The sequence below is a fragment of the Jaculus jaculus genome, chromosome 16 (assembly GCF_020740685.1).
Source record: "Jaculus jaculus isolate mJacJac1 chromosome 16, mJacJac1.mat.Y.cur, whole genome shotgun sequence".
Classification (NCBI taxonomy): domain Eukaryota; kingdom Metazoa; phylum Chordata; class Mammalia; order Rodentia; family Dipodidae; genus Jaculus; species Jaculus jaculus.
In genome coordinates, this window is record NC_059117.1 from 61284813 (window position 1) to 61520967 (window position 236155).

General features: G+C 45.8%; 4 protein-coding genes and 3 pseudogenes across 9 annotated transcripts; 5 read left to right on the forward strand and 2 right to left on the reverse strand.

Annotated features, from left to right (window-relative positions):
* Positions 1-54631: 54631 nt before the first annotated feature.
* LOC101617232 lies at positions 54632-56304 on the reverse strand (annotated as a pseudogene).
* Positions 56305-69553: 13249 nt separating this feature from the next.
* Ube2e1 (ubiquitin conjugating enzyme E2 E1) lies at positions 69554-137481 on the forward strand. Its single transcript, XM_004661300.3, has 5 exons — positions 69554-69750; positions 73041-73091; positions 133540-133672; positions 135629-135776; positions 136712-137481. Exons 1-5 carry the CDS (start codon positions 69587-69589, stop codon positions 136807-136809), a joined length of 594 nt encoding a protein of 197 aa, XP_004661357.1. The 5' UTR covers positions 69554-69586; the 3' UTR covers positions 136810-137481.
* LOC105944209 lies at positions 107288-111461 on the forward strand (annotated as a pseudogene).
* Positions 131060-131160, forward strand: LOC123455422 (annotated as a pseudogene).
* Positions 137482-138701: 1220 nt separating the features above from the next.
* Nkiras1 (NFKB inhibitor interacting Ras like 1) lies at positions 138702-160171 on the reverse strand. Of its 6 annotated transcripts, none has more exons than XM_045135810.1 (5): positions 159923-160171; positions 152830-152937; positions 144755-144836; positions 144595-144670; positions 138702-139390 (listed from the first exon to the last, which is right to left on the reverse strand). In XM_045135810.1, exons 2-5 carry the CDS (start codon positions 152921-152923, stop codon positions 139148-139150), a joined length of 495 nt encoding a protein of 164 aa, XP_044991745.1. In that variant the 5' UTR covers positions 152924-152937; positions 159923-160171; the 3' UTR covers positions 138702-139147. The 6 variants fall into 6 exon arrangements, with proteins under 6 accessions (XP_044991745.1, XP_044991743.1, XP_044991741.1 ...); XM_045135808.1 differs by adding an exon at positions 155228-155510 and having other exon boundaries at positions 144595-144836; positions 159923-160162; XM_045135806.1 differs by adding an exon at positions 155151-155510 and having other exon boundaries at positions 144595-144836; positions 159923-160162.
* Positions 160172-160249: 78 nt separating this feature from the next.
* Positions 160250-162441, forward strand: Rpl15 (ribosomal protein L15). Its single transcript, XM_004661298.3, has 4 exons — positions 160250-160273; positions 160863-161046; positions 161631-161767; positions 162086-162441. Exons 2-4 carry the CDS (start codon positions 160875-160877, stop codon positions 162389-162391), a joined length of 615 nt encoding a protein of 204 aa, XP_004661355.1. The 5' UTR covers positions 160250-160273; positions 160863-160874; the 3' UTR covers positions 162392-162441.
* Positions 162442-183940: 21499 nt separating this feature from the next.
* On the forward strand, positions 183941-213397 carry Nr1d2 (nuclear receptor subfamily 1 group D member 2). The gene is made up of 8 exons (XM_045135822.1): positions 183941-184012; positions 194806-195069; positions 195995-196083; positions 199498-199642; positions 204080-204699; positions 206835-207020; positions 207612-207822; positions 210141-213397. The coding sequence occupies exons 1-8, from the start codon at positions 183997-183999 to the stop codon at positions 210335-210337; spliced, it is 1728 nt and encodes a 575-aa protein (XP_044991757.1). The 5' UTR covers positions 183941-183996; the 3' UTR covers positions 210338-213397.
* The last annotated feature ends 22758 nt before the right edge of the window (positions 213398-236155 follow it).

Consider the following 236155-nt stretch of genomic DNA (forward strand, 5'->3'; position numbering starts at 1 on the left):
AAAACTAAAATAAATAAATAAATAGAGGCAAAATGAACCTTATGCCTCTGCCCCTCTTTCACCTCTTCTGATTAAGGGATAAAAGTCTGGACTGGAGAGATGGGTCAGCAGTTAAAGGCACTTACTTGCAAAACCTGATGGTCTGGGTTTGATTCCCAAGTACCCATGTAAAGCCAGATGCACCATGTGGTGAATACATTTGGAGTTCATTTGTATTGGTAAGGTGCCTGGCACACATACTCGTTCTCTTTCTGCCTGTAAATAAACAAATGAATAAATTATTTAAAAAAATAAAATTGGAGCTGGAGAGATGGCTTCGCGGTTAAGGCGCTTGCCTGCAAAGCCTAATGACACAGGTTCAATTTCCTAGTACCCACATAAGCCAGATGCACAAGGTGGCACATATGTCTAGAGTTCATTTGCAGTGGTTAGAGGCCCAGGCACATCTATTCTCTATCAGCCCATCTCTCTCAAATAAATAAATAAAAATAAAATACTTTAAAAATATATAACGGTGGGCTGGGGAGATGGCTTAGCAGTTAAGGTGCTTGCCTACAAAACCAAAGGATCCAAGTTCAATTCCCCAGGGCCCATATAAGCCAAGGGAGTACACACATCTGGAGTTTATTTGCAGTGGTTGGAGGCCCTGGTGCTCCCATTCTCTCTCCCTCTCCCTCTCCTTCTCTCTCTCTCTCTCTGTATTTCTGTCTCTCAATAAAAAAAAAAAAATTTTAAATATAAGGGCTAGAGAGATGGCTTAGTGGTTAAGGTGCTTGCCTGCAGAGCCTAAGAACCCAGGTTCAATTCCCCAGGATCCACGTAAGCCAGATGTACAAGGTGGCGCATACACCTGGAGTTTGTTTGCAGCAGCTGGAGGCCCTGACACACCCATTCTCTATCTGCCTCACTGTCTCCTTCCCTCTCTCTCAAATAAATAATAAAATAATTTTAAAAAACAGTGGGCTCAGGAAGGCGGTTATAAGGAGAAAAGAGGAAGCTTCGGGCAGCAGGAGGCTGATGGATGCACAGCTGTGTTAAGCGAGACCACCTGGAGCTGGTCGGGACCAACATGTCTGTTGGAGTTGACCCCAGCTGTCCTTTGCTTTATTATAATGATTTCTTCATCCTGTTCCTCTCTCGAATGTCACACCCAGAAATGGCATGTAAGGACAGAGAAGGGGAGTCACTCTATGGTGGGGAAACCCCAACCGACTTTGGGGCTTAGCTCACTTTTCCCCACCTTAATTCATGAACAATCCTCCTGCCTGATACATTTTGCCCCTAGAAGGAGCTACTCAAAACCCTTGCAACGACCCAGCACTTGGGAGGCAGCGGTAGGAGGATCACTGTGAGCGCAGAGGTGTCTACTCACATATGACTTCACACAGTCATGTATGTTTTTCTCTGTTTTGGTACCACTGAGGGCTTGTTGCTTATACAACAATGAGGAATATTAACTAAAGTTATTTATTGGGTCTCAAGCATGCATCGACTGTGTGTGCGGTGGTAGGGGGGGATTGGTACTCTAACAGAGAGTGGACAGGACCCTTGTGGAGATCTGAGACCCATCTAAATACCCTGAGATATTGGCCCAGGGTGGGTGAGAACCCAGGGAGCAGAGACTTGGCAGGATCTCCCCCGTGAGTGAGTGTGCCAAAGCTCGCTCCCTGTGGGGCTGGCTGAAGGAACACCCTTCTTTCTTCCTCATCTCCCAGAGGGGTCAAGACCGTCACACTACCAGAGATAGCTGTTCTGGGAACAGTATACTGTAGGCTCTTCATTTTAAGGGAAATAAACTCATTTTGAAAGCAATGAGGTAATCTTTATGTGAATTCTATTTTGGGTGGGCAGCCCTAGCCTGATACAGGAATATCAGGGCCACCCACCCTGCTTCCAAATCAGTAAGTCTTTGGGTCTGCCTTTTTTTCTTGCAAGTACCAAATGAACCTCTGACAAAGATGTGAACTTGGGGACATCATTAAATCTCCACAGGCGTGCTGGGCGCCATGGGTTAGTGTGCTAAAAATAAACTGGAGAGGTTAAAAAAAAAAAAAAACACGTGGAGGCAGATTTAGGGTTCTTGTGGAAAATGAAACAGAAGCCGGCCCGGGGTGGTTCTATTTAAAGTCGAGCATCATTGTACTGCTCCTGTGGATTTGCATATGGGATGTCATTCCCAGCCAGCTGAGGGAAGGCAGGCTGATCTCTATGGGATTCGCCTCCTCCCAGGACCCTCTGCAGAGCCCTCAGCCCTCCAAGAGAACGGAGCTGGGCTTGACATGGGCCACAATTGTTCCTTTGAGTAAAGAGAGCAAAAGTAAAGTATTCAAGGGCAATTTCCAATTTCATCTTCTATGAAAAGCAAAATCAATGAGACTATTAAAAAATTACAAGAAGTTAAACACATCATCAGAGAGAAAAAGAGAGAGAGCGTGCACGCTTTACTCAAAGCAAGGGCCAACACATGCCTTTTAAAAACACATCTGGTTTCCATCTTTATACACCAGTGGACAAAAGCAATTAGCTCTGCTTTCCTCGTTGTAATAATGAAAGTCATATATTTTCCATGGCTGTCTCACTGGGGTCCACAGCTGTGCAGAAAGCGCTGAAATACAATTTACCACGCAGGTCCTTTCTCAACAGCACTGCCAGTGACCTGAGGGAGAACACTCCAGGACCTTCCAGAACTGGAGGGGAAGGATGGCTAGCACATGAGCCTGCACCGAGTCCACTTGCCTGCAGTGCTGGCCTCCCACTGCCCATTGCTCCCAAGGAGCCCCTGAGGAGGGCTACATTAGTAGACCTGGGCCATCTCCTGGCAATCTTCTAGTAGCTTCCAAGGAGGTGAATCTTTGCCCATCTGGCAACTGGGCTGGCCAGGACACTTATTTTGTTATTTTTGAAACAGGGTCCCCAGCCCAGGTCAGCCTTAAACGCCCCATATAGCTGAGGTACTAACACACCTGGTTATGGGTTGCTGAAAATGGAACCCAAGGCTTTGTGTATGGTAGCTGTGCATTTAACCAACTGACTACACTCCCAGCCTCTGGTCAGCACTTCTTTTTTCAAAGCAGGGTCTCACTCTAGCCCAGACTGACCTGGAATTCACCATGTAGTCAGCTGGCCTCAAACTCACGGTGATCCTCCTACCTCTCCCTCCCAAGTGCTGGGATTAAAGGTGTACACCACCACATGCAGCCAAATAAATTATTTTTTGAAAGCTGGGCAAGCAACTAAGGTGTAGAGCACTTGCCTAACATATCCAAGATGACAATGTCCACCTCATACAATTGTTTTTTGCTTCATTATTTTTGTTTGAGACAGGTTCTCATATAGTCCAGGCTGGTCTCAAACTCATTTTGTAGCCCAAGCTAGCCTTGAGTCCCCTGTCTCCACCTTCCAAATGCTGGTATTCCAGACATGCATCACCACACTCGGCTTGTTTTCTGCTGTTTTCTTTCTTTTTTAAATTCATTTATTTAAGAAAGAGAGAGAATGGGTGGGCCAGGGCTTCCAGCCACTGCAAATGAACTCCAGATGCACGCACCACCTTGTACATCTGGCTTACGTGGGTCTTGGGGAATCCAACCGAGGTCCTTTGGCTTCACAGGCAAGTGCCTTGACTGCTAAGCCATCTCTCTAGCCTCCTCTTTTTTTTTAATTTTGGAGAGAGAGAGGGAATTGGCATGCCAGGGCCTCAGCTACTACAATCAAACTCTAGGTGCTTGTGCCACCTAGTGGGCATGTGCAACCCTGCACTTGCTTCACCTCTGTGTGTCTGGCTAACACAGGATCTGGAGAGTAGAACATGGGTCCTTAGGCTTCACAGCCAAGCGCCTTAACCACTAAGCCATCATCTCTCCAGCCTTGCTTTTAAAATATTCACACACACACACACACACACACACACACACGTGTGTGTGTGTGTGTGTGTGAATGATTTATTTGCAAGCAGAGGGAGACAGAGAGAGGAGAGAGAGAGACTGAAAGAGAATGTGTGCTCCAGGGCCTCTAGCCACTACAGATGAACTCTAGTTGCATGCATGCAAAATCTTGTGCATCTGGCTTTATGTGGGTATTGGAGAACCAAACGTGGATCCTTAGGCTTTGCAGAGAAATGCCTTCAGTGCTGAGCCATCTATCCAGCCTGATTTTTTTTTTCTTTTTGTGAGACAGGGTTTCATAAAGTAGCCCAGGCTGACTTTAAGTTCATCCTCCTTTCTCAGCCCCCTGAGTGCTGGGATGAAGGGCATGCTGCCTGTAACAACCAGAAACAACATCATTTAGCAGGCAAAGGTTTGGCACACAGCAGTCAAGCAGGCTTCTGTGAGTGGCTGCTGCTGCCCACGAATGCGCTTCTATAACCAGGCAGTTCTAGCCTGGGCTCACCCTTGCATGCACACAGGAACCTGCTAATGACACCCCCAAAGGACAAGAGAAGGGCTCGGCACACCATCAACGGTCTCCCCTGACCAGGGCTGAGTGGTGGCCATGGAATATTCTGGAAATACTCTCCAAATGCATGACCCTTGTGCTTTCCACTCTGGAATCTCCTAACAGCCCCACCTGCCATCCCAGGACTTAGCCCCCGGCGCCCTCCTCTGTCATCTTGGGCACACTCTGCCCCCCGCCCTCCTCTGCCATCTTGGGCACACTCAGTGAGCTCAGGTTCCTTGTGCCCCACGTGGGCGCACACACTTCTTGTTTACTCTTTTTCACTTTGTACTAATTTCAAACTTCCGAGAAGACTTGTGAGAACACACCCATAAGAAGGAAAACAATGAGCCGCTTAGGAAAACAATGTGTCAATTCCTTTAAAAGTTAAGTATATGCCGTGGGGCTGCCAACTTCAACCTGCGGTGGGGGCCTCGATTGTCTCATCATCTTAATGATGGTGCATGCTTTGCAGCTTCTTGGGCGTGTCTTTATTTCTGATGTAACATTAAAATGAATATAATCAAATAAATATAAACATGGGCTGGAGAGATGGCTTAGTGGTTAAGCACTTGCCTGTGAAGCCTAAGGACCCTGGTTCAAGGCTTGATGCCCCAGGACCTACGTTAGCCAGATGCACAAGGGGGCACATGCATCTGGAGTTCATTTGCAGTGGCTGGAGGCCCTGGCGTGCTCACTCTTTCTCTCTCTCCCTCTTTCTCTCTCTCAAATAAATAAATAAATAAATTTTAAAAATATATACAATCAGGGCTGGAGGGATGGCTTAGCAGTTAAGATGTTTGCCTGCAAAGCCAAAGGACCCAGGTTCGTTTCCCCAGGACCCATATTAGCCAGATGCACAAGGGAATGCACATACCTGGAGTTCGTTTGCAGTGGCTGGAGGCCCTGGCATGCCCATTCTCTTCCTCCCTCTCTCTCTCTCTCTCTCTCTTCCTCTTTATCTGTCAAATAAATAAAATAAATAAAAATAAATTATTTTAGGGGCTGGAGAGATTGCTTAGTGGTTAAGGCATTTTCCTGCAAAGCCAAAGGATCCTGGTTTGACTCTCCAGGACCCAAGTAAGTCAGATGCACAAGGGGGCACATGCATCTGGAGTTTGTTTGCAGTGGCTGGAGACCCTGGCATGCCCATTCTCTCTTCTCTCTCTCTCAAATAAATAAATGAAATATATTTTTAAAAAAACAAAATATTTTAGAAAATAAAATAAATATAATCACCAAAAATGTTAAATATAAATTTACCATATGACACAATAATTTCATCTGTAGGTATAAACCCAATAAATTGAAACTGGGAACACAAATTATTATAGATAAATGTTTGTAGCAGTACCATTTGCAACAGCCAAAAGGTGAAAACAACCCATACAAGTCCATCAGTGAAAGGAAAGCAACCTAGGTCTGGTCTGTCCTCCATGCAGCCGAACATTATTCAGTTCCAAAAAAAGGAATAAAGTGCTCAGGCGTGGTGGCGCACACCTTTAACCCCAGCACTTGGGTATCTGAGGTAGGAGTATCACTGTGAGACTGTGAGTTTGAGACTAGCCTGCCTGAGACTACATCATGAATTCCAGGTCAGCCTGGGCTTGAGCAAGACCCTAAAAAAATAAAAAAAGGAATGAAGCATTGACACATATTACAATATGGATAAGTCTAAAAACTAGTCTATTACTTTAAAAAAAGTTAATGAGCAGGACATGGTGGCACACACCTTTAATCCCAGCACTTGGGAGGCAAAGGTAGGAGGAGCGCCACAAGTTCAAGGCCACCCTGAGACTACATAGTGAATTTCAGGTCAGCCTGGGCTAGAGTGAGACCCTACCTCAAAACAAACAAACAAACAAAAAAAGTTAATGGAAACTGAGGAAATGGCTCAGTCATTAAAGGTGCTTGCTTGCAGAGCCTACAGGCCCAGGTTAAAGTCCCTAGTACCCACACAAAAGCAGATGTGCATACATCTAGAATGTGTTTGCAGTGGCAAGAGGCCCTGGTACATCATTCTCTCTCTCTTTCTCTCTCTTTTATTCTCTCTCTCTCTCTCTCTCTCTCTCTCTCTCCCTTTCTCTCCTTGCAAACAAATATCTTTTTTAAAAAGCTAAACCTGGTATAGTGACACCCACCTGTAATTCCAACATTCAGAGGACAGAGGCTGGAGGATTGCTGCAAGTGCTCCAGGTCAGTCAGACAGTCAAGACTCCATAAACTCTGTCTTTAAAAGAAAAGGCAAAAGGAGGAAGAGAAACAGCTGCCACCAATAGTCACTGCACTGAGAACACTGCTCAGGGACAGAGTGCTTGCCTGGCATGTGCAAGGCCCTGGTTTCAGCCACAGCATTCACACACGTGCGTGTGCACGCACACACACACACACACACTCACACTAGACAGTAGGTAAACAGAGATAGAAAATAGATCCGTGGTTGCTAGGGACTGGTTGGGAAAGGAAATGTGAAGTCACTCTAAAATGAGTCTGAGATCTTCCCCCCACCTTCAGGGTGATGAGAACACTGGAATAAATGGAAGTGGCTAGATGACATTATGAGCTACCGGATGTCATATAACGGTACACTTCAAATGACTGATTTTATATCATGTGAATGTCAACCTCAATTTTTTTTAAGCTACACTAAAGAGCTGGGGATCCTGAGACATGTTGGTGTGTGTCTATTTCTGACCTATTTGTACCAACCAAATATTGCAAATGTGTATTTCCCTGAAAACAAGTTAACGTTTTCTGTGACTCTGGTTAAATTCAAGAAATGCAGCATTGTGGGCTAGAGAGATGGCTTGGCGATTAAGGCACTTTCCAGAGAAGCCAAAAGATCCAGGTTCAATTCTCCAGGGCCCATGTAAAGTCAGTTGCACAAGGTGGCACAGGCATCTGGAGTTCATCTACAGTGGCTAGAGGCCCTGACATGCCCATTCTTTCAATCTCTCTCTCTCTCCTATCTGCCTCTTTCTCAAATAAAGAAATTGAACAAACCTTAAAAGAGAGAGAGAGAGAGAAATGTAGCACTATGACAATGCTGTTATCTAGGTTACAGTTCACAGATTTTGTCATTTTCCCAAGGATGCCATTTATAGCAATCTTCCTGCCAATTTTGCAGTCAAGACCACACACCGTATTTCCTTATCAACCTCTCCCTTTAATCCAAAGCCATCCGTCGGCATGTTTTTTTTTTTGTTTGTTTGTTTTTGTTTTTGTTTTTGCTTTTCTGTTACTCTCACTGCCTTTGCAGCTTTGAAGAGTGCGGGCCTGTGGCTGTTCAGTCTGGGTGGGTCCTCTGCCCTTTCCTGGTTCCTCAGGAAGAGGCAGGCTGTATACCGTGGGCAGGAAGCCCCTAGTGGTGATGCTACCCACCTTGGCCTCACATCAACTCATCCCATTACCCCTTGTTTTCACTGGAACCTCGCGGATTATGTGCCGAGCTCTGTCTGTCCTTTATTAACAATAGAATATTGCTGAAGACTCCACATACTTGGGCTGCAAGGCCACTGAGAAATCCTGCTGGAACTGAGCTGATAACCTCCTCCATGTAGACCAGCTGACAGAAAGCTGGAAGAAGCCATTCTGCATGTAGTTCAATGGCAGAAAGAAATACCACCAGTGAAGATACTCACCAGTGGACACTGCAAGCCTTATAATTGGCCAGCCAGGCCAAATGAGCAAATAGGTGCAATAGTGGCACGTCTATCATGGTGGAAACCAACTGCCCTCCAATTGGACTGGAGGCCTGCTCCATGGGGGGTGGGGGGGGAATACCTCCCTGATACTGAAAACTTAAAATAGGGGTAGTCATGAGCCCTAAGGGTATAACATCTGCTGATGTCTGGATAAATGTATATACTATGCTTATCAAACTGCCCAGTAAGCACTTCTCTTAATATTTATACCCTTATATTAATGTTACTCTCACTTTGGGTAGAGAATCTTCTCTTTTCAGATGGCAGTGACCTTGGGACGACTCAGAAGGTATCATAGTGCTGGAAAGAAGTGACTAGAGTACCGAGTAACATCTCGATCACACCTTGCAAGGCTCAGGGTCTAATGCGGAAGAGGTGGCGGAAAGAATGTAAGAGCCAAAGGAAGGGTAGGACTCCTTACAACGTGCTCCCTCCAGACATAAAATGGCCTGGTTATCCATGACCTCACAGTGCCTGACACTACCTACACAAGACCATCATAAGAGGAGGAAAGGATCATGACATCAAAGTAAAAGAGAGACTGATTGAGATGGGGAGGGGATGTGATGGAGAATGGAATTTCAAAGGGGAAAGTGGGGGGGGGGAGGGAGGGTATTACCATGGGTTATTTTTTATAATCATGGAAAATGTTAATAAAAAGTGAGAAAAAATAAATAAATAAAATAAGTCAGCTGTTAAAAAAAAAAAAAAAAAACAATAGACGGTGCCGGCCAGACATGGTGGTTCAGAGGTAGCAGGATCGCCAGGAGTTCAAGGCCACTCTAGACTGAAATGTAACACAACCTCCAAAAAGAAAAAACAGAGGCAATTCATAAATCTTCTTGTCCCAGGTGTCATTTTTTAACGTTTTGATTGACAACCTACCTACATCTACATAACACCCCTTGTTCATAACCCTCTCCTGCCTCCCTCTTTTGTACCCCTTCTTCTATACTTCCTCCACTGCACCCCTGCTTCTTTGAACTGGTTCCTCTTATTTTGATGTCCATCTTTTTTTTTTTTTTACCTAATTATACAGGTCTTGAGTAGGTGCCATCAGCCACTGTGAGGTCATGAATATTAAGGGCACTTTGTATTTAGAAGACCGTATTGTAAAGCACTTCCCCTTCCTTTAGCTTTTACAGACTGTCGGCCACCTCTTCCACAATGATTCCTCAGCCTTGGAGGGCAAAATAGAGATGTCCCCTTAGTGCTGAACATGCCACTGTCACTTCTTTTCAGCCCTTTTGTGAGTTTTAGGCGCCCCCCCCCCCACACCCAGTGGTCACCACCATCTGAAATCAGAAACTTCTCTAACCAAAAGTGAGTTGTAGCCGGGCATGGTGGTACACACCTTTAATCCCAGCAATCGGGAGGCAGGAATAGGAGCATTGCCATGAGTTTGAGGCCACCTTGAGACTACATAGTGAATTTCAGGTCAGCCTGAGCTAGAGTGAGGCCCTACCTGGAAAAAAAAAGCGAGTCACATTAATATTTGAGTGTATGAGATGGCTCGGTGGTTTAAAATGTTTGCTTGTGAACCCTGAGGACCTGGGTTTTATCCTCCAGGACCCACATAAAGCCAGATGCACTAAGTGGCGCATGCATCTAGAATTCCTTTGCAGAGGCAGGATGCTCTGGGATGACCACCATTCATTCTCTCTCTCTCTCCTCACAGATAAATAGATATTTTTAAAAATAATATATAGGCATAAACATAGGTATTTAGAGGATAGTTTGATGGGCTTAATATATGTATTTAGCCAGACAACTGTAGTTTTCCCCCTGGGGCTTATGGCCTCCCCAGCCATAGGCTTTTTAATTACTTAGTTATTTTGAGGTAGTATCTCGCACTAGCCCTGGTTGACCTGGAATTCACTATGTAGTCCCAAGCTGTCCTTGAACTCACAGCAATCCTCCTACCTCAACCTCCCATGTGCTGGGATTAAAGGCTTGCACCAACCATGCCCAGATTAATAATTTTTAAATATATTTTTAAATATTTTATTTATTTATTTATTTATTTATTTATTTATTTGAGAGAGTGAGTGAGTGAAAGAGGCAGAGAGAAAGAGAGAGAGAGAAAATTAATGAATGAGCATGTCAGGGCCTCTAGCTGCTGCAAATGAACTCCAGACACATGCACCACCCCATGCATCTGGCTTATGTGGGTCCTTTGGGTTTGCAGGCAAGTGCCTTAATTTATTTATTTGCAAGAAGACAAGGACAGAGAAAGAGAAAGAGAATGGGCACACCAGTCACTGGTGCAAATGAACTCCAAATGCATGCACCACATTGTACACCTGGCTTTATGTGGGTTCTGGGGAATTCAATCTGATTCTATAGGCTTTGCAAGCAAGTGCCTTACTACTAAGCCATCTCTCCAACCCACCATAGGGTTTTGATTCGGTTTTCACTACCAGACAGGAATCCCCTTCCATGGAACAGGCCTGAAGTCCAAATAAAGAGCAGTTGTTTTTCTCCATAACAAACATTCCATCATTGCAGCAGTTGTCATATTTGATCTAGTATGTTGGTTCATTTTTGCATAGTATATCCCTTTAGCCAGATGACAGTAGCCCAGTTGCCATTTTTTCTCATCCTCATCTGGAGCGATTTTATATATATATACATTGGGAGATGGGAACATAGCTTATTGGGTAGAGTAGTTGCCCTTACACGCATGAAGCCCTGGTGGGATCCAATCCAGTACCACGTAAACCGGGCATGAGATGGTGGTGCTCACCAGTAATCTCCATGTCAGAAGTTCAAGTTCATTCTTGGCTGTATAGTGAGCACAATTCTATGAGTAGAATTCTATCTCATCTCAAAATAAAAAGTAAAAAGTCCACCACCCATCATGACTGACTGCTGCTCACTCGAAGTGGCCCATGCATCTGGAATTTGCTTGAAGTGGCTAGAGGCCCTAACATACCCATTCTCTCTCCCTCTCTTTCTCTCTCTCCTCTTTCCTCGTAAATATACATACATACATACATACATACATACATACATACATACATACATACATATATATATATATATATATATATATATATATATACATATACGGTGCCATAGGAAAAGAAGAGTTGGAACATTCAAAGAAAAAGGACTCATAAACTGAGTGCAGTGGCACATGACTTTAATCTCAGCATTCAGGAAGCTGATGCAGGAAGATGGCCACAAAATCGAGGCTGGCCTGAGCTACATAATGAGGTCCAGGCCAGCCTGACTACAATGTGAGACCCTGCCTCAAGAAAACAAATATGCAGGACTGGGGAAATGGCTTAGTGGTTACGGCATTTGCCTGTGAAGCCAAAGGACCTCGGTTCGATTCTCCAGGAACCACATAAGCCAGATGCACAAGGGGGTACATGTGTCTGGAGTTTGTATGCAGTGGTTAGTGGTCCTGGCATGCCCACTCTCTCTGTCTCTTTCTCTCTCATAAATAAATAAATAAAATATTTTTTAAAGAAAGAAATTATACAAAAATGTCATGCAGAACTTATTAGATATAAATAATATTAGGGCTGGAGAGACGGCTTAGCAGTTAAGCGCTTGCCTGTGAAGCCTAAGGACCCCGGTTCGAGGCTCGGTTCCCCAGGTCCCACGTTAGCCAGATGCACAAGGGGGCGCACGCGTCTGGAGTTCGTTTGCAGAGGCTGGAGGCCCTGGCGCGCCCATTCTCTCTCTCTCCCTCTACCTGTCTTTCTCTCTGTGTCTGTCGCTCTCAAATAAATAATAAAATTTAAAAAATATATTTTAAAAATAAATAAATAATACTATGTGTGAAACTTTTAAGGCATGGTGAGGACCTCCTCATGGTGTCACACATACATAGGATAACACACACGTGTGCACACACAACACCACTTAAGACAAGGCTTTATAGATGCATGAAAGAAACTCGCAGTATCCAAAGCAGTTACAAGGCTCCCCCAGCCCTCCCTTGCCTAACTCCCTCTGAGCATGCTCACCGAGGCCCCGTCCCAGTGCGCTCTACTTCCGAGAATCAAGGATGGCCTTCCACCCAGGCCATCTCAGGGTCCATCTCAGCGTCCGCATTCACTGGCCCTCAGCTGCCCTGTCCCAGCTCAGCGGCAGGGGGCTACTGGACCAAAGCTGAATTTGACTTACCCCATCTCCAGTCACCAAGGTGACCATAAGGTCTCCAACATTCTCTGACAAACAAGATGAGAGCCCTTTAATTTAGGTCCTTGTATTTGTGTGAAGACACAAGGGCTCAGGGACCCACTAGGAAATTTTTTAAAAAGAAATGGTGAACAAAATCCAAGGGTCAAACTTCTAACCAAGGGTTCCAGAAACAAAGAACAATATGTAAGGCCTGGAGAGATAGTTCGGCGGTTAAGGTGCTTGCCTGCAAAGCCTAATGACCTGGGTTCAATTCCCCAGTACCCATGGATAGCCAGATGCATGGAGGCCCTGGCATGCCCATTCCTGTCTGTCTCTCTTTCTCCTCCCTCTCTCTCTCTCTCTCTCTCTCTCTCTCTCTCTCTCTCTCTCTTTCCTTACAAATAAATAATGAAATAATTTTTTAAAAAAAGAACAATATTTAAGCAGAGTTGTCATTGACTGCAACATGCTATAGATCTTACTGTCTTTAATACTTCCTAGAAGATAAAAGCTATGTTAACTTTCACTTTTCAAATGAGCCTGTCACAGTGGTGCATGCATACCCACCCCTGAAAGGCTGATCAGGAGAAGCACACATTCAGGGCTAGCCTGGGTGACATAGTTAAGACCCTGCCACAAACAGTCCAAGGGCACATGGGACCTCGAGATTAGCTATGGCTGTCATTACCTTGCCTGGTCCCCTGACCTTCTAGGCATGCCTCAGTCTGGCTGCCAATGGTCAGCCCCTGAACCTTCATGAGGCCAATGCCAACATGCCAAGCTGGGTGTGCTTTTGAGAATGTGCTTGTGATAGTTAAGTGGTTGTCAACTTGATCTGCTTAGTAATCCACAGACATTCCTTTGGGGTGGGTCTCTGAGGTTGCTTCCAGGAAGGATTAACTGAAAGAGGAAGTCCTTTCCCTAGAGTGGGTGACCCCACTCAGAAGGGGACTTCATATAAGGAAGCTCTGGGTGAAGAGAGCCCTTCCTTCCTTCCCCTTGGCTGCTGGAGCTGCTTTCTGCCTTCCAGCACGGACTGAAGATGGAAGAGGATTGGAGATGAGCGTGAAGACCAGCGTGGACTGGAGACCAGCGTGGACTGAAGACCAGCGTGGACTGAAGACCAGTGTGGACTGAAGACAAGTGTGGACTGAAGACAAGTGTGGACTGGAGACCAGCGTGGACTGAAGACCAGTGTGGACTGAAGACCAGTGTGGACTGAAGACAAGTGTGGACTGGAGACCAGCGTGGACTGGAGACCAGCATGGACTGGAGACCAGCGTGGACTGAAGACCAGTGTGGACTGAAGACCAGTGTGGACTGAAGACAAGTGTGGACTGGAGACCAGCGTGGACTGGAGACCAGCATGGACTGGAGACCAGCGTGGACTGAAGACCAGTGTGGACTGAAGACCAGTGTGGACTGGAGACCAGTGTGGACTGAAGACCAGTGTGGACTGGAGACCAGTGTGGACTGGAGACCAGTGTGGACTGAAGACCAGCGTGGACTGGAGACCAGTGTGGACTGGAGACCAGTGTGGACTGGAGACCAGCGTGGACTGAAGACCAGCGTGGACTGAAGACCAGCGTGGACTGAAGACCAGCGTGGACTGGAGACCAGTGTGGACTGGAGACCAGCGTGGACTGAAGACCAGCGTGGACTGGAGACCAGCGTGGACTGGAGACCAGTGTGGACTGGAGACCAGTGTGGACTGGAGACCAGCGTGGACTGGAGACCAGCGTGGACTGGAGACCAGCGTGGACTGGAGACCAGTGTGGACTGGAGACCAGCGTGGACTGGAGACCAGCGTGGACTGGAGACCAGTGTGGACTGAAGACCAGCGTGGACTGGAGGCCTGCAGTGCCGGATGGGGACTGCTGAGGCATCTGGCCACATGGACTGCGCAGCTACCAGGTTCCTTGATTCTCAGGCCTACAACTGCCATAAACTAATCCAATAAATCTCCTTCTACTATAGTTCATTCTATCAGTTCTGTTCCTCTGTAGAACTATAATACAATGCTAATGGCTAATATGTGTCCCTCCCCCCCCCCCCGCAAGCATGAAGGTACAAACCAGCTCCTGCCGCTTCTGGCTTGCCCGGGCTCCTGCTGGCGTGGGTGTCCTGGGCTTGTGCAGGCCCAAGCTTCGGCGCAACTAGCTCCACTCCTCCCTGGGGGTCTTCCCGCCTTTCCCTAACCTGTCCCTTCACCTCCCTAGAGCTGCTCACGGTATCCTCCTCTTAGGGAGGGGAATATGTGAGCCACTGCAGGAGTAGAAAGGTCAGGCAGCTTGTAGCTGGTGGGCACATTTTTCTTTCTTTCTTTTCTTTTCTTTTCTTTTTTTTTTTTTTTTTTTTTTTTTGAGGTAGGGTCTCACTCTAGCCCATGCTGACCTGGAATTCACTATGGAGTCTCAAGGTGGCCTCAAACTCAGCGATCCTCCTACCTCTGCCTCTGGTGTGCTGGGATTAAAGGCGTGTGCCATCATGCCCAGCTTTGTTGGCACATTTGAGTGTGGAACCAGGCCAGGGTTGGCACTGCAAAGTCCCCCACCAGAGCCAGTCTCCTAGACATGGGGGCTTTCGTGGGTATCCTAAACCTTGGTACTCAAAGAAGCAATGACCTCATTGCTGGGACAAAGCACCCAAACAAACAAAAGCAGCTGGTGGGAGGAATGGGTTTTTTCTGGGTTACAGTCTCGAGGGGAAGCTCCATGACAGCAGGGGAAAGCATGGCACGAGCAGAGGCTGGACGTCACCTCTGCCCCAGCAGGTGGAAAACAGCAGCAGCAGAGTGAGCCGCACTAACACTGGTAAGCTAAAACCTAATAAACCTGAAGGGCCTCCCCAGCGACACTCCTCCTCCAGCAAGACCTCCCAAGTTGCCATCAGCTGGGGACCAAGCATTCAAAACACATGAGACTATAGGGGACATCTGATTCAAGCCACCACAGTTACCGTTCCAAAGGCCTTCCTGCTCAGCGCAGCAAAGCCACCACCCCCTTCCCACCATCCCCTGCCAGCCAGGTCACCCACTCAGCAGAACACACTCTGCCCTTTTGTCTGGCAAGCCAAGCTGGCTGTCCTGGCCTTTCTTAACGCGTGCCTTGGTGAGGGGCAGGAGGATGAGCATCATTTTAGCCAAGACTATCTTCCTGTCACCGAGGCCTGGCAGAAGCCAGGGCTTTGCCCGTCCTGCGGCAGATGGGCAGAAGTTTATGCAGTCTGCATGCCTGGCTCTAAGCCCCGGAAAGACACACAAATGTTTTAGGGTGCTGAAGCGTGTCACGAGAGCCTTGTGGTGTCCTTTACAAAGAGCCAGGCAGCTTCCCTTCAAAGGAAAACCATGCTGGAGAAGGCTAGAGAGTGGCTTGCAGACAACACAAACTCATCACCCTCTATCCCTGTGGGGCTGATCGTGAGGCTGCAGTGGGCTTCTTCTGGAAGGAATGACACACGGCTGAGAAGTCTACTCTGTCCCCTAGTGCGGGGAACTAGAATCCACATCTTGAATGTATAAACACAGCCCTGGCCTCTATTATCACGTAACAAAAAGAATCCACCTCTGGAAGAACTCATGAAATGGAAGGCTAATGGTATTGAAAGTTTCCAGATCCTGCTAGTTAAAATATTTTCATTTGCGTTACCTAATGTCAACTTGAAGTTTCAAAGTCATTTATTCATGTTGCAGAGGCAATTTGTTCCTACATGGGTTTTTTCTTTCTTTTTTGTTTGTTTACTTGCTTCATTTTTTTAAAAAATTTTTTTTTCTTTTTTTTTTTAAAGTATTTTTTGTTCATTATTTATTTATTTATTTGAGAGTGACAGACAGAGAGAAAGACAGATAGAGGGAGAGAGAGAGAATGGGCGCACCAGGGCTTCCAGCCTCTGCAAACAAACTCCAGACGCGTGCGCCCCCTTGTGCATCTGGCTAACGTGGGAACTGGGGAACCGAGCCTCAAACCGGGGTCCTTAGGCTTCACAGGCAAGTGCTTAACCGCTAAGCCATCTCTCCAGCCCTAAAAATATTTTTATTGATTGATTTGCAAGCAGAGTAAGAGAGAGAGTTATCAGTGCACCAGGGCCTCCTGACACTGCAAACCAGTTCTAGATGCCTACGCCATTTTTGCACCAGGCTATGCTTAAGTACTGGGAAATCAGACCTCTGCCAGCAGGCTTTGCAAGCAAGTTCCTTTAACTGCTGAGCATCTCTCCAGCCCTGTTTGTTTATTTTTTAGTATTTTATTTTATTTTATTTACTTTTGGTTTTGGTTCTTCAAGGTAGGGTTTCACTCTAGCCCAGGCTGACCTGGAATTCATTACGGAGTCTCAGGGTGGCCTCAAACTCACAGTGATCCTCCTACCTCTGCCTCCTGAGTGCTGGGATTAAAGGCATGCGCCACCACACCCGGCTTAATATTTTATTTATTATTTATTTGTTTGTTATTTAAGAGAGACAGAGAGAAAGAGGCAGACAGTGGCGGGGTGGGAAGGAGCAGAGAGTATGGGAACATCAGGGTCCCCTGCCACTGCAAATGAGCTCCACATGCATCTGGCTCTACGTGGGAATTGGGGAATCAAATCCAGGCCAATAGGCTTTGCAAGCAAGTTCTTTTAACCATCGGGCCACCTTTCCAGCCGCCCGCCCCCCCTCCAGTCCTGTTTTTGTTTTTGAGACAGGGTCTCACTATATAACCCAGGCTGATCTTGAACTCAAGGTTCCTCCACCTCAGCCTCCTGAGTGTTGGGCTTAGAGGTGAGACCATCACACCCACTGTCCCACAGACCACACTTGTGTTTACTAGTTACTGTCACGGATTGTGCAAAGAATCTTGGAAAAGTAATTGAAGGCACTTCCTGCTCCGGGAAAGCAGGCTCCTTGTTACATGACACATTTCACGTGACGCCTTGTGGGTTCCTGATAAGGAGGAACAACAGGTGACATCGTTATTTTTATCTTTTTCTCACAGGAAGGAGCCAGGTCAGTGTGGGCAGCAGGCTGCTCTCCACCCAGAGGCCAGCATACCACCCAGGAGGTTCTGAGGCCAAGTACTGGCAAGGTAACATTTAGCTGAGGGGCACCTGGCCTCCTTGGGAGGAGAGGCCAGTTCTCTTCGACCTTGCCTCAGGGCCCAGCGACAAGGACCTGCATCTTCCCTGCCTAGCACTGTCTTCCAGCTCTCAAGGGCTTCCTTCTCCCCAGACTTCACCCTCCCTGCTTCGCTCCTTTTGCTATCCTTCTAGAATGCCCGAAGAGTCTTTTTTCGTAGAAAGTTTCTCTTTCAGAGGCAGGAGAAAGAAACTCAATAGGGCTGGAAAGATGGCTTAGCGGTTCAGTCGTTTGCCTGCAAAGCCAAAGGACCCAGGTTTGATTCCCCAGTACCCACATAAGCCAGATGTACAAGGTGGCAAGCCAGATGCACAAGGTGGTGGTGTCTGGAGTTTGTTTACAGTGGCTAAAGGCCCTGGTGAAACCATCTCCTCCCTCCCTCCCTCCCTCTCTCTCTCTCTCTCTCTCTCTCTCTCTCTCTCTCTCTCTCTTTGTCTCTCTCTCACATCTCTTTCTCTCAAATAATAAAATTAAAAGAAAGAAACTGGGCTAGAGAGATTGCTTAGCGGTTAAGCACTTGCCTGTGAAGCCTAAGAACCGTGGTTTGAGGCTCGATTCCCCAGGACCCACATTAGCCAGATGCACAAGGAGGCGCACGCGTCTGGAGTTCATTTGCAGTGGCTGGAAGCCCGGGCGCACCCATTCTCTCTTTCTCTCTCTCTCTCTCTCTCCCCCCCCTACTTTCTCCCGGGTTTTATTTATTTATTTTATTTATTATTAAATAAAAGTATTAAAATTATTATTATTATTAAATAAAATCCCGGGTTCAATTCCCCAGTACCCACATAAGCCAGATGCACAAAGTGGTGGCTACGGTTGCATCTGGAGTTTGTTTGCAGCGGCTAGAGCCACTAGTATGCCGTAATCACTCTCTCTCCCTCTCTTTCTCTCTGTATCTTTCTGCTTACAAATAAATAAAGTATTTTTAAAAAGAGTTTACTCTAGCCCAGTGTGGTGGCACACGCCTTTAACCCCAGCACTCAGGAGGCAGAGGTAACAGGATCACCATGAGTTCAAGGCCATCCTGAGAGTTCCAGATTAGCCTGGACTAGAGTGAAACCCTATCTTGAAAAACCAAAAAAAAAAAAAGGAGTTTACTCTGGATGCAACTAGAATGGCCCTGGTCTCGGAGTACAGATTCAGGTTACCCCCAAAGATTTGTTCTTCTATGGAAATTGTTATATGAGATTTTATTAGTTATAGAATAAAGAAGTCATAATTGAAAGTATTTCCCAACTGGGTGTGGTGGTGCACGCCTTTAATCCCAGCACTCAGGATGCAGAGGTAGGAGGACTACCATGAGTTCGAGGCCACCCTGAGACTTCATAATGCATTCCAGGTCAGCCTGGGCTAGAGCAAGACCCTACCTCAAAAATACATAAATAAAAATAAAGGGCTGGACATGGTGGTACACACCTTTAATCCCAGCACTTAGGAGGCAGAGGTAGGAAGATCACAGTGAATTCAAGGCCACCATGAGACTACTGAGTGAATTCCAGGTCAGCCTGGGCTAAAGCGATACCCTACTTGGAAAAACCAATAAATAAATAAATAAAAATAAAATAAAGTTATTTTCCAAATACATTTGTGGGGACCACTGGTAGGAAGGTCACAGCAAATTCAGGAAACTCAGTTATAGGTTTCATAGGACCTCTGATGAAATTCTCAGCTTTTGGATTGGTAGAAGCTAATGGTCTTCTAAAACTACATATTAACTGTTTTTATTAAATATTTTTATTCATTTGTACATGTTGGAGTGGGGCACACCAGGGTCTCTTGCTGCTACAAAGGAACATGATGAGATGCTTGCACCACTTTTTGCAACTGGATTTACATGAGAGCTGGGGTATCAAACTCAGGCCAGCAGGCTTTGCAGGTAAGCCCCTTTAGCCACTGAGCCATCTCCTCAGTGGCAAAGGTTTTGATAGTCACAGGAAGTTAGGTCAGATACGGGTCACATGGTTAATTTGAAAATGTCAATATTGGGGGCTTTTGGTTCAAGCCACCGAGTCACCATAGGCATTTGTGTCACCTTTCTCCCTCAAATCCCCCTGAGCTGGCAGAAGGAACCTGTGGCAGTCCTGGGAAGTGAGACTGGTGAGGAGATCTGAGGTAAGTTGCACAAAGTCTCATGAAACTGGAGGACCCGGCACGATATAACCCATAGAGTGTGTCAGGCATGGTAATCTCACCTGTGTCCCAGGAGGCTAAAGTGGGAGCATTATAAATTCAAGGACAGCCAGAGCCCTGTCTCAAAAGAAAGGAAGATGGAAGGAAGGAAGGAATGGATGGAGGGAAAGAGAAAGAAAGAATGAGAGTAAGGGAGGGGAGAGGAGAGGAAAGAGAAAGAAAGAAGTTGGACATGGTGGCTCACACCTATAATCCCAGCATTGAAGGCTGAAGTAGGATCACTGTGAGTTCAAGGCCAGCCCAGGTTAGAGTGAGACTGTCTCAAAAATGATAAGAAAGAAAAAAGCAAGCAAGTAAAAATGAAAGAAAAGAATTGCCCCAAAAGGGAACTTTCACAGGAGAATCATGGAAACCCCCCCCAAAAAAAAGAGACAGGAGGAGGCGAGGAAGGCGTGAACAGTCTTTGACGGGCAGTGGGATAAGGCCCAGTTCCGCATAGGCTGCAGCTGGAACCTGCTCCTTGGGAAACAGTGAGCCGACCTGGCAATAAGTCAGGAACTCCCTCAGCAAACTCTGAGAGTCCCGGCCCTGCTGCTGCGGGGTAAACTTTGCCCTGAGGACCAGGCGACTCCCATGGCTGCGCGTGCCTCTCCCCGACACCCTCACCACCCTCACCGCCACTGCCAAGCAGCACGGGCATCAGCAGCGAAACGAGGGGTGCCCGGCCCGTCTGACCACCAGCCACGCATCAGACAGATGCGCTGCGCACGTGGGAAATCAGTAGCATGGGGGAAATTCACCGAAATGAAGACAAGGCGCCGAAAAAGACTTAAATTACCTACCATGGATCTCCTCAGAAACAGAAGCCCAATATTACAGACCAGAAAAAGTGCCTGCAGATTGTATAGTTATTATTCCTGAATATAAAGAAAACCTAAAATTATTTTTTTTTAATCCTGATGGAAGGAAGGAAGGAAGGAAGGGGAAGAGAAGGAGGAAACAAGACGCAGCCTATTAATGAAAATGCTTAGTTTTACTGAAAATCAAGGAAATAAAAATTAAATGAGATATTTTTGCTCATCAGATTAGAAAATTAGGGCTGGGGCAATGGGTCAGTGGGTAGAGCCCTTTGGCACAACTCTGGGTGCCTGAGTATGCGTCCCAGGTGCTGCATAAAATCTGGAAGCTGGGGGGCTGGAGAGATGGCTTAGCGGTTAAGCGCTTGCCTGTGAAGCCTAAGGACCCCGGTTCAAGGCTCGGTTCCCCAGCTCCCACGTTAGCCAGATGCACAAGGGGGCGCACGCATCTGGAGTTTGTTTGCAGAGGCTGGAAGCCCTGGCGTGCCCATTCTTTCTCTCTCCCTCTATCTGTCTTTCTCTCTGTGTCTGTCACTGGCAAATAAATAAATAAATAATGGATTAAACAAACAAACAAAATCTGGAAGCTGGGGCTGGAGGGGTGGCTTAGCAGTTAAGGTGCTTGCCTGTAAAGCCTAAAGTCCCAGGTTCAGCTCCCCAGAACCCATGTAAGCCAGATGCACACATGCATCTGGAGTTCATTTGCCGTGGCTAGAGGCCCTGGCACATCCAATCTCTCTCTCTTCTCTCTCTCTCATAAATAATAAGTAATTTAAAAAAAGAGCCAGGCGTGGTGGTGCATGCCTTTAACCCCAGCACTCGGGAGGCAGAGGTAGGAGGATCGCCATGAATTCAAGGCCACCCTGAGACTACAGAGTGAATTCCAGGTCAGCCTGGGCTAGAGTGAGATCCTACCTCTAAAAACCAAAAATAAATAAATAAATAAAAATAAGGAGAAGAAATGAGCCAGGTGTGGAGAGTGGTGCATACCTGAAGTCACAGGACTTGGGAGGTGGAGGTAGAAGGATCTGGAGTTTAAGGTCATCCTTGGAGGAACAAGTTACTGACAGGCTGAAGCACTGAAGGATCGCTGATACGGTGTGACAGGACCAGGAATGAGGCCAGGAGCCAGAAGGAGAGCGAGGGCTGCAAAGGCAGCAGCAGGACTATGGCATGGAGCAATGCCAGGAGGGCCGGGCAGCACTGAGGTCTTTGAGGAAACGGGCCATGGTTTGTGAGTAGATCTGAGGGACAAAGTGGACGTCTTTTCCCTTCCGGTCCCTACCGGACATTTAAATTTCTTTTTATTTATTGACAATTTTACATCACATATATCATGGGTTTTGATCACGTTCCCCTCCCATTACCTTCTCTGCCCACATCCCCCTCCCACCAAGGCTCTTCTTGCCAACTACTCTCTCTTCTGCTCTGACGCTGGGTGTGTGTGTGCATGTGCGTGCGAGTTTAGTTAGGGTTGTTTGCATGGCCATGCTTAGGGGTGAGTTACTGCAGGCAGGAGGAGCAAGAGTTCAAGGTCATCAGCTTCGTATCAAGTGTGAGACCAGCCGGAGCTAAAGAAAGAGACCCTATCTTTTAAAAAATATGTATTTATTTGTGAATGTACCTATGCCACTGCAAATGAACTACAGATGCATGTGTCACTTTGCATCTGGCTTTTCATAGGTACTGGGGAAGTGAAGCCAGGCTGGCAGGCTTTGCAAGGAAGCACCTTGAACCCCTGAGCCATCTCCCAACCTGTCTAAAAACAAGCTGGGCGTGTCAGAGGCAGCAGGATTGCCATGAGTTTGAAGCCCCCTGAGACTGCTTAATGAATTCCAGGTCAGCTAGAGTGAGACCCTACCTAAAAAAAAAAAAAAAAATGAAGAGAGAGAGAGGAGGGTTTCAGAGATAGCTCAGCAGGTAAAGTGCTTGCCACACAGACATGAAGACCTGAGTTCAGATCTCAAGTTCACATGCAAAATGCTAGGTGTGGTATATACCTATAATCCAAGCAATAGGGTAGCAGACATTGGGAATCTCTGGGCATGCTGGGGAGCTTGTCTAGCTGAACCAGTGAGCTCTAGGCTCACTAAGAGATCCTATCTCAAAGGTAGAGAAAAACAGAGGAGGACACTTGACATCAACCGCTGGCCTACATACACACACAATGAAAAGTGCCTGCTTCCTCCCAACCTTCTATCTGTCCTCCTACCCTAGAACGATTCCGCTTTTGGACCCCAGGAGAACTTTCCAGAAGAAAGAGCTGTCTTAGTGACAGAAGTCTCCAAGGATCCATCTTCTGGCAGAGCTCCTCATCTAGAGTGGGTCAAGACAGTGTGTCATGAGGCAGGATGCTGGCGTCCTGTGCAGCTCTCCAGCTCTGGGCTGCCCTCTTGAGGCCCTGAGAATCCAGGTGGGCTCCGGCGCAGTAAGGCTGTGGGAGGCCGTGGCTGAGGCCAGGGGCACTTAGTCCAGAGATGGTCCTCAGCCTGTGTGCAGCTGTTGAACTTTCCCTCTTTCTTGGCGGGTAGCTTGATAAGTGTCATTCACTAAATTCAGTGAGGTCCTCCATGCATGTGGTGGTTTGATTCAGGTGTCCCCCATAAACTTAGGTGTTCTGAATGCTAGGTTCCCAGCTGATGGAGATTTGGGAATTAATGCCTCCTGGAGGGAGTGTATTGTTGGCGGCGGGCTTATGGGCTTTATAGCCATGCCAGTGTTTGGCACACCCTCCTGTTGCTGTGGTCCATCTTCTGTTGGCCAGGGGGTGATATCCACCCTCTGCTCATGCCATCGTTTTCCCCTGCCATCGTGGAGCTTCCCCTCGAGCCTGTAAGCCAAATAAACCTCTTTTTCCCAGAAGCTGCTCTTGGTTGGGTGATTTCTACCAGCAACGCGAACCGGACTGCAATAATGCACATACAGACAAACCAGGTGTAGTGGCCTGAGCCTGTGACCCCAGCATCTGGGTGGCTGAGGCAACAGGATAGCAAACTCAGGGGTTCCCTAGGCTGTATTGCAAGCTCCTCTCTCAAAAACAAAGAAACTTGAAGGCCAGAGTTGTGTCAATGAAGTCAACGAATTTCCTTAAAATGTGAGCTAGGAGCTGGGGAGTGGTCTCAGTGGGTAAACTGCTTGTCTTGTAAGCATGAGGATCTGAGTTTCACCCCCAGAACCCACCTTAAAAAGCCAAGTATGTGGCTGGGGAGATGGCTCAGGGTTAAAGGCTCTTGCCTGTAAAGCCTGATGGCCCAGGTTTGATTCCTCAGCATCCACATAAAGCCAGATGCACAAAGTGGCTCATATGTCTGGAGTTCATTGGCAGGAATAGGAGACCTTGCCTCTCTCTTTCTTTCTCATATAAAGAAATAAAAAGAGGCAGAGGTTGGAAGATCACTGTGAGTTTGAGGCCAACCTGAGACTACATAGTGAATTCCAGGTCAGCCTGAGCTAGAGTGAAACCCTACCTCAAAAAACCAAAATAAGTAAATAAGTAAATAAAAAGAAGAAAAGAAAGAAAGAAAAATAGGGTTGGAACAAATGAGCTAAATTGCAAAGGTTTAGGCATGTGTGTATACATGTGCATTTAAAGACTGTTTACTGCAGTTACTTGGGAACTGCTTTTGAATCACATTCGCTGCTTTTCAAAAATTCAAACTTTTGCCAGGTGTGGTGGCGCACGCCTTTAATCCCAGCACTTGGGAGGCAGAGGTAGGAGGATCACTGTGAGTTCGAGGCTGTCCTGAGACTTCATAGTGAATTCTAGGTCAGCCTGAGCTAAAAAAATAAAATAAAATAAAACTTTTTAAAGGAAGGGTGAAATCAAATAATAACATAGGGTTGGAGAGATGGTTTAGTACTTAGGGCGCTTGCCTGTGTAGCCTAAGAACCCACATGAGCCACATGCACAAAGTGGTCCATGCATCTGGAGTTTGTTTGCACTGGCTAGAGGCCCTGGCATGCCAATTCTCTCTTTGCATCTGTCTCTTTCTCTCTTTCTCTCCCCCCCAAAATATAAATGTAAAAAAAGAAATAAAAATATATTTTAAGGGCTGGAGAGATGGCTTAGCGGTTAAGCGCTTGCCTGTGAAGCCTAAGGACCCCGGTTCGAGGCTCGGTTCCCCAGGTCCCACGTTAGCCAGATGCACAAGGGGGTGCACGCGTCTGGAGTTCGTTTCCAGAGGCTGGAAGCCCTGGCGCGCCCATTCTCTCTCTCCCTCTATCTGTCTTTCTCTCTGTGTCTGTCACTCTCAAATAAATAAAAAAAAAAAAATTAAAAAAAAAATATATATATATATTTTAAAAAGCCAAGTATGACAGTGGGTACTTGTAATCCCATTGCTAGGGAGGCAGAGACAGGGGGACCCCTGAAACAAATTGGGGGCCTAATTAGGTGAGTTGCAAGCCAATGAACGGCCCTGGACCCCCCCCCCAAAAAAATAGGTGGTATTCCTTAGGAACAAAGTTGAAGTTTGTTCCTTGGCCCCATATGTGTGAGTATGCATGTACACCCCTGCACACACATATACACACATGCATACACACATACATGCATACCCACAAAAGTGAACTAAGCTGACACACAGTGCCTGTTATATCAAGTTTTACATGAAATGAAATGTAAATTTAAGAGTTTGGTACAGGTGAAGGGGAGAAGTCATCTCCCAAATCCCCACGAGCCCTGGGCTCTGGTGCACTTGGAAGTCCTTGTACCCTGCTCCTGAGTCCATGGCTGCACCCAAAATGAGCAGCTGTTCCCCCGTGCACATACACTTAGGACATTTTGCCCTCCTTAAGATGAACCAGGAAACCCAGGCACCTGAATTAGAGTCAGGTCCCAGCGATTATGTAGCCTTGTTTAGGGAGCAAATGAAAAAATCATTACACATTTTATTACACTTCAGAATCTATTTACAACTCACTAGTCATTCCTACTGGGGATTTTCCTTTGAAATGAAAAGTCCTGTAATAAAAAATATTAATAATGGGGAAGAATACAGTATTGGAAAAATGGTAATGGCACTGTAAAAGAAAATCAAAATAAATGACACCATTGTTGTTCTTTTAAAATCATTCAATAATCACTTAAAAAAAAAAAAGCAGGGCTGGGGAGATGCCTTAGTGGTTAAGGTGCTTGTCTGCCAAGCCAAAGGACCCAGGTTCAATTCCCTAGGACCCACACAAGCCAGATGCACAAGGTGGCGCAGGCATCGGGAGTTCATTTGCAACAGCTGGAGGCCCTGACATGCCCATTCTCTTTCTATCTACCTACCTATCTATCTATCTATCTGCCTCTTTCTCTCTCTCTCTCTCTGTCTCAAGTAAATAAGTAAAAATAAAATTATAGGTTTTTAAAAGCAGAGTTCAGGCAACATCTTAGGTGTTCTTGACAACAGCAGTGAAGCAAACTTCCCAAGCACCTTGTTCTCATGGAGCTGGTATTCTGACTTGCGGAGGACACAGATGTATAGACATGGGTAGATATAGGTTGTCCTGTGGTGAGAGTCGCTGTGAAGGAAAACAGGGCAGGACTGGGGGATGGAGGGTCCTGAGAGGAAGGTGCTGGTATCCTGGATGAGTCCTCAGGAGAGGCTCAGGGGACCGGGAAGAAGTGGAGGGTGCGGGGAGAAGACAGGAGAGAGCAGGCTGAGAGGATGGGTTCAGGCAGAGGGGCCCGTGGGAATAGGGTCTGAGGCAGAAATGGCCACCACAGTTGAAGCCCAGTGAGGAGGCATCTGGTGCGTCTCGAGGGCGATGGGTACAGAGAGAAGGACCAGGAGGTAAGACTGCAAAGGCCGTGGCTCGCTGATCATATGAGGCCACACATGTGGGCAGCCCGTGATGAGACAACTCAGGGGATACACACTGGCGTGGAGTTGAGGGGGAAGAAGTGCTGCACCCCGCCCTCCAGGGTCCCCTTGGCTGCCTAAGAGCTGGCCTGCAGTCAGCCCCAGCCTGCGCCACCTCTCCATCCAGGTGTGCCAGCTCCTTGTCCTTCCCCCGAGACACAGTCTCCAAACACCGGGTCAGAGTTTCCTTCCCTGCTGGAGGCCACAGTATATCTGTGAGCATATCTTGGCCTTTTCTGTTCTCCCTTCCTGTAGCTTTGAAGGGTAACACCTCCTTTCTTCCTGGGAAAGTAGCTTTGCTGGGTACAGGACTGTATCTTCAAAATCACAGAGAACTTGACTCAGGAGGGCTAGAGAGATGGCTTGCTATTAAGGCACTTGCCTGCAAAGCTTAAGGATACAGGTTTGATGGCCCAGGACCCATGTAAGCCACATGCACAAGGTGGCGCAAGCATCTGGAGTTCGTTTGCAATAGCTGGAGGTCTTGGTGTGCCCATTCTCTCTATCTGCCCCCCTCTCTCCCCAATAAATAAATAAATTAAATATATTTAAAAGGAAAAAGTCATTTGCCTTGGGGGCCATCTTACTTCAAATGGCCCACATGCTCTAAGGTTTCAGCTGCATGCCAGCAAAAGCTGCTTAACTGAAATGGGCACAAACACTCTTCAGCATGGGCACTTGCTTTTAAAAACAGGACTCTTGGCCGAGCGTGGTGGCACACACCTTTAATCCCAGCACTCGGGAGGCAGAGGTAGGAGGATTGCTGAGAGTTCAAGGCCACCCTGAGAGTACAGAGTGAATTTCAGGTCAGTTTGAGCTAGAGTGAGACCCTACCTCGAAAAAGAAAAAAAAAAAAAACAAAAAAAAAAACAGGCCTCTTTAGCCATTGTGGTGATGTATGCTGGTCATCCCAGTACTTGAGAGACAGGTAGGAGAACTAAGAATTCAAAGTCATCCTCTGGTACATGAGACCTTGTCTCAAAAATCAGATAGAGGGCTGGAGAGATGTCTCAGAGGCTAAGACAACAATTGCCTGCAAAGCCTAAGGGCCCAGGTAAAGCCAGATGCATAAGGTGGTGCATGAGTCTGGAGTGTCTTTGCAGTGGCTTGCCCAATGCCTGTCTTTCTCTCATCTCAAATAAATAAAATATCTTAAGAAGTCAGATAGAGGTTGCTGGTGAGATGGCTTAGCGGTTTAGGTGCATGCCTGAGAAGCCTAAGGACCCAGGTTCAATTCTCCAGGTCCCACATAAGCCAGATGCACAAGGGGGGCGCATGCGTCTAGAGTTTGTTTGCAGTGGCTAGAGGTCCTGGCTCACCCATTCTCACTTTAGCACTCTCTCTCTCTCCCTCTCTCTGTCTCTAATAAATAAATAAATAAATAAATAAATAAAATCTTTTTAAAATATCAGATAGAGGTCTAGAGAGATGGCTCAGCCATTAAGGTGCTTGCCTGCAAAGCCTAAGGACCTAGGTTCAATTTCTCAGTACCCATGTAAAGCCAGATGCAGAAGGGGGTGCATGAGTCTGGAGTTTGTTTGCGGTGGCTTTCCCATTCTCTCACTCTCTCTCTCTCTCTCTCTCTCTCTCTCTCTCTCTCTCTCTCTCTCTCTCTCACACACACACACACACACACACACACACACACATCTCAAATAAATAAAATATCTTAAGAAGTCAGATAGAAGGGCTGGAGAGATTGCTCAGAGGTTAGGGCACTTGTCTGATAAGCCTAAAGACCCAGGTTTGATTCCCCAGGACCCACGTAAACCTGATGCACAAAGTAGCACATGCATCTGGAGTTCATTTACAGTGGTTTGCCCACTCTCTCTCTCGCTCTTTCTCTTTCTCTCTATCTGATTCTTCCTCTCTCTCAAATATATACATAGTATATTTTTACAAAGTTAGATAGTAGATGATATAGATGACAGACAAGCTCCTTTGGAGTGTAGCAGTGTCAGCACGCTTACAATCCCAGCATTTGGAAAGCTGAAGAAGAGGACTGTGAGAGGCCATCTGGACTCTATAGTGAGTTCAAGGTCAGCCTATCTATAAAACAGAGGCTGCATTTAAATAAAGCAAAAAACTTGCGGCTGGAGAGATGGTTTAACCATTTAGGCACTTGTCTGCAAAGCCTACAGACCCAGGTTCGATTGCCCAGTTCCTACATAAGACAGATGCACATGGTGGCACATGCATCTGGAGTTTGTTTTCAGTGGCTGGAGTCCCTGTCATGTCCTCTCTCTCTCTCTCTCTCTCTCTCTCTCTCTCTCTCTCTCTCTTCCCATCTATCTGTCTCTCTCTCAAATAAATAAACCAAAAAAAAAAAAAAAAAAAAAAAACGGACTGGAGAGATGGCTTAGCGGTTAAGACACTTGCCTGCAAAGCCAAAGGACCTTGGTTTGATTCCCCAGGACCCATGTAAGCCAGATACACAAGGTAGCAGCACATGCGTCTGGAGTTTGTTTGTAGTTGTTGAAGGCCCTGGCATGCCCATTCTCTCTCTCTCTCTAATAAATTAAAAAAAAAAAAAAAACAGCTCAAGGGCTGGAGAGATGGCTTAGTGGTTAAGTCACTTGCCTGCAAAGCCAAAGGATCCTGGTTCGACTCTCCAGGACCCGTGTAAGCCAGATGCACAAGAGGGCACATGCATCTGGAGTTTGTTTGTAATGGCTAGGGGCCCTGGTGTGCCCATTCTCTCTCTCTCTCTCTCTCTCTAATAAATAAAATCTATTTTAAAAAAAAAACTCAAAATGCTGGGTTAGAAATATAGTTCAGTGGTAGATCTCTTGCCTGGCATGTCTGAGGCCCTAGTTTCAAGTCCCAGCAACCTCTCCACTTCCCCTCCAGCCACATAAAATGCTTTAACTTTAATTTAATTTAAATTAAAGCTGAGGAAAAATACAAGTTTAAGGACAGGACAGCCTGTGCTGCAGCATGAGATGCCATCTTGAGGAAAAGGGAGAAAAATAAACCCCTTGAAGACTGGTTCAAAGAAACAGTCTCCTGTGAACGTAAGGCAGGGAGAAATGCTTTTGGGGGCCAAAGTGAGATTGAGAGATGCCTGACTTCCATCAGGTGGCTGTTGTCCCCTTCTCTATTTCATTCATTCATTTATCCTTCACGTATTGATGCACTCTTCCCTTCACCCACCATATTAACCAGAAGCTTAACTTGTGGTAGCCAGTGCTGAGCCATGGAGATGTAAAACAAAACCGAAAAAGCTAGGCCATTCCTACTGTATGGTTCGAGTGGAAAAACATCTCCCTAAGGGCTCAGCTGTGCTGTGGGCTTTTGAGGGGTAACTGCACCGTGAAGACTCCAACTTAGCAAACAGACTCTGAGGAGGCGGGACCTGGGTGGAGGAAGTGGGAGACTGCCCGTCCCTGACCCTCTGTCTGCTTCTGAGCAGCCTCCTGCCGTGTTCTCTCCTCACAGTGTGCTATTGGATCATAGGCCTGGAGGCCACAGGCCCAGCTACAGGACTGAAGCCTCTGAACCCAGGCCCAGCAGTGAGGAGCTGCCTACATACCTGCTTAGAAGACATGTGCACCACTGGAATGCCACCTTGCTCTCCACATCCCCAAGGTCAACGCTGCTCTAAGAGAAAGGTTGCATAAGCAACAAACATGGGTCCTCTACAGGGCTGAGAATCTTGGAGACCAAGGGCTGCTGGGCCTACATTCATGCCAAGTCCCCACGTTCTCTGGACAGGTGGGCTCTGCCAATGCAATACTCAAGCATGCTTTCTCCTCTATCATTCCTTCCTTCCCTCCTTCCTTCTTCCTTTCTTCATTCTTTTCTCCCTCCCCCTCTCTCTCTCTCTCTCTCTCTCACATGTGTGTTCGTGTGCATAAGAGCATGTGCATGTCACAGACAGCATGTGGACATCAGAGGACAACTTTACATGTGGGTCCTCGCCTCCCACCTCACTTGAAGTGGTCTTCTCTTATTCACCACTTTGCTCACCACACTAGCTTAGATCCAAGAGCTTCTGGGAAATCCTGTCTCTGCCTCACATCTTGTCATAGGCATGCTCGGATTGCAAAGTCCTGCCACACTTTCTGGCTTTTAGAGGGGTCTGAGGATCCAAACTCACGTACGTACACTTTCACAGCAAGTATTGTATCCACTGAGCACTCCTCTCTTTTTTTTTTTGAGACAGGGTCTCAAGTAGTTCAGACTGGCCTTGAACTTAAGTAGCCATGCATGGCTTTGCACTCCTGATTCTCCTGCCTGAGTGTTAGGATTATAGGCGTGCACCATTACACCTGCATCCCATCTTAATTCAAGCTTGGCATGAAGAGGAATTAAAATGCACACGGGTGCCTGGGGAGATTACTCAGTGGTTAAAGGTAGTTTCTTGCAAAGCCTGCCAGCCTGGGTTCAGTTCCCCAGTAACCACATAAAGCCAGAGGCACAAAGGGGAACATGCACCTGGAGTTCATTTACAATGGCAGGAGGCCCTGGCATGCTGTCAATCTCTCCTTTCTTTCTTTTTCTTAATTTTTAAATTTTTTTGTTTATTTTTATTTATCCATTTGAAAGTGACGGACAGAGAGAGAGAGAAAGAGGCAGATAGAGAGAGAGAGAATGGGTGTGCCAGGGCCCCCAGCCACTGCAAACAAACTCCAGATGCTTGCGCCCCCTTGTGCATCTGGCTAACCTGGAGAATCGAGCCTCGAACCGGGGTCTTTAGGCTTAATCGCTAAGCCATCTCTCCAGCCGTCTCTCCTCTCTTTCTCTCTCTTTACAAAGTAGATGAAGGAACGTTCTGGTCCAGGGTCTGAGCCCTAGAAAGCAGCTGATATATCCACTGACTAAAACTATCTCGAAATGCTTATCTTGTAAACGTGAAGAAAGAAAAGAAATCGGGATACAAATGTATCTATACAGAATGATCCCAATTTGATAAAAAGATTATTTGTGTCTGCATATACAAGCACATATGTGGAGAGAGAATACTGGAAAGAAACACAACTAAATGTTTCTGAGATTGAGCATGGAGATTTTGTGTTTGCCTTAGCTTTTAACTTTGTAAATTCTGTGCTTAATTACTGCTGTCACTTGTATAGGAATGTTTTCTCAAACTTGACGAAGGTCACAGGACACACAGTCATACAGGGCCGGGTCAGGTGGCTCAGTGTCTTAAGACACGTGTTTTTGAAGCCCACTGGGCCACGTTCAATTTCCAAGCCCTCCACATAAGTGGGAGTTCTGGCATTCTTTGCAGCACATCAAGATGGTGCACACACACACACACACACACACACACACATGATTTTTTTTGTCTTTTAAAAAGAGTTAGGCTGGAGAGATGGCTTAGCAGTTAATCGCTTGCCTGTGAAGCCTAAGGACCCCGGTTCGAGGCTCGATTCCCCAGGACCCACGTTAGCCAGATGCACAAGGAGGCGCACGCGTCTGGAGTTCGTTTGCAGTGGCTGGAGGCCCTAGTGTACCCATTCTCTCTTACTTTCTCTCTCTCTCTCTCTGCCTCTTTCTCTGTCACTTACAAACAAATAAATAAACATAAAACAAAAAAATTTAAAAGAGAGCTGCAAAATCCCAGTCACCTTTCAGCTCACGGAATTCTCAGCAATTGTTTTTTGTCTTCTGAGACAGGGTCTCCCCATATAGCCTAGGCTGGCTGTAATTGTCCTGCCACCTGAGTCCTGGGGTGACAGGGTTTTGCCAATCATGGATCTTCATTTTGTTAGGTGCAACCGAGACTAGGAGGTGAAAACAGATCTCAAGAGGTAAGAGGGGTTATGATCATGAGATATTGTTTGTATTTGTGGAAGTCGTCAGTGAAAATGTTTTTTAAGGAGTATAAGGGCTGGAGAGATTGCTTAGTGGTTAAGGTGCTTGCCTGCAAAGCCTAAAGACTGAGGTTCAATTCCTCAGTAGCCATGTAATCCAGATGCACAAGGTGACTCATGAGTCTGGAATTCATTTGCAGTAGCTGGAGGGCCTGGTGTGTTCCTTCTCTCTCTACCTACCCCCCCTTCCTCTCTCTCTCTTTCTCTCTTCCTCTCTCTCTCTTCCTCTCTCTCTCTCCCTGGATCTTTCTCTCAAATGAATAAAATATTTTTTAAAAAGGAGTGTGGGAAGCTGGATGTGGTGGCACACACCTTTAATCCCAGCACTCGGGAGGCAGGGGGAGGAGGATTTCCATGAGTTCGAGGCCACCCTGAGACTCCACAGTGAAATCCAGGTCAGCCTGGGCTACAGTGAGACCCTACCTGGGAGGTGAGGGGGGTGGGAACAAGGACAGGGCCTCCAGCAGTAAGTAGTGTACAAAGAGGATGCACTGGGGCTGGAGAAATGACCTAGTGGTTAAGGCACATGCTTGTGAAGCCTAAGAACCCATGTTCAACTCTCCAGTTCCCACATAAGCCAGATGCACAAAGCGTCACAAGTGTGCAAGGGTGCCTATGTGCACAAGGTGCCACACCCATCTGGAGTTTGACTGCAGTGACTGGAGCACCAATTCTCTCTCACGCACGTGTGCTCTCTGGTCTCTTGCTCACGCTCTCACTCTCTCCCTCTCACATAAAACAAAAACGACCAGTCTGTTGGGCTTGTTAAAATGCCAGCCCTGGGCTGGAGAGTTGACTTAGTGGTTAAGCACTTGCCTGTAAAGCCTAAGGACCCTGGTTCGAGGCTCAATTCCCCAGGACTCATGTTAGCCAGATGCACAAGGGGACACATGCGTCTGGAGTTCGTTTGCAGTGGCTGGAGGCCCTGGCGCGCCCATTCTCTCTCTATATATCTCTGCCTCTTTCTGTCTCTCTGTCTGTCACTCTCAAATAAATAAATAAAAATAAACAAAAAATTATTTTTAAAAATGCAGGCTCTGACTCCAAAGGCCTAGGGTAGGGCCTGGGACTCTGCATTTCTGACAAGATGGGCATGTTCAGGGTGGTATGGCTATAGACTGGGGGACCTCTACATTTCTAATTCATCCCTAGGACCACACAAGAGAAGTGTATTGCAGGCGTGTGACAGAGTCCTGCCTCCAAGAGGATGCGCTGTGAGACTCACTCTCTGCCTTGTCTGTGCCCTGGTCTCCTCGTCGGTAAGTCAGGAAGGTCAGTTTCCCTCTCTCTGGTCATCAGGAACATGAAGCAAGAGGACGCGTGCGCAGCATGCATCCCCGGCCTGGTCCAGAGGCGCTTCCTGGAGCAAGTGCTGGCCTTCGCGCAGCGGGTGCTGGCTCCCGAGTTACGCCACCCCTCGGCTCCACTCCCCAGCAGCCTTACTGGAAGCCATCAATGCCTCTCTTATTCCAGCCGCCCCAGCTCACCCACGCGGACATGTAAATATTGTCCAAGAGGCCTGTGTTTGCAAGAAGGCACAGGAAAATACTAGGTCTTTCTTTGCTGGAGAACTTGACTGTGTACTTAAAAAAAAGAAAAGGTAAGGGATTCTTGGGCGAAAGGTTAGCTTGGATGGAGTGGGCGGCGGAGGGTGGGGGAGTGGAGCAAAGAAATAAAATTTATGTTCCTAAACCCACCAAAACAATTTTCTGGGAAAATTTAAGTTTCAAAAATTAGTGCAAAGGAAGTTGGCAGAAGAAGTGAGGGCAGTTCCGTTAATTTATTTCACAGATGTTCAAAGGGCAAGGGAGGTGACAGAGAGACAGGGAGGACACAGAGAAGATAAAGAGGATTCAGGAGAGAGGTTGAGCCTAGTCCTGCTTGCTGGCTCCTGTGTCATTCCTCTGTGATCGGCTCTCATTTTCCTGCCCAGCATTTTCCTTATCTTTATTATTTATTTATTTATTTTTAATATTTTTATTTTCATTTATTTATTTGAGAGAGAAAAAGAGGCAGATAGAAAGAGAGAGAATAGGTGTGATACATGCACCAACTTGTGCATCTGGCTGATGTGGGTCCTAGGGAACTGAACCTGGGTCCTCTGGCTTTGCAGGCAAGTGCCTTAGCCCCTAAGCCATCTCTCCAGCCCTGACTGCATATTTAAATTACATACTCTGGTTGGCGTGTCCATAGCTGAGATGGCAAGAAAGAGGTGCTGGTCGGGGTTGCAGTTCAGTTGGTGCAGTGCTTGCCCAGCAGGCGCCACGCCCGGGGTTTGATCCCCACATCACAGGCTCACGCCTGTGACCCCAGCACTTGGGAGACTGAGGCAAGAGGATGAGGAGTTCAAGGTCATCCTCTGCTACATGGCAAATTGGAGACCAGCTTGGGCTACATGAGACCTATGGGAGGAAAGGAAGGGAGGGATGGAAGGAGGGATGAAGGAAAGGAGGGAAGGAACAGAGGGAGGGAAAGAGAGAGGAAGGAGGACTGGAGAGAAGAGCACACCTTTAGTCCCAGCACCCCGCAGAGGTTGAGGTAGGAGGATCACTGTGAGTTGGAAACTGTATACTGGGGCTCCAGAGTGAGTTCCAGGGAAACCTGGGCTACAATGAGACTGTTGTGAAAGGGAGGGAGGGTGGACAAAAAAAGAAAAGAGGGAGGGAGGGAAAGCAGGAAGGAAGTTAGGGAAGGAAGGAGAGAAGGAAGGACAGAAGGGAAAGAAATGGAAAAAGAGAGGGGAGGGGAGGGAAAGGAAGGGCTTGGGAGATGACTCATGGTTAAAGACACTTGCATGCAAAGAAAGGAAAGGAGGGGGGCTGGAGAGATGGCTTAGCGGTTAAGCGCTTGCCTGTGAAGCCTAAGGACCCCGGTTCGAGGCTCGGTTCCCCAGGTCCCACCTTAGCCAGATGCACAAGGGGGCGCACGCATCTGGATTTCGTTTGTAGTGGCTGGAAGCCCTGGCGCGCCCATTCTCCCTCTCTCTCTCTCTCTCTCTCTCTCTCTCTCTCTCTTTCTACCTCTTTCTCTGTCTGTCGCTTTCAAATAAATAAATAAAAATAAACAAAAAAAAAAAAGAAAGAAAGGAAAGGAAAGGAAGAGCAGGGCAAAGGCACAGGCTGCAGAGAGCAGTGTCTAGGGAGCAAGGACCACCCCCACGGGCCCAAGGATGGCCTGCCAAGCAGCACCCACTCCTCAGCATTATTCCGTAACAAGAAATCAGGGACGGAGGAGGTGATGAGATGGACCCCATCATGAAGTGATGGGCAGCGGGAAGGAAACCCATGAGGAAATGGGAAGTAAATAATAGATGTCCAGTATGGAGTTAGTAGAGTTTATATGGTGTCGGGCGGAGGCTGTTTTAGGCAGGTGGCTTCACCATTTGAGCACTTCTGCGTCCCTTTCCCCACAGGCTAATTTGCTTGTTTCTTTACACATTCCACAAGTACTGATTAAGGCTGAGTGGAATGGAAGGAATGGAAAGAGCTTGGAGGAGCAGGCCTGGGCCAGGCTGGCGGGAGGGTCCTGTGAGCAGCGGCCCTGAGCTGCTCAGAATGGTGGGAGGGAAGGAGACCCCGTAGAAGCAGCTAGAACACCCAGCTGCGGCTAACGTGAGAACTGTGAGGCTGAGCTCTCTAAACTGCGTCTGTCACCTGCGCTCCTGGGTTGCTCTAGGCTCTGCAAGCAGCATTCTACCATGACACAGAGGGCCCTGCTGGAGACCTGCTGGCTTTGAGAGCTAAGGCATAGTATCTGCCCTTCCTTTCGGCCCTGTGTCCTCTTTGGGCCACAGCTCAGGAAAACCCTGCTGTTTTGCCTTTGGCTCTGGAGGGAACCTAGAGGACAGTGAGGAGAAACTCATGAATGTCAAAGGAAAAGTAATTCTGTTGGTTTTCTCTTTGTTGTGGAGGTGAAGTTGGTGACAGCCACAGTCAGGTCTGGTGGTTTCCAAGCCGGCTTAACAATGAGAAGTCATCGTCAAAGAGAAGAAGGACAGGGGGCTGGAGAGATGGCTTAGCGGTTAAGTGCTTGCCTGCGAAGCCTAAGGACCCTGGTTCTAGGCTCGATTCCCCAGGACCCACGTAAGCCAGATGCACAAAGGGGCGCACTTGTCTGGAGCATGTTTGCAGTGGCTGGAGGCCCTGGTGCGCCCATTTTCTCTCTCTCTCTGTCTGTCACTCTCAAATAAATAAAAAATTTTTTTTAAAAAAAAGAGAGAGGAAGGACAGGACGTAGAGGAAGCTCTAAAGGAAGGCCATGTAACCAAGCGCCCAGTATGAGACTGGTTAACGCCAAGTTAGAAAGAAGCCTGGCTCCAAAGAGTGCAGTCAAGGCTGGCAGGAGGTGGGTGCTGTGCGGCTCCCTGGGGATCACTGAGCACAATGCTGATGAGAGACAACCTTAGCACGCATTAGACCTTCAGGACTGGACTTTACATAAGCAATTGAGATCTGAGGCTGGCTGGGGTGGGGGGGAGAGGGGCACAAACACACCTTGGATCCCAGCGCTCTCACTCGGGAGGCAGAGGATTGCCCTGAATTCGAGGCCACCCTGAGACTACATTGTAAATTCGAGGTCAACCTGGGTTACAGTGAGACTCTACCTCGAAAACAACAAAAGGAAAGAAATCTTGTGGGATGAACTCATTCATTATGCAAACATACTAATGTTTGTTAAAACTGTCTTTTTTTATTTTTATTTATTTATTTTAGTTTTTGGAGGCAGGGTCTCACTCTAACCAGGCTGACCTGTAATTCACTATGTAGTCTCAAGGTAGCCTTGAACTCATGGCAATCCTCCTAACTCTACCTCCCGAGTGCTAGGATTAAAGGTCTGCTCCACGATGCCCACCAAACTTTTATTTATTTTATTTTATTTTATTTATTTTATTTTATTTAGAGAGAGAGAAAAAAAAGAGCCAGAGAGAGAGAGAGAATGGGAGTGCCAAGGCCTCCATCCACTGCAAACAAACTCCAGACATGTGCATCCCCTTGTGCATCTGGCTAACATGGGTCCTTGGGAATTCAATCTGGGTCCTTTGGCTTTGCAGGCAAATGCCTTAACCGCTAAACCATCCCTCCAGCCCTGTTAAAACTTTTGACATACTACCTGGTTTTTTCAAAAGAAGCAGTAACTGACCATCACGCTCCAAGATTTTTTGTCTCACTCCTTGGGGCTGGATTACAGGTGTGCCTGGCCATGCCCGCTTTGTTTATTTGCTTTTTGGGTTCTTTTGTTTTTGTTTTTGTTTTTGTTTTTGTTTTTGTTTTTGAAGGTAGGGTCCCACTCTAGCTGACCTGGAATTCACTGTGTAGTCTCAGAAATGCCTCAAATTCACAGCAATCCTCCTATATCTGCCTTCTAAATGCTGGGATTAAAGGTGTGTTCCACCACACCTGACTAAAGTTTCTTTTCTTTCTTCTTTTTTTAATCTGGAAGAGAGAGGCATAGAGATCCATTGGTGGATACATGCAGAGAGAATGGGTGCATCAGGGGCTCTAGCCACTGCAAATGAACTCCAGACACACATGCCACCTTGTGCATCTGGCATACATGGGTACTGGGGAATCGAACCTGGCCCTTAGGCTTCATAGGCAAATGCCTACACGACTGAGCCATCTCTCTGGCCTCATGCCCAGCTCTTTACATGGGTGCTGGGGATGGAACTCAGGTCCTCATGCTTGCCTAACAAGTGCTTTCACCCAGTGAACCATCTCGCCAGCCACCTCCTGCCCCACCCCCACACCACACACACACACACACACACACACACACTTTTTTTTCAAGAGTCTTGCTATGGTGCCCAGACTGGCCTTGAAAGCAAAATCATCCTGCCTTCCCTTCCAGAATATGGGGATCACAGGCATGCACCCCATACCTACACCTGTTGGCAAAGGTCTTTTAAGGAACACAATCTGTACAGTGTGGAGATATCAGGCAAGTGCCTTTAACTGCTGAGACATCTCCCCAGCTCAGTGGAAGGGTATCAAGTGTGATGGCTCTGGATAAGGGCTGGGGGCTCAGACATTGTTATTTGCCAAGTATGACTTTACGTCTTGGAGCAGGTAGATGCTCACCAATAAGTATGAAAACAGAGGACTGCTCACTGCCCTGCCTTTTTATATGCCATAACCACAATCTTTAAAAAAAAAAAAAAAAAGCAGTCTTGCCAGGCATGGTGGTGCACACCTTTAATCCTAGCACTCAAGAGGTTAAGGTAGAGGGATCACTGTAAATTTGAGGCCAGCCTGAGACTAATTCCAGGTCAGCCTGGACTACAGCAAGACCCTACCTCAAAAAATAAATAAATAAATAAGATACTGATTTCTGCTCTGTGTGGTGTTGCACACCTTTACTCCCAGCACTCCAGAGGCTATGGTAAAAGGATCACAAAAAAAAAGCAATCCTTGCAGAGATGACTCAGCAGTTAAATGTGCTGGCTTGCAAAGTCTGAGGCCTGAGTTTAATTTCCCAGTAACCACATAAAGCCAGATGCACAGAGTGGTGCATGTGCCTGAAGTTCATTTGTAGTGGCAAGAGGACCTGACACCCATTCTCTCCCTCTGTCTCTCCAAATAAATAAAGCAATTCCACAGTACCATGTTTGGGGGCAACTGACCAATTATCTTGATCCAAAAACCTGAAAAAAAGAAGGAAGGCATTTAAAAATAGAAATAGCAGAACAGGGCTGGAGAGATGGCTTAGCAGTTAAGACACTTGCCCATAAAGCCTAAGGACCCAGGTTCAACTCCCCAGAACCCACAAAAGCCAGATGCACAAGGTGGCGTATGCATCTGCAGTGGCCGTGGCATGCTGATTCTCTCCCTCTCTTTCTCTCCCTACCTCTCTCTCCCATTAGTAAATAAAAATAAAATATGTTTTAAGAAATAACAGGATAAGGGCTGGAGAGATGGCTTAGTGGTTAAGCGCTTGCCTGTGAAGCCTAAGGACCTCAGTTCGAGGCTCGGTTCCCCAGGTCCCACGTTAGCCAGATGCACAAGGGGGCGCACGTGTCTGGAGTTCGTTTGCAGAGGCTGGAAGCCCTGGCGCGCCCAATCTCTCTCTCTCCCTCTATCTGTCTTTCTCTCTGTGTCTGTCGCTCTCAAATAAATAAATTAATTAAAAAAAGAAAGAAATGCCGGGCGTGGTGGCACACGCCTTTAATCCCAGCACTCGGGAGGCAGAGGTAGGAGGATCGCCAAGTGTTTGAGGCCACCCTGAGACTACAGAGTTAATTCCAGGTCAGCCTGGACCAGAGTGAGACCCTACCTCAAAAAATTAAAAAAAAAAAAAAAAAGAAATAACAGGATAAAATGGGCATAGTGGCACACGCCTTTAATCCCAGCACTCAGGAGACAGAGGTAGGAGGATCGATGTGAGTCTGAGGACAGCCTGAGACTTCATAGTGAATTCCAGGTCAGCCTGGGCTAGAGTGAAACCCTATTCTGAAAAACCAAAGGAAAAAAAAAGTAGCAGGACAGATCCTTCCAAGAACCACATGGCTTGTTATATATTGTTTTAGGACCAAATGAAACTATTTAGAAACCACTATTTAAACATTTTCATAATGCGAGACATATGTCAAGTGAAACAGGATGGAAGGAATGGCACCATGAAGAAGGAAGCATGGGCATCTGTTTACGGCGTGTGCCTCGCTCTCGGCAGCTCATGTTCTTTAGGGTTGTGGGTGACCGTGATTGGCATCACCACTACGACAGGTACTTAACACACCATTCTCATTGTCGTGTTCTGTTCACGTTCTACAGCAAACCTGGACACTCCTGCTCATGGAACTAATAGAATAGCGCCGGGGAAAGTCAAAACACAGACAAAAAGAAAGGCAGTCTTATGACCCCTCACCCAACTGTGTTTTGGTGCCCATACTTAACTTTTAAAAATTAAGATATTTATTTTGAGAGGGAGTGAGTGACAAAGAAGCAGAGAGAGAGAGAATGGGCATGCCAGAGCCTCTAGCCACTGCAAAGAAACGCCAAATGCACATGCCCCCTTGTGCATCTGGCTTATGTGTGTACTGAGGAGTAGAACCTGGGTCCTTAGGCTTCACAGGCATGTGAATGCCTTAACCACTAAGCCATCTCTCCAGCTCCCCACTTCTTTTCTTACTTTCTTTTTTTTCAAGGTAGGGTTTTTACTGTAGCCTAGGCTGACCAGAAATTTTCAATAGAGTCTCAGGGTAGCCATGAACTCACAAAGATCCTCCTACATCTGCCTCCCAAGTGCTGGGATTAAATGTGTGTGCCACCATGCCTGGCCCCCTCACATTTTTTTTATTTTTGTTTTTAAAATTAATTTACTGGGCTGGAGAGATGGCTTAGCGGTTAAGCGCTTGCCTGTGAAGCCTAAGGACCCCGGTTCGAGGCTCGGTTCCCCAGGTCCCACGTTAGCCAGATGCACAAGGGGGCGCACGCGTCTGGAGTTCATTTGCAGAGGCTGGAAGCCCTGGCGCGCCCATTCTCTCTCTCTCCCTCTATCTGTCTTTCTCTCTGTGTCTGTCGCTCTCAAATAAATAAATAAATAAAAAATTTATAAAAAAAAAAATAAAATAAAATAAAATTAATTTACTTTTTATTGACAACGTCCATGATTGTAAACAATATCCCATGGTAATTGCCTCCCTCCCCCAACTTTCCCCTTTAAAATTCTACTTTCCACCATATCCCCTCCCCCCTCAATCAGTCTCTTTTATTTTGATGTCATCATCTTTTCCTCCTATTATGATGGTTTTGTGTACATAGTGTCAGGCACTGTGAGGTCATGGATATCCAGGCCATTTTGTGTCTGGATGAGCACATTGTAAAGAGTCCTACCCTTCCTTTGGCTTACATTCTTTCCGCCAGCTCTTCTGCAATGGACCCTGAGCCTTGGAAGGTGTGATAGAGATATTTCAGTGCTGAGCACTCCTCTGTCACTTCTTCCCAGCACCATGGTGCCTTCTGAGTCATCCCAAGGTCACTGCCATCTGAAAAGAGAAGCTTCTCTAAGCAAAAGTGAGAGTAGCATTAATATAAGGGTATGAACATTAAGAGAAGTGCTTACTGGGCAGTTTGATGAGCATAGTATATACATTTAGCCAGACAGCAGCAGATATTATACCCCTAGGGCTTGTGACTACCCTGTTGTAGGTTTTCAGTATCAGGGATGTATTCCCTCCCATGGAGTGGGCCTCCAGTCCAATTAGAGGGCAGTTGGTTTCCCCCATAACAGATGTGCCACTATTGTACCAGTTGGCTCATTTTGCCTGGCTGGCCAAATCTAAGGCTTGCAGTGTCCACTGTTGAATATCTTCACTGGTGATTTCTCTCACCCATTGAACTGCATGCAGAATGGCTTCTTTGAGATTTCTGTTGGCTGGTCTACATGGAGGAGGTTTTCAGCTCAATTCCAGCAGGATTTCTCAGTGACCTTGTAGCCCAAGTATGTGGAGTCTTCAGCAATAGGATCTTATCATCTATTCCTGGTGGTAAACCAAGGGTCTTGGCAATGGCCTATAATGCTTTGGGGGCATTAGCGATCTCCCTGGCCAACAATTCACTGGAAAGTATCCCATCCCTGGCACTGAAATTTTTCTAGTAGCAATCTATGGCTCCTGAGTGTTCCCTTGTCCAAAAAAGTAGGTTCCATATGATTTATTTATATACTCTTGGATTTTGATTAGCCCTCCCTCCACCTTTCCTTTACTCAGTCTCTTTCCCTGACCTCACTTAGGCCTTTTCACCCCTATTAATCTGTTCTTCCATTTACATATAGGCAATACCATTTTTTAAATATACTTTTAAAACATTTTATTTATTTACTTAGTAGGGATAGAGTGAGAATGGGCACACCAGGGCCTCCAGCCACTACAAACAAACTTCAGACACATGTGCCACAATGTGCATCTGGCTTACGAGGGACCTGGAGAATAGAACGTGGCTCCTTAGCTATCATAGGCATATGCCTTAACCATTAAGCCATCTCTTCAGCCCAATAGAGAAAAAAGAGACAGAGAGAATGAATGTGCCAGGGCCTCTAACCTCTGCAAACAAACTCCAGAGACATGCACCACTTTGTGCATCTGGCTTGATATGGGCACTGGGAAATTGAACCCAGGTCATTGGCTTTGCATGCAAGCACCCTTAACCACTAAGCAATCTCTGCCCCCTCACTTCTAAAAATACAATGATTGTTATGGGGAGGTAATATGATGGAGAATGGAATTTCAAAGGAGAAAGTGGGGGGGGGGAGGGAGGGAATTAACATGGGATTTTTTTTATAATCATGGAAAATGCTAATAAAAATTAAAAAAAATAAAAATATTTTTATTTGCTTATTAATTTGCAAGCAGAGAAAGAGAAGAGATACAAACAGAGAGAATGGGCACACCAGGGCCTCCAGCTGTTGCAAACAAACTCTAGAGGCATGCAGTACTTTGTGCATCTGGCTTTATGTGGGTGCTGGGGAATTGAATCTGGGTTATTAAGCTTTGTAAGCAAGCACCTTAACCGCTACATCATCTCTCCAGGCCCCATACTTCACTTTTGCCTCGCATTTCCAATGACTTCCTATGTGGGCTCTGTAGCCCACCTACTCAGCCGTGCATGCTACCTTCCCCTCTTACAAGCTGTCTGATCTTTGCCAAATTGCATCACCTCTCTGTGCCTGTTTGCTTGCACGTATAGTGACATGGCTGTGGCGAGGATGACCAGAGTGGGGAATGAATAGGAATCTCTTGCACAGGGCTAGGCAGAGTAGACCACCCAGTGAGTGATAGTTACCAATAGCGATGCCAGTGTCTTCTCCCGCATTCCTAGGACCACAGCTTGGGCACAGGTGAGGTGCAATGACTCTGGCACTCGAGAGAGAACTCAGGCCCTGGGAAGGTTATAGTTATGGTTCTGGCGTCAGGTCCAGAGGTTGCTTGGTTGGTTTTACAGTGTTGGGTTCAAACCCAGGGTCTTGACATGCATGCATGCTAGACAAGTATGCTACTACTGAACTATACCTCTACCCCAGAAATCATCTTTTTTAAAAAATATTTTGTTTTTTGAGTCGGGCATAGTGGCGCATGCCTTTCATCCCAGCACTTGGGAGGCAGAGGTGGAAGGATCACTATGAGTTTGAGTCCATCCTGAGACTACATAGTGAATTCCAGGTCAGCCTGGACTAGAGTGAAACCCTACCTTGAAAAAAAATTTATTTTTACTTATTTATTTATTTGACAGAGAAAGAGGGGGAGAGAGAAAGAATGGACGCGCCAGGGCCTCCAGCCATTGCAAATGAACTTCAGACACATGTGCCCCCTTGTGCATCTGGCTAACATAGGTCCTGGGGAATCCAACCTGGGTCCTTTGGCTTTGCAGGGAAACACCTTAATCGCTAAGCCATCCCTCCAGCCCCCAGAAAACATCTTTAAGACAAAAGTGAAATTATAGCTATTTCTGCTTTTAGTGCTTTTTTGTATTTTATTTTTATCTATTTATTTGCTAGAGAGAAAGAGCCAGATAGAGAGAGAATGAACATACCAGGGCCTCCAACCACTGAAAATAGACTCTAGACACATGTGCCACCTTGGGCATCTGGCTTACATGGGTGCTGGAGAACCAAACCTGTGTCCTCTGGCTTTGTAGGCAAGCGCCTTAACCACTAAGCCATCTCTCCAGCCCTGCTTTTCATGCTTTTGAAGGGACAGTTATCATCCTGGATGTGATAGCCTGGGAGGTATGTCTTGTCACCTAGGGCTCAACCGTCTTGCCAAAAATATGTAGCTGCATTTGAATCCTGACTTTTTAGGAAACCTCAAATGTATGGGACACAGCGGGGCAGAGGGGACCCTAGACAGCACAGGGGAGCGATTCCCAAATGCAGGACATTCGCAACACGCCCTTTCAACAGGTCAGTGCATCGCTAAAAGAAAGGCTGGGGGAGGCGGCGAGAGGTGGAACGGCTGGGAGATTGTTCTGGGTTGAAAGAAACAGCAGATAAAAGCAGTGTGCCTGGCCTATGGCGGGATACTGATTTGAACTTAACAGGAAATCAGAAACTTGAACATGAACAGAATATCGAGAAAATACAAGGAGCTATTAGCAATTTTTTGTCAGATGTGATAATAGTATGTGGTTCTTTTTTTTTTTTTTAAGAATCAACGTTGAAGAATTTAAAGTTTAGTTGTCTTTATGACTATAATTTTAAATGATTTAGCCAAAAAAAAAAAAGCAAATATAACAAAATATCATCAAACTCCTGAATGTAGGTGGTGGGATGGATCTGTGGAGATCTATCCTTTGTCATCCCACAATGAACATTTGGAAGTTTTTCGTAAGGAAGAATAAACGAGCAAACAGACGTTTTCAGAGCACAGATGCAGGGTGTTAGTGTTGGGAGTGTGACCTGGCACAGCCACAGTCCACGTGTCTGCTCAGTGACTGTGACTGAGGCTCAACTCAGCCTTTTGCAGTTTACACACCCGAAAGGAGCTCCCCTCCCACTTCAAGAGAGAGAGACACAAAAGTCCTATTCAAGAGGGAAAAACACCCTTAAGATCCTATAGACAATCTGTTTTGTCATTTAAAAAATATTTTTATTTATCTATTTCCAAGAGTTGGGGGAGAGAAAGAATGGGCAAAGCAGGGTCTCTTGCTGCTGCAAACTAACTCCAGATGCATGTGTCCACTTTGTGCTTTGTGTGGTACCGGGGAATCGAACCCAGGCCAGCAGGCTTTGCAAGCAAGTGCCCTTAACAATTAAGCCATCTCCCCAGATCTTCTTGAATCATTTTATGAAGGGCAAAACCAAAATTGTCTGTTTGGGGGGTGATAATAACCCTATAACAAATAAATACTGGGGTGCAATGCATTTTTGTTGTGAGATAAGGTCGCTTGTGGCCCAGGCTCGCCTCACAGTCACTGTATAGCTGAAGCTGATCTTGAATTCGGATCGTCCAGACTCCACCTCTTGTGTGCTGAAATTACAGCCACGGGGCACCGTAATTACTATTGTTTTTCTTTCTTTAAAACAGGCTCTATGTGATAGTTAATCTTGGTTGTCAGCTCGATAGGGTTTAGAATCACCATGGAAATACATCCCTGGGTGTATCTATGAGGGTGCTTCCAGAAGTTTTTTTGTTTTTGTTTTTGTTTTTAATGAGGTAGGTCTCACTGTAACATAGGGTGACCTGGAACTCACTCTGTAAGTCCTAGGCTGGCCTTGAACTCATTGCTCCACCTACCTCGGTCTCCTGAGTTCTGGGATAAAAGGCGTGCACAAACACTCCTGGCTCCAATTTTTAACTTTGGAGGCAAGATCAGCCATGAATTCAGATCACCATTCCATAGACTGGAGTACAAAACAACAAAAAAGAGAAAGCAGCCGGGCGCAGCAGCGCATGCCTTTAGTCCCAGCACTCGGGAGGCAGAGGTAGGAGGATCGCCATGAGTTCGAGGCCACCCTGAGACTACATAGTGAATTCCAGGTCAACCTGGGCTGGAGAGAGACCCTACCTTGAAAAAAGAAAAACAGAAAATGAAAAATAAAAAGCAAAGGAGAAAGCAAGCTCAGCACCAGCATTCACCTCTCTCTGCTTCCCGACTACAGATGCAACATGACCAGCTGCCTCACATTCCTGCTGCCTTGACTTCTCCGCAATGGCAGGTGATACCTGCAAAGTAAGATCAAAATGAACCCTTCCTTCCTTCCTTGTGTCAGGCATTATGTCACAGTAAACTATTTAATGCTGTCTTACTACTCTAGCCTAGGCCGGCGTTAAACTTGGGATCTTCTTAACTCCCCAAAGTTGGCGTTATAGACATGGGCTGCCATATTGGTCTTTGTAATTAATAATAACACACACTTTCAATAGAAGCACATGAGAACCATAGGTACCATCTTATGTGATAATGTTGATGAATTTTCAATGGGACTTGCTATGTAGCCCATGCTGACCTTGAACTTGTGATCCTCCTTCTCCCAAGACACACAACAATGTGTCCCCATGACTACAGCACTTTATTTTTTCCACTGTGTAACCCTGGCTGGCATAGAACTACCTTGGTAGAACAGGCTGCCCTTGAACTTATAATTCCCCTGCTTTTGCTTCTGAGATTATAGTCAGGACCCATCACACCTGGCACTTTTTTTGCACGTGTATGTGTATATGCGTATTTGATTGTGTGGGAGCATAGAGTCCAGAGGTTGACTTAGGGAGTCTTCCTCAGTCACTCTGCTCCTTACTTTTTTAATATATATATATATTTACTTACTTACTTATTTGCAAACACAGAGAGAATGGGTGGTCAGGGACTCTTGCTGCTGCAAAGAACTCCAGATGCATGCACTGCTTTGTGCATCTGCTTTACATGGGTACCGGGGAAGAGAACCCAGGTTGTTAGGCATTGCAAGCAAGTGCCTTTTGGTTTTTCAAGGTAGGGTCTCCCTCTAGCCCAAGCTGACCTAGAATTCACTATGTAGTCTCAGGGTGGCCTTGAACTCACTGCGATCCTCCTACCTCTGACTCCTGATTGCTGGGACTAAAGGCGTGCGCCACCATGCCCACCCCATCTCACTTTGTAAGACAGGAACTCTCACTGAACAGCGAGCTCACCAGTTGGGCTGCATGAGCTTGCGAGCGAGCTCTAGAGAGCCTCCTGCCTCTTCTTCCCTGCTGGATTACAAGCACACGCTGCCAGAGGAGCTGGACGCATCCACACTCGGGCCCTCATGCTTGTAGACTTGCACTTTATCCTCTGAGCCATCTCCTCAGCCTCCCTTTTACAGGCAGAGTCTCACTCTGGTCCAGGCTGACCTGGAATTCACTGGAGTCTCAGACTGGCCTTGAACTCACGGCGATCCTCCTACCTCTGCCTTCTGAGTGCCGGGATTAAAGGTGTGCGCCATCATGCCTAGTTTATTTATTTATTGGAGAGTGAGAAAGAGGCAGATAGATAGAGAGGGGAGAAGAGAATGGATATACCAGGGCTTCTAGCCACTATGAACTCCAGACTCATGCACTACCTTGTGCATCTGGCTTTTTGTGGATACTGGGGAATTGAACCTGGGTCCTTTGGCTTTGCTAGCAAGCACCTTAGCAGCTGAACCATCTCTCCAGCCCCATCTTTAAATTTTTTTAATATATTTTATTTATTTGAAAGGTAGATAGATAATGATAGATAGATAAAGAGAGAGAGGGAGGGATAGGGAGGGAGGAGCCTGGCGTGGTCATGCACACCTTTAATCCCAGCATTTGGAAGGCAGAAGTAGGAGGATCACTATGAGTTTGAGGCCACCCTGAAACTAAATAGTGGATTCCAGGTCAGACTGGGCTAGAGTGAGACCCTACCTTGCAGAAACAAACAAACAAAAACAAAACAGAGAGAGAGTATGGGTGTGTCAGGGTGTCTAGCCACTGCAAATGAACTCTAGACACATGTGCTACCTTGTGCATCTGGCTTTACGTGGGTCATGGGGAATTGAACCTGGGTCCTTTGGCTTCACAGGCAAGCACCTTAACCACTAAGCCATCTCTTCAGCTTCCCCTCTTTACTTTTGATTAATCCTCTTCCCGCCCTTCCCTTTACTCAATCCCTTCCCTTGACCTCATTTAGGCCATTCACCCCCAGTCATCTATTCCCCTACATATGTAGAATGCCCTCTTCTGAAGCCTCCCCCCTGCCATGGCCCCTTTCGAGCTGCCTAGCCTCTACTGCTGACTCTTACACCAACTCACATACAAATCTAAATATTTGTAGCTAGGACCTACATATGAGAGAGAACATGCAGTGTTTGGCTTTCTGGGCCTGGGTTACCTCACTTAGTAGTCTTTTCCAGATCCATCCATTTGCTGAAAAAAATTCTTTCTTTCTTTCCTTTTTTCTTTCTTTCTTTTTTCTTTTTTTGAGTTAGGGTCTTGTTCTAGCTCAGCTTCACCTGGAATTCACCATGTAATCTCAGGGTGGCCTCAAACCCTCAGCAATCCTCTTACCTCTGCCTCCCAAGTGCTGGAATTAAAGACATGAGCCACCATGCCTGGCAACATTTCATTTTTCTTGACCACTAAGTAGAACTCCATTGTATAAATGTACTACATCTTCATTATCCATTCATCAGTTGAAAGACATCTAGGCTGCTTTCATTTCACTCTTCCTACCCTCTTCCACAACAGCCCCTGAGCCTTGGCAGGTGTGTTATCTTTAACCTCTGCATTTTTGTTATGATGTGTTTCCGTTCGCTACAGTGTTCATTGCTATTTTCCGTGGGATGTGGATGTGCATGTCCGACTAGCATTGGGAGCAAAGCTCATGTCACTGCTTCCTCGGCAATTTCTCCTGGGCCGCGGTAGACGTGGTAGAGTTGGCACATCTTGTTGAGGGTATTGGGCTGTCTTCTCATATTGATGGATCTTGGATCTCCCTAGTACTGTCTGCCATCTGGTCCATATAGCACCACATCCAATCCCCTTGTTTTTAATTTTTTATTTTTTTCATTTTTGGTTTTTCAAGGTAAAGTCTTACTCTGGCCCACGCTTAGCTGGAATTCACTATGTAGTCTCAGTCTAACTTCAAACTCACAGCGATCCTCCTACCTCTGCCTCCCGAGTGCCAGGAATAAAGGTGTGCACCACCAAACTCAGCTCTGAAAGTATTTTTTATAATATTCTATTTACTAGTTTGCAAGGATAGACAGAGAGAGAGAAGAAAGAAAGAGAATGAATGGTGTACCAGGGCCTCTTACCACTGTAAAATGAACTCCAGATGCACATACCACCTTATGCATCTGGCTTTACATGGTTAGTGGGAAATAGAATCTAAGCCATCAGTCTTTGCAAGCAAGCACCTTTAACTGCTGAGCCATCTCTCCACCCCATTTTTAAAGTATTTTTATTTACGGGGGGGAGGTAGAGGGAGAGAAATGGGCACACAAAAGCCTCTTGCAGCTGCAAATGAATGCCAGACCCATGTGCCATTTTGTGCATCTGGTTTTACAAGAGTACTGGAGAATCAAACCCTGGCCTCTAGGCTTTTCAAGTGAGGGACTTTTTTTTTTTTTTTTTTTTTTTTGGTTTTTCGAGGTAGGGTCTCACTCTAGCCCAGGCTGACCTGGAATTCACTATGGAGTCTCAGGGTGGCCTTGAACTCACAGCGATCCTCCTACCTCTGCCTCCCAAGTGCTGGGATTAAAGGCGTGCGCCACCACGCCCGGCTGAGGGACTTTAAAAGCTTTCACTGCTGAGCCATCTCCCCAGCCTTCCCCCCCTTTAAAACATTAAACCTAGTTGATGATTTTTGTCACTAATGATTCACAAGCAGGGATGCAATGAAGAAAAATGGATAGAACTCTAAGCCCTGCAGTTTTGCAAATGAGAACATTTGAGGAATGTAAATGCATTCGCCTCCAACTCCATAAAATCCACGGTTTTACTTTCAAGCCAGGTTCACAGAGAATCACAAGTTCTCATTTTATTCTCTAGCAATCTCCAAAAATAACATCTTAAATATATACCTCTTGGGCCAACCCATCACCCTAAGGATTTATTTTAAGCTAAGACACAACTGGAACCAAATAAACTCTCAGCATTGGAATATAAATCTCAGTGCGAAAAGGATCCTTCTAATCTGTCCACCTGTAGCAGCCAAGGACACAGCCATGCCAATGAGCTGCCAAAAGCTGTGGAAAACTCTGTGTGTCTGTGTGTTTCCACTATGTGATGGATTTCTGAATATAAATCTTCACTTCTTAGAACTGTAGAGTAGAAAAATCTGTTTTCAAAGCAAAGTGATGGCTCTCAGCCCCTCAATATAGTAAAATTTTAGAACCTTAAAGAGACAAATACTTTCTCCAATTATCCAGTTCTAAATAGCTTTCCTAGGTTAGAATAATAATTTGAATGGAAGGCAAAGAAGGATGAATTACTTGCCTACTATGCACCGAGCTCTAAGTTTGGTTTCCAGCATGGACACACACACACAAAATTCTATGGTTGGGGTGTGGTGGTGCACGCCTTTAATCCTAGCACTGGGGAGGCAGAGGTAGGAGACTTGCCATGAGTTCAAGGCCACCCTGAGAATACATAGAGAATTCCAGGTCAGCTTGGGCTATAGTGAATCCCTTCCTCAAAACAACAACAACAAAATTCTATACATTAAAATCTAATGTATACAAAGTATCTTTGAGATGGGTGTGTGACACATGTCAGTATTGTGAAGGTTGAGGCAGGAGGATTACCATAAATTTGAGGCCAGTCTGGGCTATATATTGAGCTTCAGGCCAGCTGAACTAAAGAGTAAGACTCTTGTCAGGCGTGGTGGTGCGTGCCTTTTGTCCCAGCACTTGGGAGGCAGAGGTAGGCAGATCACCATGAGTTCAAGGCCACCCTGAGACCACATAGTGAATTCCAGGTCAGCCTGGGCTACAGTGAGACCCTACTTCAAAAAACCAAAACAAAACAAAACAAAAAGAGTAAGACTCTGCCTTAAAGCAAAACAAAACAAACCAAGATGTTGAATGGCTCATAGATATTGCAGAAAATAGTATTTCTAGCCAGTTGTGGAGGCTGAGGTGGGAGGATCACTGTGAATTTAAGGCGAACCTATACTACATGGTGAGTTTCAGATCAGTCTGGACTACAGTGAGACCCTGCCTCAAAAAAAAAAAAAAAAAAAAAAAAAAGGCTGGAGAGATGGCTTAGCAGTTAAGGTTTAGGTGTTTGCCTGCAAAACCAAAGGATCCCAGTTCAATTCTCCAAGACCCACATAAGCCAGATGCATAAGGGGGCACATGCATCTGGAGTTCGTTTGCAATGGCTGGAGGCCCTGGTGCACCCTCCCTCCCCACCCCCCGCTTTCTCTCTGCCTCTTTCTCCCAAATAATAAATAAATAATATTTTTAAAAACAAAAATATCATTTTCAAGCAAAATGCTGCTTATAACGACTCCACTGTTTCCAAGAATCCAATATGCAAATCGCGTGGTAAGGGGCGCATCAGCCTGTTAAGGAAGCTGAACATTCTCACTAGCATTCCCACACTTATCCATACTGTGATAACAAGTTTCATAGAGGATTTCCTTATGTTTAAATTTTCTTTGACAATCCCACAGCAATTTTACTACCAGATTTTATTTTTGGTCGTTGTGATAGTTAAGTTTTGTTGTCAAGTTGAATTCCTCTTGTGTGGGTGTCTGTAGTTGCTTCTAGGAAGGATTAACTGAAGGAGGAAGTCCTTCCCCCAGAAGTGGGTGATCCCTCTCTGAGGGGAGCTTTATCCAAGTAAGCTCCGGGAGAAAAGAAAAGTGCCTTCCAGTGCGGACTGAAGAGCAGCGCGGACTGAAGACCATCATGGACTGAAGTCCAATGTGGATTGAAGACCAGCGTGGACTGAAGAGCAGCGTCTCTCTAGGACGCCCCCAGGCCCTCAGGGTCGCATTGGGACTGCTGAGACATCCAGCCTCCTGGCCTGAGCAGCTACCAGATTCCTTGACTCTTGGATCTGCAAACTGCTATTGTTGGACTGCTGTAAACTAATCCAACAAATTTCCTTTTAATACAATTCATTCTATTGGTTCGGTTACTCTAAAGAACCCTGATCTTGTGGGGGAGGGTTATTTGTTTGGTTTTTGGTTTTTTTTCTTTCGAGAATCGGTAGCGTTCCATCTCAAGATGAAGAGAAATAATCCCAGGTAAAGGATGCAAGTCCTTTACAAAGATCCTTTCCCCACAGTTTCCCAAACAATGTGCAGAAGTGGCGAGCTGGTGGGCCCTTGTGGACAAAACCCAATGTTTTCAGCCCTAAGTCCCTTTTCCTGCTTGTAGGGAGCCTCCTTGGGCTATTATCAGCCAGTGGTGCCTCAAATTCTGGGATGAACTTGGCACTAGCCTGAGCAGGAACTGAAGAGGGTCACTCCCCACTTTTCCTGACCAGTTCTCAACTAATATGAAACAACACAAAATTGTATCCAAATGAGGTTTGACAGCATGGGCATTTTTAATTTATTAACTCTGGACCAGCCAAAGAAAGGCCAAGGTCACAGAATCACCCCTCTAAGATATGTTAGTTTGGGTTTCATGGATGACACTTGGGCTATACCATGCATTCGGGTGAGCATTTCACAGACGTTTCTCATTTAACCTTCAAAAATCTTTATAAGGAAGCCGGGTGTGGTGGTGCACGTCTTTAATCCCAGCACTTGGGAGGAAGAGATAGGAGGATCACCATGAATTTGAGGCCAGCCTGTCTCGAGACTACATAGTGAATTCCAGGTCAGCCTGAAAAAGAGTGAGATCCTGCCTTGAAAAACTGGAAAAAAAAAAAAAATCTTTATAAGGGGCTGGAGAGACGACTTAGCAGTTTAGGCACTTGCCTGTGAAGTCTAAGGACCCAGGTTCAATTCCCCTGAACCCACATAAGCCAGATGAACATGGTGACACACGCACCTGGCGTTCATTTGCAGTGGCTGGAGGCCCGGGTGTTTCCATCTCTCTCTAATAAATAAATAAAAATAAAATATTTTTAAAAACCTTATGGAGCAAGCTTTATCACCTCTGTTTATGAGGCAGTGAATGAAGATTCAGAAATTGTCCTGAGCAAGTGCAGAACAGCCAGATGGAGCTCTGGAAACTCCAGCATTCCAGCCAGTCACCTGACCAGGCTGCCCCAGCCAAGGTGGCTGAGGGGAACAGGTACAGTGAGGAGAAGGGCAAGAAGGGTACTCCCCACCTGTCAGCCCCTAACCACCTCAGGGAGCCTGGTTCCAATGTGAGGGACTCAAGCCACAAAGTGTGACTGCCCACTGTTTTCCTGTGTCCATTCCAGCTCCAAGATCTAGAAGACTTCTCCAGACAGACCGAAGTCAGAGATGAGAACAAGGATGTTGGAGTCTTTATGTCCTCTCTGCTGCATTCGGCAAATGATAGCTGTGTGTTCTTTGCTGTGAGGTAGAGGAGAGCTTCCAGTTCCTAGGTAGCTGGAACAAAGGCAGGCTTCCTTGTGTGGAGATCACGTCCTGCTTCTGCAGTCTGGCCACCTCCACATGTGAGGTGCAGAGACTCCCGAGGGGAAGGTCTGGGTTCGGCCTGTGTGACCTGGCTCAGAACTTGTCTTCTCCCCGCGCTCCAGCATCCTGCTCTCTCAGTGGAATGGGGTGTCCTGCCACCTCTGGGGCTCTTCTAACTTGAAACTCTGTAACTTTGACATCAAGGCTGGGACTCCTTCCCATGTAGGGGTCCTTGGCTCACCCTGGAGTTACTCATGCTGCCCAGGGAACCCCAACAGACACACCTTGAGCTCCTTGTCAACTTCATGGTGTAATCCTTTCTTTGTGAATGATGGGTGAGAGGAGCTGGGAAGAAGGGAGATAGCACTGAAGACCAGGATGTATTTTCTTCTCCACCTTCCATCATTTGTTATTTTTATTTTTTTAAATTATTTATTTCTTTATTTGAAAGTGACAGACAGAGAGAGAAAGAGGCAGAGAGAGAGAGGAGAGTGGGTGCACCAGGGCCTCCAGCCACTGCAAACGAACTCCAGATGTGTGCACCCCCTTGTGCCTCTGGCTAACGTGGGTCTTGGGGAATCGAGCCTCGAACCAGGGTCCTTAGGCTTCACAGGCAAGCGCTTAACCACTAAGCCATCTCTCCAGCCCATATTTTTTATTTTTTTTTTTAAGTTGCACTATGTAGTCTCAGGATGGCCTTGGAATCCTCCTATCTCTGCCTCCTATCTCTGCCTCCTGAGTGCTGGGATTAAAGGTGTGCATGCACCACCACCCCTGGCCTTGTTTATTTATTTACATAAAGGCATTATTTAAGACTTTTATTAACAGGTGCTTGCAGTTTGTTACTTTTTTTAAAAAAGATACATTTACTTATTTGAAAGAAGCAGAGAGACAGGTAGAATGGGCACACCAGGGCTTCCACCACTGCAAATGAACTCCAGACACATGCGCCACCTTGTGCATCTGGCTTAAGTGGGTCCTGGGGAATCGAACTGAGGTCCTTTGGCTTTGCAGACAGGCCCTTAACCAGTAAGCCATCTCTCCAGCCCCTTGTTGACTTTCTTAAAAATCAAGTCGTAAACTTCATTGCAAAATAAAAATGAAGTTCTTAAAAATCTCAAGTTGGCCAAATATGAAACAATTTAAAAACTTTCAAAGGTGGATTGAGAAAAACCATTTTTTAAAAAAAAAAAAAGTTTGTTATTACCAAAAAGAGATATCATTAGGTAAAAATAATAAAAACTCCATGCTGCATAGGCAGTGCAGATAGTTAAAGTTTATCTGGTCAAGGGACAAAAAGCAAACACCTAAGGTCTTCAGCTCCAATCTTTTGTTCATTTCTTATTGCTGGTATTTCCTATTCATTTCTTCTTGTTGGATAGTAAAGATAGTAGGCCAGTCAGGCGTGGTGGTGCAAGCCTTTAATCCCAACACTCGGGGGCAGAGGTAGGAGGATCGCCACGAGTTCGAGGCCACCCTGAGACTACAGAGCGACTTCCAGGTCAGCCTGGGCTACAGTAAGACCCTACCTCGAAAAACCAAAAAAACAAACAAGATAATAGACCGGCATTCATTCAGCTCCGCTCTGCTCCTGGTGGGGGGGAAGGGGGATCAGACGAATTTTCGGCGAGTGGATGGGCTGCTTTTCTCTTTGGCATCTTGTGGTTTAGGGTTCTCTGGGCGTCTGCGTAGGTGGCTGAGGTTGCGGCGGTACGACGCTGAGGTGGCTGCTGACCTTGGGTGTCACCTCCTGGATTTTCCCGTCCTCTTCACTGCCATCCCCTCTGGGCTGTCTCTGGCAAGGAGGAGCCCTGCGGAGTCGTGGTCAGTCGTCCCCATACATACACTGTCTCCCGGGTCTACCGTGCTCTCCCGCACCCTGGTTGTCAGCGCCGTCCATCACTGCGCCCCGGACAGCAGCTGGGATACTGCGGCCCGCGCCCTGGGGCTCCTCGGTGGCGCAGCAAGGCGCGAACCTCCCTGCGCTGTTGAAGGGCCTGGCCTGCAGGAGCGCTCTCCCATCCTGCCTTCTTTTCTCCGCGCTCACTTTCCTGGTAATTCTGCAGGTAATGACGTGGAGGGGGGATTCCACGGCGTGCACAGCTTCTATCGGGGTTCGGGTCTCCTGCGTATTTTTCGACTGCCCTGACCCGGAGCTCCACCCGGCCCTGGAACGTTGGCTCCTCCTGCAGCCACATCCACCGCGCAGTCCGAGCAGCGTCTCCCGCACCGCGAAGGTACTGGCTGGCGCGATTCCTCTTTGTGGCAGTGTGGTGTACAAACACGTCTTCCTTGGTGCCATTCCTGGTGATGAAACCATTCCTTACATTATCCATCCTACTGTTCCCAAAACCGTCGTTGCGAGGACCTGCTTGGCCGCCGCTCCCTGCGCCGCCGCAGGTGGTGCCAGGCTTGGTGTGGGCGGCGGCGGGGCGGCCGAGGAGGGCAGCCCCCAGGTCGGCTGTAACCCGGGCCCGCTGCGGCAGCTGCGGCTCCTCCCGGGGTGTGATGGTAACTAGGATGGCGGCTGCGGTGGGCCTGCTCAGAGCTCTCTGGGGTCCTCTCTCCCTTATTTATTTTTTAGTAAATATTTTTATCGGTTGATTGATTTGCAAGCAGAAAGGGAGCAAAGAGACAGAGAATGGGCAGGTGCTAGGGCCTTCCGCGAATGCAAATGGACTCCAGATGCATGGGCCATCTTGTGTATTTGGTTGTACATGGTTACTGGGGAATTGATATTGGGAGTTAGGCTTTGCAGGCAAGCGCCTTAACTGCTGAGCCATCTCTCATTATTTATTTATTTTTTTAATATTTTTTAATTTAGGCTGGAGAGATGGCTCAGCAGTTAAGGCGCTTGCCTGCAAAGCCTAATGACTGGGTTCAATTCCCCAGTACCCACATAACACCAGATGCACAAAGTGGCACATGCATCTGAAGTTCATTTGTTGGAGGCCCTGGCGCACCCATTCTCTCTCTCTGTCTCCCTGAAAATAAATTTTTAAAAACAGTCAAAATATTTTTTAATTTATTTGCAAGCATGGGGAGGTGATGGAACAGGTGTGCCACATCTGGCTTATGTGGGTACTTGGAAACCCCAGCTGTCAAGCTTTGCAAGTAAGCACCTTCATCCACTGATCTCTCCAACCCTAGTTGTTTATTTATTAAGATACGATCTTGCTGTGTAGCCCAGGCTAGCCTTGAAATCACTATATAGCCCAGGCTGGTCTTGAGTTCATGACAATTCTCCTGCCTCACACTCCTTAGTGCTGGGATCATGGGTGTTCATCACCACATCTGGCCTTATGAACTTTTAATTGCATGCCCACTGAGCTCCAAACCAGACCTAAGCAGACAAATGTTCTGCTATGGGGGAATCAGGATTCCCAGAACTTCAGCATTAAACAGTGATCCCTTAAAATAAGACCAAGTTTCCAGAACTCTAGGAGCTGCTTCTGTAAGCCCGCACTCCCTCAGTAGCTCCTCCTCCTTCTTGGTGGAGGGAGGGGTATTGTCAGGGTTTCACAGAGCCCACACTGACCTAGAGGGAGATCTCTCTATGTGCCACAGGATGACCTTGAACTCCTACTTCTTCTGTCTGTCTCCCCCAGTGGTGTGATTGGATTACAGGTCTGTGCCCATTCTCTGCCCATCTCACTTCTATCTCTGCTTGCAAATAAATAAAAAAAGTTTTGTAATTTTTTTTTATGAGAGAGAGAATTGGCATGCCAGGGCCTGCAACCATTGCAATTGAACTCCAGACATGTGTACATGTGCAACCTTGTACACATGTGTCACCTTGTGCGTCTGAAGAGTCAAACATGGGTCCTTGGGCATCTCACTAGCCCAGTAAAAACATTAAAAAAAAAATTTTAGGATCTAAATGGGGCATGGTGGTGCACGCCTTTAATCCCAGCACTCCAAAAGCAGAAGTAGGAGGGTCACCATGAGTTCAAGGCCACCCTGGGACTACATAGTGAATTCCAGGTCAGCCTGAGCTAGAGTGAGACCCTACCTCAAAAAACAAAAACAAACAAACAAACAAAAACATTAGGGCTGGAGAGATGGCTTAGTGGTTAAGGCACTTGCCTGAAAAGCCAAAGGACCAGGTTTAATTCCCCAGGACACATGTAAACCAGATGCACAAGGGGCATACACATCTGGAGGCACATCCATATTCATTCTCTCTCTCTCTCTCTCTCTCTGCCTATTTTTCTCTTTCTCAAATAAGTAAATAAAAATATTTTAAATTTATTGTTGTTTTTGCTTTTTGATTTTCAAGATAGGGTCTCACTCTAGCCCAGGCTGACCTGGAAGTTACTATGTAGTCAGGGTGCCTCAAATTCACAGCGATCCTCCTACTTCTGCCTCCCAGCGCTGGGATTAAAGGCATGGCCACCACACCCGGCCTTAAAAAAAAAAATTAAAGAGTTCCTGATAGAACTTTAGAAGAGTACTAAAGAAATGACTGCATTTTTTATCCATTTATCTATTTCTTTTATTTTTCTCACATATGCTCTATGTAGCCCTGGCCAGCATAATACTGTGTAGTCTAGGCTAGACTCAGACTCAGCCTTCCAAATGCTGGGAATGTAGGTATGAACCACCATGCCTGGCACTATTTTGGAGTTAAACAATATAAAAATATAAACTTTTTCATTTTGTTCCCTCTGAGCTTTTTGGGGATCTCATTATATCCCAGGCTGGTCTTGCTCTGTGGGTGTGGTGGGCCTTCAATTCCTATTCCTTGTGCCTCTATCTCCCAAGTGCTGGGATTACAGGTGTGTGCCACCATACCCAGCAAGTTTTTCTAATTTCAAACATATAAGAAAGTCACAAGCAGCTCAGGAGGCTGAGTAGGAAGATCAGAAGTTCACAATCAGCCTTAACGACATAGCAGGTTTGAGGCCAGTTTGAGCTACATGAGCTCTTGTCTCAGAAGGAAAAGGTGATTGTCTCAGGGAGGCCTTGAACTCATGGCAATCTTCCTACCTCTGCCTCCCAAGTGCTGGGATTAAAGGCATGTGCCACCACACCTGGCCTAAAATTTTTTTTTTTTTTAAAGGGCTAGAGAGATGGCTTAGTGGTTAAGGCGTTTGCCTACAAAGCCAACCGACCCCGGTTTGACTCTCCAGGGCTCACATAAGCCAGATAGATACACAAGGGGCCGCATGCATCTGGAGTTTGTTTGCAGTGGCTGGAGGTCCTGGCCTGCCCATTCTCTCTCTCCCTCTCTCTACCTCTTTCTCTCTCTCAAATACACTAATAAAGATAAAGTTTTAAAAAAGAAGAGAAAAAGGTGGGGCTGGAGAGATGTCTCAGTGGTTAAGGAGCTGGCCTACAAAGCCTAACAACCCCAGTTTGACTCCCTAATACCCACATAAAGTCAGATACACAAAGTGGCACATGCATCTGGAGTTGGTTTGCAGTAGTAGATAGAGGCCCTGACATACCCATTCTCTCTGCTTGCAAATAAATAAATACACTATTAAAAAAAGAAAAAGAAACAAAGAAAGTCACAAGAATTTTACAACATTCACACTCCCTATACTCATATAATCAATTGTAACATTTGAGTACATTTTAAATTAAAACTTTTTTCATGTGTGTGTGTGTGTGCCATGAGCATGTGCACAACAGAGTCTCTTGCCATCTCAAACAAATGTCATTTGCAATTCCCACTTTTTGCATCTTTATGTGAGTGCTGGGAATTGAATACTGGCCAGCTGGCTTTACAAGTAGGTGCCTTTAACAGCTGAGCCATTTCCCTAGCCCTGGGTGTGTTTTTCATTATTTATTGTGTTATTTCTCTGTCATTATACACACACACACACACACACACAGTTATTGTTTTTAATGATTTGGGATGGTTAGTGAACATCATGCCCCTTTGTCCTTTAATATTTCAGTGTGTATTTCCTAAAAACATATCTGCAGTAAGTTATCTACTCCAGGAAATTAAATATTGATATACTACTTTTATCTAATCTACCTTCTATCCTCTAATGTTTTCAATCGACCTCATTCTGTCCCTTCGACTTTTCTGGCTCCAAATCACATGTCACTGTTAGTTCCTATGTCTCTTCAGTCCCCTTTAATTGGGAATCCTAGTTTTTCTTTGTTGTTCGTACCAGTGACATTGCTTGTTTCAATGTGGTTAGTCCAAGCTGGCCTTGAACTCTTTATGTAGCAGAAAGAAGATAAGGAAGACCTTTAACAATTAATCCTCCTGCCTCCACCTCCCAAAGGCTGGGATTATATAATAGCCTGTACCATCATGCCCAGCTCTTTTTTTTTTTTTTTTTAACTCATTTGTTTGACAGAAGGGAGTGAGAATTCCAGATGCAGACACCATATTATGCATCTGGCTTTAAATGGGTGCTGAGAAATCGAACCCACACTGGCCAGCTTTGCAAGCAAGCACCTTTAACTACTGAACCATCTCCCTAGTGCCTATTTGTTTTTAATATGTCTCTCCCTCTCTCTCTCTCTCTCCCTCTCTCTCTCTCTCTCTTTGAGGCGGAATATCAAGCTAGCCCAGACTAACCTGAAAATCACTCTATAGCCCAGGCTGGCCCTCAACTCACAGTAATACTCTTACCTCAGCCTCCCAAGTTCAAGATCACCCTTAGCTACATAATAAGTTGGAGGCTGTTATAGTCACATCCACATTGCTGGAAGAGATCACCTGAACAAGAGCAGCTTTTGGGGAGAAAAGGGTTTATGTTGGCTTACAGACTTGAGGGGAAGCTCCATAATGGCAAGGGAATATGATGGCATGAGCTGGACATCACCCCCTGGCCAACATCAGGCAGACAACACAAAAGGAGAGTGTGCCAAACACTGGCAAGGGGAACCTGGCTATAACACCCATAAGCCCGCCCCCAACAATACACTGCCTCCAGGAGGCGTTAATTCCCAAATCTCCATCAGCTGGGAACCTAGCATTCAGAACACCTAGGTTTATGGTGGAAACCTGAATCAAACCACCACATTCTGCACTTGGCCCCCCAAAACTGATAATAATCCATGATGTAAAATGCAATGCATTCAGTCCATCTTTAAAAGTCCTATAGTTTTGTCAACCCTAATGATGTTCAAACATCCCCATAATCCAAGGTGTTTTAACTGAACCATAATACCAAAAAGTCCCCCCTAAACCAGTAACAGCACAGAATAAATATTCACACTGCAAAAGATGGCACTGGGCATAGCAAAGAAATATTCAACCAATACAAAATTTAAACAGGGCAAACATCAAACTCTGTAGCTCCAAGCTCAACAATGCTAGTCAGTGAAAAGTCTCCAAGTCCAATAATTCTAACCAGCAACAAGTCTCTGGAGTTCCAATTCCACCCCTCCAGCTGGGCTACTCAGAGTCCTGGAAAACTTCGTCCAGGACTGGCAGCTCTCCTTAGCAGCCATCTCGTGGTCCCAGAATCTCCACTGGGTCTCCACTGCAACCCACGGTTCATCCTCATGGCTCCATGGAGTCTCCATGCAGGCATCCAGCAAACCTGCTTCACACTGCCCATGGCTGTTTTCAAAACACAAGACCATGTTGCAACTCAATGACCCTCTCTTTCCTGTATTGCCTATACTCCACAATACCAGGTAGTATGACAATTTGTTAATCTAGCGAGGAATACAGCAGACTTCGAAGAACTAGACACTCCTTGAGTACTCAGGCCCTTTTAAAAGAGTCTGCATTCTTCCTGTTGCCCCAGTGCAGGTCAGCTGAGCCAAGCTCAAAGATTGTAATCTCTCATATAATTGCGGCTGAACAGCAGAAGTTTCAGCCCAAAGATTTCATTTCTGTGCCATATCCCTCTGCTTACACCAGTCCATTTCTACATAAAGTAACCCTGCACAAGTTCTCATGACATGGCCATAATAACAAGCCTCTCACACAAACTGCTTCTAGCCCAGTCCAGGCAAAGTTCTTTCTCACCCTCATAAGTCAAACCTCACAGCCCTTACTTAGTTCTTACTTCATTGAGGTCTTTCACCTGTGACCAGAATAGTCCATCAAGCTGTACTTACAGCACAGGAAGGTGTCTCTTAGGCCAAGGTTTCAAATCCTTCCACATTCCTCTTGAAAATTAGTTCCAAAAGGCTAAAGCCACAGAATCAGGTGTCTAGTTAGCATTCCCACTCCTCTGGTACCAACTTTACTGTTGCAGTCAGGTTCTCATTGCTGGCAGAGATCACCTAGCCAAGAGCAGCTTTTGGGAACAAAGGGTTTATTTTGGCTTACAAACTCGAGAGGAAGCTCCATGATGGCAGTGGGGAATGATAGCATGAGCAGAGGGTGGCTATCACCCCCCGTCCAATGTAAGGTGGGCAATAGCAACAGGAGAATGTGCCAAACACTGGCAAGGGGAAACTGGCTATAATACTCATAAGCCCACCCCCAACAATACACTGCCTCCAAGAGGCGTTAATTCCCAAATCTCTATTAGCTGGGAACCTAGCTTCAGAATACCTAAGTTTATGGGGGACACCTGAATCAAACCAGCACAGATGCTAACCTGGGCTACATGAGACTGTGTCTCAAAAAAGAGAAACAAGGTGGTGCACACCTTTAATCTCAACACTCAGGAGGCAAAGGTAGGAGGATTGTCATGACAGAGGAGCTGGAGAGATGGCTTAGCGGTTAAGGCATTTTCCTGCAAAGCCAAAGGACCTTAGTTTGATTCCCCAGGACCCTCATAAGCAAGATGTACAAGGGGGCCCATGTGTCTAGAGTTCATTTGTAGAGGCTGGAAACCCTGGCGATCCCATTCTCTCTCTCCTTCTCTCTGCCTCTTTCTCTCTCTCTCTCAAATAAATAAATAAATAAATAAATAAATAAATAAATAAAGTGGTTTTTTTCTTTTAAAAGAGAGAAACAAAACCAAATAAACAACCAAACAATAACAATAATATTGTTGTCTTAGCAGCTTGGGGTGCTTGCAGTTCTTGAAAGTTTGGATTCAGACTGGATCCCCAGCTACCAATTGGCCACACCAAAGAAGTGCAGGGCAGTTGGTTTTGTTTGTGTGGAGTCTCATTTTGTACCTAGGTTGGCCTAGAACTTTAGGCAATCCTGCCTAAACCTCACAAGTGCTAGATTACCAACTTCAGCCAACCTACTGGGAAGAAATTGATTATTTTTTTAAAAGTTCTTCCATAAAAATGGGAAATAAAATTAATCACTCTTTTGTTGGGGGAAGGGCAGAGAGGTGGTTTCTGAGGTAGGGTCTCATTTTAGCTCAGGCTGAACTGGAACTCACTCTGTAGCCCAGACTGGCCTCAAACTCCAGTGATCCTCCTACCTCAGCCTCCCTAGTGCTGGGATTAAAGGCGTGTGCCACCACACCTGGCTTTTTTTTTTTTTTTTTCTTGAGGTAGGGTTTCACTGTAGCCCAGGCTGATCTGGAATTCACTATGCAGTCTCAAGGTGGCCTTGAACTCATGACAATCCTCCTACCTCTGCCTCCCAAGTGTTGGGAGTAAAGGCGTGAGCCACCACACCTGGATCATTGGATCACAGGATATTTTTGTTTGCTTGACAGAAAAAGGAAATCCTTTCTATTTACCTTTCTATTTAAGTAAGTTTTAAGTCTCATATCAAGTAGGGTTTTTAAAAAAATTTAATTTTCAATATTTACTTATTGACAAAGGGAGAAAGGAACACAGAGAGAAAATGAACACACCAGAGCCCCTTGCCACTACACACAAACTCCAGATGCATGTGCCACTTTGTACATCTGGCACTTAATGTGGGTAGTGAGGAATCAAAGCAAACACTTTAACCCTTGAGCCATCCCCCTAAGTCTGGTATTTGTTGTTGTTGTTGTTGTTGTTGTTTTAGGTGGGGTCTTGCTCTAGCCCAGGCTGACCTGGAATTCACTATGTAGTCTAAGGGTGGTCTAGACCTCACAGTGATCCTCTTACCTCTGCCTCCTGAGTGCTGGGATTAAAGGCGTGCACTACCACGCCCTGCTCTGTTTTTGTTTTTCTGTTTTTTAGTATTTTTATTCATGTATTTATTTGGAAGAGAATATGCATGGGCTCACTGGGCCTCTTGCCACTGTAAATAACCCCAGTCATTGCATTGGGCTTTGCAAGAAAATACCTTTAACTGCTGAGTTATCTCCCTGCCTTAAACCCCATATTAAGAGAACCCAGAGTGGTACACACCTATAATCCCAGTATTCTGGCGGCTAAGGCAGGAGGACCACAAGTTACAGGCCAGTCTAGGCTGTATAGGAAGACTCTATCTCAAAAAAATAAACAAAAAACATCCACTTAAGAAAATAAAACCACATGGGCTGGTTCCATTCCCTAGGACCCATGTAAGCCAGATGTACGTGGTGGCACGTGCGTTTGGAGTTTGTTTGGCAGCTGGAGGCCCTGGCACACCCATTCTCTATCTACCTCTCTCTCTGCTTCTCTCCTGCAAATGAGTAAATAAAAATAGCCAGTTGTGGTCTGGAGAGATGGCTTAGCGGTTAAGCGCTTGCCTGTGAAGCCTAAGGACCCTGGTTCGAGGCTCGGTTCCCCAGGTCCCACATTAGCCAGATGCACAAGGGGGCGCATGCGTCTGGAGTTCGTTTGCAGAGGCTGGAAGCCCTGGCATGCCCATTCTTTCTCTCTCCCTCTGTCTTTCTCTCTGTGTCTGTCACTCTCAAATAAATAAATAAATAAAAATTAAAAAAAAAATAGCCAGTTGTGGTGGCACATGCTGGTAGGATATTGCTGAAGAAGCCTCCAGAGGCAGTAGGATCAGGAATAAATAAAAATAAAATATTTTTTAAAAGAAGAAAACCACAATGTAAGAGTGAAAGGAAGGGGAAAACTGCTTAAAATGCTGCCTTCCAGACAGGAAGTGGCTTTGAAATTCATGACCTCACAGTGGCTGACACTATCTACACAAAACCTGCATAATAGGAGGAAAATGATGACATGAAAATAGAAGAGAAAAAAAAATAGAAAAGAAACTAGCTGGAAAGAAGAAGGGATTCAGTGGAGGGGGATTTGGGAGAGAGATCAAGGGGAGACAGAAAATGATGGAAGGGAACTAGGATCATGGTATATTGTCTATATTTATGAAAGTGTCAATAAAAAGTTTAAAAAAAGAGAGCCGGGTGTGGTAGTGCACGCCTCTAATCCTAGCACTCGGGAGGCAGAGGTAGGAGGGTCCCTGTGAGTTTGAACCCAGAGTGGTACACACCTGTAATCCCAGTATTCTGGCAGTTTAGGCAGGAGGACCACAAGTTACAGGCCAGTGTAGGCTGTATAGGAAGACTCTATCTCAAAAAATAAACAAAAACCATCCACTTAAGAAAATAAAACCACATGGGCTGGTTCCATTCCCTAGGATCCATGAGACTACAGAATGAACTCCAGGTCAGCCTAGGCTACAGTGAGACTCTACCTTAAAAAACCAACAACAACAAAAAAAAAGGTTTAAAAAAGTGGGCTGGACAGATGGCTTAGCGGTTAAGGCATTTGCCTGCAAAGCCTAAGGACCCAGGTTTGATTCTCCAGATCCTACGTAAGCCAGATATGTATGGGGCTGCATGCGTCCGGAGTTTGTTTGTAGTGGCTGAAGGTCATGGCATGCCCATTCTCTCTCTCTCTCTCTTCTCTCTTTGTCTCAAATAAAGAAGTTTTTTGGGCTGGAGAGATGGCTTAGCGGTTAAGCGCTTGCCTGTGAAGCCTAAGGACCCCGGTTCGAGGCTCGGTTCCCCAGGTCCCACGTTAGCCAGACGCACAAGGGGGCGCACGAGTCTGGAGTTCGTTTGCAGAGGCTGGAAGCCCTGGCGCGCCCATTCTCTCTCTCTCCCTCTATCTGTCTTTCTCTCTGTGTCTGTTGCTCTCAAATAAATAAAATAAAAAAAATTAAAAAAAAAAAAGAAGTTTTTTAAAAAAGCCATCATATATATATATATATATATATATATGCATATACATACACACACATATATATAAACCTAAATGGTAACACAAACCTGTAATCCCAGCAGTCGGGGCTGAAGCAGATGGGTTGGTATTTTAAAAAATATTTATTTTTATTTTTTGGTCTTTCTGTATGCAGGTATGTACATATTTGAGAGAGATAGAGAAACACAGAACGGGTACACCAGGGCCTCCAGCCACTGCAAACAAACTCCAGACACATGTGCCAGCCTGTACGTCTGACTTACATGGGTGCTGGGGAATCTAACCTGAGTCCTTAGACTTCGCAGGCAATTGCCTAACCACTAAGCCTGGTATTATTTATTTAGTATTCTTATTTTTTGGGTAGGTTTTTGAGGTAGGGTTTCACTCTAGCCCAGGCTGACCTGGAATTCACTATGGAGTCTCAGGGTGGCCTAGAACTCACGGAGATCCTCCTACCTCTGCCTCCAGAGTGCTGGGATTAAAGGTGTGCACCATCATGCCGGCTCTATTATTCTCATTTCTTGAGGTAGGGTCTCACTGTCACCCAGGCTGGCCTGGAATTCACTATGTAGCCTCAGGCTGGCCTCACACTCACAGGGATCCTCCTCCTACTGCCTGGTCTTAAAGGCGTGAGCCTCCGCATTGGGCTGAATTGGCTTTTAAATATAAATTGAGCAGCACCATCAAAGTATGTCAGGGTCAGTAGCATTTGCTTGCACTTGAGGAGCCTACAACAGGAAGCTGCTGCCTCTGGGGGAGTATAGGGACAGACAGGAGGAGTTTTATGGCACACCTTCCATAAATGTAAAATAAAAACTGTGATGCTTGTCCTTAGGATGGGGGACCTTCAATAGAGGCCAAATAATATTATATTCTTCATCTCTAAACTTGTTTCCATCTTCTCACTTTCCCAACTATCTTGATTACTAATTAATTAATTCTGTTTTTGTTTGCTTTGTTTTGGTTTTTTGAGGTAGGGTTTCGCTGTAGCCCAGGCTGACCTGGAATGCACTGTGCAGTCTCAGGCTGCCCTCGAACTCTGCTGTAAAGATTAGTCTTTTTTTTTTCTCAATTTTTATTAACATCTTCCATGATTATAAAACATATCCCATGGTAATACCCTCACTTCCCCCACTTTCCCTAGGATTAGCCTTTTGAAAGCAGTTGAATCCTTCCTAAACACTTGAGGTCTTTATTTTGCCTGGGCCACCATTCTAGAAGCATGCCACATTAACCTGTCCTACCGTGTGTTAGAGACTAGAAGTTATGGTACACAGGAGGCTAGGGTCCTTCTTGAAAACACCTCCCTATACAGGAGGGGCATTTAAAAGTTCATGATTCATTTCCCCAGGGACCCAGGCTAACACAAACATCAACAAGAAAAGACAACATATATCTTTTGTTTAAAAAAAAAATCATTATCGGGCTGGAGAGATGGCTTAGCAGTTAAGGCACTTGTCTGTGAAGCCTAAGGACCCACATTCAATTCCCCAGTACCCAAAGCCAAATGCCCAAGATGGCACATACATGTATCTGGAGTTCATTTGCAGTAGATAGATGCCCTGGCATGCCCACTCTCTCTCTCTCTCTAGCTGCCTCTTTCTCTCTGTCTCAAATAAATATATAAATAAAATTAAAAAGTCATCATCAGGGCTGGGGAGATGGATCAGCAGTTAAAGGCACTTGCTTGCAAAGCCTTCTGGTCCAGGTTTAATTTTCCACTACTCAAGTAAAGCCAGATGCATAAAGCAGCACATGTGCCTGGAGTTTGCAGCAGCAAGTGGCCCTGGTGCTCCCATACTCACTCTCTCTCTCAAGTTAAATAAATTTAAATATTTTTTTAAAAAAAGTTATTATTAACAGCCGGGCGTGATGGTGCACACCTTTAATCCCAGCACTCGGGAGGCCAAGGAAGGAGGATTGTTATGAGTTTGAGGCTACCTTGAGGCTACACAATGAATTCCAGGTCAGCCTGGACTGGTAGGGTCTCTCAGAGTGGCCTTGAACTCATGGCAATCCTCCTACGTTGGCCTCCTGAGTGCTGGGATTAAAGACATGCGCCACCACACATGGCCTAGAAATATCAACTTTAATAGCCACTTTTGTATATTCTTTTCTTCTGCCTTGGTTAATTTAATCCATTTAATCGAGCCTTCTGTAGAATTTACACCTCTTTCATCAAATCCAGCTTGATTTTAAGAAATATGTTTGTGGCAGGGCAGTTGCGCACAGCCGTAGCTCTAATCCTAGCATTTGGGAGGCGGAGGCTGGAGGATCAAGTAGTTCAAGGTCGTCCTTGGCTACAGAGTGAGTTACAGTCCAGAATGGGCTATAGAGAAAGAAAAAAAAGAGAAAAATTTGTGCGATTTCCCCCCTCCCCAAAAATACCCAGCGCCACCAAGCCGGGCTAAATGTCATCATTTTTAGATGCTCTACCAGAGCACATGAAACCAAGACGTGTGCTTTTGGGCAGTGGGAGCACAGCTCTTGGGAGGGAGTGCGGGAGGGTGTCAGAGGCTCCAACAATGACCTACAAGGATTCTTGCAGTTTTCCTCTTAAAGACAAGCGTGTGCAATTTCTCTATTAATCTTTGAAATAAAGTCGGAGCTGCACACTGCAGAGTTTAGCAGGGAGAACGCCTGCTTTCCTGCTTGGGGTTCCTTTATTCCTTACCTTGTGGTCCTCGCGCCATCACAGTTGCCATGGCAAGTGACCACCATCGGAATGACAGAATGTAAAAGTGGACCATGGAAATCTGACTGGGTTTGTCTCCTCAATGTACAGATTCATATTCGGTATGTCGTTGTACGTGGATGTCACACATCAGTTCCCTTCAACTTAAATGACAAATTGGTAAGAAAGTAAAATAGTAATTTGATGGCTTAATTCTTAAAAAAAATTAATAGATTTTGGGCCAGGCGTGGTGGCCTCAGCACTCAGGAGGCAGATGTAGGACGATCTTCCCGAGTTCCACCCTGAGACTACATAGTCAGCCTGAGCTAGAGAGTGAGACCCCACGTGGAAAAACCAAAATAAATAAATAAATAACTTTTGGTATAGTGCCAAGTAAGGAACAATTGTCGTGGTGTTATTGTGTAGTTTGGTCTAAAAATACTGGCTCACAGTGGGTACTGGAGCCAAGGAAGGTGCAGGGAGTGGTTCCCTGGAAGTTTTCGTCGTTTCGTAAAGAGTCAGACTACAGCTCACAGAAGGTGATCGCAGGAACTTCAAATCCAGTCTCCTTCCATGGTTATGCGGTTTATTCCCCGCGATCTCCAAATCCACAAGGTCTGCTCCACGTTGCTTTGACTCGTCAGGGAATCCTGTCTTTCACTTATATAAAAAATAAAATAAAATAAAAACCACATCCCTTCCTATAACAAGTGAATGGAGGAGGCGGAAAAGAAGAAGAAGAAGAAAAAAAAAAACCCTAATATTGCAAGATGGCACGTGCCTCGTCCCCTGGCCAGAAACCTGCTCGTTGGGGACTTTCTGCCCGTCGTGACCTCCGCTGGGCAGCTCCACGGCCCCGGGGGAGAGGCAAGCGTCTGCCCACGGGGACCCCCGCTTCGGGTGCTGGGGAGGGGGGAGTGGCGGTGGTCTCCATTCTCCCACCGACCCCTGTTGGGGAGGACTTCCCGGGTCTTCTCACCCTCTGGTCCCGGGAGGACCGTCCCTTGCCCCTGCCATCCGCCCCCTCCCCGAAGCCCTCCAGGGGAGCCCCCGTTCCTTCCATCGCCCGGGTGGGCGCACGGCGGGGTTAGCGCCGGGCGGGCGGGCGGGGGTCGGGGTCGCCGCGCCCCCAGGTGCGGGGGGCGGGGCGGGGCGGGGCGCGGGGCGGGGCGCGGGCGGGCGGGCTGGGGCGGGGCGGGGAGGGCAGGGGAGGGGAGGGGAGGGGGAGCGTGCGGCTGGGGAAGCCATTGCCTGGTTAATAGTTGCTGTTGCTGCACTTCCGCTTCTCCGCCGGCGGGCGAGAGGGACCCGAGCGGCCAGGCCCAGCCGCAGCCTCGGCAGCGCGGCGTGGACACGCACACAAAGAGAGGTACGGCGGCGGCGGCGGCGGCGGCGGCGGCGGGCCGGGGGCGGGTGTGCGGGGGGGGGGGCAGCCGGGGGCGGCGGCGGCGGCGGCGAGGCCCCGGGGCGCCGCGGACGGAGGGCGGAGGGCCGGGCCCGGGCGCGTGGGGTGCGGGGCCGCGGCGGGCGGCGGGCGGCGGGCGGGAACTGTCAGCCGCCGGCGGGGGAGGGGCGGCCACGTCCCGGCCGGGCCCGGCTCCGCGCGGCGGGGCCCGGGGTGGAGGGGGGAGCGGACGGCGGCGGCGGCGGCGGGGGGGGCGGCCCTGGGCCTCGGCCTGGCCGCCGGCTCCGTCCCCGCGGCCTCGCCCGCCCGCCCGCCCGCGGCCCCCCGAGCGCCGTCGCCAGGCCGCCGTCCGCGCCCCGGGGCCGTGGGGGACCCCGCGAGGCCGGCCGAGCCCCCCCGCTCTCCACACACACGCACACGCACACGCACCTCGCCCACGCCCGCCGGGGCCTGGCGACGCGGGGAGGCGGCGAGCGGCTTCCTTCCGCGCACCCACGGCGCGTCTCCGTCTCGTCTCCTCCCCTGCAGGGGGGCCGTCCGGGGTGGGGTGGGGGGTTCGCTATGTCGGATGACGATTCGAGGGCCAGCACCAGCTCGTCGTCGTCGTCGTCCTCCTCCTCCTCCTCCAACCAGCCGGCCGACAAGGAAGCCAGCACCCCCAAGAAGAAGGAGAGTAAAGTCAGCATGAGCAAAAACTCGAAGCTCCTCTCCACCAGCGCCAAGAGGTACGGCACCCACCCGAGGCCCCCCCGCGGTCCCCCCGCGGCCGGGAGGGGGGAGCCCCCAGGCTCTCGGGGCTCAGGAAGGAAAATGGGGCCTGGAGTCTTTAAGTACCTGTGTGCTCTGCCTGCTGCTGCTGCTGCTGTTGTTGCTGCTGGTGGTGCCGGGGATGGTGGGTTTCTTAATATCCCTGTCCACTTCAGCTGTTGGTGGCTGGCCTCGGCCATTTCTTGCTGAAGTTTGTAAGAGTCTCATCACTTTGTATTAGCGACGCCCCCAAATCCTGAGTTCAGATCATTTGCCCCTGTCATCCTGAAGCTGAGACCCTCCCCTCCCCGAGGCTGTCATCCCACTTCTTAATTACAGATAACTTTCCCAGGCAACTCGATCAAAACGGATTCTCTGACCACACACACACACTCTGTTCACCTGTTGCAGGGGTGATGTGTTCTCAATAGGGAATTTCCTACAGAAATGGCAGAAGGAATGAGTGATCCCCGCTAGTGGCTAAGACACTTAGTAGGTGAGGTTTTTCTGGTGGAATTTAAAAAGCATTTTCCGACTGGAAGAGTTGAGGCAAATGGAGAATCAGTAAATGATGGTAAAATGGTTATTCCGGTTATTTTTGGAGCCTCCCCCTTTTTTTGGTTTATGAACTTCAATTTGTCAATTATAAGAGATAAGAGAGAGTTTTTTCTTCTATGCTATTTACTCTTCTCCATCTGTTTGTTTGTTTGTTTGTTTTTGAGATGGGCTCATTCTGTAGTCCAGGCGGGCCTTGAACTCTGGCAACCTCATCCTCTGAAGTGCTAAGGGTAACAGGCATGAGCCACTACAGCCAGGTTAGATCTCTTCTTATGATGTAAAAATGTGATTTCTCTTTTTATATTTGAGTGTCCTTTTCTTGGCTCTTTTTCTGTAACGTCCCTGGAAGTAGGGAGTAACCTGTCGTCATGCACAATATCCTCCAATCCAGTGATCTTAAAATAATCTATAGTCAGGAACATCCAGACATCCTTTCATTAGCTGTTTTCAAGCAAGTGCCTTAATCATTGAGCCATATCTCCAGCCCCTATATAAGTTTTCAGTAGATAGCTGTCAAACTTCAAAGGAGCAGACCAGGATGGTAGTAAAAAACCCAAAATGGGCATTCGGCAGAGATGCCATTCTTTAAAGAATTTAAAATGAAATGGAACACGAAGGTTTAGCTCTCTTTGTTGAGTAGTGAGAGCGGAACTCAGAACTGAAGAGTTTGTTCTGTCTTTCTCCCTGACCTAAAATTCAAAAACTCAGTCATCTGTATGGTGACCTAACTAGCTAGGGGCCCCGAGGTAGTGACTGACTGTTTTACAATAGTGTGGAGGTCTTGAGAGAAGTGGTAAGATGCCTTAGCAGGATTGTTCTGGTTTTCAGAGGGTTGCCTTGATGCCGTCTCAGTAGCTCAGAAGTCAAGCCTGGCTCTCAGGTTAGTGCCAAGTGGATCCTCCCAGAGCCTTACTTAGTGTGTACCTTGCTTGCTCTCAATCCTCACTCAGTTTTTGGCCTGCTCTGACCCAGTGCAGGGTGTTTGCATTAGGTCATTGGTATTTTTATATTGTGCGGGGTGTACCTCGTGTATGTGCATGTATTGGGAGCTAAAAGAACAGGTAACAGATAAAAAGCAGCTTGTTTTTTTTTTTTTTTTCCTCAGTAAATCACAAGTGAGGGGATTTTCTCCTAAACAGAATTTGTCCATTTATGCTAAGAAAGTTAAAAACTTAGTTGGAAACAGGAAAGAGCTGCTAGGTAGAAATGGTAGAAATGACAGGTGGGAAGCTGCAAATTGTAATTTCACTTATAAGATAACATCATACTTGAGTGTGGTTTTTCTTCTCTTTTTAATGCAATCACTTGAGATTCCTGGCTTCCTTGCAGAAAAAAAAAGGCTGTTAGTGTTGAAGCAGAACTCAGGTTAACATCAAAAGGTAGGAAGCGCAGAGCAGGATGAAAGGGGAAATCCGTGGTAGGGGCCCGGTGGATGAGGCAGCTCAGTGTGAAGCACTGCACCTATTTGGAAGATAGAACTGGAAATGGTATGCATACCAGGAAATGGAGTGGAAGTGAAGCCTGAATTGTGGAAAGCGGCAGGAAAGCCCTGGCTCCAGGTGGGTGTGGCCTGACCCACCCACTCCTGTAACCGACCTTCGAGTTGATTTTACAGATCTTTGGCCAGCGTTCTGGAAATGGTTTGCGTGGTGGCTGCCGAGCTGGACTGGGTGAAATTGTCTGGTGTGACAGATTTTAGATATTAGAGGATAGCCATCTTTTTAGACTTCAGAGGAGGACATTTTTGCTTTGAAATACAGTTGCTTCCGAAACCACAGTTCCAAACTTTGAGTCTAACATCCAGTAATGTGAAGCATAGGGACTGAACAGCTTGCAGTGGAATTATCAAGACAGTGAGGGATGTCAGTCAATAGAGGCTGTTCTAACCACATTTTAGGGGACAGGAAGTATTTAAAGACTTTACCATCCTCACTGTTCATTTCTTGATACTTTTAACTTGGAGAAGCGCCTGCTTCTTTATTGCCTTTTCCTACCCTCAAAAGACCTTTGGAAGGAGAAAAAAAACATCCTTTGTCATTCCAATGGCCTAGCCAGGGCCTTTTTTTAGTTTTTTTAAGCTACCTGCTGCTTCCCTGTGGTTTTTAAGTTGTAACATCCGGGAGGGCTTTCCGTGACAGGAGAGAGGTTATGAAGACCACCCGGTTTAGGAGGGAAGAGGCTGGTTTGTCTGTCTCAGCCTTTGATGCTCTGGGCCTAGGTAAGCCCGAGACAAAGGCCAGGGCTTGGTGTGAACTGCCGGTGGCTTCGGCTGCGGAGTGGGGGATGGGCGCTTTGTGAGGTCGCCGCGGTGCGGGGAGACCCGAGGTGCGGGCGCAGGTGCACCTGCGCGTGGTCCCTGCCCTGCCCTCCGTCCTTACCGGCCACCGGGGCCACTGAGGGGCCTTGCTGCCTCGTCCCAGAGGCCAAGCGGGGCCAGGTGTTCCTCGGAACGTGCTTAGCTTGGGATGGTAACCTCCTCCTCTCCGGAGCTGTGCTGGGGAAGGTTCAGGAAACCCACTCACAGCGCAGAGGGGAAACTCTAAAATTGTTTCTACATGGAAAACTCCCAGCATAGAACCGCCCTTGTGTGTGAGCGGGGAGACACCCCTGAACCTGGCCTGGCACCCACCCACCCACTCCTGGGGGGCTGAGGGGTCCGGTGGGCACTGCTGATGCCTAATCCTCATCTCTCCCATCTCCCTGACTCCAGGATCCAGAAGGAGCTGGCAGACATCACCTTAGACCCTCCACCAAACTGCAGGTGAGTAGCCTTCGGGAGTTTTGGTTTTCTGTTAAACTCGTGTCTTGGGTTTCTGTTTGTATTGCTGAGTTTTGCTTCTTTTCTGTGGTTAGTGTTTGTTTTGGTGGCAACTTCACGTATCTGCTGAAGTTTATTAATGAGTGTAATGTTTTGATAAACTTGTAAGCGCGGAAGTACAGGAGAGAAGTAATGGATTTACTTTGAATGGCCACTTGCATGTATATGAAACAAAACTTAAAAGTAAATTTAAAGATGTGCCCTTGCCTAATGGGTGTGTGATATGTTAGTTAGTGCCTTGGCCTCACTCAGGTATATTTGCTTTAGAATACCGTTAATAGTCTCTTATTCAACCTCTACTGAGCTATAGCCCATGGAATTAAATCAAACATTGGATCCTTGCATTCATTCCATTGTATGTAATTTTATATTGGACTTTGGGTAGAGCAATTCTGGAAATAATTTGTGGCTTTAATTAAAGGATTTTATTTAAAATTATAGATTTAAACTCTTAAGGTGGCTTTTTCCTATATTGCTTCATTTAGACTGCAAGTGTGTGTTTCAGTTTCAAAGCAGTTTGAAGCCAGCCACTGAGGGTATGTTGGTCTCCTAGCTTTACTTAAAATTGGCCATTTTGCTCCTTTGTCCTCCAGGTGGGAAGGAGCCTAATAACTGCTAAGTGAGAGTGAAGGTCTTGTAACTGTCCAGTAGAACACTTTGTTGAGGGGACTCACAGTATTCAGCTCTAGAACCGCCTGGGCTGTAAGGGTTACGGATCAGCATTGGCATGTGGTGTGAAGTTTCACTCGAGTTCTAAGCTCTAAGTGGATTACTGACAAAATATTCAGTGGCCATATACAAAATTTAGGATGAATATGCAGGTGTTCAGGTTGGAAGTTAAATGAAATATTTTTCTTATTAACTTTAAACTGCTTAGTGGATTAAAGACAGACTTCATTGTTGGTATTTTACATATATTTGTCCCCAGTAGTGATCAGGTTTGAGGTGCTCTTTGGGCAAATTTTGTTCTGATTTGTTGACTTTGACTTTGAGATGCCTTTTTTTTTTTTTTAAGTGTACATGTGTGGGTGTGGTTGTGCATGCACACACATGCACATACATGTGGAGGCCAAAGGTCTACCTCCTTTGAGAGCTGGCGCTCACCTATTAGGCTAGCCTGGCTGGCCAGAAAGCCCTGGGGTTCTACCTATCTCTCCCTCCTGGGCCCTGGAAGTATAAGTGTGCCCAGCATTAAAAAAATTATATTTATTTATTTACTTATGAACCTAGAGAGGGTGGGGGGATATGGGTGCACCAGTGCCTCCAGCTGCTGCAAAACCACTTCAGATAGTTTGTGCCACTTTGTGCATCTGGCTTTATGTGTGTACTTGGAGAGTAATCCGGCCAGCAGGCTTTGCAAGCAAATAGCTTTAACTATTGGGCCATCTCTCCAGCCCATTCCCAACATTTTTTCATGGGTTCTGAGGATTTAACTCAGGTCTTCATGCTTGTGAGGTAAGCCTTTACCCACTGAGCTACCCTCCCCCTATACTTTTGTAAGACAGAGTCTCATGTAACATAGGCTGGCTTTAAACTCCCTGTGTAACTGAGAATGACCTTGAACTCCTGGTCTTCTTGCCTCCACTTCCCAAATCCTGTGATTATAGACATGTGCACTTACACCTCGTTCATGCTTTTTGGGGGATTAAACCCTGGGCCTTGTGTATGCTAGGTAGGCAAGCGCTCTACCAACAGGGCTACATCCCCAGAAGGGTGCTCTTAAACTAGTCTGTAACTGAACCACCCCATCATTTGTGCATTTTCTTCATGTTAATAACCTCTTCAGTGGCTGGGAAGGTGGAGAGTTCCTTGGCTGTGTGTGCAGAATCGTGGATGTCTGCTGCCGTAGATCTGTGTGGTGAAGTTCTTGCTCCTGTTGAGGGTGGTTCTCCTGTGTGTGTCTTGTGAGTTCAGACAGCTCTCTGGTTGATTAAATTGTAAAACAGAGTTTCAACATGAACATCATTTATTAAAACATACAGTGACTTTCTTGTGATTAAAGTGCTATCAGATTTAAAAGTGTAAACTTAAAAACGTGCATTAGACTAATCATTCTTAAAAATAGGATAGGAGCTGGGAATGGTGGAGCATGCCTTTAATCTTAGCATTTGGGAGGCAAAGGTAGGAGTATTGTCTTGAGTTCAAGGCCACCCTGAGACTACATGTTAAATTCCAGGTCAGCTTGGGATAAGAGTGAGACCCTACCCCCCCCCCAAAATAAAAAGGACAGAGCTGGAGAGAAGACTTAGCAGTTAAGGCTCTTGCCTGCAAAGCCAAAAGAACCAGGTTCAAGTCCCCAGGACCCATGTAAGCCAGGCATACAAGGTGGTGCATGCGCCTGGAGTTCATTTAAAGTGGCTGATGGCCCTGGAGTGCCCATTCTCTCCCTCTCTTTCTCTGCCTCTTTTGCTCTCATAAAATAAATAAATAATATAGGATAAGTACTGGAATCTAACCTCATTTAGCTGGACTCCTTCATCTGTGAGCATCACTGTGGCCAAAGGAAAGTCTGACCTGGACGGTGGGTGACTGGGGACTGGAGGTGGGGAGATAAGCCTTCTTATACTTAACCATTCTGAAAATAGGTGATTGCAGAGAACATACTCTGACATCCTTATTTACATGCTGTCCTTTACAAGGGACTGCTTTAATTTCTGAGGATGTCCTCCATCCTCCAGTGGGACATTTTCAGTAATGTGAGTTAGAATGTCTCCTTTTGCTGGCCTTAATAGTGGTACTGTCCTAAGGTTATACAGTATGTCTGGTGTCCAGCTGTAGTGGGCATTTTGCCTGTTTGTGCTGCTACTGGGATAGAATTTAATTCTTTTATCTTTTGTGATGCCCTTTCTTGTTGGAGATAGAATGGATAATTTTGCCTAGAGGTACTTTGTTTTAAAATTTTTTTTTGTTGATTTTTACTTATTTAGTTGAGAGTGACAGAGAGAGAAAGAGGCAGACAGAGAGAGAGAATGGGTGTGCCAGGGCCTCCAGCCACTGCAAATGAACTCCAGAAGCGTGTGCCCCCTTGTGCATCTGGCTAACATGGGTCCTGGGGAATCGAGCCTCGAACCGGGGTCCTCAGGCTTCACAGGCAAACGTTTAACAGCTAAGCCATCTCTCCAGCCCTAGAGGTACTTTTTGAAGTTAGCTTCCAATGGAAGTGTGTGAATTAATAATATATAGATACCTTTTTTTTGTATGTTTGAGATAGGGCCTGGCTATATCGCCCTGGCGGGTCCAAAACTTGCTATGATGTTGGCCTCAAACATATGATGGCCCTTGTGCTTCTAGCCTCTCAGGTGCTGGGATTACAGGCTTGCCTACCACCCCTGGTTTATGCACTGCTAGGGACTGATCCCCAAATCATTTTTCTGACATTACCCTTAGCATAAAAGCTTGATAATTCCTATTGAAATTGTCATTTCATCAGCTATAAATTATGTTTTGGATGAGCTAAATAGTTGGCTTTCAATGAATATATCTTAGATGTGTTCTTATTCTCTCCAGAGCTTATGTCCTTCAGTCAGTGTTCATGTGTGTAGTTTTAAACTTACATGTTACATTCTTAGGAGTTTTATGCTCTACCAGCTGAGCTAGCCAGGCAGCCCTTACATTGATTTATCTTTTTAAATTTTTTTAAAATATGTTTTATTTATTTGAGAGAGGAAAAAAGGCATATATACATATACAAAAGAGGCATATACATATATGTATACACATACACACACATATATGTGGGGGGAGAGAGAGAATGGGGACACCAGGGCTTCCAGCCACTGCAGCAAACACATGTGCTACCTTGTGCATCTAGCTTATATGGGTACTGGGGAGTCAAACCTGGGCCCTTAGGCTCTGCAGGCAAGCACCACCATCTCTCCAGCCCCACATTACTTTCTTAAAGCACAGCACCTGGCCTAGTGCGTGCACTCAGCAGGCCGGAGACACGCTGCTCCTGAGTGACTGCTGCCCCTGTTCACTCATGTCAGCACTTGACAAAAACATTTGGACTTTTAAGTTACTAAACTTTGAAATTTGGATATAATATGTAATATATTTGCTAAATATGCCATAATGTATGAAAAGGAGATAAATCCTTAATGCTATTATGTTATTGTGAGTAGATTTTTTTTTAATTTTTTTGTTCACTTTTATTTATTTATTTGAGAGAGAGAGAGAGAGAGAGAAGAGGAGAGGAGAGAATGGGCACACCAGGGCTTCCAGCCACTGCAAACGAACTCCAGGTGCATGTGCCCCCTTGTGCATCTGGCTAGCATGGGTCATGGGGAATCAAGCCTCGAGCCAGGGTCCTTAGGCTTCACAGGCAAGTGCTTAACCACTAAGCCATCTCTCCAGCCCTGAGTAGATTTTTTTTAAGGACACAGTGCAATGTAGATTATACTCAGTGACAGGTCAGAAGAACTGCAGTTGCTTCATGTTGCCGTATAAAGACATTCCTTGCTTTCGCCATCTTGTTTCTTTGATAGTTTGTGGGCCACACGCAGTGAATGCAATCGTTTTGCAACTCACTGTGCACCTGGGTAGGCTTTTTCTCTATCATTTGATTCTATTCTTTCAAGAAAAATATATTGTCATGACTACTATAGTAATTCCCTGAACTAAAGCTTGCCCTATCTTGGATTGTAAAATTATGCCTTTTAGATAGCTAGAGAGCTCTGGCCAGTAGAGTAAGATTTGCAGCTGTTACTCACGGCCCACAGCTCAAGCTTTGCTGAAAGCATATAGCTTTGTAATGAGAAATGTTTGCTTTTCACAGTTGTCACATTTTGTCCAAATCCTGTAAACTTCAGAGTTTATTTAATGAGTGCATTTGTGTAATGAGTAGATTTTTTCTAGTGTAGTGACTTGAAACCTAAAATTCAGGGTTTTTGTCAGTGCTACATTATAATAATTTTTTTTTTTTTGGTTGTTGTTTTTGAGGTAGGGTCTCGCTCTAGTTCAGGCTGACCTGGAATTCACAATGCAGTCTCAGTGTGGTCTCAAACTCACAGTGATTCTCCTACCTCTGCCTCCTGAGTGCTGGGATTAAAGGCATGTGCCACTATGCCTAGCTATAATAAAGTGTTTTTGAGAACATTTAACATTTCCAGAATGAGGAGAAAATAAATTTTCTTATATATGGTTTTATTATATTTGATGAGTGTTTTTTAATGTTTCTTGAATATGTAAACCTAAGTTAGTGCTTTTTGTCCCCTGGGAGAACTAACTGTATTATATAATCATATACAGTTTTAAATTTTACAGCTAAATCCTGCTTTTTGGTTTTTCAAGAGAGGGTCTCACTCTAGCCAAGGCTGACCTGGAATTCACTATGTAGTCTCGGGGTGGCCTCCAACTCACAGTGATCCACCTACCTCTGCCTCCTAAATGCTGGGATTAAAGGTGTACACCACCATGCCTGGCTTTTTTTTTTTTTTTTTGATAAAGTATCATATAAGTCAGATTGGCCTCAAACATAGCAGAGGTGGTCCCACACAGGTTCCTGGTGTATTTTTGACATAGAGGGTCTTGCTGTGCCATCCTTCTGCCTTAGCATGGATGACAGGCAGATGCCTGGCACGGATAGGAGTTCATTCATTTGTTAGTTTTTTCGTGTGTACATTGTGTGTGCACATGTATGTGCTGATGCAGCCACCCCATGCACTGGCTTGTGCTAGCTCAGAGAACATTTGGTGTCGCCCTCCATCACTCATCTGCCTGGGTCTCCTGTGTGCCGGTCACTTAATGATCCTAGAGCTTGCTGTTTGCAGGCCTCAGGACTCGGGTTATGGATGTACCAGCTGTCTACATGAGGCCTGGAGGTTGGTGCTCAGGTGGTCTTGGGACCCTCATGCTTGTGCAGGAAGTGCATTAACCGCTTAGCCATCTCCAGCCCGCCTGTCATTTCTCAGTGAGCACTACCTCTGTATTGAGTAGTGAGAGTTTTGGTGTTGGATAGTGACAGTAGCTGTACAAATTGTATATATAATTAATTGGACACTTCAAATGCCAACTAGTGCATGTGTACCTGTGGTCATACTAAAAGCTGTATCACTGTTAAAATAGCATTTTGAGAAAAATTCCTGTAGCTTAAAAGGCAGTAGTAGCATTTTTGGATTTTCACAAAGGACACTGCTAGTAACCCCATCACTCCTTGAGAGCCTGCTGGGAGTGAGCAGACGCTGTCCTCAGCAGCTTTTGTAATCTGGTGCTTGGGAAGGTGACTACTGTCTGGCAGGTAACAAAAGCACAGGGGATGTTAGGAAGATATGAGGAATGAGAGAGACAGAACTTTGGCCTGAGTATGAAGGGCCATAGCTGGACACTTAGTCCTGCGGGGGTCTTCAGGTGAGATGTATATAGGGAGGTTCCCCCAGACGGTAGTGAGTAAGAAGCAGGTAGAAGGTGTCATAGTAACAGAGAAACTTGACTTCCTCTTTGTCATGCTGAGGCTTTGGAATTTCATTTTTGGACACTGGAGGGTCTTTGAAACTTGTGAGCAGAAGTTGAAATTTCTTCAGAGCAGCTGGCCAGAGACAAGGGAGGCTTGGGACAAGCTGCTGCATACAGGCAGCTGGCCAGGAGGCTTTGGACACAACTGGTCATCAGAGGGGAAATGGAGGGGACAAGAAGCAGTAGAATCTAGGGAACTTTAAAGGAAGCAGGGGTTCTTCTGGGTTTGGGGAAAGATACTTGTGCCTTTAACAGAAGAGAATAAGTCAGGAAAACTGGCTTGGGGAGATGGGTTCTCCAAGGTTAAGGCCCTCAGCAAGGATAAATATTGTAGTTCAGTGTGATTATGAATTTGAATTTATCATTAATTATTCATTGAACTCTTAGATCTGTCTGCTTTTAAATAAGATTAGGAAAATCAGGTAGAATTATAAGTACCCTAAATGGCAAGTGTACCAAGGTTTTGGGGGCTCAGGAAAAGTTCTTGAACTCCAAACATTTGGGTTTTTATCTGTTTTAACAAAGAATTGAAATAAACAGACTGGGAGGGATAGATTGTAAACCATTACATTTATTCAGGGGAATTTGTGAGTTAAGGGAGGGGCTCAGTATACCCCATGGCCTGAGAGCTGTGCCGGAGCCTGGAGGACAGTGTGAAAGGGACTTTTAGGGAAAGATGAAAAAGGGTCAGAGCTTAAAGAAACTAGGAGGCAATAAGAGAATAGATAAAAAAAAGTCTTTTCCCCATTCTGCCTGCCAGAATGGAGGAGAAAATGTCTTACCAGTACTGGGACCCCGAGGTTCAGGCCTGGAGAGGTGAATAACCAAGAAGAAGGGGAAGTGGAGAAAGTTGCCCCCCCCATTTATAATTTCAGGGAGCTTTTACTCTCAGGCTCAGTTGGGTCTGAGAGGAAGCTGATGGCTCAGGAAGAGGCCAGCACACCTGAGTAGGGGTGCTGGTGTGGAAGGATCAGACTTTGAATTCCGTTCTGCTGGAGCAGGCGGTGTGGCATCTCTTTTGGTTCCCTCTTTGGTCCCTCTCCTAGCTGTCTACCTATAGAAAAGAAGGCCTCGCTCCTATTTCTCCTCCCAAGGAAGTGGCTTTAATTCTAACCCTGCACACTTTCCTCAACTTTTTGAGTTTGAAAATTTGAAAGCTGTAGTGTAGTGAGCATCTGCCCTTCTTCACCTGTGCAAACTTGACCATGTTACCATGGTTTCTGTGTGTGCTCATCTGAATACTGCCTGAGCAGAGGTGGCAGGCATACCGTGCTTCCATGCACTTAAGAGGTATGCCGGCATTGAGCCTTAGGCAAAGGGAGCTGAGGCTAGAGGTGGCTTTGTTTGGAAGTCCATGTGAGGTCTGAACATTTGCCAGTGGAGGTAGAGTAGGGCCAAGGGTTGTGCCCTGAAAGCCAGGTGTGCAGTGAACACTTGTAATTGGCACCCTGGAAGCTGAGGCAGGACGATGGTGAGTTGGAGGCCATCCTGAGCTCCATAGAAAGTTCCAAGGAATGTGTGCAGCTGAAGGGTGCATAAACACTGAAGACCTGGAGAAGCAGCAGCAGAGAGTGGGAAGAGGCTACTAGAACTCCAGGGAGAGGTGGGGAAAGTACTCCTAGGGCTTTAGAATGTGAGAGCCTGTGACTATGCTTTGTACGGATAGGGTGAGGGGGAGAAGCCCACAGAGGAAAAGGGTGAAAAAGCAAGAGGGTGGTGCAAGTTTTTGGACACATTTGTAGAGAAGGCAGTAGAATACAGTACGGTGGTCATCAGTGGAGCGCAGGAACGACTGGCAGCTTGGAATTGTGATGGAGGGAGAGCCCTAGAGGAGCGGAGGCATCCCTGGGTGCGAAGAGCACATCAGTTCTTGGTATAGATCTCAGAGCAGTAGCTTCTGTCTCTGCTTGCTTTTCCTAGTAGACCAGAAGTTCCTTGGGGACAGTGTCATTGTATTTTTGTATCCCTGTGGTGCCCAAAAAAGGCTAAGTGACCAGTACATGCTGAAACACAAACATGATGGCTAATTGAGATCTGATGGCTCACCACAACATTATCTTCACCCTCTTCTGGGAATAATGGGAAATTGCTGTCACATTTCACAGCTGTCCGTGGCTAACAGTCTTTCTTTGTTAGCACCCAAGCATTTTTGGCAGGTTGGCTCCTCTTGGGCTCACAGAAGAGCTGGACATCAGTCAGTCTAGAGAGGAGGCAGTAAAGAGAGTGCCATGCCCTGGGTTTGTTTCATAGCTTGCCTTAATGAGCATAGGTCCAGGGGCTCAGTAAGTCAGGCTACCAGAAAAGCTCTCTGGATCCTAAAGCTATTGCAGGTGTGTTAGAATTGCTGGTACCCACTTGAGACAATTGGCATGTGTCCTGTCCCCAGTGAAGTAAGCCGGTCTCATAATAAGCCCCATTCTTGTGTGTCCTCCCTTGTGCAGCCGTGCTCCAAAGTGCAGCAAAGTCCTGGTAACTGGTGTCACTCTCCAGTAAACCTCCCACTCTTGAGTAAAAGCTCATCAGAGCCCCTGCTTGAGACCAATAAGCCAGGCTAATGGCTCTTTCTTTGAAATATGAATAGCCACTCTCCGTAGGTGGGAAACCTCCAGGAGGTCGGTCGTTCCCCCTGGGACAGTCCTGTAGTGCCAGACAGTCTCCCATGAAGAACGAAACTGAAAACCACTACTGGGTTTGCGACCCTGCCCGGGACAGCATACTGGTCACTGTCACTTTAGTGGAGCTGTTAAAACTGAATACTTTCAAAGAACAGGCTGACCCAAATGTGACCAGTGCTATGTCAGGCCACAGGAAAGAGTTAAGTTACCTAGCACACTCACAGCTGGTGCCTCATTGGGCTTCCACAGCTCGCCCAGTACTGATGTCAGTACTGAGCTTCAACTAGCACTAGTCAGAGGTAAAGTCCCAGGAACGCTGCTGGCACCAAAGTGGTAATCCCTGCATGGAGCCAGGACCATGGGCATTTGTGTCTATTTTAATTCATGGATGAGAAATAGATATGGGATTGAACACTAGTCATTCATACCGAAAGGGACCATGAACTGGGCATGAGGGCATATGCCTGTAATCCCAGGAGAATTGCTTCAAGTCCAAGTCCAGCTTGGGCTACATAGTGAATTCTAGGCAAGCCTGGGCAACAGGGTTAAGGCCCTGTCTCAAAAAACAAACTAACCAAATCAAAACAGAACTTGAGGAAAGGTAGTTTGGAGTGATCTTACTTGGAGAAGAAGTTTAGATGCCCGCAAATCAAAAAGTTCGACTTATAGCCGGGCGTGGTGGCGCACGCCTTTAATCCCAGCACTCAGGAGGCAGATGTAGGAGGATTGCCGTGAGTTCAAGGCCAACCTGAGACTCCATAGGGAATTCTAGGTGAGCCTGGGCTAGAGTGAGACCCTACCTCGAAAAACCAAAAAAAAGAAAAAAAAATCTGACTTAGGACCAGGAAGCAGCAGTGTGTCTGCAGATAGCAGCACAAGTGAGTCAGATCCTGGTCACTTAGATAGCTTGAGCAGCGGTCAGCCCCAAGCCAGCCTCTGCCTTGTGGTGCTTGGGTTTTAGTGGGAATGCAGAGAGCACAGGGAAGAGCTAGTGTGAGCTGTGATGGCTGGCAGGAAAAACAGTCACGGGGTGCAGGGATGAGGAAGGATTGGGGGGTGTGTCATGGGTACCTCAGAAGACTTCTGAAGCATTTGGGTTAAGGCATGAAAGGATGAGTAAAGGAAGCAGCTGGGAACACCCCTGAAGACTGAGCCTGAGCTGGGGAACGAGGTGATGCAGGTCCTGGAAAAGCCACTCTCACATTAGCTAGGGGACGTGCAGGTGGGGGAGGGCCCTCAGTGTGGTCAGATGAGGCTGGCAGTGGAGATGAGGGCAGAGTACTTGAGCCCTTAGGTGGGAGTTAGGGTCAGAGAGGGCGGGCTCGCTTGTGAGTTGCTCTGTGGCTGAAGAATGGTGGTGGTCTCCCAGTGGGGAGAGGCTGGCAGCAGAGCCCGGCTGTGTGTGCGGGAGGAGGATGGGGTGAGGCCGCTCCTGCATCTGCCTCAGGTAGGGGGAGGGGTGGGGGGGACTAGGTTTGCAGGGAGCTCAGGCATCTTGCTAGCATTTAGGTACTGCAGCCAGGAGAAGCCAGCCAGGGAGGAATCGGTGCCCAATACCAGAAAGCAGGCCAGCAAGTGACCATTGGGTTCAACAAGTTCTAGTTTGTTGGGGGCCATCACAACAGACAGACTGGATTTAGAGAACATGCTGAAAAGAGTATGATTTTAAAGACAAGGAAAAGATGTTTGTGTCAGTCTCCCAGTTAGAAAATTTTCTTGGATTTATTCAAAAAAGTGATTAGTTATAAACTCATTCCTTCATTTGGGAAGGATTTTAAAAAATTGTATTTTATACTAACTGTATCCTTGAACTTAGAACAGTTCTTCTGCTTCAGCCTTCTGAGTGCTGGGAATACAGGCATGAGCTCCACACTCGACTCATTTTACCTACCTCCCGTGAATTCCCTTTGCAGGGCTTGCTTTGAAAATACGTGGGCATTGCATGAATTGGGAAATTAGAAAACTACTGCTGCCATCTTTAAAAATATGTGTGTGCTTTGATTTACGTCAGCTTTCTGTGTTTTGCTCACATTTTCCATGCATGGCAATGAGAGGGTGCCCTTTTTGCTGTCTGAGACAGGGTCTCTCCTACGGGCATGTAGGGAGCTGAGGCTGACCGCGCTGCTGTGCACGTGCTGCCCTACCCGTGACTCAGCATAAGCAAATTCAGTTCTCATCCTGTATGTTGATTGTACCAGAACTTTAAAAGTACCTGAGATGGGCTGGAGAGATGGCTTAGTGGTTAAGGCGCTTGCCTACAAAGCCAAAGGACCCAGGTTCAATTCCCCAGGACCCACATAAAAGCCAGATGCCCAGGGTGGAACATATACCTGGACTTTGTTTGCAGTGGCTGGAGGCCCTGGTGCAGCCATTCTCTCTCTCTCTCTCTCTCTCCAAAAAAAAACCTGGGCATGGTGGCGCATGCCTGTAATTCTAGCACTCGGGAGGCAGAGGTAGGAGAATTGCTGTGAGTTTGAGGCCACCCTGAGACTACATAGTTAATTACGGGTCAGTCTGGACCAGTGTGAGACCCTACCTCGAAAAAACAAAACAAAAACTACCTGAGGGGTTTCTCCTTCCTCCCTTTCTTCCTTCCTCCTTTCCTCTTTTGTTTTGTTTTGGAGGTAGGGTCTCATTCTACCCTATGATGGCCTTAAACTCACAGTGATCCACCTACCTCTGTATCCAGAGTGCTAGGATTAAAGGCTTGTGCCACCGCGCCCTGGCAAAGTTTTATCTTTCTGTTTGTCTACTGAGCATGTCATACTGATTGACTTTATGCTAGATACTCTTGGTCCTGATTACTTTAGGGTAAAATTCAGAGATTTTCAGACTTAGGAGTCATTGTATTTCAGAGAGTAACTGGAGTCATGGAAGCCTTAGACACTGCCCAAGGAAGGCAGACGGTCACATGTGGAGCCCACGTGTCCAGCTGCACAGGGAGCTCACTGTAACACCTCATTCAGAGCTCTCCCACCACCATAGCCTTTCCTCCTGTGGGATACAGCTCATTTTTTAAAGGTAAATTACTGGAATTGGTGTTACAAAAATGTATCTCTTGGCAGTCTTTTCTAGACCACATTTACCCTAAATAAAAGATTATTCAATTGGTTTACATAAAAGACCCTAAAAGAAAATATATTTTTTATTACAAGCACCCAGGAGGATTTCTTCTAAACATGAAAGATAGCTCACAGTGGTCCTCCTACCTCTGCATCACACCTGGCTACTGTTGCCTCTGTATATTTATGTAGATTGGAATGAAATTCTAAATTTTAGTGCCTGCAAGTTAAAACATATGTTTGTGGGAAAAAGTAAAAATCAGTTTAAATCTTAAGAACCAAGGTTTTGTGGCTAGGAGTGACCAGTTCCATGTTCCTTCCTTGTCTCCTGTCCTTGCTGGGAGCTTGTCTGGTGAGGTGGAAAGAGAGGTGGTGACTTTCCACAGTTTCCCCTTCAGAGTCATTTCTCGTCTAAATAAAACCTCTCTAGGGCTGGAGAGATGGCTCAGTTGTTAAGGCACTTGCCTGCAGAGTCTTAAGGACCCAGGTTCAGTTCCCAAATATCCGTGTAAAGCCAGATGCACAAGGTGGTTCATGTGTTTGGAGTTCATTTACAGTGGCTAGAGGCCCTGGCATGCCCATTCTCTCTTTATCCGTCTCTTTCACTCAAATAAATAAAAATTTTAAAAGGGAAAATTTGTGTACCTAGACTGGATATATGAATTATTAGAGTCCCCAGAGATATGTTTAGCAGGGTCTTTTGGTCTTTTGGTTTTTTGAGTTAGGGTCTTGCTCTTGCTCAGGCTGACCTTGAAATCATTATGTAGTCTCAGGATGGCCTCGGACTCTTGACATTCCTACCTCTGCCTTCCAAATGCTGGGATTAAAGGCATGTGCCAGCACACCTGGCTGCTTGACAGTTCTTAAAAGTGTAACATACTAAGCACACATCACTTCCATCATGAGTATCAGCAAGTTTTTGGTTCCAGTTGAGTGTGCTATTTTTGCAGGTGTGTTGAGGCCTCCCCTGGTGGTCAGCTGGGGTGCAGGGCAGTCTCCATCCAGCTCCACCTGTTTCTCTGCCTGGTTCTGTGCTGTCCTGGCTTGGTCCTCATGTGACCCTTTGGTTTAAGACAGTCCCAACAGCGACCCTCATCCTTTGCAGTCACTCTTCCTGTTGTGCAGGTATTATGACGGAGCCCTGGAGAAAAGACGCTCGCGCCGCATGGAGCTTGCATTCATGTGGAGGGAAGGACGGTGAAAGAAGTTAACGTACAAAGGGAATTTTCAGATCACTAGGAAGTTACAGTACTAACTGTGCAGGCTAGGGCACTGGTGGGTAATGGCCCTGAGTGATGGCAAGGACCCAACCACGAGAGGCCATTTTAAGCCAGATAACAATGGGAATGGTGCTGATCTTCAAGCAGCAGTCTCAGGTGAGGCAGAGAGAGGGGTGGGAAGATGATTGCCACCAGCCGAACCAGGGTCTGCAGGGCCTAGGTGAACTGGGCAGCTTGGAGAAAGGCAGGCAAGCTCAGCAGACTGGGTGTGGGGGGGGTAGTCTGTCAGAATGTCCACTAAGGTTGTAACTGTGGTACTGGAAGGAAGCCTCAGTTCCAGCTTTGTTTGTTTGGTTGGTTTTTATTAGGTGGGCAGTACTGGAATTGTAGGTGTTGCAGTCAGGTTCTCATTGCTGGCAAAAATCACCCAACCAAGAGCAGCTTTTGGAAAAAAGGGATTGTTTTGGCTTACAGACTTGAGGTGAGGGGAAGCTCCATGATGACAGGGGAAAATGATGCCATGAGCAGAGGGTGGACATAACTCCCTGGCTAACATAAGGTGGCCAATAGCAACAGGAGAGTGTGCCAAATACTGGCAAGGGGAACCTGGCTATAACACCCATAAGCCCGCCCCAACAATTACACTCCCTCCAGGAGGCATTAATTTTCAAACCTCCATCAGCTGAGAACCCAGCATTCATAGAACCTAAGTGTATGGGGGACACCTGAATCAAACCACCACATTCTGCCCTTGACCCCCATAAACTGATAACCATTCATGATGCAAAATGCAATGCATTCAGTCCATCTTTTAAAGTCCCCATAGTTTTTATCAATCCCAATGATGTTCAAGCATCCCCATAATCCAAGGTCTCTTAACTGAGCCTTAGTACCAAAAAATTCACAAAAAACCATAGTGGCATAGAACAAACACTCACATTGCAAAGGATGTCATTGGACATAGCAAAGAAATAGTCAACCAATACAAAATTAAATAACCAGGGCAGACATCAAACTCTGTACCTCCAAGTTCAACAACTGTAGTCAGTGACAAATCTCCATGACCAATAATTCTTACCAACAAGAAGTCTGTGGAGTTCCAATTCCACCTCTCCAGCTAGGAAAACTTCATCGGGCGGCAGCTACTTAGCAGCCATCTCATGGTCCTGGCATCTCCACTGGGTCTCCACTGCAACCCTCGGTTCATCCTCATGGCCCCATGGGGTCTCCATTCAGGCATCCAGCAAACCTGCTTCACACGGCCCATGGCTGTTTTCAAAACACAAGACCGCATTACAAACTCAGTGACCCTCTCCTGCATTTCTTATACTCCACAATACCAGGTAGGGTGCCAGTTTGTTAATTTAGGGGGGGACGGACAAATAAGACTCTGAAGAACAGGAACACTCCTTTGAGCACTCAGGCCCCTTCAAAAGAGTCTGCATTCATTCTTCCTGTTGCCTCAGTGCAGGTCAGCTGGCCCAATCTCAAAGGTTGTAATCTATTATATAATTGCGGCTGAATAGCAGAAGTTTCAGCCCAAAGATTTCATTTCTGTGCCATATCCCTCTGCTTACACCAGTCCATTTCTACATAAAGTAACCCTGCACAAGTTCTCATGACATGGCCATAATAACAAGCCTCTCACACAAACTGCTTCTAGCCCAGTCCAGGCAAAGTTCTTTCTCACCCTCATAAGTCAAACCTCACAGCCCTTACTTAGTTCTTACTGCATTGAGGTCTTTCGCCTGTGACCAGAATAGTCCATCAAGCTGTACTTACAGCCCAGGAAGGTGTCTCTTAGGCCAAGGTTTCAAATCCTTCCACATTCCTCTTGAAAATCAGTTCCAAAAGGCTAAAGCCACAGAATCAGATGTCTAGTTAGCATTCCCACTCCTCTGGTACCAACTTTACTGTTACAGTCAGGTTCTCATTGCTGGCAAAGATCACCTGACCAAGAGCAGTTTTGGGGAACAAAGGGTTTATCTTAGTTTACAGACTCGAGGGGAAGCTCTATGATGGTAAGGGAAAACGATGGTATGAGAAGAGGGTGGCTATTACCCCCCGTCCAACATAAGGTAGGCAATAGCAACAGGATAGAGTGCCAAACACTGGCAAGGGGAAACTGGCTTTAACACCCATAATCCTGCCCCCAACAATACACCGCCTGTAGGAGGCATTAATTTCCAAATTTCCATCACCTGGGAAACTAGCATTCAGAACACCTAAGTTTATGGGGGACACCTGAATCCAATTGCCACACCGGTATGTACCACCACACCTGGTGGTGCTGGGGCTGGAACTCATGACCTTGTTCATGCTACTAAGTTACTCTAACCAACTGAGCTGCAAGCCCAGCCTTCAAGCCTCTGATCCAAAGGGAAGGTTGAAACGTGAGGATGCTAAGAAACTGTGGTTATTCTTAGATACAATTACTCTTAGCTGTTCAGGTATTAAAACTTTAAAAAATATTTTTATACGTTTGCCATGTGTGTGTCTGGATGTGCCAGGGTCTCTGGCCACTGCAAGTGAACACCAGATGGCTGTGCTACTTTTTGCATCTGGCTCTGCATGGGTGCTGGAGAATTGAACTTGAGCTGACAGGCTTTGCAAACATATCAAAACTTGTTTTTGACATAAGATCTTGCTCTAGCCAAGGCTGATCGAGAATTCTCTGTGTAGTCTCAGGGTGGCCCTGAAATTATGGCTGTCCTCCTACCTCTGCCTCCTGAGTACTGAGATTAAAAGTGTGCACCCCCATGCCTGGCAAAGAGAGATAGATAATGGGCACACCGGGCCTCTAGCTGCTGCAAACGAACTCCAGATGTATGTGCCATCTTGTGCATCTGCCTTTTTGTGGGTATTTGTGAATTGAACTTGGGTCCTTAGGCTTTGCAAGCAAATGCCTTAACAGCTGAGCCATCTCTTCAGCCCCTTAAAAAATACTTTTTAATTTTATTTTTAGTTTTTCTAGGTATGGTTTCAATCTAGCCCATGGTGACCTTGAATTCACTACGTAGGCTCAAGGTGGCCTCAAACTCCTGACAGTCCTCCTACCTCTGCCTCCCAAGTGCTGGGATTAAAGGTGTGTGCCACCATGTAGCTAAAACTTTCTTCATATGTTATCTATGCTATAGAAAATGGCTTAACATGAAATATAATTCCAGTACATCTTATTAATAGTTTTGCCAGTGGGGTTTGGGATTGCACTGATATGAAAGTACATTATTTCTTTTGTTTTAGTTATTGCTGTGGGTTTTTTGTTTGTTAGTTTTTTGTCTTTGTTTATATATTTTTTTAATTTATTTGGGAGAGTAAGGGGGAATGCTGCTCCACCCACTGCAAATGAACTCTAGACACATGTGCCACCTTAGTCATCTGGCTTATGTGGGTCCTGGGGAATTGAGCCTGTATCCTTTGACTTTGCAGGCAAGTACCTTAACTGCTAAGTCATCTCTCCAGTTCTGTTTGTTTGTTTGTTTATATATTTTGAGACAGTCTTATGCAACCCAGCCTGTCCTCAAACTGCTGTGTAGCTAAGGATGATTCTTCTACCTCGTCCCCAGCAAATGCTGGGATTACTGGTGTTCATCACCACACCCAGAAGAACCAGTTTCTTACTATCTTCCCTCCCCCTGAGCTGTTACAGCTAAGAAAATGTCATGGCTGTCTCTGGGTGTTTCCAGGTTTCTTGGTGCCTTATTGAAGGAATTGGAAAAGACACAAAAAATAAATGGCAAAGAACTTTATTAAATGCACTGCGGGAATAAGGGATGGAGCTACCTTTGTGACACAGTCCTTAGAGTCAGTGTTTTTTCCTGAGGGCTTCTTTTCATGGAGTCCTCAAAAAGGATGGTTATTTGGCCAAGAGTATAGTTTGGGTAGTTCTCTCTGATTGATAGACTGGAGTTATATGATCATGACATTGACTATGTCCCTTTCATAATGCATCTGTTTTTGTTGTTGTTGTTGTTGTTGTTTGTTTTTTTCTTGAGGTAGGGTCTCACTCTAGCCCAGGCTGACCTGGAATTCACTATGTAGTCTCAGGGTGGCCTTGAACTCATGGTGATCCTCGTATCTCTGCCTCCCGAGTGCTGGGATTAAAGGTGTATGCCACCACGTCCGGCTGATTTTTTTTTTTTTTTAACTTAATGTAGACAACCTTTAATAAAGTGCATATACAGGCCAGTTGAGGTGGTGCACGCATGCCTTTAATTCCAGCAACCATGATTTTTACAAAACACTTAATATAGGTATATAAACTCATTTGTTACTAGTTCCACACATTCCTTCCTATGGGGTTCAAAGGCTAGAGTAGAAAAACCCCCATTTGTCTGCTGCTTTAAGAAAACATCCCAAGTTTTAACATCTAGATAGATGTCTTCCTCACACAGAGTACATCTGATTTTAGTCATAAGGAATAAGAGGGTAGGGGACTCTCCCTACAAGTTCACTTGGACTAGTTTTCCTGTTGCATGTGCACCCAAGCCCATTCCTGGCTGAGTGGCCTCTTGCTGTTCTGCCAGGTGTGTCCTGGGCCATACATGAATAGGTTACTAGGGGAGGACAGACTTACCCCATCATGCCCCATCACCCCATAACGTGTGCAGGTGGGGGCCCCAGATTCATAGGTTGCTAGGTACATTGTTTACGAAAAACAGAATGATACTATCCAAGCCAAATGGTGTTCCAGGTTGCCAAGGTATTCTCTACAGTTTGGTGCCTCTCAAGGACTCAGGAAAAATGTTTTCACCTATCTGTGGTTACATGCCACTCCAAATTCTTAAGAGAACAAAATTCCAAAGATAACAGGTATTTACATACAAACCACCAATAATAATAAAAACAAAGTACAGAAGGATTGCAGTGAGTTTAAGGCCACCCTGAGACTACACAGTAAATCCCAGGTCAGCCTGGGCTAGAGTGAGACCCTACCTCAGAAATAAATAAATAAATAAAATTAATGCGTCCTAGACATCATAAAAAATTATTGTTCCCAGACTATTTGGTTAAGATTGGAGTGCTAATATTTGAGAGAGTTAAAAGTTAAGCCTGGTCCAGCATTCAGGAGGCAGAGGTAGGAGGATTGCTGAGAGTTCAAGGCCACCCTGAGACTACATAGTGAATTCCAGGTCAGCCTGAGCTAGTGTGAAACCCTACCTAAAAAAGAAAAAAAAAGTACAAAGAAATTATGAACTTAATGTTTGACTTTGAAAAGATACCAGTGAATGTAGCCAATATTCTAGGTTGCTTCATAATAATGAAGGAACAGTGGAGGCCCGAGGGATTTTCTGGATAGCACTTTTACATTGCAGCTTTGCCTCCTTTGCTTCATATTCTGTACTGTGAATATTTAAAAATTTCATGATCATAGCAGCTTTATGACATATGTCATCGTGCTTGTTATCTTACCAAAGAAAAGCTTCACATGGTTCCATGCCTTGCCCACATCACATGCCTGGGCTCTAAGTGTGTGAAGCTTGTATATCCAGCCCTGTGCCTCCAAGGCTCTGTGCTCTGTTGTCCTGTGCAGTGGTTTTGAACTGTAACTTCACTCAGAGTTGTCGCCTGTGAAACGTTATGCATATGCACAGAAATAGTGTTAGAATTTTAAGAGGCAGGCTTATTTCATAACTTAGCCAGTGACGAGTCTTCATGTGGTTGCCTACCTCTGTATCCTCTGTTGTAGCTGTCTAAAAACAGAGGCCCCATCTGTCCTTATGAGGACATGGCGTGGTGGGTAAGAGTGCCTGCTGTGTAAGCATGAGGGCTGTGTTTGATCCTGGAGTGTGACACCAGAACTGGGGGAGGCAGGCAGGATCGCTGGGGCTCCATGTGAGCTCCAGGCTCAGTGAGAAACCTTGTCTCAAGGAAGTAAGACAAGGAGCGACAGAGGACACCTGACATCCTACTGAGGCCTCTGCTTGTGTGCACACGTGCTGATAGCACAAACATCACACCACACATACTGCGTGCACGCGCGCGTGTGTACACACACACACACACACACACACAGCAGATTTAAAAAGTACTCGGGGTCCAGGTATGGTGGTGCACGTATAAAAAACAAAACAAAACAAAAAAGGAAAGAAAGGAAGAAAAGAAAGAAAGAACACAGAGAGGTTAGTGATGTAGCTCAGCTGCAGAGTGCTTGCCTAGCATGCATGAGTGGGCTTGCTCCCCAGTGCTACGTCAACCTGTCACCCTAGCATATGGAGAAATGGAGGCAGGAGAATGAGAAGTTCAAGGTCATGCTCAGTTCTGTAGCAATTTCTAGGCAAGTCTAGTCTCATGACACCCCGTAAGATGTTCCCCCTACTGACTACTGACATTAATCTTTAGAACTTGCATTCAAAGGGCACCATCCTGGGGCTGGGAGGTAGCAGGCCCTAAGTCCCACACCCCAAAATGAGGGAGAGGCCTTGCCCCACACAACGCATCTGTATCCTGTGGCACTTTTCTGTGTGTGCATACACAGGTCTGTAGGTATGTACGTGCACAGGTGCACATGTGTATATGCATGTGGAGGCTGGAGGAAAACCCAGATGTCCCTCCTCAGGAAAGCAGTCACCTCTTTTGAGACCAGACCTCTCACTGGCCTGGCGCTCACCATGTAGTCTTGACAAGCCAGCAAGCCCCAGGGAGCTGCTTGTCCTGGCCTTCCCGGTGCTGGGATTACAAGCGTGCACACCACGGCCTGCGTGGATGTGGATTACTGACTGACCTCCTCAGCCCACTTTTTGGACACTGTAAATCCCTTCTCACATATGTCATGTGCAGCTGTGGTCAGTCATCTTCTGTACACTACATATCCCTTTACCAAGTGTGTCACACACAGCTGTGTTCAGTTGTGTTCTGTACTCTATATACTATATATCCTGTTGCGGTCAGGTTTGCATTACTGGTAGAAATCACCCAACCAAGAGCAGCTTATGGAAAAAAAAAAAGAGGTTTATTTTGGCTTACAGGCTCAAGGAGAAGCTCCATGATGGCAGGGAAAACAATGGCATGAGCAGAGGGTGGACACCACCCCCTGGCCAATATAAGGTGGACAATAGCAACAGAATTGTGTGCCAAGCACTAGCAGGGGGAGCCAGCTTTAGCACCCACAAGCCCGCCCACAACAATACACTGCCTCCAGGAGGTTTTAAGTTCCCATCGCCCTCAGCTGGGAACCTAGCATTTATAACACCTAAGTTTATGGGGGGACACCTGAATCAAACCAGTACACATCCCTTTACCACGTGTGTCCCACGCAGCTGTGGTCGTCACTCCTACAGACTTAAGTTCTGTAGCATCTGACTGTCTGGAGTCCTTGTACCTCACAACTGATGGTAGGTAAGAAGCTGAATGACAGTGTCTGGCTATAGCGACTGTGGTGATGCTGCCAGAGTTGACTAGTCACTTTAGTCTTTAGTTAAAAATTTTTGTTCCTTTTAATTATTTTTAGCCCCCCTTTTGGGGGGAAGGGTTCAAGGTAAGGTCTCGCTCTAGCCCATGCTTACCTGGAATTCACTATGTAGTCTCAGGGTGGCCTCAAACTCATGGTGATCCTCCTACTTCTGCCTCCTGAGTGGTGGCATTAAAGGTGTGCGCCACCACACTCAGCCAGCCCATTTATTTTCATTTTTTACTTTTACTTTTACTTTTTCTTTTTCTTTTTTTTTTTTTTGAGGTTAGAGTCTCACTGTAGCCCAGGCTGACCTGGAATTCACTATTTAGTCTCAGGCTGGCCTCGAACTCACAGCAATCCTCCTACCTCTGCCTCCTGAGTGCTGGGATTAAAGGTGTGCGTCACCACTCCTGGCTATTTTTCACTTTTTTAGAGTAAGAGAGAGAGAGAGAGAGAATTGGTGTGTCTGGTCCTCAGACACTGTAATTGAACTCCAGATGCTTGCACCACCTAGTGGGCTGTGCAGCCTTGTGCTTGCCTCACCTTTGTGCACCTGGCTTACGTGAGATCTGGAGAGTTGAACATGGCTCCATAGGCTTTGAAGGCAAGTGCCTTAACTGCTTAGCCATCTCTCCAGCCCCCGTTTATTTTTAAATAAATATAGCATCCATCCATAGCATATTTTTTTGTTTATTTTTATTTATTTATTTGAAAGCAACAGAGAGAGAGAGAGAATGGATGCACCAGGGCTTCCAGCCACTGCAAAGGAACTCCAGATGTGTGCACCCCCTTGTGCATCTGGCTAATGTGGGTCCTGGGGATTGGAGCCTCGAACCGGGGTCCTTAGGTTTCACAGGCAACTGCTTAACCGTCCATAGCATTTTAAATGTAGGGCTTTGGTTGGTTGGTTGGTGTTCTGATACGGGTGTCACTATTGTAGCCCAGGCTGGGCTTGGACTCTTCCTGGCTGCCTTCACCTCCCAGGTGCTAGGATCACAGGCATGTATTGCCACGTTTGGCTTTTGGGGTTAATTTTTAAAGAAATACACAGAATACCCAGTGGGTAACAAGATTAATATTATGGTCAGTTTTCATAGTTGAGTATGTGCACCATTGTTTGCCCGTTTACTAACCCTAGTTGAAGCAGTTGCTGGTGAAGACATTGTGGTTGATGTGTTATACATGGATGTAAGTTACTTTTCCAGTGGACCAGGGAAATAGCTGTCATCAGAAAAAGCTTGAAAGATTTTGACTAAAACTACCAGCTCTTTGTGTCTGTGTGCATGTGGCATTGTAAGAACGTGGTAGATGCTGGCAGCGTGATGTGACCAGCAGACAGCCAGTGAGGAAATTCTGTTAGTGACCCAGGATGTAAGAAGAGGTGACCATAATTCCCATCCAGCCAAACCTTACGTCCTTTGGGTAAGTGCACTTCCTTAGATTGCAGCCCATCTTCTAGTGTGGCAACTCTACATCTCGTACTGTCCAGCACACCCGAGCACGAGGGGCCATGCCTGTCAGTACTTAACTGGGATTATCTTCAGCAGTGAGGTGGGAGAATGGCAGCCGGCAGCCTGCAGCCTGAGTGGCTTTACAGATGCAGGGAATAGGAGAGGCAGAGAGAAGCCTTTGAAAGGCTTGGTTGTGGAAGGTGAGGAGTGAGAACTAAGAAAGCAAAATGGCCTGCAGAAGGGGCAGAACTGGTTTACTATTTTGTACAAGTAAGACACATCTGATAGAGGGCAGGAAAGGAAAGAAAGGCAGCGGTCAGAGAAAGCTGAGCTTGTGAGTACAGGTAGCTGGCTGGGTCTGGCATCCTGGGAAGACCCACTCCATGTTTGCCATCAGGTCAGTATTCCTGTGGAGAAGCCTTGTGAAAAGATGCCTTTCCTATTTATTTAATTAATTTATTTATTTGAGATAGAGAAAGAGGCAGACAGAAAGAACGGGTGCTCCCAGGACCTTTAGCTACTGCAAACTAACTCCAGATGCATGTGCCACCTTGTGCATCTATGGCTTCCATGGGTCCTGGGGAATCAAACCTAGGTCATTTGTCTTTGCAGGCAAGTGCCTTAGCCGCTAAGCCCTCTCTCCAGTCCTGAAAACGTTTCTTGCCAACAAAATGACTTCAGAAAAAAAAATATATGGGCTGGAGGGATTTCTCAGTGGTTAAGGCTCTTGCCTGTGATGCCTAAGGACCTAGGTTCAATTCCCTAGGACCCACGTAAGCCAGATGCACAAGGTAGTGCATGCATCTGGAGTTGGTTTGCAGTGGCTAGAAGCCCTGGTGCTCCCATATTCATTCTCTCTCTCACTGTCTCTCTCTGCCTCTTCCTTTCTCTCTAAACAAATAAAATACTTTAAAAAAAAAGAGAGAAAACACGCACACATGCTTCTGGCTCTTGCATTCTCCAGTTGTTGTTTTTTTTTTAACTTTTTCATTTATTAATTAGAATAGGCTTGCAAGGAACTCCAGGCACATGCGCCTCCATGTGCATCTGGTTCACATGGGTTCTGAAGGAACCAAACCTGGGTCCTTAGGTTTTGTAGGCAAGCGCCTTAACTGCTGAGCCATTTCTCCAGCCCTTCTCCAGTTCTTAAATGCAGGCTCTTGGTCCCTGCGTTGTGCTAATCCCTGGGGAAGCAGCCTTTCAGGATGGTGATCATGAGGTCGACTACTGTCTCCTGATGAGTCCGCAGGTGGGTGAGGGGCATCTTGGTCATTACATATTGCAAGTTCATGTAGGACTCTCGGGTGTCAGTGACCTCCATCTTCTGCTCTACCATGAACACAGTCAGAATCACCTGTGATTATGACTTGTGAGGGTGTAGTAGAGTGGTGGGGGTATGTACTTTTTGCCATACTAACGTCCTATGTTGATCTGAAAACAAAGACATCCCTAGAATCAGAAACCCACAAGCACCAGGAAGCTGAGTTGGATGGGGTAGGGCAGCCCGGAGTCTAGTATGTGAAGGAGCCCCGTTGGCTGCAGTGAGTGTGATGTCAGGGGTTGTGGTGAGCCCACCTTGCTCTCTCCCCGCTTTCTCCTAAGTGTGGTGCCCTGTCTGGAAGAGCAGCTGGCCCAGATCACTCTACTTTGTGTCTTGCAAGCCAAAGGAGTGGTCACTAGGAACTCATCAGCATGTTGCTGTCCCCAGCATTAGCTTCCCTTGGAGTAGTAGAACAAAGACTGTTGTCAGTCAGCTCTGGGCCAAGCTTTGTTCTGATGGCCTTGAGTGTTGAAATTCATTTAAATCAGATGTGGTTCCTGTTACCTCCATTTTCTAGATAATGAAATAAAGGCCTAAGGTTCCATCTAGCTAGTAAGTGTGGGAGCCAGGAGAGCCCAGGTTGTATGGATTCAAGACTCATGTCCTCTGCTCCTTCCCTCAGAGAGGCAGTCAGTTTGATATCATTGCATGCAAGAGCAGTGAAAGTCATCGAAACATGAAAGTTTATTTATTTATTTATGAGAGAGAGAATATGGGCACACCTCTAGCCACTGCAAATGAACTCCAGATGCATGCACCACCTTGTGCATCTGGCTTTACGTTGGTACTGGATAATCAAACCTGGGTCCTTTGGCTTTGCAAGCAAGATCCTTCACCACCAAGTCATCTCTCCAGCCCCCAAACATGAAAGTTTTATTGTAAGCAAGGATATGCAGGTCTCTCCTTGTGTCTGGTAACCTGAGACCTAGATGCTGTGGGAGTCAGAACCAACAGGCCTCTTCTCATTGCTCGGAGCCTGCCTGGGAGGGGAGGGCAGGACCACGGCCCAGGCTGGGGCAGTGCCAGTTCCAAGAGAGGGGCTACTTAGTCCTGCATAGTTGAGCTCTGTACCTATTAGCTGTTTCCATGAAGTAAAAGACTGCAAATGCCACCGATCCTGGTGGCTAATGTAACTAAAGTTCCTCAATTTATTCTAATATCTGGCTGATTTTACCCAGTTCTCAGAGCTTAGACCCAACCATGGGAGCCACCACCTAGCACAGCACTTAGAAAATGGGATGTGCTCGAGTGGCCAGGGAGTAAGCGGATCCTCTTTCTGAAAGATTGAGTTTAGTTTCTGATTTCTGGCTTGGGTAGAGATGGTGGGTCTGTTGGACTAGAACATACATTTTTAGCAGGGGAGAAGGGACTACATTTTTCTTGGAGGTTGAGACCTATAAGGAAAATGAGAGTGTTCAAATGGGTTTTAACTCTGTCACAGCATCATCATCTCCCCTCCCCCTTTGCCTCAGGAAAAAAGAAGTGTTCTAGCGGGTGTTAACTCTACCACATCATCCTCCCTTCTCCTCACCTCACCTCACAGTCCATGTCTTCCTCTCTCAGCACTTTTATTCTCAACTCCTTCATCCCTCTTGGCAACATGTAAGATGGAGATATTCTGTATTTTATAAGTGCAAGTTTTCTGTTGTTTATTCTTTTTTAAAAATATTTTATTTATTTACTTGAGAGAGAGAATGGGTGTACAAATGAACTCCAGACGCATGTGCCACCATGTGTATCTGGCTTACGTGGGTCCTGGAAAATTGAACCTGGGTCCTTTGGCTTTGCTGGCAAGCCTTAACTGTTAAGCCATGTCTCCAGCCCATTGTTTATTAATGTAAACAAATGAGGTGTATGCTCATGTGCCTCACTTGATAAGCAGATCCTCCCCCTGGGGAAGCATTTGTTCCAAAGGTGCCTTCCTATATTAATGAATTTAATTTGGTTTATTATCTTTAGGTAAATTTGTTCCCTCACTTTTAGAAAATTAGTGCAGCCAGATTGGAAGATACAACTGGATGCTGATTCAGAAGCCACTGGGGGCTGGGGAGGTGGCTCAGCAGCTCTAGGTGCTGGCTTGCCGAGAGCCCCTGGGAGTGGCAGCTGTCCTTAGGATGAGAGCTGCGCGCAGGCAGGCGAGGAGCTGAGGCTGTGGACAGAGCTAGAGGGAAGGCAGTAGTTCCTTCTCTCTTACTGCAGACTTTATTGTCTGTAGCTAAAATTTTAGACATGACTGTATGGAAAACTGAGCTTGGTTTAAAGAGCCACAAGTTTCACATCCGAAAACTTTAACTTTTCACAGGTAATTTAACAGATTAACCTTTGCTCCATTGCTGAGAATATTTTTTTTAATGTCTGGTAACTTCATTATCATAGGGCCATTCAGTTTTCTTGGTTTGAAGTTTGCAGTGTGAGTTGAAACCTCTCCTTTTACTGCACTGTGTAATGTGAAGGGCCTACTGGTTCTTGGTCCTTCACGATGATTCTGCTGAGCACACGTGGGAATCGGCTTCGAGTTGAAGCATGACTCAGTGTTCCACTTCAGCCCTGTTGTGCGCGCTCTGGCCATCCTCACAGCCGCTCCCGTGCCCCGCTCCTCGGCACTCGCCGTAAATAAATGATGACGTCCCTGCGCCACCGGGCCAGCTGAGCCCAAGCAGCCCTGACTGCTCCTGGCGCGTCCCGGCCATTCACAGTCAGACAAAACAAACAGGGGCGTCTCTGTGTGCCAGTAGGAGGAAAACTCCTGGAGATCGGAAATTAGATATTTCTCCTGCACTTTCGCCAATGCTGTAACGAAAGGTTTTGTATGGGGAAAGTCCCCTGGGAGAAGCTTTCTCGATTGCGGCCCCTAAGCCTCGTGCTCATGGCTGCTCCACCAGCGGGTGCAGGCAGCGTGTCTGCTCCTGGGACACTGGCAGGCACCATTGTCTTTTCAAGCTCTCTCTAGAGGAGAACATGCTGCAGACATTCCGTGTAGGGCAGTTGTGGGCTGAAAGCTTTAAAATTGAAGTGCACATCCTTCTCTTCTTTCTCCTAAGTGATGGAATTTATTTTAAAATAAAAGTGAACTTAACACTGAATTTTAGGGCTTCGTGGTATTTTCTGGAATGCGAAAAAGAAGCAGTGGAAGGTAGTGCTGCTGCAGTTACAATGTTTACAGATGGCTACTTTTAGTTGAGGTGGACTTGCTCGCTCCCCTGAAGCGGTGTACTTAGAGCACGTTTAATGCAGCGGCCCTCACCCTCTGCTGCTCTCTCGGGTGTATAGAGTGCGTCAGGAAAGCCCAGGTGCCAAGACGGCACTGCACTGGGATCATGTCACAGGCCCCGTCACACACCATGTCCTCTGCCCCATCCCTATGCTTGTTATGACTTACCATAAATTATTGCAAGTAAAATATCATCCACTTTTAGAAGCTTCTCTCCCTTTTTACTTTTTTAATTTATTAAAAAGAAAGAGGCGGGTAGAGAGAATGGGAATGCCAGGCTCTCCAGGCACTTCAAATGAACTCCACATGCATGCACCACCTTGTGCATCTAGCTTATGTGGTTGCTTGGGAATTGAACCTGGATCCTTAGGCTTTGCAGGCAAGCACTTTAACCACTAAACCATCTCTCTAGTCCCACCCTTTCTTTTACATTTTATTTATTTTTTACAAACAGAGACAGAAGATGGCATGCCAGAGCCTCCAGACACATGCGCCACCTTATGCACCTGGCTTTATTTAGGTTGGTATTGGGGCATCAAACATGAATTGTTAGGCTTTGCAGGCAAGCACCTTAACTGTTGAACCATCTCTCCAAGCTCTACTTTTTTGTTTGTTTTGTCTTTTCAAGGTAGGGTCTCACTTTAGCCCAGGCTGACCTGGAATTCTCTATGTAGTCTCAGGGTGGCTTTGAGCTCATGGGGATCCTCCTACCTTTGCCTCTCAAGTGCTGGGATTAAATAAAGGTGTGCACCACCATGCCTGGCTTCTAGCTCTACTTTTTAAAGCTTGTCTTATCCCACATTGGATTTTTTAAAAATTTCCTTTTTTTGTTTATTTGTTTGAGAGCGACAGACAGAGAGAGAAAGAGGGGGAGAGAGAGAAAGAGAGAATGGGCGCGTCAGGGCTTCCGGCCACTGCAAACAAACTCCAGATGCGTGCGCCCCCTTGTGCATCTGGCTAACGTGGGTCCTGGGGAATCGAACCTCGAACCAGGGTCCTTAGGCTTCACAGGCAAGCGCTTAACCACTAAGCCATCTCTCCAGTCCCCATATTGGATTTTGATTATTTCTATTGTTTTCAGTGCTGGGGATGAACTGAGGACTTGGGCATGTTAGGCAAGTGCTCTACCATGGAGCTACCCCAGCTCTTCCTTCTCTAAACTTTAGGAAGCAGCATAGAGCTGGTGTGGCGGTCCCCACCTGTATCCAGTAATTCTGGCACCAGGCAGCAGAGGCATTCCGGAAGGACTGAGGGCAGGAGGGTGGTGAGAAGTTCTAATCCACCTTTGGCTACATAGTAAGACCCTGCTGTAGATAGACAACAGAAGAAGAGACGACAGGGTCAAGGTGAGTGTTGCTGTGTCAATGTGCAGAACTCTGGAGAACTAAGTTTGCACTGAGCCTCAGTGGGTGTTCTGTGGATGATCTACATGATTACTCTTGGTTTAAAATTTTTTACCTTTTTTTCTGGTGTGGCGGTGCACACCTTTAATCCCAATACTCAGGAGGTGGAGGTAGGAGGATCACCATGAGTTCGAGGCCAGCCTGAGACTACATAGTGAATTCCAGGTCTGCCTGGGCTAGACTGCGACCTTACCTCAAAACTCCAAAACAAAACAGAACAGAGAAAAAGATTAGCTGTTTTGTACTTGGAGGGAATAGGGATTCCCCTGAGGTTTAGGTCAGTTCTACTTTTTTTTTTTTTTTAAGTGGGGGAGGAATTCACTGCATTTGTCCTGCCTTTGGCTGGGACACCTCATGTCATCTTCTGTCCTAGGCTGGGGTTTTGTGGTGTGTGTGTGGGGGGGGGGGGGTTGGGGTATGTATGTACGTGGTGTATCTGTGAGAAGATGTATGCAAAGACCAGAGGAGGATATCAGGTGTCACCTGTCTCTATTCTGCCTTATTTCCTTGAGATACTGAGTCTACGCCTAACTGGGAGCTCACCATTTTTCGGTTAGACTGGCTGACCATGGAAACCAAGCATCCTCCTTGTCTCTGCTCTCCCTCAGTGCTGGGATTCCAGGCATGCACAACTATGCTGACTTTTTTACTTGGGTTTTGGCAATCAAACTCAGTTCTTCGTGCTTGCACAGTAATACTCTTACCCACTGAGCCATCTCCCCGTTCCAGGGTATTTCTTTTTTTTAAATTAATTAATTTTTTACTAACAACTTTCATGATTGCTAACAATATCCCATGGTAATGCCCCTCCCTCTCCCCCACCTTCCCCTTTGAAACTCCATTCTCCATCATATCCCCTCCCCCTCTTAGTCAGTGTCTATCTTATTTTGATGTCATGATCTTATCCTCCTATTATGATGGTGTTGTGTAGGTGGTGTCAGGCACTGTGAGGTCATGGATATCCAGGCCATTTTGTGTCTGGAGGAGCACGTTGTAAGGAGTCCTGCCCTCCTTTGTCTCTTACATTCTTTCCACCACCTCTTCCACAATGGACCCTGAGCTTTGGAAGATGTGTTAGCGATATTGCAGTGCTGAGCACTCCTGTCACTTCTTCCCAGCACCCTGATGCCTTCTGAATCATTCCAAGGTCACTGCCATCTGAAAAGAGAAGGTTGTCTACCAAAAGTGAGAGTAGCATTAATATATGGGTATGAACATTAAGAGAAGTGCTCACTGGGCAGTTTGATGAGCATAGTGTATAGTGCTCATGACTACCCCTTTTGTAGGTTTTCAGTATCAAGGATGTATTACCTCCAATGGAATGAGCCTCCAGTCAAATTAGAGGGCAGTTGGTTTCCACCCTGACAGACATGCCACTATTGCACCCCTTTGTTCATTTGGCCTTGATGGCCAAATATAAGGCTTGCCATGTCCACTGAACTACAGGCAGAATGGCTTCTTCCAGTTTTCTGTCAGCTGGTGTACATGGAAGAGGTTATCAGCTCAGTTCCATCTGGATATCTCAGTGAACTTGCAACTCAAGTATGTGGAGTCTTTAGCAATAGGGTCTTACCATCTATTCCTGATGGGAAACAAAGGGCCTCGGCAATGGCCTGTAGTATTTTTGGGGCATCAGGGACCTCCCTGGCCAGCAGCTCACTGGAAAGTATCCCATCCCTGGCACTGAAAATTTTCTAGTAACAGTCTATGGCTCCTGAGTGTTCTGCTGCCCCCAAAAGTAGGTTTCCATATGATTTATTTACATCCTCTTAGATTTTGATTAGCCCTCCTTCCACCTTTTCTTTACTCAATCTCTTCCCCTGGCCTCATTTAGGCCTTTTCACCCCCCAAGGTATTTCTGATAACCCTTTCGCCTGTTTCCTTGTACTATCTAGTTGTAGTACAAATAAACATGTATTTAGGACAAAAAAATGAGCTTTTACTACTGATGTGAAGTTCTTCGTGTATCTTTTTTTCTCCCTCCCTGCCCCCTTCCTTAGTGACTACCTCTTAAACCAGATGTGGTGGTTTAACTAAGCCACAGTATATGATATACAGTATATGATAGGATTATTTGGCTTCTGACAGGAGCATGGTGAAATAGCTGCTTTCAGGTTTTCTATATTAAAAATTGCCACCCCCCCCCCCTTGTAGGCAGAGTCTTATGTATCCCAAGCTGGTCTCAAACTCACTAGGTTGCTTAAGTTAGCCTTAAACTTCTGATCATTTTGCATCTACCTTCAAAATGCTAGAATTAGAGTTACACTACTGTGATCAGTGGGCATTGAATCCAGGGCCTTATGTATGGTAGGCAAGCAAGATACCAACTGAGCTATATGCCTAGTCCAATTTTTGCCTTTCTTTAGTGCTTCCCAGACTATGTTTTGTTGGGAGCCAAAAGGGAACAGCAGGTAGCCTAATGGGTTACTATAATGCACAGACTGTACCTGTAGGGTTAAGTCCAGCCTTGTTTTCAACAGGATGTACAACTCCATCACATATTGCCCGGGTGACACATACTTACTAGTTGGCACTCTGAACCACATACATACACCATTTTTCTGCTAATGAAAATGATGCAGGACCACCAAGTTCCATAATTCTGCCACATCATTCACTTGATGACAACTTACCTTTCCCAGTCCTAAATTTACATGCTCTGCTAGTTTGTCTTAAGTTTTTGCTGGCTAGAACAGAGCAGAGTATAATGATATGTGAACCAGAATCATGTCTTTACTTCTGTTGCACACCAGCTTCTTTGGACAGATGAGAGCTGTGATGACTCTCCTTCATGTATTTTTCTCAATCATCTTCCCTTTGCTTTATTTGGCACTTCCCAGTCCCCCAGGGCATCTCATTGTGATCTCTGCAATTATCTGCCATGGCTTGACCATCTTTTCTATTTATTTATTTATTTTTAATTTTTAAATTTTTATTAACATTTTTCATGATTATAAAAAAAAATCCCACAGTAATTCCCTCCCCCCCCCCCCGACACTTTCCCCTTTGAAATTCCATTCTCCATCATATTACCTCCCCATCTCAATCTTGACCATCTTTATAACTGTGTACCTATCAGGGAATTCTGGACTGCTCTCTGGGGTCAGGATTTTGTTGTTGTTGTTTCCAGGTAGGGTTTCACTCTAGTCTAGGCTGACCTGGAATTCACTCTGTATTCTCAGGGTGGCCTCGAACTCATGGCGAGCCTCCTACTTCTGCTTCCCGAGTGCTGGATTAAAGGTGTGTGCCAGTACGCCCAGCTTGGGGTCAGGATTTTCAAACAAGCAGTGAAACTGAAAAACTGTGGGAAGCTTTAGAATTCTTTCACTGGGGTGTTTTCCTGTCTTTTTGCTTCTTCCTTTTTTTTTAGGTAGAGTTTCACTCTGTTCCAGGCTGACCTGGAATTCACTATGCAGTCTCAGGCTGGCTTCGAACTCCTGGTGATCCTTCTACCTCTGTCTCCCGAGTGCTGGGATTAAAGTCATGTGCCACCATGTCCTGCGACTTTTGCTTCTTTGATAACACATCTTTTTTTTTTTCTGTTTCTCTGAATTACGGATGTCACTGTCTTTATTCTCTACCAGCTCAGGGGCTGTTCTTAGTCCTTCCTTTGCCATTTGTAATATTTGATACCACTAGGCCTCTGCAATAAAGGACCATTACATGTAAAGTTGAAGCTTATAAAAAGAATCAGTGGTAGAGCAGGTGTGTGGAAGTGTGTGTGTCTTAGGGGTAGGTCTGTGTGAAGTTCAGAGCTAACCTATTGTGTGGTTAGTCCTTTGTTTACCCTCCAGTAAAGATTGGTAATTTTTCTCCACTTTCTTACTTGATATTTTGTTTGATTATTTTATTTCCACTTCTGTTAACTCCCTTAAATACCATTATAATGCATTTCAGTATATTGGCTGTTTTTTCAAAATGCATCTTTTTTGGGGGGTGATGGGACACACTTGATCTCACATATCCCAGGCTGACCAAAACCTTGCTATATAGCGGAGAAGGACCCTGAATTTCTGATCTGCCTGCCTTCACCTCCTGAGTCTTCTTCTAGGATCTGCATGATGAATGGACAGGGACCTTCCCCTTGATCTGTTTGTGTGGCAGGTGCATGGTGTGCTGCTGAGGAAAAGGGAAGCTGAACTGGCAGCGGACCTGCGTTTCCTCACTGACGCTACTGTGCTTGGCTGTGAAGTCGGAAGCTCGCCATGAGCCTTGCTCTGTAGAGGGAGAAGAGATGAGTGTCTCTAGATACGTTGTCATCTTCAGACTTTTTTGGGTTGGTTATCTAGCTATCCACCATTTCTTAATACCTGGTATGGGAAGGAATCTGCATTTGTTCCTTAGACCTTTAGTGTAGAGGTACAAATAGTTATGGCCTGTTGGGCAATGTGATCTCTGTTAAAAATATCCAAAATTGCAAAGACAGTCATATTCATAAATGAAAGAATAGGGTGGTGCTGTGGTAAAATTTTATTTTATTGGCCTTGATAATTCAGTTTTATAATTAAACAATAATTTTATCCATACAGCTTTTATGTGTCAGAAAATATTTTCTTCAATTTTTTTTGCAAACACTTAGGAGATATAAAAAGCTTTCATGGGTTGGGGGGATGGCTTTAGGGGTTAAGATGCTTGTGTACAAAGCCAAAGGACCCAGGTTAAATTCCCCAGGACCCATGTTAGCCAGATGTGCAAGGGGGTGCACACATCTGGAGTTAGATTGCAGTTGCTGGAGGCTCTGGCACGTCCATTCTTTCTCTCCCTCCCTCTTTCTCTCTGTCAAATAAACAAATAAAATATTTTTTTTAAAAAAGCTTTCATACTTGCATGCATACTTTCATACTTGCAAATAGAAGCAGGTAATGGGCCTGATGTTCTGTGACTGAGTTGTGGTTTTGTGGGTTTCTGCTCCACACAGGTAATTAAGACAACTGTATTTGAAAACCAGTGCTTAGGGCTGGAGAGATGGTTCAGCTTTTAAAGGCGCTTGCTTGAAAACCAGTGCTGTAGCTCATCTGGTGTAATTAAACTGTCATTCCCTGCATTCTTCTGGGAAGATTCTTGTGTCATAATGACAAGAATTTTCAATACTTCAGAGGGAAAATTGTCAGTGGTCAGGAAGGAGGGATAAGATAAATGTCTTAGTAAATCTGTAATGCAAATCCATTGTGACATTTGGGGCTTTGTTGCCCTTGTTCTTTTGTTGTTGTTGTTAAATATATATTTTTTTATTTATTTCAGGGTGGGGGAGAGAATATGAACATGCACACCAGGGCTTCTTGTTGCTGTAAATGAACTCCAGACACATGCACCACATCCGTCTTTATGTGGGAATTGGGAAATGAACCTGGGCCAGCAGGCTTTAAAAGCAAGTGCCTTGAACTGTTGAACCATCTGCCCAGCCCTTGTTGTTTTCTCTTAACCTAGGTGAAGGATGAGTAAGTGAACAGGTTGATGGTGGTGGTGCTCAGGAGTAGACCATTTACCTAGCAGGCCTGAGGCTCGGGGTGTGCTGCTCAGCACCATACGAAAAAGAATATGTGACAGACGGAAACTAGAGTGTTTAGGCTGCATTTAATATGTGTCTTAGAGAGCTATGTCATTTGACATGGAGTCATTAGCAATGAAAAGTAGTTTAAAGAATACCATATACCTTAAAATGGACTTCTCAAGACAAGTCACTTGCTGCCTTGGAGGCCTCTGAGGGAAGGGGCTGGAGGGGTTATGTGAAGCCAGCACAGGTTGTGAGAATTCATTAAACGAGAGTGTCACATCTTCGTCCTTAAGTTGATAGCATGGTTTTTTGATTGACATGACAACAAGTAAAATATATTTATTTTCCCTTTAGTTCATCAGTGAGGAAATAATCAAATGAACAACAACAAAAAAAAAAAACTAATCAGAGAGCAATAGCTTCTCCCCCTAACAGACATGCCACTGTTGTACTGGTGGGTACATCTTGCCTCGGTGGACAGTGTGCAGTTGCAGAGTCCACTGCTGGTCAAGAGCACTCATGACTTTTCTCCGTCAGCAGGCTGCATCGCTCAGCCCTAGTGTCCTGCAGCCCAAGCATGTGGTGTCTTCAGCAATCACGTTTTACCACCTAGTTCTGGTGGGCAACCAAGAGCAACAGTCTGTTGTTCGGGGGATCTCAGAGGCCTCCCTGACCAGTGACTCACTGGGAGGCGCTGAAATTTTTCTGTGACTGTTGTTTTTACTAGCTACACCAGTGAGTGGGAAGTAGTACTTCCTTGAGGCTTGACTTGCAACTTTGAATGACTGATGGTGTTAAGCATGTTCTGGTATACTTACTTGATATTCAGAACCTTTGTTGGAGACATTTCTATTTAGATCATTTGCCTATTTAATAAACTTTCTTTTTGTAGCTGAGTTGTAAGACTTCTTTATATTCAACATATAAAGCTCCTTATCGGATCTACAATTTACAATTACTTTTATCTTACATCTACCAGTTATCTTTTCATTTTCTTTTTTATAAATATTTTATTCTGGCTTATTTACTTGAGAGAGAGGGAGAGAGAGAAAGAATGAGAATCGGTGGGTCGGGGTCTTCAGCCACTGCAAACAAACTCCAGATGCATGTGCCACCTTATGCATCTGGCATATGTGGGTCCTGGGGAATAGAACCAAGGTCCTTTGGCTTTGCAGGTAAGCACCTTAATCACTAAGCCATCTCTCCAGCCCTCTTCATTTTCCTGATGATTTTTCTTTGTAGCATGAAAGTTTTGCTTTGATAAAAGTACAGTTTACTTTTTATTTCATTGCATATGTTCTGTAGTTATATGTAAGGAATCATTGTCTAACCCAAAGCCACAGTTTTATTCCTCTGTTGTCCCCCCCCCCCCCAGGACTTAAGAGTTTTAGTTCTTAAATTTAGGTCAGTGATCATTTGTGTGGGTGAGGGTATGCACACACGCACATGCACACTCAGTGTGAGGAGGGAGTCCACTTCACGTTCTGCGTGTGGCAGGCAGTCCTTACCCCAGCGCCGTTTGCGGTAGAGTGTTCTTTCTGCAGTGAGCGGTCATGTTACTCATAACAAAATTCAGTTGACCATAATGGTTAGAGTTTATTTCTGGATTCTCAGTTCATCCATGGATCTGTATATCTGATCTTACACCAGTACCATCACACTGTCTTAGTTTGCGTAGCTTTTGTAGTAAGTTTTGAGATTGAAAATAGAAATCTTCCAATTTTGCTCTATTTCAAAGTTATTTTGACTGTTGCAGGTTTCTTGCATTTCTGTATGAATTTTAGAACCATCTTAAGGGTTAAATAGACTCCCATCATCTATTGGGAGATGGTTCTGTCTTAACAAAGTTGAATTTCTGATAAGTGAAAGTAAAATATCTTTTGATGTATTTTGTAGTTCCCTGGGAACATATTGTATATTTCTTTTACTAAATGTGTCCATATATAATTTATTCTTTTTTTTTTTAATTTTATTTATTTATTTGAGAGCAACAGACACAGAGAGAAAGACAGGTAGAGGGAGAGAGAGAGAATGGGCGCGCCAGGGCTTCCAGCCTCTGCAAACGAACTCCAGACGCGTGCGCCCCCTTGTGCATCTGGCTAACGTGGGACCTGGGGAACCGAGCCTCGAACCGGGGTCCTTAGGCTTCACAGGCAAGCGCTTAACCGCTACGCCATCTCTCCAGCCCTAATTTATTCTTTTTGTTGCTATTATGAGTGGAATTCTTAAAGCCTGTGTTTCCAAGTTCTTCACTGGTAGCAGAGAAGGCCTACTCACCTTGCAGCCTTGTCCAGCTTATTTTAGTTCTCTCAGTTTCTCAGTGGATTCCTGTGTTCGTGATATAGGAGCACATTTTTCCACTTCTCCACTCTGGGTGCGTTTTCAGCTTCTCCCCAGGACACTATGAGGAAGTAGTGAGGATGGGCCTGTTTTATGTATGTTGGATTTTATTTTAGAGAGCAAGAGAATTGGCGTGCCAGGGCCTCAGCCCCTGCAGTTGAACTTCAGATGCTTGTACCACCTAGTAGGCATGTGTGAGCTTGAGCTTGCCTCATCTGTGTGTGTCTGGCTTACATGGAATGTAGAGTAGAACATGGATCCTTAGGCTTCACAGGCAAGTGCCTTAACTGTTAAGCCATCTCTACAGCCTGGATATTTTAATAGTGTATGTTTAAGAGTAAAATTGTTAATTTTTTTTTTAATTTTGAGGAAGTCCTTTTATCAAGTTCTTCTGTGGTTCATGTTTTTTGTAATCACAAAAATCGTTGGGGCTGGTGAGATGAGCTGGCTCATCAGTTAAAGACTTGCTTGCAAAGTGGCCTGGGCTCAGTTCGCCACGACCCATGTTATGCCAGATACACAAAAAGTGCCGCATGTGTTTGGAGGCTATTTTCAGCAGCAGAAGGCTCAGTCATGCCCATATTCATATTCTCTCTCTCTCTCTTGTTTTCTCTCTGAAATAAATAATATATAAAAGAAATCTGCCTACCCAAGGATTACAAGGATAGTTCTCCTATTCTGAAAGTTTCTAACATTTAGAGTTCTCTGTTACCTCATTTCTAGTTAAAATTCAGTTTTAAGTTTGGGTGCATGTAAGGAGAATTTGTTATGTTACTAACTTGTTTCTTGATATTACAGTGGGGAAATTAACAACATGTTAAACCTGGAACCTTGCTTTCTACTGGTGTACTTTGGTGTTGTTTGCTTGTTTGTTCTCCCCAAGGTAGGGTCTCACTTTAACCCAGCTGACCTGAAGTTCACTATGTAGTCTCAGGGTGGCCTCGGATTCACAGAGGTCCTCCTACCTCTCCCTCTGAGTGCTGGGATTAAAGCTGTGTGCCACCACACCCAGCCTTTTCAGTGGTTCCTGATGAACACTACCCTGTGGCCCTCTGTGGTGACATTCAGTTATGCACCTAATACTCCTTTGGTGTGTCATCACCTCATTTTGTAATTCTTTCCATCCTGTTTGTCCTCTCCACCCTGCTGTTCCCGAAGGGAACATGACCCATTCCAGCCCACCAGAGGGCTCCATCCTCCATCCACATGGAGTGGATCCTTTGTGAACACTGACCAGAACCCTGGCAAGAATACTGAGAACTTTGTGAGCATGCAGAGTAATGGGCTTCATCGTGGTGCCTTCATATGTGCTTCCTGTGCCTTGATCGTATGTGTCCTCCCATTGTCTTTGTCATCTCCCCTCCTACTGGTCTCCTTTCTCTCCACAAATAGTCCCTCTTCTGATTTCATGCCATTTAAAAGAATACCCAGAGAGCTGGAGAGATGGCTTAGTGGTTAAGGCACTTGACTGCAAAGCCTAAGGACCCAGGCTTGATTACCTAGTACCCATGTAAGCCAGATGCCCAAGGTGGCTCATTCATCTGGAGTTCTTTAAAAAAAAAAACAAAAACCCATCTAAGCAAGTGTGTCGTCTTTCTGAATCCGACTTGTCTTCACATGACCTGCACTTCCAGCCATCTTCCTGCAGATGATGTCGTTCCTTCAAGAATGAATGAAACTCAGTTGTTTTTATCAGTTTTTATCCTGCTTAAGAGGACTGTCTTTAAAGACTGTCAGTTGAGTCTTAGTCCCAGGCTTCTGATACTGAAATTTCACTGAGGCCATCACATGGGGACAGCCTGTCTCAAAGTGAAGTCACCCTAAAGTTGAGGGATTGATGGGGAACTTGTAATGACTGTTTATCTCCCTGCGGGTGTCAGAGCCATCTCAGGCTCTTTTTGTTAAATATCAGTATTTGGCTGTTCAACGCGCCCCCGCGTCCTCCCTGCTCACCTGTCTGCTGTGGCCTCCATAAAGCGGCTCGAGGGTGGGTGGCGCCTGGTGGAGAGCCAGGGCCTTGAAGAGTACAGGAAGGAGCTAGGCTCTGTGGAAAATGGGTGCGATGGCCAAACCAGACTGCATTGTAACTTGTGATTGCAATAACCTCTCCTGAGAGCACTTTGAAAACAACGCATTGAACTGCACCCTGGGAGAGAAATTTGAAGAAACTACAGCTGATGGCAGAAAGACTCAGATGGTCTGCACCTTCACGGATGGCACGTTGGTCCAGCACCAAGAGTGGGGGGACCGGATGGACAGCACGATCACCAGAAAGCTGAAGGACGGGAAGCCAGTGGTGGATTGTGTCGTGAACACTGTCACCTGTACTCGAGCCTATGAAAAAGTCAAATAAGGATTCCACCATCACCCCGGACAGGAATTAGCTCTAGAATGAACAAGCTCAGTTCAGTGAGCACAGAGCAGATCTCCACACTGCTGCTTTTCTTCCGTTTCGTTTTCATCACTGTGGTCAGTTAACTTTATCACAAACATTTTACACGCCACCATTTCAAAGTGTTGGTTGAAGTAGGATCATCCTTTGGTTAGTAAATAAACGTGTTTGTGCCACTGATATATATATATATCAGTATTCATCACTGAAAAAGTCGTAATCAGCTGTTTAATCTTCTCAAATAAAGGTCTGGTATGCAGGAGTTAAAATAATGAATGCTGTTAAAGGACAGTAAAGGAGGAGCTATTCTTGTATGTACTACAGCAAGAAGCAGTTCCTTCTGGCTTTTACAAAAGCTAGGGATTGTCCTCTGTGCCCAGAATCACGACATTGCTTTCATGGAAGATTAAATTTAAGTCCTAAGGTTAATGAGAATTAACTGAATTAAATGTCTGCCTTTAGTAAAGATACAGCTTAATTATTCATATGACCAGCTTCCTGATAGGATTTTATGGGAGGATTAAATGTACGTAAGACTTCACTTTATAAAGGCAGAAGGTTTTTTGACAACTTAGGATTTTCAAGTATAATTTCTTAACACTTTAGTGCTATAATTATCTTGGGCTGTACCTTCAAAATTAAAATGAGAAATATTTGTCAACTTAAAGTTTCACAGAGTAGTTATTTCAGGTCTGTATCTAACACAAAAATACAGGATTTATTGGCATAATAAAAGTGTTTAAAAAGCAACATACTAAATATGTCCATATCTAATAAAAGCAAACAAACAAACAAACAGAGCTGTCCTCAGGCTGGAAAGATGGCTTAGCAGTTAAGGTGATTGTCTGTGAAGCCTAAGGACCCAGGTTCCATTCCCCAGTATCCACATAAAGCCAAATGCACAAGTTGGCAAATGCATCTGGAATTTGTTTGCAGTGACTAGAGGCCCTGGTGTACCCATTTTGTCTCTGCCTTTCCCTCTGAAATAAATAAAATACTCTTTGAAAGCTCTCCTCAAGCATAAGTAGCAAGGCAGTTTGAATGTGGAATGACCCCCGCTTCCCGTAGTCTCATTCCCAGCTGGAGCTTATTGGGGGCAGACCTGAAGGTTTATCAGTGCAGCCCTAGTGGATGTTCGCTAACCCTCCAGACGTAAGCCCTTCCTGCCATAAGCTGCTTCTGGTCAGATCCAGCAATGAGAAGGTGACTGGTATGACTTGATACTTCCTTCTTACTTAGTTGTCTAAGGTCAAACTTCTATAAGAAGCACTTTCACCATATTTAAATTTAAAATTTTATTAAATTAGCAGTTCTTAATTGGTATGATACAGTTTACTTTTAGTTGGATTTCAGTGCACTACCTTATGAATTGTATGGTAGTACTATATGTTGATGTTTGAAGTGAGAGGAGTAACTGTTACTCACATTCAGTCAAGCAGACATTTCTTTGGAAGACTTAGCAGTTGTTTTAAAAATAATTGTAGGCTGGGTGTGGTGGCGCACACCTTTAATCCCAGCACTCTGGAGGCAGAGGTAGGTGGATCACCATGAGTTTGAGGCCACCCTTAGACCACATAGTGAATTCCAAGTCAGCCTGGACTAGAATGAGACCCTACCTCAAAAAAATATAATAATTGTGGGGCTGGAGAGATAGCTTAGGAGTTAAGGCGCTTGCCTGTGAAGCCTAAGAACCCAGGTTTGATTCCCCATTACCTATATAAGCCAGATGCACAAGGTGACGCCTGTGCCTGGAGTTTGTTTCCAGTGGCTAGAGGCCCTGGCATGCTCATTCTGTCTGCCTCTCTCTCATAAATAAATTAATGAATGAAATATTTTTTAAAATAGTGGCACAGGCCTCTAATCCTAGCACTTGGGGAGTCTGAGGCAGGAGGATTGTGAATTTGAGGCCAGCACAGGTTACTAACTGGACTTATCTCAAGCAATATTACAGGGATTACCCACTCAGGACTCCCCTGGGCTGCCAGAGCTCTGCTTCTTTCCTTCTCTTAAGCTTTGTAATACTCAGAACAGAACCTTTCGGAACTTCCAGAAAGCAAAGTGTACATATGAGTAGTGGTGTAGGGATCAAAGGCACTTCTGTTGCTGTTATTTGAGATAGGGTCTTATGCAGCCTGGGCTGGTCTTGCAAACTCTGATTCCTGTGCTTCTCCCCTGGATGCTGGATTACAGGTGTGCACCATGGCTGGCTGCAAAGGCACCGGATGTAGCATTTCCATTAGATTCTCAGATCAGTGTGATGATGTGTAGATGAGGAAGCAGGGCTCAGCTAGAGTTGGCACACTGTTCTCACTTGAGGTGTGTTGTTTGTTGGCTTGTTTTATTTATGGTAGGGTCTTGCCATGTAACCCAGGCAACAGTAGTTCTCCTGTGTCTACCTCCCAAGTACACATGTGCCACAGTGCCCAGCTGAAGTATATTTTTTTTTCAGTTTTTTTTTTTATTTACTTATTTGAGAGCGACAGACACAGAGAGAAAGACAGATAGAGGGAGAGAGAGAGAATGGGCGCGCCAGGGCTTCCAGCCTCTGCAAACGAACTCCAGACGCGTGCGCCCCCTTGTGCATCTGGCTAACGTGGGACCTGGGGAACCGAGCCTCGAACCGGGATCCTTAGGCTTCACAGGCAAGCGCTTAACCGCTAAGCCATCTCTCCAGCCCTGAAGTGTATTTTTAAAGCAATAAAAAGCAGTACAACTCTTTCTTGAAGTGGGTATTAGAGAAGCCAGACAGGCGTGCTGTTAGGACCACTTCTCCCTGTTCACAATATTTTTTTTATATTTTTGTTTTTTAATCATTTATTTGAGAGGGAAAAAGAAGCAGAGAGAGAGAGAGAATGGGTGCTCCAGGGCTTCCAGCCACTGCAAACGAACTCCAGATGCACGCACCACCCTGCGCATCTGGCTTACATGGGTCCTGAGGAATCAAAATGAAGTCCTTTGGCTTTGCAGTCGAGCTCCCCAAACGCCAAGCCATCTCTCCAGCCCCACAATATATTTTGAAAGTAACTGTGTTCTTGTAAGGCATTTCCCAATGCATTGCCAAGGCCCCACAATTATTAAAGTAGTCATCTAAGATTTCTTGATAAATTCTAACTTTGCCTTCTTTTCTTCTTCCACTAATACCCAGTAAAGTCACCCTGGCCCTAATGTGTCCACAAAGTTTTTCCTGGACTGCTTCTCTGACTGTATGTCCCGTGCGTGTGCGCGCGCGAGAGTGTGTGTGATCATTTGTGTGATGTCAAGTATCTTCCTCAGTCACTTTCCAATTGACTTTTTGTTGTTTTTGTTGTTGTTGTTGTTTTTCAAGGTAGGGTCTTGCTGTAGCCCATAGCCCAAGCTGACCTGGAATTCATTCTCTTTCTCAAATTTTTGGGCAGGGAGGGGGATAGAAGAGAAAGAGAGAATGGGTGGGCATGCTAGGGCCTCTAGCCACTGCAAACAAATTCCAGATGTATATGCCCCTTGTGCACCTGGCTTACGTGAGTACAGGGGAATCAAACCTGGGTCCTTTGGCTTTGCAGGCAAACACCTTAACCGCGAAGCCATCTCTCCAGCCCTGACCTTGGAATTCTCTTATGTCATCTCAGGGCGGCCTCAAACTCACAGCTGTCCTTCTTCCTCTGCCTCCCTAGTACTGTTCCAGGTCAACCTTGGCTAGAGTGACGCCCTACCTTGAAAAAAAAAACAAACAAACAAAATATACAAAAAAGCTGATGAAGGAAATGAGAAATATGGGAATGTCATTTAATTTCAAGACTGGAAGGTTTTTTTGGTGACTTGCATTGGTGTGACAAAACACCTCAATAATCAGCTTAGAGAAGGAAGGGTTTGTTTTGCTTATGGCTTCAGGGGTTTTATCTGTGGAGATAAGATGGAGTGAAGGTGTTCACCTCTGGATGGGCAGGAAGCAAAGCCAGGCCAAAGCTGGCTGCAGTCCCCGAGATCAATCCCCGCCCCCCATGGCACAGCTTCCTCCTAGGCCTGCCTTTGACATTTTCCAACCTCATGAAAGCTGTCACACCATTGAGTACAAAGTGTGCTCATTAGTGGTCGGCCCCATGGTCTACTCTTTCTGAGAGTGCCCTCCCAGACACACTCGGGTATGCTTTACAAGAACAACTATCGCGGTGACCTTGGAGTGTCTCGAATGCAAAGGAGCAGTAGAACTGAGTGACATGTAGAAGGACTTGTGTCCTGGGAGAAGCAGCAGAGAACTGGCCCAGGAGCTTCAAGAACTAGAGATGTTTGGGAGTGTGTTTTAGGTCCCCCATCCCTGCTTAGGAAAGTTTGAACATTTTGTAACCAAATGTTGGATCCATCAATAAAGTAAGAAAGATGAAATTTATAAAGGTCACATGTTTCTTGGGCAAAAGCACACATACTTCTGAAATGGAGGCAGGAAAGGAGTAAAGTTCACGATCTGGATCTGTGCAGCATTAGTCTGAAGAAGCAAGAAATACCAAAACACATGAGGAATCCTTGCATTGTGAGCGTGTGTGCGTATGTGTGTGCATGTGTGTATAATTTGTGTGGTGTTGAGGACCAAAACCATTACAAGCATTCTACCGCTCAGCCGCATCCCCATGCTTTCCAGTACTTTCAGAGGCATTTCTCAAACTCCTTTCTGGTTGGCTGCCAGGTGGGGCTGTGTACTTGCAGTCGGAGGGCCTGAGTTCCTTTAGGAAATGTGCGCTGCACAGCAGCTTCACAGCACTTGCTGCTTGTAGTGGGCTTCTTCCATGGACATTGTGCCAGCCTAGGGGAAGAGGCAGGACTTGTTTGTGATTTAGCAGTTCTTTGCAGGCAGCAAAGCCAAAGGACCCAGATTCAGTTCCCCAGGACCCACGTAAGCCAGATGCACAAGGTGGCGTATGTGCCTGAAGTTCGTTTGCAGCAGCTGGAGGCCTCGGTGTACCCATTCTCTACCTCTCTCCCCACCCTCTCCTCCTCCCAAATAAATAAAATAATAAGATAAAATAAAAGCAAGCAAAAAAGAGTTTCCAGTGTGTGCATATGTTTAGTCTGAGTGATAGAGGGGCCAGTGGGCTGGGAGAGGATGATAGGAGCTGAACGCTGAAGAAAGCTGAAAGGTCCAAGGCTGTAAGGCCTAGGTTTGGAAATTACTTCAGCCTTTTCTCTCTAGTAGAGGCCTCTTAAAGCTGGTACTTTACCTATGGTAAAGTCCTCATTTCCGCAGGGTAGCTGATGTGGGTTTACCTGTTTTGTCTTGCTAAGGACAGGGAAAAACAGAAATCACCATTAACAGTCATGAGCAGTTTAGTCGAATGTGAATTTGATGCTGGTGAGGTGACACATACCTCTGTAATCCCTGCACTTTGGAGGTGGATGCAGGAGAAACAGGAGTTCAAGGTCACCCTCAGGTCAGGCAGCCTGAACTACATGAGACAATGTTTGAAAAATTGAAAGCAGAGCTGGAGAGATTGCTTAATGGTTAGGGCACTTGCCTACAAAGCCAAAGGACCCAGGTTTGATTCCCCAGGACACACTTAAGCCAGATGCACAAGGTGGCACATGCATCTAGAGTTTGTTTACAATGGCTGGAGGCTCTGGTGCACCTATTCTTTCTCTCTTTCCCTCCCTCCCTCCTCCCCCCCCCCCCCCACTCAAATAAATTTAAATCCAAAGCAAGGGCTGGAGAGATGGCTCAGTGATTAAAGGCATTCACTTGCAAAGTCTGTTGGCCTGAGTTCAGTTCCCCAGTACCCATATAAAGCCAGATGCACAAAGTGACACATACTTCTGGAGTTCATTTACAGTGGCAGGAGGCCCTGGCACACCCATGCTTACTTGCTTTATCTGCCTTTTTCTCTCAAATAAGTCAATATTTTAATTTGTTAAAAAGCTACTTGATATATATTAGAACAAAGTAAAAACTTTTATATTGTATCAACTGGAATTTTTCTTGTCATGTAGTGTAGGCTGGCCTCCAACTTGATGTGCAGCAGAGAATGACCTTGAACTCCAGACATCTCTTCCTCTTCTCTTTTGTTTTTAAGAAGCACCAAGGCTTATTTGGGAATCCTTTCCACTCCCATTTCTCCTAGCAGAAGGAAATTTTCCTCAGGGAAGACTTCTGGTGTGCAGCGTGTGTGTGCACAGGGTGAGGGGCTTGTGATATTTGTACACTGAGCCCATTTTTACTCTTCCTCACTTGAATGCACACATCACTCCTTCCTTCGACCCACCCTCTACCACGGGGCTCTTTTTTTAATTGACAACTTCCTTAATTATAGTCAATAAACCATGTTAATCCCCCCTCCACACACGTTCCCCCTTGAAACTCCATTCTCCATCATATGCCCTCTCCATATCAATCAGTTTCTGTTATTTTTGATGTCATCATCGTTTCCTCTTATTATGATGGTCTTGGGTAAATAGTGTCAGACACTGTGAGGTCATGAATATCAAGGCCATTTTGTATCTGGAGGAGCACATTGTAAGCAGTTCTACCTTCCTTTGGCTCTTACATTCTTCCCATCACTTCTTTTACCATGGACCCTGAGCCTTGGAATGTGTGATAGAGATATTTCAGTGCTGAGCCCTCTTCTGTCACTTCTTCTCAGCCCCATGGTGCCTTCTGAGTCATCCCAAGGTCCCTGCAATCTGAAAAGAAAACCTTCTCTAACCGAAAGTGAGAGTAACATTAATATATGGATATGAACATTAAGAAAAGTGCTTACTGGGCAGCTTGGTAAGCATAATATATGTATTTAGCCAGACACCAGCAGGTGTGCTCCCTCTTGTGGAGCGAACCTCCAGTCCAATTAGAGAGCCGTTGGTTCCCCCCCCCTCCCCCCCCAACAGCACAGGGCTCTTAACAGCATTTTTCCAACCTCTTTTTGACCAAGAAATTTTCATTATATGAAATAGGCATACAACTCAAACATTTACTGAGAATAAACCATAAGTTTATTTTAATGCATTTCTCTGGCACACATATAATTTTATCATTTACTAAAGCAAATTTACATCTAATGACATTCATGATGTGCTTGTTTATCTTGGCTGAGTATTTGATACCATAGTGCCTGGGGCTTCTTCCTGGTTTTCAGAGTTACCTGATGGTTAGTTTGATTTTATAATCATCAATGCTGAGAACACTGCTTCGATATGCAGATAGTACAAGATGACAGAAGTATTTAGGCCATTTCAGATATTATTGGAAATTCTATCCTCATCCCAAGCCAAAGTTTATTGAATGATTTTATCATTTGTTGATGCATGCCTACCTGCATGTTGTGTGCATGTATATTGGCTCATGCGTGCCATGGCATGGGTGTGGAGGTCAGAGGACCGTACCAAGGTGTCTGTGCTTTTTCTTCACCCTTTTTCAAAAAGGGTCCCTTGCCACTGCAACAGATGTCAGTCTTGCTGGCTCAGGAGCTTTGGGTTTCCCGGGCTCCACTCAATGGTTTTAGGCATGTTCAAACTGTGTACACATGTGCTACTTTGCGACTGGCTATATGTGATGCTAGGAGAATCAGACTCATGCAGCAGACTTGGTAAGCAAGCACCTGTAACCGCTGAGTCATCTCCCCAGCTCCCTCTTATTAAATGAAACCCAAGTCAGAATTCAAACAGCAGTTTTTAAAATCAGACACCCTAACACAATACAGTCCAAGATATACATTCATCTGCAGCAAAATGTGAAGTCTTCACCACAAGAGAACATGGCTTCGTATGTTCAGAACCACACTGCCACCCTAGATGCCGTGCTCTCGGAGCTGAGGTGAGGGTTTCAGTGTTGTGTGGCACCATGCCCTGTGCCAGGCACATGTGTGCTCCGAGCCAAGTTGTATGGTACGAGACAGATGAGTGTTGCCAGAAACTTGGTAGATTCATTATGTGCTTGCTTTTGTTTGGTCAGTGACTGCTTAGGAGGCCTTTACTGTTACCAACTTTTCTTGACCCTCCCCTTCAATCCAGTTACGTGATCTCACATGGGGTCATGACCCAGTTTGAGAAGCTCATTCTAACGCTTTGCCTTTTTATCATTTGTTATTGAGCCCCTCTTAGCTGATAGCTTCATTTATGAGTAGGAACTAGCTTTTACCACTTTTACGTTTCTTGGAATTTTCCACGGGTGATGAATGGAAGTGAATCGGAGTTCCAATTACTATTATGACTGGTTACCTCACTGAACACTCCTGGCCAAACAGTACCTGGGCCAGGACTGGCTTAGCCTTGCCTTTGCCTGAAGCCATACCTGCTTCGTCTCCGTCCTCTGCCCAGGGAAGCCGAAGTGAGCTTTCGTCCTTGCCCTGCTTGTCTTTTCCCAGGTGGGAATGTGCCTGCAACTGTCCTTTCAGGCTCCAGTTCTTGCTTTCTGTGCCTTCTTAGGGAAGGAAGCCTGGGCCATGATGCCCACCCCACCCCACCCCACCTGCATCTGAGCACATGCCACTTGACTCTCTGCCTTGCCCGGCTCATCCTTCTGCCTTTGTGTGCCGGCTCCTCACCTGAGACACCAGCCCGGGGAGCTTCACCCACCTGAGCATGAGGCCATGATGGGATTTGGCAAGCAGTTTTGGTCTCTTCCAATTAGTAGCTGAGTGACCTGAGGTTAAGATGAGCCTCACTTTCTTTGGTGCCAGACAGGGAGGGTTACTCTCCTCAGAGCAGTCAGTGCTTCAAGACCTGCAGCTGCTCTGAGTGCCCTGAGGTTAAGATTGCTTACCTAAAGACTAGCCGCCTTTCTTCAGAGCCGGGTGGGAGGGTCATTCTCAGAGCGGCCTCTGCGTTCAGTAACCCACTGCTGCTTTGCTTCATCCAGAATCATCCCTCCATTTGCGCCCAGCAAGCATAGTACTGGTGTCTAGCACAGTATTGAAGTGGGAAGGTCTACGCAGGTGCTTTGATTGGCTTGTTGCACTATCATAAATGCATTAAGATTTGCTTTATACTTAGTCTCAAGTTAGAAGAGCCCTAGAACTTCCCTTCAGAACTGTGGCCTGTGTGTAGGTTTTGCCTTAGAGAGAAAGGTGGTTCTTTCTGGTGTCACCGCTGCAGTGGAAGTCATTTCCTTGTATTGGGCAAAGTGTACACACACGCGCGCACACACACTCGCTTCTGCATGCACAGCTGGCTGCTACTTCCTTGTCTGGATGGAGACAAGAGAATGCTGTGTCCCCTGATCAGATTACTGTGGCCTCAGGACCAGTGCTGCAGCTGCTGGTGGCCTCCACATACTGTCTTGCCAGGCAGGTCTTCGTACTGATTTTATGGTTTTAGAAGAGTCGATAGGTCTCCTGTGTTTATGTGCAGAACACCAGAATGACAAACACTGACAGTGCCTTTAGCTAGCTGAGGCTGGCAGAGACAAATGAGTGGTCAGAAATGCGCTGCATTTTGGGGGCTGACGAGTTCCTGTTGGTACCTGCTGCCTCTCATCCTCTGTGGTGCTGAGCAACCTGTCTGTGAGCTTGTAAATATGAGAGTCCTGCTGCTTTAAAGACCAACCCACCGAGGTGCCAGATGAATGACTCAGATTATTTATCTTCAAATACTTGCCCCATTTAAGTAGACTTAAAGAATATTAAAACTGACGTTTTAGTACCTTGGAATAAAGACAGGTAACATCTTAAAATATCTATTTTGAAACTATTGCATGTAACATAACAAATAAAACAATACAATGAATGAGAAACATTTTCTAAACTAAAATCCAAGTAGCCCACAAACAGGTTGTTGTGGATAATGGAGGAAGGAAAAGAAAAGAAGAAAAAAAGGCAAGCCAGTCATGGTGGTGCACACCTTTAATCCCAGCACTTGGGAGGCAGATATAGGAGGATTACCACGAGTTCAAGGTCAACCTGACACTACATAGTAAATGCCAGTTCAGTCTGAGCTAGAGGGAGACCCAACCTCAACCCCCCCCAAAAGAAATTTAATATAGAAGAGGGAATAGAAATAAAAAGTGGGGGTTCAGTGGAGGGGGGCAGAGGCGGTTGGCAGGAAGGGATTTTGTAAATTTTAAGCTTTGTGAAATTTTAATATTATTTTAAAAAGAAATTAAAACAAAGTAGAACAATAATCTCAGGATACATGGTTTGACTGACTGGTTTTTGAGACAGGGTCTCACTGTGCGATGCACGCTGGTCTTGAAGTAGCCATTCTCACGCTTCAGTCTCCTGCCTTACAGGAGTGTAGTCCCAGCACCTGCTGCCTCTACAGCCTATCTTCATGTCCTTGCTTTCCTAGGGGCCCTTGGGGGTGTCGCTGACGGCAGAGCTGGGAGATCAGGCAGGCTGTGATGAGCCAGTCTGTTCTGGTCTGCGTGAGGATTGCATGTACACATCTTACTTGTGTCCATGTTCATGTATGTCATTCACTGATGATACTTTAGGACTGTTGTCCAGAAGCACTGACGATTTTCCCGGAGTCACTTTTGCTTTTATTATCCACGGCCGTAGTCTAGGCCATTGTACTGCTGCAGCCTCTAGAAAGGCTCTCCTTGTTCAGTGAAGGTTAGGTATGACTGGGTAATTGATACTTTCCATGTTTGGACTTGTTATAATTTGTTTGCTGTTTCATTTTTTTGAGGCAGGGTGTCATTCTAGCCTAGGCTGACCTGGAACTCACTGTGATCCTCCCACCTCAGTCTTTCAAATGTCGGGATTAAAGTTTTGTTCCACCATGCCCAGCTGAAGTTGGTTTTTTGTTTGTTTGTTTTGATTTCGGAAGACTATATGTAACTACTTTTTGTCCTTTAACTCCTATGGGAAGGGCAAAGCTAGTCAATTATAAGTGACTTGGTAGGTATTTAAATATTTTTATTTATGAGAGAGAGAGAAAGAATGAGTATGGGTGCACCATTTTTGCATCTGACTTTATATAGGTCCTGCAGAATTGAACTCAGGCTGTTAGGCTTTGCAAGCAAGTGCCTTTAACTTTTTTTCATGAGAGAGAGAATTGCCATGCCAGGGCCTTTAGCCACTGCAGTTGAACTCCACATGCCTGTGCCACCTTGTGCACAAATGTGGCTTTGTGCATGTGTCAGCTTGTGCATCTGGCTTACATGGGTTCTGGGGGTGTTCAGTCTGGGTCCTTAGGTTTTTTTTTTTTTAATAGTTTTTGTTCATTTTTTATTTATTTATTTGAGAGCGACAGGCATAGAGAGAAAGACAGATAGAGGGAGAGAGAGAGAATGGGCGCGCCAGGGATTCCAGCCACTGCAAATGAACTCCATACGCGTGCGCCCCCTTGTGCATCTGGCTAACATGGGACCTGGGGAACCGAGCCTCAAACCGGGGTCCTTAGGCTTCACAAGCAAGCGCTTAACCGCTAAGCCATCTCTCTAGCCTGAGATTTTAGGATTTATCACATACAAAATCCCAAGTGGTCAACAGCTCTCCTTACATTTTGCCTCTAGTGGAATTACTCGCACCCTCTGAGCTGGCCATTGTGTATGTCCCAAGTGCAAGCACCCATAGTACTTGATGCTCTAGCTTGTAAGTAACCCCTGATTCCCAGCAGCCTGTACTTGATGCACTGGTTATGGCCTTGCAGTCTCTCAGCCCTATGCAAAATAATAGCTGCTTTCCTCCTGTTCATCCAGGCCACCTGGAGCCAGGAAAGATGTCAGATGACACCCCAAGTGCAGTATATCTTCCTGCACCTGGTTCCTGGTAGCTCTGAGTCTGTTCATCCTGCAGTGGCATTGGGGGTGGGGGACGACAGAGAAGCTATAGCAGCCTCAGCTTCTAGAGGTTTCTCACGGCGGCATGGCGGGGAAGGCATCACTTTCTTCCAGCCTAGGCCGTCCTAGAGGCTGCAGGTTTTGTAGTGGACTACCATGGGCTGAAATGGGACAGAGGGAAGAGAGTCAACTCCTAAATTGTGTTTGGGACCAACATAAGTTCTGTGCTGGGGAAAGTGGATGTCCGTGGCCTGCCGTTGAGCTCTAGGAAAAAAAAAAACCTGAAACTATGCAGATTTCTTGTTCTCTTTGCAATGCAGGGCATAGTGTTGAACTGTTCAGTTACCTGGTGTCATTCCCATGAAGGCAGGGACGCTGCACATGCTTAGATTGTCACTGTTAGAGAAACAGCCTCTGCTCTGAGCTCTCCAAGTGCCTTATGTTCATTGTCAACTATTTCTTTTCTACAGATGAAGTGAGGTAACGTTTATTTAAGCACGTTTAGTAACACTATTTAGCAGATTACAGATGGTCCTTGTTCCTTTTTACTCTGAACTTCCACCAACTAGGAAAGAGAAGTGAAGTAGAGCTGGGTAGGTGTGTGTGTAAGTGTGATTAATTAAATAAGTCCAGTCAGATACTGTGTCATCGGTGTGGGAAGACTGTCATCAGGGTCATCCAGGCCACAGCTGGTTGCCCTGAGCACAACTTTACAAATAAGCATAGTGCTGACCACCCGAGCCCGCCCCTCCGTGGCCCCGTCCTTAAGACATTTGTGTCACCTTGCCTAGTTCACATGGTTTGACAAGATCAGAAGAAGCCAGTGTTCACAAAAGAACTTTGACAATTATCTGTTTTCCTGCCTTTATTTTAAGTTGGCTCTTAGACTGTTTTAAACACCAATACTAGATTAGAACAAACCTACCTAGTCAGTTCTGAAGAACTAAAGTCATTCTTAATTTTGCGGGTGTTCATTTATTTCAGCTTCATTTATTTGCAGTCTTTTTTTAAATATTTTGAATGGGCGCGCCAGGGCTTTCGGCCACTGCAAGCGAACTCCAGATGCGTGTGCCCCCTTGTGCATCTGACTAACGTGGGACCTGGGGAATCAAGCCTCAAACTGGGGGCCTTAGGCTTCACAGGCAAGTGCTTAACCACTAAGCCATCTCTCCAGCCCCCTATTTGCAGTTTTTTGATTGTTTAGATGAACTGAACAACTATTGGCAGTTAGCTATTCAGTTGGTATTTTTGCATTTCAGGTCCCCCGGTTGGGCTGTCAGGTCTCCTGCCTTGTTCTGAGAGTGGGCTTTGCATCCTGCTGTGGGAGTAAATGCGTCTTTGATTTACATGATTGTAGGTTGTGGTCTCCTGAGAGTATAGCTGAGAGAGGCCAAGAAAGATCACTGGACTGAAGAGGAGAAAGATAGACACTTCTGGGGGTCCTTACTTCATCCATCAGTGTGACCACAGAGTCCTGGGGTTAGTGAGGAGGAGGGCATTATCATCCTCCTGGGAGGGGTGATTAGACTTTACCTGTGGTGAGTCCCCAACCTGGAAGTCCTGACTGAATGCCTTCAATTCTACATGGTGCAGACATGACACCTCAGGGTGTGGTATCCCACACCTGGCCTCCTGTGACACTGCAGTCCACGTGCAAGACACTGCGCTCATAGAACGCTCCTTTGGCCCCTGTGTATGCAGTGTATGTGAAACAAGTGAATTCCATGCTCAGACTTGGGTGTATCCCTAAGATATCTATAGGTATAGATATATATGTATATGAAAATACTTGCAAGTCCCCCAAATCTGAAATCTAAAATACTTCTAAACCCGAGTATTTCAAATAAAGGATATGTATCAGTGAGATGGTATTGAAAATTTCTTAGGGCCCCAAGAAGCAGGAATGACTGTGTCAGAAGGTCTCAGACCTAAGCTGCTGTGTTCCAAAACACCGTGCAAAGTGGGCTTGAATAGAACAACAACAACAAAAATGAATGACTGGAATGAGAATATTGGCAGCCCTGAGGAGTAGCCCCCAATGTTCCAGGCCCTTAAAGCGCCAGCTTTCCGGCCAGAGGCCCTGCGCAGCCCTGAGTGACGGCAGCTGCTGCGCCCCTTCCGCCGTGCCCCGCCGCCCCTTGGCTTGTTCTTCAGCATGGACATCGTGGGCATGTCACAGAGGCATGTGTGGTCTCTGCTAACAGCCTGTACGTGGGCCAGGAGGAAGGAACCCCTTGAGTTCCCTCCCACGTCTGCCCACTGGTTAGGCTGTATTTCTTACAAAAATTAGATGGTTTGCATACTGCTATGGAACCTGCTTTTCCAGTTCACACACTGTGGATCTTCCCTAGTTACTGTGCTTCCCTCCTCTGAGTGCCACCTGCTGCACCACTGTGTGGCTGTAATCTAGCTCCCAGTAACACCTGGGTCAGTTCAAAGGTTTTTTTACCCTCCATAAAGTCCTTATAAATGCCCTTATAAGGTACCCATTGCACATGTTAAATTATTTACTTAGTATATGTTCTGAGGGACAGAATTTCTTTGTAAAAGGTTCTCTAGTAGAAATAGTATTTAATTTTCATTTCTTTGAAACTGATATTGAGAATTAATTTATTGGCCATAGGGCTCTCCATTTATTTATTCATCCATTCATTATTTTATTTGAGAGAGAGAATGGGCATGCCAGGGCCTCCAGCCACTACACATGAGCTCCAGACGTGTGTGCCCCCTTGTGCATCTGGCTAATGTGGGTCCTGGGTAATCAAACCTAGGTCCTTTGTCCTTGCAGGCAAATGCCTTAACCTCTAAGCCATCCCTCCAGCCAGGGCTCTCCATTTTTGAGAAACATCTGTGTATTTATCCATGGTTATCTAATTTTTTAATAGTTGATGTGTTAATTACGTGCTGCAAATATCTTCCCTTCTCTCTTTTTTTTTTTTTTTTTTTTTTTTTTACAAATTTTGTTTTCAGAGTCTTTCTGTTCATTTTTTAAATCCTTTGTGTGTGTTAACAACATAGTGGGTCCACTCAGGATGTGTGGATGAGGAAGACCTGAGAAGCCAGGGCACAAAAGTAGTGACGGTGCCCTGTCCTGCCCAGCAGCTGCTCTGGAGGTATCTGGTCATTACTGTGCCTTCCCTGGTGTTGCATTCGCACAGTCACCACGCTGCGCCGGGCTGAGTGCTCCAGGCTCTCCCTAGTCCCCCGGCAGGGGTGGGAAGACAGAGCGTTGCTATCTGGGTAATCCATATTTTCTGGTGGGATCTCCACTGGGTGATTGGGGGGCTAGCCTTCTGAGTGCTGGTCAGTTTCTGAGACAGCTGCATCTGAGCCAGGGGATGACTTCTGTATAGCCAAACACTCAGCTGGGGGTGAGGAGTGCTTTCTCCCTTTCCAAGTCCTGCGTCTGGAAGCAGTACAAAGAAAACTCACTGCACCCTTAAAACGGAGAAGCTTTTATGCCACAGCATACGCCTTTATTCCCAGCACTTGGGGGCAAAGATAGGAAGATCTCTTGTGAGTCTGAGCCACCCTGAGGCTACATAGTAAATTCCAGGTCAGCCTAGGCTGGAGCAAGACCCTACCTCAAAACAAACAAACAAAAAAGCAAGAAGCTTTTATGTGGTTATTAATGATGGATTTTTGCTAAATTCCAAATTAAAAGAAGTATTTAAAATGTCTCTAATGTTGCCAGCCAGGTGTGGTGCCGCATGCCTTTAATCCCAGCATTCAGGAGGCAGAAGTAGGAGGATCGCCTTGAGTTCAAGACCACCCTGAGACTATATAGTGAATTCCAGGTCAGCCTGGGCTAAAGTGAGACCCTACCTCAAAAACAAACAAACACAAACCCCTCTAATATTAAAATAACATTTTAAGTGAGAATGATGTTTCCAGAATTAGAGTAGTGCTGTAGAGGCGTAGCGCTGCTCAGGTCTGCGTCATCGTAGAAGACAGCTGGGCTTCGTCCGCACGCGGCTGTCCCACATTGCAGCTGCAGCCTCGCTGACCGTCACTGTAGTGGTGGTGAGGCTGGGCGTCAGAAAGGCAGCGCAGATCCTGTTCTACGTTAACTAGGCCAGCTTTGACCTGGTGGACTGCTTGCGTAGGAAATCTGCCAACTTCGGCTGGAAGCAAACAAATCCACAGGATTTTGTCCTGAGAGGGTGGTGTGCTGGCTGAGTGGAGACGCAGCAAGGCTGCCAGCAGTAAGGGGCCGTCAAGAAAGCTTGTGGCTTCGCCAGCCATGTCGAAGGTGTCCTTCAAGATCACGTCAGTCACGTTGGGCCCGCGGCTGCCCTACCCAGCACTCATTGTTCCTAAAGGCACGTCTTTCACAGCAGTCTTAAAGTTTAAGGTTCCTGCAGCAACAAGTGCCATTATTACCAGTGACGGGATAGGAATAAGTCCTGCTCAGACTGCTGGAAATGTTTGTCTGAAGCATGGTTCAGAACTACAAATTATTCCTGGAGATCGTGCTGGAAGTCATTAATACATGCAACTTGGAGCGCAGTTACCGACCAGAATAAATATTGATGTTTGTTGTTGCTGTAAAATTGAAATTAGGTATTTAAGATACTATGAAAATACCAAGGATCAAAGAAACAATGAATGGTGGATCTTCTGTCCCTTGCTGATACTTTTCCTATGAAGTGGGAAGCCTTGTGAGTGGAGGTGGAGACTGCTACCTCTTGACAATTGAGAATTCACTTGTGGCAAATGGATGATCTGATTTGACTAATAATTCTTAGAACATTTGGAAGGTTAAAGTTCACTTATTCTTATATCATACTTGTATTTGAGTTAAAGTATAAAAGGAGGGCTGGAGAGATGGCTTAGCGGTTAAGCGCTTGCCTGTGAAGCCTAAGGACCCCGGTTCGAGGCTCGGTTCCCCAGGTCCCATGTTAGCCAGATGCACAAGGGGGCGCACGCGTCTGGAGTTCATTTGCAGAGGCTGGAAGCCCTGGCGCGCCCATTATCTCTTTCTCCCTCTATCTGTCTTTCTCTCTGTGTCTGTCGTTCTCAAATAAATAAAAAATTTTAATAAAAAAAATATATATAAAAGGATTGTGGGTCATGGATGACAATTGACTTGCTATTATCTGACTTGCAAACTCATATTTGATTACTATAGAGTTTGATAAAGTTTATAGACATTTCAGTGCAAAGCTGTTAGTTTTTTATTTTTATTTATTTATTTGAGAGCTACAGACAGAGAGAGAAAGAGGCAGAGAGAGAGAGAGAATGGGTGCACCAGGGCTTCCAGCCACTGCAAACGCACTCCAGATGTGTGCGCCCCCTTGTGCATCTGGCTAACGTGGATCCTGGGGAATCAAGCCTCAAACCGGGGTCCTTAGGCTTCACAGGCAAGCGCTTAACTACTAAGCCATCTCTCCAGCCTCAAAGCTGTTAGTTTTTTATTGTTTAGAGTTTTTTAAAGTTTCAACCTTAATGTATCCTATAAATTTTAATTTCTCATCATGAAGCCAAAAAGTGAATTTTAGACCTATCTACCCCATTGTATCTATAAATTGATATCTCACGCCATCTTGCAAAATTCAGTATTTACAATTGAATTGACAAAAGTAGAAATGTTTTAGCTGAGCATGGTGGCGCATACCTTTAATCCCAGCACTCGGGAGACAGAGGTAGGAGGATCACCAAGAGTCTGAGGCCACCCTGAGACTACATAGTGAATTCCAGATCAGAGTGAGACCCTACCTCGGGAAAAAAAAAAAAGTAGAAACCTTTTTTTTTTTTTTTTTGGTCAAGTTATATATTCTTTTAATACCAACTTAAATGACAGAAATCCTCAAGAAACCTTTTTTTGTTTTTTTTGAGGATATTTTTGAATAGCATTCAGAAATGTTCTTGCAGAGGAGATCTGAAGTGTACGTGTGTCTTGGAACAAAGCAGCACGACTGAAGTGCTGATGAGCAGAACTCTCTGAGGACCTGGCCTTTAAGGCAGTGTCACTGCTGGTCATCTTGTGGATGAGAAGCCTGGGGAGGGAAGATGGGAAAGCCCAGATGACCAGACTGGGTCAAGGAAAGCAAAAGACAGCAGAGACTAAGAACAGCTCTGGCACCAAGCTGCCAGAAAAACGTGTGAGCTGGACAAAACTAAAAGAATGGGTTGTAGAAAACTGAAAGGGAAGACAAAATACATGACATAGACTTAAGTACCAAATGACAAAGATAGGAGGCTATATTATATGAATGTGTACACTTCAGAAATACCCCTGAATGAAGAAAGTGCAAAGAAAGCTTTGTCCTGACAGAAAAACCTCGATATCTGCATGTCTTGAAGGATCAATTAAAGGCTCATGATTCAGAGCCAGGACATGAGCAGCTAGCTGCATTTCAGTAGTGTTCAAAGGGGAAGATAGGTTCCCACTAAATTCATGGATAAAGTCTCTAGGACCAAGTTTTACCTTGATATGTTTGAGTGTTATGGGGCCTCAGTTCATTTGTAAGGAAATGTAACACACACAGCATCTGAAAACTACATTGATGGTTTAGGAAATTACTAGATATCGATCACAGATTATCAAAGTAGGGGTACCAGCTGATACAGGTAATTGTATTTTTATAAAAATATAATACTCAGACCCGGCTCTTTATAAAATTAGGCCTCAGTTAAACAAAAGTGCCTGAATACTGTCTTTTCTTAAGTTCTGGGCAAAATTATAATTTTCTTTTTCCTCTTATAGCACAAATCTGCTTGCTGTTTGTGCAATCCACTTAAATGTCTTCTGCTGTAAAGTGACATATTTAACACTTACTTGTTTGGTTTTGAAAATTAAATTGTAATCATAAAAACATGTATTAAGCATTTAGATGTTTTGTTATTAAATGTGATCTGTAAGCTCTTTGTGCAAAAAAAAAGAAAGAAAGGAAGAAAGAAAGAAAGAAAGAAAGAAAAAGTTCCAAGCGGATTAGGCAGTTCAGAAAAGCATTCTAAGATCCCATCATAAACAGGATAACCAACATAATCAAGTTACCATCCAAATTAGAACACTTTCATTGTTTTCTTTCAAGGTAGGGTCTCACTTTCCAAGTTAGAACACTTTTAAGAGCAACATAGTGTAATGACAGCTGAGTATGTAGGTCAGTGATAGGGTGCTTGCCTAGCATGCCCAAGGCCCAGGTTCAATTCCCAGCACTGGAGGCAGAGGACAATGAGAAAAAGTTTGCTATTACTAAGTAAAACTCTTACTTAGATAGTAAAACACTCAGATTCACATCACACAGTAAGTGACCCCCCAAAATTGTGCAAGATTATTCGAGCTCACTGTGTAAGATGCTGAAGCCTGTTCCTTGCACAGAGCACCTGTCTTGTGCAGGATGGGAGTGGATGAGAACCTTGTAGTGGGAATAGTTTCCTAATCAAGGATGTGTTCCAGAATCTATTTTTTTTTAATTTATTTATTTCCATGTTTGTGTGTGTGTATGTATGGGCAAACCAAGGGCCTCTTGTGGCTGCAGATGTAACACCAGATGCTTGTGCCATTTTTTGGGTCCAACATCATGTGAGTGGCTGGGGAATTGAACCCAGGCCAGTAGGCTTTGCAAGCAAGCACATTTAGCCACTGAGCTGCCTCCCAGCCACCATACTCTTTCTAGAGAATTATGGGAAGCTTGGTAAGAAACCCCTTTGTGAGAGTTTTGGTATTTAAAGGTATTCCTTGTGACACGAAAGCCAGTAGTCTCAGCAGTCAGAGGCTGAGACGAGAATCCAGAGTTCGGTCCAGCTTGAGCTACAGAGTGAGACCCTGTCTCCAAAACAAGATGTAAATAAGACCTTCTCTCCCCTAATTAGCTCTCACTTGTCCACAGTCCAGTCTCCTGCTCGAAGAGTTGGCTGTGCTCTGTGAGCTGACAGCTTGCTTCAGGAGCACATGTGCTAACGTTGGAGTGAAACAGAAGATCAGCATGGCTCCTGTGCAGGGGTGACACACACAGTTAGGAAGCACTGCTTGTTAAAACCAGACCAGTCTTGTGTTTCTCTTACGGAAACTTAATAAATGCCAAAGAAGCATGATAACTCGACTACTTCTGTCTGGATTATTTAGGGGCAGTATAGTAATTTCTACAGCCTTAGAACTTGATTCTACCTAACTCTGTAGCAACCAGAATTGTACTAAGTCAGGCTTGTATAGTAGCTGTGGCAGAGAACTGCTGTGAGACCCATCTTACCTTTCTAGGAACGTGGCTTTTGAGACAAACAACATGCTGACCTTCTAATTCTCTGATCATTCCTGTGCCACCCCTCAAGCCCTTAATGTGGAACTAAGTTACTGCCTCATGTACTTGCTACCTCCCCACACCACTGTGCCAACAGCCTGGAAGTTACAACGTGATTGCTTAGCTCAGTCAACTAAAAACTCCTAGTTTCCCCGTTGCTGGGTGAGTTTTTGGGGTCCATGTTGTTCAGTAAAACCACAGTTGAATGGCTAGCTGGACAAGACTGAGCCTGTCTGGTGGTGTAATTACTTCACCTAACTTGAAAACGCAGTTGTATAATCCTGAGCAGTGGTGCTATTTGACCTATTGATTAGACATTGTTAAATACTGATGTGCCAGGCCTTGTGGTGTGTGCAGGAGGAAATACTACACTCCAGAGACTTAAGCCTGACATTAGACAGAGCATGCCCAAATGATGAGCATTCAGTGTAGACATCCCAGATAAATGTTACTTGCTTTCTAGTCTGGAATAAATTTCAAACTTGAATTCTACACCTTCTGCTTTCCAAAAAGTTGCATCAAAAAATTTCATGCTGCCAGGAATGTTGGCACATGCCTGTGATCCCAGCACTTGGGAAGTGGAAGCAGGAGGATGGGAAGTTCACGGTCAACCTGGAGCATCAGATGCTGCCCCGAACAAAAGGAGGAAAAGTTCCCTGAAGAAGAGTAAGGCTGTGGCTCGGTGGTAGAGTTCGTGCAGCCGCCACGAGGGCACCTGGGCTTGGTCCCGGCAGGCAGCGGCTGTTCAGCTTTGGCCGAGCAGGACTGAGGGCTCTGCAAGGAGGCCATTCAGCGGCCAGCTCTGCACCCGGTGCCTGACCACTTCCTACCATCATTAGGGAAGATTGTACGTGTTTGGGCCTCCCTGACTCATGACAGCCAAGCCATGCAGTTTCACTGGAGCCTGCTGATAGGCTTTCTTGTGTGGGTTTCCTTAAGTTGGCCCTTAGCCCACAAACTCTTTGCAAGGGTCAGTGACCTGACAGGTGCAGCCCCAGCTGTCTTGGAGTCTCCCCCTGTGTAATGGTGGGTGCCCTGCTTCTGCAAAAAAAAAAAAATCTTTCTGAACTGTGCCCATACTTCTAAATAGCTTGTTTGTTTTGAGACAGTTTTACTATGTAGCCCTGGCTGGCCTCAAGCTCCGGGCCAGTCATTTTGCATCAACTTCTCAAAGGCCTGGGATGCAAGCATGCACCACGGTGCCAAAAGCCAGCTTCCTCGTCTCAGGGACTTTTTGAATTTTCATGTTCCTTCTACCACTTGCTTCTGGGTCCAGATGACAACTATTTAGCAAAGGGATGCTGAGGGTGTTGGTGGTGCAGGTCGAGTCTGTGCTGAGTAGGGCTCATGCAGAGGACAGGGCCTGCCCCTTCCTTCTTGCACAGTGTTTTAGAAGGATCTCACAGGGAAATTAAAGTGTAAGAAGGTATATTTAACATGTATCAAAGTTCGGTTAATGTCCCAACACTAAAGAAAGAACCTCAGGGTGGCAGAATTTAACATACATTGAAATGCAAACTGCATAACTTGCGATTATATACTTGTCACTTCCTGTAGCACAGGACTCAAGCCAGGGCATGGTGGACTCACTTGAAATCTCAGGACTTGGGGATGAGGCTGAGGCAGGAAGATTGTGAGTTTGTAGCCAGCTGGACTACAGAAGACCCTGTCTCTAGTCATAACAGTCTTATTAGATAGGTCAAGGTTGTGGAGAAAAAGAAATAGGAAGAAGAAAGAGTCTATGGGTCAAAAGTGAAACTGTTAGTATTTAAAATGGTCATAAACAATGAGGCTCTTAGGGAAAATCCATCATTTGTCGCTGGTTCAGTTTCTGCGGCTAAGACATACTTCATTCATTGCTTAGCCACGTGTGTCAAGAGGCTTGCGAGTGGAGGAGTGGCTTCCTCGCTGCAGCTAAGCAGGCTTAGAATGAAGTAGACTTTCACCGTCGATTCATCTGACTGGTGGTTTGTCGCAGTCCTGCATCAGATTCTGCCTGAAAGATGCATTGTGAGGAGAACCCACACTTTAACAAAAAAGGGGGAAGAGAAGTGATCTATTCCTCCCCTTTGAGACAAATGTTTCAGAGCAGCTTATCCACCAGTGTATTGTTTTACAGTGCTGGTCCCAAAGGCGATAACATCTACGAGTGGAGGTCTACCATCCTGGGTCCTCCAGGATCTGTGTATGAAGGTGGCGTGTTCTTCCTTGATATCACCTTCACACCAGAATATCCCTTCAAGCCTCCAAAGGTAAGAAACCCCAGTTTATTCTCCGATTCACTGGTTCTCATGAGAGGTAGAAAAACTAGATTTCCACTATACCATAATGAATCCAGTACATTTGTATATATCAAAAAACTTCTTTGAGTTGAATTCAACTCATTTAGCAGAGAACATTTCTAGGACAAAGTGTTTAAAACTGCTATTTATAAGAATGTGTTAGCAACAGAGAATTAGATCCAACTTTCACCCTACAGACAAAAGTTTCTGAGAGTTAAAACAATCCCAGATATCTGTGCACTGTCCCTGGAGTACCAGATACCCCGTGCACTGACCCTGGAGGACCAGATACCCCGTGCACTGACCCTGGAGGACCAGATCCCCCGTGCACTGACCTGGAGGACCAGATGCCGCGTGCACTGACCCTGGAGGACCAGATGCCGCGTGCACTGACCCTGGAGGACCAGATACCCCGTGCACTGACCCTGGAGGACCAGATACCCCGTGCACTGACCCTGGAGGACCAGATACCCCGTGCACTGACCTGGAGGACCAGATGCCCCATGCACTGACCCTGGAGGACCAGATCCCCCGTGCACTGACCCTGGAGGACCAGATACCCCATGCACTGACCCTGGAGGACCAGATCCCCCGTGCACTGACCCTGGAGGACCAGATGCCCCGTGCACTGACTCTGGAGGACCAGATCCCCCGTGCACTGACCCTGGAGGACCAGATGTGCATGCACTGACCCTGGAGGACCAGATACCCCGTGCACTGACCTGGAGGACCAGATGCCGCGTGCACTGACCCTGGAGGACCAGATGCCGCGTGCACTGACCCTGGAGGACCAGATCCCCCGTGCACTGACCCTGGAGGACCAGATACCCCGTGCACTGACCCTGGAGGACCAGATGTGCGTGCATTGACCCTGGAGGACCAGATGCCCCATGCACTGACCCTGGAGGACCAGGCTTTCCTGCCAGTGCTTCTGCTTTGCTTTCTTGTTTTGTGGCGTAGCTCAGAGCCTTAGCTGTAGGCCTGCACCTGGAACTCAGCTGCAGTGTGGTCAGAAGGACAGCCTGTTCTCACAGAGCAACAAGAAATAACTGAAAAGCTTTTTTTTTGTTTGTTTTAATTGGTAAAATTAACAGGGATTTGTTTTTGTTTTAGAATAGTTAACAAAATAATTCATGTGGCTTATGTTAATATCTTACTATTGGAATCTGTGATTTGGGTAAACAAAGTCTAGGTCTGTTGAACTTGTTAGGAAAAAAAAAACACCTCTCCTAACTTTGTACAGTTTCTTGAATGTGTAGTTGTTTGCCCATTTCAAATGTATATGGTGATCTTTGATTGTCAGTATTTGACTTGAAGTTTACTTTTGAAGGAATGCATTACTTCCAGCTAACACAAGAGGTCAGCACACACAACTATTCAGACTTGGAAGTCCATACTAAAACATTAAAATTAAGCCTTGGTGGCACATCAGTACTATAATCCCAGCATGCGGGAAGCTGAGGCAAGAGGATTGCAAATTTGCAGCCAGCCTGGGTTACACAGTACCAGGACAGGTATAAATTATTTAGCAAGACTGTTTACTATTTCAAGAGCACAAAACAAAACTCCATAAAGATGACTTGAAATGATGATGTATCAGTTACTTTTTCAGTGCTGCGACACACACCTGACCAAAGCAACTTTGGGAAGGAGGCTCCATCTCCTAAAAGTTCCACAACCTTCCCAAACAGTGCCCCTAGCTGGGGTCCAAGTGCTCAAACACACGAGTGTGTGGGAGACGTTTTACATTTCAGACTACAACAGATGGCATCACGGAATGTGAGGTGGTGATCTTACCTATCTCACCAAATTATTAACTTTTTGAAAACCAAATATCTTATCTGGGAGTTTGTTTCCAATGAGATCAATCACCTGAAAATTTGAATAAAAGTTTTGATGTTTGATTGACACTACCTTGTTTTCCAGGTTACATTTCGGACAAGAATTTATCACTGTAATATTAACAGCCAAGGCGTTATTTGCTTGGACATATTGAAAGACAACTGGAGTCCAGCCCTGACCATTTCTAAAGTCCTCCTCTCTATCTGCTCACTGCTAACAGACTGCAACCCTGGTGAGGCCACCTTGATCCCACCTTGTTTTACTTTTCCACATTAGAGTGCTTGTCTAGAGACAGAATTTAGGTTCACAAAGGAAGTTTTAAGGCCGCAAAGTTCAGTCCACTAGTGGACTATACTGAAGCCTCAGCATTCGTTTGCTGTGTGCTGGGAACGGGCGTTGGGAGCGAAGGCTCAGTTGAGTCCCCCTCCCGCATAGTGCTGGGTTTACGTTCAATTTTGAAAGTATTTTTTTCACTAAATACTTTGTGATTTCTGAGTAGACTTTGTTGGAACTAATCATTTAAAATGGAATTATTTTTACAACCTAAGCTAGGTGTAAATTTAATTATTAGACATTCCATTTTTAGACTCACTTCTTTAATTGGAGGGCCAGGTTTTTATCTGTCCACTTGGCCTTTCCCGGCCCACATTGTAGAAGTAAACAGTGTTGCTTGTGACAGCCGCCAAGACTCCATCGTGCCCCACGGTGCCAGGCCTGTGCGCCTGAGCTAATGGAACACAGCTGGCCCCACAGAGCTGCGAACATCCGACTCGAGATTAGCCTAACACAGGACGAACGAAAGTGTGGGGGTGGGGAGTGGGCAGAGTGGCTCTGCCACTTTTTGTGTGTGGCTTTACCTGGGTGCTGGAGAATTAAACCCAGGCCAGCAGGCTTTGCCAAGCAAGCACCTTTAACTGCTGAGCCTTCTCCCCAACCTTGGGTGTTATTTGTTGAGAGATAAATGGAATAAGGAAAGAAAGCCAGACCATCCTATTTTAGTAAGGTCCCCCACCCCCGCCATTTCACTTCATATAAATATTAGGGAAAAAAAAACTGCTAAAGTGTTGTTCTTTTCCACATACAGATTTCATCACAACTACTTTGTTGTGTATTTGTATCCCAATGGTCATTTCCTTTCTGCAAAGTAATCTGCATGTTTTCTTCCAGCTGACCCTTTGGTGGGAAGTATCGCCACTCAATATATGAGCAACAGAGCAGAGCATGACAGGACGGCCCGGCAGTGGACCAAGAGATACGCTACATAGACTGGGGCCTTGCGGTTCTCGCGTTACTTGTCTGTCACAGAAGAGCTGCTCATGGTTTTGGAGGGGGGTGGGAGTTGGTAAAGAGTAGGGTATTTCTATAACAGATATTATTCAGTCTTATTTCCCAAGATTTTGTTGTAACTTAAGGTATCTTGCTACAGTAGACAAAACTGGCAATAGCAACTTTTAAAACTGTCGGTTCTGCAATATCAGCTGATACGTAGTGCAGACAAGGATGTACGTTTAGACATTTGGGTTCAGTTGCTTGTAGTCTGTAATTTTAAAACAGCTTCATTTTGTACATGTTATACAAATGGCCATTTATGTAAAGTCCTAAGGCTACAAACTTTCTTGTTTTAAACAAAATCAAAATTTGTTTTCCCTTCTTGGAAGGGAACAATGATATTTAACAGTTTTTAGAGATTGCCATCTCGTATGCATAAAGTGGATACATGGCTAGAAAACACCATGTAGGAAATGAGTAGTTAATGTGTTTTATTTTATAAAATGTACTTCAAAGGTTTGAATCAGGACTTTTGAAAACCTGTAGTGAAATACCTTAAGCTGTTAACTGTAAGGCGTGGACTAGGCGTCACTCAGTGGATTGGTTCTATGTTGTAGACTTCTTATGTCTGCACTTGTTACTGTGCTAATAAACAATGTTAAGAACAACTGTGACCCTGCTATGTTCACTTCCTTTCTGCAGATTCTTTGCTTCTGCAGCAGTTGTACGTAGTGGTGAAAAGGTTTCAGTGCCAGGACTGGGAAGCAGAGGCTCAAGGTCATCCTCAGCTACATAGTGAGTAGTTTGAGGCCAACGTGGACTACTGAGACCTTGACCCAGCTGACATGTTTGCTGTACCATTTAAAAGATACCGCAACTAACTCTTAGGAGTATTAACTCACATATCTAACTTTAAGACCACTGGCAGCTCATATTTTTATGATACATTTTCATGCACGTGACCACTCAGAAGGCATTAACTCCTGGAAAACTGGCACTACTTGGCCGTTTTAAAAGGAAGACTGGTATTTGGTTTACCGACATGGGCCTGGCTGTGGAACCAAGAAGCCACGGAATAATAATCAACTGCTTATACCAGCTTCAAATCATGTTAAACTTTGTGAAAATATCAAAACCATGACTTTCATTCTATGTAACAAAATTTGATGAAATTTTTTTTGGGGGGGTGTGGTTCAAGGTAGGGTCTCACTCTAGACCAAGAAGACCTGGAATTCACTCTGTAGTCTCAGGGTGGCCTTGAACTCACAGAGATCCTCCTACCTCTGCCTCCTGAGTGCTGGGATTAAAGGTGTGCACCACCATGCCTGGCATGAAATTAAAATTTAATATGAAAATTATTCATAGCCAGGAGTGGTGATGCCTGCCTTTAATGCTAGCACTGGGGAGGCAGAGGTAGAAGGATTGCTGTGAGTTTGAGGCCAGCTTGGGACTACAGAGTGAGTTCCAGGCCAGCCTTGACTAGAGAGCCCCTCCCACCTCGAAAAACAAAAAAATTATTCATTGTTAGTTAGTCCAATTTTCACACACAAAAATGCCAAGTTTGACAATCCCAGATATTAGATGATTAACCAATTTATAATTTATTTATTTGAGAGAGAAAGAGGCAGACATAGGGGAGTATAAGTGTGCCAGGGCTTCCTTCCTCTGCAAACAAACTTCCAGATGCATGCGCCACTTGTGCATGTAGCTTTATATGGGAACTAGGGAATTGAATCTGGACCATCAGGCTTTGCAAGCAAGCACCTTTAACCACTGAACCATCTCTCCAGCCCTTATCAACTTTTAAAAAACAGTCATGTTTTAGTTAAGGAATTTGCATAAAGTTACAACCAATACAACAGGTTGTGAGAGGGTTTCATGCGGTGCATTTGTATAATATCCAAATTTTATTTTGCTTTTTTAATGACAAATGCAGCATAAATAACACAGGTGTGGATTTCAGGATTAGGTTTCAAATAATGACAGTATATTTTCATGTCAGGTAATAATACGTTAATCATAACCTAAAGTGCATTAAGTGACTTCTTAGGCACTCCTCCCTAAGGGCCACATGTACACAGCACTTTTTTAATGACAAATGCAGCATAAATAACACAGGTGTGGATTTCAGGATTAGGTTTCAAATAATGACAGTATATTTTCATGTCAGGTAATAATACGTTAATCATAACCTAAAGTGCATTAAGTGACTTCTTAGGCACTCCTCCCTAAGGGCCACATGTACACAGAGGGCCGATGTCAGAATGAACTTCCCACCATGTTCACTGACATCACTTACACTCAAAGACAACAGCTGTTCAACAAGCCATTGGGTTAGTTCTCTGAGCTGGAGTTCCCCTTGTTCTTCCTCCCAGGCAAGGGGAAGCTGGACTTGCTCTGGGGCTGGGAAAGCTTACTGGCTAGTAGAGTGAAGGGCTCAATCAGGGTTCTCCGGTCAGTTACCGTCACTTCCCACAGCCTCACTTTCTCACTTCTTGCCCACTGCTGTGCCACCTCAGCGTCCACTTGTCTCTGCTCCGAAAGGTCCAGTTTGTTGCCTAGAACAACGATTGCTACCTGGAAAAAAAAAATGGATCAAGATAACACTTTGGTACATTCATTACTAGGCAGAACGGATGAGGACCACTGTCCTATTTGACATGATCCTCCGGTGGGGCAGGCCTGTAATCCCACTTGCTCTAGAGGCTGAGGCAGAAGGATTCCAAGTTCAAGACCTACCTGGGTTACACAGCCAGCTTAATGATAGTTTGAACAACTTAAACCCTGGTGAAAACAATGTTTTAAGAAGACTGAGAATATAGCTAAGTGGTAGAGAGCTCACCCTAGCAAGCATGAGGCCCCCAGATTCAATTCTTGGTACTGGGAGAAGGCTACCACCTCATTCCTTTATCCTGATGCATTCAGATGTTCTGTATGCAACTGCTGTTGTTTGAGGTTAAGTCTCTCTCTAGCCCAGGCTGGCCTCAAACTCACAGTGATCCTCCTACCTCCTTGAGTGCCGGGATTATAGGCATGAGCCACCTGGCTTTGTTCTATAGTGTCTTTTTAAAATATTTTGTTTATTGAGAAAGAGAAAGGAAGAGGAAGAGAATGGGTATGCCAGGGCCTCTAGGCACTGTAAACGAATTCCAGACGCATGTGCCACCTTGTTCATCTAGCTTATGTGGGTACTGGGCAGTTGAACCTGGATCCTTAGGCTTCACAGTCAAGCACCTTAACCGCTAAGCCATCTCTTCAGCAAAAAACAAGAATTTTTTGTTGTGTTATTCTGTCTTTAAAAAGGGCTTGCTAGGGCTGGAGCGATGGCTTAGTGGTTAAGGTGCTTGCCTACAAAGCCAAAGGACCCAGGTTCAATTCCCCAGGATCCACATAAGCCAGATGCACAAGGGGGCGCATGCATCTGGAGTTTGTTTGCAGTCGTTGAAGGCCCTGGCTCACCCATTCTTTCTCCTACCTGCCAATTTCTGTATCTTTCTCAAATAACATAATTTTTTTTTAAGTGCTTGCTAAATACCTGATGAGCTGTGGGCCAACAAGAGCATGTTCCACTAAGTATAGGTAGACCATTCAAGCCTAACTGCCCACCAGGCAAGTTTGAGGGAGATAGCAGTGACAACTGTCAAAGCCCAGGATCCAGAAGTTCAGACAGTGAGGAGGCCAGATAGGAAGGGTGGATCAGAACTGTCCAGGCAAAATCTGAAAAGCGGCCCTGCTGAGCCACTGCTGCGTTCCTAGTCTGGAGCGGTTGCTCTCAGGAAGACTGGGCCCCTTTCTTCCTGGCCCAGAGCCAGGGGGGCTCCTCCAAGCCCATCTGTCATTGGTCAGACACCCGCCGCCCCTCTCACTTCCGACTTTCCCTTCTTGCCTGGCTTTTCCCCTCCCCCACTACCACTGATCCTTAAAGAGGGCTTGGATAGCATGTGTGCTGTTCCCATAGCCGCCTCTAAAATTTCTAGTCCAGTAGACCCACTGACCCCATCCACACGCAGCACCCTTGCGATCACCAAGCCTACGGTTCCCACTCCCCCACTCCTGCGCTGCCTCTGTAACCTTGGCCTCTCAGTGTTCTGGCCTTCCTTGCTCCCACGGCCACACCCTAGTCAGTAACCAGCTCCCACATCACCTCTACCTTCCCCGTCAGGCCTGACCCCCCCACCCCCCGAGTCCAAACAAAGGACTACTTGGTCTGCTGCCGCTATCTCTATTTTTAAATATTTTATCTATTTGCGAGAGAGAATGGGCATGCCAGGGCCTCCTGCCACTGCATACAAAATCCAGACACACATCCACTTTGTACATCTGGCATTATGTGGGTATTGGGGGATCAAATCCAGGCCAACAGGCTTTGCAAGAAAGCATCTCTGAGCTGGGGAGATGGCTCGGCAGTTAAGGCATTTACCTTCAAATCGTAAGGACCTGGGTTCCATTCCACAGTAGCCATGGAAAAGCCAGATGCACAATGTGGCACATGTACCTGGAGTTTTTCAGAGGCTAGAGTCCTGGTGTGTCCGTTCTCTTTTTTCTCTCAAGTAATACATAAATAGATAAAAAGGAAGCATCTTGCCACCTCCCAGCCTCTGCCTCTGCTGTCTGTACCAAGGTCTTTCGTCTCCCTTGTATGCCATTCCTCTCAGCCAGCTCAGTCTCCTCACTGGCTGCTTCTCCCATTATCCCATCACATCCACCCAGCAAACCATCCTGTTCAGTTTAACTCTTGCCGGGCATGGTGGCGCATACCTGTGATCCCAGCACTCAGGTAGGAAGATCACTGTGAGTTGGAGGCCAGCCTGAGACTACAGAGTGAAACAGTGAATTCAGGTCAGCCTGAGCTACAGTGAGACCCTACCTTGAAAAACCAAACAAAAAAAATTTTTAAGAAGAAAAAAAAGGATTTTAGGGGCTGAAGAGTTTAGGCACTTGCCTGTGAAACCTAAGGACCCAGGCTCTCTCTTAAATAAAGAGATAAATAAAATATTTTTAAAAAACCTTTCTATACCTTTCTCCAGCCTGTTCTTCAGGTTTCTGCTCACTTCCCCAAACACTGCTTGTCAGACTCCACATATGAAGACTCTCTGAAGCTATCTGCAGAATCTGACAGTGGTGTGGTAGACAGCATCCAGTCACACACAGTTTTAATGAGAGGAAGGGATTTATTTCAAGCTTCTAGAAGTCCCATCAGTGGCAGAAGAAGCTGGCTTCGATTCATAAATCCAAGCAGAGAGAGAGAAACCAATACCAGCCAGCAAACACCAAAAAGCGGAAATAAAACCCAGCTGTAAACAGGACCTCCAGAGCTCAAACTGCTGCTTTTTTTATTATTACTGTTTTTTGAGGTAGGGTCTCTAACCCAGGCTGACCTGGAATTCACTACGAAGTCTCGGGGTAGCCTCAAACTCACAGTGATCCTCCTACCTCTCCCAAGTGCTGGGATTAAAGACATGTGCCACCATGCCTGGCATGCATTCACACTACCACAAGTGGAATCATTCCCCGATTTTTTTGTTTGTTTCGTTCGTTGGTTGGTTTTTTTTATTTTTTTGAGGTAGGGTCTCCCTCTAGCCCAGGCTGACCTGGAATTCACTCTGTAATTTCAGGCTGGCCTCGAACTCGCAGCCATCCTCCTACCTACGTCTGCCATGTGCTGGAATTAAAGGTTGCACCACCACTTCTGGCTCACTCCCTGCTTTCGTTTTTCTTTTTTCTTTTATTTTTTGTTTGTTTATTTGGGAGTGACAGACAAAGAGGTAAAGAGAGAGCAAGAGCGAGAGCGAGAGAGAGAGAGAGAGAGAGAGAGAGAGTGTGTGTGTGTGTGTGTGTGTGTGTGTGTGTGTGTGAATGGGCATGCCAGAGCCTCCAGCCACTGCAAACAAACTCCAGATACATATTCCACCTTGTGCATCTGGCATCAAGCCTCGAACCAGGGTCCTTAGGCTTCACAGGCAAGAGCTTAACTGCTAAGCTATCTCTCCAGCTCTGCACTCCCTGCTTGCTTTCTTTTATTTTTATTTTTATTTTATGGGCAGGCCTCCAGCCACTGCAAACGAACTCCAGATGTGTGTGCCCCCTTGTACATGTGGCTTACGTGGGTCCTGGAGAGTTGAACTGGCATCCTTTGGCTTTGCAGGCAAATGCCTTAACCGCTGAGCCATCCCTCCAGTCCCCGCTCCCTGCTTTCTAAGTGACGTTCCTGGCGTCATTTGCTTTCCCAACACCCACCCCTCTTGGTTTCTCTTCTGTCTCACTGTCCACTTAATTCTCACCTTGTTCTTCAAATGTCTGTTTTCAACTTAGCATCCAAAATGACTCATTTTAAATGAGTCAAAAGATGTTCAACCTTGCTTATATTAAGAAAACTCCATAAAACCTATGAGTCTTAATAATAAATACTTTTTAAAAATATGCTTCTTGAACTGGAGGAATGGCTCAGAGATTAAGAATACTTCCTGCATAAGCGTGAGGGCCTGAAAGACTGCTCAAATTCAAATTCCCAGCACTCACATGAACAGCCAGCCACCCACATCTGAAACCCCAGTCCCATGGCGAGGGACACAGAAGCACTCAGGCTTGCAGAACCTGGGCTCAAAGCTACCAGTGCCACTTGCTAACCAGCACATACGAGATGAGCTCCCGCCATGCGTCAGCCACATGAAGGGTGTAGAAGAAGATCGGAGAGGAGTCCCAGACAGGAGAATTAGCCATGGAGGACAGCCAAACCATGAGAGAAAAATAGAAAAGTAGACCAGAGTTGCTGATGGTAGGAGGACAGGTGTTGGCCAAGTCTTCACAGGCTGAGGTAGGTCTCTATTTTATTTTTATTTTTATTTATTTGAGAGAGAGAGAGAGAAAGGGCATTCCAGGGACTCCGGCTGCTGCAAATGAACTTGACACATGTGCCTCCCTGTGTATCTGGCTTACATGGGCCCAGGGGAATCAAACCTAGGTCCTTTGGCTTCACAAGCAAGTGCCTTAACTACTAAGCCATCTCCCAGCCCCTCTCATTTTATAATACTCTCTTTTGTTTTTCTTTTTTCCTTTATTTATTTATTAGAGACAGAGGGAGGGAAGGAGGGAGAGAGAGAGAGAGAGAATGGGCATGCCAGGGCCTCCAGCCACTGCAAATGAACTCCAGACACATGTGCCCCTTATGCAGCTGGCTAACATGGGACCTGGAGAATCAAACTGGGGTCCTTAGGCTTTGCAAGCATGTGCTTTAACTGCTAAGCCATCTCTAGCCAAGGTCTCATTTTTATTTATTTTTATTTATTTGAGAGTGACAGAAGGAGAGAGAGAGAATGAGAATGGGTGCGCCAGGGCTTCCAGCCACTGCAAATGAACTCCGGACGCGTGCGCCCCCTTGTGCATTTGGGTAATGTGGGTCCTGGGGAATCGAGCCTCGAACAGGGGTCCTTAGGCTTCACAGGCAAGTGCTTAACCACTAAGCCATCTCTCCAGCCCAAGGTCTCATTTCTAAATGATAACAGGTAGGATCTAGTGATGACTAATTTGCTTGTGATTCCTCGTTTTCTCTCTCAAGAATCCCGTTTCTCTCAGGAGACCATGAAAAGCCTGAGGAAACAGTGCTGAACTGGAGCCAGGAAGCCACAGCCTGTGTGCGCAGTGAGCCAAGCCAGTCCTGCACCTCCTGTCTAGAGCAGGGTTCAGAGATACTGGGAACAAGATGCAATGCTTTTCCAGTGCGCACACTACGTTATAAGCTGAATAGTCAGTGTCACAATTCATTGGCATTTTTACATACCCACCTCTTTTTTGTCTTTGAACTTGTCGATTTCTTTCTTCAGCAGCTCCACTCTTTGAAAAGACTCCAGGTTATTCACACTGTACACAAGGACAAAACCGTCAGCAAATGAAAAGTAGTGCTTGGGCAGCTCCACACCTTCCTGCAGGCCTCTGGTGTCGTACAGGTGGAGCTGTTCTTTCACTCCTCGGTCAGTCTCCACCGAAGCCATGTACACGTCTTCCATTGTTTCACAGTCTTCCATCCCTGAGATTAAAAAGGAAGTGTCTTCTGTGAGAAGCCAGTGTTCACTGCTCCCCTGCCCTTCCCAGGCTCCCTTTCTGGGTTTCCCAATAAATACCATTGGTAACAATCACATTCCTCCTTTGCTAACTTCTTGGAAATGAAAAGCAGGATGGTTGTTTGTTTTTTTAATTTAACTTATTGATTTGAGAGAGAGAATGGGTGTGCCAGGGCCTCCAGCCACTCCAGATGCATGCACCACCTTGTGCATCTGGCTTATATACATACTGGGGAATTCAACCTGGGTCCTTGGGCTTCGCAGGCAAGTGCCTTAGCCACTAAGCCATCTCTCCAGCCCAGTATATATATATAAAAAAATTATATATATATATATATATATATATATATATATATATATATAAATATATAATTTTTTTTTCTTTTTGCAGGTAGGGTTTCACTCTATCCACGCTGACCTGGAATTCACTATGTAGTCTCAGGGTGGCCTTGATCTAGGTGATCCTCCTACCTCTGCCTCCCGAGTGTGGGAATAAAGGTGTATACTACCACGCCCACCTTTTTTTTTTTTTTTCCATTTGTTTGTTTGCTTTTGATAGGAAGTTGCACGATGTAGCCCTGGCTGGCCTGGAACTCCCCATGTTGCCCTTTCTCTGCCTTCCAAGTACTAGGATTACAGGTTTGCACCCCCACACTAGGTGCATTTAAAAATATATATATTTATTTGAGAGAGAGAGAGAGAGAGAGAGAGAGTGCACATCAGGGCCTCTAGCCTCTGCAAACAAACTCCAGATGCATGTGCCACCTTGTGCATCTGGCTTACATGGGTACTGGAGACTTGAACCAGAACACCTTACACTTTGCAAGCAAACATCTTTTATCTGTCCCATTCTCTCTCTCTCAAATAAAATATTTTTAAAAAATTTCTAGGGCTGAGATGTAAAATAGTATTTGGAATTCATCTGCAGTGGCTGAAGGCCCTGGCACACCCATGCTCATTCTGTCTCCCTGTCTATATTTCTCTACTTGCAAATAAATAAATTAAATAAAGAGGTTGGAGAACTAAGGAGAAAGGATATTGTGGTAGTTTGATTCAGGTGTTCCCCATAAACTTAGGTATTCTGAATGCTAGGTTCCCAGCAAATGGTTAGCATTTTCCCCTGCCATCAAGGAGCTTCCCCTCAAGTCTGTAAGTCAAAATAAACTCTTTTTTTTCCCACACACAAAAAAATTCTAGGGCTGGAGAGATGGCTCAGCAGTTAATGCGCTTGCCTGCAAAGCCTAATGAACTGAGTTCGATTCCCCAGTACCCATGTAAAGCCAGATGCACATAGTAGTGCATGTGTCTGGAGTTCATTTGCAGTGGCTAGAGGCCCTGGCACACCCATTGTCTCTGTCTCCCCTATCTCTCTCTCTGCTAGCAAATAAATAAAAATATTTTGAGCTGTGATCACTTGGGAACTTCCAGCTGTGGGTAAGTTGTTCCCTCAGCTGGGCCTGGGCCTGGGCCTGAGCTTGGGCTGAGCCAGCCTAGGGAGCCCTGGAGGGGCTTGTCCTAGGCTGAGGCCCAGGCCAGAGGGCCCCCTAGCTTTCACTCTCCGCATGGGTTCTTTATCCCCTCCAGCTCCCCACATGGCAGGAGCTCTTTGAACTTTCTTTTTTCTTTCCATACTTTTTCCCCAGGCCCTCCATGTGGGAATGGTAGCCATGTAGGTGCTTTTCCGTGGCTCTCCTTTCCTCAATATATAGAATATTTTAATAATAAAAAATATTTCTAGCCGGGTATGGTGGTGCCTGCCTTTAATCCCAGCACTCAGGAGGCAAGGGTAGGAGGATCACCATGAGGTCAAAGTCACCCCGAGACTACTGAGTGAATTCTAGTCAGCTTGGCCTACAGTGGTGAGATCCTCTCTCAAAAAAAAAAAAAAAATTACATCTTGGGGCTGGAGAAATGGCTCAGTGGTTAAAGATGGTCACACTTGTCCTTCCTCATTTTCTTCTTTTCATCACTATCCCCTGGGCAATCTTCAGATGTATTTTTTTTAATATTTTTAAAATGTATTTATGTATTTGAGAAAGATGAGAAAGAAGCAGAAAAGAGATTTGTCTCAAGTGAAAGACAACATCCTATACATAGCAAATATTCCATAATCCTTTGTTGATAAGGGAATTATGGGGAAAATTAACACTGATTTTTTTAAATATCTTATTAACTTGAGAGAGAGAGAAGCAGATAAGAGATTCAGACACACAGAGAGACAGAGCATGGGCACACCAGGAAATGAAACTGCTAAGCCATCCTCTCCAGCCCTCAACACTGATTTTAATGACTAGAGATGGAGTAAGATAGGCATGATATGATCTCTATTCACCTTCATATTAAAATTTTGCATCTTAAATATTGGCTATATCCAGAGGTCAAATGTGCATTAGCATCCTATGCAAAAAAAAAAAAAACATGTTGTAGCCGGGTGTGGTTGCACACGCCTTTAATCCCAGTACTCAGGAGGAAGAGGTAGGAGGATTGCTGTGAATTTCAGGCCACCCTGAGACTACATAATGGATTCCAGGTCAGCATGGACTAGAGTGAGACCCTACCTTGAAAAAACAAAAAAAAAAAGGTTATGTTACACTGTTTTGAAAACTCTGATTATAGTTTTTTGTGTTTTTTTTCTTTCTGGTTTTTCGAGGTAGGGTCTCACTCTAGCCCAGGCTGACCCGGAATTCACTATGTATTCTCAGGGTGGCCTTGAACTCACAGTGATCTTCCTGCCTCCGCCTCCTGAGTGTTGGGATTACAGGCGTGTGCCACCATGCCCGGCTGGTTATAGTTTTCTTAACAACCTAAATATTCCAGAATGGTTGAAGATGACTTATATAAAATATCTGTAAGTGCTCTAAGTCGCCCTAAGTTAATGGGTCAGTGGACTAGGGATGTTGCTCAGTGGGTGGAGTACTTTTGGAGCCTAGGACATGGAAACTCGGGGTGGCAGCGGGTGAGTGTCCAGAGAGGGGTCAGTCTTTCCTTCCACAGTGGCTCCTTATTGCCGCGTACTATAGCTGTCTCACACTGCTGTGTCCTCAGTGCCGGGAGAACAAGATACACTTTGCTTCAACCCCAAGCTCTTCAGTAAGGGTACCAATTCCAGTCACAAGAGCGGAGCACTCTTGATGAGCAATCTTTTTTTTTTCTCCTCATTTTTATTTATTTATTTGAGAGAGAGAGAGAATGGGCATGCCAGGGCCTCCAGCCGCTGCAAATGAACTCCAGACATGTGCACCCCCTTGTGCATCTGGCTAACGTGGGTCCTGGGGAATCGAGCCTCGAACCAGGGTCCTTAGGCTTCACAGGCAAGCACTTAACCAGTCAGCCATCTCTCCCAGCCCAGTGATGAGCACTCTTGAAGGACACATCTTTAATACAACTGACCTGGAGATTAAGTTTCAACAAGCATTCTGGAGGGAACATCATTAGCACAAGAAGACAATATGACCTGATAAAACTGAAGATACATTCCACCTATGATCCAGCAGTTTCAATTCTAGATACATATCTCAGTCAGAACCAGTCACATGCTTACCAGGACACACACACATAAGAGCTGTTCATAGTAGCATTATTCAAGTAACTCCAACAAGAAGCAATGCAAATGTTCACTGAGATATAAGAGATACTAATGGACAGGGCCTATACTGTATCTGCTCTGAAGGCTGAGGCAAGAGGATCATAAGTTCAAAGCTTTCCTGGGTTACAGGTGAGCTTAGGTCAACCTAAGCAATTTACTGAGGCCTTGACTCAAATTTCAAAACAGGCTGGGATTGTAGCTTAGGTGTAAAGTATTTACTTGCCTAGCATGTGTGCGACCTTGGTTCAGTCCCAACTACCACCAACTATATACCTATTTGTGTGTGTGTGTTTATGTATATATACATATACATGCATATATGAAATAAATTTAGGTATTTTTAAACACTAGCATATAGCAATGACAATTATGGCTACAAACAGATAAATTTTACAAAGATAATGCTAAGTGAAAGAAACCAGATGTCAAAGAGTTTATGTAGTATAATTCCATCCATGTAATATCAATAACAGGCAAAAGTAAACTATACCTTGGGCTGGAGAGATGACTTAGCAGTTAAGGTGCTTGCCTGTGAAGCCAAAGGACCAGTACCCCTTGTAAGCCAGATGCACAAGGTGGTGCATGTGTCTGAAGTTTGTTCGCAGTGGCTAGAGGCCCTGGTGTGCCCATTTTCTCTCTCTCATCTGCCTCTTTCTCTCAAAAAAAAAAAAAAAAAGATGGACTATACCATTTAGTGATCCGTGCATAAGTGACAAAACCATAAAGAGAGAGAATGATTAACCTAAAGGGAGCCATTGAAGTGGCCTTCAAATTTTATTTTAAATATATATATATATACACACACATACATACCCCCCTGAGAGAATGATGATGGATGTGCCAGGGCCTACTGCCACTGCAAATGAATTCCAGATGCATGCACTGCTTTGTGTATCTGGTTTAACATGGGTACTGGGGAATTGAACCCAGGCCGTCAAGCTTTGGCAGCAAGTGCCTTTAACTGCTGAGCCATCACCCAGCTCCAAAGATCTCCTTCATTTTATTTTATTTATTTATTTATTTTGGTTTTTCAAGGTAGGGTCTCCTTCTGGCCTAGGCTGACCTGGAATCCACTATGTAGTCTCAGGGTGAACTCAAACTCACAGCGATCCTCCTACCTTTGCCTTCCGAGTGCTGCGATTAAAGGCATATGCCACCTTGCCCAGTTCCAAAGTTCTACTTTTTGATCTATATGGAGAATTTGCAAAGGTTTGGATTGCATTATTCATTTAAAGGTATCTGTACTTGGGCTGGAGAGATGGCTTAGCAGTTAAGGGACATACCTGCAAAGCCTAAGGACCCAGGTTTGATTCTCCAGGTCCCATGTTAAGCCAGATGCACAAGGTAGCACATGCGTCTGGAGTTTGTTTTCAGTGGCTGGAGGCCCTGATGCGCCCATTCTCTCTCTCTCTCTCCCTCCTTCTCTTTGTCGCTCTCAAATAAATAAATAAAAAATAAGCAAACAAAAAAATTTAGGAAAAAAAATGTTTGTTTGTTTTTCAGGCTGGGGGGTGTTGGTCAGTTGGTAGATTTCTTGCCTAACATGCACAAAACCCTGGATTCAACTCCAGCACTGAATAAACCCAGTATGGTGATCATACTGTAATCCTAGCACTCAGGAGGAATAAGAATTCAAGGTCATCCTCCCCCAAAACAGGGAGTTCCAAGCCAGCTGGGGCCACACAAGCCTGTCCCAAACCAACAACAACAAACAATTTCATTTAATAATACCCTTGATGAAATAGTAAAAGTTACTAATTTTATTAAAATTTTATTTATTTATTTTTAGTTTTGAGGGTCTAGTCCAGGATGGCCTCCAAATTCCTCTAAAGTCAGAGAATGACCTTGCAATATGATTTTGAGAAGCTAGAATGGGTCATAAAAATGATTAGTAAAAGATAGAAATGTGGGCTGGAGAGATGGCTTAGTGGTAAAGCGCTTGCCTGTGAAGCGTAAGGACCCTGGTTCGAGGCTTGATTCCCCAGGACCCACGTTAGCCAGATGCACAAGGGGGCGCATGTGTCTGGAGGTCATTTGCAGTGGCTGGAGGCCCTGGCATACCCATTCTCTCTCTCTCCCTCTTTCTCTCTCTCTCCCTATTTCTCTGTCACTCTCAAATAAATAAATAAAAATAAACAAAAAATTTTTTTTTTAAAGATAGAAATGTGCTCTGAGTTACTTGCCAGAAACAAGTACTTGGAGGACTTATCTCATATACAAACCTTGGATCATCGTAACCCGTGTGTCTGTCTTCCTCACTAAGACCATTAAAGCCAGAAATGCTGTCTTCACCCCCGAAACTCCATGAGCCTCACAGCTGGTATCACACAGCAAAATTTTTTTTTAATTTTTTATTTATTTATTTGAGAGTGACAGACACAGAGAGAAAGGCAGGTAGAGGGAGAGAGAGAGAATGGGCGCGACAGGGCTTCCAGCCTCTGCAAACGAACTCCAGACGCGTGCGCCCCCTTGTGCATCTGGCTAACATGGGACCTGGGGAAGCGAGCCTCGAACTGGGGTCCTTAGGCTTCACAGGCAAGCGCTTAACCGCTAAGCCATCTCTCCAGCCCACACAGCAAATATTTAATAAGGGAGATAATCCAAATTTACAAAAATAGGTAATAATGCAGCAAACAGCTATTTCGTTCATTTTTAAAAACCCGTTAGAACCAGAATGTCTCCATTTTCTTAACTCTGCCATTTTATTCTTATTTATTCTCAGGCAGAGAGAGAGAGAGAGGAGAGAGAGAGAGGGAGAGGAGAGAGAAAGCAGGTACTCCAGGGCTCCTGCCAGTGCAAACGAACTCCAGCCGTATGTGCCATTCTGTGCATCTGGCTTTATGTAGGTATTGGGGAACCGAACTTTAACCACTGAGACACGTCTCCAGCCCCTGATCAGCATTTTACATTTTTTTGTTGTTGTTGTTCAGGCTTTTTTTTTTTTTTTTCAAGGTAGGGTCTCACTCTGGTCCAGGCTGACCTGAAACTAACTATGTAGTATCAGGGTGGTCTCGAACTCTTGGTGATCCTCCTACCTCTGCCTCCCAAGTGCTGGGATTAAAGGCATACGCCACCACGCTCGGCTTTTCTTTCTTTTTTATGGGGGAGAGAGAGAACACTGGCTACCAGGGCCTCCAGCCACTGCAATGGAACTCTCAGAGGCGTGTGCCACTTTGTGCACATGCATGATCTTTCAAATGTATCACATGTGGCTAACATGGGATCTGAGGAAATTGGATTTGGGTCCTTGGGCTTTGCAGGCAAGCACTTTAACCATTAAGCCATCTCTCCAGCCCCCATTTTACAATTTTAATTCGTTTCCTGGAAGTTACCCAGGCCACCTATCTCAATGACACTGAATAGTTATTTCTCTGAAATGGACCAAATAAATAGTCAAATTATCATTTCCCTGCTGTGGGCCATGACTCCATTGTCTAGATAAGAACTCCCTAGGCTGTGAGGGAAAGGGCTCCAGAGCCTGGCCAGAGCCCTTCTCAGGTTTTCCCAAACAAAGCCTGTCTCAGCTGTAAAACCCAGTTTTTCTCTCCTTTCATTTTCTGCCTTCTCCCTCCCTCCCCCAAGCCCTACATAACTGTTGAAATGCCATAATTGAGAATGATATTATCAAGTGGATTCTTTAAAAAAAAAAATGTTATTTTGGGCTGGAGTGATGGCGTCGCAATTAAGGCGTTTGCCTGCAAAGCCAAAGGACCCAGGTTCGACTACCCAGGACCCACGCAAGCCAGATGCACAAGAGGGTGCGTGCGTCTGGAGTTCACCCTGGCGTGCCCATTTTCTGTCTGTCTATCTGCCTGTCTGTCTATCTATCATCTATCTCTCTATATCCCTCTTTCTCACTCTCAGATAAAAATGAAATATTAAGTTGGTTTTTTTTTTTGAGAGAGAGAGAGAGAGAAACAGAGATAAAAAGGCAGATAGAGAATGAGCTTGCCAGGGCCTCCAGCCACCGCAAGTGAACTCCAGACGCACGCACCCTCTTGTGCATCTGGCTTGCGTGGGTCCTGGGTAGTCGAACCTGGGTCCTTTGGCTTTGCAGGCAAACGCCTTAATTGCGACGCCATCACTCCAGCCCTCATTTAGTGGATTTTAAAGTCAGCCACTCTAAGGTTCCTAGATCACCTCTCACTTTATTTAAATACACACTAAGCCTTACCTCATAAATCTCTCTCTTAGTCAGTTATAACTTGTAGCAAGCCCTGCTGAATTTCAACAGAACCAAGATATTTTTGTCCTACTTTTTCTCCTTACAGTTCACTTTTGTGTAATACCTCCCATATTTAATTTAGCATGACCAACAAAAGCCCTCCACCAGTTTCCAGAGTCTGGAGAGAAACTAAGAAAGACAATCTTACCAATAGTATGATTCCCATAGAGGAGTTGCTCCAGGATTGCCGTCTTCCCCACAGACAACAACCCACAAACGACAACCTTACAGCCCTTTCCCATCTTCCCTCAGGTCACTGTGAAGAGAACAAACGGTGTTTAAAACTTTCAAACAGGACATACAGGGGGCGAGGGAGATGAGTCAGTGGCTATAAGTGCTTGCTTGTAACACCTGCCAGCCAGGGTTCAATCCCCAAGCCCCACACATAAAGACAAACGTATTAATTTGCAAGAGACCTGGGAGCATGCATGCAAATGTGTGACATCCTTCACTCTCCACTCCCAGCCTCCCATTGGCTTCCTTAGGGCAACCAATATTAGGAGTTTTTTTCAATATCTTATTCATTGATTTATCTGAGAAAGAGGCAGAGAGAGAATTGGCATACTAGGCCCTCTAGCTACTGTAAACAAACTCCAGATGCACAAGTCACCTTATGCATCTGGCTTACATGGGCACTAGGGAATTGAACCTGGGACTTTAGGCTTCACAGGCAAGTGCCTTAACCACTAAGCCATCTCTCCAGCCCTAAAATCCTTTTTTTTTTGGGGGGGGGGTCTTTCAAGGTAGCAAGGCAGAGTCTTACTCTAGCTCAGGCCGACCTGGAATTCACTATGTAGTCTCAGGGTGGCCTTGAACTCATGGCCATCCTCCTACCTCTACCTCCCAAGTGCTTGGATTAAAGGCATGTGCCACCACGCCTGGCTTTAAAATATTTTTTTTTCTTTAAATTTTATTTATTGGCCAGGCGTGGTGGCCAATAGATAATATATAATTTATTTATGTGAGAGAGAGAAAGAGACATAGAGAGAGAATGGACACATCAGGGCCTCTAGCCACAGTAAATGAACTGCAGACACATGCACCCCCTTACGTGGCTTATGTGGGTTCGGCCCCAGAGCACCTCTTAACAACAGCAGAAAAGTTATCTCTGTATTCATATGTGCTGCATAGCACTCAATTTTTTTTTTTTTTGCCAATTCTGAAAACATTAAACAAATGTGCTTTCCTTATACATATCTCTTTTCTCAGTCTAATATTTATTTATTTATTTATTTATTTGCAAGCAGAGAGATAGGAAAGAGAGTGAGAGACACACAGAAAGGGCACACAGGGCCTCTAACCACTGCAAACAAATTCCAGATGTATAAGCCACTTTGTGCATCTGGCTTTACACGGGTACTGGGGAATCGAACCCACATCATCAGATTTTGTAGGCAAATTCCTTAACCACTCCAGCCCTCAGTCTTTTATTTATTTATTTTTCTCTTTTATTTTATTTTTTTAAATGGGCGCACCAGGGTCTCCAGCCACTGCAAACGAACTCCAGACGCGTGCGCCCCCTTGTGCATCTGGCTAACGTGGGTCCTGGGGAATCAAGCCTCGAACCAGTGTCCTTAGGCTTCACAGGCAAGCGTTTAACCACTAAGCCATCTCTCCAGCCCTCAGTCTTTTATTTTTGACCCAAATCACCCTCAACTAGTTGGCTTATAGAAAAATTTGTATGCTACCACTCTTGCAGTGTACTGACAACGTAGAGCTCTTGCCACACGGCCACGCATGCTGTTTCACCAGCACACTAACCACCACTGCCAACATGGCTGGTTGGCAGACCCACAGGCTTTTATCACTTGTTTCCATGAGCACCAATTCTCTTGAGGGTCTTTTATTTCTTTATATGTTCAATCTAGCTATAATTGCAAAACCCTCAGGCTTTATTTATAACTGCAGAGCTTTATGTAGCATTGATTATCTGTGATATGATCCTATGTCTGCAACTACTTCTTTTCTTTTTCAAGATAGGGTCTCACTCTAGCCCAGGCTGATGTGGAATTCACTCTGTAGTCCTAGGCTGGCCTCAAACTCACAGCCTCCCAAATGCTGGAATTAAAAGGCATGTGCCACCACACCCAGCAAACTATGGCCTGTCTTAAGTAGTTTTCTACATATACCTCTGAATTTATGACTCATAAATCACTTCATTTATCACAGGATTCTTTCTGCAGGTGGTTTTCTTTTTTGTAACTTCATACATGTACATAATGTACTTTGATCATATTTACCCTCTATTACCTTTGCTTCTCTTTTCTTTTTTTTCTGAGGCAGGGTCTCACTGTAGCTCAGGGTGACCTGGAACTCACTCAGTAGCCCAAGCTGACCTCAAACTTACATTGATACCTCAGCCTCCTGAGTGCTAGGATTGTGAGGTAAGCCACTATGCCCAGCTCTTCCTAGCTTGTCCCTGCCTATTTTGATTTTTATTTATTTATTTTTTTTTTGTGATGCACTGACCTTAATTATGGTTACTTGCTTGAGCATGGGCAGGTTGTTATTCACCAGAACACAAGCAAACTTCCCAGTGGCTATACCTCTGAAGAAAACGCCTTCCCCTGCCCGAGAAACCAGACTGCGAGTGGCTCCTCAGGGAGGTGTGCGATGTCATGGTGGTGATGGCTGCAATCCCATGCAGGTAAGCTGAGTGCCCATGACTGCTCCAGCCATGTCATATCCAGAAGACGGCGTTCCACAGCTCTGGCTCTTACATTCTTCCCATTCCCTCTTCCATGATGTTCCCGGGGCCTTGGAGGGGTGAGTGGGGGCTGACTCTCTTCTCAGCACTGGCCAGTCATGAATCTCTGCATTAAGCCCTGCCTGTGGCAAAGAGAAGCTTCTCTGACAAGGCTGGGAGCAGCACTGGTTTATGGGTTGTCAACATAAATATTTAGAAGGTAACTGACAACAGATCCATTTAGCAAAACAATTGTAGTAGGTCCTTCCCCTCAGTGACTGTGACCTCCTCAGATAAGGGCTTCTGGCCAGTTTATAGTACCAGGCACAAATTCCCTCCTGTGGAGTGGGCCTCAAATCCAATCAGGAAGTAGTTGGTTACTTCCTTAACAATCATGCCCCTTTTGAACCAACGTGCCTGGCAGGTTGGCTGTGTGGCACAGTGTCTTCTGGGTAAAACTGTGGATGACTTTTCTCCTCAAGCAGCCTGTATATCACCTTACAGCCCTACTGTTACAGGATTGGATCTCTACAATGATGTAGGAGAGACTGAGCCCTGGCTTAGAACTCCCCAGGTTCATGACTCTCAAGCCTCAGGTTCTTATCCATGTTTAGCAAAGACTTGAGAAAAGTAAGTTATCAAGGATTTATTAAAGTACAGTGGGATGTGAGGAGGGCTGGGTATATAAGTTACCTTTATAATTGCTGGGACAAAATATCTGACAAAACCAGTTTAAGTAGCCAGGTGTGATGGTACACACTTTTAGTCCTGACACTTGGGAGGCTGAGGTAGAGGATCACCATGAATTTGAGACCTGACAGGGCTAGAGTGAGTTACAGGTCAGCCTGGGCTTGAGTGAGACCCTGCCTTAACAATACCTAAAAAACAGGGCTGGAGAGATGGCTCAGCAGTTAAGGCGCTTGCCTGCAATGCCTAAGGACCTAGGTTCAACTCTGAAGCACCCAGTTAAAGCCAGATGCACAAAGTGGCACATGCATCTGGAGTTTGTTTAGTGTCTTGAGGCCCTGGTACATTCATTCTCTCTCTCTCTCTTCCTCCCTCTTTCTTTCTTTTCTTTTCTCTCTCTGTCAAATAAATAAATATTTTTAAAAATACATAAAAACAAAGAAACAGTTTAAAGGTTTATTTCACCTAACAGTTTGGTGACAATGTTGTCAGCTCCACGTTGCTGGAATGAACATCCAAACCAGGCACAGTTTAAGGAAGGAAGGAATTTATTTCAAGATCACAGACCCAGCTGCTTCCACACACCCAAGCAGAGAGACATCATTACCAGCCAGCCAACACCAAAAGCAGCAAGCATAAAACCTGCAGGGAACCTGCAGGGACCCCACCAGAGCTCAAACTGTTCTGCATATCTTTGGGCTGGAAATCAGATCCACCCCAAACACACTTTAGGGCTGGACCCCAGGATCTGCCCCCAGTGATACTTCCTCCAGCCAAGAGGCTCAAAATCTAAGCAACACGCTTTATTAAAACACCTGAAGACATAAAGGGAAGAGAACGGAAGGGAGGAGGATACTTAATAGGTTGATATTGTATATATGTAATTACAATGATTGTAATGGGGAGGTAATATGATGGAGAATGGAATTTCAAATGGGAAAGTGTGGGGGTGGGGAGAGAGGGAATTACCATGGGATATATTTTATAATCATGGAAAATGTTAAAAAATTAAAAATAAAAATAAATAAAAAAACACCTGAGTCTATGGGGGACACACATGCAAACTACCACAGAGGTTGGTCTATCATGGCAGTGAGGCATGGCAGGAGCATGAGGCAGCTGGTTACTCTAGTCCTCACTGAGGAAGCAGTAATAAATGCTGGTGTTCAGCCTGTTCCCTCCCTTTATACAGTCCAGAACCCCAGGCCATGGGCTAATACTGCCCAAAGTTAAGGTGGGACTTTGAATTTCAATGAACCTAATCTGCATAATCCCTCACAGACATGTGCAGAGGCGAGTGTCCTTGGTGAGTCTGGGTCCTGTGAAGTTAACAACCAACAGACACCATCACACAACAACTCCATGGTAGAAGTGTGTGGTGGTTTGAATGTGAAATGTCCCTCAGCCCCTCAAGTGTTTGCAACTGAGCCTCATGCTTGACTCGAGCTGATGGAGCCTTTGGGAGGTGGAGCCTTACTGGAGGAGGTGTGTCACCAGGGGTGGGCTTTGAGTAAGATAGCCTAGCTCCTAGCCCAGGACTCAGACAACTTTCTTCCGGCTGTGGAGATGTGATGCCCAGCTACCTGTCTGTTCCTGCTATTCCTTTTCAGCCACGATGAAACTTACCTTGAAAATGTAAACCAAAATAAACCCTGTCACCAAAAAATAAACATTCATTTTATTTATTTATTTGAGAGAGGGAGAGAGATAGGCAGGTAGAGAGAGAATGGGTGCACCAGGGCCTTTGGCCACTGCAAACGAACACCAGACATATGCGCTACCTTGTGCATCTGGCTTGCATGGGTCATGGGGAATCGAACCTAGGTTCTTTGGCTTTTCAGGCAAGTGCCTTAACTGCTAAGCCAATTCTCCAAAAAATAAACATTTTTTAAAAATGTTGCTGTAATGGGAAACTAATAAAATATGTCTCAGCTTCCATCTTTTTTTTTTTCTTTTAGCCTCAATCCAGCACACCAAATTATCGTTTTACAATGTAAACCTCATGTTCTTCCAGTGATTTCTTTTTTTTTTTTTTGTTCATTTTTCATTTATTTATTTGAGAGTGACAGACAGAGAGAAAGACAGATAGAGGGAGAAAGAATGGGCGAGCCAGGGCTTCCAGCCACTGCAAACGAACTCCAGACGCGTGCGCCCCCTTGTGCATCTGGCTAACGTGGGACCTGGGAAACCGAGCCTCGAACTGGGGTCCTTAGGCTTCACAGGCAAGCGCTTAACTGCTAAGCCATCTCTCCAGCCCCTTCCAGTGATTTCTTATCTCAGGCAGTTTGAAATCTTAAATCCATGTGAAAAACAGCTCTCTAATACCATTCCTTTTCTGTAGGTTTTCTTCCAGCCACGCTGTTTTCTTGCTGGCCCTCTATCTTCCCTGGCATACTTCAGCCTTGTGACTTTCCCCTGTGCCTCGATTTCCCTCCACCCAATTTACAACCCTGAGGCTTGGGTTTGTGTTTGCTTTAGTTTTAGCTTTGGTCCTGGGGACTGGCCACATGGCCTCCTACATGTGAGGCATACACTCCACCACTGAACGAAATTCCCAGGCTCAAAGTTTTTTCTTTTAAAAAAATTATTTATTTACTATTTGCAAGCAGAGGAAGAGGTGGGAAGAGGATGGGTATACCAGGGCCTCTCCTCATTGCAAACAAACTTCAGATGCATGTATATCTGGCTTTCAGTGGGCACTGGGGAATCCAAACTTAGGCCCATCAGACTTTGCAAGCAAGCACCTTTAACTGCTGAGCCATCTCTCCAACTCCAAAGATTTTTTTTTTTTAAGTGTTATCTTCTCAAGCATACTTATGCTGAACATTCAGAACAAAACTGCAAAAGCCCCCAGGCACACTCATAGGATAAGCACATGAGGCAATTACTGGGAGATACACTCCAACCTAATCCCAGTCCAAGCTCCATCCAAGGCCAGCTACGTGGGCTGCCGGTTCTGAGCAGGAACCGGGTTCTTCTGCACAGACGCTAACGTCGATGCAGCAACCCTCACTCAGCGCTCCCCTCAGTGTCTGTCCTTGGCATTTGGCACCAAATACAATCCTTACTGATGTTTAATGTCTCTGTGGTTCGCAGCTGCATCGTGCCAACAGTGGAGTGTGTGCCTGGCACGTATGAAGTTCTTAATAAACCAGGTAAGAACTTTTACAATGGCAAAGCTGTGATTTTTACTTAAAAAGAAGACCACGAAATAATAATAATAAAACACAAGGTAATTGAAAAAGTAAATATTCCCAAACTCTGACTACACATAAACACAGAAACTGAAAGGAATTAAAACCGCAAAATTGGATGAAAAAGAAAATATCCTGGAGATACAATTTTTTTTTTTTTAAAGCCAGCAAGCTATCATTTCTACGCAATGATGCAAAATGCCAGCATTTGCTGCAGACATTTCTTCCCCCAAACACTCGAACCTAACACATAGGGCTTGGCAAATACATTTTTTTCTTTCTTTCTTTTTGTGGTTTTTCGAGGCAAGGTCTCGCTCTAGTCCAGGCTGACCTGAAATTCACTACGTAGTCTCAGGGTGGCCTAGATGGAACTCACGGCGATCCCCCTACCTCTGCCTCCCGAGTGCTGGGATTAAAGGCGTGCGCCACCACGCCTGGCAATATTTTGCTTTTCAAAGAAAAAAAAAAAAAAGATCTAATAAACCCAAACCCGTGGTTATGGCGTTAAGTAACCCTGGGCTCGAATCCACCTACGGACATGGCATGGAGGTGACAGGCACCGGCCAAGCCCGGCGCCCCAGTCGGGCTTCCTGCAGCCCCCCTCCGCTGCGCGCCCGCCCTCCCCGCGGCCGAGACGACCCCCAGGGTGACGCGCCCGCGGAGGGGACCCAAACCTGCCACTCAAGCAAGCTGCGCGGCTCCACCGCGCTCCGCGGCCACGGGAGGAGAGCTCCGCCCCCAACGTGCCTCTGCAGGTCCGGGGTCCGTGGCGGGATCCAGCTGGCCGCTGGGCACTCGGCTCCCCTGTCACATCCAGCCTCGGCCTCTCGGGTACAGCCCTAGGGGGCAGGACCTCGGGAGGCCCAGACCAATCCTGACGAACTCGATTCCGGAACTACAAGTCCCATGAGGGTCCGGGCGGCCACCGCGCTCTACCGGAAGGAGGCTCTCCGAGGAGGGGGCGGGGCCACAAAAGGGATTGTGGGAGAAAGGCTTCTTCCTTTCCGTCTGGCGGCAGCCATCAGGTAGGCTGTTGGCTGGGCTGTTCGCGTTTCCATCCGTCGTTCATCGCGCTTCTCTTTGGCCATCCGGCTTCAGAAGCCTGTGGTCTCGGAGCTTCTCCGGTGCAGCGATGGCCCAGTCTGGATGCGGGGCGGCGAGGGCGTGGAGAAGCGTCGGTCGGGGCGGGTCGGGGAAGGACGCGATGGCGGCGCGAGTCGGCGCTGGGCCTGGAGCGTGAAGGCGGCGTGGAGCCGGGGGCAGCAGGGCCGGCCTGTGGACACGCAGGCTGGCCAGCTGCGGTGGGCGACGCCTCCCCGGGTGATCAACCCCCGGGCGTCGCCGGCCGCATAGCATCTTTTGCCATGGCGGCGACGTCTGCGCGCTGCGCCATCGGCGACCGACCGCGGTCCCCCCCCACACCTTCCCCTGGGCGCCAAGTCCGTCGGTCCGTCCGTCTGGCTGCGCCCCGAGATGACGGGAGCTTGCCGCGGGCTAGGCTCGGCTCGGTCGGGGTGGGTGCCCGCCCCCCTGCCGCGGGCGCGGAGCCATCTTCCTTGCGTGTGTGAGGCAGGTGGGCAGCCAAGATGGACGGACGGACCCCTGTCTTTGCAGACGTGAGCCGTCATGGGTGCGTACAAGTACATCCAGGAGCTGTGGAGGAAGAAGCAGTCCGACGTGATGCGCTTCCTGCTGCGGGTCCGCTGCTGGCAGTACCGCCAGCTCTCGGCGCTGCATCGGGCGCCGCGCCCCACGCGACCCGACAAGGCGCGCAGGCTGGGCTACAAGGCCAAGCAAGGTGCGTGGGTCTGCACTGGGCGGAGACTCCGGGTCTGCTGTGCACAGCGCCAGGCTTGCTACTAGGCTAGCTGTCAGAAAGCTTGCAGATAGGTTAGCTTAAAGTGTAGACAGAAGCAACACTGCTTTCTTAAAATACCTTACTGTATTATTTTTTTTTTCGAGGTAGGGTTTCACTCTAGCCCAGGGTGACCTGGGATTCACTCTAATCTCAGGGTGGGCTTCGAACTCACAGCTATCCTAACTGTGCCTCCTGAGTGCTGGGATTAAAGGCATGTGCCGCCACGCCCGGCTCCATACTGTACTTTTGTTTGCTTATTTGGAAGAATGGGCCCGCGAGGGCGTCCAGCCCCTGCAAATGAACTTCAGACCCATGCGCCACCTTTTGTGTCTGGCTTACTTGGGAATCAAAATTGGGTCCTTTGGCTTTGCAGGCAAGTTCCTTAACCGCTAAGCCATCTCTCCAACCCAAAGCAACATTTCTTTGGCTGCTAACACACTGGATTTCCAGACAATTGTAACATTCCCACCATTACCCTCCAATGAGTCCCTTCTGCAAAGTCTCACAGTTATCTCTGTATCTAGGTTATGTCATATACAGGATTCGTGTGCGCCGTGGTGGTCGCAAACGCCCAGTCCCTAAGGGTGCAACCTACGGCAAACCTGTACACCACGGTGTTAACCAGCTGAAGTTTGCCCGAAGTCTTCAGTCTGTCGCTGAGGTAATGACTTTCACTGTTAGTGTTACTATTAAGGAAGGCAGGTGACAATGGGAGCAGCCTTGGTGATTGTACAAAAGAGGGGAGCCTTGTGTGAAGTAGGGTGGGGTGTATTTTATGAATGAACTTGGGAGACCTAAGCTTTTGTAGGGTGCTAAAGTTTGTTTTTAAGTACAGATGCTACATTTGATGCTGCTAATATTTTAAGACTTCATTAGCAAAGTCTTCAGTCTTGTTTGATAGCCCAGAGGTGAGAGGATTCTGTCTGCTACTGTAAGCAGTGTGGGAGGCTGACCTTGGGTCTTTTTCTACCCTTTTTAGGAAAGAGCTGGACGCCACTGTGGAGCTCTGAGAGTCCTGAATTCTTACTGGGTTGGTGAGGATTCCACATACAAATTCTTTGAGGTTATCCTCATTGATCCATTCCATAAAGCTATCAGAAGAAATCCGGACACCCAGTGGATCACCAAGCCAGTCCACAAGCACAGGGAGATGCGCGGGCTGACTTCTGCAGGCCGCAAGAGTCGTGGCCTTGGGAAGGGCCACAAGTTCCACCACACCATCGGTGGTTCTCGCCGTGCAGCCTGGAGAAGGCGCAATACCCTCCAGCTCCACCGCTACCGCTAATAGAGGGATGTTTGTAAAACCCACACCTAATAAACAATTTAGGACAGTTACGTCGTTTAAAGGTGTTATTTGTCTGTTAAAAGTAGTCTGCAGTTCTTTTCCTGAATGCTTTGTGACATTGTCAAAAGTGCAATAATGTTTGACGACTATAAGTGATGGTGTATCTTGTTTCTCATAAGATGAACTTGTCTTTGCATTGTCTTATTAGGGAGTTATGTACAGTGTTTGAGACATGCTGTATGGTACAGGTATAAAATAAAAACTTTGAAAGAGGAGTGCTGAGACTAGCCCTGTAGATTTGTTTGGTGCATGGAGGAGAGCTTAGTTGGTACGACGTAACAGTTGTTATTTGTGAGGCAGTCTAGCTGTAGCTCATGCTGACCTGGAATTGAGTCTGTCAGGGTTGCCTGAAACTTAAAAGTGCTGGGATTAAAGGTGTGAGCCACCATAACTTTGGACTTTGTTTAGAAATAGGACAAGGGGCAATTTATTTGCAAGCAAAGAAGAATGGCCTGAGCCTCCAGCCACTGCAAAGGAACTCTAGATTCATGCACCACTTCGTCATCTGGCTTTATGTGAGTAGTGGGGAATCAAACTGGGGCGTCAGGTCTTGCAAGCAAGCACCTTACCCACTGAGCCAGCCTAACAACGGTTCCAGTGTTGTATCTGTACAACTGCTACTTAGGAAGAAAAAGGCTTCTAAATTGCCACTATTTTTTAAAAATCTGGTAAACTTGAGATTTTTTGTTAGAAAAACAATGAAACAAAATTAGCTAAGTCAACAATGCCATAGAGTTCACATAAAGGGTGAGAAGACTTGGTGTTGTGGTTCTCTGAAATCTAGAATTCTGTATTTATTGCCCGTTTTTTGACACCAATTTGTTGGCACTAAGGATTTGAAAGCTAGGCAAATTATTTCCCTTCAGGCTATTAAGTAGTGAAGATTCTGCCTGATGGGAAAGTGGTAAGCCAGTGATCATTCTTTCGATAATACCTGAGCTTACAGAAAGTCTTGAGAGTCCTGTGCCTTTAGAAATAGTGTGCATTATGAAGCCTCTAGTCACTGCAGGAAATGGTTTCTGTCAGGTTGGTCCGTTGGTCTTAGGTTGGTGTGCTAGACCCCCTCCCATAAAGCTACTAAGCAGCCTAACCCTAGGTTGTGTCTGCAGTCGCTCATCCCCGGCTAAGTTAACCTCGCCTTAAAGGACATCAAGCTTTGCACCACACGTGTGGCTACTGTTTGCCAGGGTGAATTTGAATATGGAAGAAATAAAAGTAAATCCCCTTATTGTAGATTTTGGACTTGCTTTCTTAAAAATAGATGGTTTGATTTGAATCTTCCTTCTCAGATTACCAGAGAATATTTATCACAAACCTTGAGACCTAAAATTCTTTTCAGCGAAGCAAACCATACAGTATTGTGTGTAGAGGTTGTTCAACTAAGGAATAAATGTTTATAAAACAAGTGGAATTTATGTTATCTTTTCTAGTTGTAAGATGCTTTAGGCCAGTAGTTTCATAATTTTTTAAATTACTTAGATAGTGGGTGCACCAGGGCGTCTAGCCACCGCAGAGCCCATGCTCCACCTTGTACGTCTGTCCTACATGGGATCTGGGTAATCAAACCTGGGTCCTTAAGCTTCATAGGCAAGCGCCTTAACCACTAAGCCATGTCTCTAGCCCTGTTTTTTGTTTGTTTTTAAGAAGGGTCTTACATAGCCACTAACTAGCTAAGGATGACTGGTGGGTTTTCTGTTACTTTTGAGACAGTATATAAGTCCAAGTGGACCTCAGCTTCCCAAGTGCTGAGTTTATAGGCATGCACCACCATGTGCAGCTTTCTTGTCTTCAGAAATTCAAGTGTATAGGTCACAAACCTTCAAGAGGTGGTACCATCATTAACCCTACTCACCAGAAAGAAGATTGAACAGAGCACACAAGATCATACAGTAGTCCTTATTTAGATCCCATAAGCAATTTAAAGCTTACTGGGCCACAAAATGGTGGCACCTGGCAGACACGTGATGTGTATTCTATATGTAGCTTCCCCTCCTTAGGGGCCATATGAGTTACTCCTGCTGTGGAAGCAACAGAAGCAGTTCTGCCTCCCCCACACTTGCCGTGACTTTAGAAAACAGCCCCAGAGAAGCTGCCTGAGATACTGCTGTGCTACTGTTGGTTTGTTTCCGTGGCAACATAGCCTCACTTGACCCTGGCTAAGTGTGAACTATCACTTGTGTGCTGTGCAGGCGATCAAACCTAGGGCCGTGAGGTAGGCAAGCTATCACTGGGGTACACCCCAGTCCTTGTTTATTTTGAGATGTCTCATTCTGTAGCCCAGGCTGGCTTCCATCTTGCCTCTGCCTCGTGAGTACCAACCCACATGTGTGCCAACATCTGCTAGGTCTTTTGTCCATTTTCCTGTTAAGGCTAGTCTGGGCTACATGAGATCCTCTCCCAAAACAAAGCATTTTTCTTGCTCTTAATCATGCTATATTTATACGACAGGGTTGCTGGGTTGCTCATTTCCTATGCCTTGTCATTTTCCTGCTCAAAATTTTCTTAAGGGTGGTTTTATATAGAGCAAGGCTTTTTTTTTTTAGCTTTTTTTTTATTTGAGAGAGAAAATGGGTACGCCAGGGCCTCCAGCCACTGCAAACGAACTCCAGACGCGGACACCCCTTTGTGCATCTGGCTTACATGGGTCCTGGAGAATCTAACCGAGGTCTTTTGGCTCTTCAAGCAAGTGCTTTAACCACTAAGCCATCTCTCCAGCCCTAGAGCAAGACTTTTTAAAATATATATTTGAGGGCTGGAGAGATGGCATAGCGGTTAAGCGCTTGCCTGTGAAGCCTAAGGACCCCGGTTCAGGGCTCAATTCCCCAGGACCCACATAAGCCAGATGCACAAGGTGGCACATGCACCTGGAGTTCATTTACAGTGGCTGGAGGCTCTGACACTTTCCCTCATTCAGTCTCTCTTTTATTTTGATGTCATCATCTTTTCCTCCTATTATGATGGTCTTGTGTAGATAGTGACAGGCACTGTGAGGTCATGGATATCCAGGCCACTTTATGTCTGGAGGGAGCACGTTGTAAGGAGTCCTACCCTTCCTTTGGCTCTTACATTATTTCCTCCACCTCTTCTGCAATGGACCCTGAGCCTTGGAAGGTGTGACAGAGATATTTCAATGCTGAGCACTCCTCTGTCACTTCTTGTCAGCACCATGGTGTCTTCTGAGTCATCCCAAGGTCACTGTCATCTGAAAAGAGAAGCTTCTAGCCAAAAGTGAGAGGAGCATTAATATATGGGTATGAACATATAAGAGAAGTGCTTACTGGGTGAGCATACTATGGTGAGCATAGTATATACATTTATCCAGACACCAGTAGACGTTATACCCCTAGGGCTCATGCATGTGAACACACACTTGCACACCACACACATACACATGCCAAACAAATCAAGAAGAAATATAGTGGAAAGGCAAATACTGGGGGCAAAAAGGGACATTGGATGAAAGGAGAGTAAAGGAGGTGGGGAGAATCAACCAAGACAAAATACTAAGACAATTCCACAAGGAATTTTTACAAATGAAAAATGGAGCTGGAAAAGTCAGGCGTGGTGGTGCATGCTTTTAATCCTAGCTCTCAGGAGGCAGGGATAGGAGGATCGCTGTGAGTTCGAGGCCAGCCTGGGACTACAGAGTGAGTTCTAGGTCAGCCTGAGCTAGAGTGAATCTCTACCTCAAAAAATACAAAACAAAAGATGGAGCTGGGAAGATACCTCAGCAGTTATAAAGGCACTTGCTTGCTGAGGCCACTGGCTCTGGTTCAATTCCAAAGCCACCCAGTGTAAACCAGATGCAAAATGTGGCACAAGCATCTGGTGTTCATTTGCAGTGACAGAAGATTCTGGTGTGCTACACACACACAAATAAATTTTAATTTTTGCCAAGTGTGGTGGTGCATGCCTTTGATCCCAGCATTTGGGAGGCAGAGGTAGGAGGATCAGCATGAGTTCGAGGCCACCCTGAGACTAGTTCCAGGTCAGCCTGGACTAGAGTGAGACCCTACCGCAAAAACAAACAAAAAAAAAAATTAATTTTTTTACAAAAAATTGAAAGAGAACCAGGTATGGTGGCACGTACCGTTAATCCCAGCACTTGGGAGGCAGAGGTAGGAGGATCACTGTGAGTTCAAGGCCAGCCCTGAGACTACATAGTGAATTCCAGGTCAGCTTGGGCTAGAGGGAGACCCTACCTCAACCCCCTCCCACCAAAAAAAAGAGACAATAGAGTAAAGAAAGAGAAGAAAAAGGAAGGAAGGAAGATAAGAAGGAAGGAGAGAAGGAAGGAAGCCTTTAGATAGCATTCAGTATAGCAATGCTAAATCTTGTTCTGTTGACCTCTATTTCTTTTCTCTCTCATTTTTCTTCCTTCCTTTTCTGTTTTTGGGACCAATTTATCTTATTGTTAACATAGCATTTCTTAGGTCTCCAGTTACTAGGATTACAAGCATTCTAAATAACCAAGAATCATCTATTGGGCTGGAGAAATGGCTTATCACTTAAGGCATTTGCCTGCAAAACCAAAGAATCTTGGTTCAATTCTCCAGAACCCACGTAAGCCAGATGCAGAAGGTGGTGCATGCGTCGAGTTCATTTGCAGTGGCGGGAGAGCCTGGTGCCCATTCTCTCTCTTTTTCTCTTTCCCTCTCTCAAATAAATAAATAAGTAATTTATTTTAAAAAAAAATCATGGGCTGGAGAAATGGCTTAGTGGTTAAGGTGTTTGCCTGCAAAGCCAAAGAACCCAGTTCGATTCCCAGGACCCATGTTAGCCAGATGCACAAGGGGGTGCACACATCTGGAGTTCATCTGCAATGGCTGGAGGCCCTGGCATGCTCATTCTCTCTCTCTCCCTCTTTCTCTGTCAAAGAAAGAAAGAAAGAAAAAGAAAATATTAAAAAAGAATTACATCTTTGGAAGTTGATTAGAAAAGTCAACTTCTTTCATGATAGTTAAATGTAACTAAGCTGAACATGAATGCCTCAAATTATTTTTCACAAAATGGAAGAACTTGTCAAAATAAAATAAATAATAAAACAAAACTAAAAAGCATATAGTAAACGAACATTTCTAAAGTTAATTTTTACATATCTAATGGCCTCTCTCTCTCTCTCTCTCTCTCTCTCTCTCTCTCTCTCTCTCTGTGTGTGTGTGTGTGTGTGTGTGTGTGTGTGTATAATTTGTGAAAGAAAGTGAGAAAGAGAAATAGAGAAAAAAGAGTATGGACTCACCGGGGCCTCTTGCCACTACAAATGAATTTCAGATAATGAGCCACTTTGTGTATCTGGCTCTATGTGGGTACTGGGGAATTGAATCCAGGCTGACAGGTTTTGCAAGGAAGCATCTTTAATTGCTGAGCCATCTCCCTAGGCCCCTGTTTAACTTTTGTTGACAACCTCCATATACATACACAATGTATCCAAATCATAATCCCCTCCCAGCACCCTCCTTTGCTTCTCCTCCTCCTCACCCCACTTCACTAAACCCTTCTTCTTTCCAAGTGGTGCCTCTTCTGTTTTGATGCTATCTTTATGCAGGTCTTGTGTACTAGTGACAGCCACTGAGAATATAACAGCCACTTTGTGTCTGGAAGATAACATTCCTAAGCACTCCTCTTCACCCTTTGAATCTCACATTATTTCTGTCACCTCTTCCACGATGGTCCCTGAGCCTTGGATGGTGTGATAGAGATGTCTTACTTAGTGCTGAGCACTCCTCTGTCTCTTCTCTGCACTTTGATGAGTTTTGAGTTTCCCCAGTGGTCACCACCATTTGAAGTGAAGCTTCTCTAACCAAAAGTGAGAGTAGCATTAATATGTGGGCATATTAGAGGACATTTTGGTGGGCATACCACATTCATTTAGCCAAACAACAGTAGTAGCTTTTCTCTTGGATTTAAGATCTGCTTTAAAAAAAATTTTTAATATATATTTTATTTTTATTTATTTATTTGACAGAGAAAGAGGGGGTAGAGAGAGAGAATGGGTGAGCCAGGGCCTCCAGCTACTGCAAACAAACTCCAGACACGTGTGACCCCTTGTGCATCTGGCTAACATGGGTCCTGGAGAATCAAACCAGGGTCCTTTGGCTTTGCAGGCAAATGCTTTAATGACTAAGCCATCCCTCAAGCCATAATTTTTAATTTTTTAAAAACTTTATTATATTTGTTTGAGAGACAGAGTGAGAAAGAGGCAGATAGAGAGAGTATGGCTTTCAGCCACTGCAAATGAACTTCAGGTGCATGTACCACCATGTGCATCTGGCTTACGTGGGTCCTGGGGAATCAAACCTGGGTCCCTTGGCTTCGCAGGCAAGTGTGTTAACCGTTAAGTCATCCCTCCAGCCCATGATCTTCTTAGTCATAGGATTTTGACTAGGTGTTACATACCAGGCATGAATTCCCTACTATGGAGTGGCCCTCAAATACAATCAGAGAGCAGCTGGTTTCCCCATAACAGATGCCACCATTGTACCTGTTGGCACATTTTGCCAGGTTGGCAAGCATAAAGCTTACAGAGTCCATTGCTGGTTAAGACCATTGGTGACTTTTCTCCCTCAGCAGCTGGATAGGCATTCCGGCACTCTGGCAGCTAGTCAACAGGGAAGAGACTTCCAGCCTAGCTTTAGCTAAGTGTCCCGTAGCCAAAGTATGTGGCACCTTCAGCAATAGGGTCATACCACCTGGTTCTGGGGGTTCTAGTGGTGACCAAGAACCTTAGAGGCCTCTTCACAGTTTGAAGTGAAGTTCCTTCAGAAAGCACTCTGCATCCGGGCATGGTGTTGTGTCACATACCTTTTTTTTTTTTTGGTTTTTCGAGGTAGGGTCTCACTCTGGTCCAGGCTGACCTGGAATTAACTCTGTCATCTCAGGGTGGCCTTGAACTCACGGCGATCCTCCTACCTCTGCCTCCCGAGTGCTGGGATTAAAGGCATGCGCCACCACGCCCAGCACCTGTTATAATTTATATAAGGTAATTTTTTTAAAAAAATGGTATGCGCCGGGCGTGGTGGCGCATGCCTTTAATCCCAGCACTCGGGAGGCAGAGGTAGGAGGATCGCCGTGAGTTCAAGGCCACCCTGAGATGACAGAGTTAATTCCAGGTCAGCCTGGACCAGAGTGAGACCCTACCTCAAAAACCCCCCCTAAAAAAAATTATAACAGGTTATTCTCTTTTATCCCCTGGCCTCAACTCCCATTGTCCTGAAGGCCCTCCTCAGTGGGGTTATGATAGTCACTCCACCAGTCTCTGTGGGGTAGTGGGGGGCGGGGACATGGTGCCTCAGGATATCCCTACCCACTCTTTTGCAATGTTCCATGACAGGCCTGTTGGAAGTCTGATTTAGTGTTAAGTTCTCTGTAGCATCTGGATTTCTTCTGGATTACCACACCCGGCTTCTTTTCTTTTCTTCTTTCTTTTTATTTATTTCTTTTTTGAGGCAGGGTCTCATGTAGGCCAGGCTGGCCTTGAACTTGTCTGTAGCTGAGGATGACCTTGGAGGGATCCTTCTGCCCCAGCCTGTCAAGTGTGGGGATTTCAGGTACCCACCCCTCCAGCTTGGGTATGTGGCTATCATTTCCCTCTTCCTTCCTTTATCATTTTATCATTTTTGTGCACAGCCTGTTTTTCCTCACACAAAAAAAACCTGAACATTATCTCACCCCTACACTCCTCCAGCAAGCCAAAGAAAATATCAAACCATTGTATGGTGGTGCTCTGCCCGGGGTGCAGTGTGGAGAGCATGGGCCATGCTGGTATGGTGGCACCCCTCTTGTGATACTGGCTCTTTGGACGACCACAATGATTGCACTTTTATCTCAGTGATGTCATCCACTGCACTTCCTCTGGCTATCTTGATTTCACACTGCAAACATTTTCATCATTTATGTCCCAGGTTGAACTTTTATTTAAGCTGAGCTCAGCCCTGAGAATTGCCTCATTATACAGTGCCCACAGGGGTGGCACTTCTGGGCAGGCAGCCAGCATGCCTGGGTCAGCAGGAATTATTTCAGCTCAATTTATAAAGCAAAAGACAGGGATCTGGTCGACCTACGAGGACCAATTGGCAAGAATTAGTGTTAACCACCACAGTGATTATTCACCGCTTTCCCGAGTTCCTGAGGAAATAAAACCCTCTCCAGAATTTTTTTTCTTCTCTAAATGAAAACATCTTTCTTGCTCCCTTGTGAAAATAAAATGCTCTCAGAGAATTTCAGAGACTTATTTCCTAACAGATTTTTTTAAAATGTGCCGAAGATGTCAAGAGAGGGTGGAGCCGTGGGGATGCTCAGCAGGAGTCCCTCCACGCAAGCTCCCCTCTTCCTTTGTGCCTTGAAGGGGATCTTGGAGACTCGTCAGTTCTCCAGGTTGATTCTCACATGGTGTGGTGTGCAAATACTGGCCTAAGTGATGTCAGCATTCCTAGAAGTTGGAATTCCCCACTGCTTCCCAGCCATTTCCACACACCAGTCCATCTCCTCTCCTCGTTTTACTTAACTGACTTTGTGGTGTCTCTGTGGATTCTCTGTTACTAAACATCACCAATATATGGTCTCAGTCCCCGCTGCAAAGTCCCACCTGGGCTCTCCTTAGACATGATAAGGAGACAGGAGAATTCATTTCTTACCTTCTCCAGCATCTAGTAGAGCCCACATTCATGGTCTCTTCCATTTCAGAGCCAGCTTGGGTTACATTGTGAGACCCTGCCTTATTTATTTATTTTGTTGTTTTGAGGTAGGGTCTCACTCTAGCCCAGGCTGACCTGAAATTCACTATGTAGTCTCAGAGTGGCCTCGAACTCAGGGCAATCTGCCTAACTCTGCCTCCCAAGTGCTGGAATTACAGGTGTGTGCCGCCACACCTGAAGAGACCCTGCCTTAAAAAAAAAATAAAGTGGCTAAGAATGAACATACACACACACACACACACACACACACACACACACACACACACACAGAGGTCAGGGAGGCTTCCAGAGGAATTATTCCATTATGAAAACATATAAAAACTCATTTCTTTATTAGGTAATTAAAAAAAGAGATTTGGGCACCGGAGGGATGGCTTAGCAGATAAGGCGCTTGCCTGCAAAGCCAAAGGACCCAGGCTCAATTCCCACATAAGCCAGATGCACAAGGTAGTGTATGCTTCTGGAGTTCATTTTCAGTGGGTGATGGCCCTGGCACACCCATTCTCTCTCTCTATTTCTTTCTCTCTCATTCAAATAAATACAATAAATAATTTTTTTTTTTTTTTTTAAAGAGAGAGACGGGACTGGAGAGATGGCTCAGAAGTTAAAAGTGCTTGATTGCAAAGCCTAATGGCCTGGTTTCATTCTCCAGTACCCACATAAAACTAGATGCACAAAGTGGCACATGCATCTGGAGTTTGTTTGCTGTGGCAGGAAGCCCTGGTTTTCCCATAGTCTGTTTTCATCTTTTTGTTTGCTACTTTCTGTTTCTTTCAAATAGATAAATAAAATATTTTAAAGAAAAAACTAGCTGAGTGTGGTGGCCCATGCCTTTAATCCCAGCACTTGGAAGGCAGAGGAAGGAGGCTCACCATGAGTTCAAGGCCACCAAATAAAGGGGGGGGGGGGGCTGGAGAGATGGCTTATCGGTTAAGGTGTTTTCCTGCAAAACGAAATCAAAGGATCCTGGTTCGATTCCTCAGGACCCACGTAAGCCAGATACATAAGGGGGCACATGCAGCTGGAGTTCGTTTGCATTGGCTGGAGGCCCTGTTGTGCCCATTCTCTCTCTCTTTCTCTCTCTCTCCCTCTTTCTCTCTCTCAAATAAATAAATAAAATATTTTTTAAAAAAGGAAAAAAAGAAATTGGCAAGGTGGTACATGCCTTTAATCCCAGCACTCTGGTGGCTGAGGTAGAAGGATCACTGTGAGTTTGAGGTAGTTTGTATCTACAGAGTGATTTTCAGGTCAGCTTGGGCTAAAGTGAGACACTGCCTCAAAGACAAACACCAAAATACCAAATTATGTGTTGGAGAGATGGATCTTGCTTGCAAAGCATGATGGGCCAGGTTAGATTCTATTACAACCCAGTCATAGTCAGCTCCGTGTTGCTGGGATGAACTTCAAAATCAGACTGGGTTTACTGAAGGTAGGGAGTTACTAGAAGCTTACAGATCCAAGGAAAGTTCCACTGATGACAGAAGAAGCTGGCCCCCTTCCACAGACATAGCCAACTCCACAAGCAAGAGCACAAGCACATTGCATACCTGTAGGAGGGAAATCAGATCTCGCCCCCAAACATACCTTTGGACTCCAGGACCTGCCCCAAGTGACAAGTCTTCCAGCCAGGTGGCTGGAAATCCAAGTTACAAGCTCTAATAAAACTCCTGAGTAAGCCAGACATGATGGTGCACACCTGTAGTCCCAGTTCTCAGGAGGCTGAGGCAGGAGGATCGCTGTGAGTTCAAGGCCAGCCTAAGACTACAAAATGATGTTTAGGTCAGTCTGGGCTACAGTGCAACCCTACCTTGAAAAAATAAAAACCTTCCTGAGTCTATTGGGAGCCATCCGTTCAAACTACCATAATGAGAGAAGCTGTATGTTGAACTGTCTTTTCCTGAAGGGACATGAGAAAACACCTATTCATCCCAGATAAGGTACCCTCCAAGAAATGATTCCACCCACGTCTAGATTGGTGTCAGTGAGTTTACTTGGCATTATAAGAGCATGGGCAATTCACAGGCAACTTCTCCTCGCAAAAGTTGTCCCTTCCAACAACTATTAACTGCTTATATGTTCTTGAGAGTTGGTGGGAACCCATTAGTTCCTTCTCTCCATAAGGGAATGTTAATGTACTGTTGGTAATCACAGCTGGCTGTGATTTCAAGATGGCAACAGCCATGTCATGCTTGGAGAATATAGTTTGATGGCACTGGGCACAGTGGAGTACATCTCTAATCCCAGTTCTTAAGATGCAGAGACAAGAGACTGGAAAGTTAGAGGCCCATGCTGGTTTGATTCAGATGTCCCCCATAAACTCAGGTGTTCTGAATGCTAGGTTCCCAGCTGTGGTGGTTTGCTTCAGGTGTCCCCCATAAACTTAGGTGTTCTGAATGCTAGGTTCCCAGCTGATGGATATTTTAGAATTAATGCCTCCTGGAAGGAGTGTATTGTTGGGTGCGGGCTTATGGGTATTAAAGCCAGTTTCCCTATGCCAGTGTTTGGCACACCCTCCTGTTGCTATGGTCCACCTTATGTTGGCCAGGGGGTGATGTCCACCCTCTGTTTATGCTGTTGTTTTCCCCTGCCATCGTGGAGCTTCCACTCGAGCCTGTAAGCCAAAATAAATTTCCTTTTCCCAGAAGCTGTTCTTGGTTGGGTGATTTCTACCAGCAATGTGAACCGGACTGCAACACAAGCTGATGGAGATTTGGGAATTAATGCCTCCTGGAGGCAGTGTATTGTTGGGGGCAGGCTTGTGGGTGTTATAGTCAGCTTCTCCATGCCAGTGTTTGGCACAGTCTCTTCTTCCTGTTGTCCACCTGATGTTGACTAGGAGGTGATGTCCACTCTCTGCTCATGCCATTGTTTTCCCCTGCCATGATATAGCTTCCCTTTGAGTCTGTAAGCCAAAATAAACTTTTTTTTTTTCCCCACAAGGTGTTCTTGGTTGGGTGATTTCTACCAGCAATGAAAACCTGACTGCAACAATAAATTTGGTACCAGAGGCATGGGATTGCTGCTAGACACCTGACTGTGTGGCTTTGGCCTTTTGGAGCTGATTCTCAAGAGGAATGTGGAAGAATTTGAAATCTTGGCCTAAGAGACATCTTACAGTGCTGTAAGTGCAGCTTGATGGACTATCCTGGTCAGAGTTGAAAGACCTGAATGCAGTAAGAACTATGGACTGTGAGGCTTAGCTTGTGAGGGTGAGAAAAAGCTTTGCTTGGACTGGGCTAGAAGTAGTTTGTGTGGGAGGCTTGCTGTTATGGCTGTGTCCTGAGAATTTATACAGGGCTGCTTTATGTTCAAATGGACTGGTATGAGCAGAGGGATATGGCACAGAAATGAAATCTTTGGGCCAAAACTTCTGCCTATTCAGCTGCAATTATATGAGAGATTACAACCTTTGAGATTGGACCAGTTGGCATGCACTGGGGCAATAGGAAGAATGTAGACTATTTTGGCCAGGCATGGTGGTGGCTCACACCTTTAATCCCAGCACTCAGGAGGCAGAGGTAGGAGGATTGCCAGAAGTTCAAGCCCACCCTCAGACTACATAGTGAATTCCAGGTCACCCTGAGTTAGGGTGAGACCCTACGTCAAAAAACCAAAAAAAAAAAAGCCAGGTGTGGTGGTGCTGTCTTTAATCCCAGAACTCAGGAGGCAGAGGTAGGAGGATCACCACGAGTTTGAGGCCACCCTAAGGTTACATAGTGAATTCCAGGTCAGCCTGAGCTAGAGCAAGACCTACCTCGAAAAAACAAAAAACAAAACAAAACAAAAAAAGAATGTAGACTCCTGAAGGGGCCTGAATGCTAAAGAAGTGTTCTGTTCTGTTCTTCAAAGTCTGCTTTATTCTTCTCTGGATTAACAAATTGACACCCTACCTGATATTATGGAGTATAAGAAATGCCGGAAAAAGAGAGAGTCATTGAATTTGCAATGTGGTCTTGTGTTTTGGACATGGCCGTGGGCAGTGTGAAGCAGGTTTGCTGGATGTCTGCATGGAGACCCGATGGAACCGTGGATGGCAGTGGAAACCAAGTGGAGATACCAAGACCACAAGATGACTGCTAAGGAGAGCTGCCAGCCCCTATGAAGTTTCCCAGGACTGTGAGTAACCTAACTGGAGGGGCGGAATTGGAGACTTGCTGCTGGTTAGAATAATTGGACTTGGAGATTTGTCATTGACTAGAGTTGTGGGGCTACAGAGTTTGATGTTTTCCCTGGCTGTTTTAAATCTTGTATTGGTTGAATTTGTCTTTGCTATGCCCAATGCCATCTTTTGCAGTGTGAATGTTTATTCTGTGCCATTATGGGTTTTTGAGGAATTTTTTGGTATTATGGCTCAGTTAAAAGATCTTAGACTACGGAAATATTTGAACATCATTGGGATTGATAAAACTATGGGAACATTTAAAGTTGGGCTGATTGAATTGCATTTTACATCATGGATGGCTATCACTTTATGGGGGCCAGGGGTGGAATGTGGTGGTTTGATTCAGGTGTCCCCCATCAACTTAGGTGTTCTGAATACTAGGTTCCCAGCTAATGGAGATTTGGGAATTAATGCCTCCTGGACTTATGAGTATGATAGCCAGTTTCCCCAGGCCAGTGTTTGGCACACTCTCCTTTTATGTTGTCCACCTGATGTTGGCTAGGGGGTGATGTCCATCATCTGCTCATGCCATTGCTTTTCCCTGTCATCATGGAGCTTCCTCTTCTGACTGTAAGCCAAAATAAACCCTTTTGCCCACAAGCTGCTCTTGGTTTGGTGATTATTTCTTCCTCCTCTTCCTCCTCCTCCTCCTCCTCTTCTTCTTCTTTTTTTTTGGTTTTTCGAGGTAGAGTCTCACTCTAGCCCAGGCTGACCTGGGATTCACTATGGAGTCTCAGGATGGCCTCGAACTCACGGTGATCCTCCTACCTCTGCCTCCCAAGTGCTGGGATTAAAGGTGTGTGCCACCATGCTCGGCTGATTTCTTCTTTTTTAATATTTGATTTTTATTTATTTATTTGATGAGAGAGAAGCCACGCCAGGGCCTCCAGCCACTACAGATGAACTCTAAACGCATGTGCTCCCCCCTTGTGCATTTGGCTAATGTGGGTCCTGGGGAATCGAACCTGGGTCCTTTGGCTTTGCAGACAAATGCCTTAATGGCTAGGCTATCTCTCCAGCCCTCTTTTTTTATTTGAAACTTTATTTTTATTTATTTATTTGAGAGAGAGAGAGAAAGAATGGGCATGTCAGGGCTTCCAGCCACTACAAAAGAACTCCAGATGCATGCAGCCTCTTGTGCATCTGGGTTATGTGGGGTCTGGGGAATCGAACCAAGGTCCTTTGGCTTTGCAGGCAAACACCTTAACTGCTAAGCCATCTCTCCAGCCGTTTGGTGAGTTCTACCAGCAATGCGAACCTGTATTGACTGCAACAAGGCCAACCTAGGCTATGTCATGAGACCCTAATAAATTCACAAAGGGAGAGTGTTAGTTTTCTCGTTGCTGTGACAGCATGCATGACACAGTCAACTTACAGGGAGGAAAGATATGTTTTGGCTCATAGTTTCAGAGGGTTCAGTCAGTGCTGCTTAACAGACAACCATGTCAGTGTGAAGTGGTTTCAATCAGATGTCCTCTGTAAATGCACGTGTTCTGAATGCTTGGTCCCCAGCTGATGGCAACTGGGGCAGGGCTGGAGCCTTGCTGGAGGGGGTATGCTGTTGGGGCGAGCTTAGAGGTGCTATAGCCAGCTCTGCTTGCTAGAGTTCGGCTCACTCTCCTGTTGCTGTTGTTCACCTGCTGTGGCAGAGATGACAAGGTGACATCCAGCCTCTGCTCATGCCATGCTTTTCCCTGCCATCATGAAGTTTCCCCTTGAGACGGACCAAAATGAAGAGTTTTGGGCTGGAGAGATGGCTCAGTAGTTAAGGCACTTGCTTGCAAAGCTGACAGTCTAGGTTCGATTCCCCAGTAACCATGTAAAGCCACATGCAGAAAGTAGCACATGCATCTGGAGCTCATTTGCAATTGCAAGAAGGTCTGGTATGCCCATTCTCTCTCTCTCTCCTTGCAAATAAATAAGAAATATTTTAAGCTGTCAATAATAGTAAAAATAATTAGCCAGGCATAGTGATGCAGGTCTTTAATCCCAACACCAGGGAGGCACAGGTGGGAGGACCATTGTGAGTTCGAGGTCAGTCTGGGGCTATAGAGAGAGTTCTAGGACTATAGTGAGACCCTACCTCAAAAAAAAAAAAAAAAGAAAAGAAAAAAAGAAAAGCTAGGTGTGGTGGTGCATATCTTTAATCCCAACACTAGGAAAGCAGAGGTAGGGGGATTTCCATGAGTTCAAGGCCACTTTGAGACTACTATATAGTGAATTTCAGGTCAGTCTGGACTAGAGTAAGACCCTACCTTGAAAAACCAAAAAAAAAAAAAAAAAAAAAAGAATAAGAAAAAGAAATAAAAAATAAAAATCCGGGCTGGAGAGATGGCTTAGCGGTTAAGTGCTTGCCTGTGAAGCCTAAAGACCCCGGTTCGAGGCTCGGTTCCCCAGGTCCCACGTTAGCCAGATGCACAAGGGGGCGCACGCGTCTGGAGTTCGTTTGCAGAGGCTGGAAGCCCTGGCGCGCCCATTCTCTGTCTCTCCCTCTATCTGTCTTTCTCTCTGTGTCTGTCTCTCTCAAATAAATAAATAAATAAAAATTAAAAAAAAAAAATCCTTTCCTCACATCTCCCAGCCCCAAGAAGGTAACTGTAACTGTAACACGGTGGATGGAGCATGTGCAGGCAGCGGCTGTTCCCCTCATGACACACAGGAAGCAGAGAGGGAGAAAGTGACCAGGAACCAGGGATCAGGTATAACCTTTAAGGCCAGAACCCTGGGATCTACTCCCTCCAGCTAGGCACCATCTCTTAACCTTTCCAGAACCTCCGAGAGCTGCACGGCCAGCTGGGGCCAGGCGGTCAACACACGGAGCGACTGTGCCGAGTGCGGGGCAGCTTCCTGATGATCACTTCTCCGGCTCGCCATTCTCTGCAACATTCTTTCTCCTTCCATTGTGGTCTGGGAGATGCTGCCTGTTGTGGGAGGGGACGAGAATGCTCCTTTTGAGCCACGCACCTCTCAAGGCTTTAACGCTGTGACGCGGTCCTTGAGTCGGGCTGGACCGCCTGAGTGTGGCTATTTAAGGTGGTCTACTTCTGGAACAGAGCCAGCTGACACATTCTCGCTCACATGTGATTTGGAATGTGACCTTGTCATTCCTTCTGTGAAGCAGTCAGCTCTGTGACCCCTCCTGTATGGGTGTGCTGTGATCTGGTAGACAAGCATGCAGTCTTGCTCAGAAAAGGTGACGAGCTTCTAGTCTTGTTCCCTGGAATAACTTTTCTGGCCCCTGAGCGGCTCTGACTGCCCTGAAGCCACCATGTGTCCAGAAAGTCCAACGTGGCCCACTCCGAGCCCGAATGAAGGGGTCTTGCAACTATCGGGAGAGAGAGAGACAGATACCAGCTGGCTTGAGGAGTTCCTGCCAGGAGGCTGTGGCCCAGGTCACCTCCACTTGCTCCTTAACTTTTTGGGGGGAGCTATTTTGAGGCTATAAACCATGGCCTCACGCTTGCTAGAAAAGTATTCCAACCACTGTGTTCAAGGGTTGACACGCTAAAGCCATCGGGTCAATGGGGTTCCAAATGTCACAAATAAGGGAAACAGATTGTGGATAACTGAAGCAAATATATAACATACATGTCCAAATTAAGAAACGAGAAGGGTTAGGACCTGACTTGTTGACAGAGGTAATAGTAGTAGACTCTTCCCTCCTTCATCCACATGCCTTTTGTTGGGTTTCCCAAAGCCCTGTTGCTGTTATAAGGGCGAAGGGCTGGCATGTGGCTCAGGCCAGAAATCCTAGTGCTGGGGAACTGGAGGCAGGACGGTTAGAGTTCAAATGCATTCTCAGCTACGCAGTGAATTAGAAGCTACCTTGGGCTACATGAGATCCTGTCTTACAAATCCAAAAAGCATCCACTTAAGACTGGACACAAAGGGGCATATAAGCCTGTGATCCCAGTGCTCCTAGGTGGAGCCAGAAGAATCCAGATGCTTGTAGGTCAGCTAGACTGGCATATGCAGCAGCCAATAAAAGGGAGAGACCGGGCTGGAGAGATGGCTTACCGGTTAAGCACTTGCCTGTGAAGCCTAAGGACCCCGGTTCGAGGCTCGATTCCCCAGGACCCACGAGAGCCAGATGCACAAGGGGGCTCATACCTCTGAAGTTCGTTGCAGTGGCTGGAGGCCCTGGCGCGCCCATTCTCCCTCTCTCTCTTCCTCTTTCTGTCTGTCGCTCTCAAATAAATACAAATGAATAAAAAATAGTTTTAAAAAAGGGAGAACCTGCCTCAGGCTGCGTGCTACCTAGCTTACTCTCTGCAACTGATGAGCTCAGAAAGATTGCAGGGCCGTATGTGGTAACTGACGTGTTGTAGCATGCCTTCTTGTGCACCCCCACCCCCAGGCTCAAAGGCAGGTCTTTAAAAAAAGTTTTTAAACTTTATTTTTATTTATTTATTTGAGAGAGAGAGAGAAAGAGAGAGGGAGAGAATGGGCATGCCAGGGCCTCCAGCCACTGCAAACGAACTCTAGATACATGTGCCACCTTGTGCAACTGGTTTCTGTGAGTCCTGGGGAACTGAACTGAGCGAGGTTCATTGGCTTTGCAGGCAAGCGCCTTAACTGCTAAGCCATTTCTCCAGCCTCCCCCTCCTTTTTGAGGTAGGACCTCAAAATATCCATGCCTCCAGGCTGAGCTGGAATTTACTCTGTAATCCCAAACTGGCTTGGAACTCACAAAGATCCACCTACCTCTGCCTCCTGAGTGCTGGGATTAAAGGCATGTACCACCACACCAGGCTCAAATGCAGATTTTTATTTCATTTACATTTTACTGAAGAGAAAGGCTTGTATTCTTTAAAATTTTTTTGCACTTAGATTCCTTTCCACTTGTGGTTGTAACTTCTTTTTTTTTTCTTTCATTTTTTTGAGGTAGGGTTTCATTCTAGCCCAGGCTGACCTGGAATTCACTATGTAGTCTCAGGGTGGCCTGGAACTCACAGTGATGCTCCTACCTCAGCCTCCTGAATGCTGGGTTGCAGGGTGACTTTTTAATTTTATTTTTAATTTTTTGTAACTTCTTTTAAAAAAATTTTTAGTTTATTTGCAAAGAGAGAGAATGAGAGAGAAAGACAGAGAAAGAGAGAGAGAGAGAGAGAAGGAGAATGAATGGGCATGCCAGGGCCTTCTGACACAGCAAATGAACTCCAGATGCATGTACTACATTGTGCATCTGGTTTTAAGTGATCACTGGGGAATTCAACCTGTGCACATAGGCTTTGCAAGCAGTACCTTTAATCTCTGATTCATCTCTCCAATCCTTCTTAAATATTTTTAAAATTGTTTATGGGGGGAGAGAGAGAGAGAGAGAGAGAGAGAGAGAGAGAGAGAGAGAGAGAGGGAGGGAGGGAGAATGAGAATGGGTGTAACAGTGCCTCTAGCCACTGCAAACTATAGATCTTTTTTTTTTTTTTTTCCAAGGTAGGGTCTCGCTCTAGCCCAGGCTGACCTGGAATTCAGTATGTATTCCCAGTGTAGCTTCAAACTCTCGGCGATCCTCCTATCTCTGCCTCCCAAGTGCTGGGATTAAAGGTATGTGCTACCCGGCCCAGCTACTAGATACCTTTTTAAAGAACATTTTTCAGTTCACAGCAAATTTGAATGGAAAGTACCCAAAGTTCCCAGGTACCACTTGTCCCCCACAGATACACAACTTCCTCACCATCAACATCCTGTCTCCACAATGGTACAGTTGTTACCATCAATGAACCCACCTACCAAAGCCCATAGTTAAACATTAGGGTTCACTGTTGGCGTTGGGTATTGTCTGGGTTTTAAAAATTATTTTTTCTTTTCTTATTATTATTAACAACATATTTTGTATGGATACATCATGTTTTGGTACCCTCTTATCCCTAGTCCCTATCCCCATTCCGCTGGGGACCCTCTTTAGTGGGGTTGCAGATATTCCCTATGGGTTGTGGGAGCAGTAGTTATTTTGGGGGGAAGGGAATGCCTCTGCACATGATGTCTCAACCTGTGGATATCTTTTGGACCCCTATTCTGCAAAATTCTCTGAGCAGTGGTGGGTGAGTCCCGTCCCTCCCTCCCCCCCCCCCCCCAGGTAGGGTCTCACTCTAGCCCAGGCTGTCCTGGAATTCACTATGTAGTCTCAGGGTGGCCTGGAACTCACAGCAATCCTTCTACCTCTGCCTCCCAGGTGCTGGGATTAAAGGTGTGTGCCACCTAGTCCTGCTCAAGTGCTTAATTTTTATTTATTTGGGGGGGGGGAGGGAGGGAGGGAGGAAGAAGGAGGAGGAGGAGAAGGAGGAGGAGGAAGAAGGAGGAGGGGGTGAGGGAGGAGGGAGGGAGGGAGGGAGGGAGAATGGACACCACCGCCTCCAGCCACTGCAAACAATCTCTAGACACATGCACCACCACGTGCATCTGGCTTATGTGGGTACTGGGGAATCCAACCTGGGTCCTTTGGCTTCACAGGGAAGCATCTCAACCGCTAAGTCATCTCTCCTGTCCTTTAAAAATTTTTTTTAAAAGATTTTATTTATTTATTTATTTGAGAGCTTCAGACACAGAGAGAAAGACAGATAGAGGGAGAGAGAGAGAGAGCATGGGCGCGCCAGGGCTTCCAGCCTCTGCAAACGAACTCCAGACGCGTGCGCCCCCTTGTGCATCTGGCTAACGTGGGACCTGGGGAACCGAGCCTCGAACCAGGGTCCTTAGGCTTCACAGGCAAGCGCTTAACCGCTAAGCCATCTCTCCAGCCCCCTTTAAAATTTTTTGAAAAATGTTTTTCGATTTTTTTTTTTACAAATGTATTCATTGTCAATAGCATCTTACAGAAGCATTCCAGCCCAGCCTCCCCCCCCTCCCTGCGCTCCATTCATCTCTCCTTCTAACACCTAGCAACCACCTAACTTCTGCCACATTTGCAGAATACCATATGACTGACATTCAGCTTGTAAGAGTGGTGTCCACTGTTAGGATTTCCCTACTTTCGAGACTGGATAACCTTGTTTTACCTATGAAGTGTTGATCCTTGATTTGAAAAGGAAAGCTACAGGGCTGGAGAGATGGCTTAGGTGTTAAAGCATTTGCCAAAGCCAAAGGACTCAGGTTCAACTCCCCAGGACCCATGTAAGCCAGATGCACAAGGGGCGCATGCGTCTGGAGTTGGTTTGTAGTGGCTGGACTCCCTGAGCACCCATTCTCTATCTGCCCCCCTCAAATAAATAAATTAAAAAGAAAAAAAGGAAAGCTGCTAAGAGCAGCTGGAAACTCTTGCATGGGCACACTTGCCATTCTCTAGAACCCACATAGCCTGTACAACGTGGCACATGTGCCTGGACCTCGTCTGCAGTGGCTGGAGACCCTGGAGCGCACATTCTGTTTCTCTCTCTGCTTGCAAATAAATACTGTGTTTTCCTTTTTAAAAAGAGAGAGCTTCTAGGTTAGAGACAGTGTGTAGAGGGTCCTTTGGGTGGCTACCCAGCCTTGTGAGAAGAGAGGCCCAGAGTCTAGACAGGGCTATTCAAATGAGAGGAAGGCAATGGATTTTTCTCCCCTTTGAAGCAGAGTTAACTCATTTACTATTTTCAAAATGACACACTTCTGGGGGAAGAGACTGAATAGGCTGACCAAGGAGAGAGCAGCCTTCCAGTTAGAATACTTCTGTAGCAGTCAGGGCTAGAGACGATGGCCATTTGCTGGTCTAGAGTCATAACGAAGCCCAGGGTGAGAGACACAGACAACAGAGCCATTTTGTTAATGAATTAAAAGGCAGCGAGATGTCGCTACAAATTTAATTTGTTGGCTCTGGGCTGATTGACTGAAATAGTAAAGATTGCTATGGTGAGGAAACGTGTGCGCAGGGCGCGGGGTGGAGGAGTAGTATTGCACACCTAGGTAGATCTTTCGTTGTGACACGTTCGCCATCATTCTATGTGAAAAATAGTTCAGGATAATAAACAGGGACGAATTTTGCATGCCCATCACCCACACTACTCATCTTACTGCCCCATTTATCTGAGCCTCCGAGCCACTCGTTTTATTTCTTCAGTGCTTATTAAATCGCAGACCTCAAGGCACCTTCCCCTGGGTTCCCCTCCGCATGCACCGAATTTGTTTTCCTTTTCCCTTCCAGGCAAACACTACACGCAAAGTGGAAGGCAGCCCTCCGCAGTGCCGAGCGCGCGTGCACGCGCCCGCACCCACGGCTGGGCCGTGCCCGGGGGCACCCAAGCCGGCCGCGGGCCGTGGGACCTGGAGCTGCAAGGTGTGGGTGCGCTGGAGATGCGCATCCGGGCACCGCCACCCCGCGTCACCGGAGCCCGCGAGGGGAGGTCACCAGCGGGGCGGGAACCCGGGGGAGGGGTGGGGTGGTGGTCGCCCAGCCGGCGCGGGGAGGCGGTGACCTCGGCCGAGGGGACCCGGGGCGCCGCGTGGGGGCGGGGCGGGAGGGCGTGGCCGGGCGCAGGGGCGGAGCGTCGCGCGGCCGGAGGAGGGGGTGTGTGCGCGGGTCACATGGTCGCGGCGCCCTCCCCGTCAGCCGCCCTCCGCCGCCGCGGTGTGCGCTGGCTGCAGGAAGCCGCCGGCCGCGCTCCGGTCGTCCGGGGCCCGCGGGAGCGTCGCCGCCGCCGCCGACCCCGCGCCCGCCGCGGCGCCCATGCGGGCGGCCCGCGCCCCCCGCCGCCTGCAGCCCGGGCCCCCGGCCGAGCGCCATGGAGCTGAACGCGGGTAAGAGCCGGGGCGCGCGGGGGCCGGGCGGGGGCCGGGCGGGGGGCTGCCGGGACCGCCCTGCGCCCGGGCTTCGCCGCGCCCCCGGCCCGCGCCCCGCGCCCGCCCGCCCGCGCCGCTCACATGGCCGTGCCGCGCGGGCCACGTGCGCGCTGTGTTTACGTTGGGCGGCGCGGGCCCGGGTTGGCTGGGCGGGCGCGTGACGCGGCATTACATAATGGGCGCTGGGGCGGCGGCGCGGGCGGGGACACGTGAGGCCGCGGCGCGCTGACCCACATTCCCCGGGGCCGCGGGGACACGTGGGGGCGGCGCGCGCCGGCCTTCCCCGCCGCGGCCTCCGCGAGGCCCCGCCCCCGCGCCCGCGGGCCCCCAGCGCCGCGTCGTGACGTGGCCGCGGGCCCCCTGGCGGGCCGGCGTCCTGCGGAGCCCGCCGCGCATGCGCAGCCGCCGCCGACCCCGGCCGAGGCCCCGGCCCGCAGTGCGCGCGCCGCGGCCCGCAGGACCCGGGCTGACCCCCGCGCGCTGCCGCAGCCCGGAGGGGCGGGGCGGGGCGGGGCCCGCAGGAAGCGTGGGTGGACCTCGGCAGGGTCCTGGGGACGTCCTTGCAGGAGCTCGCTGGACGGTCAGCCTGTGCGCCGGCCCCCCCCCCCAAAAAAAAAATAACTGGACGAACCACATGATGCGCCCGCGTGCTTAAAAACGCTCGGAAGTCCACTGCAGTCGGGGGGCGGGGTTGCTGGGGCGCATCGCAGAAGGGTTTGCAAGGTTGGAAGGTTCGGGTGATGGCAGATGAGTTACACACCTTACGGGAAACTGGTGGTTACTCGTTCACATGAAAGCATTTTAGCCCAGCTTGGTGATTCGTGCCTGCCATCCCAGGAGGAGGAGAACGGGCATTGCCATCCTAGGCTACCTAGTGCGTTCCAGCCTGCTTGAGAAAAAAAAAATAGTTTTAGGGAAATTCCTGGCTTCTCCCAAACCTAGTGAAGAGATTTTATAAGTTCTTAGTAGATTTTCTGCAGCATTGTCACAGAATAATACCATTCTCTGTCTGTGTCGGATGATGGCCCTTACACCTGATGCAAGTGAGGTCACAGAAACAGCCAGTTTCTGCTTACATTTTTCAAATTCAAGGCATCTCCAAAATTCGTGCTTTGATAAAAGTATATCGTGACTATATTGTGAATTTTCAACCCATACTACTAATAAAGACGTTTTCTGATTGTGTGTTAATTACCCGTGGTCCTTCTTAAGCCACTGAGGGTATATAAACAAATATTTATTAATCTGTCATGAGGTTAACCATTTTACAGGGCCAGCAATTGAGATATCAGGTTCAGCCCCTGTAGCCTTGCCTTGGCTGAATTCTTCAATCTCTGCAACTTCCTAAGCAGGGCTGGGCCAGGTGGGCACAAGTTTTCCTTTGAGCCTTCCTGGAACTTGATTACTGATGTTAATCTTCCCTTGTCTGGTTCTGCCTTGGTCCTTGTCCAGTGTCGATCACTTGTCATCCTTGTTGCCTTGTGGGGTGGAGCACTCAGGAGTGAATAGGCGACTGTGGAGTGGTTGAGCCCTTACCATGTTCCAAGCTACCCTCTTCCCATGGACCATGCTGCCAAGGAGTTCTCTGGCAACCTCATTAAAAAAAAAAAAAAAAAAAAAAATTGTGGCTTGTTGTTCCGCGGGCTCATAACCCTTGCATTCAGCTAGGACCTTTTCACAGGAGGTTTCTGGAAGTTGGAACTCATCTACTGTGCAGGAATTGCTTGATCTGAAGGGCAGGACTTTGCAGTTTATAGTCATCTTGAATTTTCTCTTGTTTCGTGACTCCCAAGTTCAGGCCCACCATCCAGGATGTTAACTATTTCTGCTGTCTTGTCTTTCAGAGAGAGCTTTGATAAGAATTCCTTTTAACTTCCTTCATAGTGTTCTAAGCATTGTTGGAATGGGGCCAAATTCAGTGCAGTGTGGCCCATATCTGGCCCTTCCCTCTCCCTTGCTATTCGTTGACACATTTTCAACCGGGGTCATTTCCTCTTACTGCCCTATAACTCATGACCTGCTATGTGCCTACTGTCGCCATGACTCACACAGATGAGAAGCTGACTCTGCACTTTTGTCACAGGAGGCTTTTGATTGACTGTATCAATCCTTCAGAGTAACACATGAGTCACACGATACTATATAACCATGACTGTAGTTCACATTTCACAATTTAGGGAAATACGAAACAGTGTGTTCTTATGTTTACCAATTTGTATTCTCTGTCCAAACTGGGCAGAGATCTCATTTGGAGCCAGAAGCAGAAAAGTAGTGGAAATAGTCAGGAGTGAGGTTGCTTGTTGCAGGAGCAGTTAGTGGAGTGAAGGGCTCAGAAGGCAGTTGAAATCACATGTTCTGAGACATGCACGGGGCCAGCTGCTGCGTTCAAAAGGGAAGGGCAGAAGAAGGGCTCGGTGGTAGAGCTCACCCGGTGTAACAATCACAGTGTCTGTTCAGTAGTTCCCATGTGCTAGGCCATGTGTCCCTCACATCAGTCCCAAGAAGGAAGATACTGTTGTTACCATTCCAGAGATGAGGGTTGCTAAGTAGATTGAGTTAAGTAGCTTCCTCAGGCAAGTGATAGAGCAAGAACTCAAATCCACAGAACCCACTTGGGAGCTCGCCCTTCACTCCTGTGCCGTAGATGTTAGCCCAGGTAACATGGGAAAGAGAACAGACCTGTGCCTGGAGGGCACTGGAGAGCCTGTGCAGCTGCTGGGCTTGCAGAGGCTGGCTTGTTTGTTTTTCACACACTGGATTCCCTTCTTACACGGTGACAAGAATACTGCGTATTTTAACAGATTAAGGCCTCATTTCTCATCCTATTTAAAAATATAATCTCTTATACGCAACACCATTTAGCAATGTATAACTTTTTTTTTTTTCAGGGTAGGGTTTTACTCTATCTCAGGCTGACCTGGAATTCACTATGTAGTCTCAGGGTGGCCTCAAACTCATGGCAATCCTCCTACCTCTGCCTCCCAAATGCTGGGATTAAAGGCGTGCGCCACCACGCCCAGCCTGCATTCTTTTTTATTAATGCGCATGTGTATGTGTGTGTGTGTGTGTATGGAAGCCACGTGATGATGTTGGGTGTCATCTTCTGTATCCTTTTTTTGTTTTCCAGGGTAGGGTGTCACTCTAGCCCAGGCTGACCTGGAATTCCCTCTGTATTCTCAGGGTGGCCTCGAACTCATGACGATCCTTCTACCTCTGCCTCCTGGGTGCTGGGATTAAAGGTGTGCGCCACCACGCCTGGCTTCTTTCCATCTTATTTATTGAGGCACAATCTCTAAGTGAACTCCTAGATCACTGGTTAGTTAGTCTGGGTAGTCAGCTTGCTCTGTCTGTCTCTGTCCTGAGTGCTGGGCTTACAGGTGTGCAGCACCACACCTGGCAGTTATATGGGTGCTAGAGAGCTGGACTTACTCGGCTCCTTACTCTGGGCAGCAAGTACTTGACTGTGTCTTCCCAGCCCCAATGTACATACATTTAATAAAATATTTATTTATGAGCACAGAGAGCAGACAGACCGAATGAATGGGTGTGCCAGGGCCTTCAGCCACTGCAAACAAACTTCCGATGTATGTGCCACATTGTGCATTGGCTTTATGTGGGTACTAGGACTTTGAACCTGGGTTATTAGGCTTTGCAGGCAAGCACCTTAACTGCTGAGCCATATCTCCAGCCCCACAATGTATACATTTAAAAAAAACTTACTGACATTTTCATACATATATATATATAATATATACTTCAAAAGTTTATTATTTATTTTATTTATTTGAGGGAGAAAGAGGGAGAGAGAGGCAGATATAGGGAGAGATGGGCATGCCAGGACCATCAGCAACTGCAGACAAACTTCAGATGACTGCGCCACTTTGTGCATCTGGCTTATGTTGGTTCTGGGGAATCAAACTTGGATTCTTTGGCTTTGCAGGCAAGTGCCTTAACTGCTAAGCCATCTCTCCAGCCCTATAATGTATTATTATTATTTTATTTTACTGGTTTTTTAAAGGTAGGGTCTTGCTGTAGCCCAGGCTGACCTGGATTCTCTATGTAGTCTCAGGATGGCCTTGAATTCACAGCGATCCTCCTAATCCTACCTCCTGAGTGCTGGGATTAAAGGCATGTGCCACCATGCCCGGATCTATAATGTATTTTTTTAAAAAAATTATTTATTTATTTATTTGAGAGCGACAGACACAGAGAGAAAGACAGATAGAGGGAGAGAGAGAGAATGGGTGCGCCAGGGCTTCCAGCCTCTGCAAACGAACTCCAGACGCGTGCGCCCCCTTGTGCATTTGGCTAACGTGGGACCTGGGGAACTGAGCCTCGAACCGGGGTCCTTAGGCTTCACAGGCAAGCGCTTAACCGCTAAGCCATCTCTCCAGCCCATATAATGTGTTTTTAAAAACAGTCCCCTCCTGTTACCTTGTTCTTCTCCCTTGTTCCCCTTCCACTGAATGCCTTTCCAACTAGTCCCTCTTCTGCCTTGACTCTCCCCACCCACCACCATCCACAGCAGAATAAGGATGGGTTCAGTATTGTGCAGATCTTGAGATTACACTGCACGATTGCAATGGCCGCTTGGTGTCGGGAAGACAGTGTTCCAGAGCATGCCAGGACCCCCAGCCACTACAAACATACTCCAGATGCTTGCGCCACTTGGTGCATCTGGCTTTACGTGGGTACTGGGGAATCAAACCCAGGCTGTCAGGCTTTGCAGGCAAGCACCTTAACTGCTGTGGCTGTCACATGCATTCTCTCCCCAGTGTATACATTCTGTAAGCCTGTTTTGCCTCTGCCATCTTTATGGTGCTAGTCTCTCCTGCCTGCCTTGCTGGTCACTGTTTGTGGGTGATCCTTAGCCTCTTGGTCCTCTCTGTGATGTTTGCCCATGTTTGTAAGCTTGTGAGATAGGGACCAATTCCTCTGAGCCCTGGAACTTAGACATGGGTGAAAATTTAATGTTTCCATTGACTGCCCGCTCAGCTGTGAGGGGAGTTACTCATAACCGCTTCTGGGACAAGAAAACCACACATTCCTGGTGGTGGAGTCACGAGGCAAGGAAGTACAGTTGTGACTTGCCATCAAGCCTCCTAGGAGGGTGGGCAAGCCCAAAAAAGAGGAGCATAAACCCCAGCGTCCCAGACCAGTGTTCCTGACATACAAGACAGGGTTGACTTGTGACTTGTCTGCAGTTGACCACTGGGTAAACCCCAGCCTGGGAACCTGGCCCAGCTCCACTTCCCTTCCAGCTAAAAATAGAGAGAACCCTGCCTGAGTTAATTTTAACTCAAGGCTCTGACAAGTGCATTTCGCGTGTTTGTGGGAGGGTGGGGACTTGCTGGTGGAGGGTATTTCTTTCCTTTCTTACCTTATCAGAGATTGTATGCAGAAACATCCTGTAATAATCCCTTTTATAAACATCATTTCCTTTCAGTATTGCAGTGAGTGTTTCCTGGATAGTGACTTGGGGTTAGGAAGACTGAAAGGAATTTGCTTGCTCAGGTTGTCTCAGAACTTCATGATAGTATGTGCTCCACATGGGACAGCTCTGGCTCTGCCACTTTAGTGGCTGCTTGCTTAACTTCTCTGACCTCTGAGCTCTTTGTGTGCAGAATGGGTTAGTGGAAGTTGGAGGACGAAATGTGATGTAAACTTGTGTCATGCTCTGGTTGATGCCCCAGTTTCACTTCCCTTCACTACTCTATGTAAGCTTTCCTTTCTAGGAAGCTAACATTTAATCCCTTTGCTTTGCCAACCATCAGGTTGGTAGATTGGTGTCTAGAAGCAATGAGAGATGCTAAGGCAGGCAAACTGTGTTGAAGGGCTTGCTGGGTCATGTTTGGTTTTATAGTGAAGACAATGCTTGAACTCCTGAAAGACTGGAATTGGATCCAAACCAGACTCATAATAGCCCAGTATTTGTGGTTGACTTTTTTTTTTTTTCTTTTCTTTTGAGGTAGGGTCTCATTCTGGTCCAGGCTGACCTGTAATTCACTCTGTAGTCTCAGGCTGGCCTTGAACTCACAGCAATTCTCCTACCTCTGTCTCCCAAGTACTGAGAGTAAAGGTGTGTGCCACCATTCCTGGCTTTGTGGTTGATTTTGTATTCTTTCAAAAGAAGTTGTTTATGGGATAAGTATTTACAATATTCCCCATTGCCCAAGCAGTGCTTTGGTCAGGCGTTAAGCAACATGGATTAGCTTTGATTGCTAAAAGTTTGTTTTTTCTCTTTTTCTTTGTTTATTTTATTTCAAATTCATTTTTATGTATTTACTTGAGAGAAAATATGGGCACACCAGGGCCTCTTGCCACTGCAATGAACTCCAGACACATTTATTACTTTGTGCATGTGGCTTTATGTAGGTACTGGGGAAATCAAACCTGAGCTGACAGGCTTTGTAGCCAGGCACCCTTAACCACTGAGCAACTCCCCAGCCATTGTTTTCTTTGAGACAAGGTCTCATCATGTAGATTAGACTGGCCTTGAACTTGTGATCCTTCTTTCCCAGCCTCCTGTGTACTAAGATTACAGGCTAAGCAGGGGAAGTCAGGAGATTGTGGACGTGAATGACCAACTCTGACAGCTGGTTCTAGGAAAGTCTTCAGGAACAAACCTCATCTTTTATTCTCCTGAGATGATATGTGTGAATTTAGTTCCGGAGGCTCTGCTTCATGGGGAGTGTTGTTTTTCTTTGCTTTCTAGTCTGAGTGGGGACACTTATAAAAGCAGTAGCAGTTTGCTAACCCCTGGGCTTTCTGATAGTACTAAAGATGGATGGCTCATTGGTTTTACCCACTAGTACGACATCAGTAGTAGGCTTCCAGGTTAACAAAGGTTATCTTTCCATACACAGAGCATTATAGATATTTGGACACTGTCAAATAGATACCATCCTTACAATGCTGGCCAGTTTAGCTTATTATTATTAGTGTTATTTTTTTTTCTGTTGTTTTGGTTTTCCAGGTAGGGTTTTACTTTAGCCCAGACTGACCTGGAATTCACTATGTAGTTTCAGGATGGCCTTGAACTCACCACACCTAGCTTATTATGTTTTTTGACAAGGACTTGTTATGTAACCCAGGCTCACCTTGAACTCCTGAGCCTCTTACCTCTGCCTTTTGAGTGCTACTTCTGCAGACGTGATTCAACATGCCCAACTTGCCAATTTGTGTTTGAATTTGTTGATTGTAGCCATTTTTCAACTTTAGCATACCTAATTCTGGGTGTATATTCTCCAGGGCCTGGTTAACATGTTTTGAAAAAAGTACTAGGTCTTTTGGCAGTATTTATCTGTCTGTCCATCCGTCCATTCATCCGAGTGTCCATCTATCTATCTTACATAGTTTCCCTGGTGATGAAAACAAACCCAAAGTTGGGGAATTTGTGATTGGACGTCTTGGTAATTTCAAAGTCTGTGGTGGATGAAGACTGCTTTTGGTCCTGTACTTCCATCTATGTACCTGGCTTGGGGCAGTGCTCCTTAAGCTGTCCTGCACATCAAAACCAAAAAGGCTCTGCTGTGGAGCCTGTAAGCCAGAGTTTGCATTTCCAACAGATTGCCAGCCAATAGCTGATGGTGCTGGGTTGGGGACCACTCTTGGAGAATGGTTGCTAGGAGCCACATTGTAAAAACGGGGGGGGGGGGGGGGGGGGAAGTGGAGGGAGGAGGGAGAAGGGGAGAGAGAGAAAGTTCTGGCTTCCCTCTGGGTATGTGAGAGGCATATCCAGAGACAGCATGTGGGAGGTAGGCTTGAATATACGAAGAGCAGATTCACACTTTCAACCTTAAGATAGATGCTGGGCATCTGCTTAAAGAATGGCGTAATGATAGAATTGTATATGTATATTAGCATCAATTGTGTGTGTGTTTTGAGACAGGGACTCATGTAGGCCAGACTGTCCTCTTAACTATGTAGCCAGAATGACCTTGAACTATTATTTATTTATTTATTTATTTATTTGAGAGGAAGGGAATGGCCACACCAGGGCCTCTAGCCACTGCAAACATACTCCAGATGCATGTGCTACTTTGTATATCTGCCTTCATGTAGGTACTGGGGAACTGAACTTGAGTCCTTAGGCTTTATAGGCAAGTTTTTTTTTTTTTTCTTTGAGGTAGGGTCTTGCTCTAGCCCAGGCTGACCTGGAATGCACTATGTAGTTTTGAGGTGTCCTCGAACTCACATTGATCCTCCTACCTCTGCCTCCTGAGTGCTGGGATTAAAGGCATGCGCTGCCATGCCCAGTTTATTTTGCTGTTTCTTAAAAAAATATTTTATTTTTATTTACTTATGAGTGAAAGAAAGAGAGGTAGAAGGAGAGAGAGAGAGACAGTGAGAGAGGGAGAGAGAGAGGGAGAGAATCAGCATGCCAGGGCCTGTTTTCACTGGTGCTAATCCCTAGCAGTAGATATAGTTCATTAATCTTACATATACTGTATTCATGTATCCTCTGCTGTTCTATTTAAAAAGCTGACATGTCAGCCACGATCTCTGCCACCTTTGCATACAGAATTGGCATCTCTAACTCTTCTCTGCTTTTACAATAGATAGTATGAGTCTATCTCTTTCCAGTAAACACTGCTTTGATTATTAGCCTTTATAAACATTCCCCAGATGTGATTTCTTTAAGTTCCTTAATACCCACTCCATGAACTTTTACTTACAACCTTGACAGTAAATAGGATGTGCCTCCCTGATGAAAGGAGAACTCTCCTTTCAGCTGTGTGCTTCTCCAGTCAGAGCTCACCTTGGGAGCCTGCTCAGTTACAGACTGTCTGAGGTCATGTTGTGTCACCTACCCACAAATTCTTTCTCCACTTAAACACATGGCCCCAATCTCCTGCATCTCCTACTTCCACCTTCTGAGTGCTGGGATCACAGGTGTGCCTCACAAGAGAGGCAGACAGAGGGAATGGGCACGCCAGGACCTGTAGCCACTGCAAATGACTCCGGACACATGTGCCACCTTATGCATCTGGCTTTATGTCGGTACTGGTTGATTGAACCTGGGTCCTTAGCCTTTGCAGGCAAGTGTTTTCAAGCAAGTGTTTTAACTGCTGAGCCACGTCTCTAGCCCTAGCATACATATTTTTGTCTGTAAAAGTAACAACTTCCATGATTATAAATAATATCTCATGGTAATGCCCTCCTTCCCCCCACTTTCCTCTTTGAAACTCCATTCTCCATCTCATCTCCTCCTCTCAATCAGTCTCTCTTTTATTTTGATGTCATCATCTTTTCCTCCTATTATGATGGTCTTGTGTAGGTAGTGTCAGGCACTACGAGGTCATGGATATCCGGGCCATTTTGTATCTGGAGGAGCACATTGTAAGGAGTCCTATCCTTCCTTTGGCTCTTACATTCTTTCTGCCACCTCTTCCACAATGGATCCTGAGCCTTGGAAGGTGTGATAGAGATATTGCAGAACTTCTTTCCATCACCACGATACCTTCTGAGTCATCCCAAGGTCACTGCCATCTGAAAAGAGAAGATTCTCTACCAAAAGTGAGAGCGGATTAATATGAGGATATGAACATTAAGAGAAGTACTTACTGGGCAGTTTGATAAGCATAGTATATACATTTAGCCAGACAACAGCAGATGTTACACCCCTAGGGCTCATGACTACCCCTGTTTTAAGTTTTCAGTATCAGGGAAGTATTCCCTCCCATGGAGTGGGCCTCCAGTCCAATTAGAGGGCAGTTGGTTTCCCCCATAACAGATGTGCCACTATTGCCCCCATAGGCTCATTTGACCTGGCTGGCCAAATATAAGGCTTGTAGTACAAACACTGTTTCTTAACCTGGAGGCATGCAGCCTTTGAGAGGCCCCACATCAGTTTTCTGTGGAGGTCACTGATCTTGTGGTTGTATTTTTTTTTAAGAATTCACATTCCTTTTTTTATTAATATTTTATTAATATTTATTTATTTGAGCAGAAAGAGGGAGAGAGAAATAGAGTTAGAATGGATGCGCTGGGGCCTCTAGCCATTGCAAATGAACTCTGGACTAATGTGCCACTATGTGTATCTGGCTTACATGGGACCTGGAGAATCGAACCTGGGTCCTTAGGCCTCACAGGCATGTTCCTTAACTGCTAAGCCATCTCTCCAGCCCTGTGATTGTGTTTTGAGAAGATTGAAGGAGGTCTAGAAAGAAGATGGCCTGTGGCCTCACTCATTCTCCCGTAGTGTGTGGAGTTTTGCCAGCCTCTTGAACCCAAAGGAGGGTCACGGGGCCTCTAGGAGCATCAGGGCAGCAAGGTTTGGGAGCAGTGGCCATGAAAGGTTCCCTGTCTCTGATAAATGACCTTGTGTTAAGTTCTAGATGTTACATGTGTTCCTGACTAAGGGAAGCAGCCACCCTGCGACATGTCACGTGGAGGAGGAGCGGGGTTCCGAGCCAGTGCAGGTTGTCCACAGCCTGAACTATGTCTGTTGTCAGCCATGAAGGCACTGGAGGATGTTTCTCCCACTTTCCAGGAAAGAAATTAGAAAATAAAAGTCTTAAGTTTGGGTTTGTATGTGCTCAGAACAGCCAAGCTAGTGAGGGTCTTGTCAGCTTTAAATCAGTGGAACTTAACTTGACTTTGAATTTTTTGGAAGGAGGAAGAATAATAGGAAATAAGATAGGCTTTTTTTTTTTAAAAAAAACTTTTGGGTATTTATATAGTTTGTTTCTGAAGTTAGTGGTATTTCTAATGTTATATATCTAATTGTCTGATTTCCTGTTTTCTAGGAGGTGTGATTGCCTACATCAGTTCTTCTAGCTCAGCCTCCAGCCCTGCCTCCTGTCACAGTGAGGGTTCCGAGAGCAGCTTCCAGTCCTCCTCTTCTGTTCCATCTTCTCCCACTAGCTCAAATTCTGACGCCAACGGCAATCCAAAGAATGGGGATCAGTCCAGCATTGAGAGCATCCTAAAGAGTGACCGGGGAGATTGTCCTGTGAAGTCCAGCAAGCCCAGTGTTCCTGGCATGACAAAGAGTCACAGTGGTTTGACAAGTATGTTACAGGACGCTGCTGTTACTGGCAGATGGGGTTTACGTTACCACCTTCTCACATGAGAACCTCTGTGCTTTTCACTCCCTTCTGGGGTCATCATGCTCACTAATTAGGCATGATGTCAGCAGTGCCTTTAGAAGTTTTAGCCAAGGGCTGTCATGGTTCCTCTGTGGTGCCCCTTTACCACGTGCCCATAGGTACCTTTCCTCTGGACTCACTCCTAAGGCTTATTTCTGGAATGGCACTCAGGTCATTTCATTTCATGAATTCAGATTTGGGAACATTTGGCATTAGGAAACAAAGCAGGGCTGTGCTTACCAGTGAGGTGGCTAACCTGAGTGAGGGGGGGCGTGCTAGGAAAGGGAGGGTCGGGGAGTGGGGCCCGCCTAGCTCCTGCAGGCGAGGTGCGCGGTGTGCTGCCGTGGAAGTATCTCTGCATCTTCATGTATTTTGTGAAGCTGGAGCCCAGCACTCAGCCCAAGCCGCCCTACAGCCCTTTTGCATCCATTAATTGACTTCTCTGCTTGAATTCTTCATTTCTATTGGGAGAATTGTTTTCTTAGTTTTAGTTGCATACATCATGTAAAGCAACTACAAATTTACAGAATTTCAGTGAATGCTTAAAATCACCAAACAATAGAAAAACCTAGTTCCCTCAGTAGTTTTGGTAGTTCAGAAGAAAACTATGAAGGGCTGGAATGTAGCCCAGAGGTAGAGCACTTGCCTGGGTTCAGTCTTCAGTGCCAAAAAAAAGAAAAAGGACTGATTCCTTTATCTGTTAATTTGGTATAGAGATCCTTCTGTTACAAGAGTACACGTGTATTGTTTTAAAGCACACGTTAAATGAGATATAATATTTACTTGGAAAGAAAAGCACTTTAGTGTTTCCTCCCAGCTTTTCACTTCCTGTCTGTTTGTGCCCTAGAATTTAGTGGCATGGTTCTACTGTGTAAAGTCTGTGGGGATGTGGCGTCAGGATTCCACTATGGAGTTCATGCTTGTGAAGGCTGTAAGGTAAAGCAAGCTTTTGTTTCTTAAACTACTGATCTACTGACTCGGGGGCTAAAAACAGCGGGGGTTAGGTTTGTGAATTTGCACAGTTGATAATCTAGGAGGGAGCCAGAAATCAGCTGATCCTTGTAAGTTTTAAGTATTTTATAGTGTATAGTTACCAGGTTTTTTTGAAAAGTACTTTTAATTCAGCAAACATACTTCTGTAAGATTTTGATCAACATAAATTTGCTACCTTAGTTCAATGAATGGTGTGAGCCATCCAGTGGGCACTCATTCTCTGTTGGGTCAGGCACAGGTCTCTGGTTGGGGATGTGAAGGGGCAAAACAGGTAACTGAGTTGCCTGGCTAGAGCTCAGTTTATTTATTTATTTGTTTGTTTGTTTTATTTATTTATTTATTTTTAAAGACAGCATCCCATGTAGCCTAAGGCTGACCTGAAACTTGCAGTGTAGGGGATGACCCCTTTGCGTTCCTGGTCCTCCTGCCTCCACCTCATGAGTACTGGGGCTGTAGGTGTGGACTACCAAAGTTTTGCTTAAATGATTTGGAATCTGTGGCTCCATCTGGAGAGGGCCTTTTCTACCATGTCATAATGTGCTAGAGGGCTTATTTGCGAGAACAGGACCTTGATTGAGTATTGTAGGAAAAAGCCCAACTCACTGTCCCGACAGACAGACTCATAGCAGTGTTAATCCAGCCATGCAGGCAGCCTCATGACTTTAGACTCTTGGAGATCTCACCTCTCAATACTATTACACTGGGGGTTGGTTTCCAAAGCATGCTCTTTGGGCAACACATTCAGACTGTAGCAGATCTTACTGGTCAGATACCAAGAGTAGAAATGTGTTAAATAATGCTTGAGGCAGTAGGATTGTTGAGTTCTAGGCTGGTCTGGGCTACATAGCAAAACTGTCTCAAAAACAGAACAACAAAAGTAAACTAACAGAAAAAGAATAAAAGTAAAATAATTAAAAAAAGTAAAATAATTTAAATTTTTTAGAAATTTTACTTGTTTGAGAGAGAGAGAGAGAGAGAGAAATGAAAGAAAGAAAGAAAGAAAGGACATGCCAAGGCCTTTGGCGGCTGCAAACGAACTCTAGACGCATGTGCCACCTTGTGCATCTGGCTTATGTGGATCCTGGGGAATTGAACCTGGGTCCTTTGGCTTTGCAGACAAACGCCTTAACTGCTAAACCATCTCTGCAGCCCTAAACTAATTTTAAAAAATATTTTATTTTTATTTATTTATTTGAGAGCGACAGATACAGAAATAGGCATGTAGAGAGATTGAAAACAAGAGAGAGAGAGAAGGGAGGATGGGTGCACCAGGGCCTTCAGCCACTGCTAATGAGCTCCAGATGCGAGCGCCCCTTTGTGCATCTGGATTATGTGAGTCCTAGGAAATCAAATCTGGGTCTTTTGGCTTTGCAGACAAGCGCTTTAACTGCTAAATCATCTCTCCAACCCCCCAAAATAATTTTTAATACAAATAGAGCACTTGGAAAACAAGGAGTGGAGTATTATCTCAACTAGCATGTTAGGTAATTCCCAATGGGCTATTTGCTACCTCCTTGCTTATATCCAGGAATCCCTCTCTTAAATCTGATGTAACCCTTTCTCCTGTTATCAAGCATTAACAAAGTAAAGACATGTGTTCTTACTGTTTTCTGACTTGAGCAGGAATCCAGTTTAGCAGGATGTGGTGGGTGAACAAGGTAATGAACATAGAGGACGAAAGAGGAAGTCTTTCCAGAGTGGTTCTGAATGAATTGACTTGGGAGCTTACATTTTCAGAATACTTAGTCAGTGATTTCCATAATTATAACTCTTAATGTTTTAAAAATTGTACAAATGTTGTGTTTTTTTTTTTAATGTGTAAAATGCTTGTGAGGTAGGCATTGGTCTCACTTTATATCTAGAAAATGAAACCACAACCTGAATGAAATGTGCTGTGTATTCTTGATAAATGTACATTTAAAAAAATTTCTTGTGCATGTGTGTGAGCATGTGCCTTCAGTGGTGTGTGCAGGTGAGTGTGGAACCAGAGGACAATTTCAGACATTGTTCCTCAGGTGTTGTTCCAACTTCAGTGAGACTCTCTCATTGTCCTGGAAACACCAGTTAGGCTAGATTGGCCTGCCAGGGAGCCCCAGGGGTCTGCCCACCTCTGCCTTCCCAGCATTGGGATTACAGGCATGTGCCACCACACCCAACTTCTGTACATGGGTTTTGGAGATTGAATTTAAGTCCTCATGCTTGTGAGGGAAGCACTTTACCAACTGAGCTGTCTCCCCAGGCAGTACTTGGTGTCTTTTTTTTTTTTTTTTTTCCATGATGTAGCACAGGTTGGCCCAGAACTTGAGATCTTCCTGCCTCAGCCTTTCAAGTGCTGGAATTATAGGCATGTTCCACTATACCTGCTAAATTGTTTTTTGGCCATGCTTGAAATCAAACCTCAGGCCTCACACAAACTAGGCAACCACTTTACCATTGTGCTGCACTCCCCGCCCTTTACTACCCTCTTAAAAATGTGTTTATCTTAGGCTTGAAGTGTTCAAGTGAGTTACACAGTATCACAATGAAATGTAAAAACATTATATCCTGTACGTACTTACTGTTCATGATGTTCAGGGATGATGCAGTGAGATGATCTGGATCATTCTGTGCCTGAGTTCTCTGTTTCTACTGGGACGGTTAAAATGGAGGCCTTTGAGCACCTGTCACAATTGTCAAGGCCAATGTTTCTAGCATCTAGGTGGGAGCTCCCTCTTCCTGGGTCATGAGCTGGCCATGGCGTGTGCTGTAACATGCTCTTGCTATGTGGCCAGTGATGTCTGGCACATGAGAGTAGTCCTTGCTGGTGTCAGTAGGACCAAACCCTAACACGGTAACACTGTGATTCAGGGGTCTAGTGAGGCAGTTGCAGCTGTCAAACTTTGTGAAGGTCAGTGTTCCTATTTCACGAGTTCCAGAATCTAACCTTGGTGGCACATGCTTGTAATTTCAGCACTTGGGAGGTAGAGGATCAGGAGTTCATGGCCATCCTCAGCTATATAGCTGAGGCCAGCCTGGGGTTCATGAAACCCTGTCTCAAAAAAGCTTTAAAGCAGTTTTAGAACTTCCACGTCATTGTAAGATGGAACATCAGGTGCAAGTGGGGTCTGGTGATGGGCATGTTGTGTGAAGGACACTTGGGATAAGCAACAGAGAAACTTGGAAAGGAGAGGTTTTATCTGGCTAGCGTATGTGAGTGATGTTTGCTTACTGATCACCGGCCTGGGTGTTAGTATGATGTTTGCCTCCCTCTATATCATTTCCAGACAGTTCTGTACACACTTGATTAGGTTGTGGGACTAGTTCTTAGGAGGACTTTGGGTGTCTGTAAATGGACAGCAATCTTTTCTTTGCTCTCAGGGCTTCTTTCGGAGAAGCATTCAGCAGAACATCCAGTACAAGAAGTGCCTGAAGAACGAAAACTGCTCCGTCATGAGGATGAACCGGAACCGCTGTCAGCAGTGCCGCTTCAGAAAGTGCCTGTCTGTGGGCATGTCCAGAGATGGTATGTCCTCTGCCGGGTGTGTGTGTGTGGGGGGGGAGAAGGAGGTGGGAGAGAATAGGATATTTGGGTGTGTGAATGTGGTGCATGCATTCCTTGGCGTGTGTGCAGAACAGGATAATCTCCAGTGTTGGCCACCTCACCTTTCGTCTTACCGTTTATTTATTTATTTATTTATTTATTTGCAAGGAGAGAGACTGAGAGAAAGAAAGAGAATGAGTCTGCCAGGGCTTCTACCCACTGAGGGTGGCCTCAAACTCATGGCAATCCTCCTACCTCTGCCTCCCAAGTGCTGCGTGTGCCACCACACCTAGCTTCATGTATTCTTTTTCTTTTTAAAAAAAGTTTCGGGGTGGGGGGAGGGGGGGAGAGCTGGAAAGATGGCTTAGTGGTTAGGGCGCTTGACTACAACACCAAAGGACCCAGGTTCGGTTCCTCAGTACCCACATAAAGCCAGATGCACAAGGTGGCACATGAGTCTAGAGTTCATTTGCAGTGGCTTTGGGGCGCTGCTGGTATGCCCATTCTCTCTTTGTCTGCCTCTGTCTCTCTCTCTAAAATAAATAAATAAAAAATATATTTTTTAAAGTTTCATTTGTGCCTGAGACTACATAGTGAATTCCAGGTCAGCCTGAGCTAGAGTGAGGCCCCCACCTCCAAAAAGAAACAAACAGAAAAATGTTTCATATATGGATGCATGCCTTTAATCCCAGCATTCGGGAGGCAGAGGTAGGAGGATCATTATAAGTTTTAGGCTAGCCTGAGATTACATAATGAATTCCAGGTCAGCCTGGGCTAGATCAAGACCCTACCTCACACCCCCCCTAGAAAAAATTAAAAGTTTGACCAGGTTTGGTGGCACATGCCTGTAATCCCAGCACTCACGAGGCAGAGGTAGGAGGATCACTGTGAATTTGGTCCACCCTGAGACTACATAGTGAATTCCAGCTCAGGGTGGGTTAGAGTGAGACCCTACCTTTAAAAACAAAAAGAAACAAAAGGTTTCATTTGTGTATTACTTGTGCATGGCACTGTGTTACATAAGAACATTTTCATGTAAATATATGTTGTATATCCACCTCTTTTCTCTTGCTCTCACCTAGACTGACCTGGAATTCACTGTGTAGTCTCAGGCTCACCTTGAACTCATGGTGATCCTCCTGTCTTTGCCTCCCATGTGCTGGGATTAAAGGGGTGTGCCACCATGCCCAACAATGGTTTACGGTTTTGAGGGGAAGTTTTACCATGGCAGGGAAATCATGGGTGGAACAGGCAGCTGAGGTAACATGTCTTGTCACAGTGTGAGTGAGCTCAGCTATCACTGGCAGTCCCTAGGCCCACACCTAGTGTCCACTCCTTCTGCAAGGCTCCAACTCCCAAAGGCTCCACAGCCTCCCCAAATTTCCCCCAGCTGGGGACACATGAGGCTATGGGGACATTTTACATTCACATCATCATGCTGTCACATTCATTAATTTATATCAATTGTCACTTTTTTTTAAATGACTGCTCTTTTGATGGCTCTCAGTGTTGTTTTAATTTTCATTTCTCTTTTGGCTGAACATTTTTCATGTTTATTGGCCATTTGCACTTCATTTTCTTGAGACCCATCCATTTCATTAGCCCATTTATTGATTAAGTTATTCAATTTCTTTGTTGGTCTTTGCCAATTCTTTGTGTATTCTAGATACTTATTCTCTGTCAGATATATTGCTGTCAAAGTTTTTTTTTTTCCTCCATCCTGTAGGCTTCTTTTTCACTCAATAACTTGTTTTCTTTGTTGTGCTAATGCCTTTTAATTTCATGAAGTACTATTTGTTAATCATTGGTGCTACTTTCTGAATGTTGGAATACTTCCTATTCAAGAAGTGCTTGCCTAAGCCTAAATCTTGAGTTTTTTTTTTTTTTTTTTCTTTTTCCCTCTACATTTTCCTCTAGCAGTTTTAGAATTTCAGGACTTGAATGATTCACTTGAACCTGAGTTTTGTGCAGGGGTGAGATTCCTTTCTGCATGGGTATCTGGTTTTCCCAGCACCATTGCTGTGGAGATTGTCATTTCTCCAGTGTGTATGTTTGGCATATGTGTCAAGAATCAGGTGGCTGTAGCTCTGTGGGTTTATATCTGAGTCAACGAGCCCATTGCTTATGTGACATGACTTGTTTTTTATTTTTATTTACTTATTTTATTTATTTATGAGAGAGTGAAAGAGGTAGGGGGTGGGGAATGGGTGTGCCAGGGCCTTCAGCTGCTGCAAACGAATTTCAGATGCATGTGCCACCTATGGAGCTGGCTTACCTGGGTCCTAGGAAATTGAACCTGAGTCCTTCAGCTTTGCAGGCAAGTGCCTTAACCATTGAACCATCTCTCTAGCCTATGACTTGTTTTTTAGTTTGAAATGATAGTATGCTTTTGGTGTACACATTCAGGGCATGTGCAAAGAAGATGAAAGATTGAAAGCAAAAGTCTGGGATGGAGGAGTAAGGAAAATGAGTGTGGAAATGTGTGGAAGCACTAATACTCAGAGGCAACATCACTGGATTGGCTTCTCTGTTGTGCATAGTGTAGAGTCTATTTCTAGATGGTCCCACCTTCTGGAACATGACGAAGCTGATGCTGTCAGAGGGACTGGTCTGGTATGGTCAATTAAAAATCGCTGAGCAGGAACTTCGTATTTACATAGAAAGGCATCATTCAAGAAATCCCTTTCATTGATACATTATCTCACTGACAATAGAAGTAGAACACTGGGATAGGGAACTTCTGGTATAAGAGATTCAGCCAGTGCTGGAAATTTACTCTTTTATTTTACTTCTCAAACTAATGCTATAAGAATGGAGCATTTCCCAGGACCCATGCTAGCCAGATGCACAAGATGGTGCATGTGTCTGGAGTTCATTTGCAGTGGCTGGAGGCCCTGGTGCACCCATTTTCTCTTTCTCTCTTCGTCTCCTGCTTTCTCTTCGTCAAATAAATAAAAATAAAATATTATTAAAAAGAAAGAATGGAGGATGGGGGCTGGAGGGATGGCTTAGTAGTTAAGGAGCTTGCTTGCAAATTGTAAGGACTAAAAGGATGCAGGTTCAGTTCCCCAGTACCCATATAAATTAGATGCACAAGGTGGTGCATGCGTCTGGAGTTTGTTTTCAGTGGCTGGAATCCCTGACATGCCCATTCTCTCTCCCTCTCTCTCTCAAATAAGTAAATAAAAATATTTTTCACCGGGTGTGGTACCACATGTCTTTAATCCAGCACTTGAGAAGTAGAGGTATGAGTGTCACCGTGAGTTCAAGGCCACCCTGAGTCTAATGGATTCCAGGTCAGCCTGGGCTAGAGTGGGAATCTATCCTCCCCCGCCCAACAAAAAGAATGGAGGAGGATGTGATTATTGCAAAGACCCACAGCTGCTTGTGAGGGAAGAAGTAGAGGTGAAGAACAGAGCATGAGATAATTGTGTGTAGTGACATCTCCTCAGGCTGCATTTACATTACTGGGGCTTTCCTAAAAGCTGGGGAGGTGGTTTGAATTTTTGTTATCTTTGTATAACTTGTTAGACTAGAATTCAACTCCCCCAGGATAGAATCATCAGAGACAGAAAACCTTTAAAAGGAAGTTTGTAAAAAAGAGTGAAGCCAGGTATGGTGGTGCACCCCTTTAATCCCAGCACTCGGGAAGCTGAGGTTGGAGGATCGCTATGAGTTCGAGGCTACCCTGAGACTACATAGTGAATTCCAGGTCAGCCTGAGCCAGAGGGAGAAGCTACCAAAAACCAAAAAAAAAAAAAAAAAAAAAAAACCAAAAAAAAAAAAAAATTTCAAGAGTGGAGCATGACTGATTACAATTTTCTTTATTTCATTGACTTTAATTGAAATCCAGCAAGATTATTTTCTAGTAACGTTTTCTATTGATTGTGTTTGAGAGAGCTCTTACTTTTCCTTTATGAAGCTAGAGAAGAAAGTAGATCATTTAATAGTGTCTTGAGGGTAGGGTTGTGGAAATGAGCTGGCAAGGGTGTGGCGTGAGGAGCTGGTACACACACTTAGGAAGTTCTGCTTGTTCTGAGGGGTGTGGACATGCAGAGCTCTCAACCTATGGGAGAGTGGAGCCTTAGACTGGCTGAGAATGTACTGGTCTTCTGTATGCTGTGCTTCTCATATTAGTACTTAGTTTAATAATAGTTATGATAGTAATAAGTTAATAATAGTTAGTTTCTTATTTCTCTATTAGATTTTGCTTAGAAAATACCCAGGAAGTAAATCTTTTCCTTAGCCTTATTTTGGGAGAAAAATGAACAATTTCCTCTCTGTTTCCTAGTTCCCTTTGGGGCATAAAACTAGCAGGCATTTACTTACATGACTAAATGCCAGAGGTGACTTCTGTCATCCTTTTGTACAAGCAGGTCCTACTTAGGAAAGAGATGCTAACTCTTTTTCTCCCAACAGCTGTTCGGTTTGGTCGGATTCCTAAGCGTGAAAAGCAGAGGATGCTGATTGAAATGCAAAGTGCGATGAAGACCATGATGAACAGCCAGTTCAGTGGTCGCCTGCAGAATGACCCCTCAGGAGAACATGAGGAGCAGACGACCTTAGTGCACGAGCAGCTGCGGCCCAAGCCCCAGCTGGAGAAGGAGAGCGTCAGGGGCTCCCCTCCTCCCCCCTCTGATTTCGCAAAAGAAGAAGTGATTGGCATGGTGACTCGAGCCCACAAGGACACCTTTCTATATAATCAGGAGCCGCGGGAGAGCTCAACTGAGAACATGCAGCCCCAAAGAGGAGGCAGGATTGCGAAGAACATGGAGCAGTATCATTTGAGTCTCGACTGCTGTGGCAATGGGCTTGGCCACAGGGCCTGTAGTGAGAGCCAACCGCACCTCAGTGGACAGTACAAAGGGAGGAACGTCACGCATTACCCCAGTGGGCATGCCATTTGTCTTGCAAATGGACGTTGTGTGAACTTCTCCAGTGCTTACACTCCAAGAGTGTGTGATAGAGCTCCAGTAGAGGGGGGCTCTCGGAACGAGAGCAGTAGTTACCTGTGCAGCACTGCAGGGAGGATGCATCTGGTATAGTGACATCAGTTTTTTGCTCACCTTGTGTCAAGGAAAGCTTTGAAGGTTTTCTTTTTTGGCTGGTGGGGAAGGTGTGTTTGTGTGTTCTGTGTGTGTGCGTGCATGTGCGTGCGTGTGCAAGTGTATGTGTGCACACGTGTGCTTACTTGGGAGGTGGATCAGAAAGCTCAAGAGATTTCCAGAATCAATTTTATGTACCATTTTCAGTGAATAATTTTAATAAGCAACATTTGTCGAGAGACCTAATTTCACACAGAGCTAGGGTACAAGCTTGTGACTTAATTGATACTGTGGGATTAGGAGTTTATATAAAATATGATTATATAGAATTTATCCTTTAATTCTTGGAAGTCCCTTTGGGAATTAAGTATTATGATTAATTAGTACCTCATTATCCAAAGGGTTGCTCTTGTAGCTTCTTTGATTTCTATGAAGAGAGGTTTTGTTACTTTTGTTTGGTTGGTTTGATTTTCTTTTTTTGGGAGCGGGGAGCTCGCTGTACTTTTCAGGCTATCCTGGACGCTCCCAGGCTGTGATGCTTGTGAGCAGCTGGGGTCAGGCTGCGTCACCATGCCCAGAAGGGAGTGTCTGTGGGCCATGATGATGTGAAAAAGAACTTTTGAGGATAGGACACAAATGTCCTATGGTTTGGAAGTTTAGGAATAATTTAACAACTTAATTTCTAAAACATTATCCTGGGAGATAATGTTGCTCATATCCTTCAAGTTTTCTTCATCAAATATAACATTCTGCATGAAAACCCAGTGCTCTTGTTCAGCCAGACACCAGGGCAGCAACCCTGCACTACGTCCACTTTAAGCCACGAGGCCCATGATAGTGCTTATAGTTTCAACCTCCAGGTAACTAAAGTCTCTTGTTTTCATCTTTTAAATGCTTGTCTCTACTCCCATCTTCATGTTCAGCTTGTTTGTTCCTTCCTAATATCTGAGAGAGCTGCAAGGTGACCTTCCACTTGTTTAGGCTTAATGACCTCCTTAGAGAAGGAAGTTCTGTAGAATGTTTCATGGTTGTTTTTATGACTTAAGCATCAGCCCATCCCTGGATGTCCTATGGACTTAATAAAAATTTGAAGGCAGCCGGTAGTGGCGCACACCTTTAATCCCAGCATTTGGGAGGCAGAGGTAGGAGGATTGCCATGAGTTCAAGGCCACTCTGAGACTACATAGTGAATTCCATGTCAGCCTGGGCTAGAGTGAGACCCTACCTCTAAAAACTTAAGAAAAAAATTGAAGGTGAATTTCACTAATAGAATATACAGTACATGTTTTAGAACCTTTTTAGTGTTCTTACAATTTCTTTGCTCCGCATTTTTCCTTCCCTCTATCATTCCATGTTTAGTAGGTATACTTAGCATCTACACTCATTGTTTTCTAGTTTAATAGGTGGCCAAATCATTGTTGATGGAATAAAGGGTCATTGGCCTCTTTAAACGCAAGGTCCCTACCATCCTCTTGGGAATTGCAGTGTTGTAGTTTTGCCTATTGAAGACTGAGTGAGTTCTGAAGTAGGAAGTAAACTAGGTGTGAGTCCTTGGCCAGTGACTTCACTTGGGTTGAGTCATCTCTGAGCCACTCAGAACCTCATGTCCTCATGTATGAAATGGTAATCCTGCAGCTTCGTGATGAAGCCCTAGCCCAGCTTGTGCCAGGACCTGGATTCCATCCCTAGCATAGGAAAGAAAACATGGTTGTAATCAGCCATAACTAAAAGGGCTGAGAAGCAAACAGATGTGGGCTTACATTGTAAACAGAGCACTCTAACCAGCATAAGGGCAGCACTTACAGAGCAAACGAAACCTGCACAAGGGGCATTTGAAATAGCTTCTTGTAGACAATAATTTTCATAGGCTACATCTTATGGTAAGTTCATTGGTGTTTGAATCAGGTTCCCATAAGGCCGTTTTAAGTGCAAAGGGTATGTGCTTTATAAAGCCTTTATTTTAAAATACACACTGTTCACTGGCCAGAACTCCTCTATATTCAGTGTGCATTGGCAAGTTTGTATTGCCGCGAGGTTTCCCATGTAATGCTGGGCTACACATGGGGGAAGCTGTCTGGAGATGCTGCCGTGCTCACAGTTTAAGAGTCCTTCTGTTTCTTGTAAACTAGGTTTGCCCAATGAGTAAGTCTCCCTATGTGGACCCTCAGAAGTCGGGGCATGAAGTCTGGGAAGAGTTTTCCATGAGCTTTACCCCAGCAGTGAAAGAAGTGGTGGAATTTGCAAAGCGTATTCCTGGATTCCGAGACCTCTCTCAGCATGACCAGGTCAACCTTCTAAAGGCTGGGACTTTTGAGGTAGGTTTGACCCTTAACATTCATTGATGCGGGACATGAGTACCTCAGTTTCTCTGATGCTTTTCATTCTTTTCTAAGTAAGCATTTATAGTTCAGAGTCTGAAACTACCCACGGCAGATTGACAATGCCAGGGTTTACAGCAGAGACTAGCGTAACTCAGGACTAGACATGTCAGTGCTGTGTGCTCCCAGCATGCAGACCCCAGGGTGGTGGTGTTTTCAGGGGTACATGGTGTTAGGCACTTAACAGCCGGCCTGGGGTTTATCGTATTCATTACAGAATATGAATGGAGAACACAGTTTTGTTTCCAGGTGATTATCAACTGTTTTGGGTACCTACCTCAGTGTGCCACAGTCCTAAGGGCCACCCTTTAGTTCATGGCACTCCAGGGCCTCTTGCTACTGTATACAAAATGCAGACACATGTGCTACGTTGTGGGTCTGGCTTTATATGGGTGCTGGGGAATTGAACCCAGGCTGGCAGGTTTTGTAAGAAATTGCCTTTAGCAGCGGAGCCATCTCTCCTGTCCTGTATGTAGGTGTCTTTAACTGACTCGACTAGTTACTTAATATTCCCATACTTTCTTCCAGGTTCTAATGGTTCGATTTGCCTCATTATTTGATGCAAAGGAGCGGACTGTTACCTTTCTCAGTGGCAAGAAGTACAGCGTGGATGACTTGCACTCAATGGGAGCAGGGGATCTGCTCAACTCTATGTTTGAATTCAGTGAGAAGCTGAATTCCCTCCAGCTCAGTGATGAGGAGATGAGCTTGTTCACTGCTGTCGTCCTTGTATCTGCAGGTAGGCAAGTGGGTCGTGTGGGACTGTGGTCACCTGTCAGTTTATGCTGTGGGCCTGGGACTCCGCATCCTCTTGAAGAAAAGGGCTCCTCGTGTGAGCCCAGTGTGGGGCTGCTCACTCGTGATGCTCCCAGTTTCTCTGATTGTACGGCATTTTTATTGTAGGGACTTCTGATCAAGGGGTCTCATTCAGCTGCTAGCCATTAAAGCACAAATTGCTTTTCCCAATAGCATATTGGAAATCAAGGTATTGCCTTCCCTGGGGGCATCTGTATAATGCCATACAATTTTAGGTATCGCTTTACTTTAAAATTCAATTAATTGGGGCTGGAGATACGGCTCAGTGGTTCAGGCACTTGCCTACAAAGCCTAAGGACCTGGGTTTGACGCCCCAGAACTTACATAAGCCATATGCACAAGGTGGTGCATGCATCTGGATTTGGTTTGCACTGGCTAGAGGCCCTGGCACGGCCATTCTCTCTGTCTTTCAAATAAATAAATAAAAATAAATAATTGGCTGGGAATCTTACATATGATACAACTCCCAAGTTCCCTGTGTCCTTTCTACTCCTCTTGGAGCAGAAGTCTGCTAGTCACTGGAGGGTTGTGAGTTACAGTCCTAATTATGTGGGTGACATAAAGGGCCTCTATGTCGGGGAATCAATGAAGACTGGTAACATTAGAAGGCATAATTTGGCTGACCAGTTCGACCTGGACAACTGAGCAAATTCGAAGGGAAGATTTCAATAAAACATGCCTGTCTTTAAAATTATTATTTTTTTTTCTGAGGCTGGGTGTGGTGGCACACGCCTTTAATCCCAGCACTCTGTTCAGAGATGACATTGTGAATTCCAGGTCAGTCTGGCTTAGTTAGAGCAAAACCCTATTTCGAACCCACCCCCATTTTTTCCCTGATGTATGTAGTGTGTGCACGTGTGTGCATCCTGTGCATAGGTGGGTGGAGGCCGGAGAAGAAGGTCAGCTGTCATCCTCTGTTAACTCTTCTGCGTTGTCCCTGTAAGACAGAGGCTCTCACTGCACCTGGAGCTGCTGACCAGGGAGCTTCAGTGATTCTCCAGTGTCCACCCTCCTCCACACTGGGGATACAGCATGCATGTTTATGCCTGGCTGTTTACCTGTGTACTGGGGATCGAACTCAGGTCTTCATGCTTATACCTGTTGCGCCATATCCTCATCATAGGAAGGCTGTCTTCCTACAGTGACTGCCTCTCTCATTTTATTTACTGTTTACTGAGTCTCTTGATCAGTTGTCAGTATTGGTTAATGTTGGTATCAGATTGATAAATCTATTTCTGTAAAACCAAACAGTCAATATTTGTTAAGTTCTCTATCTTATGACTGTACCTTATGCTAGCTGCTCAGACAGGCAGGCAGAATTTGGGTGTGTTCTCTCTGGAAAGACAGAACAGGGTTTGGTGCCGCACTGTGCAATTTTTAGTTAAATAGGCCGTACAGAAAGGAAGAGGACACAATCTGCGAAGGCGAGGTGAGAAAGGGGAATTAGAATCTGAGCTGTTCTCAGTCCTCTGCCTGCAGGGGTGCACTACCTGGGCTTTAGATTGGTTGTACAAATTAACATATCACAAAGTCAGTTTTATTGACTGTGTGGTGGAACATGAACATAAATAATCTTAGCCCTCAAGAAGTAGAGGTAAGGGGATCTTGAATTCAAGGCCAGCCTGAGGTAAATAATGAGTACAAAACCAGCCTTGGATATAGAGCGATATCCTGCTCACGAAGTTGTGTTTTTGGTATTCTGAATCTGTAAGTAGTGTTCGTCGTGAGCTGAAACACAGTGAGCTGAAACGTGGAAGTGTACTGGCCTGTACGCTGCAGCCTGAGGGGATGATTCATGTACAGGTAGTGGGTGGATTGTCCAAGGCAAAACTAGGTGTGAATACCGGGATGAGGGCTCAGTGGAGAGCCTTCTTGACACACCTGCTTACCATGCATAGTCATGTACAAGTTGGAATGCAACCCATATGTTGTAAAAATGTGTTTCTATACCATGTATACATTTTTATCTTGCCAGTTAGCAACTGAAGTCAGTATATGGCATCTAGTCTGTAACTCAGAACTTGTAGATTTTTGTGAACAAAACCTCCGGCACACTTCCATTCTCTTTCTTGCAGGTGCGGGGGGTGTGTGAGCAGTACAAGGTGTCGCGCAGCTTCCCATTGAGATTTCTTAGCTGTTGAGTCGGCTTTTGTTCAATACGTATAGAAAATCTTTTGAATTTGAGCGACTGATAAGCAGGAATATGCTTACATTAACAGTGTCCTCTGTTCTTCCGGTTAGATCGGTCTGGAATTGAAAATGTGAACTCTGTGGAAGCATTGCAAGAAACGCTCATTCGTGCACTAAGGACCTTAATAATGAAAAATCACCCAAACGAGGCCTCCATTTTTACAAAACTACTTCTCAAGTTGCCAGATCTTCGATCTTTGAACAACATGCACTCCGAGGAGCTCTTGGCCTTTAAAGTTCACCCGTAAGGCCTTGTTCATTTGAACGTGAACTGGCGCTCACTGTACATCTTACGCCAGCTGCTTATTTACATGTGTGTACCTGTGTGGAGGTAGAGAAGACCTTGCAGACCATACCAGATCGTAGGCTGGCTCGCAACCATACAGCGGCTACTTGGATGGGGACTCATTGCCGGGATCGGACACTGACTCCATCTCCCCAGTGACCAGTCAGCTGTGTTGCACTTAGACTGGAGAAGCTGCATTGAACATCGTCACACTGAATGTTAGACTTTCTCATCTGCCAAAACCAAATATCCACTTTGATCTCCCTGGGGTAGGAGTAGACCAGGCACAGTGCAGGAGGACTCAGGTCAAGCCTCTGTGGCAGTTCTGTTCGGTTGTCAACTGGCAGTCAGAGGTTCTGGGAGCTGGAGGTCTCCACATGGCTCATTGCAATGTCAGCATGTGACCCTGCCATGACTGGTTGTGAAAAACAAGAACTGCTAATGTCCCCAATATTCCCTTCACAGGTGTACTAAACATGTCCATAGAGCATCTTTACCTCCCGGGAGATAGGCACTATGTATATATGGTGACATTTTTATTATCATCGCTCATGCTGTTCTTTTCTTACTTCTAAGCATTTCTGGGAAAACATTTCACAGTCCACACCGATCTGTTGTTCAGGGTTCCTGCATAAGCGTGGGGTATCCCACTGATGACATATATTCCAATTTATGTCAGATCACATACGTTGTATGTGTACATAGTATGAATGTGAACATAGTTATACATAAGATCCTTCACAATATTTTAAACTGTGAAGAACTTTATCATAAAACAAACTGAAAAACAAGAGGTGTTAAAGGACCCAAATTAGGTGCATTTTACCTGCTGCTGCTGCATAATCACTGCTTTACAATGTTTAGCCCATAGAATATTGAATTTATGCTCTATTTTTGTTTAAACAACACTTAATGTAAAAGTGCAATGGGTAGTCAAGTCCAGATTTCAAAGAATATGTATTTTAGAGTACATCTTTGATAACACCTGTAGTTGTACGTACTAGTTGTTTAAGGTTGACTCTGATTCTTACCTTGTGCTAAAACTGTGTCACTGCTCCTTACATGCTGCAGCTGGAAGGTGAGTGTTGGAATTCCTTCTGGAGAGTGGATTCCTGCTTGGGGAAACTGTTTACCCTGTTGGCATGTGTGCGTGCGAGCATGCATGCATGTGTGTTCTGAGTCCACTTTGTTTCTTTCCCTAATAACAGTACAGGAATTTTTTGTCAAAGTAGATTTAATCCATAATTTGAAAAATCATTTAGAGTATGACCTATAGACCTAGACATACAGTGGTCATAGACTTGTTATATACAAGTCTAATAATGGGCTTCATTAAATTGATGGATAAGCCTGTTTTTAGCAGCAGGAGAAGTAGCCCATATTGAGGATGTCACGTATCTGTTTTTCCCCCTGAAAGATTGCAATGAATTGGATTTCTTGGGTAATGATTATTTTCTTTATAATGTTTGCATTATATGAAAATGTTAAGTGTCCAGAGCTCACTTTACTGTACCAGGCTGTTACTTTCATGACGTGAGTGGAATGCCTTATTTTGTAACTTTGTTTAACTTGCTGCTACTAGGATCTGAATTTCTGTGGCACTAGTTAAGTAAGTCCAAGAAAGATGAGCCCTCACTGTAAAGAAGAAAGGCGACCATGATGTCTGTAATGCAGTTGAAACCATACTTGTGGTTTACCTTAGGAGGTACGACTTTTATGGGTTATACAGTTAGTTATTGTGAATTCTTTACATGATAACATTATGTTTTAATAATTTTTTCTTAAGACAAATGCATAGTTTTTTTTCTATGGGGGAAAGAACGAGCTTTTTGAAGTAACATTGAAACCCTCAAAGATTGTGTTGTTTCTTCAGTTTTGCCTTCTGCATAAGCGTCTTTTTAATGTGTATCTTTAAAGTAACTCTTTAGGGCTGCAGAGCCAAAACTATGTTATTTAACTATGTTATGGCGTATAAAACTTGAGTTAGGTTCAACATATACATGTATACATTCATAGATAGGTATATACATTTTGTCTTGTAAAATTTTATTTGAATAATTCTTGTAGATAATGGGAACCAAAATTAGTAGTTCATATGCCACTCTTAGTATTTCTGGATTTGAAATTAGCCCAGATATGAAAGTTCTAACTATCAAATTAAACCAGCAGCCTAATACAAGCACATTCTTTTTATTGAGTCATGGTTATAGACTAATGACATCAACCAGTTAGGGAACATCTGAGTCAGTGGGACACTGTTGATTAATTAATATGTACTGTGTGGATTAAGTGAAGCTTTAACTCTGATTTCTCAATTTAAAATTAAAATATGGGCATTATGTCAGCAGACTTAAGGGCATTATGTCAGCAAGCTGACCTCTCCCCCTATGCTTTTGGTATATCTTCACATGATCGCAAAGAGAGGGTTCCAGCTTCCAGAGAGAAATAGCTGAGGGCAGGGGATGAAGCTTGTTCTCATGGTAATGGTATAATTACAGATTGAGAGATCAGAAGGAAATGCTAGTGGATTAAGTGTATAGCTTTCATGTCAACATTTCCAGAAGACCATTGTACCTTGGTAAGGAATGCTGTGTAGTAAGTATAGTTGCAAAGCCAGGCTTAGAAGCTCAGCTAGACGCATTCCTGTGCACGAGAGGAGCACCTGTCTTAACTCTTCTTTTCATTTCCAATATAATGTTTGCTGAATGTACAAGAAGAGTTTATCACTTAGGACAATAGGATTTTTTAGGGGCTGGGGAGGGGCTATGTTAGGGAACCATTATCTATAAATGAAGATAGTTGATTTGATGCAAAAAATTAAGACTCAAAACTGTTCTTGAGCCAACATGGAAAAATAAGATGGGTGTTAAAAACATTATCGAAATGTGTTGTTAACAGGATATGAATTAAGTTTATTTTCTATGACCTGTAATCAGGGAGGACATGGGAAATACTGACATGTTCCTGTGAAGTGATCTGTACATGGGCGGGAGGGTGTAATAAATATTATTTCTAACCAGCACTGAAGTTTGATGTCTACCTACTGTGGTGTTTTGTAAATCCATTTATATTATTATTTATTTCCTACTTTTGTTTGTTAGATAAGGTCTCATGTATTCCAGGCTGGCCTCACATTTGCTATATATCTGTATCTTGCCTTAATCATCTGATCTTCTTGCCATGAACTCCTTAGTGCTGGGATGAAAAGTGTGCATTACAGGCTTGGGAGATGGGTGAGCAGTTAAGGTGCTTGCCTCCAGAGCCTGGTGACCCGACTTTGATTCCCCAGTGCTTTCTTCCACCTGCCATCAAACATCCACACTGGTGTCAGGGCCACTCCTGTAACCCTGCAGCTCACCAGCTGGGTGCTGGGATGACCTGTGTACCCTGTATACCCTGTGCACACCCGAGGATACTGGGTGTGGTGTGAAGCCAGATGCACAAAGTGTTGCATACATCTGGAGTTCTGTTGAAGTTGTTGGAGGCCCTGGTGCACCCATTCTCATTGTCAGTTTCTCTTCTCTCTCTGCTTACAAATTAAAAAAAAATAATTAGTAGGGTGGGGTGGCTCATGCCTTTAATCCCAGCACTCGGGGGAGGCTGAGGTAGGAGGATGGCTGTGAGTTCGAGGACAGTCTGAGACTACAGAGTGGATTCCAGGTCAGCCTGGGCTAGGCAGAGACCCTACCTCGAAAAACCAGAAGGAAAAATGAACGCGTGTATTACCATGCCTGGCTCTAAAATCCTTTATCACTAAATGTAGGTCACGGTTTTCCTGAACATGTAAGTCTTCCGTAGACCTGAGTCAACATGGTAAATGTACGTGTGCAGGGCTTTTGTTGCTGCTGCTGATTTCAAGACAGTCTAGGCCGGCTTAGACTCACTCGTCTTGTCTCAGCCTCCCAAGTGCTGGTGTAGCAGGTGTGGGCCACAGTCTGGCAGGGGTCTTCTTTTGAAAGGAAGATTTTCACATTTTAAGGACTTCTGTCTGCAAGTACGCTTGCTGTCTTCTTTCATGCTAACTCAGTAGTCCTTCACTGCGCCTGTCGTCTTTCTGAGAAGATGGCGGGACTGCTAGATCTTACCAAGAACCAGTTGTGGCTATGGACAGGAAATGTGCCTCAGCCAGCCCCTCCTCTCTCCTCCTAGCACCCAGCTGGTGAGGTGCAGGGTTACTGGAGCCACCTTGCAGTCTTTCCCAAAGCAGGAGTGGCCCTGACACCAGAGTGGATGTTTGATGGCACGTGGGAGAAAACTGGGACATGCTGGGTTAAACTGTTTAAATTTGAGTTGGGGAGCCAGGGAAATGGCTCCATGGGCAAAAGCTTTCACTAGACAAGCGTGAGGGCCTGAGGCTGCTTCACCCTGTCCTGACGGAGACAGACTGGATTGCTGCTGGAAAATGGCATGTCTGGGTTGAGGGAGGGACCCCACCTCAAAGAAACGTAGATGAGTGATAGAGGAAGAACACCCAGTCTTCTGTGTGCACAGGGTACATGTGCACATGCCTGGTCATACCACACCCAGTATCCTCTGGTGTGCACAGGGTATACATATCTGCATACATCAATCATGCAAAATAGATTCTGAAATGTCTTGCTTGTGTGCAGCATGCATGTGTATATGTATGTAGGTGCTTGTGGAGGCCAGGGGTCAATGTCAGGTATCTTCCTCAATCCTTCCTTCCTTCCTTCCTTCCTGCCTTCCTGCCTTCCTGCCTTCCTGCCTTCCTGCCTTCCTGCCTTTCTTCCTTTTTCCCTCCCTCCATCCCTCCCTCTTTCCTTCCTTCCTTTCTTCCCCTCCATCCCTCCCTCCCTTATTTTCTTTCTTTTTGTTTTTTCAGGGTAGGGTCTCACTCCAGCCAGGCTGACCTGGAATTCAGTATGTAGTTATGTAGTCTCAGGATGGCCTTGAATTCACAGCCATTCACTTACCTCTGCCTCCCGAGTTCTGGGATTAAAAGCGTGTGCCACCATGCCTGGCTCACTTTTTCTTGAGTCAGGGCATCTCACTGAGCTTACCTGGAGTTTACAGATTTGGCTAGTTTAGCTGTCTGACAAACTCCAGGGATTCTCCTCTCTACTTCACCATTGCTGAGGTTACAGGCACACACCACGATGTCCAGTGTTTTTCTTTCTTTTCAAGAATGTTTTTTTTTTATTTTTATTTTTTAAATATTTTATTATTTATTCATTTCACAGAGAAAGAGGGCCTCCAGCCACTGCAAATGAACTCCAGGCATATGTGCCCCTTTGTGCATCTGGCTAACGTGGGACCTGGGGAATTGAACTTGGGTCCTTTGGCTTTGCAGGCAAACGCCTTAAACACTAAGCCATCCCTCCTGCCCTCTTTTCAAGAATGTTTTAATTAACAACGTCCATGATTATAAACAACATCCCATGGTAATGCCCACCCTCCCCCCACTTTCCTCTTTGAAACTCTATTCTCCATCTTATCCCCACCCCCTCTAAATCAGTGTCTCTTTTATTTTGATGTCATCATCTTTTCCTCCTCTTATGATGGTCTTGTGTAGGTAGTGTCAGGCACTGTGAGGTCATAGATATCCAGGCCATTTTGTGTCTGGAGGGAGCACGTTGTAAGGAGTCCTACCCTTCCTTTGGCTCTTAGATTCTTTCTGCCACTTCTTCCACAATGGACCCTGAGCCTTGGAAGGTGTGATAGCGATATTGCAGTGCTGAGCACTCCTGTCAATTTTTCCTAGCACCATGATGTCTTCTGAGTCATCCCAAGGTCACTGCTATCTGAAAAGAGAAGATTCTCTACCAAAATTGAGAGTAGCATTAATATAAGGGTATGAACATTAAGAGAAGTGATTATTGGGCAGTTTGATAAGCATAGTATATACATTTAGCCAGATAGCAGCAGCCGTTACAACCCTAGGGCTCATGACTACCCCTGTTTTGAGTTTTCAGTATCAGGGATGTATTCCCTCCCATGGAGTGGGCCTCCAGTCTAATTAGAGGACAGTTGGTTTCCACCATGACAGATGTACCACTATTGTACCCATTGGCTCATTTGGCCTGGCTGGCCAAATATAAGGCTTATAGTGTCCACTGTTGAGTATTTTCACCGGTGATTTCTCTTTCTCCTGTTGAACTTCATGCAGAATGGCTTCTTCCAGCTTTCTGTCAGCTGGCTATATGGAGGAGATTATCAGATCAGTTCCAGCAGGATTTCTCAGTGGCCTTGCAGCCCAAGTATGTGGGGTCTTCAGCAATAGGCTCTTACTACCTATTCCTGGTGGGAAATCAAGGGCTTCAGCAATGGCCTATAATGTTTTGGGGGCATCAAGAACCTCTCTGGCCAACAACTCTCTGGAAGGTATCCCGTCCCTGGCTCTGAAATTTTTCTAGCAACATTCTACAGCTCCTGAGTGTTCCATTGTCCAAAAAAGTAGGTTTCCATATGATTTATTTATATCCTGTTAGATTTTGATTAACCCTTCCTCTACTTTTTCTTTACTCATTCTCTCCCCCTGACCTCACTTGGGCCTTTTCACCCCCATTAATCTCTTCTTCTACTTACATATATACAATACCATCCTATTCAGTACTTCCCTCCTTTCCTTTCTCTTACCTTTATATCCTTTTGTAGCTTACTGACCTTTGCTACTGAGTTTCCTTCCAGTGCAACTTGTGTTTCTCCTGCAGGGACTCCAGCCCTGCCACACATTGCCTGCTCTCGTGGTGGGTCTCCTAGAAACTTGGTGTAAGACTCCATGACCCCATCGCTCTTGCGTTCACATGCCTTCAGAATCATTGCCATGTGGTTGGTGCCCAGTTCTGCTATCTGGAGATGCATCCAGGCTCCCTTTCACCACAGCTGCAGTGGCCCCTTGTGCCTCTCACTGAAGCTGGGGTAACATTTCCCCAAATGGCCCTGCTTGAGCAGACGCCCTGCAGCAGCTTCCACAGTTCAGGCTTTGTTCAGACCCCTAAATTTCATCTAAGCCCTTCAATTGTGTTTTGGCAGACCTCCCTCAGTCCCTCTAACCTCTTCAGCACACTGCTTTCTGGCCTCATCTCTTCCATGTCTCCCCTGGTCTCTAACCTCTTTTGCATGCTTCTTTCTCACCCTACCTCCTCCGCGTCTCCTTCAGTCTCTCTGACCTCTTCAGCACTTTTCTTTCTCGCCTCCCTCCTCCATGTCTCCCTCGGTCTCTCTGACCTCTTCCGCATGCTTCTTTCTCGCCTCACCTCCTCCATGTCTCCTTTGGTCTCTCTGCCCTCCTCAGCATACTTCTTTCTCACCTTAGCTCCTTCATGTCTCTCTCGGTCTCTCTGACCTCTTCATCTTCAGCATGTTTCTTTCTTGCCTTAGCTCCTCCATGTCCCCCTTGGTCTCTCTGACCTCTTCTGCACACTGCTTTCTTGCCTCACCCTCTTCACCTTGTAACATTAACTGTGCTCACTTTCCTGATCAAATTGCTCACTTCTCGTACCTTTCTGCTATGTGCTTTGATCACCATAAACCTGGTTAAAAGCAGGGAGCAATAACCATGCCACAAGTGGAGGCTGGATTACAGATACGTGATACTGCATCTGGCTTTGCGTGGGCTCTGGGATCTGATAATGCCAGCACAACCAGCACTTTGACTCGTGAAACCATCACCCTATGTATTTAAAAAAATTTACATTTATTTTATGAGAAAGAAGATAAACACAGAGGAAAAAAACGGGCATGCCAGGGCTCCTTAATCACTGCATATGCACTCCAGGCACATATGCCTCTTTTGGGCATCTGGCTTTACATGGGTACTGGGGAATTGAATCTGGGTCCTTTGCCTTTTTAAGCAAGTACCTTCACCACTGAGCCATTTCTCCAGCCTCCCTGTGTTTTTTTTTTTTTTTTTTTTTTTTTTTTTTTTTGAGGTAGGGTCTCACTCTAGCCCAGGCTGTCCTGGAATTCACTATGTCATCTCAAGTGGCCTCGAACTCATGACAATCCTCCTACCTCTGCCTCCCTAGTGCGGGGATTAAAGGCGTGTATCAAAGTCTGGCATGGGGCCACTATTGTACCTGTTGGCTCATTTGCCCTGGCTGGCCAAATCTAAGGCTTGCAGTGTCCACTGTTGAGTATCTTCCCTGGTGTTTTCTCTCTCCCATTGAACTATATGCAGAATGGCTTCTTCCAGCTTTCTGTCAGCTGGTCTACATGGAGGAGGTTTTCAGCTCAGTTCCAGCAGGATTTCTCAGTGTCCTTGCAGCCCAAGAGTCTTCAGCAATAGGGTCTTACCATCTATCCCTGGTGGGAAACCAAGAGCCTCAGCAATGGCCTGTAATGTTTTGGGGACATGAGGGACTTCCCTGGCCAACAAGTCACTGGAAGGTATCACATCCCTGGGCACTGAAAATTTTCTAGTAACAATATATGGCTTCTGAGTGTTCCACTGTCCAAAAAAGTAGGTTTCCATATGACTTATTTATATATTTATACCCTCTTAGATTTTGATTAGCCCTCTTCCTACCTTGCCTTTGCTTAATCTCTCTTCCCTTAACATCACTTAGGCCTTTCCACCCCCATTAATCTGTTCTTCTACTTATATCTATACAATATCATCCTCTTAAGATCCTCTCTCTCCCTTTCTGTTCCCTTTATATCCCCTTTCTAGCTTACTGGCCTCTGTTACTGAGTTTTATTTCAACTCACATAGAAGTCCAATCATTTGTAGCTAGGATCCACATGTGAGAAAAAACATGTGATACTGGGCCTGGGTTACCTCACTAAGTTTAATCCTTTCCAGATCTACCCACTTTGCTGCAAATTTCATTTCATTTTTCTTTACTGCTGAGTAGAACTCCATTGTGTAAATGTGCCACATCTTCATTATCCACTCATCAGTTGAGGAACATCTAGGCTGGTTCCATTTCCTAGCTATTGTGAATGGACAGCAGTAAACATGGTTGAGCAAGTATCTCTAAGGTAGTGAGATGAGTCCTTAGGATGTATGCCTAGGAGTGGTATAACTGCATCATATGGTAAATCTATTTTTAGCTGTCACAGGAAAATGCACACTGATTTCCACAATGGCTGGACCAGATTGCATTCCCACTAAAAGTGTAGAAGGGTTCCTCTTTTTCTGCATCCTCGCCAGCATTTATGGTCATTTTTTTTTTTTTTAATGATGGTAGTCAATCTGACAGGCGTGAGATGGAATCTCAAAGTAGTTTTAATTTGCATTTCCCTGATGGATAGGGATGCGGGACATTACACGTTTATATGACATTTGTATTTCTTCTTTTGAAAACTCTCTATTTAGTTCCATGGCCCCTCCCCCCTTTTTTGAGGTAGGGTCTCACTCTAGCTCAGGCTGACCTGGAAATCACTATGTAGTCTCAGGGTGGCCTCGAACTCTCAGTGATCCTCCTCCCTCTGCCTCCCGAGTGCTGGGAGTAGAGGAGTGTGACACCACGCCCGGCTTATGACGGTGTCTTTTTCATATCTAATTTTATTAATTTCTGTCTCTTCTCTGTTTTTTGGGGGGGTCAGATTTGCTGAGGGTTTATCAGTCTTGTTCATCCTTTCAAAGAACAAGCTCTTTTTACCATTGATTCTTTGGATTGATTTTTGATTTCTATTTCATGAATTTCTACCCAAATCTTCATTATTTCTTTCTATCTACTGATTTTGGGTTTGCCTTGTTCTTCTTTTTCCAAGGCCTTAAGGTGAAGCATTAAATGGTTTACTGCAACCAATTTCTTAATATAAGCACGTGAAGCTGTAAGTTTCCCTCTTAGGACTGCTTTCATTGTGCCCCAAAGGGTTTGGTATGTTGTGTTTTCATTATCATTTGATTCTATAAATTTTTTGATTTCCTTCTTGATTTCATCATTGACCCAGTCATCATTTAGTAATATATTGTTTAGGTTCCATGATTTTGTGTATGCTCTATAGCTTTTCTTACTATTGATTTGTAGTTTGATCCCATTGTGATCAGATGGAGTGCAAGGAATTATTTTAATTTTCCTGTATTTGTTAAGATTTGCTTTGTGTTCTAATATATGGTCTATTTTAGAGAATGTTCCATGTGCTGCTGAAAGAATGTGTATTCTGCAGCATTTGGGTGAAATGTTCTGTAGATATCTGTTAAGTCCATTTGTTCTATGATCTCATTTAATCCAGATGTCTCTCCTTTTTTTTTTTTTTTGCCAGGATGACAATTGAGAGTGGGATGTTGAATTCACCCACTACAACTGTGTTTGGTGTTATCTGTGACCTTAGTTCTAATAGTGTTTGTTTGATAAAACTGGGAGCTCCCATCTTAGGTATATATATGCTTAGAATTATAATGTCCTCCTGTTGAAGTGTTCCTTTAATGAATATAAAGTGGACTTCCTTATCTTTCCTAACTAAAGTTGGTATGAAGTCTTCCGTATCTGATATTATGGTAGCAATGCCTGCTTGTTTTCTAGGCCCATTTGCTTGAAACACCATTTTACAACTTTGCACCCTAAGGTAGTGTCCGTGCTTTGTAGAAAGGTGGTTTTCTTGGAGGCAACAAATTGAAAGATCCTGCTTTTTAACCCATTCTGCAAACCTGTGTGTCTTCAGGTTGGGGCATTGAGGCTGTTGCTATTAAGAATTATTATTGGGCTGGAGAGCTGACTTAGCAGTTAAGCACTTGCCTGTGAAGCCTAAGGACCGTGGTTTGAGGCTCGACTCCTCAGGACCCACAGTTAGCCAGATGCACAAGGGGCCGCACGTGTCTGGAGTTCGTTCGCAGTGGCTAGAGGCCCTGGCATGCCCATTCTCTCTCTCTTTCTCTATCTTTCTCTCTGTCTCTGTCTGTCACTCTCAAATAAATAAATAAACAAAAAATTTAAAAAAAAGAATTATTATTGAAGGATGTGTGTTTATTTTTACCTTTTTTCTTGTTTTGTAGTACTTCTGGTTTTACCTTTACTCTCTTGTATTAACTAGTATTTGCATATGGTTTGTTGTTTCCAGGTTCCTTATTTGTGTGCTTTTCTTTCTCTTCAGCATGGAGGATCCTTTCAAGTATTTTTTTTTTTTGTAGAGCTGTTTGGTCTTCATATATTCCTTTAGCTTGCTTTTGTTGTGGAATGTCCTTATTTCTCTGTCTATTTGGATAGCTTTGCAGGATAAAGTAATCTTGGCTGACAGTTGTTATTTTTCAGAACTTGGAATACATCATTCCAAGCCCTTCTGGTTTTTAATGTTTGTGTTGAGTAATCTGCTGTTATTCTAATGGGCTTACCTTTGTATGTGATCTGATTTTTCTATCTGTTTTCAATATATTTTCTTTGTTTTGTGTGTTTTGCAGTTTAGTTATAATATGACAGTGAGAGGTTCTTTCCTGATTTTGTCTGTTTGGCATTCTATAGGCTTGCTCTATCTGTATTGGCATCACTTTCCCTACTTGGGGGAAGTTTTCTTCTATGGTTTTGTTGAAAATACCTGTTATGCCTTTGGAGTGAATTTCTTCTCCTTCTACTATGCCCTGAATTCTTATGTTTGATCTCTTCATAGTGCCCTGAATGTCCTGAAATTCCCATTCATGCCTTCCTAATAGTTTGTCCTTCTCTTTGTTGGACTATATTAGATCTGCCACCTGGTCTTCTAGTTTAGATATTCTGTCCTCTCCTTGATCCATTCTACTGGTGAGACTTTCTACAGATCTTTCTATTTGGCTTACTCTGTTTTTCATTTCTAGTATTTCTGATGGATGTTTTTTCATTATTTCTATTTCCTTACATTTTGTATTAACCTACTTATTTCATTAAGTCCTGTGTTCTCTTGGGATCTCTTCAGGAGTTGATTTTCTTCTTTGATTCCTTTGAGTATAGATATAATCGTTTTCTGATGAAATCTTTGTCATCAAAAGCAGTCTCACTGGAGGTCATTTCTGATGGATTTATGATTTTTGGTGGGATTGTTTTATCTTGATTTTTTTGTGTTTCTTGTATTATAATGTAGAGGGTTTTTGCATCTTGAGTTAATTTGATACTTGGGTTTTCTAATTATCTGCAGTGATCTTAGCCATATAAATCCAACTTTATATATCTTCAGTGTAGGTGTTTAAGGTGTCAGGTATAGCTTTTAAACTCCAAGAGAAAGAACAGAAGTGACCCTAGGTGTTGAGTTTACCTGCTATTCAAGTGTTGTATTAGACGGGGTGAAGCAAATTACTGGCAAATTCTAAAATTCAACTAAACAATATAGACTTTCAATCAAAACCTATGTATCTGGCTTTGTATGAGCAGGCCCTGTTACCTTTTTGGATGGCTTCCAATCTCACCAATAGTGAGTGCCAACCTCGATCCCTCTTGGGGCCTGGGCAGGATGAATGAGCTCTGGATGTTCAAGGCCCTGATGGTTGGGGGCTGGGAGGCTTTACAGGGTGCCGGAGTCGTTCCAGAGCTGCTTGGCTGGTCCCGTTTGTATCTCCTTCAGCAGCTGCTCAGCTGGTCTCTGCTGGCTTCCCTTTCAGGTTTCTTGCCCCTTCAAGGAGGCTGATGTGAGTGGGAAGTCCCCTCACCTTGTTTCTGCTCCTGTCGCTCTGCGCCGCTGGCCATGCAGGTTTGTGGATCGGGGCTGCTGGTGCCTTGGCCGGATTCTGGCTGGTTTTGCGCCTTTTTGGAAGATCTCGATCTCTCCTGCTTCTCTGCTGTAGTTGATAATAACTGATACACATTCACTTTTCAGAAGAAGAGGGTGTTTTGCTATGATTCTGTTTATTTCCCTCCCTAGGCTGCTTTGATGTGGCTAGTATGCCGCCATCTTACCCGGAAGTAATCCCCCATCAATTTTGATGTTTTTGTTCTTCCTTTCTTCCACCCATCCATCTATCCCTCCATCCAGCTAGCCAGGCAGCCATTCATGACTCACTGAACTTAGAGTTGCTTCCATGAGCATTGGTGACTATTGTCATCACTAATTTTTTTTTAATTTTTAAAAACTTATTGGGGAGGATGGGTATACCAGGGCCTCCAGGGGAGAGGACAGAGCATGGACTGCACATGTAAATCCTCTCTCGTGTTTACTCCACACACCCCTGTGGATGCCGGCTCAAAACAGAGACAAGCAGTTTCCTGCTTACTGTCGTTCCTGTGGACCTTGTCCTGACGTTGCTTCTGCTCTGCCGCACCCTTGGGTCTCTGAATAAGGTGAGGTGCATTGTGCTGCTTTGGACCACGTGAACAGTGCTGCTGCTGCTGCTGTTTTGTAAAGTGAGTGCATCGTTTCTGTGGTTCCCAGCCTTTTAAAATATATGTTTGTTTACAGGGTAGGGGGAAAGAGGACAGGAGAGTGCCAGGGTCTCTTTCTTCATTTGGCTTCCCATGGATACCAGGGAGTCGATCCTAGGTCAGCAGACTTTGTAAGCAAGAGCCTTTAACTGTTGAGCTATTTCCCCAGCCCTCCTGCTAAGGACTTTAAAGTGTTTTAACAACTTGGTTTTTGAGAGCTCTGACTGACACAAAAATACCAATGGAGGTGCTGTGCCCTGTCTGGACTGAGCCCATGCCGGTCTCCCATGGTGCTGTGGGGCACTGGCCCTCTAGGACATTCTGGTGTGTGCCCACCGATGGCGGCACAGGTGCTCATGGGCCACTTTCCCCTTCCTCCTGATTCTTCCTCAGGCTCCTACCCAGAGTTTTCCTTTGCCTTCTGCCTCCGGGTTGAAGGAGGAATAGACCCCACAAGGCCTGAAGCTCGGGGTAGCTGGGGCAAAGGAAGCAGTGTCTGCAGTATCCCTTCGCAGGGCTGGAAATGGGGTTCTGCCTCTCAGCCTCTGCCAATGGCAGCTGCTGGGGCTGGGGTGCTGGACAGGACATGACACGGACGATCCGTTAACCCTGCTGGGCTGCCGCAGCTCACAGTCCCGGGACTTCACCTCTCCTCGCCTGTCTCTCCTGCCTCAGAACCCTTGGGAGCTCTCTCTTCGCCTCCCTTGGCCGTTCTCCTCGCTGGAGAACTTTGGGTGTGAGAACTCTGCTTCCCTCTGCACCCTCATCTCCCTCTCTGGCATCTGTGGGGCCGCTCCCCAGAGCGGGAGCAGGCTGAGCACGCGCGGCGTGTGTTTGCACACCGGCCACACGGGCTTTTCCCCTCTGGGCCAGACTTCCTCATCTGGAAACCTTGCTGGCTTTTCGCTTCTCCTTGACGACGAGGCTTCCCTCACAACTGATCTCTGGCCACATTTGCGAGTGCCCAGCTGAGGCTGGGTCCAGCTTGATCACCTGGGCGCTTCGGCTCCAGCACTGGGTGGTTCTGAAGCAAAACTGGATTTCACCTTCACCCCTCAGAGCCCCTCTAGTCTTGGGGGGCTCCTCACTTGCCTCGAGTCCCCTGTGGATAAACGGTAGGTCTGTTACCACTGGGGATGCCCTTTGGGGTGGACATTGCTCCTTGGTGCTGATAGGGATTAGGTAGCCTTCCTTTGCAAGTAGATAGGGACACAGGCCTGAAAGAACATAGGTGTCGCCTGCCCTGGTGAGCCTAATCATGGTTCCTCAAGGTGGCGTCAGGGACAGCCCTGTTTTCCTTCCTGATTCATCAAGGTGGCATCAGAACCTGTTTGCCCTGCTGGTTCTTCCTCCTAGGAAGTCTTTGCTGGATTTTTTCCTCCCCGCTGGCAAGCCCATTCTGAGTCTGCTTTTCTTCCTGACACACTAACCAACCAATATGCATTTAAAATTAACCAGTAAAGCGCATTCCAACTCAACGCTTACTTTATTATGTCCCTGAGGTGGTAAGAAACCCCAACCCCAGTCACCATACGGAGTTCCTGTAACATTGGAACTTCCTGTGGCCTTACTGTGTTTCCTAAAATAATTCTTTTTTTTTTTTTTTTTTTTTTTTTTGGTTTTTCGAGGTAGGGTCTCACTCTGGTCCAGGCTGACCTGGAATTAACTCTGTCATCTCAGGGTGGCCTTGAACTCATGGCAATCCTCCTACCTCTGCCTCCCGAGTGCTGGGATTAAAGGCGTGCGCCACCACGCCCGGCTCTAAAATAATTCTTGTTTAACTTGCCCTAATGCAGTGTCTGCACTTGTCAAGTTTTGGGGAGTTGTAAGACGATGAACTTGAGAGCCACTGGCGTGAGAGGCTCCATCACTTTCAAATCCAGTAGGGACCAGTGCCTTAGTCCTGCACAGTAACATGTGAGCAGTCTTGACTGAGCTGAACAGCTCCAAGAAAATGGTGTGGGGCTGTGAGATGGCTCACAGCTAAAGGCTCTTGCTTGCTAAGCCTGTCAGCCCAGGTTCGAATCCCTAATGCACAAGGTGTTGCTTATGTCTGGAGTTTGCAGTGGCAAGAAACCCTGGCATGCCAATACTCTTTTTCTCTCAAATAAAAAAATAGTTTTTTTTAAAAAAGGTATGTTTTGTGTTAATTTTAAAAAGTTAATTACTTTATTTGAGAGAGAGAGGGAGAAAGAGACAGATAAAGAGAGAATGGGCATGCCAGCGCCTCCACCTGCTGCAAACAAACTCCAGACGTATGTGCCACCCTGTGCATCTGGCTTACATGAGTTCTAGGGAACTGATCCTGGGCACTTTGGTTTTGAAGGCAAGCACCTTAATCACTAACCCATCTCTCCAGCCCCGTGTTAATTTTTAAAAATTTTATTATATATATATATAATATAAAATATTAATGATATATAATATAGTATATATAATATTAAATTATATATATATGATATATATATATCACAGCAGGTTATGCTCTTTTATCCCCTCACCTCTGCCACCATTACCCTGGGGGACCTCTTCAGTGGGGTTATGGCATTCACTGTGGGGTCATGAATACCTCAGTCAGTCCTTGTAGGGTCGTGAGGGGCCATGCCTCAGTGTACTCCTGCACACTCTGTGGCTTTTACAATATTTCTGTCCCCTGTTCCACAATGGTTACTGAACCATGACAGGCCTGTTGGAAGTCTGATTTAGCATTGAGTTCTCTGTAGCCTCTGTATTTCTGCTCTGATGGGTCACGGTGTCTGTCACTATCGTCTTGGAGCTGGTTGTCAGTCTAGCAGTGAGAGCAGTATTCATGTCTCCACTTCCTCTGCAATTTCTCCCAGGCCTCAGAAGATGTGGTAGAAGTGGCATCTCTCATGATGGGCAGTTGGCTGGCTTCTTGTCTTACTGATGAATCTTGGTTCTTCTGTTTTCTCTGCCATCTGTAAAATAAAGCAGATTTTCCAACCAAGAGTGAGAGCAGCTTGGGTTAAAGGGGATATGCAAAGTTATTTGAGAGACTTTTTGATGTGCAAGTCCACTCTTCTTCTCCAGAGAGCAGTGAGGGCTTCCCTCTGTAGTCTATGAATTTCCTGACCATGACCTAATTTCCAAGTTACCTCCCACTGAGTGGGCATCATGTCCAATAAGAAAACAGTGGGTTACCTGTAGAGGCTGCATGCCACTTTTGCACAAGTGGGTAATTCTTGGCTGGTTGTTTTCTTAGTCTGCAGGGCCTCCTGACTATGCATACTGTTGGTGACCATTGTCCTCCAGTGGCTCCTGTAGGGCTTCCCAGAACTATGGGAGCTAGCCTAAAAGGAGCCAGTTTCCTTTTCACTTCCAGCATGGTGTTCTGATGTCCTGTGACTGCAACCTGTGGTATCTTAAGCAATAGGGTCTTATATTTTAGCTTTGGAAGGTAGTTAAGTGTTTTGATAATGGCCTACATTGTTTTGGGGACCTCATGGGTTTCCTTGGCCAGAGTGTGTTAATTTTTGACCACCCCAAATGGTCTTAAACACCTCACAAAAAATATAACCAACTGATAAAATAATATTACAAAATAAAATTCTACCAACTTGTGACCAAGATTCTTTTTTTTTTCATTTAAAAAAATATTTTTATTTGTTTATTTGCGAGCAGAGAGAGCTAGAAGACATAGAATGGGTACACAAGTGCCCCCAGCCACTGCAAGTGACCTCCAGATGCATGGGCCACCTGTGCGTCTTGCTTACGTGGGTTCTGGGAAATAGAACCTGGGTCCGTAGGCTTCGCAGGCAAGAACCTTAACTGCTCAAGATTCTTATTTTTATCTGGTTCATAAAGGCCTACAGAGACATCATTCAAATTTCCGGTTTTAACCTATTTAAAAGGAAACTTGTTAAGTCTTATTAAGTACTCCAAAAACTGCCGAACTCCAGATAATTAGTAACTTATTTTACCTATCCAAGACAAAAAACTATTTTTGGGCTGGAGAGATTGCTTAGTGATTAAGGTGTTTGCCTGCAAAGCTAAAGGACCCAGGTTTGATTCCCTAGGACCCATGTAAGTCAGATGCACAAGTTGACACATGCATCTGGAGTTGGTCTACAGTGGTTGGATGCTCTGGTGTGCCCATTCTTTCTCTCTCTACCTCCCTCTGCCTCTTCCTTTCTCTCTCTCAAATAAATAAATAATGAAATTTTTTTTAAAGGTGTGAGCCATCGCACCTGGCTATGTTTTTTTTAAAGGTAAAAAAAACCCCTACTTTCCAAAAAGTGCTATAGGCCAGGCATGGTGGCACATGCCTTTAATCCAAGCACTTGGGAGCCAGAGGCAGGAGGATTGCTGTGAATTCAGGGCCATCCCAAGACTAATTCCAGGTCAGCCTGTGCTAGAGTGAGACCCTACCTTGGAAACAAACAAATAAACAAAAAAGTGCTCAAGGTAAGGTACAGAAAGCCCTGTTGGAACAGTAAACCAACGAAGAACTCATACTTTCTCTTCAAAAGGGACCCAAAAAGACCAAGTTCCAATAAGTAAGTCCATGGACACACAAGGTGTGGTTCTTGATTTGGAATCATCCAGTGGGAGACGTTTTGGTGACACTTATGTTCACATGTATTCATGTCCCACCAGGCAAATTCTCTCTCAGTTTCCATGAAAAATCTTTTTCAAAGTATTCTGTTCTGTGAAAACTAACTTGTCTGGCTCTGACCAATGGCACAGCTCACTGCTTAATGTCTCCTTTACCACTGCTGGGAGCAGTCTCCATCCCAGCTGTCTCTGTTGTGCTCATCCTCAGGTTCAGTGCAGGCTTCCTGAGCCTTGTCCCAGGCTCCACTCAGCCTTAAGCCCTCCGCGCCTCGCAGACCCTAGGCAAGCAGGAGAGACCTTCAGGGACTGGGTTTCCACACTCCACCGAGCAGCTCTAAGACCGCATGGTTGACTCGCTGTGATGTGAGGTCTTCTGCTGCTTCCGTCATTCTTGCTGCTTGTTGATTCCTTTCTAGAGCTGTAAAATAGTATTCCCTTGATGGCTGTGTCATCGTTTGCTTATCTGTTCTCTTGAAGAGATATGTGGGCTGCTTCCAGTGTGTGATTTTTATGGGTAAAACCGTTAAGAACTCTGCTTCATATTGCAGTTGCACTGTGATGTGACCTGAGCCAGGGGTAGGAGCTGTGCACGAGACAGAGAACTGAGTCGGGAAGAGGGCTAACCCTGTCTGTGCCCCAGTGACGTGCCTCAGGCCTGTCTCGACAGGAGTTCACTGGGGAGTGAGTTTATCTCCTACATAAGCCCTCTGGAGATCAAGGTTAGTTTACAAGAGCCACCCAAACCAAGGGGCCTATCTTATACCCACTTAGGGTGGCAACTCTCAAAAACAGAAATAAAAACAATAGAATGTGTTGATGAAGATATGTAGAAATCAGAACTTGTTTTTTTTAGTTTTATTTATTTATTTATTTGCAAGCAGGGAGATGAAAGAGAAAGAGAGAGAGGGAGGGAGAGAGGGAGAAGGGAATATGGATATGGGCTCTCCAGGGCCTCTAGCCGCAACAAACTCCAGGGACCACTTTCTGCATCTGGCTTTACAGGATACTGAGGAGTCAAACCTGGGTTGTTAGGCTTTGCAGGCAGTGCCTTAACTGCTGAGCCTTCTCTCCAGCCCATCAGAATTTTTTTTTTAAATATTTATTCACAAGGAGAGAGAGAGAGAGAGAGGGAGAGGAGCATGAGCCAAGGCCTCTTGCCACTGTAAATGAATTCCAGATGCATGCACCTGTACATGGATACTGGGAATTGAACCTGGGTCATCACACTGTGCAAGCAAGTACTTTAACCACTATGCTCTCTCTCCAGCCCTGGAATCAGAACTTCTGTTGGAAGGAATGTAATATAGTACAGGCGGTATGAAGCTGCTGGTCCTTTGAAAGTTAAAAATAGAACTGTCATGTGGTCCGGCAAACCCATTCCTTCATATACACAAAGAATGAAAAGCATGGACTGGGAGAGTTACTGGTACCACATGATTAACCAAAGTATGGAAACAACCAAAGTGTCCACTGTGTATGGATAGGTGAGCAAAATGAATGAAGAATCTATGTGACAGAATGACATGGCAAAAGTTACGGGCCAGAAGTAGGAACTATGGAAGCTCGGCACGATGGGAGCTGAGATAGAAGGATCCCTTGAGCCCATGAGTCTGGGCCAGCCTGGGCAGTGTGGTGACACCCTGTTTCATGGAACAGCAGAAGTCATGACCCAAAGGAAAGTGCACCCACGTGATCCAAGCTAGGGTGACAGATAAAGAGAGTAGAGGCATCCCTCCTTTCTTGGGCTCTCAACTTGGCTTTTATTTATTTATATTTTGGATTGTCAAGGTAGGATCATGCTCTAGCCTAGGCTGACCTGGAATTCATTGTGGAGTCTCAGGGTGGCCTTGAACTCATGACAATCCTCCTACCTCTGCCTTCTGAGTGCTGGGATTAAAGGTGTGCACCACCACGCCCGGCTCCACTTGGCCTGTGTGTGCTGAGCCAGGCTCCCGACTGAACCTTTCCTGCCATTACAGCTCCCTTCTCGTTGCTGGGATAAACACCCGAGTAGAAGCAGCTCATGGGAGAAAGGAAAAGGCTTTGCTTTGGCTGACAGGCTTGAGGGGACGCTCCATGACGGAAGGGGAGGGTGGCATGAGCAGAAGCTGGACATCTCCCCAGCTGCAGCATGTGGAAAATAGGAGAGTGAGTCGAACTCTAGCAAAGGGTAGCACCCCAAGGCTGTCCCCAACAACACACCTCCTCCAGCAAGGCTCCACTTCCCAATTTGCCATCATCTGGGGACCAAGCCTTTAGGACACCTGAGCTTATGGGGGGCGTCTGACTCAAACCACCATGCCTCCCTTCCATTTCTTCTTGTTAGGTATTAGTCACTACAAGGAGAAAGGTAGCTAACACAGAGGTCATTGAAGCAGGGATTTTTTTTTTTAATTACACTGGGTTACATAAGGCCATTTTCATGCAAGTATATAATGTACTTGGAGCGTTTATTTTTTTGAGAGGGAGGTTCTCTATGGTGTCATCAGGTTGAGCTGACTCACAGTGCTCCTCCGTCAGACTCCTGAGGGCCTTACCGTCATGTGCTGCCATGTCCTGCTTAGTTAGGCAGGAAGTTTGAATACCTAGAGCCTGATCTAGAAAAGGACATGTATTGGGGGCTGGAGTGTCCCGTTGGCACGGGGTAGACCCAGAATTGGTCTTCTCAAGTCTGTCCCCACAGGAGCCCAGGAGCAGGAGCCTAGGCTGCATGGAGGGGTCAGGAATACTCACGTCTAGTATTCTGCTTCTGACTGGAAGGGGGAGAGTTAACCCTCATCTACCTGCCTGCCGTCTCATTTAGGAACTGCTGGCCGAAATTCAGAAGAAATCAGGACACTCTTTCCTTCATCACTCTTCAGGAGTGGTGAGTGTGCCGTCCTTGCAGGTTGGCATCTCGGAAGATGTACCATTAACGACTTCTCTGTAGCAAGCACCCTGGGCGGTCTCCTTGCTGTGGCTGCATGTGGGTGTGAACCTCAGGTTAGGATCCTTGTGACTTTGGATCAGGCCAGCGGAGGAGGAGGGTTTCCATCATGAGCTGGCTAGGACTGGATGTACCTCTAAAAAGGTGGTCCTCCAACTGCTGCCCCAACTTCCCCTGGGAGCTCTTCCAGAGAGGCTGGTTTGGGACCAGGAGTCTGGCTTTTAGCAAGTCCTCCAGTCACCAAGGAAGAAGCTAACTTACTTTCTTAGTTTTCTGGGGCAGCTGTGACAGGGCACTAGACTGGGTAGTGCAAGCCACAGGAGTTTGTTTTCTCAAGGCTGGGACATTGGAAATCTGCCACCAAGGTGTGGGCAGGGCTGGTTCCCTCTTGGGGCTGCCAGGGAGGGTCTTTTCCATGGCTCCCTCCCGGGCTTACAGTCTTCTCTCTCTCTTTCCCCGTCATCTCTCCTCTGTGTGTGTCTGGGTCTAACTTCCCTCTTGTGATGATACCGCTGAATTAGTGCTTCAGGATTGGAGCTGTGAGAGAGAGAGAGACTGCATCTCCATAGACATGCAGGAGACCTCTAGGCTTCTGGACCTCACCTTAGGTCCTTGTCCACATTATCAAAAAATTGAAAAATGCTTAGCAGTTAAGGTGCTTGCCTGCAAAGTCCAAAGGACCCAGGTTCAATTCCCCAGGATCCACGTAAGCCAGATGCACAAGGTGGCACATGTGTCTAGAGTTCGTTTGCAGTGGCTGGAGGCCCTGGTGAACCCACTTTATTTCTATCTGCCTCTTTCTTTCTTAAATGTTTATTTAGGGTGAAAACAGGAGGGCAGAAAAAAAAAAAACAGGAAAGAGAAATTTGTGGGTGGGAGGGAAGAGACCAGGGAAGATGTTCTCCCACAAGCTTCTGCTGGAAGAGGCTCACACACGTTTCAGGTGCGCTCCTATGAATCAGGTACCTAATTAGAATGACCAGGCTCTGGCATGTAGGGAGGACTGTGAATGTTTGGGGGGCCCAGGAGAAACACTGGTTTAGGAGGGGCCCACCCACAGAGACCAAGTCCATGAAATTGAGGGACAAACAAAGCAGTTGCTGTTGTGGAGGAGGGATTAGAAGGTTATTGCTTATAGCCATCTTGGATGAGACTGGATCAGAGAAGAGTTTTAGCCCTGCCAGGACAGGCAAGATGGCATGTATGCTTCTGTGGGCCAGCCCCTACTTACCTACCAATGAACACAATCTGTATGGTCATATTCCACCCTAATGCTCTGTTGTGGTTTGATTCAGGTGTCCCCCCAAAACTTAGGTGTTCTGAATGCTAGATTCCCAGTCAATGGAGATTTGGGAATTAACGCTTCCTGGAAGCAGTGTATTGTTGCTGGTGGGCTTATGGTTGTTATAGCCAGTTTCTTCTTGCCAGTGTTTGGCACACACTCCTGTTGCTATTGTCTACCTTTTGTTGGCCAGGAGGTGATGTTCACCCTCTGCTCATGCCATCATTCTCACCCCCAGCCCCCCACCACGATGGAGCTTCCCCCTCGAGTCTGTAAGCCAAAATAAACCTTTTTTCCCCCACAAGCTGCTCTTGGTCGGGTGATTTCTTCCAGCAATGTGAACCTGACTGAAACATGCTATCATTTTAACTGCCCCTTTAAAGACTGTCTGCAAGTAAATTTATCTTCTGAGGTACTGTGGGATACCTGAATGGATAGCTGGATGTTTACAACACTTGGGAAAACTGGTCAGACAATAGTTCAAACGTCTTTCCTTGTTTTCTAATTTCTGTGCATATAGGGCTTAGAGTCTGAATTTTCCTTGTTTTTTTGTAGCTCTGATACCTTCCAAAATGACTTATAATTTCACCACAGATGTTCTCTAAACTGATTTATTACTGATGGAGTGGAGTCACTGATGTTTTATGATGAAATTATAATGTTAAATATTTTTGTTGTATTTTTGAGACAGGGTTTTTCACTCTGTGACCAGGGCAGGCTTTGAACTCATGGAGATCCTGCAGGCACGAGCCACCACACCCTGTTTAGTCTGAAGAATTTTTTCAATGTACAAATTTCACCTCTCGACTTGATATGGGGGTGGAAGTCTGACATAGGTCCCTGACTGGATACAGCCTCACTGCCCATGTGCGGTGGGTTCCTGAAACACTTCCTGTCCTTGGCTGCTTCTGCGTAGTTAAAGACGGGTCGTAGGGAATGGCTGTGGGTCACAGAAGCCGCTTGGCACTGGACCCTGCAGAAGCTTGTTTGTCTCTTCTTTTCTGACAGCTTGTGAGACACAGGAATTTAAATCTCACCGTTTCATTCACACAGGGCCAACGACTGTCGAGTAGTATTTTTGAGCCCCTGGAACCGGGCCTGAAGAAACAGGCAGTTGTTGTCCAGAGGGCTCACTTTATCTGCTGGGGACTCTCTCTGGTTGTTTCACAGACAGAATTATAAGTTGCTATGGAAACCTATCCATTACCAATGCACCTGGGCCTTAAAGTCACAGATGCCACATTTGGCTTTCTGTGTCCCATAGAGCAAACATTGTCATGAAAGAAGGCAAAGCGAATGGACAAAGTTAGAAGGGACAGGCCGCTCACACCTCTCTCAACTTCCCCTTTGTGGTTTCCATGTTTACCAGATCTCTGAATAGCCTAGTGTTAATCTAGTCTCTGGGGCTTTAGGAAGAAAGCAGCCACACAGCTGTCTCCCTTGCATTGAGTTTCTTTTCTTCGTAGCATACTGTGTGAGTATTATGAGGCTTTGGGCTGGGCTGGGGAGGGGAGATGGCCCAGCACTTAAAGGCACTTGCTTGCAAAGCCTGTCAGCCCAGGTTCCATTCCACAGTGCTCACATAAGTCTAGACAGAAAGCAGCATGCGTGTGGCCCATGTGCTCCTATGAACACATGCAAATAGTTAAGTAACAATTAAAAAGAGGGCCGGGCGTGGTGGCGCATGCCTTTAATCCCAGCACTTGAGAGGCAGAAGTAGGAGATCACCTTGAGTTCAAGGCTACCCTAAGACTACATAGTGAATTCCAGGTCAGTCTGAGCTACAGTGAGACCCTACCTCAAGAAAAGAAAAAAAATTACAAAAAGGGAGGCTGCTGAGGTGGCTCAGTCATTGAGGCACTTGCCTACAAAGCCTAAGGATCTGGGTTTGATTCCCCAGCACCCTTGTAAAACCAGATGCAGAAAATGGCACATGCATTTGGAGTTTCTTTCACAGTGGCTGGAGGCTGTGGCATACACATATTCTCTCTCTCTCCCTCTGCTTGCAAATAAATAAATAAAATTAGATTTAAAAATTACAAATAGACCAGGCATGGTGACGTACACCTTTAATCCCAGCTCTTGGGAGGCAGAGGTAGGAGGATCGCCATGAGTTCAAGGCCACCTTGAGAATACATAGTTAATTCCAGGTAAGCCTGGGCCAGAGTGAGACCTTGAAAAAACAAAACAAACAAAAAAAATTACAAATAGGAACTTTGGGATAGTTGGCATCTATATACCTAATAAACTACAATTCAAACCCAAGGTTTGACAGATGTTATTTCATTCATCCCATGGAGACATCTGAAGAGAATCCAAAGTGGTAGAAAACTGATTATTTTCTTCCAGTTTTAATTAGTGTATATTAATTCATATAGAATAATGGGTATCATTGTGACATTTCCATATGGATTTTATGTGTCCTTCTCATGTCCACTCTCCAGTCCCTTTGCCCACCATCCGCATATAACAGGGTACTCAGGGTCCAGGAAACCCAAACCCTAGGTTTTGAGTTTTAATCAAAGATTTGAATAATAAGGTCTGAGAAGGATAATTACTAAGTTATTATTTTTATTGAGGGAAGTGCAGAGCCAAGCAAAGGCACTCACGTGGCTAGAGATCCCACATGGAGGGCCTGTGTAAACTATGGAAAGAAGAGAGAGGACAAGGCCGGGCGTGATGTCACACACCCTTAATCCCAGCACTCAGGAGGTAGAAGTAGGAGGACCACATGAGTTCGAGACCAGCCTGAGACTACATAGTGAATTCCAGGTCACCCTGGACTAGACAGACTCTACCTCAAAATAAATAAATAAAAATAAAAGACAGACAGACAGAGAGAGAGAGAGAGAAGAAAGTTCAAGGAGCTTCTGCCATATGGGGAGCTGGAGGGGGTAAAGGAGCCCATGTGGGGAGTAAGGGCTAGGGGCCCCTCCTGGCTGGGCCAGCTGAGGAAAAAACTCACCCACAGCTGGAAGTTCCCAAATGGTCAGAGAGCCTGTCCTCTCCTTGTAAAGATATTTATGACCTTATAGTGGGGAGCTGTGTTCCGGCTCAGGTGAAAGAGGGGCAGCTGGTTGGTTAGGGCTAGGGACTGTCTCAGGAAGAGGCTGGCCCTGACACCAGGTTCCAGGGCCTGAACTTGAACAAGCACAACGTTTAAATCCCATGGAAGACCTCATCCTGGGGGGAGGCGGTCCGGGTTGTTTGTGCAAAAACAGGTCTAGGAATTAGGCAAGAGATCAGAAGTCAGTTCCTCTTTGATTTCTAGCAAGTGTAGACTTCCCTCCTTGTTTTCTTCTTTCAGGGGTCCAGCCGCTCTAACAGTAGTCCTCTCTCATACAGACATGGGTCCCCGAGACCTTTCTCCCTGTAGTCCCCCTGCCCTCCATCCCCAGGCGGGGTTCTTGAGTCCTTTCCAATGTTAGGGAAGCCAGCAACGCCTGGCGGGTCTCAGTATCTATCCAAGGTCAAGCCAAGAATTTGCATTAGTAGGCCAAGCCTGAGGAAACCCTAGAAATTCTGGCAACTGCTCTAAGTGGATTTTCTCACTCAGCCAAGCTCTGCCCACAGCCATTAGATGCATTGTGCTCCAAAGTTAATTTTAAAAGGACTTGAGAACCAAGGGGAAGCTGACTGGTCTGATAAGCTGACTTTGGAGCACTGGAGCCTGAGCCAAGAATGTGTCCTTACGTTACCTGAAACAAGATCTGCCCTCTGGGCTGAGATGTATAGTTCCATCGCTCTTTCACCCATTTTTTTTTTTCT

Coding starts and splice junctions, on each gene's coding strand:
- Ube2e1 (XM_004661300.3), top strand. CDS start 69,587: ATGTCGGATGACGATTCGAGGGCCAGCACCAGCTCGTCGTCGTCGTCG. Junction 69,751..73,040: donor CTCTCCACCAGCGCCAAGAG/GTACGGCACCCA, acceptor CCCTGACTCCAG/GATCCAGAAGGAGCTGGCAG. Junction 73,092..133,539: donor GACCCTCCACCAAACTGCAG/GTGAGTAGCCTT, acceptor ATTGTTTTACAG/TGCTGGTCCCAAAGGCGATA.
- Nkiras1 (XM_045135809.1), bottom strand. CDS start 152,923: ATGGGAAAGGGCTGTAAGGTTGTCGTTTGTGGGTTGTTGTCTGTGGGG. Junction 144,837..152,829: donor CTATGGGAATCATACTATTG/GTAAGATTGTCT, acceptor TTTTAATCTCAG/GGATGGAAGACTGTGAAACA. Junction 139,391..144,594: donor AGTTCAAAGACAAAAAAGAG/GTGGGTATGTAA, acceptor TTTTTTTTCCAG/GTAGCAATCGTTGTTCTAGG.
- Rpl15 (XM_004661298.3), top strand. CDS start 160,875: ATGGGTGCGTACAAGTACATCCAGGAGCTGTGGAGGAAGAAGCAGTCC. Junction 161,047..161,630: donor GGGCTACAAGGCCAAGCAAG/GTGCGTGGGTCT, acceptor CTCTGTATCTAG/GTTATGTCATATACAGGATT. Junction 161,768..162,085: donor GTCTTCAGTCTGTCGCTGAG/GTAATGACTTTC, acceptor TACCCTTTTTAG/GAAAGAGCTGGACGCCACTG.
- Nr1d2 (XM_045135822.1), top strand. Junction 195,070..195,994: donor GAGTCACAGTGGTTTGACAA/GTATGTTACAGG, acceptor TTTGTGCCCTAG/AATTTAGTGGCATGGTTCTA. Junction 207,823..210,140: donor TGTCGTCCTTGTATCTGCAG/GTAGGCAAGTGG, acceptor TCTTCCGGTTAG/ATCGGTCTGGAATTGAAAAT.